Source organism: Rhamphochromis sp. 'chilingali', assembly GCF_963969265.1.
Source record: "Rhamphochromis sp. 'chilingali' genome assembly, chromosome: 1".
Lineage (NCBI taxonomy): Eukaryota > Metazoa > Chordata > Actinopteri > Cichliformes > Cichlidae > Rhamphochromis > Rhamphochromis sp. 'chilingali'.
The window spans coordinates 59,440,975-59,713,322 of NC_137929.1; the positions used below are offsets into that span (position 1 = coordinate 59,440,975).

The 272,348-nt window shown below is 42.0% G+C and overlaps 8 protein-coding genes and 4 long non-coding RNA genes across 12 annotated transcripts in view; 10 read left to right on the forward strand and 2 right to left on the reverse strand.

Annotated features, from left to right (window-relative positions):
• LOC308413099 overlaps positions 1-7,471 on the forward strand; it is an 8,979-nt gene extending 1,508 nt beyond the window's left edge. Inside the window, exons 3-4 of the long non-coding RNA XR_013974667.1 lie at positions 6,905-6,989; positions 7,320-7,471. This is a non-coding gene — a long non-coding RNA (uncharacterized lncRNA). The remainder of the gene's footprint in view (positions 1-6,904; positions 6,990-7,319) is intronic.
• Positions 7,472-16,519: 9,048 nt separating this feature from the next.
• Positions 16,520-219,769, forward strand: LOC308400339 (uncharacterized protein; the record flags this gene model as incomplete). The annotated part of the gene is made up of 5 exons (XM_080887986.1): positions 16,520-17,015; positions 216,176-216,600; positions 218,728-218,926; positions 219,011-219,066; positions 219,689-219,769. Exons 1-5 carry the CDS (start codon positions 16,943-16,945, stop codon positions 219,767-219,769), a joined length of 834 nt encoding a protein of 277 aa, XP_080744112.1. The 5' UTR covers positions 16,520-16,942.
• LOC308400348 (uncharacterized protein) lies at positions 42,482-48,045 on the forward strand (the record flags this gene model as incomplete). The annotated part of the gene is made up of 4 exons (XM_080887992.1): positions 42,482-42,745; positions 42,832-42,949; positions 43,079-43,225; positions 48,005-48,045. The coding sequence occupies exons 1-4, from the start codon at positions 42,644-42,646 to the stop codon at positions 48,043-48,045; spliced, it is 408 nt and encodes a 135-aa protein (XP_080744118.1). The 5' UTR covers positions 42,482-42,643.
• On the forward strand, positions 54,580-64,606 carry LOC308410853 (uncharacterized protein). The gene is made up of 3 exons (XM_080904504.1): positions 54,580-54,818; positions 62,754-63,089; positions 63,328-64,606. The coding sequence occupies exons 1-3, from the start codon at positions 54,746-54,748 to the stop codon at positions 63,522-63,524; spliced, it is 606 nt and encodes a 201-aa protein (XP_080760630.1). The 5' UTR covers positions 54,580-54,745; the 3' UTR covers positions 63,525-64,606.
• LOC308383455 lies at positions 109,530-110,552 on the reverse strand. The gene is made up of 3 exons (XR_013969150.1): positions 110,289-110,552; positions 110,063-110,192; positions 109,530-109,726 (listed from the first exon to the last, which is right to left on the reverse strand). It is a non-coding gene; the product is annotated as an uncharacterized lncRNA (long non-coding RNA).
• On the forward strand, positions 112,105-121,914 carry LOC308409526 (uncharacterized protein). Its single transcript, XM_080902336.1, has 7 exons — positions 112,105-112,358; positions 116,413-116,775; positions 117,104-117,457; positions 118,397-118,762; positions 118,875-119,237; positions 120,651-121,010; positions 121,221-121,914. Exons 1-7 carry the CDS (start codon positions 112,295-112,297, stop codon positions 121,328-121,330), a joined length of 1,980 nt encoding a protein of 659 aa, XP_080758462.1. The 5' UTR covers positions 112,105-112,294; the 3' UTR covers positions 121,331-121,914.
• On the forward strand, positions 123,239-140,704 carry LOC308400357 (Fc receptor-like protein 5; the record flags this gene model as incomplete). The annotated part of the gene is made up of 5 exons (XM_080888001.1): positions 123,239-123,284; positions 124,745-124,798; positions 136,795-137,058; positions 137,138-137,383; positions 140,661-140,704. 5 exons carry the CDS (start codon positions 123,239-123,241, stop codon positions 140,702-140,704), a joined length of 654 nt encoding a protein of 217 aa, XP_080744127.1.
• Positions 142,310-166,705, forward strand: LOC308400368 (Fc receptor-like protein 4; the record flags this gene model as incomplete). Its single annotated transcript, XM_080888020.1, has 5 exons — positions 142,310-142,378; positions 144,059-144,276; positions 166,025-166,317; positions 166,397-166,642; positions 166,674-166,705. 5 exons carry the CDS (start codon positions 142,310-142,312, stop codon positions 166,703-166,705), a joined length of 858 nt encoding a protein of 285 aa, XP_080744146.1.
• On the forward strand, positions 166,749-168,815 carry LOC308413040. Its single transcript, XR_013974654.1, has 4 exons — positions 166,749-166,851; positions 167,257-167,334; positions 168,145-168,231; positions 168,726-168,815. It is a non-coding gene; the product is annotated as an uncharacterized lncRNA (long non-coding RNA).
• Positions 184,478-185,654, reverse strand: LOC308383349. Its single transcript, XR_013969121.1, has 3 exons — positions 185,362-185,654; positions 185,064-185,204; positions 184,478-184,913 (listed from the first exon to the last, which is right to left on the reverse strand). It is a non-coding gene; the product is annotated as an uncharacterized lncRNA (long non-coding RNA).
• Positions 188,304-204,858, forward strand: LOC308400371 (Fc receptor-like protein 5; the record flags this gene model as incomplete). Its single annotated transcript, XM_080888027.1, has 6 exons — positions 188,304-188,334; positions 189,111-189,146; positions 189,322-189,585; positions 189,665-189,910; positions 189,997-190,200; positions 204,815-204,858. The coding sequence occupies 6 exons, from the start codon at positions 188,304-188,306 to the stop codon at positions 204,856-204,858; spliced, it is 825 nt and encodes a 274-aa protein (XP_080744153.1).
• A 443-nt stretch (positions 219,770-220,212) lies between the features above and the next one.
• LOC308400380 (Fc receptor-like protein 4) lies at positions 220,213-221,771 on the forward strand (the record flags this gene model as incomplete). The annotated part of the gene is made up of 5 exons (XM_080888039.1): positions 220,213-220,243; positions 220,792-220,827; positions 221,038-221,298; positions 221,378-221,623; positions 221,710-221,771. Coding segments are annotated over 5 exons (636 nt in total), but the record flags the coding sequence as incomplete, so codon positions are not given.
• Between the last annotated feature and the right edge of the window lie 50,577 nt (positions 221,772-272,348).

The following is a 272,348-nucleotide window of genomic DNA, read 5'->3' on the forward strand; positions in this document are numbered from 1 at the left end:
ATAACGAGACAGGGCGGGGTGAACTGAACACTGACGGGAGAGGTGAAACAGGAAGTACAGAGGTTCAGACAGGAGGAGAGAGAGCACGAGTAGAACACCAACGTAACAGGCAGGGGAGACACGGAATAAACACGAAAAGGGGACGAGGGCTCATAAATACATAGAGGGCACACAGGGGGGGAAGAGAGAGCACGGGGAGAACTTAGACATAATGGGCAGGGGAAGCATGGAATAAAACATAAGGAGAGACGAGGGCTCACAGATACACAGAGGGGCACACAGGGGGTAAGAGCCATGAAGGGAGAACACTTAGGGAACAACACAACAGGGCAACTCAGAAAACATGGCCTAAGCAAGGAACAAAATACAAACATACAAGGAAACTAAGAACACTGGGCCAACATGGCCCAGGACCATGACAGTACCCCCCCCTCAAGGGCTGGCTCCAGACAGCCCAAACACAGAAAAACAAAACCAAACAGAAAACAACCCAGGGCGGGCGGCGGGGGCCCAGGACGGAGGGCTCGGAACAGAAAACAAAAGAAGAGCACAGCAAACACCGGAGCCCAAGAAAATAACCCAAACACAGAGCAGTTCAGGGGGCCGACCATGCGGAAGGCAACGGCGGAGACGTGGAAACAGTTCAGGAGGCCGGCCGTGCGCAAGGCAACGGCGGCGACGTGGAAACAGTTCAGGAGGCCGGCCGTGCGCAAGGCAACGGCGGCGGCGAAGGAGACGACGGAGCAGTTCAGGAGGCCGACCGCGCGGGAGGCGGCGGCGACGATGACAGCGCTGGTCCGGGGGCCGACCGTGCGGAAGGCGACGGCGGCCACTCAGGCGAAGAGGGTCCGGGGGCCGGCCGTGCGGAAAGCGACGGCGGCCACTCAGGCGAAGGCGGTCCGGGGGCCGGCCGTGCGGAAGGCGACGGCGGCCACTCAGGCGATGACGGTGCAGTTCAGGGGGCCGGCCGCGCGGAAGGCAGCGGCGGCGGCTCTCCAGTGTCAGGCGTACTGGCCGAGGCCCGGTGGGCACAGGACCAGTCGAGACGGGACCAGGCGAAGCACAGGCTGAGGCTGCAGCAGACGAAGGCTCTGAGGAGGCTGCAGCAGACGAAGGCTCTGAGGAGGCTGCAGCAGACGAAGGCTCTGAGGAGGCTGGGCCAGACGAGGGCTCTGAGGCGGCTGGGCCAGACGAGGACGAAGACTCTGAGGCCGGACCAGGCGTAGCAGATGCAGAGGCTGAGGCCGGACCAGGCGATGACGAAGCGGTCGCAGATGGCGGCTGGACAGGCTCCTCGGGCCCTCCAGCTGATGCGGCGTGAGGCTGGACAGGCTCCTCGGGCCCTCCAGCTGATGCGGCGTGAGGCTGAACGGGCCCCTCGGACCCTCCAGCGGAGACAGGAGGCTGAACGGGCCCCTCGGACCCTCCAGCAGAGACAGGAGGCTGAACGGGCCCCTCGGACCCTCCAGCGGAGACAGGAGGCTGAACGGGCCCCTCGGACCCTCCAGCGGAGACAGGAGGCTGAACGGGCCCCTCGGACCCTCCAGCTGACGAGGCGTGAGGCTGAACGGGCCCCTCGGACCCTCCAGCGGAGACGAGGAGGTGCTGGCCGGGCTCACTGGAACCCCCAGCGGATGAGGTAGATGGCGGCGTGGGAGCCACGGAGTCCTGGATGAGCTCATCCGAGCTTCCAGCAGGAGCTGATGTAGAGCCAGAGAGGTTTGGGACCCCTGGCTGAATGTTAAGCCGAACAGAAGACCGTATTGCTATCGGGGACTGGGCCAATGGTTCAGGTGCGAGCTGAGCTACTGGAGAGGCGGATGAGAGTGGGAGCTGAGCTACTGATGGTGGTGAAGTAGATAACTGCACGGGGGACTGAACTGAGGGCGTCTGCACTGGCACAGGGGACTGAACTGATGTCTGTTGTAACGGAGGTGGTGAGAGTGGAGTAGGCAGTGGAGTAGATGACTTCACAGGAGAATGAACCAGAGGTGAGTGCACAGGAGATTGAGCTAGAGGTGGTAGTGGTAGTTGAGGGGAAAGTGGAGCTGGTGATTGAGTGGATGACTGTGCTAAGGGATGCTGCACTGGGGACACTGGAGGCTGCACTGGGGACACTGGAGGCTGCACTGGGGACACTGGAGGCTGCACTGGGGACACTGGAGGCTGCACTGGGGACACTGGAGGCTGCAGTGATGGTTGTAGTGGAGGTGTAACGGGTGAAGGAGTGGCTGAAGTGGCTGTGGGTCGGGCGGCTAGTGGCTCAGCTACAGGGTATAGTAACGGCAGGGCTATGGGTTGAATGACTGACTGAGTAGCAGCCTGAGTGGCTGGGTGTAGTGACGGTTGTGGTGGAAGAGAAACAGGTGGTAGTGTGGATGATGGAGCTAAGGGCGACTGAGTGGCAGACCGAACTGATGACTGAAGCGATGGTAGAGGTGAAAATGGAGCTTGTGGTGGAGTTAATGGCTGAGCTAGCGAGGGAGCTAACTGAACTGAGGGTGGCTGCGAGGGAGCTAACTGAACTGAGGGTGGCTGCGAGGGAGCTAACTGAACTGAGGGTGGCTGCGAGGGAGCTAACTGAACTAAGGGTGGCGGCGAGGGAGCTAACTGAACTGAGGGTGGCGGCGAGGGAGCTAACTGAGCTGTGAAGGGCTGCGAGGGAGCTAACGGAGCTGTGAAGGGCTGCGCAGGCGATAAGCAGCTCGCATTGACTTCCGCCACACAAAACACAGCCCCTGAATGAACAGTCATAATGTCTGGAAAAGACACAGAGTTCTCACTCACCACAGCAGGTGAATTAGAAGGCCGAATGTCCGGCTGTGGGGTGGCGCGTCGGCGGCGTGAATGCCGTTTTCCTCGGGAAGCCGGAGGTGCGGTGATGGAGGAAACCGGCAACGACGGAGAGATCGCGGCCGGCTCCTCATCCTCCGACCACATTGCTGCGAGAAAAGCAGCGGGTGAGTGACAGTCAGAGTGGAGGGTGGATGGAGAGGAGTCCAGTGGCAGCAGCGTGGAAACGTTTCCCGATTGTGGCGGTCGCTGTTGCGGTATGACGAGCTCGCGGATTTGTACTGTCTCCTTGGCTTTCTGCAGATTGGACAGTAGGCCCGAAAATCCTGAGAGCTCGTGGAGATGGGGATTCCCTTTGAGAATAGCCTCGATGGCGTTTATCCCAATGGACATGGTTTTAATGTCCGAGGCGTGGGAAACTCGCTCCCACAGGCCGAAGATGCGGGCCAAATCGCTTTCCCGGGAGGAGCCTGCTGGGTCCATGTCTGGTGACGTCGTACTGTCAAGGCTCGGCTGTGTGGCAGGCAGGAGGAGGACCCAAAATGCAAAACTCACACACACGGGGATGAACTCAAAAGGCAGCTTTATTGCCGAAGAGGCAGAACATAGGAAATACAAAACTAAACTGGGAAAAGTAAACTAACACTCGGAGAGAGAGACACAGGGAAATCCACGCAGCATGAGGGACGACGTCACGCTGAACAGAGGGAGACGCAGACAGAAATACACAGAGGGTTAACGAGGGAAGTGGGAACACACGGGGAACACAGGTGACACTGATAATCATAACGAGACAGGGCGGGGTGAACTGAACACTGACGGGAGAGGTGAAACAGGAAGTACAGAGGTTCAGACAGGAGGAGAGAGAGCACGAGTAGAACACCAACGTAACAGGCAGGGGAGACACGGAATAAACACGAAAAGGGGACGAGGGCTCATAAATACATAGAGGGCACACAGGGGGGAAGAGAGAGCACGGGGAGAACTTAGACATAATGGGCAGGGGAAGCATGGAATAAAACATAAGGAGAGACGAGGGCTCACAGATACACAGAGGGGCACACAGGGGGTAAGAGCCATGAAGGGAGAACACTTAGGGAACAACACAACAGGGCAACTCAGAAAACATGGCCTAAGCAAGGAACAAAATACAAACATACAAGGAAACTAAGAACACTGGGCCAACATGGCCCAGGACCATGACAGAAATAAACAGTCTTGCACCTTAGAAGAATAGAACCTTCTGGATTCACAATGTATAACAGAAAATTATAGCGTTGAGGCTGCTCTCATGTCTGCACAGAAGCTTATAAAACCTAGTAACACACATACACACAATGATTATATATATCTTAGCACAAATGACAATCTCAAAAGCGTCTACTCTAACAAGGTGAGTGCAGGTGTGGAGTTCGTGTGTGAGACACTCTGATGGATGAAGCTGTTTCTCAGTCTGCTGGTTCTGGCCCGGAGGCTCTTCAGTCTCCTTCCTGATGGCAACATACTGAAGAAGCTGTTGGACGGATGAGTGGCGATCCTCTGAGATGTGCACAAACATGAACTTTGTGCTGCTTACCCTCCACGGCAGCACCATTGATGGTTAGTGGGGTGTGCAGGGTGTGAGTTCTCCAGGAGTCTATGATGATCTCCTTAGTCTTCTCTACATTCAGGGAAAGGTTGTTGTTGCTGCATCACTCGGCCAGATGTTTAACTTCACTCCTGTAGTAGGTCTCATCGTTGTTGCTGATGTGACCTACCACAATTGTGTCGTCTGCAAACTTGATGAAAATGTTGGAGCTGTGTGATGGTGTGCAGTTGTGGGTCAGCAGTGTGAAGAGAAGAGGGCTCAACACATCCTTGGGGAGCCCCCGTATTCATTGTTCTTGTGCTGGAGGTGTTTCTGCCAACCCGTACTGTCTGCTGTCTTCCTGTCAGGAAATCCAGCAGCTAGTTACACAGCAAGGTGCTGATCCCCAGCAGATCCAGGGAATGAGTTGTTGGGGAATGATGGTGTTGAACACTGAACTGAAATCTATGAGCAGCATTCTAACATATGAGTCTCTAGTGTCCAGATGTGTGAGGGCTGAGTGAAGCTGAAATTGCATTATCGGTCATCGGGAACGACAGCCTGGCTCAGTGATGTATTAAAGCTGTCTGTGAAGACATCTGTGAGTTTCACAGCACAGTCCCTCAGTGCTCGTCCTGGGATGTTATCAGGACCTGGGGCTTTGCATGTGTTGATCCTGGCAAGGGATCCTCTGTGTGGGGGTCAGGTTCTGCACCTCAAGAAGAATTTCTTTAGCTCATCCCATAAAGAGGTGGGACCGGCACTCTGACGATACTCTGCCCATCCTCAGAGTATCTCTGCTGCCACAAAAGCTCTGTGAAATCCTCCTGGAGTACTGCCTTTTTCGCCTCTCTGATGCCACGTGACAGGTTTGCCCTTGGGGTTCTTAGGTTCACCTCATCCCCAGCTCTTGAGGCTGCATTTCTCCCCCTCAGGAGCCTGTTGACCTCACCTCTGAGCCATGGTCTCTGATTGGCCCGGACAGTGATAGTCCTGGTCTCTGTGACATCATCGATGCATTTTGAGATGTAGGCAATGACATTTTCTCTATATTCCTGTGGTGTTGTCGTGTGTGGCAGCCTACTTAAAGATCGCCCATTCTTTGGAGGAAAAGCAGTCTTGCAGTGCCTCTGAGGATCTTTCTGGCCACACAAATATCGACATTAGCATAACAGTGATGTGATCAGAGGCACCAAGGTGGGGGAGGGCTTTGTAATCTTCTCTCTGGCTGGTGAAAACATTGTCTAAAATGTTGCTCCCTCGCGTGGGGAATTTAATGTGTACCTGTGAACACTGAAGGAACTGCAGGTTTTCTCAGGTTATGTTTCAGCTCTGAAAAGCTTCCCTTTTGTTTAATGTTCTAATGAAGACATATAACACATAACTTCACACAGATGTAGCTGAAGGATAACTGTGGGGTAAATCTTGAGTCAGGGTAACATAACCAATCTATTTACACAAGTTTTATCAGACTTCACTGATGATTCTATACATGCATTTTTTTTTCTGTCAATTGAAAGCTATGAAGCTCCCTGTCATTTAGGTCGGGGCTTTAAAATAACTGCACAAATATCTGCCCAGATGCATGACAAAGATGGCTGCTGAGTATTTGAGTTCAAGGTCAATATGAAGACTGTTTACCATGTGAGATTTTAAGAATCAAACATTGAAATCACAATATTTAATTTCATACTTTTGTGATACATTTATTGCTTCATTTAAAATTAGAAATGCTTAGTCAGTTCCATTGAGAACTGATGGTAGTAAGTAAAACTTAGTCAAGTGCAACCGTCTGCATGTTTCACACTTACTGAGTGTTGTTCACTGTGAGCTGGACTGTGTGTTTGTGGTCTGTGGTTAACTGAAGCTAACAGCTCTGCAGTCGTCCAGCATCCTGTTTCTGATAGAAAGAAACACTTCAGCTGCAGGTGTTTCAACACAGAGCTGTTTATTTTAACAGGAGGGAACACGGAGACATAATTTGGAAAAGCATTTTAATAAAATTTCCACACAGATCACCATCCATTCAAGGTCAATATTAATTACATTAAGCACTGTTTCCATTTTATTCAGTTTTCATTTAAATTTACCTTTTTTGATATATATATATTTTTTTTTTTTGACTCCGAAATTTTAAACTTGATCTATCTCAGTATTTATATATAATTTTATTTTAAATAAAGTAGTAATTCTAGTATAACAGTAGTCATCACAGCATACCAGTGTGTCTAATATTAGTGCTCATGTTGTGAAAAGTGTTTGATTTGTACTCTGTGGTGAAGAGTGTCAGTCTTCACTGGCAGCTTTGTGGTCGTCCACCTGCCCCGTACACAGAAACACCCCCCAGTTCTTTGTGGTCACTTTGTGTTTCAGAGCAAAGGTGTGAAGACGAGAAAAAAAAAAACTGTACAAAAGGTGCTGAGCTTTCAAAAAATATATATTTAATCCGCTTATTAATTAAAACATTTTGCTGTAGTGTGATGATGTAGTTTTATAGTTGTGCACCTACAGAAATGCAAATGTGTTCTATTATTTATTACACAGACAGAAATTCAGCTGCAGTCGACTCAGCAGTGAGAACTGAAGATGTCAGTTATGAACAAACAAACATCAGAACAAGGAGGCCCAGGTACAGCTGCTCTTTATCTTTAACCGAGTCAAGCTAGCTGCTCACCATGTTTCCAACCATCGTGCTAAGCTAAGCTAACCACGTAACCAAATGTTTGACTTTTTAATGTCATTTAATGCAGTTAAAGAGCAAGTTGTTGTTGAGCTCAAGGTTTGACTTCTGTGAACTTTAATTAGAGTGTCGACAGCTCATTGATTTCTGAACTAGTCCCAGTAAAGTCTGAACAGGGACTGTGTGTGATGCAGAGAGGTGGAGATTGGAGGTCTTGATTGAACTACAAAGCTTGTAATAATATTTGCTGTTTTTTGAACTGTGTGTGTTTGTGTTCAGATTTTAAACCAGAGCCAGACATCGTCTACTCTTCACTGAAGTAGTCCACCAGTCCAACCACTGACGTCCAGCTGGTGGTCTCTAACTGCTCCCCCAGCACCTCAGACCAGAGGACATCCACATGTTATTTATATTTTTTAATTTCCTCTATAACCTGTAAAAGCGTTCCGTATAAGTTCTGCAGGATCAATAAACTCTGGGATTCCCTCTTTGTTCAATCTTATTTTTATTTACCATGAAATAAGGAATAAAAATTAAGCTTCAACTGGCACACTATAAACAGCAGGGACATCATTCAGCGGGTGCAAAACAAAGTAAAACACCAGTACCGAACAGTACAGTATGTATTGTGCATGTTCAGTTGCACTTTATCAGGAAGATATGAGTATAGAGAAGGTTTAACATGGTGAATGTTTGACTAGTGTTCATTACCCTGTCAATATTTATAGTCTCACACTCAGTGGTCTGACCTAAAGTAAAGAAATGAAGTGTTTTAGTGTGTGATAAAGTATAAATTGATAAACATGAGACTCAGTCTGGGCTTCCATCTGGATCACACTGCCTGAATCAGAGCTCCTCTTGTGAAACCTCTCAGTGAAGCTTGAAATAGTCGTGAATGACTTTTAAAGTTTTCCACCATCTACTGGTGAAACCAAATCAAAACAAATCAAATTCAAATTTTATTTGTCACATACACAGTCATACACAGTATGATATGCAGTGAAATTCTTACACAACTGCTCGTGACCTAAAGAAAAAAGAAGAGGCTATGAATAAGATAGGAAATAAATATGAAAATTAAAAAGGGTAAATTTAACTAGGAAGGAATAAATAAAATAAAATATAAAAATTAAAGTTAAAAATGAAATAACTGTACAACATAAATTAGAATGAAGGGTAAATTTAACTGGGAAAGAATAAGATAAATATATAAATTAAAGTTGAAAATAAAATAACTGTACAACAAAATACACAATACACAGTATAGAAATATATAAGAATGTATGAAGAAATATATATATATATATATATATATATACAATAACAGCAGCAAAAAGTTTTTTGTACAAGTATTAAATGGAAATGAAGAAATATAATGTCCAGTGTTGTGCAATCCACATTTGTAAGTGTCTTGTGCAGTGCAAATATGCTTAAAGTGATTTAAGTGAAGAGGTGAAAACAATGTCCAGAATGTCCAGTGTGTGTGTAAGAACTATATGTGTGGGTCAGTACTGTGTGGTGGTGTGATTGAGAGACCGTATCGCCTGCGGGAAGAAGCTCCTCCTCAGTCTCTCTGTGTTGGTCTTCAGGGAGCGGAATCGCTTTCCTGACCTCAGCAGAGAGAACAGTCTGTTGTTGGGATGGCTGAGGTCCTTCACGATCTTCCTGGCCTTGGTCCAGCACCGCCTGCTGTAGATTGAGTGCAGGTCAGGGAGCTCGGAGCGGATGGTGCGCTCAGCTGATCGCACAACCCTCTGTAGAGCTCGTCTGTCCTGCATGGTGCTGTTCCCGAACCAGGTTAAGATGTTTCCTGTCAGGATGCTCTCTATGGTGCATGAGTAAAAGTTCCTGAGCGCCTTGGAGGGCAGTACAGTTTAAACAGTTGACCATTAAACCAGTTTGCATTTTACTCAGTCTCTTAACAATTTCAGAAACTTTAAAAATGCCATGTTTCAGTTCTGTTATAAGATCTCTGTGTGGCTGAAAATACTTTATAAAGGTATAGATGGGAATCTAAATCTAAAGAGTTCACTGGATTTGACGGGTGGGTGTTAAGAGGCTACTGATACAAACGGGAGGATCTCATTTTTCTTGGCATCTTAGGATCCCCCAGATCAGGATGTTTAAATGTTAATCCCACATAGCAAGCAGTTCTGGCCCAGATTTGGTATCAAGCTGGCACTTCTGACTAACTGGTGTCATGACAGAGTGTATGTCGACCAGATGTGGGCCAGGTCTGGCAATGATGGCACTGTTTATGTTCCTATTTACCTCCACTTAATCCAAAACCTAATAAGGGTTTACTCATCTTTGCCAGTGGGTGGCTGTAACTCAGGAGGAAGCGCAGGTCACCTACTGATTGGAAGGTTAGTGGTTTAATCCCTGTTTCCTCCAGTCTGCATGTTAAGAATGTTATTGTATTTAGAAAGCACTCACTTTAGAGAAAGTGTATGTATAAGATTCTATATAAGAATCAGTCCATTCGCTGTCTGACTAGAGTCTCGGCATGTTGTGGCACATGTTGTTATTACATGGTTTGATTAAGGTACACATTAGGCCGAAATCCGGGGCCAGAGCTGAAACCTTTCTGGGCCTGCACAGGGCCAGCAGTGTGCATATAACTGGCCCATGGCTGCACACAACTTACATATGGCCCACATACCGCAAAGACTGACGGCCCTTTGGCGGCCCAGATCAGTTTCACCAGATGTAGTCCACTCATGAGGTTTTGCAGCACCCTCTGGTGGATTATTGAACCACTTCAGGACAGAGTCAGGAGGGAGCAATAGTCTGTGGTCACCATCTCCTAAACTAAATTTGTTTATCGTTTATTTATTTATTTATAAAGCACATTTAATTACAACAGTACGGAGCCCCACAAGGGACATGGGGAAAAAAAATTAAGATGGACTTTTGCGAGGTCTCGCAAAACAAACTCGGGATCTCGCAAAAGTTTTAGCCGCATTCTTCGGAGGCCGCCAGCTTGAAGCTGACCGGGAGGTCGAGGCACGATGTGCCGGGAGAGCGATGTTCCTCCCGGCTGTAGTAGGTCTCGACCTCCCGTTAGCTTCGAGATGGTGGCTGTCAGACATCTCTGAAAACGTCGGAGCACTTTTGCAAATATGTAATGTCTTGTAAACCGAGCAGATATTTGAAGTTTACACAGCTACGTTCACGCCTCAAAATATCTTAAAAGTTTATTTTGTGACCAAGAAAGAGTAATATTACAAGTAGCTGCCGCCATTGTTGGAATTCAACTTTTGCGAGATCCCGAGTTAGTTTTGCGAGATCCCGAGTTAGTTTTGCGAGATCTCGCAAAAGTTCATCGTAATTCTTTTTTCTCCCATGTCCCTTGCGGGGCTCCGTACAACAGCAACTTTGACTAAAGTCCAAAAATGTACAAAAATACAAAATAACTAGTACCAAATAACTTATAATATTAGTACATAACAATAATACCAAATAACTCTTATATTGCATTAAAAGCCAGTGTATACAAATTTGTTTTCCGTGGACAACACACATGTTGGAACTTAAATTTCTGACCCCTTTCATAACCAATTAAACGGGATCTCCTCCCCCTTGCCTCCGTTTTTGGGAGCGGTGCTAAAGGCTTAAGACTGTGCAGGTTAACATGAGGAGGTGCTAGGATTGCTACTTGGTCCAAAAATTGTCACTTTTGTTTCGTTTTCATTAAAATATAGAAAGTTACAGGCTATCCAGGATTTAACTTCACTCAGACACTGAAGTAAGGGGTCTAGTGGAGCAGGACAGCTTCTCTTCAGTTGAATATAGATCCGAGTGTCATCAGCAGAGATGGGCAGTACGCGTTACTGTAATCTGATTACTTTTTTTCAAGTAACGAGTAAAGTAAGGGATTACTATTGCAAAAACGGTAATTAGATTACCGTTACTTTTCCTGCGTTACTAAAACCGTGATTTTTTGTGAGAATGTCTCACGACAGTGAGGTAAGCGAGTGCGCCGTTAGAGACAACAGCTGTGTGCAGATCAACAATGGATCACATATCGATTGTGGGAGAGAGTATGAGCGTGCAGCGTTTAAAGCGTGGAAGTACTGACCTTACTTTGAGTTTGATTCCATAAAAAGTGACAAAAACATTAGCGTCCATCGTGCGTGGGAAGAAAACTTCTTTTTACAGCGAAAAAAACCCCTAAACTTCCAAGCAAGCACCGAGTGCACAACGACGTAATGGGAAATTCACAGAGAAACTCGCGGATTCTTCCACTGACCGCCGCAGCACACCTGCACCAGGGTAAACCTCCGCCTACCGCAGTCCTGCTTTACAGGTGAAAATAGAGCAACAGGACCGCTAGTCTTTGACTTCATTTATTTTCTGCTGTGTTTTACTTCCATCTATTTGAAAGAGTGAGTGTAAACACAAAAAATATTTTATTTTATGTGCTGGTATGTGTAGAAAATAGGTTTAAATGTTAAACTAATTTATTCAAGTCAGAGAATGTTGCATATAATTAAATTTTTGCTTGATGCATAAAGTTAAAAGATTAAAACTGATAAAACAAGTTTTAAAAAGAGACTTTTCCATTTGATTACATTTTGTATGATGGATTATGTAGAAAAAGTAGAATTGGGCTGAAAGATCTATCGCTTTATCACTTCTTCAGGTTGTAAATCGTGTTTTTAAAAAGTAACTAAGTAACTAAGTAATTAATTACTTTAAAAAAATAAGTAATCAGTAACGTAACGGGATTACTTTTTGGGGAAGTAATCAGTAATTAGTTACTGATTACTTTTTTCAAGTAACTTGACCAACACTGGTCACCACCCACAAAAAAGCTTGATTTACATAGCAAATAAAAGTTGGTCTAATAACAGCGAAATGTGAAGTAATAATTCAGTAGCTCTGCTCTGCTGATAGCAAAGACAGATGTGTTTTAAAACTTTTAATTTATTTGTGCAACTGAGTCATGTCAGTTTGTTGGTTGTGGTTTTCTATCATCCATCAGGGGGCGCTGCAGCTCCCTCAGCATCCTCAGCACTTTACTATGAAATCAACAGTGTTTGGCCTTTATGTCCAGAGATGATTCAAAGTGTTTACGGACTAAACAGTTTATTTTCTGTTGTTGTTTTACTGCAAGCATAAAGAAACAATGTGACCTTGTGACGTTGCTTCTTGGTCACACTTTGCTCCTCGTCTCTTCTCTCCTGTCCTGCTGTCTTTTAACTAATCATGCTGACGTGTTTCGGTGGAGGAATAATAAACTGGAAAAGAAGCAAAAATTTTCATTATCAGTATCTGGTTAATATCCAATTAATCATTTAGTCCTTGATGAATTTACTTTTACTGAAGCTCATATGATGATATGCACTGACACACCCAGAGTCCAGCTGTACCAACAACAAACAAACACTGAACCAGTCTGACCAGGATATACAAAACTGTGGCTTTCCTGAAATGTGACACTCTTTATGTGACTCACTTCACCACAACCACAAAACTGTGTTTAGAGATTCCTTCAGATCTTTATAGAGGAAATGTCAACATTCAGAATACTTGGAAACAGAGTTTATTAAAGATTTTTAGCCCTGAAAATATCATGTATGTATATCCTGAACTATAAGTATGAGGGCACAAAATGATAAACATATTTAACCAACACTGCTGTTTAGTGCAAGGGTATGTAATTCCAATATATATGTAGTATTTAAAAACCTTTAATAAATGATTGTACAAATATCCTCAGCTGATTCTGAAGTGGTCAGGTGGGAGGTGCTGTCACAGATTTTCTGTCTGTGAGAACTTATTTACACAAACTTTGTACAGATGAAAGTAACAACACTGTTACATTCAACACTGTTGAGTAAAAGAGAAAGTAGTTACATTTGACTGCTCCTGGTCACATGACGACCCCACAGCAGTTAGTGCCCCTTATTTTGATTTACCGAGTTTTACACCCGGTGCCCTTCCTGACAGTCCTAAAGTGATTTGTGTCTCCAGCTGGAATCAAACCAGCAACCTTTACGTTAATCAGTACACTCTGGAGGTACAACAGTATATTTTAGAATAATTCCTTTGACATTTTCTGTAATGTGTGTGTTTAATATTAACTGTTCTTCTTTTATTTGTCTTCTCTTATTAGTGTCTATATTTATTGGATACAAAAACACCTTTGACTTTTATTATTATCATTTTCTCATGAGACCCTTCATTCATCATTTATCTCGACTCTAAACACACAGACAGTCTACAAAGTCTACACATCCACCTGTGCCAGAGAATTAACTTCCTGTTGCTGTCACCTCTCTGCTACTTTAGGTGTGTTTGTGGTATTTGTTTGTCAAATACACGGCTCAGATCCAGTCAGCTGAGTCAGTCCGGGAATGCTATGAAGTCAAACTGGTCTAAGGTGTGTCGTATTAAACAGCTGACAAGGAAATACGGGTTAGATTGTTCACTGGGGCTGTTTAGTGCAGCCAGAGACCAAATCGTCAAAGTTTGTTTCCTTTCTTTTTTCTATTTGCTCTCAGTGGATAATTTTTCCATCCTGATGATCAGAAGAGTGTTTGAGGGTTTCAGAGATCCTTCAGAACAACAGTAAGTGTTTAAAATGATGTTGTTCAGTCTTTTAGATAATCTGACAGGTTGATGAAGTCTGTGAGCTTCAGTGGATTAACAGATTGTTCATGTTAATCCATCTGAACTGGATTAAAGCTTCACTTTCCTGGTTACAGATGAATGTCATGTGGAGTTAGTGTGAAGCATCTGATTTACTGTTGGCTGGTTTCATCTGTGTAAACACATCATATGAAATTATTTCAATGTGTTTTAATTCAAAGCTGTCAGACTTTATCTGACACAATATAAAGAAGAAAATCAACTCAATGACAAACAGGAAATGTAGTGAGGGCACTATTTATGTTGGAGATTCTGACATGATCCCTGATTCAGCTCCTGGGATTTTGAGTTGTCTTGAAGATTTCTCTTTCAGTCTTTTCTGTTTGGTTTCTGTTTTTGATTTTTATTTGGCTCAATTTTAATTGCTTTATTCTTCTAATAGTGGGGTGTATTTCTGACAATACTGAGTGTTTGTTCCTTTGTAGTTTTCATAGGACTGAGTTTCAGATTTTCTACTCCATGTTTGGCTTCCAGTTTGACTTCATTGTTGCTGTTTTTATGGTGACTTTCTGCTTTCTGTTTTGTTTGTCTTTTATATTAGGATTTTATTTGGGCTTTTGGAATTTATACGATTTGTTTGGGAGGAATAATTTACTTTGTTTTCTTGTGTGTTTCAGTGTTAATATAACTACTTTTTGGATTATTCCTTTTTTTTTTAATTTGAGATACACCAAATCATACAAAAGACTCAACATTATGTCTGAGATTTGTTTTGAAATGTTTTCATTTTGTATTTGTTGTTTGGTCGAGGTGTAAAACAGACTATATGGAAAGCTACTGATCACCATTTAAAGGAATGCTCATTTCAGAATCAGAATCTTATTGCCAAATGTTGTGCAGGTTTACAACATTAGGAAATTGCTGCGGCACTTAGTGCAAACATACTGTCAGACAACACTTAAATGAACATAAAAATAAGAATTAAAAGTGCTAAGTAGATAGATATATACATGAGTGCAGGTGGTGATCAGTGCCAAACATGGAATGATGCAGTGAACACAGCGTAGGGTCATGTGTTAGTGGTGGGAACAGTCATACGGTTATTGTTCATGAGTCCAACAGCAGAGGGGAAGAAACTGTTCTTATGGCGAGAGGTTCTGGTGCGAATGGACCGGAGCCTCCTGCCTGAGGGGAGCAGGTCAAACAGACTGTGTCCAGGGTGAGAAGCGTCAGCTGTGATCCGAGCTGCACGCCCCAGTGTCCTGGAGGTGTACAGGTCCTGCAGAGATGGGAGTCTGCAGCCAATCACCTTCTCAGCAGAGCGCACAACACGCTGCAGTCTCTGTTTGTCCCTGATAGTGGCTCCAGCGTACCACACGGTGATGGAGGAGGTGAGGATGGACTCGATGATTGCAGTGTAGAACTGCATCATCGTCCGTGTTGGCAGGTTGAATTTCTTCAGCTGCCTCAGGAAGTACATCCTCTGCTGGGCTTCCTTTGCTGCTGTTGTGGAAATTTTAACAATAACCTGCAACACACCCAGTGAGCTTGATTTGAAGTGGGTTTAATAAACACATTGCAATGTGGAGAAAACGTTCAGGTCAAACACCAAACAGTTTTCTGAGGAAAGACACCGCCCATGAACAATTTTATACCTTCCCAAACACTGTCAAATAAAGAACGTTCCACAGCACATCATTTATCTCTATACCTTCAGTCCAACTCATCCTTGACTCCCCCCCAATCCAAGGAAAGTTATGACCACCCATCACCTCCCTACAAGCAGGATGCCTGTAGACCTTCAACTTTATAACAGGGCCCCTACCTAAACATCCGCATCCCTCGATAAGCAAAAGGAGTCTCACTATCTATTTAATGTCTCCCTTACAATGGTCTCACTGTGTGTGCAGAGCACAAGGCCCCTCTGTAGTCAACATGCATACAACTAAGTGAGAAAGTGAAATTACTAGAACTAATGTGATATGATTAAATATGTGATTAACACACAAGAAAGGAAAACTGCCACCACACTGCAGAGCTTACTCAACTCTCCAAGTTTTGGTCATAGGTAAGAATGTTTTCCCAGGATAGTTTTCAAAATTTGAAGCTGATTTGGGTTCAGTGGGTCACTTTTCTCATATGTGTCTATTTTCTTTCTGAAGCCCCTGTTTGATACACCCATGTGACTGATGTTGATTTGTCACATGAGGCTATCATGTGAATTTCTAGCTAATGTCCAGCCAGAACATCTTTGGGCTGCAATTTGTTGCTTTCCTCTCAGCTGATGCTGCCAAAACATTTATAGACGTGTCTGCATTTCTGTCATTCCTGTCACGTGTTCGTGGTGCAAAAGTCAATCAAGTTTAAGTTGCAGTAATTCGGCATCTATCTAGCTCTACTGTAGAGTAACTTCAGTTTTGTTTTTTTCAGTGATGGGTCTGATCCTATGACAACTGGGATAGGTCCCGCCTGCGACCCTGATAAGGATAGGCTGAAGAGAATGGATGGATGGAAGTGACAGGTAATTTCAAAGTAAATGTTTCAAACATCTCAACAAATATCAGAAAACACTGTTTCAGGGATGGACTGTTTCTCATGGAGAGAAACTCAGTGAGAAAAGATGTAAGAAAGAGAACAGGAGAGATTAACGATTATTCTTCTCGAAACTAAGGACTGCTTAGGCATTGCTGTTTAATAAACTAGTGCTATGTTACTTTTCATTACTTTTTCAATGTATTCAAATTTTAAAAAATGGACCAAGCTATCAGATAACCAAACTCTCAGCGAAAGCTAGTCTACTCTTTGCTCAGCTTTCATATCTGAGTGTTTGGATTTTATCGAATTTTATCTGCAGTTCACTGAAATCAAAGTTTCTCTGTGACTTTCAGAAGTTAAACCCCAGTTCCCCATCATCAGATCAGTAAATAAAAACCCAATAATACGAATCTCTGGAACCCAAATCAACCTGACATGACTGCGTCAAATAGCAATTTTTCTGCAGTTTTCTCCTGAACGGCAGGCGTCACCACTTAGATAAAAACTCTGCATCAGCTCTTTTATTCCAGTAGAAAAAGTGAAGACAGGAAGTAGAGAACTCAGTTTTTTGTTTTTGCCTTCGTTTCTTTTCATTTCTTTCTCGTCTCGAGCTGTTGCGGCCTCTCCGTGATTATAATATATTATAAAATATAGATATAATTGAAAACTATCAAAAAAAAAAAAGAAATGATCGTACACTCTGTCTCCAAGCCACGAATGTGACGTCCGCTAATGTTTGGGTGGAAGTGTTAGCTAGCTAGGCTACGGAAATGTCTCGCCGAACATCTTTTTTGTTTTTCTCCACTTTGCTGTTTGTCGGTCTCTTCGTGTTTGTCTCTGCAGGTGAGATTTAACTATGAGAACCCAAAATCACTTTCGCTCTGACATAAAAACTAAGATGGATTATGAATTATTTTTATGTAACCCAGTAACGAGTTACAGTACGAAATTCAGCTTTCAAATACCACCTGTGAAAATCCCCAATAATCCTGAATTCACCATCCAAGATGGCAGCAGTGCCTGTAAACATTAGTAAAAGCTTAAAATTTAAAATCTTGTTACGCTTATTTAACCTCAGAGGTCTGGTGGAGGTTGTACTGTGACGTCTCTCCTGAGCTAACTACCTTCCAGTACGAGTCATAAAAGAAAAGAAAACACTATTTATGTTGCTTCTAGCTAACTGGAGTCCATGGATGTGGATGGACACCAACGACCTGTTACATGCTGGAGATCTCACTGATTTGTTATTCTGCTGGTTTTCTATCTGTAGCTAGCCGTACAGCACAATGCTGACACAATAGCACAAAAGTGAAAGTACAGATTACACGTTTTGGGTTTGATACTGTTTGTGTGCACTGCCTCATTTTGTACTTCTATTTGAAAGTAATTCTGACTAAGAAGCAGAATTTGCTGACTTCCCATTTCGGATGGAAGACGCTACTGATCTGCACTGCTACTGTTTGTGAATTGTTAAATACGCTGCACTCTGAGAACTTGGTCTTGTACTGCAGAGTTCAACATATAGAGGGCAGTGTTGCCAACTCCTCAGTAATGAAATTCGCTATTGGTTGTCCTAAAAGTCACTAGGAGTCGCTAAATGACATCATCACCTAATTTGCATATTTGGTCATGCTAATGTAATGCTAATTTAATGTACCTAGTTACTGGTAACAGAAATAACATCATGGAAGAGACATAAAGTGAGTAAAAAACGTCCAAAAGGCAGTTAGAATTATTTAACTACAAATTACATTTCTTTTAGCAAATGTTGTTTTTTTAATGTCACAATTCCAACCCTGCTCCACACTGGCAACAGTGACCCGAAATTGGCGCTCTGGGGGAGTTACTGTGTGTGTGTGTGTGTGTGTGTGTGTGTGTGTGTGTTATAAGTTGGCAACACTGATAGAGGGTCTCTTTAAGTTATCTAGATTCATGTACCCAAATACTGTTGATCAGATAGACAAGTAGCAGTTTCCTTTTAGGATCAATAAACAGTCGCCCTAAACTACTCCAGGATGCACTTACATGTTCACATGAAACAGATGTGTTGGCAACATCAAAACAGTCACAGTGATTAGTGTAACAGCAGCTGATTGTGCAAAGGAAGGATAAAGGGTTCAAGGTCATTAAACATATGTAGAGGTTATACATAAAATCTGCTGTAGATAATCAGATGTAGAGGAAAGGCTCTGTGCTGTAGTTCAGTGTAAAACGTGCTGTATAAATGTGTGCACGTTTTGCTCAGTGAGACTGGAGAAGAGCTGTTAATAAAATGTATCCTATTTAAAGGAAGGAAGAAAAGCTCACAAACACTTATTGTGTGAGTTTTAATTCCACAGTTTTATCAGTAAGACACGTGAATATGATGGATTATAGTTGAGGCTGGTCTGCTACCTGGATGCTTCTCTGTTCAAAGTTATTCATCAGTCAGAATAAGATGCTGGACGTCTATTGACCCTAAAGGACACCATCCCCTCAAAAATAGCAACAGTTGTGTCTAAGACTTTATATTGATTATAGGAATATTGATGATAATGCTGGACGATTGCTCAGTCAGTAGGGTGGGTCTTTCATAGCTGTTTAACTACACGTCTGTAGTACAGAAAACCCCAAATTAACCCTGAAGTTACCGGAGCATGAGGATATCTAGATTGTTCGTACTGAACATGCCTCGTTTGTCAGTGTCGTCTGTATCTCTCCAGAGCTTTACAAATGAACCACAACTCAAGTTCTTGTGTGTGGTTGCACAAATGTGCTTGTGATTAATATCCTTCAGTGTTTAATCACGACAGCTCTGCTCAGCAGGTGGTGGCATCACCTCTGAATAGAGGCAGCTGCTGCAGCAAAGCAGTGGCATCTGAAGCTGCCACTCTAATGCTGCTTTTATGCTTCAGTGCAGTAATATGAGGCAGACGGACGGCTCATCTACCTGCACAGTGTTTGATGTTGATGGAGGCAGTGTATGTGGTACAACCGGTCTGTGGGCAAATCTTCCTTGTGCTGTTTGTTGATCTTCAGCCAACCACAGAGAAGAGTCAAGTTATAACACACAAAGAGCTGAAGTGAAAACTAGTGTCCACTGCAGCCACTCATGCAGTGTTTCTTTTAACAATGACGAATGTTTTGATCTTCTGTTCCTGATGAACTCCCAGTAGCTCCAATACTTGTGCTTACCCTTAATCAGCCAATCAGTATTGACCCAACCCAAAGGTTGATGTGCATTGATCCATTGATGTGCAGTTGGGATTTTAAAGCATGTTTGCATATTGAACCAAGATGGCGCCGCGTATGGATGCCCTGGTGCTTCAGTGCGTTACTTTTGTCTTGTTTTTGTGCATTTCTTCTGTGTCTGGGCACTCCTCTGGATATTCTTACACCAGAGAAGAGCTCCTTAACTGCAGGACTACAACGCCTGTGGATTTATTTCCAATATTTGTCGCATCTGCGGCAGATTTACTGCTGACTCTGATCAGGAAAGTGAGACGTCGAAAGAGAGGTAAGCGAGCCGGCGCACTCGTGCGTTTGAGGAAACGCGGACTGAGAACGGCCCTTCCTGGGATCTTCCTTTCTAATGTACGCTCACTCTGGAATAAGATAGACGAACTGGCCCTGATGAGAAGCATGAACAAAGACTTTGCCTCCTCCTGTGTCTTATGTTTTACGGAGTCGTGGCTCAGTGAGGACATCCCGGACTGCGCGCTCAAGCTGGAGGGCTTTCATCTGCTGCGCGCGGACCGGCAGGCCGCTCTCTCCGGTAAAACCAAAGGTGGAGGTGTCTGCTTCTACATCAATAGTGGCTGGTGCACAGATGTAACAGTGATTGCTCAGCACTGCTCTCCCTCTCTGGAATATCTTTTTATTCACTGCAAACCGTTCTATTCTCCGCGGGAGTTTGCTTCATTCATCCTGGCCGCTGTTTACATCCCGCCAGACGCAGATGCGCAGGCAGCTCAGTGCGCACTCGCGGAGCAGATTCTCCACACGGAGCGGACATTCCCGGACTCTCTCATCATTGCTCTTGGGGACTTTAACAAAGCCAATCTGAGCCATGAGCTTCCAAAATATAAGCAGTATATTAAATGCCCGACCAGAGAGGAGAGGACATTAGACCACTGCTACAGCACGATCAGCGGGGCCTATCGCGCGGTGCCCCGCGCTTCACTCGGACTTTCTGACCACGTCATGATCCACCTAATCCCCGCGTACAGACAGAGGCTGAAGCTCTCCAAACCTGTCGTGAGGACTAAAAAACTGTGGAGCAACGAGGCTGTGGAGGAGCTTCGCACGTGTTTGGAGACCACAGACTGGGACACAATGAAGGCTGCTTCTAACAGCTTGGACGAGTTTACGGACACTGTCACCTCCTATATCCACTTCTGTGAGGACAGCATTGTGCCATCACGCACCAGGGTGAGTTATAACAATGACAAACCCTGGTTTACCCCTAAACTCAAAAAGCTGTGGCTGGAAAAGAGTAAGGCGTTCAGAAGCGGAGACAGGGACTGCTACAGAGAGGCCAAGTACAGGTTCACTAAAGAAGTGGACATTGCTAAACATCAGCACTCTGAGAAGATGCAGCAGCAGATCTCAGAGAATGACTCGGCCTCTGTGTGGAAAGGTTTTAGGAATATTACAAACTACAAGCCTAAAACCCCCCACTCCACTGATGACTTGCTCTTAGCCAACACCCTTAACAACTTCTACTGCCGTTTTGACGAGCCATCAGGCAGCCTTCACACCTCCAACGACCCCAACAATAGAGGCACTTTGGACACTCATTCCCCCACCTCCCCCCCCTCCATAGAGCCATCACCACCTTCAAACTGTTCACCTGCAACACCCGCCCCCTCACCCCACACAAAAGAGGATTTCACACCACCTCCTCCGACCACAACTCTTCATATTCATGAAGCAGATGTGAGGAAGCAGTTTAGGAGTCTGAATGCTCGGAAAGCTCCCGGCCCAGACGGCGTGTCTCCTGCCACCCTCAGACACTGTGCAAACGAGCTGGCCCCAGTGTTTTCTGGCATCTTCAACTCCTCACTGCAGGCATGTCATGTGCCTGCCTGCTTCAAGTCCTCTACCATAATCCCTGTCCCCAAGAAACCTAGGATCACTGGACTAAATGACTACAGACCCGTGGCTCTGACATCTGTGGTCATGAAGTCATTTGAGCGCCTAGTTCTCTCCCATCTCAAGACCCTCACGGCCCCCCTCCTGGACCCCCTGCAGTTTGCATATAGAGCCAACAGGTCTGTAGACGACGCCATCAACATGGCCCTACACTTCATCCTGCAGCATCTGGACTCCCCAGGAACCTACGCCAGGATCCTGTTTGTGGACTTCAGCTCTGCCTTCAACACCATCCTTCCAGACCATCTCCGAGACAAGCTTTCCCAGATGAATGTGCCTGATCCCATCTGCCGGTGGATCACTGACTTCCTGACGGACAGGAAGCAGCACGTGAGGCTGGGAAAGAATGTCTCGGACTCCCGGACCATCAGCACCGGCTCCCCTCAGGGCTGTGTTCTTTCTCCTCTGCTCTTCTCCCTGTACACCAACTGCTGCACCTCCACCCACCAGTCTGTCAAGCTAATCAAGTTCGCAGATGACACCACCGTCATTGGGCTCATCTCGGACGGGGACGAGTCTGCCTACAGGAGAGAGGTTGAACGTCTGGTGTCTTGGTGCAGCCACAACAACCTGGTGCTGAATGCCCAGAAGACAGTGGAGATTATTGTGGACTTCAGGAAGCACACAGCCCCACTCCCCCCCATCATCCTGACTGACACCCCCATCACCTCTGTGGACTCATTCCGCTTCCTGGGTACCACCATCACCCAGGACCTGAAGTGGGAGCCCACCATCACCTCCGTCATCAAGAAAGCCCAGCAGAGGATGTACTTCCTGAGGCAGCTGAAGAAATTCAACCTGCCAACACGGACGATGATGCAATTCTACACTGCAATCATCGAGTCCATCCTCACCTCCTCCATCACCGTGTGGTACGCTGGAGCCACTATCAGGGACAAACAGAGACTGCAGCGTGTTGTGCGCTCTGCTGAGAAGGTGATTGGCTGCAGACTCCCATCTCTGCAGGACCTGTACACCTCCAGGACACTGCGGCGTGCAGCCCGGATCTCAGCTGACCCTTCTCACCCTGGACACAGTCTGTTTGACCTGCTCCCCTCAGGCAGGAGGCTCCGGTCCATTCGCACCAGAACCTCTCGCCACAAGAACAGTTTCTTCCCCTCTGCTGTTGGACACATGAACAATAACCACATGATTGTCCCCGCCACTAACATATGACCCTACGCTGTGTAACTGCATCATTTCATGTTTGGCACTGATCACCACCTGCACTCATGTATATATCTTTCTACGTAGCACTCATAATTCTTATTCTCATGTATATATCTCATGTATATCTCATGCACATATCTTTCTTTCTACATTGCACTTTAATTCTTATTGTCTGCACTGAAGCACCGCAGCAATTTCCTAATGTTGTAAACCTCAACATCTGGCAATAAACCCATTCTGATTTCTGATTTGCTGTCCAAACAGAAACACGTACCCAGACGGGAACATTGGGTCTGAGCCCAAACAGTAAAAGTCAGAAATATGTTCAGACTGTTGCTTAAAGTTTGTGTTTCACGAGTATGAGATCTCAATTAGCTCCTTATTTATTGTAGGTAGGTAACAAAGTGAGACACCTTTCTATTAGAACATACTTTTAAATCAGTGTCAGTAAAAAATGAGGTTCGACACAAGTGACCTTCACTCTCATTGCTTGGTGTAGAAGTGAGTCGTTGTTTTTTTACCTTTAACCTCTCTGCTCTGTGTTGGTTCTTGTTTCAGATCAGAAAATCATTCCAGCTGAACCTGGACAAACGAACGTCACTTTGCCATGTCGAGCTCCAAACAAGAACAACATTATTGTTCTAGAGTGGAGCAGAGCTGACCTGGGAGAGAAATATGTGCTTCTCTTCCGGGATGAGCAGTTTGATCCAGAAAACCAGCATCCATCTTTTAAGAACCGGGTGGATCTGCAGGACAGGCAGATGAAGGATGGAGACGTGTCTTTGATTCTGAACAATGTGACAACTAATGACGCTGGAAGATACGAGTGTCGTGTCTTCCAGGCAGAAACTAAACGCAGGAAGAGATCTGTTTTAGATGTTGATCCCATCAGCATCATCACACTGAGAGTCGTTCCTCCAGGTGAGTGAGTAGAGCTGAGTGTGTGTGTGATCAGAGGTGAAGCTGCTTCCTGGTTGTTGATGTTTGTTTCTAAAGATGTTGTTGATGAGACTTTGTAGAAAGCAGCTGGTCTGAGTGATGTGATCAGAGTGCAGTAGATAATGTCTGACAGCAGTTTGAAGAGGAAATGGATTCTGTTCTGTTCTTCACTCATCACCTACCTGACAGCTAACACCTCACACCTGTTTCTCACCTGCAGGTCAGACAGGAGGACACACAGAGGATGGAGGGAAGGAGGATGGAGGGAAGGAGGATGGATCTGTTGGACTGATTGTCGGTCTGATTCTTTCTGCTGTGCTTCTTGTTGCTGCTGTTGTTGGTTTTTTGATCTACAGAAAACATAAACAACAACAGAGTCAGGATTCATACCAGCCTCCTGTTGAATTTCAGCCTGTTTGAAATGTCAGCTTAACTGTGATTCTTGTGCTTTGCTTTCAGTCGAGTCACTGAAAATGTGGAAAGACAGAAATCAGTAATATTAAACATTTAGCAGGTACCTGTCAGACACGTCCAGATTTTGCATTTAATTTACATTTTTCATCAGAAAAGAGGAGAAAGTTGTTTGGAATATAAACAGTATTTGTCTGATATTACTCAGGATCCTTTGATCACATGTTGCTGGTGTTTGACTCGTTTTAAATGTAATTTCATTAAAATGAAACCAAAGAAAAAAACATTTCTATGTAGCTGCAGGTCCAACATTTCCTCCCTTTGACCTGGAACGATTCAGCTTTATTGAACTTTACCTTCCATGAAGGAGACACTTCAGTCTGTTACTGTCCAACTGTTACTTTCCTTTATATATTCTCCCAACAAAGATCCACATGTGTTAGTACTTAATGTGTTTTTTTTTATTCCAACATTTCCTGTGGCTGTACTTAGTCGCGTGACACACACAGAACAGACGCAGTCCATGTAGTGGACTGAGGGGAACAAATCAACCAAAATCAAAAGTTTGGTTGATTTGTTCATCAACCAAACTACAGATCACTGAGAGCAAAGGAGATCTAACGTGTTTCTGATTTTTCTATCCAGCTGTGTTTATTGCCAAATGTCTGAGGAAAGATTGTTTATAATGGAGCACTGTAACAAAAAAATATTTTCCCCCAGGGATCAATAAAGTATTCTGATCTGATTCTGATTGAAGCTCATTGCATTAAAAGATACATGTTTACAGTTTGTATCTTGCATTTTTATAAGAATTTAGTTACCCAGTGTGTTTGAACCATGTGATGGAAGCATGCAACCACACAACTGAGATACTTAGGTAATATTCATTTGGTCTTTTGTCTTATGTTTACGTTATGCTCTAAAGTTTCTGTGATCATAAGTTAATTAATTTGATGTTTTGAGTTTACCTGTAATGCATGACAGTAGTGATGTGACGTTCTGTATCGAGGCTTCGAAGCTTGTGTCGAGTAATGGAGGGGGCGTTTCCGCGATGCGTGTATCGAGGCTTGCTTCATTTATGGGAGGAGCTGAAAATGATGACGTCCGAAGCCTCGCTGCCCGGCTGTACCACGTGACTGGTTCAGGAAGCGGTTCGAACTTTGCCGCGAGATATGACAGCGATATAAACCCCTCAGACTTCATTCAAAATGTGAGTGTTTGATGGAGAGTTGCGGTTAGAGAGAGTTTGGAGACCGTTTGGAGGTTTATGAGAGTGAGGAGAGAAAGTCAGGAGAGAATGGAGCCAGCTAAGAAGAGGAGGATGTCCTCCCCTGTGTGGGAACATTTTGATCTTATTCCTCCCAACAAGGTATGTAAATTTCTACAGAAGATGTATTTTCATAATACTGATGGTGCAATACAATTTGTGTTAAGCTGTCTTGACTTTTGTACAAGGTGAAGTGTATGCTATGTGCCAGGGAGCTGGGATATAACAACAACACCTCATCCATGCTTAGGCACTACAGAGCTTTGCATGAGAATAAGAGGAACACCGATTGTGGAGCAAGACCAGGTGAGCCATCAAATGCAATGATAATATAGCATGCAGTAATGTTACTAAATGATATAACAATATTATACAACTGTTATAAGTTACATGTGTGATATTTATATTTGTGCTTTTTCTTTATTGTCTTTCCTCAGGAGAACAATCTCAAATAGATGAAGACCTGGTTAGCATGGTGATTGAGGACTCCCAGCCATTTAGCATTGTGGAGGACAAAGGATTCAAAAGATTTGTTAAATCATTAAATCCTAGCTATGTTCTCCCCACTAAAGGTCATAAAAGCGGTGAAAATTTAGTTTTTACTGAATAAAATATGGGCAGGACTGACGCCTCAGTGTGTAGCTGTCCATACCTCAACGTTACAAAAGCACAACCACTGTCCACACCCCAACCACACCTCACCTCACAGTAAATGATCATTTCCATTTCAAGCATTTCCAAATAATCATTTTCCATACTGCCAGTATAAATATACACAGTATACTGCCATCACTACAATATAGATGTTTTACACACTCCTTTTGTTGTTGACATTTACAGGCTGTGTGCAAAAGGCCACACTCTTCAAATTCATGCCAACTAATATTTTTACGTCCAGTAGGTGTCCTACTAGAGCAAATGAAGCTTCAAGAAGCTTTGCGCTGGGGTGAACCAATTGGATGAAAAGCTTCAGTGCTTCATGAAGCTTCATCTGCCCATCACTACATGACAGCACTAAGCTATAGCTCAAATGGTGGCATAGACTTTCCTTTGCATTGTTTGTTATTTTATACAGGTATGTTATATTGATTATATTTCTGCTCTTTCTGAGTTACCTGACCTCCGCTCCAGTCCTTCCTGGTTTGGCTGAAAGAGGAGGCTGAGGGTGGAGCTGGTTTAAATGCAGAAGCCAATAAAGTGGAATGGACCATCTATTGTGATCATGCAGGGGGAATGGGGTTCTTCTTGAATGATGGTTATCTGTTATCTCTTTAGTTTTCACCTTTGGTGTATATAATGGTTTATTCATTTGCTATATAACTGGAGCCGTTTCTCATTTGGGCAGGTCAGTTTGTTGAGTTATGTTTTTGTTAAGTGATTTTTGAGTAGCGGTCTGTTAAGTTAACCTCTTTTATGGGCCCACTTGGTTCTTAAAGACTTTATTTTTTGTTATTTTGTAGTGATGGCCAAATGAAGCTTTCCGAAGCACTGAAGCTTGTATTGAAAAACGGTTCATTACTCGAAGCTTTTCAACACAGTCCTCTCCGGTGACATCTGGTGGTGAAAATTTTGAAGAGCAGCTTGAATCTGCAAAATAAAACGGACTGCTCAATCATCGCTGCTCACTCAAGAGTGGAGTTCTCTCTGATATTGGGCCACCGTTCCGTTGCTTTGAACATGTAATTGGTTTTGTTTTCTCGATTGGGGGGCTGAAAAAAATGTAATGCGTATTTGCGTAATACATTTTGATCAATAAACTTTCCCTATTTAAACATGCACTATGGTGTGGCCTTTCTTTGCTCATAACTCCTTGATGTTGGTAAATACAATAAGTGAGCAATATATATAATATACATATGAGAATGCACAGCACATTATGGAGTATGCCCCTGCTGTGAAGTCCTGCCTCCATCTACTTGTCGTTTAATCACTGGACAGCTGGACAGGTTCATACAAAATATTAGATGAGGCCAATTGTCCTATACATATTTTTGACCTAGGGGTGGGATTGATTGTGAACTGGAAAGGGAAAATGCTTAGGGAGCTGAGTACGGCTGCATCGTCACTGATTTGTAGAATCATTTTTGATTCGATACAGGATCCGATTCAATTTGATTGGAATCTGGAAAGTTTTGCATCAGTCAGAAATATTACAATTCTGATCATTTAACAGTATATATCCATAATTTCGTATCTATTAAAAGAAAGCTGACACATGTGAGACTTAATTAGAGATGTAAACAGAGAGTTATGAAACCTGCAGCTGCAGAAGCCAGCGGAAAAAAATCTGACTCTGACGCGTCGGGTCCGCGCTCTGTGTTCACGTTTGTATGCAGAATCCGTAAACCTGCTCCCAGTTACTGTTTTAGCTGCATGGTGTTTGACGACATGTTGTGAGGTTTAACCTGAGATGCTGGCGTTTCAGGCATAATAACGTTAATTTACAAATCGACACGGGATTTTAATGAATCAATATCACTTTATTCAATTTAGCATGGATTGTAATCAGAAAGGCGATAATCAAAACCCACCCCTAATCAAGAACTTGCAAAGTAAAAACATGATCTATGTCAGGTAGCCCTTTTGTTATTTACAGTTAACAAGAGGATTAGTGTTACTGTGCGCTGGCTGAGTCTGTTTCTTTTCTTAGAAATAGTTTCTCCTGCCCTGGAGAAAATCCACTTGCATGGAACAGAAGAGGCTGTGGAGTGCAGGAACTACACTGCAAGCTGGTAGATATGCAGGTATTCCTGGGTCCTGCAGACTATCACCTAAAAACAATAAACAAAATGATTTTCTAAACTGTAGCAATGTAATGTACGTATAGTGTCAAATACATTTTTGTAGTCTTCATCAGCTTTAATTCACATGGAAGTGTTCCTGAAGTCATATGCTGTAATGATATTTACATTATGAAAACATGATTTGGGACATTTCAGGTTTTTCACTTCGGCAGATAAAATGAATTGAGCAAAATCAACTCAAAATATTCCCACACGCCAGAACGTCCTCTCTTCCTCGCTGGCTCCATATCTGTCAGTGGAATGATCACCTCTTCGCTCTCTGTCACCATCAACACACTCCACGAATCCCGTGGATGATTCACTTCCTTATATCCGTTTGAATCAGGTACCGAAGCAGTTACGTGCGTAATGAAGCTTCGGACGTCACTGGTCACGTGACTTTTGCCAAACGAAGCAAGCCTCGACACAGTGCTTCTGAACCAGTGTGTTGTTTTTTTCGACACACGCTCCGGAGCGTCAGCTTCAAGCGGGCCATCACTATTATTTTGAATTTTTGTAATCATCTTGTCCTTTTTGGGGGTATAATAAAACCCATTTTTTGAAGTTTACATTTGTGCCTGTGTGTTCCTGGCTGCTTGGTTCATGACAACTGGTGGCAGCAGTGGGATACAGCCAGTTTAAAAAAAAAATACACACACACAAAAAAGGCACTTTTTTTTTTTTTTTTTCACTCCTTATCGAACCATGCAGAGAGGAGCAAGGAGTGCGAGAGTAGTCCGAGGAGATGTACCAAGCCAGCAAATGGGCTCAGAAGGACAAGTCGATGGAGAACAGGAGGAGAATGGAGCTTCTGGAGGGGTAGACAGCACTGAGGGCCAAGGTAGGGAGCCAACGATATCGGATCTGATCTCTCTTCTCTGTTCACATATGGGCCAGCAGGAGGCCAGAGAGGCTAAACAGAAGGAGGAGAGTGCAAAGCAAGAACAACGTTTTAAAGCACTTCAACACCAGTTTCAGTTGTTACAGGTAGAAGTACAAGCCCGCACTTCTCCGGTGCCTGAAGGTCAGGCAGCTGAATCACCTGATCCAGCATCTCTAGATGATGACATTCTTCCTCAAGCTGGTCCCAGTATATCAGTTACTGGTTCATCAGGTCAGTCCCATTTTCTGGAGCCTAAGTTGCAAAAACTCACCAACGAGGATGATATTGAACATTTTTTGATTACCTTCGAACGCATTGCAATGGCCTGTCGGTGGCAGAGACATGATTGGGTTTTTCACCTTGTACCGCTGCTTACGGGCAAAGCAAGAGGTGCATATGTGTGAGGGGCTACTAGCCCTGCTATGTAGGGGTAGAAGGGCGCACAGGCTGCCTTGAACGACTAGCGGGTGGTGGGATCTAAGTCCGTACCCCCCTCTAGCGCGATTGACCCGGACACTTACTTCAGTAAGAATGGGGTTAGTTACCTGGCAACAGTAGGCACAAAAGGAGGACTCCAGGCCCGGACCTGCAATGATAGCAGCGCCTGCACACGGAATACTAGCACGGTCCCACTTAACTCCGTCGTCCTGTGCCTAACCAAATAACTCGGGTGCCCCTACTCCAAGGCAACCTGGGTCGGACAAAAGCATTCAACAACGACTTTTTAAACCACGTGGCTCTTTTTATTTATCTGGAGAGCCCTCAAAAAAACCAAACTTGGTTAACCATGTCCACAGGGCCCTGGAGAGCAAAGGGAAAACAGCAAGGAGCCTCCCCAGGACCAAAGAAATGAAAGAAATAAAATGAGGTAAAATAAATCAAAACAGACTGGTGGGACCCAGTGTTAGGAGTCCTCGACTCCGCACAACCCACCCTAGTCACAGAGAAAGCACTCACAATACAGAAGAACAGTAAAAGTTAACACAGCAATTATCCAGTCTAAAATGGCTGACACAGTCCCAACGCATCATTTACAATGTCCGACACACCAAAAGAACATTTCAGTCTTTACAGTTTAATCCAGTAAATTGTCTCTGGGGTGGGACGGACAGATAGTTCTAGGGGTAGGTGTCGTTAACCGGAGTTACAGTCTGTTAGGCTGTCCAGAACTTCCACAGCCGGAATAGAATGTCCATTCTCCGGTCCACACAAAACAAAGAAAAAACACAGAAACAGTACCTTTGCCCCTCCTGAAATGGGGTGTGATGAACTCACGGGTAGGCGAAGCTTTTACATACAGCCCGCTGAAGCAGGGTGAACATCCGGAGCGTCGTCTGGGTGGCAGGGTACTCCAAACACCGCCGACGTTGAGGCCCAAAATGGCGGTCCCGCGGGCTATCGGAGCTACGGCAGTCCCCAGGCCGGGCGAAGCGAAGCCGCCCAACTCCTCTCTCGGAAACTCGCTGGTCCTTCGCCAGACAGCCGGCCGTGCTGTCTCGCTTTCTAAACGTTCTTCACCGTCAAACTCTACCGGTAACGCCGGGAAACTGAGGCAGATTGGAGGGGAGCGGCCGCTAGCCCTTAGCTCTCGATTAGCCCCTCGGCTAGCGCTATCTCCGCCGACGCTTCGCCCCGGCGCTGCACCCGTAAGGCCGCTGTAGCCGGAATCAGAGTTCATACACGGACGGAAACCCAGCCTAGACTCGCTGCGGTACCGTACACTGTCTCGCTAACCCCTCGTTTACACTTTGTTCGGGTCTTTCCTAGCGTCCTCCCTCGTCCGGACACGTGTGTTTGTTTTTTTTTGCTCCGCTCGTCTTCTCTCTCACTGCGCATGCCCGTCCTCTTCACGCTACGTCACTTCCTCTTGGCTGCTTCAGGCTGTAAAAACCCCGTGACCGTTTTCTAAGGGTCGTAAATATGTGCCCTCACATATGTACATATGGATGTTGTCGGACCTGTTGAGAAAAGCAGGGCAGGGAACCGTTACATGCTGGTAATAACTGATTATGCCACAAAGTACCCTGAAGTTTTTCCTCTTAAATCTGTAAAGGCCAAGTCTGTGGCTTTTTGTCTGGTGCAATTTTTCTCAAGGGTGGGATTCCCTCGTGAGATCCTGACAGACCGTGGGACTAATTTTATGTCAACTTTATTAAAACAGGTCTACCAGCTTCTTGGCATTAAAGGGCTAAGGACTACTCCATACCATCCTCAAACAGATGGCCTGATGGAGCGCTTTAACCAGACCCTGAAGCAGATGTTGCGCAAGTTTGTGAATTGACTGGGATCAGTGGCTGCCTTACCTGCTCTTTGCGTATAGAGAAGTACCCCAAGTTTCTACTGGCTTTTCACCTTTTGAACTGTTATATGGTCATGAAGTAAGGGGGCCCCTCTCTTTGCTGAAAGAAATGTGGGAGGGTGACCGGAGTGAGGCAGGGGCTACTAATGTCATCTCATATGTTATACAGATGAGGGAGCGACTTGAGAAGATGACTGAGCTAGCCCAAGCTCATATGGTAGCTGCCCAGCAACATCAGAAGGTCTGGTATGATCGGTCAGCTCGGGAGAGGTCATTTGAACCTGGACAAAAGGTACTTGTACTCCTTCCAAGTGATGACCGTAAGCTGTTAGTTAAATGGCAAGGACCTTTTCAGATTCAGCAGAAACTGGGAGCTACCACCTATCGGCTGGCAACTCCAGGTCACTCTCGCTCCAGTAGAGTTTTGCATGTAAATCTCCTGAAGGAGTGGGTGGAGAGGCCGAAGAGAGCAGAAGTTCTTTTGATAAGGGAGATTCATGAGGAGGAAGAGGTAGAGGAGCAGTATCTTCCTTCAGGGGTGCTCCAGCATTTGGACCTTAATCACCTTTCAGAAGAAAAACAGCTTCAGGTGAAAGAGTTATACAGCTCTGGGGTGTTTCAGGAGAATCCTGGGAGGACGGATGTTATTGAACATGACATTATATTAAAGGATGGAGCATCTGTGAGACGTATGAGTTATAGGATTCCAGAGCGGCTGTTAACATCATTGAGGAAGGAGGTGGATTTAATGTTGTCTCTAGGGATCATTGAACCATCTAAGAGCGAGTGGTGCAATCCAGTGGTTTTGGTCCCAAAGAAGGATAGTAGCCTGCGGTTTTGTATTGATTTCAGGTACTTGAATGCCATCTCAAAGTTCGATTCATACCCTACACCTAGGGTTGACGATCTGATTGAGCGACTTGGGAAAGCCCAGTACCTGACGACTCTGGATCTCTGCAAAGGCTATTGGCAGGTGCCACTTACTCAGCGCTCAAGGGAACTGACTGCCTTCCGGACACCATGGGGGCTATTCCAATTCACAGTCCTGCCTTTTGGTTTGCATGGAGCCCCTGCAACATTTCAGAGGCTGATGGATCGGGTACTGTGTGGTTTGTCAGAGTTCACGGCAGCATATCTGGATGATATTGTGATTTACAGCCAAACCTGGGAGGAACACCTCCAACATCTAGAAAAGGTACTAGAGCGTCTCAGAGAAGCTGGGCTGACTGCTAATTCGGCAAAATGTGTTTTTGCCAAGGCTGAAACTGAATATCTGGGATTTGTCACAGGTAATGGGGTGATAAAACCACAAGTGAGCAAAATCAGTGCAATTGAATCCTGCAGTTTGCCACAGACAAGGAAACAACTTAGATCATTTCTTGGCATGGCAGGGTTCTACCACAGATTTATCCCTCATTTCTCTGCCAGGGCGTCTCCCCTCACTGATCTAACAGGTTCTAGGTGCCCTAACCAGATTCAGTGGACGGAGGAGGCTGAGGCAGCTTTCCAGGACATCAGGCAATCCCTCAGTAAGACTCCAGTCTTGTATACCCCAGATTTTGAGAAACCTTTTATTCTTCAAACTGATGCTTCTGACAGGGGTCTGGGGGCTGTTCTTCTACAGGGACCACCCAATGAGCGACACCCAGTGGCTTTCATTAGCCGTAAAATGTTCCCAAGAGAGATGAGATACTCAACGGTGGAAAAAAAGGCTTTAGCAATCAAGTGGGCACTTGATTCCCTCAAGTATTACCTCCTAGGCTGGGAATTTACACTGGAAACTGACCACAAGGCGCTCCAGTGGTTGGAGAAAATGAAGGATACGAATGGACGAATCACCAGATGGTACCTTGCGATGCAGCCATTCCGTTTTACCATTCAGCATATCGCAGGCAAGAACAACTGCACAGCGGACTATCTCTCTCGCTGTTCCAGCTCACTGCTGAAGGGGGGGAGTGTGTGATGGAAGCATGCAACCACACAACTGAGATACTTAGGTAATATTCATTTGGTCTTTTGTCTTATGTTTACGTTATGCTCTAAAGTTTCTGTGATCATAAGTTAATTAATTTGATGTTTTGAGTTTACCTGTAATGCATGACAGCACTAAGCTATAGCCCAAATGGTGGCATAGACTTTCCTTTGCATTGTTTGTTATTTTATACAGGTATGTTATATTGATTAACACAGGCTGAGAGCTCGTGCACACCGCACACCTCTGCCTAGCATCCTGCTCGCCAACGTCCAGTCACTGGAGAACAAGCTTGACGACCTCAGGGCCAGGATAAAGTTCCAGAGAGACATTCGGGACTGCAATCTCCTCTGCTTCACCGAGACATGGCTGAACCCAGCGGTGCCGGACCACGCCATCCAGCCGGCCGAGTTCTTCTCGGTTCACCGCATGGACAGGACACGGGACTCGGGGAAGTCAAGGGGAGGCGGCGTGTGTTTAATGGTGAACAACAACTGGTGCAACAGTGCGAACGTTGTTCCTCTCACACGCTCCTGCACACCAAATCTGGAACTACTGTCCATCATGTGTCGTCCTTTTTATCTACCTCGGGAATTTACATCGGTCATTGTAAGTGCCGTTTATATTCCACCACAAGCGGACACGGTCACCGCCTTATGCGAGCTGCATGAGGCACTCACACAGCACCAGACACAACACCGGGACGCTGCGCTTATTGTGACGGGGGACTTTAATAGCGCCAACCTCAAACGCGCAGCGCCGAACTTTTATCAACACATCACCTGCCCCACCAGGGGTGAAAGGACACTGGACCACTGCTACACTACGGTCAAGGACGGCTACAAGGCACAATCCCGCCCCCCGTTTGGCAAATCTGATCACGCCGCCATCTTCCTCATGCCAAAATACAAACAAAGGCTGAAACAGGAAGTTCCGGTTCAGAGGAAGGTCGCGCGCTGGACGGATCAATCGGTGGCCGCGTTACAGGACGCACTCGATGACGCAGACTGGGGCATGTTCAGAAACAGCTCCGACGATGACGTCAACGTGTTTACGGAAGCGGTTGTGGGATTCATCGGGAAACTAGCGGATGATACCGTGGAGACAAAGACTATCACAACGTTTCCCAACCAGAAGCCGTGGGTGGATAAAACCATCCTCGACGCTCTGAGATCCCGCACCGCTGCCTACAACACGGGACTCATGACGGGGGACATGGACCCGTACAAAGCCGCGTCATATAACGTGCGGAGGGCGGTGAAAGAGGCGAAGCAGCGCTACGGGAGGAAACTAGAGTCACAACTCCAACAGAGTGACTCTAGGAGCCTGTGGCGGGGACTAAGGACAATAACGGACTATAAAGCACCAACAACCGGTATGACGAACGCGGCCGTGACTCTGGCAGACGAGCTGAACACTTTCTATGCTCGCTTCGAGGCTGCAGCTAAGGTCTCCAACAATGCTAGTGTTAGCGGCGCTAACGGCTGCAGACAGGAAGATACTGCCAGCACCGGAAACGTGCTCGTCATCTCCGAGCATGAAGTAAGGAGAGCCTTCAAGAGAGTGAACACCAGGAAAGCAGCAGGACCAGACGGCATCCCAGGTCGTATCCTAAGAGACTGCGCACACCAGCTAGCTCCTGTGTTCACTGAGATATTCAACATCTCTTTATCTCAGTCGGTGATCCCCACATGCTTCAAAGAGTCCATCATTGTTCCTGTCCCGAAGAAACCCCACCCTGCTTCTCTCAATGACTATCGCCCTGTAGCCCTCACCTCAGTAGTGATGAAGTGCTTTGAACGCCTGGTCAGAGACTTCATCATTTCTTCACTACCAGACACACTGGACCCACTACAGTTCGCTTACCGTCCAAATCGTTCCACAGACGATGCCATCTCTCATCTCCTCCACACATCACTCACTCACTTGGACACTAGAAGGGGGAATTATGTTAAAATGCTCTTCATAGACTACAGCTCTGCATTTAATACCATAATTCCCTCCACACTCACCACCAAGCTGGAGCATCTGGGACTCAGCTCATCTATGTGTCAGTGGATCTCCAACTTCCTAACTGGCAGACCACAGGCAGTAAGGATGGGCGGACATGTCTCAGCCTCCACCACTCTCAGCACTGGAGCCCCCCAGGGGTGTGTTCTGAGCCCCCTGCTGTACTCTTTGTACACATATGACTGTGTGGCCACTACCAGCTCCACCACCATCATCAAGTTTGCTGACGACACCGTCGTGGTGGGCCTGATCTCTGATAACAACGAGACGGCCTACCTGAAGGAGATTAGGAATCTGGAGAACTGGTGCCAGAGGAACAACCTCCTTCTAAACGTCAGTAAGACAAAGGAGCTGATAGTGGACTTCAGCACTAAGCAGGAGAGGAACTACCAGACCCCCGTCATCAACGAGGGCCCAGTGGAGAGAGTGGACAGCTTCAAATACCTCGGAGTTCACATCACGCAGGACCTGTCATGGTGCTGTCACATCAACACCGTGGTGAAAAAGGCCCAACAGCGTCTCTACCACCTCAGACGCTTGAGAGACTTCCAACTGCCCTCCAAGGTGCTCAGGAACTTTTACTCGTGCACCATAGCGAGCATCCTGGCGGGAAACATCTTAACCTGGTTCGGGAACAGCACCATGCAGGACAGACGAGCTCTACAGAGGGTTGTGCGGTCAGCTGAGCGCACCATCCGCTCCGAGCTCCCTGACCTGCACTCAATCTACAGCAGGCGGTGCTGGACCAAGGCCAGGAAGATCGTGAAGGACCTCAGCCATCCCAACAACAGACTGTTCTCTCTGTTGAGGTCAGGAAAGCGATTCCGCTCCCTGAAGACCAACACAGAGAGACTGAGGAGGAGCTTCTTCCCGCAGGCGATACGGTCTCTCAATCACACCACCACACAGTACTGACCCACACATACAGTTCTTACACACACACTGGACTTTCTGGACTTTGGTTTTGCACAACACTGGTCACTATATTCTTCATTTCCGGTTAATACTTGTACAGCTGCTGTTATTGTGTATATATTTATTTATATTTAGATTTCTTCATACATTCTTATATAGTTCTATATTGTGTATTGTGTATTTTGTTGTACAGTTATTTTATTTTCAACTTTAATTTATATATTTATCTTTATCTTATTCTTCCCAGTTAAATTTACCCTTCATTCTAATTTGTGTTGTACAGTTATTTCATTTTTAACCTTAATTTATATTCTATTCCTTCCTAGTTAAATTTACCCTTTTTAATTTTTCATATTTATTTCCTATCTTATTCATAGCCTTTTCCTTTTTTTGTTTTCTTTAGGTCACGAGCAGTTGTCCAAGCATTTCACTACATATCGTACTGTGTATGACTGTGTACGTGACAAATAAAATTTGAATTTGATTATATTTCTGCTCTTTCTGAGTTACCTGACCTCCGCTCCAGTCCTTCCTGGTTTGGCTGAAAGAGGAGGCTGAGGGTGGAGCTGGTTTAAATGCAGAAGCCAATAAAGTGGAATGGACCATCTATTGTGATCATGCAGGGGGAATGGGGTTCTTCTTGAATGATGGTTATCTGTTATCTCTTTAGTTTTCACCTTTGGTGTATATAATGGTTTATTCATTTGCTATATAACTGGAGCTGTTTCTCATTTGGGCAGGTCAGTTTGTTGAGTTATGTTTTTGTTAAGTGATTTTTGAGTAGCGGTCTGTTAAGTTAACCTCTTTTATGGGCCCACTTGGTTCTTAAAGACTTTATTTTTTGTTATTTTGAATTTTTGTAATCATCTTGTCCTTTTTGGGGGTATAATAAAACCCATTTTTTGAAGTTTACATTTGTGCCTGTGTGTTCCTGGCTGCTTGGTTCATGACAAACCAATAGAAAGCTGGTGCTCAGAGGAAGAGGGCGGGCTTTACTTGGTGTCAGTGACAGAAATGAAAAAAAGCTCAAATGAGTGAGAAGGACGATGAAGGAAACATCTGTGCTGTGTCTGCTCTGTAAGTAGAATCTCTGTGTTTGTTTGAATTCTTGTACTTTGACTGTCTGCTCTCCTGATAACTGATGATGGAGGAGAAGACATGAAAAACAGGCTGAATTCAAGTTCAAACACCACGAGGACCAACTGCAGGTCTGAACTGACTCTTTATCTTTGCTCAGCAGTCGAGGAAACACAGCAGGCAGTGAAACGCTGAAATTGAAATGAAAGCCTTTATTGTCATTATCCACAGTATAACAAGATTTTAAAAAGCTCCATAAAAGTGCACATGTACTTACCACACTATAAAAAAATATGCAATAATATGGTAAAATGGCAAATGGCCTGTATTTGTATAGTGCTTTACTAGTCCCTAAGGACCCCAAAGTGCTTTACGCATCCAGTCATCCACTCATTCACACACTTTGGCCTGGGGTAGCCACCCTGGGGCGCACTGACAGAGGCGAGGCTGCCGGACACTGGTGCCACCGGGCCCTCTGACCACCACCAGTAGGCAACGGGTGAAGTGTCTTCCCGAAGGACACAACGAACGAGACTGTCCAAGCTGGGGCTCAAACCGGCAACCTTCCGATTACAAAGCAAACTCCCAACTCTTGAGCCACGATCAACAATGATATAACTATACAAATAATATAAATACAAATACACAGCCAGCCAGCGAAGGATGACACAGATGATTTGAGCACAATTTTTAGTGCAAATTACTTTTGTGCAAGTTTAAGCTTTGGGGAAGAAGCTATATCCGAGTCTGTTTGCTCTAGCCTTGATCTGAAGCGCCACAGGGCAGTAGGTTAAAAAGATGGTTGTGTACTTGAAGATGTTTCTGCCACACTGCCACTGCATAGGTCAGCAGGCTCTCGGTGGTGCATTTGTAGACGGTCACCAGCAGTGGGCTGTTTAGTTGCACCTTCCTGAGCACCCTTAGAAAGTGTAGTCGGTGCTAGGCCTTCTTAACCAGCGCTGTGGTGTTAAATTTTAAGGATTTCACTCGCTCTACACATTCACCGTTGATGGGCAGGGGGGCAGGGGCATTTCTGTTTCGCCTGAAGTCAAGGATGATGTTAGGGTCAAATTAATTAATGTTGTCAGTTCTTACACATGCATACACATGGACAATGCCTCATCTTTTGTAACCATTGTGGGGGTTTACGGTGGGAGGTGCATGTGTTGTGTTGTGTATTGTAACAGTTTATAACAGCAGCGAGGAGAGCTGCTCTTTGAAGGACTTCAGCTGGAGACAGGTGAGGATTATCAAGCTCCACCGCCTGGTTCAACCAAGCCGTCCCTTGTTAGCGAGTAAAAGACCAGTTGATGATGTTCAGTCTTGGTTTCGTTCTTCATGAGGAATAAGTCTCTAAACTAGTGAGGCCTGTGGAAACACAGACTCAACAGATGAGTTCCTTGGTCTTGCAGATGTTAAATGAGAGGTTGTTTAATGCACACTATTCTCCAAGTTTCAGGACCTAATCTCTGTAAGCCGCTTCATTTCCCCTGTGATCTGCCCCACCACCGTTGCATCATTGGCAAATTTGTCAATGATGTTGTCTGGGTGAGTGGGACTGCAGCCAGATGTGTAGAGGGAGTAGAGTAGTGTGCTTAGTACACAACCCTGGAGAGAGCTGATGCTGAGAGTGCGAGGGGAAGAGAGGTCAGGATCCAGATTCACTCGCTGGGGTCGGTTGACCAAAAAAGTGGCGGGAGCCACCCACTTGCTCTTGCATAGAGGATGTACAAATTAGTGTTTCAGTCGTTTACTCATTATATGGACACAGCTCTATAGTGAAAACATGGGTTTTCTGTAGTATTTAAAAGTTGTAGTACTGACCTGTACTGACCGTATAACAGGTTTGATAAACTTGAACTATACTGTGACCCTGAAGTCAATAATTCTGCAAAAGAAAAGAACACAATGTTGCTGTAGAAAATCAGGAACGTGACTATGTGTGTTTGTCAGCTGTTTGTGTGGAGTTGTTCTTTATGTTCACCTCAAATCAACCTGAGTGTCATTTCTCTTTAGTTCTGATCTCACTGCTGAGCTGCACAACAAACCAAGGTCAGTAACCTTCTTCTGTCACAGTTTAAACCTGAGAAATGCTCACTGATATGACCTGATTGGGTTCATATTTCACAATGTAAAGTTTAACAGATCATCAGTTTTTCATTTTAACCCTCACAGCTCGTCTGACTGTGAGTCCCAGCAGCTCTCAGTTCTTTGAAGGAGGCTTTGTGTCTCTGAGCTGTGAGGAGGACGACAGCTCTGCTGGATGGACTCTGAGGAGAAACACAAGCAATTTACAGAGGACTCAGTGTGGAGCTGAATGGGGAAAACCAGCTGGTTCTTCCTGTAACATGAGCTACATCTTAACACAGGACAGTGGAGTTTACTGGTGTGAGTCCAGAGAGGGTCCCATCAGTAACATGGTTAACCTGACAGTCACTGGTAAGCTGAGTGTGTGGAGTTAGTGTTGATGAAGCTGTGTGTAAATGGATGAAATGCTGTAGTTTGTCTCTGTGTTGAGGTGGATCAGTGATCCTGCAGAGTCCTGTCCTCCCTGTGATGGAGGGAGATGACGTCACTCTGCTCTGTAAAACAAAGACCACTCCCTCCAACCTCCCAGCTGCTTTCTATAAAGATGGCTCCCTCATCAGGAAGCAGCCTACAGGTCACATGACCATCCAGCATGTTTCCAGGTCTGATGAAGGCCTCTACAAGTGTGACATCAGCGGTCATGGAGAGTCTCCATCCAGCTGGATCACTGTCACAGGTGACACACTCACCTGTCTGTGTTTCTGCAGGTTCAACATTCACAATGTGACGACAACTTAATGACTGTGTTTGCTTTATTTTAGGGGAAGACACCACCACACCTCCACCTACATCCACACCTCCACCTACATCCACACCTCCACCTACATCCACACCTCCTCCTGGTTCCCCCTCCATCACTCTTCCTCCTGTTCTCTCTGTGTTGTCATGTGTTGGATCAGTCTGTGTTGTGGTTCTACTGGTGTTACTGGTTCTGCCGGTGAGACGATGTGTTCACAGGAAACCTGAAGGTGAGACTCAGACTTCCTGATCTTTCATGTCTGAGTTTGTTTAGTAGAATAAAGTTCACATTCATATCACTGTAACACCTTTCTTAAATATTCATTTTGAATCATTTCAGCTGACCAAGAAGAAACTGGAGAAGATGACATCATCACTCATGTCATATATACCATTTTCAAAAAGTTAAACTATCAACAACAGCCAGTCAGAGAACCTTCATGGCAGTTTTAACTTCTTTTTTAAGAGATTTAGGCAAATGTTTTAAAATGACTGCATACAGATCAGCTCAGGCCTGTGACTAAGATGGCTGCTGAGTATGTGACTTGAATTTAGTATGAAGGCAGAATTAGATTTAGGTCCTGAGGACTTACTGACTTTAAGCATGTGAAGGATAATCAGAAGTGTAAAATTTTTTGTAAAAGTGAAAAAAAAAAAGATTTTCCTGATCTGATACCATCCAAATCTGAAATCATAATATTGATTTTATATCGTTCTTATGTGTCTTCGCTTTGTTTCAAAGCTGTCTAACTCTGTACTTACTGAGTGTTGTTCACTGTGAGCTGGACTGTGTGTTTGTGGTCTGTGGTTAACTGAAGCTAACAGCTCTGCAGTCGTCCAGCATCCTGTTTCTGATAGAAAGAAACACTTCAGCTGCAGGTGTTTCAACACAGAGCTGCTCATTTTAAACACAGGAAGGATCATGTAGATTTGGAAAAGCATTTCTCTACACTGAACCTTTTACATTTGATTCACTCTTTTTCCTCTATTTTATATTTCGTCAGCATTTAAAATCCCATTTATATCAGTATCTGTACCATAATTCTGACTCTCACTTCTACAGTTTTAATATTTTGATAGTGAATGACATGCTGACCAGATTTCAGTTATGATTTTAGTTTGACTGTAGTCTAAAAGGTCTTCTCACTGCAGTGAGTCCTGGCTTGGCTAATGACAGTGGTCGTGTAGTGGAAACATGTTTGCTTTGCTCTGTGGTTAAATGTGTGAGTCTACATTAAAAGAAGATAGCAGCTTTGTGGTTGTCCACCCTCCTTTTTCACAGAAGCACCCACTCAGCTTATTGTGGTCACTCGGATTCTCAGCAATGGTGTTAAAAAGAGAAAAAATAAACAAATTAATTTTGTACAAATGTGCTGATTTTGTAAAGAATTGTCCATTAAACTTCCGAGGGAACTCAGGACTGTGATGACTCTTAATTTGAAATCCTGCCTCGAGTGCCCCTTCTTCAAAAGGATGCTCACCATCCTTTGGTTCCAGCCAGAGAGGAGCTGTTTGACTTCCTTTTACTTGTCAATGGAGGAGTCATCTCCCTTGTTCCCAGACTCAGCTTTCACTACAGGAATTATGTGATTTTGATTGGGAATAACAACAGGTGAAGGGGCCATCACCTCAAAGATGGAGTCCTATCAAGCATCGCAGGCACGTGGACCTCTGGAGGACAATGATTGTTTAAAAGAAAATACTAAAACAAGTCAGTTGGAGAAAGGAGTAAGCAATAAATGATTGTCTTTTTAATGTCATTTACTGCAAACAATGAACAGATTGTTTCAGCTCTTCTTGTTCCAGGTTTGAATTTTTGGAAGAGAAGTAATTGCATGTTGTTGGTTCTTTACATTACAATATAAAGTACTTTGAGTCAATTGTGCTATATCAATAAAATTTAATTTAATTATAATGTGATTAGGTCAGTTTTTGAGTATTTTTCTCAAATTCTGAACAAAAGAAACAAAATTTAAAAGATGTCATGTTTCAATTCATTTCAATTTTTGTGTGGGTGTGACATATGGCTGAAAATATTATATAATAAGATTAGACAACATAAATTGAAAGACTTTTCTTAATCTTTTTAGTGTTCCCGAGATCAGGATGAGCTGCAAAATGTTGCAGAGGAAATGGGTGTCTGAAATAGTTTCAGTTCACAGGGTTGTGCAGCACCCTCTGGTGGATAAACATCTGGGGTTTAATATTTTGTCCCCCAACCACACAGATCAATTATAAGCTGTTTTCTTCGACATATCTTATATTTCTTGAGTGAAATTCTCCAGAGGTGATTCATAAACAGCTGATTACTGATTTCACACCAACCATATTGGCTGTGTGCATGAGAAAATACAGCAGCTTCCTGATGAACAACTTTTCATTGTAAAGGTATAGTTGCTTGATAAGCTGTCCTTACCGGAGGCCTGAGGCCTTAGAAACTGCCAGGTAAATACTCACAGGTCTTACCCACACTATATCCATGTGTGAGGCTATGACTTAGTGCTAGTGATGTGACGTTCTGTATCGAGGCTTCGAAGCTTGTGTCGAGTAATGGAGGGGGCGTTTCCGCGATGCGTGTATCGAGGCTTGCTTCATTTATGGGAGGAGCTGAAAATGATGACGTCCGAAGCCTCGCTGCCCGGCTGTACCACGTGACTGGTTCATGAAGCGGTTCGAACTTTGCCGCGAGATATGACAGCGATATAAACCCCTCAGACTTCATTCAAAATGTGGGTGTTTGATGGAGAGTTGCGGTTAGTGAGAGTTTGGAGACCGTTTGGAGGTTTATGAGAGTGAGGAGAGAAAGTCAGGAGAGAATGGAGCCAGCTAAGAAGAGGAGGATGTCCTCCCCTGTGTGGGAACATTTTGATCTTATTCCTCCCAACAAGGTATGTAAATTTCTACAGAAGATGTATTTTCATAATACTGATGGTGCAATACAATTTGTGTTAAGCTGTCTTGACTTTTGTACAAGGTGAAGTGTTTGCTATGTGCCAGGGAGCTGGGATATAACAACAACACCTCATCCATGCTTAGGCACTACAGAGCTTTGCATGAGAATAAGGGGAACAGCGATTGTGGAGCAAGACCAGGTGAGCCATCAAATGCAGTGATAATATAGCATGCAGTAATGTTACTAAATGATATAACAATATTATACAACTGTTATAAGTTACGTGTGATATTTATATTTGTGCTTTATCTTTATTGTCTTTCCTCAGGAGAACAATCTCAAATAGATGAAGACCTGGTTAGCATGGTGATTGAGGACTCCCAGCCATTTAGCATTGTGGAGGACAAAGGATTCAAAAGATTTGTTAAATCATTAAATCCTAGCTATGTTCTCCCCACTAAAGGTCATAAAAGCGGTGAAAATTTAGTTTTTACTGAATAAAATATGGGCAGGACTGACGCCTCAGTGTGTAGCTGTCCATACCTCAACGTTACAAAAGCACAACCACTGTCCACACCCCAACCACACCTCACCTCACAGTAAATGATCATTTCCATTTCAAGCATTTCCAAATAATCATTTTCCATACTGCCAGTATAAATATACACAGTATACTGCCATCACTACAATATAGATGTTTTACACACTCCTTTTGTTGTTGACATTTACAGGCTGTGTGCAAAAGGCCACACTCTTCAAATTCATGCCAACTAATATTTTTACGTCCAGTAGGTGTCCTACTAGAGCAAATGAAGCTTCAAGAAGCTTTGCGCTGGGGTGAACCAATTGGATGAAAAGCTTCAGTGCTTCATGAAGCTTCATCTGCCCATCACTACTTAGTGCCCTTCACTCCAAATCTGGAAATCCCAGAAATGTACAAGATCAATAAGAAGTCAAAAGGAATTAGATTGGAATGTGGAAAACAACACTAGAGGCCAACTTCAAGCACAAGAGAGTCCAAATCACCATGAATTGTGAAATTTACAGAAGAGATGTCCCCACTGCTGTTTTAACAAGACTGTGGGCGGGGTGTAGTTTGCAGCTCAGCTACAGGGGAGGGGTGGAGCAGTGGGGTAACGGTGTGGTGTCAGGGGAGGCTGACCCACACAGCTGTTCTCCATCACCTGGTCATGCCTTTGCTATTTCAGTAGAATGCCAGGACCTTACGAGAGAGCATTGTGTGCTGCGCAGTATGAGTCGGCTGAAAAGCTGCCCAAGCAAATAACCGAAGAGACTGTAAATAAAACACTCACTAACCTGCAACACCGTGGCTGTCACTCACTTTATAGACTGGCTAAAGGATATGGAGCAAACGTTAGCCAGCTCTCACATAGATGACATCAATCACTGATTCTCTGATCCACAGCATGAGGATCTACAGTTGGATAGTCCAGCACAGCATGGTGTTTCAGCAAAACTGTGCGTAACCCAGTTGAAGAAATGGGTTCTAATAAGAAATTATTATATTATATTATATTATATTATATTATATTATATTATATTATATTATATTATTCCTTTATAAGTAAAGGAATTGTCTAGTTTTGGAATAGTTATTTTAATCGTTTTAATTGTATTGCTACATGCAATAAGTTACATGAACTCATTTGTTTTGTTTTGTTTTTTCACTTCCGCTGGGTCTTGTAGCAGCTTTTATTTTGAACATCTACAGGAAGTTGCGCATCAGCATCTCATTTGACTATGTGCACGTTAGCATATGCTACTTCCGGTGCGGAAACTCCTGTGGGGAGCTTTGTTTCCGGTGTCCTATTCACGCCCTGTTTACGGTCCAAAACAAGTTAAGCAAATGAATGAATCAAGCGGCGATTTACATTTCTATAGATGTTTTGGGCATTTACCCAATATATCTGTAAATGATGTTCATCGACTTGTGATATTTTTCCCCACGCCTCAGAGCAAAAGAGAAAATGGATTCAAATGTTATATTTCTCAGCTGTCCCTCATTTATCATGGGTGTTATGTTCTAAAAATAACCAGCGATAGGTGAAATCAAGTAGCCAGTTTTATTTTTTGACGGTGCAAAACGTTTCGTGGACATCGTGGACATACAGTACTGCACTTCAGAGTCACACTGCTAGCATCGATGCAGCGATTCTGTACTGTACAGGAGAGACGTCACGGAGGAGATTGTCTGCAGCGATCAGGATGCAGGACACAATGTGACATAAAAAAACGTGCAAACTTGCACTAAAAAAATCCGTGAAACAGCGAGGTGAAAGGTGAACCGCGTTATAGCGAGGGACCGCTGTAATTTTGAAGGTAAGTCACAACATACCCTTCGTAAATACTAATGTATAGAAACCTTTACCAGCAATCATTCATTTTTTGTGTGGCTTTTTTTCACGGTTTGTTAACATGCTGTGTAGGTGTGTACTTGACTAGCTGATATCAACATAACGGGGGAAACATCTGGTTTGACTATTCTTCACCTGTAGTTTGAATGCTGAACATTTGCCTGTTTAAATCATAATAACTGTCACTATACAGAGATGTGCTTCTGAATGTGGACGATGTGTCTTCTGCTGTAATGATGCAGTTCTGCTTGTGTTGAGTGATGTAAACAACTGATCGATCTAAACTCTTTAAATGTCAAAATTGATCATTAGATTTTTTTATGACACAACAGTGGCGAGTGTTCCCACCTTCTGCTCTTTGTAACTTAACGCAATCTTTCCGTTTTCGAGTTTTGCACATGATTTTGGAGTGTATCTTCGCAGTAGATTGACTGCAAAGTAAAGCTACCGGAAATGTACAACCCCACATCCGGTCTCAAACCAGGAAGTTAGCATTTTCTCGTGCACAGGGTCAATTAGCGCAGCTAGTTAAAACAGTTCCAGCAACGTATTAGCTACCACCAAAATAGTGTGGTGAATGTTAGGTAGCGCAGCAAGTTGTCGGTAAGTCAGCTAATAACTTACCATCTGTGATGCTAGCAGGAAGAGCATCTACGTTTGCAGGCATGCTAGCTTTCTAAATGGGTTGCATATGTTGAAATAGCATTTGATCTATAAATTATTATTTTAATGTCACATTTTCCAAATCAACAAGGGAAGTTTCTTATGTGCATTAATTACCTAATCATTATATTATGACTATTTAATCCTTTGATTTAATAGTATTTAATCGATTTATCTTAAGTAGACGAGTGTTAATATTATATAAATAAATATAACAAAAGTTGGATATAATTTCATAACTTGTTGTGCCCACTTTAAATGCTAAAACACTTTCACTTGGAAAGGAAAGGAAACCTTGTAAGTTGTAACAGTCATATTTTAATTTGTCTTGTTTTTTGTTGTGTGAAGATCCTTGGTGTATTCGGTCAGCTAAAGTAGTTATAACATCAGTGACATATTAATGTTTAACAGGAGAATACCACATATCTTTCACATATGTAGAATAATTGTAGTGTGTAGTTGTTGTTATTGCTCAATTTACAATACAAGTTTCCAAATGTATCTTAACTTTGTGCATCAGGACAATATTTTTTTTAAAACAACTTACACATGAATTGTAATAAGAACAGAATAAGACTGTGATCAAGTTTTAATGTGTGTTTGAGCAGTGAACATATGCTGAAGGGGTGGGCGACTCCAGGTTTCAAGGGCCGGTGTCCTGCAGATTTTAGATCTCACCCTGGGTCACCACACCTGAATCAAATGAGTACTTCATTACCAGGCATCTGGAGAACTTCAAGATGTGTTGAGGAGCTAATTTATCCATTTAAATCAGCTGTGATGGATCAAGGACACATCTAAAACCTGCAGGACACTGGCCCTCGAGGCCTGGAGTTCCCTACCCCTGTCCTAGGACCTGGCATCTACATATGTGGACATTAGATTTTGGGTTGTATAGACCAAAATGCTAAATCTTGCTCTACAAGGGCCTGATATCCACTTACGAGGACGTTATACTGCCACTGTTCTTTTGAAATTTTATAGCTTCCTCTTGCAGACCATTACATGTGGAAACCATTTGAATACAAGCGCGCTGATCCACACAGGTATGCACACGGGTGTTCACTGCTCGTAGACTTAAATTACACCTTTCTTGGCTGCTACTTCAAAGCACATTGTGCGCTGTCTGTCCTGCGTGCTGCACAACAACATTGAATTTTTAGTATTTACTGCTGTTTACACTTAGCTAGATTAATGCGATGGTGTTGTGTTTAGTATGTTGCTTTGGTTTTTTTGGGGTTTTTTTTTTTGCTTGTTTTCTATTCTTCTTCTCTCAACAGGTGATCCAGGAGATTTTTTTTTCTCCCCCCCTTTCTCACTGTCCCTCCCTTCTGTTTTTCTTTTCCTTCCTCTTTCTCTCTCCCCTTCCTATCCCTCACTCATGTCTGTCCCGTCTGTAACATCTGAAAATAAAATATAATAAATAATAAAAACAAAGGTCGATGAAATGGACCAATACGGCAATGCCACGATGATCCATTTGGCAAAGTAAATCCATTGGGTATCCTTGTTGGTCTTCAGACAACAATTCTGATGGCTAAAGAACCAAATGGGACAGGCAAAAAAAAAAAAAAAAAAAAAGAAAGAAAGAAATTTTATAGCTAATGTCCTCATATGTGGATCTCATTTTTCTCAGAAAGAAAAATCACACAATTCTTTCTTTTTAAATTTATCAGGTCCTGATCAGCCCAAATTGCAAAATGAAATTAAAAATGCATGCCATGAAAGAGTTCGGGTCTTAGGAGGTTAATAAAGTTTAAGATTATAAAAAATACAACATTTGTCTGTGAAACAGGATGATAAAAGAAATAATAATAAAATATTGGATATACACCCATTTAGCGCTGGACACAACTCACAGAACAGCTTGACCTACAAAACAAATGACACTTATTTATAAAAAGCTGGTCTAATAACAAAAAAAATGTGAAGTAATAATTCAACAGCTTTGCTCTGCTGTTAGCAAAGACAGATTTAACTGTTTTAATAATAAGAGCGTCTACAGCAGCTCATATTCATGAGTTAAAATCACAAGAAAATCACATCAGAAATCAAAAAAACGGAGGGACATGTCACTGATTTGTTCTGCTTCTGTTTGTGTAATTTGTTCATCTTTGTGGTGGTTCCTGTGGCTGTGATGACATCCACTATGGGCAACTGTTGAGGAGAAATGGCAAAATTGAATCCTTTGGCTAACACTTTCTTTTCATGTTCAGTGAGATTCCTGTCTGAAAACATCTTCACCCACGTGTCCTGACTGTCTTAGATGTGAAGTCCTCCTGTTCTGTGTTGTGCAGGTGTTGACTGGGAAGGATATACTTTTGTTAGTGTGAGATTATTCTGTTATCATATGTTATCTTATATCTGTAGTTAAAGTAGTTGAATTATGTTAACTGCTGTATATCATATAATATCCTTTAGTCTAGATTGTGTGCTGTGTATGCAGCTTAGTTTCCATTATATTTTTGGGTTGATAGAATGTGACCAACTTTGGATTCTGTTAGACACTGTTAGCACTACCATTGATCTGCTGTGAATGTGTTACACTGTTTCTTGACATTTCATACTGCTGAATCATGAAGAGAATGTTGTGTGCAGAGGACCTTGTGTCGATAATAGAAGAGACAGACCACATTCCATGCCCCCACCTTTACAGGGAGCAGAAAGACAGGGAGCCGAGGTCATAACTTAGGCGCCGTAACAGAGAAAGAATGTGAATGTTTAGGCTTTTACGACTAGGTGGGGGCCACTAAAGGCTATAAGAGCTTGAGTAACCCTCCACCAGTTTGAGATTTGCTGTGACCCTCTTCATGCATGTCTCCCCATCATAATGGCTTATGCTCATAAGTATTGAATTGTATGGAAATAAAAGAATTGTTGATTGAGCATTTATACACTGAGTATTGTCCTTCCTTCAGCCCAAAGATTAAAAGAATTGGGAGATTTTAACATTAGCAAAGTGTGGATTTTCCTGAGTTTTCTTTCTTGTCCTTTATTGTGTTGGGCCTGCTGAGCCTTGTCCACAAACCTAAAAACGTCTTCTAAAATAGGGGAGGGTAGAAGGGTTTTCAGTTCCTGCAGAATCTGGCTAATCTTGTTCCAAAGGGCATCTATAGTAAAGTAATCCTATAAAAGCACTGAGATCTTCTAACCCAGGGGTGCCCAATCCCGGTCCTCGAGAGCTACTATCCTGCAGCTTTTAGATGCATCCCTACTCCAACACAGCTGAATCAAATGGTTTGATCTCTTCAGCATGCCATCATGTTTGGCAAAGGCCTGATAACAAGCCATTCATTTGATTCAGGTGTGTGGGAACAAGGATGCATCTAAAAGCTGCAGGACGGTAGCTCTCGAGGACCGGGATTGGGCACCCCTGTTCTAACCAGATGCTCTTAATGGAACCCAAGTCTGGGTTGAAAACCAGAGGCGACCGTGCCTTTGCTATTGTAGCTCCTAGACTGTGGAACAACCTCCCTATTGCCATTCGCTCTTCTGAGACTGTTCAGTCTTTTAAATCTCGTTTAAAGACCCATCTTTTTACTCTAGCTTTGATGTAAGATAGTTTGATTATCATTTGGTTGGTTTCTATGATTGTCTCGTCTTGCGTTGTATTTATTTTATTTGTTTTTTTTTTTTTTTATTTGTGAAGCACTTCGATCAAACCTGTTGTTTTTAAATGTGCTATATAAATAAATTTTGATTGATTGATTGAAACTCTTGGGAAAAACTCTGCTTTGTCTGCATCTTAGGTTGAAACGGAGATGGTTCCTATAATCCTAGTTTCCTCCACCAATTGAAGGGTGTTCCTCCCAATGTATACAGCAATATGTGTGGTTCTTTTCTTGTCAAGTTCCTTAGACTACCATGACCTGGTTGACTGAGAACCTTCACATACATTTGTCCTGATGTCGTTTAACTAATCATGCTGACGTGTTTCAGTGGAGGAATAATAAACAGGAAAATAAGCAAAAACGTACATAATTAGTATCTGATTAATATCCACTTAGTCTTTTAGTCCTTGATGAACATACTTTTACTGAAGCTCATATGATGATATGCACTGACACACCCAGAGTCCAGCTGTACCAACAACAAACAAACACTGTCAGCTGAACCAGTCTGACCAGGATATACAAAACTGTGGCTTTTATGAAATGTGACACTCTTTATGTGACTCACGTCACCACAACCACAAAACAGTTTTTAGAGATTCCTTCAGATGTTTATAGAGGAAATGTCAACATTCAGAATACTTGGAAGCAGAGTTTAAATGCGTTAGTCAATCCTGAAAACCTCATGTGGCTATATCCTGACTTGTTAAATTATGAGGGAACAAAATGCTAGACATATTTTAACCTAGACTTGTATTTTACATGTATGTAATTCTGAAAACATATTTAGTATTTCAATAGCTTTATTAAGTTAACATCAGTGCATTCTGAAGTGGTCAGGTGCTCTCACAGATTTTCTGTCTGTGAGATTTTTTTTACACAAACTTGTACAGAAAGTAACAACACTGTTACATTCATCATATTGTTAAATGTAAGAGAAAGTCGTTACTTTTGACTGTGCCTTGTCACATGACGACCCCACAGCAGTTAGTGCCCCTTATTTTGATTTGCAGAGTTTTACACCCGGTGCCCTTCCTGACAGTCCAACAGTGATTTGTGCTTCTAGATGGAATCAAACCAGCAACCTTTACGTTAATCAGTACACTCTGGAGGTACAACAGTATATTTTAGAATAATTCCTTTGACATTTTCTGTATTGTGTGTGTGTGTGTGTGTGTGTTTAATGTTAACTGGTTTTATTTTATTTGTCTTCTTTTATTAGTGTCTATATTTGTTGGATACAAAGAGACCTTTGACTTATATTATTATCATTTTGTCATGAGACCCTTCATTCATCATTTATCTCGACTCTACACACAGACACTCTATACAGATTCTACACATCCACCTGTGCCAGATTCACTTCCTGCTGCTGTCACGTCTCTGCTACTTTCATTATGTTTGTGGTATTTGTTTGTCAAATACACGGGCTCAGATCCAGTCAGCTGAGTCAGTCCGGGAATGTATTTGCCACGATGCTGCATTTAAGTCAAACAGGTCTAAGGTGTGTCCATATTAAACAGCTGACAAGGAAATACGGGTTAGATTGTTCACTGGGGCTGTTTAGTGCAGGCAGAGACCAAACCAAGGTCAAGTTTGTTTCCTTTCTTTTTTCTATTTGCTCTCAGTGGATAATTTCCCATCCTGATGATCAGAAGAGTGTTTGAGGGTTTCAGAGATCCTTCAGAACAACAGTAAGTCTTTAAAATGACGTCTTTCAGTCTTTTAGGTAATCTGACAGGTTGATGAAGTCTGTGAGCTTCAGTGGATTAACAAATTGTTCATGTTAAAGCTTCACTTTACTGGTTACTGGTTACAGATGAACGTCATGTGGAGTTAGTGTGAAGCATTTGATTTACTGTTGGCTGGTTTCATCTGTGAAAACACATAATATGAAATGAATTCAATGTGTTTTTTCATCTGAAGAACCAAAACCTGTCAGACTTTATCTGACAGAATCTAAATAAGACAAAAATCACCTCAATCACAAAGAGGCTCTTTGGAGCTCTGGACTCTGTCATGATCGCTGGTTTAGCTGGTTTTGAGTTGCCTCGTAAATTTTGTCTTCAGTGTTTTCTGTTTGGTTTCTTGCTGTTCCTTTTCTGTAAGTTTTTTTATTATTATGTTGATTTACAATTTTATTTTCTTTATTGTTTTGAGTGAGTTCTATTTCAGGAAATATTGAGTGTTTCTTCCTTTATGATCCTTGTAGGACTGAGTTTTAGTTTTTATACACGTGTTTGGGTTTCAGTTTAACTGAAACCTCCTTTTTATTTTGTGTGTCTTTAATTTCTGATATGATTTATCAGGAGTCTCTTCTTTGTTTTATTTATTTATGTCCATTTCTGAAGCATTTGTGTCACAATTTTGTCATTGAAGTGCTTCAATGGAATGTTTGTGGTCATTAGTGCACTGGTGTACTGAGGTTGCATCCTTTGGATTTCTGTAGGCTTTACCAGTTCAAACAGGACAATTATGAGAAAGTTCTCTTTGGTCTGCATTTCTGTCATTCCTGCTCAAGCTGCAGAAGTCACTGAAGTTATTGTTGTAGTACTTCAGTATTTAGCTAGCTCTGCTGGAGACTAACCTTTTCCTTTTTAACATTTTATTTAACTGACGGATCTCACACTATAGCTGGGATAGCGACACTGATAAGAACTGCAGTGGGGAGAATAAATGGATGGATAGAAGTGACAAAAAATTTCAAACTAAATGTTTGAAATATGTCAGCAAATATCAGAAGAAGCAAACTGTTTCTGTGCAGTTTGGCACACTAAGGTTGGGCGATATGTGATTTTCTCAACTGACATTTGTCAGTCCAATAGTTAACGATAAGCAATATATTTGTGTAGGTAACTTTTTGATGGGCAGGACTAGGGATGGGTATCGAAAACCGGTTCTTGTTGAGAACCGGTTCCCACTGTTTCAATTCCTTGGAATTGTTTGCCATTTTTGCAAACGATTCCCTTATCGATTCCAGTCGCCCGAATGACGTCACCACATTGCGGAGCGTCATTTACCTGGCAGGAAACATGGCGGCTCAAACGCTAAAAAGTTTGGTTATACTTACAAGAACGGATGACAACAGGGCAACTTGCAATACTTGCAAAGTAGATACTTTGTTTAAGGGAGGAAACATTATGAATATGCAAAAGCATTTGCTCACAAAACACGCGATGACCTTAAATGAATGTCATTTTTTTGTTAATTCTGCTCTGGACTCGTGAATCTCAACCCAGCAGCAGCGGTAACGTTTGCACGTCCTCTCCCGTTAATGCGGCAGGTAAATAATCAACTAACAGTGCATATTATGTTAGCGCAATCTGCCTTATCTGCCATTACTGTGCGTTTAGGTGACCATGATGAGAGAGACAGACAGAGTCTGGCTGGCGCTCGCTGGCAGTTCTTGCTGCAGTCTACCGGTAGTGTCTCCTTTCAAGCCAGGATAGACTAATGTCACCAAGCAGAGACTAAGTTTGTGGTCAAAGGCTTGAACCCATTTGCCACAGCAGATGATTTTCAGTAAGTGAATGTGTTTAATTGTAGGCAGGGACATTACTGGATATTCTTGTGTAATTGCTACAGAATAATTTATGTTATACTTTGTTATTGCTACAGAAGAATATTTATTTTATTATTTTACATTTACAATTTTTTTCCCCGGGGTCCCTGTGACACCACATTGAAGAGCCGTAGGCTGGATCTCTTAAGATCTCACTGCTGGGTTTGTAAGGCCATGTTACTCCTAAATTTCTATCTTGTTCAAAGAGAAGATATAAAACAAAGTTCTAAGCTAATCGACCTTAGTGGTCTCCTTTTTTAAAAAGAATCGATAAGAGAATCGATAAAGAATCGAATCGTTAAACAGAATCGAAAATGGAATCGGAATCGTGAAAATCTTATCAATACCCATCCCTAGGCGGAGCAAAGTAATCATGCACGGGCTGATTTCTTGGCCGTTGAAGTGGATTTGCATGTTTAGAATTTATACGCTTCTTTTAAGGGAATATTTTACCTTCTTTTCTTATTTGTTTCAGTATTAGTATACTTTTTGGATTATTCAATTATTTATTTGAGGTGAGCCAAATTGCACAAAAGACTTAACGTTACATCTGAGATCTTTTTTTAATATTCACTAGGAGAGACATTTTGATTTTTAATGTACTTTTTGTGTAAATTTGTTTTTTTGGTCAAGTATGTACGACAGTTATAGTGGAAAAGAACCAGTTTGTCTTTGTTTCCCTCCCCACCATTGTGTTTTTTGTTTTTTGTTTTTTTCATTTAAATAAAATGTTTTTGTTTTTTTCTGAACATAAGCTACTGCCTTTCTTTCTGTTCTAAGTTTGAGTAAAATGAATCGCTGCATTTGGACGCACTTTGAGGAGGGTGCTGTTAAAACACTGACTGCTTCTGTTAGCTTTAACAAACATTATTAGCAAACTTACTCATGAGCAAATAAATAAAGAAATCGCTCTTTTAAAAATGATCGGTGAAATGCTCAGCCTGTCATCGATAGTCGATAAATCTGTCTAATTGCTTCTCAGGGAGAGAAACACAGTAAAAAAACGTGTAAAGAAAAAAAGACGGAACAGGATAGGAGAAGAAGACGGAGATTATTTTCAAAAGTAAGGACTGCTAATCAAGTGCAATTTGATAAACTAGCACTATCTTACTTAAGTTTACTTTCTCAACAATTTCATACCTAATCTTGCATTTCTTTCTTTCTTACTGGTTAATAACAGATGGCTTAATATCTTTGGATGGAACAATCTACCAGATAACTAATGACTCACTGAAAATGATCTTCTCTCATCTTTCATCTTTGCGTGAATTTCCAACAGCTATGAATGATCAAGTTTCTTTGTTACTGCTATCAAGAAGTTACTCTGCAGTTTGACAGCATCACATTAGTCACATCACAAAACCCAATGATTTAAACCACTTGAGCCCAAATCAGCCTAATATAAATACTAAAAATAATACGAACCAGATAAAATGTATCTCAGGTCCACTTTTGATTCATGACCCAAAGACACTAGTCACCGGACCGGCCACAGTTTTCTCCTGAACGATAGGTGTCACCAGTCAGATAACAACTTTGCATCAGCGCTTTTATTCAAATAGAAAAAGTCGAGACAGGAAGCTAATAATTCAGTTTTTGTTTTTTGTTTCTTTTAATTTCTGGAGAGCTTTTCAAGGTCTTTCAGGCTATAATATTTTACTGACAAAATATATAATTTAAAATTGGCCTTAAAACTGAAATGATTGTATACTCCCACGGACGTGCGTCATCATGTGGTGTCCGCTAGTGTTTGACAAGAAGCGTTAGCTAGCTAGGCTACGGAAATGTCGCACCGAACATTTACTTCGTTCTGCTTGATTTTCCTGTTTGTTGACCTCTTCATGTTTGTCTCGACAGGTAAGATTTAACTATGAGAAACCAAATTCATTTTCACTTTGAAATAAAAAGTAAGATGGAGTATGAATCATTTTATGTAACCCGAAATGGCTTCGTCTTTCAGATTCCAACGGGAAAAATCCCCAGTAATCCTGAATTCACCATGCAAGATGGCAGCAGTGCCTGTAAACATTAGCAAAAGTTTAAAATTAAAAATCTTGTTACGGTTATTTAACCTCAGAGGTCTGATGAAGGTCATACTGCGATGTCTCTCCTGAGCTAACTTCCTTCCAGCACAATTGGTCAGAAAAGAAAGGAAAACACTATTTATGTTGCTTGTAGCTAAGTAGAGTCCAGAGATGTGGATGGACACTAACTACCTGTTACATGCTGGAGGCCCACCGATTTGTTATTCTGCTGATTATCCATCTGTAACTCGCCATACAGCACAATGCTAACACAATACCACAAAACTGAACGTAAATGATATGTTTGATACAAGTTTTAGTTTTTATACTGTTTGTGTGCACTGCTGCCATGTTGGACTTGGAGTTGAGGTTGGAGAACTTTCTCAGACTTTGTGAATTTAAAGTAGAAAATAAGACTGTTCTATTTGAAAGTAATTTTGACTAAGAAGCAGGAATTTCTGACTTCCCATTTCAGATGGAAGAGGCTACTGATCCGTACTGCTAATATTTTATATTTGCGAGTTGTTAAATACAGTGCAAAGGGGCTCCTGTGCTGCAGAGTTCAGCATACCGAGGGTATCTTTTAAATATTATATTTTAGTTTACCTATGACCTAGGATTCTAATGTGTGACCAATTTGGTCGCACGTGTCTAAAGTCTCAAATCTCCGCAACTCTGAAAGTCTCCGTGTGGTCAACAACAAACACACATTTTGCCTATATCGTGGTATAAACTAATAAGACATAGTCAGGACCGGGACCTCCCTGATTGGCTGTGGTCCAGATTTTCCTGTCGGTCTACGTTTATGTATGTTTGAAAGTGTAGGTAGACAGAGGTGAGTAGCAAGGGTGGGTTTCATTATTCAATTTTCCGATTTAAATGGATTTTAGCTTGAATAACGCGATATCGATTCATTAAATCCTGAATCGATTTTTAAATATAAATGTATTTTGCCAGAAACGCCAGGAGTTCACATACGATTTTAGCAACCACCATATAGTTAAAACAGCAAATGAGATTTTTTTTTGAGTTACCGTAAAGTATGTAGCAAATCCTGGTGCACGTACAGCAGCACCAGGTCGTAAACCACGAGACGGAGTTTCTATGCGAAAAATATCATTTTTTATACTTTATTTTCTCTTGCATAAAGTTAAGAGCATGTATAGTGAGAAGACAACACTACTATATTTGCCACAGGCTATTTAACCCTTTAACCCATAGAAACAAGTCCGCCAGAGCTTGTCTTTATGTTTTTACATGCTGTAGATCTATTTGTGGGAGCATTTCAAGTTTCCAAATATCAATACAACCGTTATAGCCCAAATTTTAATAATATGCATGCACTAAGACCATAGTACCTACATAAATTGCAAAAAATTGTAGAGCAATAAACTACAAAAAAATGTTTTTTTTACATATATTTCTAGTTAGAAAAATTTAAGAGGCTTATCCCTCAAAACTAAATACAAAAAAGTTGCACAGAGTAGTTTCCAACCACAAGAAATTTATTTTGAGTGTCTTCATAGTTTTATTTTTGAGATACACAAATTTTTATATACTGCAGTAAAAATGAAAATAAATATAATAATGCATCAAAATAAATTATTTCCAACAGTGTAATTGGAGTTCTAAGTATCCCAGAAACAATACAGAAAAGCATAAAGTCAAACGTGACTCTTAAAAATACCAACATAGGCTTAAAAGGCCCTTTTGCGAAAATGACGTCACCTCCGGTTTCGGGCAGGTAATGGCGGACATGCGATAGTTCACGCTGACGTATATGCCAACATAGGAAGTGTTATGAACATCGGCAAAGCGTGTTTCTGGAATATTATGTTTTTGTTGCTGCAAGTGCTTCTTATGCAATTTTTGCAAAGCTATATGTGGAAGGAAACCGTGACCTAGGACAAGCTAATGGCATAAGTCTGTGAAGGTTCTCAGTCATCCAGGTCATCGTAGTCAAAGGAGCTTGTAAAGAAAAGCGTCTGGACTTCTTTAAGTTACTTGAAGACGTTTCACCTCTCATCCGAGAAGCTTCTTCAGTTCTAAGGTCAAATGGTGGAGAGTCCCAGATATAAACCTAGTGGGAGTGACCCCCCACAGAGGGACAAAAGGACCCCCTGATGATCCTCTAATCGCCTGAGCCAAGGTGTGAAACTGGGTGTGGGTCCCAATCAGCCAGAGTTTTGGGTGAGTTCATTGTGAAACCTGGCCCCACCTTATCATGCGAATTCCTGAGGTCAGATGGCCCAGGATGTGAGTGGGTGTTCAGGCGTCTGGGAAGGGATCTCAAAACTGGATCATAGATGGCAGAGAGTTGGTGTCGTAAACCCACGCCTCTGTTCAAAGATGGTCGCTCACAGTGGACATAGATGGCTTCTTTCACTCCTCTTTCAAACCATCTGTCCTCTCTGTCCAAAATGTGAACATTGGCATCCTCGAAAGAGTGTCCTTTATCCTTAAGATGCAGATGGACTGCTGAGTCTTGTCCTGTGGAGGTGGCTCTTCTGTGTTGTGCCATGCGCTTGTGAAGTGGCTGTTTGGTCTCTCCAATGTAGAGGTCTGGGCATTCCTCGCTGCACTGTACAGCATACACCACATTGTTGTGGTTGTAAAGGGTTAATTATTAGGGGTGCAACGATACACAAAATTCACGGTTCGGTTCGGTTCGATACTTTGGTGTCACGGTTCGATATTTTTTCGATACAAAAAAAATGTTCATGCCTTTTTAATTTGTCATTTATTAAAATTATAAATATATATTTTAACTCAAAAGTACAGTTTTTAAATTTAACCCTAACCCTTGTGCGTGTTTTTTATTTTGACAGCGAATGCGCACCACTTATGTGCAGCCCTGGTTATTTAGCTCGTCATATTGCAGCCACAGAAATTCTTTTGTCCATGAAACCATAAAGCTGCACTTTCTTTTTGCCTTATAGTCTGATTTGTCATAACTTCTCCGTTTTGTGGTAAGCTTTTCTTTGGCTGTCACTTCTTCACCCCGACCTGTCTTATTTGGCTCAGCAGAACTAAAATAATATAAAATATATATCATATATCCTGCTGCTTTTACACACGCACTCACATAAGCTCAGCGATTCTCTGCGCGATCAACCTCTCACATGTTTAAGCTGCGGGAGATTTCACTTGTCATGTTTGCATAGTAAGCTAACGATTAATAAGACGATGTCAGAGGAATTGGTGCACAAATTATCATCACTCACAGATCAGTGCTGTCGCTCTCTATACACAGTTCGCGCGATTGCAAAGTGAAAGCAAAAAACAAGCGCAAATTCAAACGCGATTTCAATATATCACATATTGACAGTGGCTCACCGATGCCAATGACATAATTACCCAGCTACATTTCTGAAAGAATGCAAAAGCATTGACATATATTTTTCCTTTCTACAATAGCCCGACGAGCAGGGCAGAGATAGATTTTGGTAGCCCGACTGAAAAAATCGCTAGTCCCGGGACGTCGGGCTAGCGATATTGCGAGCCCTGTATCTGATTGAGGAATCACTCATCTTTGTCTTTGCACTAGGATGATGTCGGCGTAAATGTGCAGTCATATTCGTTGTGTTCCCACTAGTGCTTTCAGGTTAATCTCGTTGAAATGACCTTAACGCCACAACACGGCAAATCTCCGTTAACGAGCTACCCCTGATCGCCCCGTGCATGGGGCTAGACGGCCAACACGTTAACGAGCTAACTGCGCTAACACACTAGTTCCCACCCATGTAATTGAGCATTGCATGGCACATCCAACATACTGTTTTACTTTAGTCCATGACTCGCTTACCTTCAGGGTCATACGTCACATGAAAACCAAAATAATTCCAAACGCCAGATCTGAATGAGGGTGGGGGAGGTCCATGTTGCAAGGAGAGCTTAACTTCTGTCTCGCTAGCTTGCCCTGCGCTCTTCCTTCTGACGATGCTGTCTGTGTTGAGCGCTCAGTGGATCTGCGCTCGACAGTGCAGCCTAGGCGGAGTAGTCGAACGCAGATTCACTGAGCGCTCAACACAGACAGCATCGTCAGAAGGAAAGTTGATAAAATAAATTACAAATTTTGTATTGTTCGATACATGTGCGTACCGAACCGAAAGCACTGTATCGAACGGTTCAATATCGATACGAATATCGTTGCACCCCTATTAATTATGTATTTTATGTAATAATTTGTAGAATTTGGGTTAGAAACAATAGCAAACAAATGGCACATAGACACTTTTCTATCGTCCACACGATATATGTCATCATATCGCCCAGCACTATTTTTTTTTTTTTGTCCCGTTTGGATCTATAGCCATCAGAATTGTTGTCTTGAGGCCAAGAAAGATGCCAAGCGGATTTATTTTACCAAGTGGATCATCATGGCCTTGCCATATTGGTCCATTTGATTGACCTTTATTATAATTATGAATTTATTTTATTTTCAGTTGCTACAAACGGGACAGACATGACTGTGGGATAGGACAGGTGGAAAGAATGAAAGAAAGAGAGGGAGAGAAAGAAAGAAAACCAAAGGGGAGAAGAGACGGTGAGAAGGGGGGGAAGAAAGAAAAAAAAGAAAAGAAAAACAAACAAAACACCTGGATAATCTGTATGGAGAAAAAACAGAAGAGAAAGCAAACAAGAAAGAGCAACATAATAAAAAAAAAGCACCATCACAATAAACTAGCTAGCAGTAGATATCAGTAGATACTAAATAATAAACGATATTGTGCAGCACGCAAGATAGACAGCGCACAATGTGCTTTGAGGCAGCAGCCAAGAAAGCTGTAGTCCGCGTCTGTGAACACCCATGTGTACACCTGTGTGCATACCTGTGTGGATCAGCATGCTTGCATTCCAAAGGTTTCTCCATGTAACGATCTGCTAGGGAGTGTGGGGAGCCATAGCCCCGTCCCCCAGGGCATGAAGCAGGTATGGAGGAGATCCAGGCCCCAGACATCCACCAGGAATGAGCCGGTACATACATGAGCGCCCAGCCCCAAACGACCACCACCAACACACCAACGTCTGAGGGCATCAGCCACCGGCAGGGAGTGTGGTGAGGGGAGATAGGCCTCCGTACTTTGGAGGGCCTGAGATGTGCCCAGAGAGGTTGAGTCTAAGACCCAACCTGACATATAGACACAGACGAACAGGCACACGCGGACACAGACGTGCATTCCCACCCCATATGCACAACCAAATACTCGGCACTCACCCAACGTTTAGACAGACACAAATAGACACTGCACAGACAGTCGCACTCCCCAAACATACTCTATACCCCAGGTCCAGGTACCCCCGCCCTCAGAGGGGCAAGCCGCACCTAGACCCAGGAGATGTAACTCTTCTCTCTGGGGTGGAGGCCCAGCACTATTTCTGTCTGAGGAAATCGAATTGAATCGGGACCTTGTGAATTAGAATCAAATCGATTATAGAAACCAGTGATGATACCCAACCCTTTGTTAGTGGCCTACACCCGTCAGAATTGGATGTAGCTGTGGGTAATGAGAAAAGATGAAAAGAACTATTGATAACCTTTCTGTTAAGTTAAGGCCCGATCGTTTGAAATTCATAGCCAGTGCTATGATATGGAGCCATCAACCTCTCAGGTTATGTCAAACACTGGCCCGGAGACGGCATCAGATAAGGAGCCACATTTGATTGACTCCGAGCCTGAGCCCACTGGAAGTAAAAGGAGGAAAAAAAAAAAAAAATATATATATATATATATATATATATATAATTTTAAAAAAATAGAATTTCAAAGAGAGTGGCTTGACCAGTTTCCTTCGCTAAGATACAGTAAAGCTGACAACCTGATGCACTGCATTTACTGTTGGGAGTGTGGAAAGACCATGGCCAGCAATACTGCATTTGTGACTGGTGGTAATATGTTTCGAAATGAAATGCTGAAAATGCGCAGTGTGCCCAGAAAATGCATTATATACTGTGGTAAATGCACTGCCCAAGTGTCCCCTCTCCCCATTGCCTTTCAGCAGCAGGCAGCAGTAAACAGGTCGTCAGAGGAGGCCGAGATGATGATTAAGTTTAACATTGTGAACAATATTGCCAAAGAGTGCCAAAGCAGTTTAAGCACAATCACTTTTTCAGTAACTTATTTTTCTTGTAGAACTTTGTGTTGACAAGATTGTTAGTTAATCATTTACAGATCAATATTGTCTGTATGGACAGCAATTTCTGCCCAAATAAGTGAAATGTAAAACTGCGGTGTTAAGCAATGTGGTTGAAAAAAAAAGAATTGGGTGCACCTAACTTTTGTGCTGGTGCGCATTTAAGAAAAGAAAAAAAAAAGCGCACCAGTGCAGCCGTGGCAAAAAGTTATTGAATAGAGGCAGCTGTTGCAGCAAAGCAGTGGCATCTGAAGCTGCCACTCTAATGCTGCTTTTATGCTTCAGTGCAGTAATATGAGGCAGACAGACGGCTCATCTACCTGCATAGTGTTTGATGTTGATGGAGGCAGTGTATGTGGTACAACCGGTCTGTGGGCAAATCTTCCTTGTGCTGTTTGTTGATCTTCAGCCAATTGGAGAGAACAGTGAAGTTATAACACACAAAGAGCTGAAGTCAAAGCCATTATTACAACAATGAGTGTTCACTGCAGCCACTCTGTGCTTTCCATGCTGTTTTTTTATATCTCTAATTTTTTGCACTTCACCTGTTCCTGATGATCTACTGACATGCAGTTGGGATTTTGAAGAACTAGACAGGAGGCTAGTCTTTATCCATTTTATCCGTCCTTATCCATTTTCTCTCCAAACAGACACATGTACATTTGTGGGACCCGAAGTTACACTTAGAATTAAGTTTCACTCAGGAGCAGCAACCAGCTGCCACAGCCACAGTCTGAGCTGCTCCTCCTGCATTTCTAGCTCTACCTGTTCCTATAGCAGAATCTGTGTGGCAGTCACTTTGAAGCCTCTTTGGGCTGTTTTTACCTTTGTTATGCACTGTGTGTTAAAGCCCAAACACTAAAAGAAAGATGTGGTGGGACTGTAGCTTAAAGTTTCTCCTTCACCAGTAAACTGAGATCTCAGACCATGTTATGGAGTAATGCAGTAATGTAATTTAACTACAACTGTAACTAATTACAGTTTTCAGCAAGTAATAAAAAATGCAAAAAAGAAGATGTAAAAATAACTATTTTAATAATGCTTCTGTGATGGTGACACAAGGCTGGGTGGAGTCTGTGTGCACCTAACATGTTGGTGTGATCAGATCTCACAGAGACAAAGAAGTGTAATGTGTGTGTCAGTGTGATGTGTTGTAGTTTCAGGAGTCAGTATACAGCCAAGGGCGGATCTACAGAGGTGGCATGGAGTGGCATGTGGCACCCTATAAGGATTTCTTGCCACACCTAGCACCATTGTAGTTTTGTAGATTACAAAAAAAGCATTGGCTACATTTTAAGTCATATTATACAATGTAAAAGCTGCATATGTGTAAAGAGATTACTTTGATTTTGCCAGCTCATTTGATTTCCATGCCACCCTAAGAAGCTTCCTGGTTAAGATTTCATTACATCCAGCCCTGTGTACAGATACAAAGCTTTTTGTTCAGTGTATACAAACAGCTGTAGCTACATAAAGGCAGCATGCAGAGACTCACAGTGTCTTATAATGAGAGGCTGCTTTCTTTCACACATTATGTTCACTTATTATCAGTGTGTGTTACTCCTCACGCTGTTGAAGTGAACAGTTGTACTTTGACCTTTAGCCTCTCTGCTCTGTGTTGTTTCCTCTTACAGACCAGAAGAACATCACAGCTCAGTCTGGAAAGATTGTCACTCTGACATGTCGAGCTCCAAACAACAACATCACAAGTGTAGAGTGGAGCAGAGCTGACCTGGGAGATGAATATGTGCTTTTGTATCGGAATAATAAGATGGATCCAGTCAACCAGCATCCATCTTTTAAGAACCGGGTGGATCTGCAGGACAGACAGATGAAGGCTGGAGACGTGTCTTTGATTCTGAAGGATGTGACGATTAATGATACTGGAACATACAAGTGTGGCGTCATCCAAGAAGAGAGAGGAGGTTTGAAGCTCATCAACACCACCTATGTTCATGTCGTTCCTCCAGGTGAGTGAGTAGAGCTGAGTGTGTGTGTGATCAGAGGTGAAGCTGCTTCCTGGTTGTTGATGTTTGTTTCTAAAGATGTTGTTGATGAGACTTTGTAGAAAGCAGCTGGTCTGAGTGATGTGATCAGAGTGCAGTAGATAATGTCTGACAGCAGTTTGAAGAGGAAATGGATTCTGTTCTGTTCTTCACTCATCACCTACCTGACAGCTAACACCTCACACCTGTTTCTCACCTGCAGGTCAGACAGGAGGAGACACAGAGGATGGAGGGAAGGAGGATGGATCTGTTGGACTGAAAGTTGGTCTGCCAGTTGTTGTTGTTGTTGTTGTTGTTGTTGCTGTTTTAGTTTTATGGTCTGTGAAATGCAGAAACCATACAAAAGGACAAAGTCCATCTCCGTATTCAGATCAGCATCTCTGCGAACAGACCTCTTAACAGCTGAAAGCTGGGTGCCAGGCTGATGTTCTTACTTCTCAGCGTCATCATTGATCTCAGAGGAGTGGAATGATCTCATCATCCAACAGACAGACGTCAGACATGCAGAATTTAGTTCTCTGAATATCATCAGACCTGTTCAGACTATGTTGGTGTGTCTCTGTGCAAACACCACAACAACATCTCAAACAACACAACTCATCTTCAGTGTTGAATGGAGAAAATGTTTAAATCAACTCATTTATTCAGTGTACTGCATGATATGGTATCCGAACGTGTATTTGTTGTAGCCTCAGGTTGGTCACTCATTTCATTTCAACAGTTTACATTCTTTAAAAATATCTGTTACATTTCTGCCTTAACCTCCTAAGACCCGAGCTCTTTCATGGCTTGCATTTGTAATTTCTCTTTGATAATTGGGCATATTGGGACCTGATGAATGTAAAAACAAATACATGCCAGAGTTTTTTTTTTAAACCTTATTTTTGTTTCTGAAAGAAATGAGATCCACATTCATTTTACATTTCGATAGAGCAGTGGCAGTATAATGTCCTTGTAGGTGGATATCAGGCGCTTGTAGAGCATTTTGTATTTTGGCCTAAATAACCCAAAATGTTACAGTACAATTACTGACCAACTGAAAGCACAAACACTGTAGGTGTTGATCAGTGAGTGCAGATAAATTATTGTGGATTATAGACAATCATTAATGTCATCAGGAGCTATTTATTGGATTGAATGACTGAATGCTATTACGCTGATATTAAACCAAAGACATCCATTTATCTATGTAGCTGCAGAGTCGGATGTTCCTCCATCTGACCTGTAAAGCTTTGTTTCACTTTTCCTTCCATGAAGGTCTTTTCAGTCTGTTTGTTACTTCAGTTTGAATAAGTCTGTTCATATAATGAATATGTTTATAATTCAAGTTTTACATGCATTGCTGCTTGTTTATTTTCTTTCTTTGTTCATTTGTTTTCTTTTTGTTTCTGTATAAAACTAAATATGTGTTTAACTGCTTTGAAGAAAAATACTCTGTATACTGTGGTGACTCCACATGCATTTAAATAAACTTCAACAAATTCCAATCGAGTACATTTATTTTATTATTCTCATACTTTCAATCTTGTCTCTAAATGCTGCTTTTTGTGAGCTTAGACCCAAACCTGTTTCTATGTAGAGGTGCATGCACTGATCACTTTTACCACAATCACAACTATAACTGAGCAATCAAATGTTAGACTGAATTTATGAGCAAATCATAAACACAATTGTCTCACCTTGATCTCTGGTGTCTCATCATCTCCACCATTAATTCATGCCTAAAGATAATCTTCTGTAGCTATCATTTGTCTTTAAATTAGAAATCAAAAGATGTAAAACCTATGAAGAAAAAATTAAAAGTACAAAATCTATGACTGACTCTATGACATATAGCTGGATTGGAGTCTGCTGAGCTGATTCTGGAACCCCTTGACATCCAAATAGACTTCATCTATTGCTGCTATAATGAGATTTTTGCTTGTGCAGCAGTTCTCATTAACAGTATTTCCAAAATGATTAATTAAAGGAACTACAGTTTGTGGTGTTGCGTGTCAAAATAATCTCATTGTGCATATTTTTGCATGAAATTAAAAGTGAGGTTACTGCCATTGCCTGTGAACCAATAGAAAGCTGGTGCTCAGAGGAAGAGGGCGGGCTTTACTTGGTGTCAGTGACAGAAATGAAAAAAAGCTCAAATGAGTGAGAAGGACGATGAAGGAAACATCTGTGCTGTGTCTGCTCTGTAAGTAGAATCTCTGTGTTTGTTTGAATTCTTGTACTTTGACTGTCTGCTCTCCTGATAACTGATGATGGAGGAGAAGACATGAAAAACAAATCAGGCTGAATTCAAGTTCAAACACCACGAGGACCAACTGCAGGTCTGAACTGACTCTTTATCTTTGCTCAGGAGTCGAGGAAACACAGCAGGCAGTGAAAAGATCAAATCATTCACTCATTATATCAACACAGCTGCACAGTGGACACATGACTTTACTGGGTTATTTAAATGCAGTGGGTATTTTGTATATATTTACAGAAAGGCAGTACACATATAAATAAAGGTTGCTTCAAGAGTTGTTTTATATAAAATTTCAAACTGAGTAAGAGGACAATGAAGCATTGAAATTTTAGATATAAATATAAGAAGAGTTGTTTAAAAAACAACAAACAAAAAACAATAAAAAAATTAGAATTTATATCTAACACTACAGGTTTCATAGAGGTGCAGTGGTTAGTGTCTTGTGGTTTCCTGCATCAGTCCAAAGACATGTTTGGTTAATGATACTAAACTGGCCGTACGTGTGAATGTTAGTTTGTAATGGACTCCAGTAATTTTAAAACAGTGGATTTAGACTCCAGCTCCGTCTCAGTTAGATTATTAATTAAAATGATGGATTAAAATTTCACCTGTTTTTTTTTTAGCATCAAATTCCCTTTTGACCGTTTTGTTGTTCAAACTTTTTAAAACATTTGCCACAAAGTGTTTTCGACTATGAGTTTCATTTTCAAAACAGATCCACACAACATTTTATTCTGTATTCGTCAAACATATATTTAACATTCATGGCTGGCATGGAACAATCAAAATATAAATGAAATGTTATTCATTTGTGGAAGGAAACAAACTCTAGGGGTTCTGGTACTATGAAGTAGGTCAAACAGAAAAAACTCCACACCAAAGGACCTCAACAAGTGTGTGGATTCAAATCCAACACCTTGTTGTGCAGCAGAAGAACTAACCACTGCCCCCCCTTGATTGTATCATCAAATTGAAAATGAGCAGATATATCAGAGAGATGAGTTTGTGTGTTTGTCAGCTGTTTGTGTGGAGTTGTTCTTTATGTTCACCTCAAATCAACCTGAGTGTCATTTCTCTTTAGTTCTGATCTCACTGCTGAGCTGCACAACAAACCAAGGTCAGTAACCTTCTTCTGTTACAGTTTAAACCTGAGAAATGCTCACTGATATGACCTGATTGGGTTCATGTTCATGTTCTCACATATAAAACTGATGAAATGAAGAATTTATCACAGAATTATATCTCTTAACAAAAGTCTAACAGATCCTTTCATTGTAACCCTCACAGCTCGTCTGACTGTGAGTCCCAGCAGCTCTCAGTTATTTAAAGGAGACTTTGTGTCTCTGAGCTGTGAGGAGGACGACAGCTCTGCTGGATGGACTCTGAGGAGAAACACAAGCAAACAACAGAGCACTCAGTGTGGAGATGGGTGGGGAAAACCAGCTGGTTCTTCGTGTAACAACAATGTTTTCCCTCATGACAGTGGAGTTTACTGGTGTGAGTCCAGAGAGGGTCCCATCAGTAACATGGTTAACCTGACAGTCACTGGTAAGCTGAGTGTGTGGAGTTAGTGTTGATGAAGCTGTGTGTAAATGGATGAAATGCTGTAGTTTGTCTCTGTGTTGAGGTGGATCAGTGATCCTGCAGAGTCCTGTCCTCCCTGTGATGGAGGGAGATGACGTCACTCTGATCTGTAAAACGAAGACCCCTCCCTCCAACCTCCCAGCTGCTTTCTATAAAGATGGCTCCCTCATCAGGAAGCAGCCTACAGGTCACATGACCATCCAGCATGTTTCCAGGTCTGATGAAGGCCTCTACAAGTGTGACATCAGCGGTCATGGAGAGTCTCCATCCAGCTGGATCACTGTCACAGGTGACACACTCACCTGTCTGTGTTTCTGCAGCTTTCAACATTCACAATGTGACGACAACTTAATGACTGTGTTTGCTTTATTTTAGGGGAACACACCACCACACCTCCACCTACATCCACCTCTCCTCTTGGTTCCACCTCCATCACTCTTCCTCCATCACTCTCTCTTCCTGTTCTCTCTGTGTTGTCATGTGTTGGATCAGTCTGTGTTGTGGTTCTACTGGTGTTACTGGTTCTGCTGGTGAAACGATGTGTTCACAGGAAACCCGAAGGTGAGACTCAGACTTCTGGAATGTACAATTGGCGTTTTTGTTTGCTGAGTAATCTACACTTTTAATTTTGATTACATGTCTTTGATGGTAGAGTTAAAAATGTACAGCAACATTTAACAGTGAAAAACAGCCTTTCAAACAGAGGAAATATTTTTGTAGTTTTATAAACTGTGTTTTGCACTGATTGCTGGTTGATGCTTGCCTCAGTGTCGGCCATCTTGTAAGCTTGTAAGCAGGTAGATGTAGGTGTATACGTGGCCCTACTGGGAATTATTCACTGGTAGTAAAACAATGCACAATACCAGATGCACTGGACTTTTTGCTTGGTTGCCACTCTCCAACATAGGAATCCTATGAAATTCCAAACACAACAAAATAAAAATTTGAAAACTTTCTAACAGCTGCCCTCACATGTATAAAGTACATTTGAATATTTGAAATGCTCTCAGGTTTGAGTTCAGTCTCTGGTTAACAACCTGTGGCAGTAATCTTCATCTAGCTGTGCCCCTGTCACAGCAGTGCAAAGCTCCAGGCAAGGGATGGATGACTTTATTTTGGCCATAGACAGTTTTTAGTGATGCAACTGACTCATAGGCCTCTTAGAAGCATCACATTAGGCATGACTGGCTAATGAAAAGGGGAGTTTATTAACAGAGGGTTCCATTGACACTCACTACCAAGTTCAATCACATTCTTGCCATGAAGACTCATTTTACAAGAGTGAGCCTGTATGCAGTCCTTCCTGCTACCACTATACATTATTAGTCCTTCAAGCTGGATGTCGTATCTTTTCCTAGAATCCGAAGAAGCTTTTCAATATGCAGGCAATCTTCTCTCAGGCAGAAGCACTCAGCCAAATACACCCACGTGCCTGTCAGGATTGATATTTTTTATATTGTTGTTTATGCTTAGAAATATGTAATCATTTGTATGCGGATAAAATCCTTATTAGGTCTGATAAGATTCTGTGTGCACTTGTGTACCATGAGATGGGAGGAAGCAGCCTCGACGTTATAATTTCCATTACAGCTTTAGAAACCAGATTGTCCTGTTCTATTAAAGAGTAAGACTTTGCATCTTTAAGTGGTCATTTGAGATACGACCTGTTGCAAGTTCCTGTCTTTATAGTTTAGCAAGACACTCACTTCTCACTTGTCATGCCAAAATATGATGTATTTTGTCATGACAAACTAATGTGTGTCATGCTGGACCCTGGACCCACCTCATCACAGAGATATTGCCAGCTGCATGAGCTAGCTTTCATGACGATTGGTGATGAGATAGATTTATCAGACATTTGATGGGGAGATACTGGAGTATTTGCTTTATGAATCAGGCCTCTCATTGTGATGCTCAATACTCTTGAGCCAGACAGTGAAGCTATGGAGTAACTTCTGAGGAAGTTGGCAGGTAAGATGAGGTTTTCCAGACAGATAGGCCACCAACATGGAAAAATGTGCATCTTCTTTGACCTATCAGAATGGTCAAACATGCACTAACATGAGTATAAACCCTCATGTTAGTGTGAAGAAATACTCATGAACAGGATAAGACTAAAACAAGGTCATGGATGAGATCGGAAACTATCACCTCCTGCCAGTACTATTTATTTATTTATTTTTCAGGGTTAAACTTTATGCTTCTCACTTTTAATAGACTTTTTTTGGTTTTACTTCTTTTGTCCAGAATGTGTAAACGTTATCATCTTAATCCAGTGTAGTTTTTTGTCATGTGTTTAATGTTGCTCATTGTGTGTTCGACTGTGTTTGTGGTCTGTGGTTAACAGAAGCTAACAGCTCTGCAGTCGTCCAACATCCTGTCTCAGATTTTTGAAAAAGTTGCAGGTGTGAAACCACAGTTAAACTCAATTCTATTTATCTAAGTGTCTCTATTTAAATTCCAAATGCAACTTTTAAAAACTTAACTTTTGAGTTTCTGATATGTTGATCCAATGCAAGCATCATTGTGAAATGTAGTCATGTTTTCTATGTAAATGCTATTGTCCGCTACTAATGATGCAAATGCTTTTTGTGTAGACATTTCTGTACAACAGAGCTGTCTTTCCAATCAGCTCTGCTATCAACTGTATAACCTACAGTGATGTCTTCCTTATTTGTTTTATTCTGTAGAGAGTGCTGTAATCCACTCAGCAGTCAGAACAGAAGATGTCACGTATGGACAAATCATCATCAAAACGAAGCAAAAAAGTTCAAATATGAGAGGTAAAGCTGCTTTTCTTCCAAAATGCCCCTTCTTTACAGACATGATCCTTTACAGACAACTGCCATACCATAATTTATTTATATAGCACTTTAAAAACAATACAAGGTCAACAAAACTGCTGTACAGCAGACATATAAGAAGTACAATAGGAACAATAAAAACAATAAAAAATAACAATAAAGTAACAGTATCAGTTACCCATTGGTTCAAAAGCCAGTGAATAAAAATGTTTTTAACCTAGATTTAACGACCACCACTGAAGTAGATTGCCTGAAGTGAAGAGGAAGATCATTCCAAAGCTTCAAGGCTATAGTTTAAAATGCTCACTCTTCATTTAGATTTAGGCACTGACAGTGACAGCTGCTCAGCTGACTAGAGTGAGGCCAGGCCCTATTAAAAGAGAGTTGCATTAATTCAATCATGAGGTTATCAAAGCATGGATGATAGTGTCCCGACTGGAAAGGTTTAACCTTTGACAGACGTCTGAGGTGTCTGAATGAAGATTTCACCACCCCATTTAGGCTACATCTACACTAATCCTGATACATTTGGAAATGGATATTAAAACTGATATTAATCTTTAACAGGGCTGTCAAAATTGAGAGCAAACAAAACAACTGCTGTATAATGCCCTCCTATATCTCAGTTTAATCGGTCACATGACTGCATGATATGACTAAAATGAGCCATTTTTTTTTTACGAAAGCCTGTGGTTACACTGTCCACACTGTGACGTGAAAATAGTGTTTTCAAATGTATCCACTTGGAGAGCATTTTCAAAAAGCCTTGACCAAAAATGCTGTCTCAGTGTGGATGGAGGGCCAAGATAAACAAAACAAAAAACTGTTCTTAATCAGTCTTTACTACCATCTTCTGCAGAGATGTGCAGCTTGTCATTTTCATCGCCTTTCACAATTCCTACATTCTTTTCATTTTACTAACATCTGGGTTAGTAGGTCTATTAATTATATTTACTATGTAAGTAGCATGCTGACCTTTCCCAATAAGCATGAGGCTGATGGGAATACTATGATATCTACTGGTAATTAGAGTTCATTGGTTGCTTTTAAAAAGTCATCAGAATTTGAGAAATTATAGAATAAAACAGAAGAAGAATATTATCCCTTGATGGTTATTGTACATGTACAGTAAAATTATTGGTGTGCCACAAAAACTGTGCAGGAATAAAATATAAGAATTAAGACAGCAGGAATAAATAATAAACAGGACAAATATACACAATTAAGAGAAAAATATACCAAAACAAGAGAAAGGTGCACAACAGAAAAGGAGGATGGCCCCAACTGACCACGTGCTCAGTGAATACCTCAGGCAGCAGAAACCCAAGAAAGAGGAGGGAGACGAGGAACCATCATGGAAGGACAGGCCCCTGCACGGTATGTACCACCAGCAGATAGAGGAGGTGGCTGATATCCAGAAATCCTACCAGTGGCTGGACAAAGCTGGACTGAAAGACAGCACAGAGGCACTAATCATGGCAGCACAAGATCCATAGAGGCTGGGGTCTATCACACCAGGCATGACCCCAGGTGCAGGCTGTGTAAAGACGCCAGTGGAACAATCCAGCATATAACAGCAGGGTGCAAGATGCTAGCAGGCAAGGCATACATGGAACGCCATAACCAAGTGGCCGGCATAGTGTACAGGAACATCTGTGCTGAATGTGCCCTGGAAGTCCCGAGGTCAAAATGGGAGACGCCTCCAAGGGTGGTGGAGAATGACCGAGCTAAGATCCTGTGATACAGATTTCAGATACAGACGGACAAAATGGTGGTGGCTAACCAACCGGACATAGTGGTGGTAGACAAACAGAAGAAGACGGCCGTAGTGATCGATGTAGCGGTTCCGAGTGACAGCAATATCAGGAAGAAGGAACACGAGAAGCTGGAGAAATACCAAGGGCTCAGAGAAGAGCTCGAGAGGATGTGGAGGGTGAAGGTAACAGTGGTCCCCGTGGTAATCGGAGCACTAGGTGCAGTGACTCCCAAGCTAGGCGAGTGGCTCCAGCAGATCCCGGGAATAACAGCGGAGATCTCTGTCCACATGTGTGTGTGTGTGTGTGTGTGTGTGTGTGTGTGTGTGTGTTTGTGAGTGATTTGTTTGATTGATTGATTCTACTTTTTCAAAATTCTGTATTGAGTGCTTGTGCCAGAATGATGCCGACTGATCAAACTGATTACAGCATGTCATAATGATCATGAAGGATCATGTTCACCAATTGGGTGGCTGTAGCTCAGGTGGCAGAGCAGGTCAGCCACTAATCAGAAGGTTGGTGGTTTGATCCCAGGCTGCCTCCTGCCTGCATGCCAAATATCCTTGAGCAAGATACTAACCCCATGTTTGTCTACTGGTGGTGGTCAGAGGGCCCGGTGGCGCCAGTGTCCGGCAGCCTCGCCTCTGTCAGTGCGCCCCAGGGCAGCTGTGGCTACAATGTAGCTTGCCATCGCCAGTGTGTGGATGTGTGTGTGAATGGGTGAATGACTGAATGTAGTGTAAAGCGCTTTGGGGTCCTATGGACTAGAAAAGCGCTATACAAATGCAGGCCATTTACCATCAATTCAACCTTCAGTGATGTTCTATGAGGAACAGCATATCTCAGACTGGTTTAAATTTGGCAGATCTACAGGTCTGTGGACCACATTTGGCCATAACTAATTGTGTAGTCTCAGCCTCAGGTCCACCTTACCTCAACAAATGTGTTGTAATTTTTGACGATTGCCATAACTGAGTGTTAAAGTGGGATTTAGCAAACAAGTTGTAAACAGAAATAATTAGTTGGGATTAGGAGATGTCTAAGCAACCAAAATAATCACACTTAACCTACTTTAATACAATGAATTTTTTGACTTCTTTCTGCACATGAAACCCCCAAAGCAACTTCCTGTTGTTGATACCAGTTAACTGTAGACTGAGGGTGATGAGACCTCTTACCACAGTGTGTCCTGGTTTGGCTAACATAAGTGTTCATGTTGTGAGAACAACATGTGTTGTGCTCTGTGGTGAAGCGTGTCAGTCTGCATTAGAAGAAGATGGCAGCTTTGTGGTCGTCTGCCTCCCATGTTCACAGAAACACCCACCAGCTCTTTCAGGTCAAACGTTTTTCAGCAGAGGTGGTAAGAAGTGGAAAAAGACTGAAAACCCACAGCTGTGTATAAAGGTTACTGCTTAATATCTGATTAAACCAAAATAAAAATGCCCTGCAAGAGCTATAGTGTAACAATAAAAAAATATACTCCCAAAAAGTTTTTTTCCTTTTTCTAGATTTAGTGCCTTCAGTGGGAGAAATATTTCTTCCCTCATCCAAGTGACTTCTTCAGTCTCAGCTTCTGTCTCAGAGGTGTTACGACCTCCTCTGTTAGGGGACAGGGAGGGATAACATACATAAGCCCTCACACATAAAACTAAGTGAAATAAAGCTTTTATTGCAAAATTCAAACAGAAAACCGACAGGGACACGTTCTGCCGACCACTGGGCAAATAATCTGCACACAATTAACTAACACACATGTGAGTGAAAAACTAAAGCTAACCTCACATGCTGTAACACCACCAAACTCTACTCCAGTTAAGTTCAACCATAGACAGAGATTAACAAGCAAACTTGAAAACTATGAACAGAGTTTGGTGAGCAAAGTTCAAAGAGAGAGAGGCAAAAGGGACAAACTGCATGTTCAGTCCTAAGCAGCAGCCCCCAGAGTGAAGGATCTCCAGCCTTCTGTAGCCACAGGTGAGCACAATAAGCCAATCATTGCTACACGTAGGACCACAGGATCCCCAGGCAGCCAACCATCTATGTGGGTTGACGAATTTCAATCTGCATACAGGAGGGCTGGCACGGGTCTCCAGCTAGCCAATTGTCAGTGAGTCCTGGCACTCTTAGATTTGCTCAAAGAGAAAAAGGCTTTCTCACTTTCTCCGAGGCTAAGGGCCGTAGCAGCAGGTTTCAATCGTATAAACAGTACATTTGCAAAATGACCGAAGCTTGCCAAATGAATGAACAATGAGCTGGGAGGTCAGTTCTTTGATCATTAAATGGCCTGTATTTATATAGCGCTTTACTAGTCCCAAAGGAACCCAAAGCGCTTTACACATCCAGTCATCCACCCATTCACACACTGGTGACAGCAAGCTACATTGTAGCCACAGCCAACCTGGGGCCCACTGACAGAACACTGGCACCACCAGGCCCTCTGACCACCACCACCAGTAGGCAACGGGTGTCTTGCCCAAGGACACAACTACCAAGCCGGGGCTCAAACCGGCAACCTTCTGATTAAAAGGCAAACTCCCAACTCTTGAGCCACGATCACCCCGTGTGTATTAATATACAAAATATCAGAACAGAATCAACCTTTTCGGATTTACTTACGTGGATGATTGAGCATGCATTAAGACAAATAAAACAGTACTCTTAACATTGTAAATGCAATTATTTCTATGTGTTTAATTGTGCAGGGAGTGATCCAGCTGCAGCAGTGAGAACAGAAACCATCAGTTATGGAGAAATAGCCATCACACCAAAAATTCTTAAATTACTTTAGTCTTCCTCCGTAACATAAGTATGAGTTGTACTGTCACATATTTGTCAGCTAATACTACTATCTACCTACATAAATCTGAGCCTACAGTCCCACATGCTACAAATCCCTTTTCGAGAGAACACACAAGTAATCTTTCTATTTGTGTATACATATCAACACAAGACTGACAACACAAGTTGAGAATCAACAAAGAGACTTCAAAGTGACAAATATAAATGGAGGCTATAAACCTACAAGCCTGCCAGCTCATTACTGCCTTGATTACCTGTTAAAGATCAGGCTCTGGCTGCTGGGCTGGGGTCTGTCCAGACTCAACATCACTTTAACATGATTCTCTGGTTCTTCACCAGCTTTGTGGCAACATGCTGTCTGTGCAGATTTTGTTAATGTCGTTTTAGTCATGTGATTATTGATTTGTTAAAAAAAAATTAGTTGAAATCAGGAACATTGCAGTTGGTTGTTGCCATTTACATCTCTTACAAAGAACTATTGTTGTCATGATTCAGCTGTGTGGCAGGCAGGATGAGGACCCAAGATGCAGACTCACAGACACGGGGATAAACTCAAAAAACACAGCTTTATTGCTGGCCACGAGAAACAATACAAAATAAACTAAACTGGGAAAACTAAAGCACAAGGAGAGAGAAACAGGGAAATCCACACAGCATGAGGGAGAACGCGACGCCGAACAGAGGGAGACACAGACAGAAATACACAGAGGGTTAACGAGGAAAGTGGGAACACACGGGGAACACAGGTGACACTGATAATCATAACGAGACAGGGCGGGGTGAACTGAACATGACATGTACAGGCGTGAGAGTCACAAAGTAAACAGGAAGTGCACAGAGGTTCAGGCAGGAGGAGAGAGAGCACGGGGAAAACACAGACATAACGGGCTGGGGAAACATGAAACAACCACAAAGGGAGACGAGGGCTCATAAATACACAGAGGGCACACAGGGGGGGGAGAGAGAGCACGGGGAGAACTTAGACATAACGGGCAGGGGAAACATGGAATAAAACATAAGGAGAGACGAGGGCTCACAGATACACAGAGGGGCACACAGGGGGTAAAAGCCATGAAGGGAAAACACTTAGGGAACAACACAACAGGGCAATTCAGGAAACATGGCCTAAATAAGGAACGAAATACAAAAATACAAGGAACTAAGAATACTGGGCCCACATGGCCCAGGACCATGACAATTGTGGTCATCATAAATAATATCTTACCATCTTTAGCTCACGTTACCTGTGGTGTACCACAGGGTTCAATTTTAGGCCCTCTGTGATTTTCTGTTTACAAGTGACTTGTTCAAACTTTAAACACCCACGTCTCCTTTCATTGTTACACCACTACTGACCATTACTCTCTGAAGCTCTCACCTCTATCTCACCCAGGGAATACTGCAGCGAGAAAGAGAGAGAGACTCTGAAAGCAGCAATCATGTGGCCTTTTAATGTAATTTAATGCACATGATCAGCTAATTGCTACAGATCACTGGGTCTCAGATTTAGGTTTTCTGATTTGTTTCAGTGTGTTATGAAGCAGTTAAACCGTGGAAACTATGCAAGCTATATAACTATGAGGTGGTTCTCTGGTCTTATTTGGGACTGTGTGATGCAGAGGTGGAGACAGAAGGTCTTGATTGAACTACAAAGCTTGTAATCATGTTTCCTGTTGTTTGAACTGTGTGTGTTTGTGTTCAGACTTTAAACCAGAGCCAGACGTCGTCTACTCTTCACTGAAGTAGTCCACCAGTCCAACCACTGACTGGTCCCCCAGCACCTCAGACCAGAGGTGGCCATCCACAGAGAAGGAGCTGGAAGGATAGACCGGCGTGGCGTATCTATCTATCTATCTATCTATCTATCTATCTATCTATCTATCTATCTAATTTTTTTTTTAATTTTTTTTTTTTATAAATATATATATTTAAAATTATTATTTATTCCTCCTTGAATCGCTACCTTATCGTGGTGGAGGGGTTTGTGTGTCCCAGGGATCCCAGGGGCTCCTGGTAGGGTCTCCCATGGCAAATTGGTCCTGGGTGAGGGACCAGACAAAGAGCGATTCAGAAGACCCTTATGAAAAGAATATCGAGGGAACAGTTTACCCTGCCCGGGATAGGGTTACCGGGGCCCCGCCCTGGAGCCAGGCCCGGGGAGGGTGCCTGAGGGCGAGCGTCTGGTGGCCGGGCCTTAGTCCATGGGGCCCGGCCGGGCACAGCCCGAAGAGGAGACATGGGCCCATCCTCCCGCAGGCCCACCACCCGCAGGAGGCGCCATAGGGGTCGGGTGCATTGTGTGTCGGGTGGCGGCCAGGATTGGAGGCCCTGGCGGACTGACCCCCGGCTGCCAAGACTAATCTATAGTAACGATGCCATTATTTGTAGTGTCTGGTTTCTATCAGCTGAATAAATTTTTGTTCTCATTTGTTTTCCTTGTGTGGTTCTGTGGGTTTCACCACGTTGTAAGATGGAAAATGTAGCTTCTTTCAGTTTGGTTGTGGCTAACCGATACACGCCTCATTTCACTGCAGAAAACAAAGAATAGGCATTAAACCAGAACTACAGCAGTAAATGTAACCTGCTAAGTAGAGTGTCAGTACTGAGTGTGTGTGAAGAGGTTTGATGCCTTTTTTTCTTTGGTCACCTGGAACTAAATGATAAGGGAAAAACTCTGAATGCAGATAATATCTTTCTTTTTTTCTTTCTTAATTTTAGGCAGAACAAAAGAAACACAGCTTCTTAAACATGAATCATTGCATTCCATTTTATTTATATAGTGAAGAGCAAAACCATGTAAATACAATACTTTGATTAGATTTACCTATTGTCAGTCATCTTGAGTCTGTATTGCCTTTGGTTATTAGACTGAGAAGCCTATCCAAATAACGCTTTTTGCCATGGGGCGAGACAAGTGGCAAAGGTTTGCATGAACTTGGGAGCGAGGACATGAGATGTCCAAAGAATATCTCATAATGTTGTGGATTGCATCTAAGTGTATCATTGAAGTCAACTCTCCGTGGTCCTGATATTATATATTTGTGATATGCAAAAGGTAAACAAGAGCGTGGGGGGCACTTGTACAAATGTGGTTTAAGTTAATGATAACTGTTTTAGCTGAACCCAGCAGTATTTTAAAGGTGAAAGAAATCCCCCTTTAAAGGTGGTTTTATGAAAGAAACAACCAGGAAGACCTGGTGTTTTATTATTGATATACTTTGCAATAACTCTTTTTACAGTGGTTTTGTTTATTTTAATTCTGAAAAATGGTTTTCAGTTTGTTTTCTCCCAAACACCGAATGAGGGACATGTTTTGTGTAGGACACAGTTGTAATGATATTTTATAGTCCAGGGAGCACTTTTAAAGACCTTCTATGACTCTGTTCTGGTATCAGTCATTTTTTACAATGTTGTATGTTGGAGCAGCAGTTTATCAGCAGCTGAGAGAAAGAGGTTGGATAAACTCATCAGGAAGGCCAGCTCTGTTCTGGGATGCACCCTGGACCCAGTGCAGGTGGTGGGAGACAGAAGGACTCTGGCCAAAATAACATCTCTGATGGACAGAGTCTCCCACCCCATGCATGTAAATGTTGCTGAACTGCAGAGCTCCTTCAGTGACAGACTGCTGCATCTTCGAGGCATGAAGGAGCGTTTCTGCAGGTCCTTCCTCCCTGCAGCTGTCAGACTGTACAATCAGAACTGCTCCCAACAAACACAGATGTTTACATCTGCGCTGTAACTTGCACTATTTCATCAACCGATTCACACTATAACCTGATTTGCCTCTTATCTGTATTTTATTGTATTTAATTTTAATAACTGTACAGTACTCTGTTTTTGGTAACCATTGTCCTTGATGTAAATATGTAAAAAATTGAATGTTTCTGTTCTGTGTCGTGTGTACTGTTTGTTTGTATATGTGTATTTCTTGTTGCTGTGATGATTCTATTCTATTTATTAATTTAATTGGAACCAAAAGCAGAAACATGGGGCATTGAAAAACAAGCCACATTCAAATGATCAGATGCATTTCTTGTTTATATTAGAAGAAGTACAGCCTAATCAGAAAGTCCCTAAAACTCAGTTTGCACAGTCTGTTTCATCACCATCCTGACCACATATTTACATGAAATTAATCTTTATTAAGTTAGATATAAAACAGCGTATCAGGAATTGCACATATACAGCTTTGTCTTTTCTCTTTTTCTACAACAAACCCAGGAAGTATTATTGATTGAAGTCCAACATCTCCCTCTAGTGTCCATATATAAACCATGTGTGAGGATGGTGTTAATGTAAAATGTGAATCATAGTGTTCCAGTCAGTCATCAGTGTGTCTCTGCACAGCTGTAATTAAAATGTGTTCAGAGGGCCTCAGTGTCTGAATGGTTCCAGTTCAGCTCCATAACAGCAGCGTCCCTGGTTTGATTCCTGTGTTTCAGCTCATATCTGCCTCTCTCACTGAGGGGGACGTCCACTACATGGACATGGATTCGTTCATCAACCAAACTACAGATCACTGAGAGCAGAGGAGATTTGGTTTTTCTTATGATCTTTTTGAATGGAGGAGTGTGTAGTAGACTATATTCAAATAGTGGTTACTTTTATTTTGCTTATTATTCACAATACACAAACACAATAGATGCACTCATGTTGTAGTCATTTTGTTTTTGTGGCAGTTTTGCGTAACATCAAAGTGTTTAAAAAAGGGACCTATTATTCTATCATTCATATCTTTAAAGAAAGAGAAAAAAACAGCCCCAGCTCTCTTTAAACCAATAGAAAGCTGGTGCTCAGAGGAAGAGGGCGGGCAAAATGTTCCTTTTCACCTCAATACGAAACCCGTAATATTTTCTCTGAATACGGGATGATTCTGTTTTTTACAGGACGGCTGGCAACTCTAATAACTAACCTTATGAACAAAATAAAGTTCAACATCAGTAACATAGCACCCGCCCAGCTGTATGGAAACTCCGTCATGCTTGCTAGTACGCAGTACGGAAAAGTCAGCATAACAAAAATAAACTCCACCTACTTTATATCTGACCCAGACAGATTGCAGGTCATAACTTCTTACCTGAAGTTCAGTTCACCTGACACTCGGACCGGCGGCCGCTTCGGGTCTCTCCTCCTCCTGCCTCACCTTTCTCTCATCCACCTGCTGGCCTCCACCACTTGCTAATGTTAATGAATCTGTGGAAGCTCCGTGATAGCCACCACACGAAGTAACGAATAACGAGCCTATCTAAATCCCGGTAACGATTAATGTTACTTAACAATGCGTTAGTCCCAACACTGGTACTTATTGAGTGTTCTTCACTGTGAGCTGGACTGTGTGTTTGTGGTCTGTTGTTGAAGCTAACAGCTCTGCAGTCGTCCAGCATCCTGTTTCTGATAGAAAGAAACACTTCAGCTGCAGGTGTTTCAACACAGGACTGTTCATTTTAAACACAAAAAGGAATGTGAAGACATCATTTGGAAAATCATTTCTCATTTCTCCAAACTCAACCTTTTACAGTAGATTTACTCTTCCCCCCCTAAATTTACCCTTTCACTATTTTATATGTCATCAGCATTTTAAATCTCATGTACCTCAGTATCTGTGCCTTAAATTCTGATTGTCACTTCTACAGTTTTATTATTTTGATAGTGAATGACATCCTCCATGCTGACCAGATCACAGTTATGATTTTAGTTTAGCTGTAGTCTAAAATGTCTTCTCACTGCAGTGAGTCCTGGCTTGGCTAATGACAGTGTTCATGTAGTGAAAGCATGTTTGCTTTGTGCTCTGTGGTTAAATGTGCCAGTCTGCATTGAAAGAACATGGAAGCTCTCACAGTTCTTTGTGGTCACTCTGTTTCTCAGCAGAGGTGTTAAAAAAAGAAAAGGTACAAAGGTGCTGATTTTGTAAAGAGTTGTCCATTAGACTTTTCATGATGCAACTTCACAAATAATAATAATAATAATAATAATAATAACAATAACAATAATAATAATGTAGTGTAAGAATATGCCCTGCTGTGAGGCTGCAACCACATCCTGGCTAACCGTCTGTGTACAGCAGTTCATATAGTCCTCAAAATCGAGCAAATTCAAGTGAGAAGGACGAGGGTAAGTGAGAAGGACGACGGTAAGTGACGGAAGTGACGAGTAAGGTAAGCGACCCATGTTGTAGGTGACGTCAGACGCCGGAGATTTGGCGGAATTTAAAAAAAAAAAGCAAATGGTAGCATAGAGTTTATCAAAGGTTTTTCAAGCTTCAGTATTACCAAATATACTAATCGATTGTCATATAACTAACAACATCTGTTCTATCATCTCTAACACTCTGGAGGACAACGGGGAGAGTTTAGACACTCTCCAAGATTACATCGACCTTCTTCATTACTAAATCTTGAAAATTTAGTAATGAAGAAGGTCCAGAGTACATCCTCCCCGACCAAAATTGAGACGCCGTCATCGAAGAGATGTCGCACGGCAGACTCCCCCGGTACAACATCGCCTGCCGGCAAAGACATCGCAGACATCCTGGAGTCAATCGACAAGCGATTGTCCAGTTTCGATGCGAGGCTGGCCCTGGTGGAGATTTTACACCGGGAATTTAAATCTCTGAGAGAATCCCTGGAATTCAGCCAGCAGCAGGTGGAAACGCTTGCCGCTGAAAATGCCACGCTACGGGAGTCGGTCAAATCTCTCACCGATAACGTGACCCAGCTAAACATTGAAAATAAAAAAATAAAAGAGTCCGTTATCGATCTACAAGCCCGTAGCATGAGAGATAATCTTGTGTTCTCTGGTATTCCAGAATCTACCGGAGAGGATGCGGAGGCAACGGTGAAAAGCTTCATCAAAATCCACCTGAAGCTGCTGGAGGACACCGTAAAGAACATCGACTTCGACAGAGTACATCGCTTGGGGGGCGTTCGGTCGCGGACCGGGAGACCACGGCCTATTGTGGCCAAATTCGGTCAATTCAAACAAAAGGAACAGGTGAAGAGTCGCGGCAGAGAGCTGAAAGGAACGGACTTCAGCGTGAACGACCAGTTCCCCAAAGAGATCCTGGAACGACGCAAGGTCCTGTTCCCAGTTCGACGTAGCTTCATCCAGAAAGGCTCCCGTGCTGTCATCGCCGTGGACCGGCTCTACATGGACGGACAGCTGTACCGCGACCCCGGCACCACACCGTGGTTATACTGACTGCACTCCAGATAAGAAACCGCTACACTCTTTTCTTATTCACTCACACTTTCTCCTTTAACATTTGTTTAACCTAGTAATATCAATATGATGTCATAGCAGATATAACACCGTCACCCTCCATCATTACTTTAATTGGAATGTTTCCGTTTCGTTTCTTTTTTTTGTTGTCGCTCACAGTTCATGTGGTTTCTTTCTTTCTCTTGTCTTTCACTGCTGTGATCACCTACTTCCCCACTCACCTACAAACAACACCCTCTATTTCTCCATATTTTCACACCACGATCACGCAAACACATCCGCTCAACGGCAGCACATTCACAACAGCCTCACAGCACGCACAGACTTGCAGGACACATAAGCAAGCCACGCTTGTTCATATTAGTGAATATTCACACACATAGTCAGACTTATGGAGCCTCTCACCACACTTTTTTTTTCTCTCTCTCTCTTTCTATTTACAAACAAGGGATGTTTCCACATTCTCTCCACCTGTCTAAACGAAACACCCAGCGTACATCATTAGACATACACACACAATTATGGGCATGCTGAGGTTTGTCACATGGAATGTAAATGGAGCTGGCACCAGAGGAAAGAGGTTAAAGATATTTAACCAGCTTAAAAAACTACAGGCAGATGTTGTTTTATTACAAGAAACTCACAGACCTGTCACAGGTTTAAATGAACTTAAAACACCTGAGTTTCCTAACGTGTTTGCAGCCGGTTATAATTCTAGACAACGGGGAGTAGCAATTTTAATACATAAAAATGTTAATTTTACAGTACTCGATACAGTTATAGATCCAGAGGGTAGATTTCTAATTATTAAACTATCAATATTGAACAAAAAACTATGTATTGAAAGTATATATGGTCCAAATGTTGATGAACCCTCATTCTTCCACGGATTTTTTAGTGCACTCTCTGAACACCTCGATTGCGCACTCATTCTTGGCAGTGACCTCAACCTTGGACTAAATGAAGAAATGGATAGGCTCAACACAACAGGAACTCAGCGCAATTGGCAATCCACAAATATAATCAAACAGTATATGAGCGACTTTGGCCTTCGCGATGCATGGCGCTCCCTTCACCCCAACAGTAAGGAATATACTTTTTTCTCGCATGTTCATCACTCTTACTCTCGTCTGGATTATTTTTTGGTCAGCAGCTCACTGCTGAACGACATTTCAGACACTGAGATTTATCCTATAGCTGTCAGTGATCATGCTCCTGTATCTTTAAAACTAATGCACAAGAATAATACTACGCCAAGTAAAAACTGGAGATTTAATACATCACTGCTTAAAGATGAAGACTTTATTAAATATTTTAAAAAGGAATGGACTTCATATTTAGACTTTAATGACACTCCCGGAATATCTGCTTCTGTTCTATGGGAAGCAGGGAAAGCTGTGATGAGAGGTAAAATAATTTCTTTCTCATCACACAAAAAGAAAGAAGAAAACAAAAATATTCAGGAATTAGAAAAAACCATCAAATCACTAGAAGAAGCCTACGCGTGCAACCAAGATCAGGAAACATTGAACAAAATATGCAAGACAAAACTAGAATTAAATGAAACTATTAATAAAAAAACACAATTCCTTATACAAAGACTTCGCTTGCAGAATTTTGAACACAGTAACAAATCAGGTCGATTTCTAGCTAACCAGTTAAAAATAAATAAAGAAAAAACAACTATATGTGCTGCTAAAGATTTATCGGGGAACACAATATATGACCCTGGAAGAATAAACAACATTTTTAGGGATTTCTATGAAACTTTATACTCACCACAAATAAACCCATCTAAAAATGAAATTGATCGGTTTCTTGACGTAACTCTCCCAAAATTACTAGACAGTCAAGCAATGGAACTGGATTCCCCACTGACGGCAAGTGAATTCCAGGAAGCCCTGATAAGTATGCCCAATAATAAGGCTCCAGGTCCAGACGGCTTCCCTGCAGAATTCTACAAAGAATTCTGGACAATTTTGGCACCAGTATTCCACAGCATGTTGCAGGAAATCGAGGAAAATGGCAGACTACCACCAAATATGAATTCTGCCAACATTAGTCTCCTGCTAAAACCAGGCAAAGACCCTTTATTTCCCTCAAGCTATCGTCCAATTTCTCTTTTAAATGTAGACCTTAAAATAATCTGCAAAGCTCTCTCAAAGAGATTAGAGAAAATGACCCCCCTCTTAATTCATCCTGACCAAACTGGTTTCATAAAAGGTCGGCACTCCTCAACAAACACTCGTAGATTACTTAATTTAATAGACTACTCATACAATAAAAACATCGAAACCATAATATTATCTCTAGATGCAGAAAAAGCATTTGACAGAGTTAACTGGAAATTTTTATTCGCAACTTTACACAAATTTGGTTTTGGAAACTCTTTCATAAACTGGATAAGAATATTATACAATTCCCCAACAGCTCGTATCAGAACAAATGACCAGACATCCTCCAGCTTCTGTCTCCTGAGGGGCACCAGGCAGGGATGCCCACTCTCCCCTTCACTTTTTGCAATTTTTATCGAACCTCTAGCAGCAGCATTTAGACAGGCTACAACAATTAAGGGCATAAAATGTAAGAACATAGAACATAAAATCAGTCTCTATGTGGATGATGTGTTGCTTTTTCTGCAAAACACACAAACCAACCTCTCTGAGGTAATTACTCCAATAAACTGGTTTTCAAGAGTTTCAGATTATTCAATTAACTGGCCAAAATCTACAGTTCTCCCCATTAACTGCTCCTTCCATAATTCTTCCTCTGCCCCACTGCAATCCGGAAATATTAAATATTTAGGTATTAATGTCTCTCCTAAGCTTTCAGACTTAACTAAATTAAACCACATCCCACTTCTAAAGAAAGTAGAAGGCGATCTGACTAGATGGAAATCTTTACCCATATCACTCATGGGAAGGGTCGCCACTATAAAAATGATGATCTTGCCAAAAATAAATTACTTATTTTTGATGATCCCTAACAAACCATCACAAGATTGGTTCAGATCTCTGGATTCATATATTTCCAAATTCCTTTGGAAAGATAAACCCCCGCATATCAGCTTAAAAACGCTACAAAGAACCAAGGATAGAGGAGGATTAGATCTGCCTAATTTTCACCAATACTTCTTAGCCAACAGGCTTCAGTTCATCTCAGAATGGTCAAAACATACCTTCCTAGATGAGCCCTGGCTAGATGTTGAACAGGCACTATGCAAGGATCTAGAGATTTCAGACCTACCATTTATTAGCTCAAACATCAAAAGACATGAATGCTTTAAAAGTATCAACATCAGGTTTTCTCTGACAGCATGGTGGGAGTTTCTAAAAATAACGGAGTCTTCACTAATCCCATGCAAACGTACACCTATCTGGAATAACCCTGACATATTACAAAACAATAATATGATTAATTTCCCAGAATGGAGTTGTAAAGGATTTAAATACTTAGAACATATATTAGAGGGAACAGAATTTATCCCATTTGACAGACTAGTTGCACAATATGGGATCAACAAGAAAACTTTTTTAGAATATCAACAAATTAAATCCATAATAAAAAAGAAATTTAACCTCAGTCAAGTTGAATTACAAACACCACCAAGTGCGGCACATTTCCTTACTCTTAAATCCCCCAAATTATTATCTAAAATATATAGAACACTTTCTAAATTAGATGAATCAATATCCCTTCCTATTGCAAAGTGGGAAGCAGATTTATCAGTCAGCTTAGACCAAAACTTCTGGTCTCAGACTTGCTTAAAAACTTTTAAATTGATTAGAAATCCCAGTCTGCAATTAATACAATACAAAATACTACATAGAGTGCACTATACAGGTCATCGGATGTTCAAGATGGGCTTTACATCTTCCAACAACTGCTCACACTGTCAAAGCAATACGCCAGACAATTACATTCACGCTCTTTGGTTCTGTCCCTCAGTGCAGAGGTTTTGGCGCGAGATATGTGAAGACTTATCAAAGTGTCTGAAATGTAACATTCCAACTTCCCCCTTAAAAAAAAATAAAATAAAAAAAATAAAGGTTATCTTATCTTAGTGTGTTTGTTGGGCAGCTTAGATGATGTCACTTCAGAAAAGAATATAGCCCATATGATTTTCACTGCCCTATGCATAGCCAAGAAAACTGTCCTCATGAACTGGAAAAATAAAAACAATCTTAATTCTAACCAATATAGAAATTATCTATTAGATTACATTAGTTTTGATACAGCCTCGGCCACCACATCAGATCAATTGCTCTGGGCTCCTTTTATCAGCTCCATCACCTAGTGGGGGTGGGGGGTCATAGTTTGGTCCCGCCTTCAATGTTGTGATTGGTGTGGGGGCAGGGACAGGCTTAGGGCGTCGGGGGGTTCCCCGGAGGCATCTTCCTTGGGGGGCTCAACCCGGGGTAGCGGTCATGTCCGGTTGGGGGCTCTTTTCTGACTATTTCCTCGTGCAGCGGGGCTAGGGGAGGGTCTGTGATGATGGACGTGGGTTACTGACCTGGTAGCCTGTCTGCCCCTGGGTGGGTCCGGGATGGGCGTGAGGGTCTGGGGGTGCTCCATCTCTGGCCCGGGGCCCTGGCTGGGCCTCAGGGCCTTGGGTCCTGGTTTGTGTGTTGCCGGGGTTGTGGGCGGGTGGGTGCATGGGGGCCCATCCCTGGAGCTTTCCTCCCCTCAGGAACTCTCTGCAGGAGGGGGAGATACAGGAGAGGTGGAGGAAGATCTCAGCCTGGGCGTCTATTGTTTCATGTAGTCTGGAAGACGAGTGGATGGTGGGGTGGGTGCAGTTTTCTCTGTGGTGGGGTTGGGTGGAGTGTCCCGGGCTCTGTGGGGCCGGGGGGCGCTGCTGCGCTGGGCCCCGGTCTGGATGGGCCTGGGCCCCCTTTTCCCTGGCGGGTCGCGGAGTATGGGAGTGCCTACTGGGGTCAGCGGGGGAGCTGGCCCCAGGGAGGGGTCACCTGCCCCTCCCTTCCTTCCCTCCCCATCTCCAGCTGCCTCCCTCCTCCCGCTCCACCACAACCACCCACACATGCAGGGCCTTGGAGTAGGGGTATGTCACCAGGGTGCAGAGGAGGCTACCCCCCCCCCCCCCCCCCCTCTGTCCCCTTCTGGCTGCCTCTGCCTCAATTTTATCCCACAACTTAGACATTCACATTACTCACACCCTCATTACACATACATATAGGATCTTGGGGGTGGGAACAATACACGGAGTCCAAGTTACCATCAGGGTGTACACCTCACCCCTGGCATCGTTGCCCACCTCTCAATTTTAAATACACGTAGACATTGAGGGCTAGCAGGAGGGACTATGCGCTTACCTGCTGCTCTCTGGCAGGTAGCTCCATGCCCTCCTGGGTTTTAATTGCACCTTAGAACACACATGCATCAACACTACAATGAGCGGGTGGAGGGAGGTTTGGAGTCTTCTCTCACCCCCGTTCTCTGCGGCCTGCTGGAGCGGGGGGGCTAGGAGGAGTTGGCCGTCCGGCTGCGGTCTGGGGTGTGGGGCCTCCCTGCTGCTGCGGAGTCGGGGCGGTCTGCCTCTCCCCACCGCAGGGAAAAGGGTAACACCACCTGGGTCTGGGTGCAGTTCCCCCCTCCAGGGGCAAGGGTACCTAGACCCGGTTTGTAGAGTACGCTTGGGGAGTGTGATCGTGTGTACAGCGTCTCTTTATGTCTGTCTCCACGTCGGTTGAGTGTGAAGTGCACATGAGAGCATGAGGGTGGGAATGGATGTTTGTGTCTGTGTGTGCCTGTATGTCTGTGTCTATATGTCAGGTTGGGTATCAGACGCCACCTCTCTGGGGACATCTCAGGCCCTCCAAGGTTTGGAGGCCTATCTCCACCCACCACCACTTCCCCCGCCGGTGGCGGACTCCCTCAGGTGTCGGTGCGTTGGTGGTTCTTTGTATCTGGGGGTGGGCGTCCGGGTACACACCGGCTCACTCCTTGGCGGCCGCTTATTGGGGCTCGCTCGGGCCATTTCGGAGGTGGGGTGCCCCCGGCCTCTCGGCCTGGGGCTCGGTCACTCAGGCACAGCTGGTTGCCGGCGGAGCTCACGGGCGCGTCACTACAACTCCCCCTGGCTTCTGCTCCGCGGCTGCTGAATGAGCCCTCATCTGGGACTCTCCTTAGCTCTTACTGGGACAGTGGCGCGGCTGCCCCTCTGTTGGTCTTCCTTGGTCTCTTGTGTTCTGGGGGCCTCTGGATGTCTGGAGTTTTGATCTCCTCCATACCTGCTTGATACCATAGAGGACAGGGCTGTGGCTCCCCACACTCCCTAGCAGATCATTACATGGAGAAACCTTTGGAATGCAAGCATGCTGATCCACACAGGTGTACACATGGGTATTCACAGACGCGGACTACAGCTTTCTTGGCTGCTGCCTCAAAGCACACTGTGCGCTGTCTATCTTGCGTGTTGCACAATATCGTTTATTATTTAGTAACTATTGATATCTATGGCTAGCTAGTTTATTGTGATGGTGCTTTTTTTTTTTCTATTATTATGTTGCTCTTTGTTGTTTGCTGTCTCCTCTGTTTTTTTTTTCTCCATACAGGTGACCCAGGAGTTTTTTTTTTTTTTTTTTCTCTCTTCCCCCCCTTCTCACCGTCTCTTCTCCCCTTTGGTTTTCTTTCTTTCTCTCCCCCTCTTTCTTTCATTCTTTCCCCCTGTCCTATCCCACAGTTATGTCTGTCCCGTTTGCAACTGAAAATAAAATAAATTCATAATTATAATAAAGGTCAATCAAATGGACCAATATGGCAAGGCCATGATGATCCACTTGGTAAAATAAATCCGCTTGGCATCTTTCTTGGCCTCAAGACAACAATTCTGATGGCTATAGATCCAAACGGGACAAAAAAAAAAAAAAAAAAGTAGTGTAAGAATATAATAATACTGCAGTAATTTAAATGTTTTTTCATTATACAGAGACTGATTCAGCTGCAGTCGACGCAGCAGTGAGAAATGAAGACTTCACTTAAACAACCATCAGAACAAGGAGGCCCAGACCTTCCAAGGGGGCATTCATAGTCAATATCAAGTATATAAACAGAAAGACTGAACGTCAATTCATTTTGTCTTTTTTAAAGTCCTGCATGTAAAACCAAGCAGCAACTTCCTGTTGTTTACAGTTAAAGCTGATGAGGCTTCTCACTGCAGTGTGTTCTGGTTTGGCTAATAATAGTGTTCATGCCGTGATGATAAGTTTTCTTTGTGCTTTGTGGTGAAGTGCACCAGTTTGCATTAAAAGAAAATACTGTAGCAGCTTTGTGGCGTTTGCCTTCTTTTTCATTCAAACACCCCAGCTGTTTCTGGTCAACAACTTTCATACAGCACAGGTGTTAAGACGTGGAAAATAAAATGAAAATCTCAAGTGTATAATACTATTAGCGTTGTCAGTGAAGTAATTTATGTGTTTTTTTGTGCAGACATTGATGCAGCTGCACAGGGGGAACTGACATTAGTTACGAACTAATAACCATCATGCCAAAGAGGACCAGAGGTACAGCTGCTCTTTGTCTTTAACTCTCAACAGAGCTAGCTGTAGGAGTTGCTTCTTAAGAAGGCTATTAAACCACTATTAACCATGTGAGTCATCCCATGCGCCTAGGTGTGAAAAAAGCATGGGTCATTATCACGACAGGTTTTAGGTGAAACCACTGTGGGACCTTGCTTCTTCTCCTCACTTCTCATTGGCTCCATTTTGAGAGGCGCCACCGTCGCTAAGCAGCATATCAAAGACATTAGATTCGTGCAAATTAATCACATAGTGAGTGGTTTATGTTTATGCATGTTGGAGGTATTTCCCCTTCAACATGCATGTGATCAGTGTTGTGGTCAGTAATGAAAAACTGTGATTTTAAAAAGTTATTACACATATTACACAGAATACTTTTTTAAAGTAATGGAGTACGTTACTTAACTACACCCAGGAGAAAGACATTTGTTATAATACTCTGCGTTATTTTCATGTTACTCTGAAAAATAATCCAAAAAACACTGTCTCATAATTATCAATTAATAATATAAACAAACAGGCTACAGCTCCCACACACCAACACAAATATGAACTGTGTGTGTTTGTGTTCAGACTTTAAACCCAAGTCAGACGTCGTCTACTCTTCACTGAAGTAGTCCACCAGTCCAACCACTGATGTCCAGCTGCTGGTCTTTAACTAGTCCTCCCAGCACTTCACACCAGATGACATCCACATGTTCAATGTATATATTGTTTTTTGTTAACATCACAGATATTTATATTTAATTTATGTTTGACTTATGTGTCTCTGCCAGATGAATAAACTTTTGTTCTCCTTACTGCAGCGAGGGTGTTTCAGTCTCTGACTAAAGGAGCTGCTCAGCCCACTCACATACTCATGCAGTGGGTGATGTGGGTTGTTCATGATGGATGTCAGCTTTACCAACATCCTCCTCTCGCCAACCACCTCCACAGACTCCAGGGGACATCCCAGCACAGAGCTAGACCTCCGCACCAGTTTGTCAATCCTGCTCCTGTCCCTGTCCGTGCATCCACTGGTGGAGGTGGAGTCCACTCCACAGGTGGAGTCCACTCTGGCCCTTCTTATACAGGATGTCTGTATTTGTAGTCCAGTTTATTGTTGAGGTGAACACCCAGGTACTTATCAGAGTCCACTATCTCAATGTCTTTCCCTTGGATGTTCACCGGTGTTGTAGGGGGTGACTTCCTCCTGAAGTCTATGATCATCTCCTTTGTCTTGCCGGCATTGATTTGGAGTACGTTGGTCTCACACCAGCCAACAAAGTCACTGATGACCCCCCTGTATTCCTGATCATTCCCATCTGATACGCATCCAATGATGGCTGTATGATCTGAGTACTTCTGTAGACAGCAATCGTCCGAATTATAACCGAAGTCTGAAGTGTAAAGGCTGAACAGGAAAGGTGAGAGAACCGTGCCCTGTGGTGCCCCCGTGCTGCAGATTACCACCTCGGACACACATGGAGCCTCACATACTGTGGTCTGTTAGTAAGGTCCATGGTCAGCTGTTTGCCTACTCCGGCTCCCTCCAGCTTCACTCTCAGTAGTGCAGGTTGGATGGTGTTGAAGCACTGGAGAAGTCAAAAAACATGATCCTCACAGTGCTTTCTGCTGTGTTTTACTTGCATCTATTTGAAAGACTGAGTGTAAACACAAAAAAATATTGTATTTTATGTGCTGGAATGTGCAGAAAATAGGTTTAAATGTTAAACAAATTTCTTCCAGTCAGAGAATGTTGCATATAATTAAATTGTTGCTTGATGCATAAAGTTAAAAGATTAAAACTAATAAAACAAGTTTTAAAAAGAGACGTTTCCATTTGATTACATTTTATATGATGGTTTATGTAGAAAAAGTAGAATTGGGCTGAAAGATCTATCGCTTTATTACCCATTCAGGTTGTAAATCGTGTTTTTAAAAAGTAACTAAGTAATTAATTACTTTTGAAAATAAGTAATCAGTAAAGTGACGGGATTACTTTTTGGGTGAAGTAATCAGTAATTAGTTACTGATTACTTTTTTCAAGTAACTTGACCAACACTGGGTATAAGCTTGCTAAATTTGAGTTTCAGCTTTGTTATGATTAGAAACTCAAATTTGGGGGCAATTCTGACTGGCCCCCTCCTCGACTCAGAGATGGTCTTTCACTTCTTAATGTAAATGGCCTCCTTGACTCAGCGCTCAAACCTACGTCTCAACTGTTCTGATACTCCTGACATATAAGGGAAACCTGCAGTCAGCTGACACTGAAGAAGTCACTTGGATGAGTGATGAAAAAATTCTCACACTGAAAATGCTACGTACAGATGAACTGAATGAACTTTTTGGCATTTTCTTACCTGGATAATTTAGCATTTAGACGTGTGAGTTAATATAAAATGTGAATCGTAGTGTTCCAGTCAGTCTGACATGGATTTGTTCATCAACCAAACTACAGATCACTGAGTACAGAGGACATTTTATTTTCTAATCTGATTCTATTTATAATAGTGAATATCAACTTAAAGTAGTACTTGCTTGTAGTGGTGCAACGGATCAAAAGTCTCACTGTTCGGATCGGATCAAATTTTTTTGTCATGGATCAATTTTCGGATCAGCAGAAAAAAAGAAGACAAAAATTTAACTCGCCATTTACTTATTTAAGTATTTTTTGCCTACTAAAAACATTCAACTCAAGACTCATTACACGCAATTATATAAAAACAAATTAACATGCAATATATAGCAGTACAGGGCTTTCTATCTACTACTCCGCTGTGATATAACGAGCGGTCACGGTCACGTAGCTTTCCGTTGCCCTGGAGGTCCACCCATTTGTAGTTAGGGCAACAGAAGATGCCTGAGACAGTTCAGCCATTACTTTAAACTTTTCCTGCTCATACATGCTTGCGATCTTGTCACTGAAGTGGACGCGTAACAGGATGTAGCGCGTCATGGCGTAGCTCAAGCACGTCCATCATAGTTTAAACTAGTTAACAGAGATTTGCCGCGTTAAAGCAGTTACGGCATTAACGTCATTTTAACGAGATTTACGCTGACAGCACTAGTTACCGCGGATCACCCGTGCTTGGGGCTGCACGGCATCAATGCGTCAACTAACGCGTTGACTAGTTTAAACCCCTTGTTTTGCACAACAGAATGCGGCCTCCCGAATGCTGCTAAACACCCCGTTAGCTTTAGTAACAGCTTTAGCCCGGTCGGACTGGGCAGAAAAGGGCTGCTTAAATACCGCAAACTCCTCTGCTCCTCCGCTAGCGCTGGCCATAACTATCGCTTGACAGACTGACCACGCGCACCATACACATACTTTTTTCTTCTTTTTCGAATCTTCCGATCACGTGTGTGCCGAACCGTGGAGTGGGATTGGTTCGGATTACGGATCAACCGTGATCCGTTGCACCACTACTTGCTTGTATGTGTTTATGTAATTAGCTACAATGGCCTTAATTTACTGGTCTTGCCTTTTGTGTTTGTGTTGCAGTTTTAAGTGAGAGTGGACTTTCCAAATGTTTAGAAAAAAACAAAAAAACAACAACAACAACTATAGCCTGGTTACATTCATGTCTTTAAATTGTTTGATCACACACAAAGGCTACTTCCTTCCACTGTGTTTCAATTAAAAGAAAAGCTGGTGCTCAGAGGAAGAGGGCGGGCTTTACTTGGTGTCAGTGCGAGAAATGAAAAAAAGCTCAAATGAGTGAGAAGGACGATGAAGGAAACATCTGTGCTGTGTCTGCTCTGTAAGTAGAATCTCTGTGTTTGTTTGAATTCTTGTACTTTGACTGTCTGCTCTCCTGATAACTGATGATGGACTATACTTAAAGTATAGTCAGTGGTGCACATAATCATAATGATCACTTTCAGTGCTGCTTTTATAAACAGCTCAAACTGTGGTAAAAGACCATGATGAGGCTCAACTGCATGGATACTTTCATGTCGTGAGAAATATTAATAAAAAGAAAATCCAAAGATAAAAAGAACAAGTGGTAGAAACTTGATGGATGAAATGGTTCATAAGGACTCCAGGTTTCCCCCAACATTCCAAATACATGTTAAGGTTAAGTCATTATTAATATTTATTTATTTATGTTTTTACCATTTTTTTTGATTAAGTGTGAGAGATACAGATATTGACGGGGTCAGGTTATGTTAAAAAGCATAAATTGTTATACATTGTTCATTGGTTCAAAGGTACACCACACTTCTTTTTTTTGCTTGTCTGTTCTGGTATATTTTTCATTTGAACTGTTATTCTGCCAGAGTACTCATATTTACAAGACGGCAATGAACGCCCCATTGGTGTGTCAGAAAAGACTCTTTTGTACATATGTTCCTTGAAGGGGATTGGATCCGTTCTTTTCCACCGCAGCTGAGGGCTAGGAGTTGAAGAGAAGCTGGTGTATGTTTTTGTCAATGACCTGATTTTGGAAATAAAGCATATGAAGTGAGAAAGCAACTCCCATAGTCATCCCTGCCTTAAAGCTGCGACATAAGCATTGCACACTTTTTCAGTTCTTTGTTGCCCAAAACGTATGACTGGCACCAAAGTAAAAATAAGCAGATATAGAAGACACAAGTTTTTGGTTTGTGTGGACCTGTTCTTCATGTTCAGTTAAATCAACCTGAGTGTCATTTCTCTTCAGTTCTGATCTCACTGCTGAGCTGCACAACAAACCAAGGTCAGTAAAGGACATGCTGGATCACTGTCACAGGTGACACACTCACCTGTCTGTGTTTCTGCAGCTTTCAACATTCACAATGTGACGACAACTTAATGACTGTGTTTGCTTTGTTTTAGAGAATCACACCACCACACCTCCACCTACATCCAACTCTGCTCCAACACTCTCTCCTCCTGTTGTCTTTGTGTTGTCATTTTTTACATCATCTACTCTTACGGTTCTGCTGGTGTTACTGGTGTTACTGGTGAGAAGATACATTGGTAGGAAACTTGAAGGTGAGATTCACACTGTCAGTTTTACATGTGGTTTTATTTTCCTGAATAATCTACTCATTTATTATGAATAGATGTTTTTTTATTTACATTCTCTGCACATGCAAATAATAATTGTTACAATACAATAAAATATAGAAATAAGTTTAGAGCAAGTTGTTACATAAATAAAATTCCATATTGAATTTTTACAGTAAATTGCACTAATTGCGCTGACATTTTGATCATTTCAGCAGATCATGACAAAGCTGAGGAAGATGACATTAAAGATGACATCACATACAGCGACATCAGAATATTACAGCGTCAACAACAGTCAGTCGACCAAAGCAGAGGTAATATTGCTTCTAATTTGTCTTTTGGGGTCTGGGTTTTGTGGTTGTGAGATTTGAATGTCAGGAGAAGCATTATTTTATAAAATGTGAACACTTCAGGAAAGTGTTGATTTCTAGAACCAGAAGGGACTACATTTAGGAAAGTGCTACATAGCTTGACTTTTGCGCTAAATACATAGACTGTATGAGGGCATCACACAGGCACAGATAGATGCTAATTAGAGCTAATTAACATTAAAATATATCCTAGAATTTCACTCACCAAAACTGGTGCTCAGACTTTTTGTATGGTTTGTTAATACAGTGAAGGAAAAGTTTAAATGCAGCAACATTTTTACAATGTATTTCCTCATGACTGTGAAGACATGTTCGCTGACCTTAACCTCTCCAATATGCTGATTTTAGTTTAATGTTTAATTTTCCTGACTCTGAGTATGGTTGATTTTATAATAGAAGAGGGCTCAAAGTGAACAAAAGTATTTTGTTGTAACAGGAAAATTAAAAGAATTTGTTTTAATTGCTTCATTATTCAAATTAAATTAATCTCTGTATCTATTTTCAACTGTTTTAAAGTTTTATAAAGTTTAGTATTTGGTAGTTTGTGTAACATCCTGTCATGCTGACCAGATACATACATACATAGATCCTGACGATGAGCTGTTGTATTTTCAGTCATCAGTGTTTTTAAATATTATATTTACACCCAAATTGTTTATTGTGTAAAAAATTCTGAAACAGAAACCCCGCCCCAAAAACCCCCCAAAACAAAACAAAACAAAAAAACAAAACTATACAATAAGTTCTGCAGCTGCACTGCATGCACTGATGTCCTGTCTTTGTTTTACTGCACAGAGAGTGATTCAGCTCCAATCGATTTAGAAGTGAGAAGTGAAGGCATCACCTATGGAGAAATCATTGTTAAAGAGCAGCAAAAAACCCTCCCCTGCTGTGATGCTGAGACAAATCCCACGAGTGAAACTGATCACAGCCCAGAATCAGCAATTCAAAACAACAACATTGCAGACGTGGAAGCAGAGCAACTGCGGACGGAAGTTTCAGGCTGTCTCAGTGATGAAGAGCTCCCAGCATCCCCCAGCAACATCAGCATGGAGGAGAGGAAGTCACTCACATCACTTAGTAATGACAACAACATCATCATCCTTCCGGCAGACAAAGGTAGGCGCATGCTTTTTCTAATCCAGAAAGACTATCAGGACAAAATGTTGTCACTGCTCAGGGACAAAAATGCATGCGAGCACCTGAAAAATCACCCAGGATGTGGTTACAGGAAGAAGGTGATAGATTGTCTGAAGCAGTTAGAAAGGGACAAATTTAGCAAACATACATAAACAGGATGCACCTTTAAGACTGCATGTCTGTAGGATCAAGTTGGTCACCTATAATATTTCTGAGTTTCTGACTTCGATCCTCAACCCGCAGCTCTGAACACCACATCCTGATCACCTTGGATTTTGTTGAGAAGGTGAGAGATGTCATTATGGAGGCAGATCTTGTACGATGTTACATGTCTCTTCTCTTGCGTTCCAGTCACTGATGCGTTGAAGGTAATTTGTACGAGATTACAGACTGACCCAAAACTCAGCAACAGAACCACTTTCAGCACCAATCAAATGTGTTTCCTTTTCGAACAGTCTTCATTCCATTTAAAATACGTTTATTAGTTTATTATTATTAGTCCCACACGTGCGAAATTTGTTGCGTCACAGCAGAAAGCAGACAGTTAAAATAGTAAAATTTAAGGTCAACAATGGGATAGGATAGGATAAGACAAACAACAAAATTGCACTTTGTCTTATTGCACCTGTGTGGATATGTGCATCTGGTTAGCTGCAAAATTCTTTGTTATGGAGTCTGACTGCAGTAGGGAGGAAAGACCTGCAAAATCTCTCTGTCCCACATCGTGGGTGTTGCAGCCACTGACGGATCTGCTCAGTGCTGTCAGAGTCTCTTGCCTGTAGTGCTGACATATTTGGGTCAGCACTACAGGCAGAAACATGGGTGTGCCGTGGGTTCCCCGCCCACTGTGGCCGACTTGTACATGGAAGAAGTAGAAAATAGAGCTTTGTTATCCTACACTGGAACACCACCAAGTCATTGGTTCGGGTACGTGGATGATTACGCGGATTACGTCCAGATGAACAGAATCAACCTTTTGCAGATTTATTTATATCACCTAAAATCTTTTGGGGGTCTTTTTCTTGTTGTTGTTGTTTTTACGTTCTTTGCTGTATTTACTTTTTTTGCAGCATGAGGGTCTGTGAACCAAAATGTGATCACATGTGATCATGGAGGATTGTTTTCAGCAGTCCAGTGATCAACATAAAATGTATTTATTTAATTAGTTTTCTTTGAGCCACATTATGTCTTCAGTACTGTGGTTTCAGGTACAGGTTGAGCTTGTATGGCCCAGATGTCAGGCGTGTTTTGACTTTTAGCAGTGTGGTAACTGGATATTTCATCAAAAAGCAGCTCAGATGTTTCTACTCTCTGCTTTTGGCTCACACGCCGGTTATAAACAGGATAAATTTGTTATTAATAATAATAGGCTCAGGATGGAACATATGAACAGACTAAAGGTCTTTAACTGTAGGTTTTCAGCCTGTCAAAGTGTCCCTTTAATACAATGAGTCATTTTGACTTAAACGTCTGCATCTAAAACCACAGTAGCAGCTTCCTGCTGCCTGTTGTTCAGTCGAGTTAACCACAGCTTGAATCTAAACATTCTCACCATAGTGTGTGTCTGCTTGGCTAAGAATAGTTTTTTGAAAACATGCTTGCTTCCTGCTCTGTGGTGAAGTGTATCAGTCACCATGAAGAAACAAAATAGCAGCTTTGTGGTCATCTACCTTCGTTTATTCCCACAGAAACAACACCCAGCTCTTTGTAGTCATTTCTCAGAAGAGCTGTTAAGGAGAGGTACAAACTGTGAAATTCAGTTGCTGTTTATAGAAGTTAAGCTCCGAATAGATAAAAATACATGAATAAAAAGTTAATCAGTATAAAATGTTTCCCTGTAGTTGTAATAATATACATTCGATATACCTGGAGAAATTTACACATCTTGCAAAAAGTAACCCAGCTGCAAAATAAGATGTCACGTATGGACAAAAAAAGTCAGAGGTCCAGCTGCTCTTCATCTTTCACTGTGGGCCGATCCTGTTAAATTTGATTGGATCAGTACTTCTCTAAAGCTGGACAGGGACATATTTACCACTGTGTAAAAGGCTGTAAACATTTGGTAATGAAGGAGAGGAAGGCTGTTCCATTCATATATAAAGTAATAAATAGTTAGGTAAATAGTAGGTTTTTAGCTACTCAGTTGCCCTGCTTCATATTTTTCATTTCATGATGGAACAAGTATTTCAGGTGGTCTGGATTCTGCTTTGTAGATGCAGTTGTTGTTGTTGTTGTTTTTTTTTTGTTTGTTTTTTTTTAGCAGATTAGTGTTTCAGACTTGTTTTAAGTCTAATGGATCATCCTAAGAAACTGTCTGTGTAGGTGGATATGGAACGCCAGGACTGCCATAATGAATTAATTAAATACACCATTAAATAATTAATTAAATGTGGCAATAATTAATTAAAATTGGAATTAATTAATTAAATAAATAGTTATGACACATGTAATTAATTAATTATTGACACATTTAATTAATTATTTATGTATTTCACATTTTAATTAATTATTGACACATTTAATTAATTATTGACACATTTAATTAATTATTTAATGATATATTTATTTATTTCATTTTGGCAGTCCTGACGCCTGGCTCTCGTCATGAAATAATTTTATCTGTCAGCCTCACCCATCAAACTCAGGGGGCGGGGTTAACGCTGCCCATGCAGCTTCTCTAACATTTGATTGGTTGCCGTGCAAAGTAAGTCAAAACAGGTCGATCCTAGAAAATCGATTGCTTGTGTAGACTTGGGGCAGCCAGTTATCCCAGAATGCAGATCAAATCACAGGCAGCAATGGTGGTGGTGTAGTTTTAAAATACCCCGTTTTTCTGTCACCAGCTACACTTTTAACAGTGTTTTAGCCGCGAATGTCGCGACGTATGTCTGGTCAGGTTGTCAACATAGAACATGTTTGCAAAAGTGCTCAGATGTTTTCAGAGATTTCACTAGCTCTGCTAACAGTTAGCATGCAGAGTGCACCGAGGGGGTTACGTTAACCGGTTTGTTTACATATTCCACTCTCCGTGTTCCACATGTTGCATTCGCAGATTCTCATTTTCACCGAACGATCGTCTCTTTCCGCCTGGTCTTGTGTCTCTGTGCTTCTGTAACATAAAGAACGAGCTGACATTTTTCTCACGAAACCAGCGATCAGCTCAGCAGACCCTCAGTTTACCTGCATGCATCCTCCTCCTCATCTGTCAGCTGTTTAACACCTGCTGCTAATTCAAGAAACACGCCTAGTTACCTGGTGATAGTCACAGTTTAACTGGGCAGCCGGTGCTCGATATAAAGCAATGTCAGCGCATTTTTCTGCACAAGATAAGTAAATATAGTGTTTTCCCCGAGCGCAGAGCTGCTGGAGCTCGTTTCCTTACAGAGCACTTTATAGGCGAACAGCTTCATCAGCGGCTGATGTCCAATCACCAGCACACAGCTTTCAAACCTCAGCTGAGTTTTAGCTCTCAGTGGTTAAACGCTGGACTTCATTCACTCAGGTTCTGTCTGTCGGGTCACGTTTACTTCGCTGTTTTATTTACAACTGAGCAAATCGGTTTGGCTGAGGTTAAAGTTACGTTTCATAACTGCATAGTTTCACAGACGTTTAATGGTTCACTGGCACATGTGTTAGACTGAACTATCATCTAAATATCATCTGTTTTTTAATAGTTATTCAACTGTATTCTAAGCACCAGCTGTCTGTTAGAATGTGATTTTTTTTCTCTCTGTTGGCAGAGGTATAAAAATGCGCAGGAAAATCTGACATGCATGGCGAACTTCACCGACGATATTTAGGGAGGAATAAACACACATCAAACATAAATGAACCATTTGTCTGTCTCCATAATTGAGAGAATTTTCTCTTCTTATGTCAACACTCTCTCTCTTTTTTTTTTCTTTTTTTTTGCTTTTTCGGTCATGTTATGTTTACCTGTCAAAGGCTTGTTACAAACTATGAAACACATTGTGCAGACTTCTGGATGTTAGAAGAAAACTAATACTGCTCATGAATGAGACTAAAGGCAGGAAGGTGTCCTTTAAAACTAAACATGTTAATAGGACCTCCCTGTTTATATCATAGTTTATGATATAGCACGTGTATTTCAGTAATAGCCTGCTGAGGCCACTATACGTGCTGGCCTCATATCAAATGTGAAGGCAGACTGAGTCTATGTTTGACGTTTTTTATATCTAATCTTCCTTTTCAAACATTTAAACAGCAGCGAGTCTGCAGCTGAGGGAATACAAATTCAAATTGTCGGAACAGGTTTGCTCGTTTCTTGGATTCATTTGGTGATTTATTAAATGTATAACTGTTATTCTAATCTGCTGCTGAGTCTCTTACACTTTTCTTTATGCTGTATATTTTCACGTCTCTGGAATAGTTGGCAGTTAGATAGTCAGCTGGGAAACTTTGTGTTAACTCATGGAGCTGAGGATATCGTGGATATGCTGACCTCGCTGCGTGGTGTACAGAGCGAGGTCAGCATGATTAATATTCACAATAAAAATATTAGCCGAACATCATGAAGTCTGTATGTGTTTCATAGTGTCGAACAACCTTTGTACAGTTAAAGCCAGCAGTTACTACATGACGGAAACACCAACGTTATCTCTTTTATGTGTTTATACACAGGTCACGCTGATTACTGAACAAAAACCCAAAGATCAGATGTTAAACAGATTTATTTGCTCTCTCTCCTCCTTAAACATGTTTTTAATGTTAGTTATAATTCAGAATTGGCGACTGAAACACGTAGGACACATAAGAACATCAGGAAATAAAACACCTCAGTAAAAGAAGTCAGCGGGGGTTACTACAGCTGTGTACCGGGGCCTGTGCTTTGTCGGTGGGATTGCTTGCGAGGCGAGCGGGTCTATCCCACGCTTTGCCGTGAGACTGGGCAGACATCTCCGAAATCATCGAAACACTTTTGCAAAGAGGCTGTATCTTGACAAACCGACCAGACACATGAAGATTAAACCACTACATTCTCGGCTAAAAAAATATTAAAACGGTATTTGGTAACACACAAACAGGGTTTTTCAAAGTTCAGTTCTGTTAGCTTCCACATGCCGGTTGTTGTGTGCTAGAAACAATGGCCACCAGGCCAAAGCAATGGTTTTGACTCGATCAGCGTTAACCCCGCCCCCTGAGTTTGATGGGTGAGGCTGACAGATAAAATTATTTCATGATGAGAGCCAGGCGTCAGGACTGCCAAAATGAAATAAATAAATATATCATTAAATAATTAATTAAATGTGTCAATAATTAATGAAATGTGTCAATAATTAATTAAAATGTGAAATACATAAATAATTAATTAAATGTGTCAATAATTAATTAATTAAATGTGTCAATAATTAATTAAAATGTGAAATACATAAATAATTAATTAAATGTGTCAATAATTAATTAATTACATGTGTCATAACTATTTATTTAATTAATTAATTCCAATTTTAATTAATTATTGCCACATTTAATTAATTATTTAATGGTGTATTTAATTAATTCATTATGGCAGTCCTGGCGTTCCATAGATGGAGAGAGGCTCCCGAATCAATTCAATCCATGATTTGATTCAATTTGAATCGGAAGAATTTGGCCTCAGGCAGTCAGAAATATTATAATTCTGATCACTAATCAGTACATATCCATATTTTTATAACTATAAAAAGAAATATGACACTTGTGAGACTTTATCAAAGGTGTAAGCATCACAGCAGATGCCTTTGTGCCAAAGTAACTGAGGATAAAACTCAGAAAAACATGAAGGAGGAGGCCTGGGATTTTAAAGCAGGTAATCTTAAAAATATTCTGCAGTAGAACAAAAACTAAAGAAAACCGTGAATCGACATATGAACATTACCTGGACTGGTGAAGTGAAGCAAAGTTACAGAGGTTTTTATTAGAGACAGCTATGCATTTCGCATAATATTAAAACGTTTCTTGTCAGAAGTCATTTAAGTAAAAAAGAAAAGAAAAAAAAAAACAAAGTGGCCAACAACGCTGTAAACAACTGTAGACTGCAAGTGAATGGGAAACTGTTTTTGTACTTGAACAGAGAGAGAGCTGTGCATGAAGTGTGATTTTTTATCGTTGTGGGGACAAAACTGCAAGAAGGGATTCATGACGATGTTTATGTGAAGCGTAGTTTGGATCGTCTTTTGCTGCTGGTTCAGTGAATATTGTTTGGAGAGAGATAAAACCTGCAGCTTCAGAATCAGCACAAAAAAAGACGTAAACACAAAGTGCGGACACGCCTATGCATCAGAATGAGTAAGCTGTCGGCTTTCTAATTAATGTCTTGTTGTATCTCTGTTGTGGTCAGTGCTATCCTCTGTGCTGCTGCATGCTGGGGCAGGAGGTTGAGGGTCGCAGATGAAAATAGACTAAATAAACTGATCCACTGGCTCAGGGGGTTGGAAGCTCATCTTGTAACCGGAAGGTTGCTGGTTCAATCCCCCAGCTCTGTATGTCCTGGTCGTTGTGTCTTTGTGCAAGACACTTCACCCTGCGATATACAGCCTCGCTTCTGTCAGTCTGCCCCAGGGCAGCTGTGGCTACAACTGTGGTTTGCCTCCACCAGTGTGTGAATGAATAGTGAAATTGTCTAGAAAAGTGCTATATAAATGCAACCCATTACTAATGTTGTGGGGATGGAGCTCTGTTAGGGTGGTGTCAGAGAGGCGAATGTTGTCCAAGATAAAGACAATGTTGGATAATACTTCCCACCCACTCCATGACATGCTGATGACTGATAACAGAGACGAAGACAAGGACAGGGAGAAACAGGGCTTTGTGTGTGTGTGTGTGTGTGTGTGTGTGTGTGTGACAATAATAAGCAACCGCTTTAATTAACGAAAAGAGGTTTAGGCTGTATTTCACATGGGTTACACTCGATGCTTCATTTAAACTCTGTAGCACTCCGATTGGAGAGTCTCTCTTATGGCGGTCTAGTGTGTGCCAAAGCGCAGCAAGGAAGTATCTCGGTGTGCAGTGCTGCAAACCAGCTGATGAAATTGTTTTTACATGTTAATGCAAAAGCTACTCTTTTAGGCCAAACTCTGACCTCAAGGGTTATAACATCTGTAGAGTGTGGAACTGTAGATAGCATTATACTGCTAGCAGGCAGGTGTAACTGCAGGAGGAAAATAATTAGTAAGAAGCAGCATTAAAGGAAAAGGCAGCGCTACCTGCCGTTTAACACATTTTGGTAATTATAGACAAAAAGCAGAACTAGGTGATGGAGTTGTTGCACGTCAAGACTCTGTATATAACCACTCACACTTTATAGGGGGGTAGGACAAGTATAATGAAAGAAACAAAATCCAAGTGTAGCACCTTAAAAGGAGGGTTAAGAAAATTAAAGGAAGGAGGAGATATTTAGTTCAAAACTGTGTATGAAGGGTACAGGAACACAGAGTACTAAAAAACAGAAAAAGTAGGCGCTGAATGAGGAACTTTAATAAATGTAACAGATCGAGGGACTGCAAGGCTTTTGCGCTGTGCTTATTCTCCCTTGTACATGGGACAATAAAGAAGCTGTTGAAATGAAGAAGTCTGTCGGGACAATAACTGTATTGGTAAATCTTGTTACATGCTTTTGTTTGCTACCTGCTGAGTTTAGATACTAGCTGATTAAGCTCAGAAACCTTTTAAAAAACACCAATTGGGAGCTATGAGAATGTAGGATGTTGTTTTTATTCAGTTATTGTTCCTTATAGTTTATAGGTTTATGTTTGTTTTACAAATGTTACTGGTGATGGTCGGTGTGATGCTAGCTGCTCGATGTGGTTAGCCAGCCCCCCAAGCCACATCACAATAGGGGGAGGTATTAAAATATAGATACTTGCTTTGGTTACAATGAAATGATTGAGTGTGAATAGAACCACGATATTTGACGTTTTAAAAAGCATTTCAAAAGCATTACATTGTGAAGCATTGTAAACTAAGTGACATTTGGTTGTCAAGAGGTAATGAGGCTTTTAGGTACGTTTCCAAAGTTGATCATCTGGACGTAGCGTTTTATAGGAGCAATCTTTCGTCACTCATCCAAGTGACTTCTTCAGTCTCAGCTGACTGCAGGTTTCCCCAATCTTATAAACAGTACATTTGCATAATGACTGAAACCAGCCCACTGAAGGAACAATGTGCTGGGAGGTCAGTTCCTTAATCTTAATTATGCAAATTCACATGACTCTCATGATTCTCAACCACTGATCAATGGCCATGATGGTGTTTGCTCTGTGTTGTAGAGTCATAATGACACCCAGTTTGTGCTCAAGTGGATGATGAGAATCAAACCTTAGATACTGATCCATATGCGTAGGTTTATGGTACACGACAGCTTTTAGATGTCCCCCATTACTGATGGAAATCTCACAGTCTAAGAGGGCTAACCTGCCACTTTTCATATCCTCCCTGGTGAATTTGATGTGTTCGTCCACCAAATTTATCTGATCCGTGAAATGGAATTGGAATTTCGTCTGTTACTGTTACTATTTTTATAATTTCTTCTTGGAGCAACTGTAACCCACATAATTTCCTTAGGGATTAATAAAGTCTTCTGATTCATTCTGACTTTAAATCATTTAACTGTAAATTATACATTTAAAATTTTTAATGAGCCGTTTACCCCGAGTCCTAAAGTCTATGTTTATCTTCTTACTCTTCTTATATTTATTGCTTGTTTACTTGCACTGCTGTAACTGGAGCCTCGTCGTCTCGTCTCTCTATATACTGGACTGTATGTAGCAGAGATGACAATAAAGTTTACTTTGACTTCAGCAAGCAGGCGCACTGAGGGCTCTCGCGCTCACTTTTCGAGTATAGAATTTTGAAAAACCATCCGTGTAAATTATAAGTCTTATATGTATTGGTGTTTTCATGTTTGTTGGTTTGTTTTTATTTTGTCTTATTTTTACATTTTTGAAACCCGGCAAAGAAGGAAATGACTACAAATACAACTCAGTGTTCCCCATATCTGATGAAAAACCACAGACTGAGCAGCTGAAACGCATTATTATAATTTTTTATAATTTTTAAATAAATTTTTTGTACATTTGTACATTTCAAGGACTCTTCGATTTTTGGAGTGTATTTTTTATGCATCTGTATTATATTATACATACACATTAAATGTGAATCTCTGTCCAAAAAAATGCACTCAATTTACTTTTTACTCACTATGAGCATCATTCATTATTCTCCCCCAGTAATTGAGGTTAGGATATGTATTTTATTCCGATCCATTCTTCTTTTGCAGCATTTAAATTACCTTTATCAGATTTGATGGTTTTGTTACAGACTTTTCAAAAAAGTGTTTTGCTTTTCTTTCACAAATGTGGGGATTAAATTGTGTTAAAATGTACAAAACAGTGATGTCATGTTTTGTGACGAGGACCCAGGCACAGAGAGACTTGATGAATGATGACTGATAACAGAGACGAAGACAAGGACAGGCAGAAACAGGGCTATGTGTGTGTGTGTGTGTGTGTGTGTGTGTGTGTGTGTGTGCGTGCGTGCCAATAATAAGCAACCGCTTTAATTAACGAAAAGAGGTTTTTGCTGTATTTCACATGGGTTACACTCGATGCTTCATTTAAACTCTGTAGCACTCCGATTGGAGAGTCTCTCTTATGGCGGTCTAGTGTGTGCCAAAGCGCAGCAAGGAAGTGTCTCGGTGTGCAGTGCTGCAAACCAGCTGATGAAATTGTTTTTACATGTTAATGTAAAAGCTACTCTTTTAGGCCAAACTCTGACCTCAAGGGTTGTAACATCTGTAGAGTGTGGAACTGTAGATAGCATTATACTGCTAGCAGGCAGGTGTAACTGCAGGAGGAAAATAATTAGTAAGAAGCAGCATTAAAGGAAAAGGCAGCGCTAACTGCTGTTTAACACATTTTGGTAATTATAGACAAAAAGCAGAACTAGGTGATGGACTTGTTGTACGTCAAGACTCTGTATATAACCACTCACACTTTATAGGGGGGTAAGACAAGTATAATGAAAGAAACAAAATCCAAGTGTAGCACCTTAAAAGGAGGGTTAAGAAAATTAAAGGAAGGAGGAGATATTTAGTTCAAAACTGTGTATGAAGGGTACAGGAACACAGAGTACTAAAAAACAGAAAAGTAGGCGCTGAATGAGGAACTTTAATAAATGTAACAGATCGAGGGACTGCCCTTTGAATCTGCGTGAGGCTTTTGTGCTATACAAAGTCTGTCGGGACAATAACTGTATTGGTAAATCTTGTTACATGCTTTTGTTTGCTATCTGCTAAGTTTAGATACTAGCTGATTTAGCTCAGAAACCTTTTAAAAAACACCAATTGGGAGCTATGAGAATGTAGGATGTTGTTTTTATTCAATTATTGTTTCTTATATTTTATAGGTTTATGTTTGTTTTACAAATGTTACTGGTGATGGTCGGTGTGATGCTAGCTGCTCGATGTGGTTAGCCAGCCCCCCAATATAGATACTTGCTTTGGTTACAATGAAATGATTGAGTGTGAATAGAACTACGATATTTGACGTTTTAAAAAGCATTTCAAAAGCATTACATTGTAAACTAAGTTACATTTGGTTGTCAAGAGGTAATGAGGATTTTAGGTAAGTCTCCAAAGTTGATTCTGTTCATCTGGACGTAGCGTTTTATAGGAGCAATCTTTCGTCTCTCATCCAAGTGACTTCTTCAGTCTCAGCTGACTGCAGGTTTCCCAAATCTTATAAACAGTACATTTGCATAATGACTGAAACCAGCCCACTGAAGAAACGTTGGGCTGGGAGGTCAGTTCCTTAATCTTAGGGTCTGCTCCAGTGACTGTAGAACAGTCATTGGTCTGCACAATGACATTTCCCTGACAGTATGCCTGATTCAAATTAATAATTTTCATTTCAATTTCTTATTTTGTTTTATTTTATTCTATATCTATGTATGGATGGATGAGTTGTACTGAGGCAATGAAGGTCCAAGTTGGTCACTTTCAAAACAACTCATTTTGTGAGTACACAGCAAAATCTCCAGTGTTAAATTAACACTAGAGAGTGTCTATATGGGTCCACACCTGAGTGTTAAATACAACACTGTTGAGTGTTAAATTAACACTTTTGACAGTGTTATATGTGGAATATTTCTAACATTTTGAGTTATTTTCCAGTGTTAGAAAACCAGCACTGCTCAGTGTTAGCCATTGTTAATCTTCAAAACTGACTAGGTTACTTTTAAACATATAACACTGTCAAAAGTCTTAATTTAACACTCAACAGTGTTGTATTTAACACTCAGAGGTGTGGACCCATGTAGACACGCTCTAGTGTTAATTTAACACTGGAGATTTTGCTGTGTACCAAACTAGATGTCTAAGGTCTCTATTCAAATTGATATCCTACTGGTCATTTGTAAAGGTGCTACAGAAGCAAAAAAAAGAAAAAATGTATGGAGGATTTTTTTAGAATCAAGTAACTCAAATTACTCTGTGAATCGGTGCAGCCCCACTGCACAGTCTGACCTGGGACTGTGTCATGCAGAGAGATTGGACATCTTGGAGTTCAAAGCTTGTAATCATGTTTCCTGTTGATTGAACTGTGTGTGTTTGTGTTCAAACTTTAAACCAGAACCAGATGTCGTCTACTCGTCACTGAAGTAGTCCACCAGTCCAACCACTGATGTCCAGCTGCTGGTCTCTTACTGGCCCATTCAGAACTTCAAACCAGAAGACATCCATGCATACAAATGATTACTGTGTCTGTTTGTTTTCACTTATTTGATTAAAAAAATCAGAACCTTAACCAGAGCTGTTTCAGTACTTAAAATCAACAATGATTTAAAAATAGCAAAACACATTTTAACATGTTTTATTTTGGCACTTTGTTCTTGTTACCATGACAGTGATTTAGTTTTACTGCATGATCAATAAACTTCTGTTCTCACTTTTTTTCTCATGCTTGTCTGTGTCAGTGGCTGTTCACAGCACACAAGGGCTTCAGTGCGACTACGATCAGCAACGTAACCATAGTTTAGAAAATTAGTTAGGATCAGAAATCTTCTCTTAACGTGTCATATTAAAGGGGCAGCCCCTGTGATGCAGTCACCTCCAGAAAAGGCCACACTTCTGAAGACAAAATAGTTGCAATACAAAACTTATATTAATTAAATAATTAATAAAACTTCACTTAAAGGACAAAAAATATTAGTGTCTAAACTACCAGTTATCACTATCCATGTGACTCAACAATAAATACAATAAAAATAATAACTAATTAATAACATTGTACTCTGGAATAAACAGTGAAAGCATCACTGATGATCTGCTTGGAACTGTGTGGTAATTAAACTCAAACAGCTCCATCTAGTGGACATTCATAAAAGTTGCTATTCCAGTCAGTCATCAGCCTGTTTCTAAATGTAGTTATGTAGTTTGACCTCATAATGGCAGTGGCCAAAACTACAGACTAACATGTTTGGGAACATTAATATCAATGTTTTTAAGCACTTTAAGAATATTCTTTCTCTTCTGATAGAGATCTATTCAAAGAGTTTAATAACCATCCACACCACACAGAATTAACCTGATAAACGTGGTTTCAAAAGTCATGCAGAGATCAGTCCAGCATTGTTGATTTCTGAAGTGATTGAGGATAGAGATGATTACTAAGAGGGAAGAGAGCTTATTGAGAAGATGTAAGGAATATTTTGCAAAGCTCATAAATGAGAAATAGATAAATACCACTGAAGTCCCCCATCGCTAAATCCATCCAAGTTACATAAACCATGTAACTTGGATGGATTTGATGCTGGCATGACCACAGTGCACACGTCTGCTGTTGCTCACAGTGATCCAAGTTTGTATTTCTGTGAGGTGGCTCAGGGAGTTTGTGTGTTCGCTCAGACACATGAAAAATTAGAGGGAACATTGGATATCAGATGTGCTCTGGGGTGAACTTTGACCTGTAGGTATGAGAAAATGAAGCAGGTGTAGCAGGAGAAACAGGTAAACAGAGTGCTCAGAGAGACATTGTTGCACTTTTCTACCATGTTAAGGTCCACATGTGAAAGGCAAAAGAGTCGCAAAATGATTACAAAGTTGCCATGAGAGATTATGTTTGTCCTGTGACAAAGTATTTGAAGAGGGGTCACTGAATAGTTGATTATGAAAATGGTGTGATCAAAAGATCAAAAGAAAAAAACAAAAAAAGGGGAAATGTTTGCATTATGTAATAGTATTTTAAATAATAAAAACCCCATTACAATACCATGAACATCTTTTGTATCCCCTCTGTCACAACAATAGAGTTTCTTCTTCTTCTACCTTTCTGTCCATAAACATTGTTCAAAGGCTAATCACACACAAAACAAATATCCAATGTCCAATATCTGTTGAAGACAACAGACCAGTGTCTTTCAAGACTAAGCAAGGTCTGCTTGCTTGTTTCATGACTTTAAAACAAAATGTGTGTGATACAGTATTATGAAGTACATACTTTGTTGGTGGAATCCATTTTCAGCACTGTGCCAAAAGTGGACAGAATCTGGCTTCGGTAATCCCTCATATTGCTGGCCTCTGCCAGCAGGAAAGTGTGGTGCAAGAGCCATGCAAAGGGAAGCTTTCTTGGAGGAAGTGGCGCCTGGAATGTGTGCCGTAAGGATGAGACGATACCCCCGGGCTCCGCAAAAGTCATTAGGAGTGTGGTGCACAGGTCCTTCCGCTGAAGGTACTCCTGCATGTGATTCTCCTGTATCTGCCGCCAAAGCTTGACCATAGTGTTTCCTTTGGTTCTGTCTCTCAGAAAGAGCACAACATTCGTATCCACACCGCGCCTGCAAGGACAGTCACAGCCAAGTTCTTGATGTTGAATTGAGTGAGTGATTGAGAACTTTTACAAAACAACAACAACAACAACAGAAACCCTACAAAAACAAACTTATAGCCTTTAAAATACAAATGAACGTGGTGATCATTTTACTCACTTGCTAGTCAGGATTGCCGGGAACATGGCTTGGTGTTCCTGAGTTGTGATAAAATTGCCGAGTCCCAGGCAAGCCACCGACCAACTTTTCCTCCTCCGCCACTTCTGCCTGCCTTTGTACATGACCACAGCACGGGACCTCAGTAAGCATCGTGTACCAGTTGGACACGTCACAGATGTGACGTACCTGAAGTCTATAATGAAGAGAGAAAATGACCAAAATAGGCATATGAATCAAGGATGGCAGTTTTACCATTTACATTTGAAGACTTGAGTAAAATATTTATGTGAAATTACCCTGGCGATAGCCAGACTTATATATGTGCACATTTTGTCCTTTACCCACACATTCGTAAGCTCGAGGACACTTCAGAGAGGACTTCCATACCCCAACAGGACCCCACAAAAAGACGTGGCTGCGAAGCAAAAGAGCTGTACACTGGGCACAGCAGCCCTGGCATAGCCAGGAGGTTCTGGTGGGCAAAACCACATGCAATCTGATTTAATCACCCGTCGCCTCTTTAACACACCAGTGACATCCTTGTATGTCTGAACAGGAGTAAACAGCCCTCTTTCAGTTTCCTCTTTAAGCCAGGAAATGTCAGCAGATGGGATACCATTAGGATTTTCCCAGAGACACACCGATCCCTCTAGCTCCACCTGAAAGACACACATATGACATAGAATACTACAACAACACGCACGCACACACACACTCTAACTGAAATAGTCTGATTTCAAATAAATATCACTTACAGGTGAATGACTCTCAACGGTAATTGTGTTGTATGATCATGACTGGGATGCAGATGACTTAGTGAGTCCAACAGTGTCAAGTTTTATGGACTGTGTGGCAGCCTCTGTGGACTCACGGTGTTTGGGCTGCACAGTAGATTTGTTTTGTGACTGTACAGTGTTCTCAAACTCCTTGGACAGGTGAGCTGTATCTGTGTTCCAGACGTCTGGGAGGAGGAAGCACCTCTGCTTGTCAGCTGTTGCTTTAGAGGTTGACTTGCAGATGTGGAGATGTGGACTTCAGTGAATCTATAAATGATATGAACAATTAGTTTTGTAATTATAATGACTTTGTACAAACAGTACAATGTATATTAACTCTGAATCTCACATACCTTCCACAGACTGGGATGCAGATATCAGTTCAGCATCATCACCTGGCCACAATGAAGGATCACACCTGGGGGTACTCGTCAGCCGTTGCTAAACAATACAGTTCATTGTGAGTACCGCGATCGATGGAAAAAATGCACATGCACACTTTGCCAAGATTAATCACATATCACTACCTTTAACTAAGTAATTTACTGCCCTGTTGTGCTGCACAGCACTTACTTGTTCCTGTCAGGTAGTGATCAGCTGATCACGGGGTCGGGTTTGAAAGGGAGACACCACCCACCTGTTCGCCGCTCAGACAGCGTTCTCTTCATGTCAGGAGCTCCTAATCCTAATCCTTGCCCCTGTCACGATCGGGGGAAACGCACGAATTAAACACAGTAATTCGGCGTGCCCGTGTGGCGTGCTGGCTAGACCCAAACGCGGCGAAGGCTAGCGATGGGTTGGAACAGGCAAGCAGTTACTCTAGTAACGATCAGTGCACGAAGCCTGGCTTCGGAACTGGCGTTACAGACGGAGAGCGAGCGGAGCCGGGCTGAGAAAAAGGATCGAAGGGAAAAACGGTCGCTGAAGCAGGCGGAGACTGACGTCGGGAAGGATTCTCGAAGGATTTCCACAAGTTTATTACTGACTCTGTTCTCCCTAATCTTCAACTATACTATAAGGATGTTATCTTTGGCTGTTATAATTTTAAAGACACGGACAATGATGCTTTCTTCTTTATAAATTTGGTTTTATTTTTGGCAAAATTTCATATACACAAAAGCAAAGTCCTCGGCAGAAAGCCTGAACTTCTTGTATTAAAAATGGAAATTGCACAATACATAAGGACAATCTCCTCATCAAAAAACACCAAGGCCCTCGTGACTGTTAACATCTGTAACCGTTTGAAACTATTAACTTGATTTTGGCTCTTGCAAACTTTTGTTTATTTATGTTTCCCTTAATTTATTTTATTTTTTGTTCTCACTTTTGTCTCACTGTCCCTGTCACTCTCTTTGTTCCAAATTGTACTACCACAATGTCATCTTTTATGTGATTCCCGTTTAACTTGACTGTATGTCTAAAATGTGATAAATAAAGTGAAAAAACAAACAAACAAACAAAACTGTGTGCCTTCTGAATGACCTCCTTCTGCTCATCACTGAACTTCTCAGGTCTGTCCTTTTGGCTGCTGTACTGACAATATAATTCCCACATCTCTTAAAAGGTGTGATCTTCAAACCCTTTCTGACCATAGATGCATCTGTCAAAAGTTTTGTCAGAACACCGGCTTCTTCGCTGTTCCGCTGCGTGGTGTTGTTTTGGTGACGAAACTTCCATCGATTGGTCGTCTACATTGGGATTCGCCGCTCCTATTGGCACGAATCAACAGTGTTTACGCTCACCGGGCCAATAAAAAGACGTAAAGGTCTGCAGACTGCGCTACCGTAAACTCGAGTAAAGAGAAAGAGAAAGAAACACTCGTCTGTCTGGACCATCGCAAGAACAAGTTAACTGATTACTGGTATCACACTAAGAGACTTTCAGCTTTCTTTAAAAAAACATCAGATTTTAAGTTCAGGGATTTTTTAATTGTTGAAGAATACCACGATCTTTTGGACATTTATTACACTTTAAACGAAGGAGCAATGTCTGCTGTAACGTCTGCATTTATCTGCTGGACTTTACTGTCTGTCTGCCTCTCGTCTGCAGGTGAGATTAAATTTCAGATTTATAAATTATTAACACTCTTCAAGGATTCTGTTCATTGTTTTAAAGGTGGGTTTAACTGGGCTGTATGACCTGCCACATCTGCCGAAAGTTAAAGCTTAAGGACTGATCTGAGGTCTGTTTCTTTTCCAAGCAATTCTGTTAAACCAGAAATGTGGGAGGAGGAGCGCTGCGTCATTTAGCTTGTGAGCACTCTGTTTACCTGAGCTTGTCCTGTCTTCCTGCTACACCTGCTTCTTTTTCTCATACCTTTGAATTGAATTCAAAATCCTGCTCCTCACATAAAAGGTCTTAAATAATCAGGCCCCATCTTATCTTAATGACCGTGTAGTACCATATCACCCTATTAGAGCACTTCGCTCTCGCTCTGCAGGCCTACTTGTTGTTCCTAGAGTATTTAAAAGTAGAATGGGAGGCAGAACCTTCAGTTTTCAGGCCCCTCTTCTGTGGAACCAGCTTCCAGTTTGGATTCGGGAGACAGACACTATCTCTACTTTTAAGATTAGGCTGCAAACTTTCCTTTTTGCTAAAGCATATAGTTAGGGCTGGACCAGGTGACCCTGAATCCTCCTTTAGTTATGCTGCAATAGATGTAGGCTGCCGGGGGATTCCCATGATGCATTGAGTTTTTCCTTTCCGGTCACCTTTCTCACTCACTATGTATTAATAGACCTCTCTGCATTGAATCATATCTGTTATTAATCTCTGTCTCTCTTCCACAGCATGTCTTTATCCTGTCTTCCTTCTCTCACCCCAACCGGTCGCAGCAGATGGCCCCGCCCCTCCCTGAGCCTGGTTCTGTCGGAGGTTTCTTCCTGTTAAAAGGGAGTTTTTCCTTCCCACTGTTGCCAAAGTGCTTGCTCATAGGGGGTCATATGATTGTTGGGTTTTTCTCTGTATCTATGAAGCGCCTTGAGGGGACTTTTGTTGTGATTTGGCGCTATATAAATAAAATTGAATTGAATTGAACTGAATTGAATACCTACAGGTCAAAGTTCACCCCAAAGCACATCTGATATCCAATGTTCCTAATTTTTCATGTGTCTGAGCGAACACACAAACTCCCAGAGCGGTACCTGGGACCACTGTGAGCAACAGCAGATGTGTGTACTGTGGTCACGCCAGCATCTAATCCATCCAAGTTATTTATTAAAATAATCAAATTACAGAATTTACATTTATGTTAGACTACTTTTAATTAACTGCTTTAGCCCACTTACAATGACCGGTGTAGTACGTTAACACTCTTTTATTTTATATAAATATAAAAAAAAAAAAAAAAAAAAAAAAAAAATATATATATATATATATATATATATATATATATATATATATATATATATATATATATATATATATATATATATATATATATATATATATACACACTCAACAAAAATATAAACGCAACACCTTTGTTACTGCTCCCATTCCCCATGGGATGGACGTAGAGACCTAAAATTCATTCCAGATACACAATATAACCATCCCTCCCAAACAGTGGTCACAAATCAGTCCAAATGTGTGGTAGTGGGCACATCTGCTATATTGAGATAATCCATCCCACCTCACAGGTGTGCCACATCAGGATGCTGATCTGACATCATGAGTAGTGCACAGGTGTACCTCAGACTGCCCACAACAAAAGGCCACCCTGGAATGTGCAGTTTTTTGCGCTATTGAGGGTCTGGGGACCCAGAACCGGTCAGTATCTGGTGTGACCACCATTTGCCTCATGCAGTGCAACACATCGTCGCATGGAGTCTATCAGATTGTCAATTGTGGCCTGTGGAATGTTGGTCCACTCCACTTCAATGGCTGTGCGAGGTTGTTGGATATTCGTGGGAACTGGTACATGCTGTCGTATACGCCGGTCAAGCACATCCCGAACATGCTCAATGGGTGACATGTCCGGTGAGTATGCTGGCCATGCAAGAACTGGGACATTCTCAGCTGCCATCTGCCCTGAACAATGTGAACCATGATTCATCCGTGAAGCGCACACCTCTCCAACGTGCCAGACGCCATCGAATGTGAGCATTTGCCCACACAAGTCTGTTACGGCGACGAGCTGGAGTCAGGTCAAGACCCCGATGAGGACGACGGGCATGCAGTTGAGCGTCCATGAGACGGTTTCTGACAGTTTGTGCAGAAATTGTTTGGTTGTGCAAACCAATTGTTCCAGCAGCTGTCTGGGTGGCTGGTCTCAGACGATCTTGGAGGTGAACCTGCTGGATGTGGAGGGCCTGGGCTGGTGTGGTTACACGAGGTCTGCGGTTGTGAGGCCGGTTGGATGTGCTGCCATATTCTCTGAAACGCCTGTGGAGACGGCTTATGGTTGAGAAGTGAACATTCAATGCACGGGCGACAGATCTGGTTGACATTCCTGCTGTCAGCATGCCAATTGCACGCTCCCTCATTGCTTGTGGCATCTGTGGCATTTTGCTGTGAGACAAAACTGCACATTCCAGGGTGGCCTTTTGTTGTGGGCAGTCTGAGGTACACCTGTGTGTAACAGAGTCATAAATCACATTGTTATAATTACACAAAATGTGTTCTAAACCCCCAAACTGCTCCTTTTATACCTGACTTTTAGGACCTCCAAGCCTGTAGTTGTGTTCATTATCAGTTAGAGCCCCTCCTCATTCTTTTCTTCTTCTTTGGTGCAATACTATAAATACAGTGTACCCCTTTTGCCTCTCCCCTTTTTCCACAATTCCCCTGTGGGAGAGGAGCTGGAGTGGGCAAATTATTTACTTGGAGGTCTTTCTTTCTTTTACCTTTTTTATCAGGTATGTCAGATTTCATGTTGTTTTTGTTTCATCTTATGTCAAATATGTTACGTGTAAATGCATACTTTATGTTTAATGTAAAAATAAATGCCAGCCCCTTTTTCCACAATTCCCCTGTGGGAGAGGAGCTGGAGTGGGCAAATTATTTACTTGGAGGTCTTTCTTTCTTTTACCTTTTTTATCAGACACAACGCAGAATCACACCGGTTACATGTGCACTACTCATGATGTCAGATCAGCATCCTGATGTGGCACACCTGTGAGGTGGGATGGATTATCTCAATATGGCAGATGTGCCCACTACCACACATTTGGACTGATTTGTGACCACTGTTTGGGAGGGTACAAAAATACAATAACGTAAAACAAGAAAAATATAAGAATGGCTAAATCTGAGACTAATAAATATATGTACAATATATAATAGTATATGCATTACTGGATGTGTATACTAGATATGTTTTTCTATGTGTGTGTGTGTGTGTGTGTGTGTGTGTGTGTGTGTGTGTGTGTGTGTGTGTGTGTGTATACATATTTTACAAATTAAATAGAGTAAACAATAAAATAAAATATATAAAATATACAGAAGACAAAGCATAACAGTGTATTTATAGACTAAATAATAAGTAATTATGAAACAGTGGTGCTGTAAGTACAGTAGCCCTTCATTAAGTGAGTTCACACAATAGTCCTTCACTAGACAGTCAGTCTGTAATGTATGTTTGCACCGATTGCCGATCACGCTTCAACTGAGTCGTCCTCGGTCAGAAGGAATGGTACTCCACAGTGATGTAGTTCAAATAACTTTACTAAGGAGGTGGCAGATGACATCAACAGGATGTACAGCGTTGGTAGGGAGGCATTACAGTATTCACATGCAGGTAAAGGGGGTGTGAGTGTGTATATGGGTGTTGGGTGTGTGTGTGTGTGTGGTCATATGGTAAGCACGCACGCAGTATTAACTCACACCGAATGCAGGTAAATACATTACTCCTCCGACACACCTCTCATCTGTGCAGCACTGCGCTGAACATGTTCCCAACCGGAAGTACAGATACCGAGGTGCATCATGGGTAACGTAGTATAAAACAGCTACAGTGAACAAGCGGACTTTTAACACAGTCATTGACTGAATGTGCCCCTTGTGTTTGTCTGAAGCAATGTACAGTAAAAAGCTCCCTGATCTCCCAGTAGCTCAGGTTGTTCGTTGATCTCTTGAACCCCTCTGTTGTTTCCTCTTTCAGTAGAAGAAGTTATATTAGGTCGGACTGGAATGACCATCGTTCTGCCATGTCAAGTTCCAAGCAACAACAACCCCATTGTAGCTGTGGAGTGGAGCAGACGTGACCTGGAGCCAGAATATGTCCTTTTTTACCGGGACAATAAGCTTGTTCCAGATTACCAGCATCCATCTTTTAAGAACCGGGTGGATCTGAAGGACAGACAGATGAAGGGTGGAGACGTGTCTCTGATTCTGAAGGATGTGAAGACTGATGACTCGGGAGCATACGAGTGTTACGTGGTCCAGAAAGGAGCGAACCACAGCAAAACAACGAGTCTGGATGGTTACTACATCAGAGCCACCTACCTGACTGTTTCTCTTCAAAGTGAGTTGGTAGAGTTCAGTTTGTTAGTAGAGATGAAGCTGCTTCCTGGTTCTTGATGTCTGATGTTTCTGAGGTGAACAAAGCTTGGATCCTTGTACTTGTACCTTATACTTTAAAACTGGCTACAGCCTGTAAAAGACAGGTGCATTTGTAGACATCTGTTGTACTCAGATGGCCATAGCAACCTATACAATGTAGGTCTATTAGATCTGTCTATCTATATATATGTATAGATATTACTTTGTTTTCTTCTTTTCTGTGATTGGCTGCTGCTGTAGTGATCAGTTAGTTCTTTAACCTCTGTGCTCTATTTTGTTTCTTCTTTCAGACCACAATAACAACATAATTATTGGGGGAGACACGGCCACTCTAGAATGTCAAGCTCCAAACAGCAATGACCCCATCATAGCTGCATTTTGGATAAGACCTGACCTGGAGCCAGAATATGTCCATTTTTACCAGGATGATGAGATTGATACAGATTATCAGCATCCGTCTTTTAAGAACAGGGTGGATCTGAAGGACAGACAGATGAAGGGTGGAGACGTGTCTTTGATTTTGAAGGATGTGACAGCTGATGACTCAGGACTCTATGTGTGTTATGTTGACCAGAGAAAAACGAAACGAGCCAGTCTGTATCTTCACCCCATCAGCATCACCTACCTAACTGTTGTTCCTCCAAGTAAGTTTGAGTTTTACATGAAGGAGGGGTTCACATGAATAGGATGAGGGACCTATATAATCTTCTGTACCCGACATTTACACTGACCATGAAAAAATAGCATGCCATGCCATGATTGGTGACTCAGTGCTTTCTTCCGGTCCAGCTTTGTCGAGCTGCTGGTAGAATTTCAGGATGCCAGCCACTTCCTCTATCCGCCAGTACTACGTGCCGTGCAGGGGCCTGTTCTTCCATGATGGTTCATGGCTCCCCGTCCTTTCTTCTTTGGCTCTCTGGTACCACCAGTATTGGGGAGTAACGCAATACATGTACCGGTGTTACGAATTTAAATACAAAATATGAGTAACTGTATTCCATTACAGTTACCGTTTAAAAAGGTGATATTGAGAATACAGTTACTTTGTTGAAATAAATGGATTACACTGCGGTCTTTTCCTGTTTCATATGTTAGGCTGTGCCCTCTGTTTCTGGTAATTCCACGCCAGTGGAAACCCAAACAAAACATGCATTACAAGGCTTTAATGCCTGTGTCTCAATCTCGCGCCCCATGTCACCTCTACTTGCAGCCCACATAATGACATGAAGAAATGTTTTAAAAAATGTTTATTCCAAAAATGATTTAATGTGACGGAAACAGGCTGATTGTTGCAGGCATAGCCCTAACGAATGTAGCCTCATGGGCAGTGTAGTCCGTACTGCCGTGAGAATAGTTTGCCATACCCGCTGGGTGTCTATGAGCGAGGGAATGGGAAAAAGTAGAGTGGAAAAGTATGAGTGGATGAGTGGAAAAGTATATATATATGTATATGTGTATATATATATATATATATATATATATATATATATATATATATATAAAAATATAATTTTTTTTCTGTGACTGGCTGCTGTAGTTAGTTCTTTGATTTCTCTACTCTGTGTGTTGTTTTCCTCCTTCAGACCAGAAAAACATCACAGTTGATTCTGGGCAGAACGTAATTCTACCATGTCGAGTTCCACTCCTCGATTTAAAGTTTATCATGGTTGTAGTGTGGAAAAGAACTGACCTGGGAGAAGAATATGTCCTTTCTTACCAGAATCAGCGATTTCATCCAGAAAATCAGCATCCATCTTTTAAGAACAGGGTGGATCTGCAAGACAGACAGATGAAGAATGGAGACGTGTCTTTGATTCTGAAGGATGTGACTACTGATGACGCGGGAGCATATGAGTGTCATGTGGTCCAGAGGGAATCGTTGGGTTGGGAGATAGCCAGTCCGAAAAGTCGCCACATCAGCACCATCTATCTGAGTGTTGTTCCGTCAAGTGAGTTGGTTCAGGTTATACACACTCACATACACATATATATAAATATATATGATTGGCTGCTCTAGTGATCACTTCTCTTCTTTAACCATTCTGTGTTTTTCTCTTTCAGACAAAAAAATCATCATAGCTGTGATGGGACAGACGGTCACTCTGCCATGTCAAGCTCTAAGCAGCAACAACCCCATAATAGCTGCAGAGTGGAGCAGAGTTGACTTGGAGCCAAAATATGTCCTTTATTATCAGGACTACAAGCTTTTTCCATATTACCAGCATCCATCTTTTAAGAACCGGGTGCATCTGAAGGACAGAAAGATGAAGGATAAAGACATGTCTTTGATTCTGAAGAATGTGACAATTAATGACACTGGAACATACGAGTGTTATGTGGCGCAGAGAGGAGTGAACCGCAGGAAGAGAGCCAGTCTGGATAGTTACCCCATCAGCACCACCTACCTGAGTGTTCTTCTTCAAAGTGAGTTGGTAGAGTTCAGTTAGTACTATTGTTAGTATAGATCAGGGGTAGGCAACCTTTCTGATTATGAGTGCCATCTAAAATTTCCTCAGAAGTCAATGTGCCATATGATTGCATTAGCAATAAATTTAATAACGCTTTATATGAATTATATATAAAGAATTATATATAATATAATATATAATTATATAAAAAATTATATATATATTACACACTATATAGAACCACTCTATAGGATTATATTTGTTCGCAAATGTTGGCAGCTATCAGCGAATAGTTATCAGCTATTTTGAAACAAAACACAAGACTTTTTTTATCCATAACAGCAAATGAACTGTACAACAGAGAATGCAAATGCTTTTTATGGTCTCCTGACAACAATGATAAGAAAAATAAACTGGGCCAATATGGCATGTTTGTTAATACAGAGATACACATGATAATGTGATCTCTGGTCTCCCAAACAGAGACACAGGTCTCCGAGTGTCCAGCATTCAGACGGCTACCTCAGGACACTTTTTGTGTCAGAGAAAATCTGCTCACACAGACATGTAGAGCCAAATACTGTCAACAAGGCCTCTGTAATGTTCTGAATACAGTTAAACTTGTCAGGTAGTGATGTCCAGCAGGTGAAAATGCAGCTCCATGAACACCACCCAGCTGTATAGAAACTCATGCTAGCTAGTACCCAGTACGAAAAAGTCAGCATAATGAAAATCAACTCCACCTAAACTTGGTTTATATCTGACCCAGATAGACTGCAGGTCATAACTTCTTACCTGAAGTTCAGTTCACCTGACACTCAGACCGGCGGCCGCCTCGCGTCTCTCTTCCTCCTGCCTCCCTTTCCCTCATCCATCTCTGGGAAGCTCTGCCATAGCCACCACCAAACAACTGAGTTATTTTTGCACCTGCCAACATCTGGCCAATCCACCATCTTTCAATTTTTATACCATTACAAAAAAAAATTAAAAATCATCAGCCCACCAAGCAAATACCCAGTGTGCCCGATGGCTACTCCAGATATGGTCGTGCCATCAGTTAAGCCTTCACATGCCCCAGGTTGCCGACCCCTGGAATACATATAGCTGCTTCTTGGTTTTTGATGTCTGATGTTTCTGAGAAGAATAAAAGTCTGAAGCTTGGATCTTTGTAGTCGTACTTTATACTTTAAAACTGGCTACAGCCTGCAGAAAAGAGGTGATTCACTTCTGTTATTCCTAAATGTTTATAGTAACTTAGACAAAGTAGGTAAAGGGCTGCACGTTGAAGAACTAGTTGAAACATGAGACATATACATATATAGCGTTGGGTCTTTTTCTTGGTTTGTATTTTTTTTGTCTGTGATTGGCTGTTGTAGTTATGAGTTAGTTCTTTAACCTCTCTGCTCTTTGTTTTTTTTTTCTCTTTCAGGCCAAAAAAACATCTCAGCTGAGTCTGGACAGAACGTCACTCTGACATGTCGAGCTCCAAATGCTGTCCTCATACCTGGTGTAGAGTGGAGCAGACGTGACTTGAAGGCACAATATGTCTTTTGGTACTGGGAAAAAGAGTTTGTTTCATATTATCAGCATCCCTCTTTTAAGAACCGGGTGGATCTGCAGGACAGACAGATGAAGGATGGAGTCATGTCTTTGATTCTGAAGGATGTGACGACTGCTGATAGTGGAACATACGAGTGTTGCATCATCCAGGAAGTGAGAGACGGTAGAAAGATAGACATTTTAAAGACTGATCCCATCAGCATCATCCACCTAAAAGTTATTCCAAAAGGTAAGTCAGTCAAATTCATTTTGGCTTTGGACACATTCAGTTATTTTCCGAGGTGTCCGGTTGGGAGTCGAAAACTCAAGATACATAAAAAGATGTGATCAGAGCTGAAGCTTGTTTATTTTTAAAAATGTTGATGATGAGACTTTGTGTGTAGCAGCTGATCTTTGCAATGTGATCAGCTGATACCTCACAGCTGTTTCTCACCTGCAGGTCAGCCAGGGGGGCACGGAGAGGATGGGGCTGTTGGACTGAAAGTTGTTATTGTGCTTTTATTGGTTTCTTTTGCAAGTACAATCTACTACATAAAAATGACACAATAGACAGAAGGAGAAAAAAAACAGCACAACACAAATACAGCCAAGCACCAAGGTAAAACTTTCTCTTCATCCCACTCATCCCACCTTTCGTGGCAAAAAGCCAGATGCTCTGAGGACAGACATGAGTTCACAGTGATGTGAATCCAGCAGGAGGTAGTCAGCTGCAAATGTCTCACACAGCCCTTGTTTGTTTTTTAACGTCTTTGGGGGTTTTCTGGTTTTGATTGGAAATGTGTGGGGGTGGGCATATAGTCTATAAACTGTTAAAAATCAAGCAATATAAGAATATATTAAAAAGTTTTGATTACAATCATCATTATTTTCCCTTGGGGGAAGACTGAAACCTCTGTGGAGGACCCAAAACATGTTTTTAATGCAGGGAAAGTATGGGTCTTTGTGAAGGCTTTTCCATGTCATTTCCTTATCAGGTTTATTGTTTATTTCCCATGAAGGTTTAGTTGTTTAGTGCCTGAACAGAATTATTTAAATGAAAGAAGGGAAGGTTAAATTTATCATGTCTTTCATCATGTGCAGCTTCTGCTCTTTTTGGGTGTTTTCTTATCTCAATGGTTACATAACTTTCCTGTGCAAGCTTCTTTGTCATTTTTGCTTACTAATAATAAACAGTGATACTCTATTCGTGTCAAGTGTTTATTTATTTAAACTGATTTATTTAAAGTTATAGAATAATAATAGAATAAACCAGTTATAAGAACTATGGAGGACCACAAGAGTCATGAAATAAAGAATTCTGTGCTTAAATAATACATTTTAGAATAAATTCTGCATTCATAAATTCATTTTCAAATTCCAATTTAATAAACTGTTCAGCCTCAAGATTTACACTCATCTCGACACGGATATGTGAAGAATGAAGGGACCCTGCAGTGAAACGGAGTTTACGCAGTCTGACCAACATTTGAAGGTAACGTGCTAACATATGCTAATGCTAGCATCACCGCAGGTAGCCCCGTTATTTTAAGGTCATTTTAGCTTGTGAAAGTTTTACGTCGCAGCTGTACGAGCTAGCTACGTGTTTTGTAAGCTGCTGTGCTCTTCACAAATAAAGCTGGAAGCAGCATTAGAACCAGCACTGAGGCCTGTTACATTTATACAGTGATAGAGCAACGGCTGCAGCCTACAGCCTTTAAACTAGTGATTAAAATGCTGACAGTAAACTCGTCAGTCCAGATGTTACCACATTACTTTGCGATACTTAAGAGTTAAAACAACTGTGACAGGCTGATTAAAATAACAGCTGTGAGTTCTCTCATTCCTTATACCAAGACTGGAGATCACACTACTGGTTTCAGTTCATTTAATATGTGAGTGCACAGATTCATTCTCAACTGGACATAAATGATGATCAAAGGTTGTACATATGATGAATTCATCAAATCCCAGCCTCTAACACAGTGCGCTGAATCTTTGCATTGAATTTCCAGTATATTCTAATCAGTGCAATTTAATTCAAATTAAATTTCATTCACTGAACCTACAGTGAACGCAAACCAGTGAACAAATTAAAGCAAGTACTGTTGAGAAACTATAATACATAAATTACAATTAAAATTCTCAACAACATGAACAACTGATGAAAATATAAATAATGTATAAACAACTTAAAACCCCCCAAAGCATCTAAGTCGCGTCATGTGACAGTGCAACATCTAAGCATTAGACAGGGGAGGGGGAGCAAAATGTGCCTGCTTTGCGCTGACACGGGAGCGGCAAGTCCTTTGCCCAGGCTAGTATTGATCCGATATTGATGTAGACTTGGTATCGATACAATCGATATTTGGATCAATCTGTCCACCACTAATTTCTAGGCGTAGCCAAGTGGCTTTCCCTTGGGTAGTCTCAGAAACGTGAGGAGAGGCCAGCATCCAGATGAGTGATATTACTGTGACGATGACAGAGTTTTCCAAGGAACCACTGAAGACACAAGAGAGCAGAGGTAAATACATGGACTGTGAAAAACATGAGTAAACAGGGAGTCATGCACTAACATAGGTTAGCAGACAATCTGGCACGGGCTGGTTGTGAATGCTGATCTTAAATAAAACGGGCTTAATTAGTCTTACGTGGTGATCCTGGGAGGGGTGATAAAGACTCTGCCGGGAGAAGGGGAGCAGGGGCTGTGGAAAATACTGTGACTCACCCAGACCATGACAGTTTTTGGTTGAATCAAGCCAGCTGACGCAAAGAAAGCCTGACTAAAACTTCACATCCGCCTCAGGTGGCAGAAAAGAAGTATAACAGAAATGACTGCTCACTTGACAGGTTTCCAGCAGACCGTGTCCACATCCACAGCAAACAGTAATCCAGCCATTACAAAGCTTGAGCAGCATAAGACTGAAAAAGAATGAGACTAAGATCAGGTCACATATTTATTGAAGAAAACGTTACAAGCAGCATAGTTTAAACTCTATGTGCTTTTAATTCTGCTAACGCATTACCCTGAACCCTGTGATATTGAAATATGTAAATATATATTTTTTGGTTATAAAAAATGCTCACCAAAGTCACATAGACACAGGTAAACAAAAAAGAAAGAGAAAACCTTGAATATTACTGATCATGATGTGGCTTGATGTCACACAGTCCTTTACTTGAGTACAGATTTAAGTGTCCTGCTTACTGAGGAATGTTTTCTGCTTTCTGAGCACCAGTCAATTTTTACTGGTGCTGCTGTTTATTTTTTTCCTGAATATATATGAATATTGTACTATGTTTGCAATGGGCTGAAATAATAATAATAAATAATAATAATACAAACAGCTGTGTCTGGGCACAACATCACTCTGACATATTGAGCTCCAAATGAGATCATCATAGCTGTGGAGAGGAGCAGAGCTGATCTGGAGTCAGATTATGTTCTTTTGTACTGGGACATTCAATGTGTTCCAGCCAAACAGCATCCGTCTTTTAAGAACTGGGTGGATCTGCAGGACAGATGAAGGATGGAGACGTTTCTTTAATTCTGAAGAATGTGACGATTAATGAAAATGGAACATACGACTGTGATAGTTTGACTCACATCAAAACCACTTTTGGTTTTACCTTCAGAACTGCCTTAATCCTCCAAGGCATAGATTCATTCGACTGCAGTGTTGACAAGAGTGGGAGTGATAGTTTGACTCACATCAAAACCATCTACCTGATTGTTTATCCTCCAGGTGAGTGAGTAGAGTTGAGTGTGTGTGTGATCAGAGGTGAAGCTGCTTCCTGGTTGTTGATGTTTGTTTCTAAAGATGTTGTTGATGAGACTTTGTAGAAAGCAGCTGGTCTGAGTGATGTGATCAGAGTGCAGTAGATAATGTCTGACAGCAGTTTGAAGAGGAAATGGATTCTGTTCTGTTCTTCACTCATCACCTACCTGACAGCTGACACCTCACACCTGTTTCTCACCTGCAGGTCAGACAGGAGACGACGACAAAGATGAAGGTGGAAGGAAGGAGGATGGAATAAGTAGAGGATGTGCTGGATTGCTAACAAGTGCATCAGTTTTTGGTAATCGTGTTGCTTTTAATGCTATTTTGTTGGTTTTGTGATCTAGGGAAAACATAAAGATTCATCAGGTAAGATTTCCAACGAACCTCCTGTAGACTGAAATCTCTCAGAACTCATCAAGTGTCACAGCTGGGGCGGCAGTCATGTGGCGGTGAGGAAGGAGAATCCAAAAGCAGACAGTGGAGGAGGTGCAAGCAGGTTTTATATACAGTGCACAATAACCAAGGTATGGGCAGAACTGAACATAAACCTAAACTGGAAAAGCTAATACAAAAGGAGGACGCGGAGCGGCGAGGCGAGACATTAAATACATGGCAGAAACACAGACAACGCCACGAGAAGCACAGGCAGACACAAACTATAAATACACACACCAGGTAATCAGGAAATGGCACACAGGAGGGGACACAGCTGGAACTAATGAGCATAACGAGACACAGACCTACAAAGTAAAACAGGAAACACACAGACTGTTTTACAACACTAAACTAGGAATACATGGTGTGCCATGTCATAACCAAAGACGACAAAGCATGAAGGATGAACAAACAGCTAACATGAAGGATGCAACAAAGGGCAAAAACACAGGGCTTAAATACATACCGTCGTAATTAGAGAATGCAAGACAGGAGGGAAACACAGCAGGGACAATTCAGGCATGATGACACAGGGGGAAACAATACTGACAACGGAAACATGGGAATTGGAATTACCAACGTAAAACAGGAAACTGAGACAAACACTATAGACACTAAAACGTGGAACATGGGAACATGAAGCAGAGATTATATGACACAGAAACCATAATCCAAGGACTAAGAATGTAATATAAGCAAAAGAATCATATGGTAATCATATGATAAAATATGGTAAATGGCCATTTACTGTATTTGTATAGTGCTTTACTTGGTCCCTATGGACCTCAAAGCACTTTACACATCCAGTCATCCACCCATCCACACACTGGTGATGGCAAACTACATTGTAGCCACAGCCACCCTAGGGCGCACTGACAGAGGCGAGGCTGCCGGACACTGGCACCTCCGGGCCCTCTGACCACCACCAGTAGGCAACGGTGAAGTGTCTTGCCCAAGGACACAACGACTGAGACTGTCCAAGCCGAAGCTCGAACCGGCAGCCTTACGATTACAAGACAATAGTTGGAACTATTAGTTCAATAATAAACCAAAGGCACTGGGTTCATGACCCAGTACCGTGACACCGTTATTTAAAATCAAGTCATTACTTATTTATTTAGTTATTTATTTATTTTTTAAATGTATTCATTTTATGTTTCAAATATTTTTATTGAGAGCAAGTATCATGATTGTAGTTTTTACAAATTGACATAACATAGCTTATGCTCCTTTTTTTCTCTAAACTAATAAGGCAAATAATTAAACAACACCAACAACAAAAAAAAAAAAAAAAAAAAAAAAACCCGCAGTCACCCATAAGGGGTCCCAATACCCCGGCTGTCGGCAAAAGGGAAGAGAAACAAGTAAACAAAATTTTATATTTTCCCAAGGTATATAAGTAAAGGGTGCCAGATTAATTCAAAATCTTTTACATTGTCATTCATACTATATCTTATTTTTTCAAGGTGAAGAGTGTTTATAAGTTCAGTAAGCCACATTTTTAATACAGGAGTTTCATTGCCTTTCCAAAGCTGCAGGATCAATTTCTTTGCAATAATCAAAGCATATGCCATAAACCTTTTTTGAGAGTGTTGTAAATTTTGTGTTTCGTTGGAAATCCCAAAGATGATTACTGTCGGATTTGGTTCAATCTTACTTTTAAAAATATTAGACATATAAGTAAAAATATCATACCAAAAACCCTGAAGCCTTGGACATAGTGCAAAACAATGTAACAGATTTCCATAGTGTATCTTGCATTTTTCACAGAGGGGGGAACACTCTGGATACATTTTGTGAAGTTTTTCCCTTGAATAGTGTAGTCTGTGTATAATTTTGTACTGAATTAAACAGTGACGGGAATTAATAAAAGGCGTATTTATGTTGTGTAAGGCCTCCTGCCAGAAATCTTCTGATAGGAGAGTCCCAAAATCTTTTTCCCACTCCTCTTTGATTGAAGTAGTTGAAGGTATACTCATCTCCTGTATTGAATTATAAAATAATGAAATTCTCTGTTCAAACCCCCTTCCATCACTAAGACATCTGTCCAAAGGATCGGACGATATGTTTTCAAATTGTGGCAGGTATGTACGGATATAGTCTCTTAGTTGAAGATATCTAAAAAAATGACTGTGAGGCAATCCAAATCTATCTTTTAAATGTTGGAATGACATAAAAGTATCATTTAGGTATAAATCCTTTAATTTACAAATTCCCAATTCCTGCCATATATTGAAAGCTCCGTCTACACATGATGGAAGGAAAGAGGGGTTAGCTGTAATGGGTGTACACATTGATAGTTTTTTCGATTTGAAGTGCTTAATTATTTGTCTCCAAATTTGTACGGTATTATAAATCACTGGATTCGAATTGTAATATGAGTTTGTCAAAAGAATAGGAGAGAGTAGTATTCCACCAACACAGTAAGGAAGGCAATCCTCCCGCTCCATCTGTAAGCCGTTAGGGAGTATTGCTGTGTCATCCAATAGAAGGGAAATTATTCTTAAATTTGATGCCCAGTAGTAGTACATAAAGTTAGGTAGTGTAAGTCCACCAAGGGATCTATGTTTGCATAGGTGGTCTTTTTTTATTCTATGTGTTTTATAATTCCATATAAATGGCATAATGATGGCGTCCATCTTTTTAAAAAAAGATTTGGGCAAGAAAATTGGGATGTTTTGAACCAGATACAAATACTGCGGGAGAAATACCATTCTTATTGAATTCACTCTCCCTATTAAAGAAATAGGAAGTGTCCTCCAGTACTGAATGTTATTTTTAAGTTTCTCCAGTAAGGGAAGAAAATTCTCTTTCATTAGGGAGCTGTGTTTTTTTGGTATTGTAATGCCCAAGTAAGTGATTTTTTCATAGGTTATTTTAAATGGGAGAGATGTAAGCCATTGTTTATTCTCTAGTTTAATGGGCAGTATTTCGCTTTTTCCCCAGTTAATCTTGTAGCCTGCGAAAGTACTGAATTTATCAATCACGGAGAGAATTGCTGGGAGGGATATTAATGGTTTTGTTATGTATAATAATATGTCGTCAGCATAGAGCGATATAGAATTAGAAGTGTATGTTGTATCATAACCGTGTATATCCATATGGGTTCGAATTGTCTGTGCTAAGGGTTCCAAAGCCAGGGCAAATAATAATGGACTAAGAGCGCATCCTTGTCTTGTACCTCTGCTGAGTTTAAACTGAGTTGATAATGTCTGATTTGTAAGAATTCTGGCTGTGGGATTATTATAAAGTAGTTTTATCCAAGAGATGAAATCTTGTCCCAGTTGAAATTTTTCTAGGACTGCAAAGAGGTAGGACCACTCCACATGATCGAATGCCTTTTCGGCATCCAAGCTAAGTATAAGTAGGTCCTGTTGTACCTTGGGGGAATAGATTATATTAAATAGACGTCGAAGATTATTAAAAGAACTCCTGTTTGGAATGAAACCTGTTTGGTCTGGATGCACCAATTTATCTATTACTGTATTAAGTCTACTCGCTAGTATTTTAGCCAGAATTTTTTGATCAGAATTTAATAGAGAAATAGGTCTATATGATCCCACTTCCTCCAGTGCTTTGCCTTTTTTTGGAAGTACTATAATAGTTGCTTCATTCAATGTTGGAGGTAGGGTGCTCATTTTGTATGCATGGTTATATAATTTAAATAGATATGGACTTAATTTGATCTTAAAGTATTTATAAAACTCATTCCCTAACCCATCAGGGCCTGGACTCTTGTTGTTTTTTAGTAATCCGATAGATTTTGTAATTTCTTCAATTGTGATCTTAGCGTTCAAAATATTGGCATTTGTCTGGTCTAACACAGGAAGATCACATTTATCTAAAAATTCCTGCATTTCATTAGGCCCTGCAGTGGGATGAGAAGTATAGAGGGATTCATAAAACTGTCTAAAGTTATCGTTAATATCTTTGTGTGATGTGACCAGATTTCCGTTACTTGTTCTGATTTTATGAATCGCTCTATCATTTTCTAGTTTCTTTAGTTGTCTGGCTAGCAACTTATGGGGTTTATCCCCAAATTCAAAATAGTTCTGTCTCACAAAAGTGAAAGTTCTATTAATATTAATAGATAATATTTGGTTTAGTTTATATTTTAGTGCACAAATAGTATTATACTTATCTAAAGAAGGAGCCATTGCATTATTGACGTCCAGTTCGTGGATTCTTTTTTCTAAATTTAGCTGTTCTAATTTATTCCTTTTATTCCGTGACGCTTGATATGATATTATAAACCCCCTGATATAAGCTTTAAACGTTTCCCATAGTATATCTGGAGAGGTCTCAGCATTATCGTTTATATCAAAGAATAAAGACATCTGAGAGTTTATATATTGTTTAAATTCTAAATCGTTCAGTAATTGTGGGTCAAATCTCCAATTTCTGTATGTTTTAATAGGGTTACTAAGTGCAAAGGAGCAAGTAACGGGGCAGTGATCAGAGATAATAATATTATGATAGGTTGCATTTCGAATTAGGGGGAGCATTTTTCCATCCACCAAAAAATAATCAATCCTTGAATAACTATTGTGTACGTGGGAGTGGAAAGAATACTCTCTGCCTGATGGATTTAGAATTCTCCACGCATCACAGATATTCATATTCTTCATATATGTTTTAATAAAATTACTGCTTTTACACGGTGTGATTTTTTTGGACAAAGATTTATCCAAATATGGGTCTAATGCTAGGTTAAAGTCACCTCCAATTATTAAATTACTGTTGGGTATATCCGGAATTAAGCTGAAGACCTTTCTATAGAATTCTGGATCGTCATGGTTGGGCCCATAGACATTCAGTAGAATAATTGGAGTAGTATGCAGCTCCCCAGTCACTAATACATATCTCCCATTCTTATCAACTATAGTGGAGTTATGTTTGAACGGGGTATCTTTCTTGATTAAGATAGCTACCCCTCTAGTTTTGGCGGAAAGTGTTGAGTAGTACACCTGATTTATCCATCTACATTTAAGTTTATTGTGAGCCGCATTTTTCAAGTGGGTTTCTTGTAAAAAAATAATATCCACGTTAAGAGATTTCAAGTACGATAAAACTTTGCCTCTTTTAACAGGTTCATTTACACCCTTTACATTCCAAGTACAAAAAGTTAAATCCACATTTTTTACCTTTCCATTATCTTGCATTTGTATACTTTAGGGCAGCTTAATTCTCGTATTTTCCATATTCGTACAGTCGAGATATGGGTCCCAACCCTCACCCCCCACCCCCCTACCCGTGTGTAACCGTGACAAAAAAAAAAAAAAAAAAAAAAAACGTAAGCAATGCATCCCCTTCCGTGTATCCCAAAAAAAAAAAAATTCGAGGGGATGCTATAACAAAAACTAAGCTTACCAAAATATTCTATCTCAAAACTTCCTTTGTCCATAGCTCCTGGGCAAATGATGATTTTTTATATCAAAGTAAGTACGTGTCATTGGGCCAGATGTATTCATTTTATATTGACTACTGTGCCAGAATGATGTTGAGAAACACATATGTGTTTTAGAAAGAATAAAATATCCCAAATTGTTTGTTTTATTTCAAATGTGGTTTTTTAACACATTTGGCCACAACTAATGGTGTGGAGGTAAACACAGGCGACACGAGAGCTCTCGATAAACACTGCTCGTTTATTGCTCATCACCACAGAACTGAACACTTTCCCTCCAAAACACAGCAACAATACTTCCTGAGAAACTGGGTGTGAGTGGAGCCCTCCAGTGGTCCACCACAATGGTGTAGTTTCAGCCTCTGGAACACTTTGGACCTTGTGTTGTGACATTTGGCAGTGCCATTACTGAGCATTAAATCCCTCAACAGAGTTGATTAGGATTTAAAATGTAAACAAGTTGTTCACATGAAGACTTCATTGTCAGTACAAGGTGTCTAAGGAGAAAAACTGACCAGGCTTAATCTACTATGATACAATACATTACTTTCACTTCTGAAACCACAAAAACAACTTCCTGTTGTTGACACTAGTTAACTGTAGTTTTACTGTGATGAGACCTCTCACCACAGTGTGTCCTGGTTTGGCTAACAGAAGTGTTCATGTTGTGAGAAAAAGTTTGCTTTGTGCTCTGTGGTGAAGCGTCTCAGTCTGCATTAAAAGAAGATGGCACCTTTGTGGTCGTCTGACTTCCATTTTCTCAGAAACACCCACTGGTCCTTTCTAATCAGATGTTTTTCAGCAGAGGTGGTAAGCTGCTTAGAAAAGTTCAGGATATCAAACTGGACATCTCTCAGAAAGGGAAAGTTTTTCTGTCATTTTAAATAATTCAAATAATGCACTTCGAAAAAAAACAATGGAAAGTAGGAGTAATAAATTTGCTGTAACATAACCTGCATTCTGTGGTCAAAAAAACCCCTTGAAACTCGTCAGTTAACAAATAATAATTATTATTTTGGATAAATAAATAAAGCTTTTTCGGTATCAAGGTGTCTTCAGGCATTCACACCTCAGCTTCGGTGCTGTTGTTCTGCACACTGGAGGCACAGCTCAATTCCCTCTCCCAGAGAATGCAGCACTCATGCCACCGACACTCTTCCTTCACCAAGCAACTCCTGGTAGGGAGTGAAAATGATTTCTTTTTTCATGTTCCTCCTGAGATGGTTAATACCAAAAACGTAAACACTCTTCAAAACCTATTAAGAACATCAAATCTAAAATCGTTTATTCCAAGGCTGCTGATTCGTTGGGCTAAAAAGACTGCTCATTCTCTTCATTTTGAGAATACGAGAATGGAGAATCTGGAGTCCCAGATTTAAACCTAGAGGGTCCCCCCACAGAGGGACAAAAGGACCCCTGAACCTTCACAGACAAGTTACATCTTAAAATTAATCTGTTAATAACATACATAAAATAATAATATTTACACGATGAAAAGTAGTATCCCACCTCTGTATTTGAATCTATAGAAAGCTGGTGCTCAGGGGAAGAGGGCGGGCTTTACTTGGTGTCAGTGACAGAAATGAAAAAAAGCTCAAATGAGTGAGAAGGACGATGAAGGAAACATCTGTGCTGTGTCTGCTCTGTAAGTAGAATCTCTGTGTTTGTTTGAATTCTTGTACTTTGACTGTCTGCTCTCCTGATAACTGATGATGGAGGAGAAGACATGAAAAACAAATCAGGCTGAATTCAAGTTCAAAACACCACGAGGACCAACTGCAGGTCTGAACTGACTCTTTATCTTTGCTCAGGAGTCGATGAAACACAGCAGGCAGTGAAAAGATCAAATCATTCACTCATTATATCAACACAGCTGCACAGTGGACACACGACCTTGCTGTGTCATTATAAGTAGTGGATATTTTCGATGTAATCACAGTGTATTCAGTGCACATGACTGTAATCATTATGATCACTCTAAGACAGGGGTCGGGTACCTTTTTTGGCTGAGAGAGCCATGAACGCCATATTTTAAAAATGTAATTCCATGAGAGCCATACACTAGGTTTAAGCACAACAACATTTTCTACCCTTGTAAGGAGAATGTTATGGTCAACCGTATTAAAAGTAGAAGTTCGATCTAATAAAACTACAGAGCGCGCCCTGAAAACAGGATAAAGACATGTTGTGGAAGAGAGACAGAGATTAATAACAGATATGATTCAATGCAGAGAGGTCTATTAATACATAGTGAGTGAGAAAGGTGACTGGAAAGGAAAAACTCAATGCATCATGGGAATCCCCGGCAGCCTACGTCTATTGCAGCATAACTAAGGGAGGATTCAGGGTCACGTGGTCCAGCCCTAACTATATGCTTTAGCAAAAATGAAAGTTTTAAGCCTAATCTTAAAAGTAGAGATAGTGTCTGTCTCCCGAATCCAAACTGGAAGCTGGTTCCACAGAAGAGGGGCCTGAAAACTGAAGGCTCTCCCTCCCATTCTACTTTAAAATACTCTAGGAACAACAAGTAGGCCTGCAGAGAGAGAGCGAAGTGCTCTAATAGGGTGATATGGTATTACAAGGTCATTAAGATAAGATGGGGCCTGATTATTTAAGATCTTGTATGTGAGGAGCAGGATTTTGAATTCAATTCTGGACTTAACAGGAAGCCAATGAAGGGAAGCCAAAACAGGAGAAATATGCTCTCTCTTTCTAGTCCCTGTCAGTACTCTTGCTGCAGCATTTTGGATTAGCTGAAGGCTTTTCAGTGACTTTTTTGGACAGCAGTCTTACATATTTGTTTAATATGTGCGTTGAAGGACATGTCCTGGTCAAAAATGACTCCAAGGTTCCTCACAGCGTTACTGGAGGCCAAGGTAATGCCATCCAGAGTAAGAATCTGGTTAGATACCATATTTCTAAGATTTTCAGGGCCGAGTACAATAACCTCAGTTTTATCTGAATTAAGAAGCAGAAAGTTAGCGGCCATCCAGGTCTTTATGTCTGATAGGTTTGTAGCTTGAACGTATTCGCTGGAACCTTGAAGACAATATAATTACACAGCAAAGCAAGACACGAGTAGGCAAAGTTCTTCATGTTTCTCGTGCACAGGAGAGAAAACCGGACAGACGCCGTTCCTTCGCTTGACCCCAGTTGCTCTCGACCGCTCCCCTGTAACACTGCTCTTTTATTGAGGCTACATGAATATGCATAGGTTCATTAACATATGACGTCTACATATAAACAAAGAGTACCTTGCCTGTTTGTGTGTGTGTGTAGTCAGAGTGTGACCCCATAAATGACTTCCCCAAACCTGCTGGTCTGGAAGTCCAGCGGTTCATCTAAACAAAAGGCACTTAGCCTAAAACAAACACAGCCACGTTAATCCTACCATAAAACAATAAAACAAGGTACGACCTCTCTCGTGCTCCCAGAGTGCTCTCTAATACACACAAAGTTTGCAGCCTATCACTACACAATTGATTATACACCTCTAAGCATATATGGTTAAATATTTCTAAGCATAAATGACAATCAACAATACAAAACCTAACAATGTCTTTAAGGCTACGTTCACACTGCAGGCGAAAGCGCATCAAATCCGATTTTTCTGACCCTATGCGACCCATATCTGATCATGCTATGACAGTGTGAACGGCGCAAATCCGATATTTTCAAATCCGATCTGGGTCACTTTCGTATGTGGTACTGAATCCCATACATATCCGATGTTTTAGAAAGCGACTGCTGTTTGAACGGTCATGTCGCATTAAATCTGTATTTTACGTCATCGACACAAGACAGACGCCAATTATCAGCGCCGGAGAAGCGCCCGATAAGACATCGCGAACGCTTCCTGGCCATCCCGTGTAGAAGTCAGTGAAACTGTTGGGAAGACAACGTTGGAGAAACGTGAACATTTTATTTGTACTGTATAATCTGCAGATTCTGACAGAAATCTGCAGCTATCCTTTGAAGCACCGCTCCTCTCTAAAACAGCAATAAGGATCATTATTAGGTTATCTACATTATTATGTAAATAACAAAATAACTTAAAGCAAAAATTGGGAAACGTAAAGTCCGAAGTCTTTATATTAAGGCCATCTGTCAAACAATACTGTTTGTTCTGGGTCTAAACAGAGCGCGTTGTGTGTGAAGTCTTCTTTTGCGCATGAAGGCCGCTTTGAGCGTTCACACTAGAGCGCCTTTGCTGTCGCATTTTATTTGTAGTGTTGAACAAGCAGACAAAAAAATCGGATTTGATCAAAATATCGGAATTGAGCATTAAGACCTGCAGTGTGAACGTAGCCTAAGACATTCCTGCAGTTTAACTAATTGGTGTGTGTTATCTGGCTTCATGGACAGATAGAGCTGGGTGTCATCTGCATAGCAGTGAAAACGTATGCTATGTCTTCTTCTAATGATACTGCCTAAGGGAAGCATGTATAATGTAAACAGAATAGGTTCTAGCACTGAACCCTGTGGAACTCCATAATTAACCTCAGTGTGTGAAGAGGACTCTCCATTTACATGCACAAACTGGAGTCTATTAGATAGATATGATACAAACCACTGCAGCACAGTACCTGTAATACCTACAGCATGTTCTAATCGCTCTAATAGGATATTATGGTCAACAGTATCGAATGCTGCACTGAGGTCTAGCAGGACAAGCACAGAGATGAGTCCACTGTCAGAGGCCACAAGAAGATCATTTGTAACCTTCACTAAAGCTGTCTGTGAAGGTTCTCAGTCATCCAGGTCATCGTAGTCAAAGGAGCTTGCAAAGAAAAGCGTCTGGACTTCTTTAAGTTGCTTGAAGACGTTTCACCTCTCATCCGAGAAGCTTCTTCAGTTCTAAGGTCAAATGGTGGAGAGTCCCAGATATAAACCTAGTGGGAGTGACCCCCACAGAGGGACAAAAGGACCCCCTGATGATCCACTAATCACCCAAGCCAAGGTGTGAAATTGGGTGTGGGACCCAATCAGCCAGAGTTTCGGGTGTGTTCATTGTGAAACCTGGCCCCACCTTGTCATGCGAATTCCTGAGGTCAGATGGCCCAGGATGTGAGTGGGCGTTAAGGCGTCTGGGAAGGGATCTCAAAACTGGATTATAGATGGCAGAGAGTTGGTGTCGTAAACCCCCGCCTCTGTTCAAAGATGGTCGCTCACAGTGGACATAGATGGCTTCTTTCACTCCTCTTTCAAACCATCTGTCCTCTCTGTCCAAAATGTGAACATTGGCATCCTCGAAAGAGTGTCCTTTATCCTTAAGATGCAGATGGACTGCTGAGTCTTGTCCTGTGGAGGTGGCTCTTCTGTGTTGTGCCATGCGCTTGTGAAGTGGCTGTTTGGTCTCTCCAATGTAGAGGTCTGAGCATTCCTCGCTGCACTGTACAGCATACACCACGTTGTTAAGTTTGTGTTTTGGCGTTTTGTCTTTCGGGTGAACCAGTTTCTGTCTGAGTGTGTTGCTGGGTCTGAAATACACTGGGATGTCATGCTTGGAGAAAACTCTCCTGAGTTTTTCTGATACACCGGCTACATAGGGGATGACAACGTTGTTGCGTCTGTCCTTCTTATCCTCCTTCGCTGGTGTCTGGTCTTCTTTTCTGTGCCTCTTTGCTGACTTTAAGAACGCCCATTTAGGATAGCCGCACGTTTTGAGTGCTTCCTTTACATGTGTGTGTTCCTTCTTTTTTCCTTCAGGCTTAGAGGGAACATGTTCTGCCCGGTGGTGTAGGGTCCTAATTACTCCAAGTTTGTGTTCCAGAGGGTGATGGGAGTCGAACAGGAGGTTCCGGTAAATTTCGATGTTGAGTTTGCCGTTCTCTTCAATGTGCACGGCGCAGTCCAGGAAAGGCAAACAGTTGTCCTTTGTGTCTTCCCTGGTGAACTTGATGTTTTTATCCACAGCGTTAATGTGCGCAGTGAAGGATTCCACTTCTTGTGTCTTGATTTTGACCCAGGTGTCGTCCACATATCTGTACCAGTGGCTGGGTACTCTTCCTTTGAAAGAGCCAAGAGCCTTCCTTTCCACTTCCTCCATGTAAAGGTTGGCTACAATAGGTGACAATAGGCTCCCCCGTGTCACCTATTGTAGCCAATTGTAGTCATTTCCTTCCACATATAGCTTTGCTGTTTGTGTGGAGTTGTTCTTTATGTTCACCTGAAATCAACCTGAGTGTCATTTCTCTTTAGTTCTGATCTCACTGCTGAGCTGCACAACAAACCAAGGTCAGTAACCTTCTTCTGTCACAGTTTAAACCTGAGAAATGCTCACTGATATGACCTGATGGGGTTCATGTTTCACAATGGATTTTGAATAAAAAACTGTTGAAATGAAGCAATAATTCCAAAATTTGCAACAGCAAACAGATCATCAGTTTTTTTTATTTTAACCCTCACAGCTCGTCTGACTGTGAGTCCCAGCAGATCTCAGTTCTTTAAAGGAGCCTTTGTGTCTCTGAGCTGTGAGGAGGACGACAGCTCTGCTGGATGGACTCTGAGGAGAAACACAAGCACACGACAGAGGACTCAGTGTGGAGATGGGTGGGGAAAACCTGCTGGTTCTTCCTGTAACATCAGTAACACATATCAAGTGGACAGTGGAGTTTACTGGTGTGAGTCCAGAGAGGGTCCCATCAGTAACATGGTTAACCTGACAGTCACTGGTAAGCTGAGTGTGTGGAGTTAGTGTTGATGAAGCTGTGTGTAAATGGATGAAATGCTGTAGTTTGTCTCTGTGTTGAGGTGGATCAGTGATCCTGCAGAGTCCTGTCCTCCCTGTGATGGAGGGAGATGACGTCACTCTGCTCTGTAAAACAAAGACCACTCCCTCCAACCTCCCAGCTGCTTTCTATAAAGATGGCTCCCTCATCAGGAAGCAGCCTACAGGTCACATGACCATCCAGCATGTTTCCAGGTCTGATGAAGGCCTCTACAAGTGTGACATCAGCGGTCATGGAGAGTCTCCATCCAGCTGGATCACTGTCACAGGTGACACACTCACCTGTCTGTGTTTCTGCAGCTTTCAACATTCACAATGTGACGACAACTTAATGACTGTGTTTGCTTTATTTTAGGGAAACACACCACCACACCTCCACCTACATCCACCTGTCCTCCTGGTTCCACCTCCATCATTTTTCCTCCATCACTCTCTCCTCCTGTTCTCTCTGTGCTTTCATTTGTTGGATCAGTCTGTCTTGTGGTTCTACTGGTGTTACTGGCTCTGCTGGTGAGACGATGTGTTCACAGGAAACCTGAAGGTGAGACTCAGACTTCCTGATCTTTCATGTCTGAGTTTGTTTAGTAGAATAAAGTTCACATTCATGATGATCACAGTAACAACTTGATTAAATGTAATCTCTGTTTAGATATTTAATTTGAAATACTTTTCATTTTGGAAAATTTCAGCAGATCAACAAGCTGGAGAAGATGACATCATCACACGTGTCATGTACCGTGCTGTCAAAATACAAAGTAGAGGTATCACTGTGTTTCCTTCACTCGGTTTTTAGTGTTTTGTGTCTGTGTGTGTTTTGGGAGTAGATGTGTGGTGTGTTTTATAATGTGAGGACATTCATAAATATTTAAGGCATACTTTGCTTGAAAGTTGTAGTAACAAACATGATGGTTGCAACGCTCCGAAAGAGCAAATCAGCAGCTTAAACACAAAGTATATGAACATCAGAAAGTTTCAGCTTCTTTTTTTCATAGTAAGGATGGATTCAATATACTTATGGTAACTTCCTGGATTACTGTGTGGGTAATAAATTATTTTAGGAAAGTGAATATTAGAGGAACAGCAGCTTTTTGCACTTGTTCTTTTCACCTCTGCAAGTTTCTGCTCAGTCTGTTTATTGTTCTAATGAAGACTTATTAGAAAATCCTTACTAGAAGACCAGCTCACACATAATGAGTAGAAGTATAACTTGTGTGGTTTACTTATTTATTTTCAATGACAAATTCATCAAACCATTGAATCAAGTTTTATCAGATGGTGTCTGGTGATTCTGCATCTGTCCTTGTTGTTTCACTTTCATTTAGGCAGAGGTTATAAAATAACTTCACATTTCTGCTCAGAGTCAATATAAGACTGCTGCTGAGTGTTTGACTGGAGGTAGAATTAGATTTAGTCCATGAAGACTGTTTATGACTTTGGTGATATGATGAATTTTGAGGACATTATGAAGCAGTGAGGGATGATCAGAAGTGTAGAAATGCAGATTATTGTAACAGTAAAACTATTTTTGATCAAAAGCCTGAAATCGTAACAATTAAGTTCACACCTTTATTATAATCGGTGTCCTTTGATTAAACATTGGCTAACTTAGACGAATGTTACCATGTGTGTTTCACACTGTACTTACTGAGTTGCTCACTGTGAGCTGGACTGTGTGTTTGTGGTCTGTGGTTAACTGAGGCTAACAGCTCTGCAGTCGTCCAGCATCCTGTTTCTGATAGAAAGAAACACTTCAGCTGCAGCTGTTTCAACACAGAGCTGCTCATTTTAAACACAGAAAGGAATGACAATAGCATTTTAAATCATATCTACATCAGTATATATATTTGCATTCTGAGTGTCACCTTAACAACATTAATATTTTGCTAGTGTCTTTGACACACTAATATGTAAAACAGATCCATTCATATTGATATTGATTTTAGTTAAATATAGTCTTAAGCTGCTTCTCACTGCAGTGCATTGTTATTTGGCCAATCATAATTCAGTTCATTTCAGATTTATTTATGTAGCACCAAATCAGAAAAACAGTTGCCTCAATGCACTTAAAGTGGTCGTGCTGTGAGCAGATCTTTGCTCTTTGCTCTGTGGTAAAGAGCGTCGGTCTGCAATGGAAGAAGAAGGTGTGTTTGTGGTTGTCCACCTTGTTATTCTCAGAAACTCTCCCCAGTTCTTTGTGGTGGTCTGTGTTTCTCAGCAGAGCTGTTAAAAAAATGGAAACTTTACAAAGGTTTTAATCTTTATAAAGAGTTGTCAGTTAAACTTTTCATGATGCAACTTTACAAAAAATATGATAATACTACAAGTAACAGTAAACTTTTTGCTCTAGTGTGATAATATCACAATGCTGTAGCTGTTGTACCTGCAGTCATTTAAATGTGTTTTATTTTACATCCAGCTGCAGTCCATTCAGCAGTGAAAACGTACCAACCAGAAACCATCTGAACAAAGAAGGCCCAGGTACAACTGCTCTTGACTTTTAACTTTGAATAAAGGCTACTCTGTTTCCAGACATCCTCCTAACCTAAGCTAACACAACCACATCATGACTCAATTTCAGATCTCAGATTTGTGAAGGATAGCACACTCACACTTCTTATCTCTGAACAAGCACACAAACCTGTTCCTGTTAAATAAGACATGGACAGCTAAACATTAGATCAGTGATAAAAGAGCCTCCCCCCCTTCTCTTGGAACAATACTTAAGAGTTTTATGTCACATAACATGTAATTCAAGTGATTCTGTAATTCTAAATGGATGACTACAAACAAAAATCAGCCTCCTGATAGACACACCTGTGGTATCACTTTCATTATCCTTTGTCACATTGAGCTCAATTTATTGCATTTACAGATTTTCAGAAAACTTGACTTCTGACCTTGAGGTCAATGATACTGAGATTTGAACTTGTCGGAGATTTTTAGTAGATGAGCTTGGTATCATTTTGAAACTCTGTCCCCTAGATCTCAAGTTGTCATATTCATCAATGCAGGTGTCCATGCTGTCCGTCAGCATGCCAGCTGGGGTGATGACAATGCCTCATCAGCTTTTAAGGGGCATTTTGCACAGCAGAAAGAGGAGATTCTGAGGGCCGCCAGGTCCCGTTTCTACTATAAGCTAACAATGATTGTGCTCAGGGTTGCACAGTTTTGTGATGGTTAGCACTGTTTCCTAACAGCAAAAACGTCCTGAGTTCAAATCCAGGCTCAGGCCTTAATGTCTGCAGTTTACATGTTCTCCCTGTGGATGTGCAGGTTCTCTCCCACAGTCCAGTACATGACGGGTTTATTTTTGTTTGTGATTTCAAACTGACCCTAGGTATACATGTATGAGTTAATTTCAGCTCTTCGGGTTCCTGTTTGACTTGCTAATTTCACAGTGCTCTGATTTGTGTCTGAACTGGTTCCCAGTAAAGTCTGAACTGGGACTGTGTGTGATGCAGAGAGGTGGAGATTTGAGGTCTTTATTGAACTACAAAGTTTGTAATCATGTTTCCTGTTGTTTGAACTGTGTGTGTTTGTGTTCAGACTTTAAACCAGAGCCAGACGTCGTCTACTCTTCACTGAAGTAGTCCACCAGTCCAACCACTGACATCCAGCTGCTGGTCTCTAACTGGTCCCCCAGCACCTCAGACCAAAGGACATCCACATGTTCAAAAGACTTTCTGTGTATTTTATGTGTTTCTTTGGCTTATTTAGACTCACATACTTCAAAAATCATATAATCTTAATTGATATAGGTATCTAAATTCAGCAATGATAATAAAAGTATGCTAATATGTTTTATGCTTACAATAAGGTCACTTTTGTAATGCTGGTAGTGGTTTAGTTTGTTTGCATCATTAATAAATGCACTTTTAGTCTGACTTTGGTGAAAGTATCACAGTAACAAAGTATCAGATGGGAAAAATATGTAGTGGTTTGGTTTTCCAGAATTGATACACCAATCTTTTTTTTTTTTTAATGCATAAAACAAACAATTAGTAATAAAACCCCAAAACAAACAGTCCCAGCTTAAAGCCACCATCTTGCCAGGGTCTCTGTGTGTAGAGTTTGTGTGTTCTAACCATTTCTGTGTGGGTTCTGTCCGGGTACTCCGACTTCCTCCAACAGTCCAAAGACATGCAGTTAGTGCGATTACCATAATTGATGATTCAATAGGTGTGAATTTAAGTGTAAACGGTTATCTTTATTGCTGTGTTGGCAGAGTGGGAACATATCCTGAGTGTACCCCACCTCTCTCGCACTGTGGGAGCTACGATAGCCTCCAGTTCATGCATGACCTTGATAAGCTGAAGGGGATGGATGGATAGATTTCCAGCTAACCACGCGTGCTTCAGTCACTTCTTATATAATCCCAATTCATAACAACAGTCTGGGAATTTCCTCTCAGGGAATTTCATCACAGCTCTGGTCCGTATGTGCCTAGGCCTTTTTCAAAGTAGGGTTTCAAACTAGCACGGTGGCACGGTGGTTAGCACTGCTGCCGCACAGCAAGAAGGTCCTGAGTTCAATTCCACCATCAGGCCGGGGTCTTTCTGTGTGGAGTTTGCATGTTCTCCCCGTGTCTGCGTGGGTTCCCTCTGGGTACTCCGGCTTCCTCCCACCGTCCGAATGGATGGATGGTTTCAAAGTAAAAGTCATTTTTACAATGTTGTTTTGAAAAAAATGTTGTGGTCCTACTGTTCACTGCACATGTTAGATGTGTTCCTTGTGCTCTGGAATAAACTGTGGAAGCATCAGTGATGACCTGCGTATCTGCTTCTAAACTAAAACACCTCCCTCTAGTGGCCAAATCTGACAGGTTTGTTCCAGTCAGACTTTAAATGCAGTTATCCAGTTTGACCTGCATACTATTCTTTCTCTTCTAATGAAGATGCATCCACAAGCTCTCCAGACAGATGGGTTGTAGTTCCATCATTCATCTCTGAACTCTGACTTTTACTGATAACCTCAAAAGAAACCACTTAAGATTCTTACAAACATTTGGATTATCATGGTCCTTTCAGACCACATAGAACGCTTTTAATCTGTTGCCAGAGATGAATGGATTTAACCAAGGACCTTCTTGTTGTGAGGAAAGTGGAAAGTGGAGGGAGAGAGAAAAAGAGAGAGAGAGAGAGAGAGAGAGAGAGAGAGAGAGAGAGCGAGAGAGAGAGAGAGAGAGAGGGAAAGACATGGCAAAAGGCCACAAGTCGTATTCAAACCCGGGCCAGGTGCTCTCATACAGTAACCTGCTCGTCCCAGTGAGCTTAATCGGCTCCTATACATATGTTTAATACAAGAATAATAAGATGTCTTAATAAGAAGAAAACCTGTCTGTACTTTTTATGAATGCTTTGAAGAGGAGAAAAAAACTACACTGGCATGTGCAGGCCGACTTTGAAATGAAAAATCATTTTGTCTATTTGAGTTTAGAGCTTGTGGAAAATTAATCAAATAATAAAACAGCCCATTTTCAAATAAATCAAACATAGCAGTGGCCCAATAATTTTAAAATAAAAACAATAATCAGGAAAACTGTATGTACTCAGCAAACAGCAAACAGCTCAGGGTGGAAAATATATACAAATATATATTACAAATTTGTAATAATATAAAGGTCACAAAACCATAAATACATGTGGTAAATTGCCTGATACACAGAGATCACGTTGCAGGCCCACGTGATGTTTTGAGACAAATTTAACGTTGCACTTTCACACAGATCCACAAATTTCAGCTGCATTCAAGTCATAGTGTGAAAAACAGTGGAACAATCTTTGCTTGTTGATCATCATCAACCTTTTTGACACATATTTATCTCCATACTGAAAGCATGCTTTTTCATGTTGTCAGTGTCAGAATGGCACATTTATCTTCAGATGTGCAGATCTGAACCCTAGTACAGAGACCTCTGCCGATACTTAGCTTGACTTGTAGGTCTGGAGATGGTGAACACACCTTTGTGACAATGGACCTGATGCACACAGCAGTCCAAGATCAACAGTCCTCAGTATTTATTTCCACTGTGTTATTGTGCAGTTTTTCAGCTCATGTCTCCAGCACAAAAAACTAAGCAGGTCCTGGTGTCTAACTCAAAAGGAGAAGGCATGAGGAGGCTGAGCCCCATGCTTGCACCACAACCTGAACACACTTCTTCTGAGAAATCTGCACCTGTTTGAAGCTTTTATAAAAAGCAGCACTTCAAGTGAATGTTGAATTATGTGTACATCTTTGATAGTTCAAATCTGGCAGCATGTTAGAAATGAAAGAGTATATACATTTTAGATTTTAATAGGTCCATGTATATTTAACACTGCACATGTTGATTTGACCTCCAAGAACAGAAGCAGAACACTCACAGGTCATTTAAACAAGGTCATAGACTATTTATGAGATGCTTTTTCAGCTGCTTTAAATGCAGCCTATGATTTCTAAAGATTACAGGGAACACAGCTGTGTCCTCCAGTAGAAAAGAGACAGAAACAGAAACTACTAGCAAACCTGGAAAAACAACATTCAAGATGTTGATGAGATCACCAGCAAGGTGTATCTCCTCCACATTCCTGAGGCTGTACTAGCAAATACAGCAAAAGGATGATAGCACATGTGGATGTGCCTTTCTGGAGAAGTTGTGTCACAGGGTGGAAAGGGACAAGTTATCTAAGTTTTTCTACTATGCATGTTTTGCTGCGTTTTACCTTTTTAATATTTTAATATTGTACACTGGTTTATTTTTATGAGTTTTACTGCATGTTTTAATGGTATTTATTTGGTGACTTGTCCTGGAAAGACTCCGCCCCTACCTGATAATAAACTGATCACACCTGCGAGAGATCCCAGAGAGGCCAATAAGAGGGCCTGGCAGACCAAAGGCAGGAGCTCGACCGAGAGGCTTGAGAGACGGGCAGGCGTAAGTGGTGCCAGGCGGCGGCACCCGCAAGCCGAAGGGGCTGGTGGAGCTGGGCGTTAGGGAAGGACGATGCACGACCAGCGCGGAGAGCACCAGCAGGAGGACCAGCGCGCAGAGGCACCAGCACGCAGAGAGCGACAGTACCAGCGCAGAGAGCGGAGACAGCACCAGCGGAGGCTACGAGACGGCTGTGCCGATTTCCAGTTTTAAAGAAGCGGCGGGCGGAGTTGAGAGCTCTGCCCACCCGGGGTAAGTCTCTGACTTATCCCTTTTTTATGAAGTAAACCTGTCTGGAAAGAATAGTGACTGCCGCTTCCTCTCCTTCTTCAGCATACCAGGACGTGAGTGCGAGAGGGAGGCGAGGACTCCGCTGGTTCCTTTGGTTATACCACTTGCTGGATTTCTTAGCTCCCTGGGACTTTTAGGTTGTGGCGCAGGCCACTGGACTTTTAATATTGTGTTTTATTGACTTTTATTGTGCTACCCCTTGGCCAAGGTTGTGTTAATTCATTTTGCATTTTTTAACTATTTAAATATAATAAATTATATTTTAATCATACAGTTTTTAATGTGTGCTTTCCCTTGGCGGCTCCACTGCTCAATCCGTTTGGAGGAAGGTTTCCTTCCTTCGCACAAAATCACTGTGGAAGTAAAACCAGCCTTCCGCCTCCGTTACAGTTGGACTACCTGAAAAACCTTGGTGGACTGCAGGTACTCATCTCATGAAGATATCTGATGACAAGAGGACTTATAAGAAGAAAAACTACACTACATTCTTAAAGTATGGTAATAAACCATTGGCCCTTGGAGGTTGTCTTGTGATTGCAGCACTTTCTTTTGTTCCAAAACAGGTGAAAATGACAAACAATACTTTCCTATTGAGCAGACTGACATTGATGAAGTTTAACTAGCTTTGTCTAACTCCGATAGTCAAGTGATGTTTCAGGGTTTTAAGCAAAGGATGTCAAATCAAATCAAATCACTTTTGTCACATCACATGTGCAGGTACACTGGTACAGTACATGTGAGTGAAATTCTTGTGTTCGAGCTTCACAAGCAACAGAGTTGTGCAAAGTACAATAACGTAAACAAGCAAAATACAAGAATGGCTAAATCTGAAACTAATAAATATATGTACAATATATAATAGTATATGCATTGTTCACTGTGTTCTGGAATTACTGTTCTTCATTTTACATTCAAGGAATTAAAGCATGATCAGGAAGAACAGGCACGGTCTTATTCATCTTTATTCAAAATTATTTAAAACTCTACCATTATATTAGGAGCAGAACATGCTGAGCATGTTAGTGTTTAAAGTCCAACATCTCCCTCTAGTGGCCATATATAAACATGTGTGAGGATGGTGTTAATGTGAATCATAGTGTTCCAGTCAGTCATCAGTGTGTCTCTGCACAGCTGTAATTAAAATGTGTTCAGAGGGCCTCAGTGTCTGAATGGTTCCAGTTCAGCTCCATAACAGCAGCGTCCCTGGTTTGATTCCTGTGTTTCAGCTGCGTTTGATACAGTGGATCATGCCATTTTACTCTCTCATTTGGAAAATTGGGTGGGCATTAGGGGAACTGGAGTGGTTCAGGTCTTAAATGGCAGGGTGAACTTGGGAAGCGCATCGGTAATTACAGGATGCTGTAAACGGACCAAACTTCAGTCAGGAGAACAACTGAGATAATCCATCCACAATACAAGGTTAGTCATTAATATACTGCAGCAACATGGGAAGAGAGCAGCTGCGAGAGAATTCAACATTAATGGATCAATGGTACAGAAGTGGAGGAAGCAAGAAGAATTAGTTGAGTAAAATTTGACTTATCTCACTTTTTTGTTTTTTGCGCTTTACACGCTGGTGACCTTATGATCCAAAAAATACGGTACTGTTACGTTCCCCTAAAAGGGCCCAGGCAGTGAGAGGGAAGTAACAAAAAGTGTCCGGGTCAGAAAAAGGAGTCAAGGAGGCAAAAGGGTTAAATTAAAGACTTTTATTAAAGTAGCTCAACTAAAAGAGACGGACAAGCCGCTATCACCATTTAAGGAAAACAAACAAAACTCAAGCGTTGGTCAAAGTAAAAAGTAAGTCAAAAAGAGAGCAGCTCACTAGCTACAAACACACAACACACAGCTCACTAGCTGCAAACACACTAATGGCAATCTGGCCCAGAGCTCACCTTTCCCTGGGCTTAAATACTTTTAATTACTGATGAGAGTCAGCTGCACAAAAGGGAAAGGTGGCACCTCAGGTAGAAGAGGTGGTGGGACACGCCCACACAGGCACCTTCAGGAGGAGGCCCTGCTAGGGCCGTAACAGGTACTCATCTACAGAGGGTGCAAAATGCTGCAGCTCGTCTTTTAAATGGAACTCGAAAGTTTGAACACATTTTCCGTGTTTTAGCTTCACTTCACTGGCTACCCATTTCTTTTAGGATTCATTTTAAAATTATTTTATTTGCAGCCTTATACACCGGGTATCTCAGGTCAGCTGATCAGCTTTTCCTGAATGTACCCAAGACTGAGCGTAAACTTAGAGGCGATTGTGCTTTTGCTGTAGCTGCTCCAAAGCTGTGGAATGATTTCCCTTTAGAGATTAGACAGGCCTCTTCTCTGCCTGTTTTTAAATCACTTCTGAAAACCAATCTCTTTACCTTGGCCTTTGACAACGTATGAGATGTTGGTTTTAGTTTATTTTTATTTTTGTAATTTTTGCTGATTCTGTGTTGTAATATCTTGTTTTTTTTAAATACAGGGCTGTTTTAATTTGTATGTATTATTTGTTTTATTTTTTAATGGTTCCTTTTATGCTATAGTTCTTAATGTATTTATTGTACAGCAGTTTGGGCCTGTGCTGGCTACACACACACACACTGACCACTCACTATGTCTTGAACCAATAGAAAACCTGGTGCTCAGAGGAAGAGGGCGGGCTTTACTTGGTGTCAGTGAGAGAAATGAAAAAAAGCTCAAATGAGTGAGAAGGACGATGAAGGAAACATCTGTGCTGTGTCTGCTCTGTAAGTAGAATCTCTGTGTCAGATTTTAAATTTGATGTAAAATGTTAAAACATGTTCACTTAACATTTCAGGCTAATCATGGATTTGTTTTATGTGTTAACCCTGCATTGGACCAGTAACATTTCAGATGTTACTGGTCCAATGTCATGGTAAGCGAGCGACAGTTGGGCTCTGTAGACCCAAAGATCCAAATTTAGTAGAGAAGATGGATGTTCTCCTACAAGATGTTCCTTTTTTTGTTTGTTCAACTTTAAACATTGTCCTTTCTCTTTTTACGAGCGTTAATTTAAAAATGAGCAGATATATCACAGAGAGACGAGTTTGTTTGTTGTTCTTTATGTTCACCTCAAATCAACCTGAGTGTCATTTCTCTTTAGTTCTGATCTCACTGCTGAGCTGCACAACAAACCAAGGTCCGTAACCTTCTTCTGTCACAGTTTAAACCTGAGAAATGCTCACTGATATGACCTGATTGGGTTCATATATTCACAGTGGAGCTCACATCTGAAACTGATGAAATAGAATAGAACAGAATGCCTTTATTGTCACTATGTACAATCAGATATTGAGCATCTCCTTTTCAGTGTAAACATGTAGGGGGAGGGGGATGCACAGTTCTGCATCACTGTATACAAATGAACAGTATCAACTGAAGAAATTATATAAATTGTACAAATATGCAATCTGGTGTAAACAAAAACTAAATATACAAATAAAAAGTGTTTTGTATACACAGTTTGGGTTATTGCACAGTGCAGTGAGGGAATAATTATGCCATTGTTCTCACAAAAGTATAAGTAATCATCAGTTTTTAAATTTAACCCTCATAGCTCGTCTGACTGTGAGTCCCAGCAGCTCTCAGTTCTTTGAAGATCGATCTGTGTATCTGACCTGTGAGGAGGACGACAGCTCTGCTGGATGGACTCTGAGGAGAAACACAAGCAAACAACAGAGGACTCAGTGTGGAGATGGGTGGGGAACATCAGCTGCTCCTACCTGTAACATTGTTGTATTCCCATATGACAGTGGAGTTTACTGGTGTGAGTCCAGAGAGGGTCCCATCAGTAACATGGTTAACCTGACAGTCACTGGTAAGCTGAGTGTGTGGAGTTAGTGTTGATGAAGCTGTGTGTAAATGGATGAAATGCTGTAGTTTGTCTCTGTGTTGAGGTGGATCAGTGATCCTGCAGAGTCCTGTCCTCCCTGTGATGGAGGGAGATGACGTCACTCTGCTCTGTAAAACAAAGACCACTCCCTCCAACCTCCCAGCTGCTTTCTATAAAGATGGCTCCCTCATCAGGAAGCAGCCTACAGGTCACATGACCATCCAGCATGTTTCCAGGTCTGATGAAGGCCTCTACAAGTGTGACATCAGCGGTCATGGAGAGTCTCCATCCAGCTGGATCACTGTCACAGGTGACACACTCACCTGTCTGTGTTTCTGCAGCTTTCAACATTCACAATGTGACGACAACTTAATGACTGTGTTTGCTTTATTTTAGGGGAACACACCACCACACCTCCACCTACATCCACCTCTCCTGCTGTTCTCTCTGTGTTGTCATGTGTTGGATCAGTCTGTGTTGTGGTTCTACTGGTGTTACTGGTGAGACGATATGCTCACAAACATCTTAAAGGTGAGACCTAGGATATCTAGATTTCAAATGCATGCTTTTGGTTTGGTGAAAAATCAAAACATTTATTAAGTGGAAATGTCTTATTGCTTGCATGTCTTGATGCTGATTGTTAGAAATGACAAATATAGATTTTTTTGACATTTTTATCTGAACTTTGGTGTTAAATTTGGATCATTAGAGCAGCTCAAAACAAAGATTCAGAAAATAATGTCACAGACAACATCATGTAGAGGAACAGAAATACATCACATAGTGAAAAACAGCCAATTAAAAACCATACCGGTAATATTGTGAGACACTAGCTGTTTTGCCATTAGTGTAGATGTTGGGTATCGAAGGGTCCACATTTTCCTCATGCTCTTCATGTTACACCTTCCACTGGGGCCAACAGTGGCCTCTTCTCATCCCTTTTTCTGTGCCTTCCTATTCCAGTAGTCAGCTTCTCATCAGTGTGTCCTGGTTTCTCAACACCTGACACAGCTCTTGGTAATGCGGGTGACGCCCAAGCTGGTATGGCTTCTGTTATCTGTCTCTTGTTCATACCTCAGGTAGGTTCGGTTAGCATGGGGGGAACTATCATAGGGAACCTTACTGGAAACAGACACCCTGATATATGTGTGTGTGTGTGTGTGTGTGTGTGTGTGTGTGTGTGTATATATAATATTTACTTTTGACTTCTTTCTGTGAAACCACTGAAGCAACTTCTTTTTGTTGACACCAGTTAACTGTAGTCTGAGACTGATCAGACATCTCACCACAGTGTGTCCTGGTTTGGCTAACAGACGTGTTCATGTTGTGAGAACACGTTTGCTTTGTGCTCTGTGGTGAAGCATCTCAGTCTGTATTAAAAGAAAACGGCAGCTTTGTGGTCATCTGCCTCCTATTCTCACCACTTCTGTCTGGTAAGATGTTTTTCAGCAGAGGTGGTAAGAAGTGGAAAAAAACAACAACTGTGAAAACCCACATCTGTGTATAATTTTAATTTCTGCATAACCCAAAATAAAACCGTACTGTTACAGCTATAGTGTAATAATAAAACAATACTGTCATCATTGTACATGCAATCATTTTTGTTTGTTTGTGCAGTGAGTGATTCAACTGTAATCTACTCATCAGTGAGGACAAAAGCCACACCAAAGAGGACCAGAGGTACAGCGCCTCCTTATTTTTAACACAGCCGAGTGAGCTGCTTGTTTCCAGACTATTTTCAGTCTTTTTTCCTGCCATTTCAAACAATTCCTTTAAAGTTTTTCAATCACAGAAGTAAGCATTATAAATATGCGTTAAGAAATGTCTTGCACTCTATGCAAGCGAAACTGAAAGCTCTCAGGTTTTTATTAAAATGTAGCTAAAAAGTAATAATAATTTTTTAATAAATACGAATTTGTTGAGGTAAAAAATAAATAAATAAGTAAAGTTCTTAGGGGCGACCGTGGCTCAGTGGGTTGGGAAGCGCATCTATAACCGGAAGGTCGCCACAGGGCAGCTGTGGCTACAACTGTAGCCTTCCTCCACCAGTGTGTAAATGTGAGAGTGAATGAATAGTGGTATTGTAATGCGCTTTGGGTGCCTTGAAAAGCGCTATATAAATGCAATCCATTATTTTTTTTATTTTATTTTTTGTCAATACCTGTTCTTCTGGTGAATGCTCAAATTAAACATTAACATTAATTGTTTTGAGTTAAGTAATGACTCCCAAAGAAATGAATTTGTTACACTAGTTACTGTACAATGCTTCTATTACTGTAGCATTTCTCTGTAACATGGTGATAAGATGTACTTTCACATAGTTACCAGCTCTTTATATAAACTTGATCCTTCATAGTTGCCCTCACATCCTTGTTACTAATCCCCTGCACTTCCTGAGACAATAACGGCCCTCTATCTGACCTAATTTGCCATTTTCTTGATTTTTGAATCAATAGATGACAACACAGTATTTTGGACAATCAATGAAAATGATTGAAAATGTGGAAACAGTGACTATATGGCTTTTTAATGTCATTTAATGCTTTTCATAAGCTAATTGCTACAGATCTGTTCGTTTCAGGTTTGTTCTTTGCACATTTTAATCTTTTATAAAGCAGCTGGTTCCCTGTAAAGTCTGAACTGGGACTGTGGATGATGCAGTGAGGTGGCGATTGGAGATCTTGACTGAACTACAAAGTGTGTAATCATGTTTTCTGTTGTTTGAACTGTGTGTGTTTGTGTTCAGACATTGAACTAGAGCCAGACGTCGTCTACTCTGTACTACCAGTCCAGCAGTAGTAGTCTAACAGTCCAACCACTGACGTCCAGCTGCTGGTCTTTAACTGGTCCCCCCAGCACATCAGACCAAAGGAGATCCACATGTTACAAAGAATTATATGTATTATGCATTCTATATCTTCTTTTTCCAATTATTTAGCCACTTCAAATAAGATGTATTTTTAGCAGAGTTTTAAACCTAGTTTCTCTGTGAGATTAATAAAACTTTTTTTCCATTTTGTTTTCTCCATGTGATTCTGTGGGTTTCACCAAAGTGTCATATGGAAAATTGGGCTTCTCCCAATGTAGTTGTGGCTAACAAATACACGCCTTTCACTGGAGAAAAGAAAGCATAAGCATGTAACTGGAATGGCAGCAAAATTCTGTGAATGTAACCTAAAAAGATGAGGTTAGTACGAGGGATGGGTATCGTTTAGGTTATATCCAATATCATTGCCAAAACGGTACTTTTGAAATAGTGCCGGTGCTTAAACAGTGCTCGAACCGGTGCTTAAAGAATAGAATAGAATAGAATTCAACTTTATTGTCATTGCACATGTCACAGGTACAGGGCAACGAAATGCAGTGTGCATCCATCCAGAAGTGCTTTAGTGATATAGATATATTACAATATATATTAGCAATAATATAGATGTGTAAGTATATTACAGAAATGGGTCTATTATGGTATGTTATAATGTACACGGTATGAAGTATGTTATGAATATGCTATAACTACAAGTATGTACAGGCTGTAGTGAGTACAAGCTATGTACAGGCTATGAACAGGATATAAATATGAAAAACTATACAGAATATCAAATAAAAACTATACAGAAATATGAGATATACAGTTATACAGAAATGTGAACTATGCAAGTTATGAACAGTTGTAGGATTAATGTGAGGTCTCGCAGCAAGCTATCAAATACGATGCATTTGTCAGCTTTTAAAAAATGCTATGTGTCGCCAGGTTTGTCATCAGATTCGAGGTGTTACCTCCTTTGCACAGTATCGCAGTATTAGCTTAAAGCACTTGTTGCAGGCTGCTGAGCTTGCATCTTTTGCTGTGAAGTACAGCCAGACTTTTGAACACTTTGCCTTGGGCATTTTTAATCTGTAGATCTACTCTAAAAGAATGTACATACCTCGGCCCGCCTACTATCCTTGCAAAGGTAAAATGATTGGCTAGAATCCAAAGTGTATGGCATCTCAGGAAAAAAAAAGCACAGAAATAAAGCACCGAAATGTGCACTGCTTTTCGGTCTGGTTACTACTGTTTATGGCAACCTGATACCGGTAACCATCACTAGTTAGTACTAAGAGTATGTGACTGAGGAAATAAATGTCATAATTTTTCTGTGTCACTAAGAAATTAGCTGATAAACTCTCATTGTACTGTGTATCGTTAATTGTATTTTTTTCTCTTAATTTTAGGCAGATGAGAGAAACAAAACAGAACTCTGGTAGCAGCTTCAAAGATATGAATCCTTGCATCTCCACATTTTTTAAATATATTGATTGTAATTGATATAAACTAAAGTAATCTTTACATGTTAGGTTGGACGTTTATAAACTATTTTGAGTTGTGCTTGAGCATAATAAAATATAGACAGAGAGAGCTTAGTGTTTATTGATAAGTAACAAACTCATGAACATGTGACCCAGAGTGGATCTCCTGAACCAGCACGGAGCTCAGACAAGTTTGAAACGGTCACAAATCCTATTTTGAAGTGTGCTGCAACCTTTTGGTAAAACAGGTTACAGCAGAGCTACTGCTTTATAACAAAAGTTAAACATTTTGAGATCCACTAGTTAGACTATAAAACCAATGTAACCTATGTATAGGTTTAGGTTACATTTTACATTCATGCTAAAGAAAGATTAAGTGGAATGAATAGAAGGGTATCATGAAATAACAGCAAGATATGTGCTATTTTATCATTATTAGTTTTTAATTTTTAATTTCATTTTTCTTAATTAAAAATTATTCATGTGGGGAAGGGGTTTGTGTGTCCCAGGGATCCCAGGGGCTATGTTATCTGGGGGCTTTGCCCCCTGGTAAGGTCTCCAATGGCAAATTAGTCCTGGGTGAGGAACCAGACAAAGAGCGATTCAGAAGACTCCTATGATAAGACTATCGAGGGAATAGTTTACCCTTCCCGGGATAGGGTTACCGGGCCCCACCCTGGAGCCAGGCCCAGGGTAGGGTGCTTGAGGGTGAGCGTCTGGTGGCCGGGCCTTAGTCAATGGGGACAGGCTGGGCACAGCCCGAAAAAGGGACATGAGCCCATCTTTCTGCAGGCCCACCACCTGCAGGAGGCACTGTAGGGGTCGGGTGCATTGTGAGCCAGGCGGCAGCCAGGAGCAGAGGTCTTGGCGGACTGATCCCCGGCTACCAAGACTGGCAATTGGGACATGGAATGTCACCTCTCTGGTGGGGAAAGAGCCTGAGTTAGTGAGTAAGGTTGAGAGGTACTGGCTAGATATAATTGGGCTCACCTCAATGCATGGCTTGGGCTCTGGAACCAGCCTCCTGGAGAGGGGCTGGACTTTGTCTCAGTCTGGAGTTGTCCCTGGTGAGAGGCAACGGGCTGGGGTGGGTATTTTGGTATCCCCTCGGATTGCTGCTGTATGTTGGGGTTTCTGTGACTGGGAGGAACGGCCTCCCAGATCTGAACCCGAGCAGCGTTTTGTTATTGGACCTCTGTGCAAACCACAGTTTGGCTATAAAGAACACCATATTCGAACATAAGAGTGTCCATAAGTGCCCATGGCACCAGGACACTCTAGACCACAGGTCGATGATCGATTTTGTAATCGTATCACCAGACCTAAGGTCATATGTTTTGGACACTCAGGTAAAGAGAGGGGATGACTTGTCAACTGGTCACCACCTGGTGGTGAGTTGGATCAGGTAGCGGGGGAGAACGCTGGACAGACCTGGCGCAGAGAGCTTAGTGTGAAAGCAAAGCTCTCAGTTTTCCGGTCAATCTATGTCCCTACCCTCACCTATGGTCACAAGCTGTGGGTAGTGACCGACAGAACAAGATTGCGGTCGGGCTTCCTCCGAAGGGTGACTGGCCTCTCTCTTAGAGATAGGGTGAAAAGTTTGGCCATTTGGAAGGGGCTCAGAGCAGAGCCGCTGCTCCTCCACATCGAAAGGAGCCAGTGTAGGTGGTTCGGGCATCTGACAAGGATGCCTTCTGGGTGAGGTGTTCCGGGCCAGTCCCACGGGAGGAGGCCCCGGGCCAGACCCAGGACACGCTTGAGAGATTATATCTCCACCCGGCGACCCGGCCCCAGGTAAGCGGAAGAAAATGGATCGATGGATGTTTATATTAGAAGTATTACAGCCTAATCTAGAAGCTTCTGAAACTCAAGATTTTCACAGACTGTTTCAACAACATCCTGGCAAAATCTTTTCATTAAGTCTTTAAGTCAATCTTTATGTACAGTTAAACATAAAATTGTCAATACACATGTATAAACATCTCCCTCTAGTGGCCAAATATAAACCATGTGTGAGGATGGTGTTAATGTAAAATGTGAATCATAGTGTTCCAGTCAGTCATCAGTGTGTCTCTGCACAGCTGTAATTAAAATGTGTTCAGAGGGCCTCAGTGTCTGAATGGTTCCAGTTCAGCTCCATAACAGCAGCGTCCCTGGTTTGATTCCTGTGTTTCAGCTCATGTCTGCCAAGAGGCAGACATGAGCTGGTTATGGTTATGAGCTGGTTTTAAACTAAAGTCTAAAATACTTAGTTAAATTTAACATTATATAGTTCACATATAAAACTATGAATTGTAATTTTAAATGGTTTAAAAGCATGTAGAATAGCATATGTAGGCAAGTATATTTCTCCTTTTTTATCAAGAAGCAAAGACAAAAAGGGGGAAAAAAGAAACAGGGCAGGGTTTGTTGGTTGAATCATCCGTCCCTACCAATGCCAAAACCAAATCTACGCCTGTCAGGCGTTGTGTGGAGGCGAGGAGGAAGGAACCCAAACGCAGGACTCGCAGGTAGGTGAAGACTGGTGAAGGTTTATTATAAGGAGTGGATGAACAGAACAGAGGTAGAAAATGGCTGGCTGGCTGGACGACTGAATGGCTGGCTGACTGAACTGAACTGAACACACGACAGGAACGACATCATCACATGTACATCAATGACACGACAAAGAACTGGTGAAACAGAGGAACTAAATACACAGGTTGAATGATGACAGTGATTGGAAACAGGCGAGTACAGGGCTGAACATAATCTGACTAATGACACGGGGGACAAGCTGACACGGGGAAAAGACAGGAAGTGAGAACATTAATGTGGCGAACTAAACTGAACATGAACAAACTGAAATCACTGGGTCAACGACCCAGGAACCCTGACAACGCCCTTGGTTATAATGCTTCTATATACTGAAAAAGTCTTTCTGCATGGTGGGCTAACTCTCCCTGTTGCTGGTATTTTGCCAAAAAGAGACTTGAACGAATTCCGACTGTTGATAAAGAGAGGACATTCTTGACGACAGACCTGGTTTTCAGTATGTTTATTTCAGTCTGTGTTAGGGTTGGGCAATATGTAAAAATTTTCCAACCAACAATCTTCAGTCCAATAATCGACGATGGGCAATATATTCATGCATGCGCAGACTGATTTATGCATTTACAACACAGAAATCCAAACATGGACGAACTATTCCCCCCCTAAAAAAAATAGGGCAGTGCTAATCACTTTAATACGGAGTTAACGCGGGTATCATGATTAACGTCGTTATTCGCAGAAACTCCCTGACTGAGATTTTGACTGTGTCTGCACTCCAGGTGGGTTAATTGTTAATCGTGTTACGATGTGTTCACACCGAACGCGATAGACGCGGCGTACCAAACGCCCCTAATTTGATGCATGCACATTCGCACCTCAACGCGTGTCCAAGAAAAATCCATCGCGCCTCAAAATTGCATATTTTGACACGCGTGAACCGGAAATGTGAGAGGAATGTGGGAGGAAGTTGTGCCAGACGGTATCTTTGCAAGATGGCAGCTGTCGAGCTAGCATTTGAAGAGAGAGTCTCCCTTCTCTATCTACTGTGGAGAGCAGAGCAGCGGCGTAAAGGACGCCCTCACCGTACCTGGGTCCATCAGGTCCTCCAGAGGTGTGAGCAGTTTGGTGAGTTTCACCACTTGCTCCAGGAGCTACGCCTGGATGACGGCGATGACAGCGATACCACCATCTTTCCCTCGCCCAGTTTGAGGATCTGCTGTCCCGCGTTGGTCCAAGCATCGCCCGCCTAGACACCAACTACTGGCGCTCAATCCCACCTGCAGAGCGCCTGGCCATCTGCCTGAGGTTAGTAAAAGTGTTTAATACGTAGTCCTTTATTGATACCTGTGCTAATATATGCTAAACTATCCATTTATACACTGCTAACATGGATGTGCTATGCTATCAATGAATGCCGTCGGTGTTTACTGTTAGCAAACTGTGGTATGGAGACGACTGTTTATAATATTTCTAGTGATAATCAAAAGGTCTCATCAAGTCCCGATTTAATTCAATTTATGCTGTTATCAGTGTTTGCGATGATAGCATGGCTGTGGTGTCATATCAGTGTATGCTCTCGGTGTTTGCTGATATCAAACTGGTACGAGGACCACTGTGGGTTAATCTTTGTTGTGATACTCACTCCTTTTTTTTATTCAGACCTGGTTTAATGCTGGTATAGATGAATATTTGTATATAATTCCTGCAGCTGTCAGACTCTATAACAGGGGTCACCAGCCTTTCTTAAAACTGAGAGCTAGATAAAACTGAACAGTTTGGTTCATCTTTAGTTATATGGGTCTATCTAGCATATTCTATCTTGATATGCTGTCCTATTACAGGTTAATCTTTCAAAAATATTAACAATGAATTAAGCAAGGAAAGGGCTACATGTCAACATACAACTCTTTATTCCTATTAATCTCTTACTTCATTCCTACCTGATTGACATGTTTAGGAATTATGAGTGATTGGCTTACTGTAGTTGTAAAAGTTGTTACCGATCAAATTATATGTTAAAGTTAAAACAAAACACAACTGATTGTTTTATATTATATCTAATATATATTATGTAATTATCCTTATAAAATGTTTTATGTAAGATTTAAGTTTTGTGATTTAAATCTGACATCACAAAAGTATTTTGGAATTTGAATAATGTATTTTGTAACTGCAGTACACATAATATTAATTTTGAACAATTTTGTCCAGGTTCCTTGTCACCGGGGACTCCTTCAGGACCAAGCGTTCAGTTTCAGAGTCGGTGTGTCCACGGTGAGCCAGATCACCCCCCAGGTAGCGACGGCCATCTGGGACTGTGTAGTGGACGACTTCATGGCTGTGCCTTCACCTGGAGACTGGCGGTCCATCACAGAGGGATTCCAGGAGCGCTGGAACTTTCCTCTCTGCTGTGGAGCTCTGGATGGGAAGCACGTCCAGACAAAGGCACCCCATATATCATATAGGAGACACACACACATTGATATACACTGAATATTCATTTCATTTCTTTTTTGTGGTGCCCAAATTTATGCACCTGCTTGATTTTGTTTAAATAATTATTGCACACTTTTTGTAAATCCAGTAAACTTCTTTTCACTTCTCAAATATCACTGTGTGTGTCTCCTGTATGATATTTAACTGACATTTTTTATTGTAACAACCAACGATTTATACAGGAAAATAATGTCTATTAACAAGGTTGCCCAAACTTTTGTATCCCACTGTATTAGTATATTTTGTCATTAGTATAATATGAAATAAATTCTACATGTGTCAAGTCGTGTGCCAACATTTGCTGTGTAGTAGAACTGAGACATTAGTCATTATAAAAATGTATTTGAAATAATATTAAAATTCTCAAACAGAAAAACATTAAACATAAATATATAAAATATAAGAATTTACAGAGAGAGAGGAAAAAAAAGGACCAGCTGCTCTCCAGAGCAGGAACAAGGCTGAGGAGGAAATGCTCCATTGGAGACTGGTGTGGACTCTTCACGGACACCAGGGTGGCCAGCTCCACCACCGATGGACCGTCCTGGGACCCGTGCCTCATCTGCCTCGAAGCCGTCCTCCTCTGTGGGCCTGTAAAACAGCACAAAACACAAAGAAATGAGAAGGCTGCTACTGGATTTTAATTTCAACATTGAAAAGAAAAAAAAAAAAAAAAAAACAGGATATAATCAGATTGGTTGTAGATTTTTTAGTCAAGCTGATCACAAGGCAATCCCACCGAGTAAAAAGCTATCAGTGCTTGCTGTACCTGTGGGACTGGGAAGCCAGGAGAAGCAACAGGGGATGCTCTGCTGCAGAATCAGTTGGTTCTATCAAGACAATATTAAATGTTAACAGGTTTAATTGTCACGGTCTGGAGGGCAGACCGTGGGGATGTGGGGAAAGGAGGACCCAAAACGCAGACTCTGCGATGCAAACAGTGCTCTTTATTTACAGTGGAAAGCTGTAAACACAATAACTCCCCGTTGCTCCCTCGAACCCCATGTGCGTGCTTCCCTCTGACGTCTGTGCTCGTGCTCCCCGCTGTTGTGTTACTGCACACCCTGTGCGTGCTGCCCTTCTGGTCCCTCGTTTCACCTGCAGGACAATACAGAAGCAGCCGTTAAACACTGAACCCGCAGCTGACGGTATGGAGGCACACACACACACACACGCACACGCACGCGCACGCACGCACGCACGCACGCACGCCGCACTTCCTAATGCTACACACTGACTTGGAGTCTTAGCTTAATGATCCCGCGCCGGTGGGAGCTCCAACTCTCTCATAAGTAGCTCCCCCGACGAGCCCTGATCACCAACAGGTGTGGCATGAACTTCAGGTGTGGCCAGTCCTTCCACAGGGCCACACCCCTCAGGCCTGCAGGTGGCTGAGCTCCATCCTCCAGCCACACCCGCAGACATACACACCCATACCCTGCCTATACATATGAGTGGGACACAGACTAACACAGCACAGTGCAGAAAAACACACACATCACCAAAATAATAATAACAACAATATCAACAGTCAAAACTGCTCACGGACCCCGAGTCCTCCAGAGCTGGGTCCGTGACATTAATACAATAATCATAGAGAAAGTATATACAGTGGTCCCTCATTTATTGCAGCAGGGGTTCTCAGAATAACTAGCCCCTGGCCACGCACTTTATACACTTTTTTCCACACACACACACATGAACATTACTCACAGTTCTCACAAGTTGATTCTCAAAGTGCAAACCTTTGTAGATTGCAAAACGTAAAAGTATTATTATGCCGCGGTTTGTCTTCATCTGCATCTTTCGTGCGCCTTTTTCCCTCGCGGTGCAGGTGTCTATTTCCGAACGAGGGTCATAGTTATGGGTGTTTTTGTGCTGTTTTTTTTCTATTGGACGTGATGGTTATCAAAACCAAACGTGATAAATTTGGCAAGCGCAGGAGACACGGAGGAGATTTGTCAATCAGCCTGCAGAATGCAATGCTGTACTGTGCAAAAAAAAAAAATCAGCGAAAAAGCGAAGCAGTGACGGATGAGCGGGACCACTGTGTGCTGTTTATTAATAAACAAAATATATTCTTAAATGACAACATGCCTAAAAGCAGAACGGTATTTGTACATCAGTGGGAAAATAGCGGTGGCTTACTAGCTTTTGTGCGGCTTCCCCGGGTCAGTGAAAACTTTCAAAAGAGAAATAAATTAACTTACCAGGTTGCCCGATCTCTTCACATATCATCCTCCAAGCTCGTCCTTTATATTCCTGTCTCGATACAGAAAGCAGCTCCAGGTTGTTTGCTACAGCGTTGATTAGCCTTCCCTCCATTGAAGAATAAAGGGCTTTGGCTGGATCTGCGCCTTTGACCTAGGTCACAGCCACGTCACCAGGCTCCTGATTGGTTGTCGCGGCGCGATTTGACGCTGGAGTTCAGATTTTTCCAACTCGAGCACAAGACGCGAAACACACGTATGCACAAAATGCAACACAAAAACTCATGCGCTGGGTTTTTTTTGCGAGTCAAACGCGCCAGATGCGCTACACTGACGCGCGTTTCATGCGTTTTGGCATTTTCGCGACGCAAATCAGCTTCCGAATTTTCGCGGGACCCGCAATCGCGTGTCATCCTGCTTTTGCATTGACTTTACATGTAAACCTGATGCTCTGGCCGCCTCTATCGCGTTCGGTGTGAACACAGTCGTGATGACGGCACGTTAACGCTGACATCACAAAAGAAAAGTTGCCAATATGGGATTTCTTTAGCTTTAAACCAGATGAAAGAAGTAAACCTAACGATGTACCCAAAGCAGTGTTCCACTTCTGAAGATGAACGTGTAGGTATCCCCCATCCATCTGAGTATGCTAGGCTTTTACCAGCTCCATAAACAAGCATTTGGGCTCTGAGGAGGTGCATTTGCTCACAGATAAAAGAGGGTGCCTGTAGAGCAGCGTTATTATTATTTTTTCTGTTGACTACTCTCTGTGGGGCGATCGTGGCTCAAGAGTTGGCAGTTTGTCGTGTAATCGGAAGGTTGCGGGTTCGAGCCCTGACTCGGAAAATCTCGGTCGCTGTGTCCTTGAGTAAGACACTTCACCTACTGGTATTGGCAAGAGGGGCCGATGGACACAATATGACAGCCTGGCTTCTGTCAGTCTGCTTCCACCAGTGTGTGAGAATGAATGAATAGTGCGCTTTGAGGGTCTTGAAACTTGCTATATAAATGCAATCCATTATTATTATTCTATTGGCTCCATCGTTATTAGCAAACTTACTCATGGGCAAATAAATGAATAAATCGCTCTTGTAAAAACAATCAACGATGGGCTCAGCCTATCATCAAGAGTATATATATTTGTCCAATCTATGAACAACATGTGACGTTTAGTGGTCCTCAACGTCACATGTTGTTCATAGGATTCAAATTGCTTACAACTGATATGGAAAAGCACTCTGTTCCAGGACATATGTTACATTTCACATACAGATGCTTGCCTTTTATCTCTTTGAGAGAAAAAAATAATATCTGTACCTCCACTTAACTTTTTGGTGAAAGAGGTTACAGCAGAGCTACTGCTTTATAACAACAGTTAAATAGTTTAAGATCCACTAGTAAGACCATGAAACCAATTAACTGTAGGTTTAGGTTACATTTTACCTACATGCTGAAGAAAAATTAAATGGAATGAATAGGAGGGTATCATGAAATAACAGCAACCTACGTGTTATTTTATCATCGGCAGTGTTAATTTAAGTAAGTTTTTTTTAAGAAAAATAATTCTTCCATTGTTTATATTAGAAGTATGACACCATTTCCACAGTCTGTTTCATCACATCAGGCTTTACCAGGAACTGCACATGTGTGAGGACAGTGTTATTGTAAAATGTGAATCATACTGTTCCAGTCAGTCATCAGCAATTTTCCCTCTAAGCGTGTGTGTGCATGTGAGCAATCGCGCACTGCTGACATGGACTCCCCACACAGAAAATCTGTGCTGCGCACAAAAACAAAATCCAGCCTGAATTGGAATTAAAGTAAATGTCACAGGCTGGGTCTCCGACCAAGCACTTTGAGCTTTCTTTGTATTGTTCTCATTTTTTGAGATGTTGTTAGTTTTGTGGTATTTCCTATTTGCCTTTAGTTTAGGCAGTTATTGTTCCTGGGTTTTCTGTTTGAGTTCTTGCATTATTCATCACGTATTTGGTATGTTAAGTTTGTATTGTCATGTCTAGTTTTAGTGTTTCCTGTTTTATTCTGACAGTGTCATGTGTTCTTTGGTCATTGTATTTAGTTTCACTCCTCCTGGTCCTGTCATTAGATTCATGTCAGTCAGCTGTTTCCTCATGTGTCGCCACTTCCCCTGATCACCTCATGTCTGTATTTAAGCCTTTTGTTTTCTTCATGCCATTGTCAGTTCGTCTGTTTATTCTCACCAGAGTCATAGCCTGTTTATTTTTCCACCTCGGTCATAGTTATAGTTTTTGGTCTTAGTAGCTTTAGTGTTTTGTTTCTTAGTGTTTTGTCAGTTCAGTGTTTTGTTTCTTAGTGTTTTGCCTGTTTGCTTTGGTCTCTTGGTTCATTTCCTGCCGTCATCGCAATAAAGGTTCACTTTTCTGTTAATCATTACTATTCCTCGTCATCATCTGCTTTTGGGTCCTGTTTCCGCACACATCGGCGCACCCCGCCGTGACAGTAAACACATGTATTTATTTTATGTCGCTGATTTTCTGTGCGTGGAGTGTCAGCAGTGCGATTGCTCACTCGCTCAGCTTAGAGGGAACAGTGGTCATCAGTGTGTCTCTGCACAGCTGTAATTAAAATGTGTTCAGAGGGCCTCAGTGTCTGAATGGTTCCAGTTCAGCTCCATAACAGCAGCGTCCCTGGTTTGATTCCTGTGTTTCAGCTCATATCTGCCTCTCTCACTGAGGGGGACGTCCACTACATGGAAATGGATTTGTTCATCAACCAAACTACAGATCACTGAGAGCAGAGGAAACTTGAGTTTGTTATGTGTGTGCATATATGACTGTCTAAAGGCAGGTTGGATACATATTCTGCTGTCTTTTTAAAACACTGCTTATTTTTTATATTGCACAGGTTTTTATGTCTGCTGGTCATTATGTTTAACACATCTTTAGTTATGAGACAGGCAAACTGACAGGCAGATTTTAAAAGCTGTCTACCGATATAAGGTGAAATAATGTTAGCATTTGTACCTTTACATGAAAACAAAGGTGAGTCTCCTACCACTGTTGGGGACTCATTATTTCTTGTGCCAATAAGAACAAACCACAGACTCAGAGGAAGAGGGCGGGCTTTACTTGGTGTCAGTGACAGAAATGAAAAAAAGCTCAAATGAGTGAGAAGGACGATGAAGGAAACATCTGTGCTGTGTCTGCTCTGTAAGTAGAATCTCTGTGTTTGTTTGAATTCTTGTACTTTGACTGTCTGCTCTCCTGATAACTGATGATGGAGGAGAAGACATGAAAAACAAATCAGGCTGATTTCAAGTTCAAAACACCACAAGGACCAACTGCAGGTCTGAACTGACTCTTTATCTTTGCTCAGGAGTCGAGGAAACACAGCAGGCAGTGAAAAGATCAAATCATTTTATTTTTCTTACACAATTTCCTTTTTTTTTTTTTTTTACGTCTAAACCTCTTCCTGCGGGAAGGAAATATGTAATCAGTTCTGTTAATTTCTGTTGTCTGTCTGTCTTTGTTAGCAAATTAGCATTCACGATTTTTCAACAAAATTTTTCAAGATAATATTTACAAATTATTTACCAAAATTTACAAAAACATTTACAAAAACATGTAATGATAGATACCAATAACAGCTCAAGCTGATTTCATTTTAGTAAAAATTGCTCTCAAGGTCACACACACATATATATATATATATATATATATATATATATATATATATATATATGTGTGTGTGTGTGTGTGTGTGTGTGTATGTGTATATATATGTATGTATATTAGGGGTGGGGAGGGAAAAAAATCGATACTGTGTAGTATCGTGATATTTTGTTTGCTAATAATGTATCGATACAGGGTCAGCAGAATTCAATATTTTGTTACAAAAAAGGTTTTTGTGCTCTGACTTCAGAGCATGTTGATCCTTTTTCTGAGCAAGAATCCTGACATTCCTTCACTGTCCAAATGTGTTTAACTTTTTTTGGCAGCAATAAACATGACAGTTTACTTATTTTAATTTAAGACATGTTTTATTTTAATTAAGTTTAAAACTTTTTTATCTAATGTAAAATTATATTTTGTTTTAATTTACTTTCAAATTCTTCAGTTGCTGAATGGGCTGCATAGTTTTCATAAATTGCATAGTTCAGAATAGCTATAATTGTACCAGATGGTTGCATTCAATTAAGTTGGACTAGATTAGATTAGATAGAACTTTATTAATCCCTCGGGTGGGTTCCTCTGGGAAATTCGACTAGACTGTAATACAAACCGTTCAGTTTGTCAACAATAAAACTGACTGAAATGAAAGAATGACTGAGTGCGAGACTTTGATATTAGATAAAATGAATATTGATGAAGTTTACCTTTATGTACAGAATCTGAATATCGCAAAATATTTTAAAAAAATTGCAATAATATCGTATCGTGGGATATATGGTGATTCCCACCTCTAATGTATATATATATAAATATTTGCCAAGGCTCACCAGACATTTGATTTTAATTGTTAGCGCCCAATGTCAAAGTCATGATTGCTGATTATTTTTAAAATATGAAAGAGCATGGAGGAAGTTTTACAACACAATTAACACTTTGATTTGATTTGATATACCTTTATTAGTCCCACAAGGGGAAATTTCATAAGGCTGCCGACCTATTGCACGCAATGGCGGCGCCATCTTACCCTCCGACCATACATACATTACACAAACATCACATGGGGAAGACAGGTCAGAGAGGTATAACAATGGAAAATGCACCACATGAGGAAAGATAAGGAGAAAAAAATAACTCCCCCCAGACTGAGCTCCAACAGGGAGATCAGTTTGAGAACAGAAAAAAACACCTCTGCACAAAGCACATGAAAAAACTCTTAATACACCAAAGAAACACATGACAAGCAACAGGGGTGGGTAAAGGGTGCAGCATCGGAAGGGAATAAGCATCGAAGGCGTTTGGAAAGGGAGGGGGGATGAGTGTGTGCATATCAGTGTATGTGTGCGTGTCCATAGTTCAGCTGAGACAGTGTCCTTCACCCTGCCAGGCTAAGTAAACAGTCTTCCAGCCAACCCAGGTGGCCTTGCATGGAATGGGAAGGAACAGACTAAACACAGTCGTTATCAGGGTGTTGTTGTTCAGCTCCAGCCTTGCAGCTGGCACCAAAGGGGTATCCGCATAAGTGATGGTATTTTTTACTTTAGTGCGAACAGCTCATATGAATTTCAAAGCAGTTCTACAGTCTAACACTAGCTTTGCCATGCTTGCGTTCTATGATGTTGTCATTTCTTGTGCTCAAGGAGCTGATTTCTGAGAACTCACGGCGGTGTGCCTCCCCGAGATGTCATCCAATTTGCGCCCAGAGATGTTATTCCGAGCTAGCCCTTCCGAGATGTATCCAGTGTGCAGTCAGAGATCTTATTCTGAGTATTCAAAGCAGCCGTAGCCTCTCCAAGGTCTTATCTGTACTGACTCAATGAGCCCATTTTGAGAAACTCACGCCTCTCCCATCGTTCCAATCCCAGCGAGCAGCCTTGTGGGGGTTTGAACAGCCGGTTCCGCTTCCTTAATTCTTCGATAAGTCAGGGCCAAGCCAGCTCCGATCAGCCAGAACCCTGTTACCATGGTTCAGAATAGGTAGATATCTTCAGCACTCAGGCTCACCCAAGCCCAGACTTCTCGTTGAGAAAGGGGTGTCAATTGCATTTAGGGACCAGTTGATCAAATCCACAATTCCTCTTTTAGGTTTTAGAGAACAGACTCTGAGAGAGTGTTCCAGGGAAAATACAAAAAAAAAAAAACATGAGACTAGACAAGGACATAAGAGGCTAAGCAGGGAAGCTAAGGGAGAGGAGAAAAGTTATGAGTACAATACCCTATGACGTCACAAAGACACCAAAAAATTTCACAAACGCAATCTTAAAACTCATTTTTTTTACAGATTATTTTACAGAAAATGTCTTATAACATCAACATTTTAGTTTAGCCCAATCTCTCAGAGGTGAGTTATTGACAATTTGCAGGCATCAAAACAGAAAATGAGCAGATACGTGAGAGAGATGAGTTTGTGTGTTTGTCAGCTGTTTGTGTGGAGTTGTTCTTTATGTTCACCTCAAATCAACCTGAGTGTCATTTCTCTTTAGTTCTGATCTCAGTGCTGAGCTGCACAACAAACCAAGGTCAGTAACCTTCTTCTGTCACAGTTTAAACCTGAGAAATGCTCACTGATATGACCTGATTGGGTTCATGTTTCACAATGGAGCTCACATATAAAACTGAAAAAAAAAAAGTTTGATGAGATAAATCTTCCTGCAAAATACCATTTTAAAATGGTTTTGACAAAAATCTCACAGTGATCATCAGTTTTTCATTGTAACCCCCACAGCTCGTCTGACTGTGAGTCCCAGCAGCTCTCAGTTCTTTGAAGGAGACTTTGTGTCTCTGAGCTGTGAGGAGGACGACAGCTCTGCTGGATGGACTCTGAGGAGAAACACAAGCAGACGACAAAGGACTCAGTGTGGAGATGGGTGGGGAAAACCTGCTGGTTTGACCTGTAACATCACTGTTTTCCCATTGGACAGTGGAGTTTACTGGTGTGAGTCCAGAGAGGGTCCCATCAGTAACATGGTTAACCTGACAGTCACTGGTAAGCTGAGTGTGTGGAGTTAGTGTTGATGAAGCTGTGTGTAAATGGATGAAATGCTGTAGTTTGTCTCTGTGTTGAGATGGATCAGTGATCCTGCAGAGTCCTGTCCTCCCTGTGATGGAGGGAGATGACGTCACTCTGCTCTGTAAAACAAAGACCACTCCCTCCAACCTCCCAGCTGCTTTCTATAAAGATGGCTCCCTCATCAGGAAGCAGCCTACAGGTCACATGACCATCCAGCATGTTTCCAGGTCTGATGAAGGCCTCTACAAGTGTGACATCAGCGGTCATGGAGAGTCTCCATCCAGCTGGATCACTGTCACAGGTGACACACTCACCTGTCTGTGTTTCTGCAGCTTTCAACATTCACAATGTGACGACAACTTAATGACTGTGTTTGCTTTATTTTAGGGGAACACACCACCTCTCCTACTGTTCTCTCTGTGTTGTCATCTGTTCGATTAGTCTGTGTTCTGGTTCTACTGGTGTTACTGGTTCTGCTGGTGAGACGATATGTTCACAAGAAACCCGAAGGTGAGATATTAAATATGTGCTTTAACCGAAGCATTTATTATCACTACATGTCTTAAATACACAATGGTTAGAATATATAAATATGGGAAATTTTTCTCACATTACATTTTTTTCTAAAAATTTAAATTTAATCTAAAAGATTAAAACAAAGATTCAGAGAATAATGTCACAGACAACATCATGTAGAGCAACAACACATCAAATAGTGAAAAACAGCCGATTTAAAACAGTACCACAGTAATACTGTGAGACGCTAGCTGTTTTGCCATTAGTGTAGATGTTGGGTATCCAAGAGTCCACATTTCCCACATGCTCTTTATGTTACACCTTCCACTCGAGTTACTTATGTTGTAGCATTGAACAGAGGCCTCTTCTCATCCCTTGTCCTGTGCCTTCCTATTACAGTAGCCAACCTCTCATCAGTGTGTCCTGGTTTCTCAACACCTGACACAGCTCTTGGTAATGCGGGTGACGCCCAAGCTGGTATGGCTTCTGTTATCTGTCTCTTGTTCATACCTCAGGTAGGTTCGGTTAACATGGGGGGAACTATCATAGGGAACCTTACTGGAAACAGACACCCTGGTCGGGAGTCTGAAACTTCAAAGGCGAGTTGTGTTAACAGTACACTATCCAGCTGCATATATACATATATACACAAATGTGTTTTAGGAAGAATAAAATATCTCAGACCTGTTTAGTTCAACTGTTGCAGATCTACAGGTTTTGTGACTTTTGACGGAGCCATAATTGAGCATTAAATCTCTCAGCAGAGTTGACTATTATTTAGTTCGTATCAGGTAGACTTTACTATCACCACGATGTCTAAAGAAACAGACTCTTCACAGTTAATCATTCATTGATACAATGAAGTATTTTTACTTCTTTCTGTATGAGAAACCACAGAAATGACTTCCTTTTGTTGACACCAGTTAACTGTAGTCTGAGACTGATCAGACCTCTCACCACAGTGTGTCCTGGTTTGGCTAACAGAAGTGTTCATGTTGTTAGAACAAGTTTGCTTTGTGCTCTGTGGTGAAGCGTCTCAGTCTGCATTAAAAGAAAATAGCAGCTTTGTGGTCTTTTGACTTCTATTCTCACTGCTTTCTGGCAACATGTTTTTCAGCAGAGGTGGTAAGAAAGGGGAAAAACAACTGTGAAAACCCACATCTGTGTATAAAAGCTATCATTCTGCCTAACCCGAAATAAAACCGTACTGCCGCAGCTATAGTGTAATAATAACACAATACTGTAATCATTGTACATGCAATCATTTCTGTTTGTTTCATTGTGCAGAGAGTGATTCAACTGTAATCTACTCAACAGTGAGAACACAACCCATCAATTATGAACAAGTAACGATCACAACACACAGGACCAGAGGTACAGCTACTCCTGTTTTTTAACTTTGGATGCAGCTAAGTGAGCTACTTGTGTCTGATTTCAGTCTTTATGTTAATGTAAGCTAATCTTGACCCAAGTTCACGATATCAAACTGCCCATCTCCCCGAAAGGAAACAGTTTTCTAGTTTTTTAGAACAATTGAGTTGGTCGGTTTACAAGTCTGAAGTGACACCACTCAATCAGCCAGTGAACAGAGCAAAGAGAAAGAGAGACAGAAAAGGTGGAATTATATGGCTTTTGTCATTTAATGTCATTTAATGCTGTTTATAAGCTAATTGCTACAGATCTGTGGGATTCAGGTTTGACCTTTGTGAATTGCTTCAACCTTTTATGAAGCAGTCGTAAATGAGCTGGTTCCCGGTAACGTCTGAAGTGGGACTGTGTGATGCAGAAAGGTGGTGATTGGAGGTCTTGATTTAACTGCAAAGCTTGTAACAATGTTTCCTGTTTGTACTGTTTCTGTTTGTGTTCAGACTTTAAACCAGAGCCAGACGTCATCTACTCTTTACTACCATTCCAGCAGAAGTAGTCCACCAGTCCAACCACTGATGTCCAGCTGCTGGTCTCTAACTGGTCCCCGCAGTACCTCAAACCAGAAGACATCCACATGTTACCTGTATCTTCTTTTTCCAATTATTTCGCCATTTCAAATTGGATGTATTCTGAGCAGAGTTTTAAACGTGGACTTAAAATCACCAATAATAATATAATGGTTTCTGTTGCTCTCATAGTAGTGATCTGTTTTCTATGTTAGATTAATAAAACGTTTTTCTAATTTGTTTTCTTCGTGTGGTTCTGTGGGTTTTACTGAGACCTCATATGGAAAATTGGACTTATCCCAGTTTAGTTGTGGCTAACACTCAGTTTATTTAAATCCAGGTTGAAGACCCACCTATTCTCAGCTGCATTTGAATAAAACACTAAATACACACTTTTAAGCTTAAATTACAAAACTTACATTTAACTACTGATTTTATCTACTGTTCTGATTTTATCTACTGTTTTTTTTTAATAAATTTTAAGTCATGCTTTTTATTTTTTTAAATGTCTCTGTAAGGCACTTTGAATCACCTTCTTGTTGAATTGTGCTATATAAATACATTTTCCTTGCCTTTCCTTGCCTACTATCCTTGGAAAGGTAAAATGATTGGCTAGAATCCAAAGTGTATGACGTCTTAGGGACAAAAAAGTATAATGTGCGCTGCTTTTCGGTCTGGTTACCCTTTATATCAGAACCATGATGCCATAATGGCACCGGATACCGGTTCCCATCCCTAGTGCTGATGCAGCAGATCAGGAGGGTGACCACGTGGAAAGTGTCATGGTCCTGGGCCATGTTGGCCCAGTATTCTTAGTTTTCTTGTATTTTTGTATTTTGTTCCTTAGGCCATGTTTCCTGAGTTGCCCTGTTGTGTTGTTCCCTAAGTGTTTCCCCTTCATGGCTTTTACCCCCTGTGTGCCCCTCTGTGTATCTGTGAGCCCTCGTCTCTCCTTATGTTTTATTCCATGTTTCCCCTGCCCGTTATGTCTGTGTTTTCCCCGTGCTCTCTCTCCTCCTGTCTGAACCTCTGTACTTCCTGTTTGACTCTGCCCGTCTCCCGTCAGTGTTATGTTCACCCCGCCCTGTCTCGTTATGGTTATCTGTGTCACCTGTGTTCCCCGTGTGTTCACACTTTCCTCGTTAACCCTCTGTGTATTTCTGTCTGCGTCTCCCTCTGTTCGGCGTCGCGTTCTCCCTCATGCTGCGTGGATTTCCCTGTGTCTCTCTCCCCCCGAGTGTTAGTTTACTTTTCCCAGTTTAGTTTTGTATTTTCCTACGTTCTGCCTCTTCAGCAATAAAGCTGTTTTTTGAGTTCATCCCCTGAGTCTGTGAGTTTTGCGATTGGGTCCTCATCCTGCCTGCCACACAGCGACCATGACAGAAAGAGGCAGTGGCAATGGAATGACTGGTCACACTTGGACTGCTTGGTTAGCGGCTGGCGGCGACATGGGTGGGTACGAAGACCGTCAGTTGGCTTGGCTGGCAGTGTTAATGTGACCTCTCGGGTAGTTCGGTGGGTTTCTGTGGACGGGCTGTCTTGACAGGCCCCAGATGAAGTCCTGCCAGACGTGGACGTGGTTTGGCTGTAGGACCATACAAGGCAGGACCAGATGGCGGCGTGGCAGCCGCAGACAAAAGCATGGAAGCTGCTGGTGGTGGCTGAACGGACTCCCCAGAGCTATCAGCGGACATGGGGAGGTGCTGGACAAGCTCTCCAGAAACCCCAGCTGACGAGGCATGAAGATTGTGTTTGTCTTTCTTTACTTTATTTCCTTAAAACATCTTACAGCCTATAAAGTCTGTGTGGTCTCCCACTTCCTTGTCACATCCTTAGAGCTGGGTAGTGACATTCTGTACATATAACAGGTATAAAATAAAAACTTTTGTTCAAAGGAAAAATAGACAGGCATTTTGAAAGGTTTTTACAGAGACAAAGTTAAATAATGTTTCTCTACACGTGTTTCTTTACATTACAAAAAAAGTGGGTCCCTCACCCCTGTGGTGTATTCATTATGTCTTGTACCAATAACAAGAAACCACAGACTCAGAGGAAGAGGGCGGGCTTTACTTGGTGTCAGTGACAGAAAAAAAGCTCAAATGAGTGAGAAGGACGATGAAGGAAACATCTGTGCTGTGTCTGCTCTGTAAGTAGAATCTCTGTGTTTGTTTGAATTCTTGTACTTTGACTGTCTGCTCTCCTGATAATTGATGATGGAGGAGAAGACATGAAAAACAAATCAGGCTGAATTCAAGTTCAAACACCACGAGGACCAACTGCAGGTCTGAACTGACTATATTTTTAATCACTGATTTCCAGAAATCAGTGATTACAAGCATATTGCGATTCCCTGACTTACTCTTCTTAACGGGTCCAACAAAATCCATTCCGAGGCGCTCAAATGGGGTACCAATAATAGGCAGTGGTTGGAGTGGAGCTTTGGAAGGGACTTTGGAGGATGTCATTTGGCACTGAGGACAGCTCTTACAGAAGTAGGCTACATCTCTGTGGAGGCCAGGCCAGAAAAAATGTTGTTTAATGCGAGCTGTGGTTTTGTGCTTACCAAGGTGGCCAGCCCAGGGAAAAGACTGTCCCAAATTAAGCACTGTCTCTCTAACTTCTTGGGGGACCACTAGCTTCAGAAGTGAGCCCACCTGATGGTAAAGTATGCCATTTTGCAAGACAGTCACTTTTGTTAATGCCTGCCTCCTCTACTTTGTCTTTGTCTATCGCTCGCTGAAAAAAGAAAGCTAAACTAGGATCAGTTTTTTGCAACTCTATTAAATTGACAGGAATTTGAAGTCACAAAGCACTTCAAATTCCTTCAATGCACGGGCGACAGATCTGGTTGACATTCCTGCTGTCAGCATGCCAATTGCACGCTCCCTCATTGCTTGTGGCATCTGTGGCATTTTGCTGTGAGACAAAACTGCACATTCCAGGGTGGCCTTTTGTTGTGGGCAGTCTGAGGTACACCTGTGCACTACTCATGATGTCAGATCAGCATCCTGATGTGGCACACCTGTGAGGTGGGATGGATTATCTCAATATAGCAGATGTGCCCACTACCACACATTTGGACTGATTTGTGACCACTGTTTGGGAGGGATGGTTATATTGTGTATCTGGAATGAATTTTAGGTCTCTACGTCCATCCCATGGGGAATGGGAGCAGTAACAAAGGTGTTGCGTTTATATTTTTGTTGAGTGTACTTAGCAGGCCAAAAAAAGAGGTCAACTTAATATAACTCTACGGAAAGTAATTTCCAGAAACTTAAACAAAACAAAGTGAATTGATTACAAAGACAAACGAGGGTAGCTTTTATAATGATTTGGCCAAAAAATTTACACACAATAGGGGGAAAAACCAAAAAAAACACAATATTAACTAAGCACAGAATAATCTAACTAAACCATTTATCAGCTGGTGATAAATGTTTTCTACTGGCCACTCAAATACTTTTATTCTCCCTCATGGTGAAGTCTTTAAGAGGATGGATGTGGATGGACCTTCCACCATTTAAACACTTTTTTTTTTTTTTTAATTCAAACTTGGCATCAAATAGAAAATGAGCAGATATATAAGAGAGATGAGTTTGTGTGTTTGTCAGCTGTTTGTGTGGAGTTGTTCTTTATGTTCACCTCAAATCAACCTGAGTGTCATTTCTCTTTAGTTTTGATCTCACTGCTGAGCTGCACAACAAACCAAGGTCAGTAACCTTCTTCTGTCACAGTTTAAACCTGAGAAATGCTCACTGATATGACCTGATTGGGTTCATGTTTCACAATGGAGCTCACATATAAAACTGGTGAAATGAACAATTAAAAAATGTTCCTTGAACATTTCTTACAGCATGTAGCATGATCAGTTTATAATTTTAACCCCCACAGCTCGACTGACTGAGTCCCAGCAGCTCTCAGTTCTTTAAAGGAGACTTTGTGTCTCTGAGCTGTGAGGAGGACGACAGCTCTGCTGGATGGACTCTGAGGAGAAACACAAGCAGACGACAAAGGACTCAGCAGATGTTCCCATCCATCTCCACACTAAGTCTTCCTGTAACATCAGTATAACAGCACCACATGACAGTGGAGTTTACTGGTGTGAGTCCAGAGAGGGTCCCATCAGTAACATGGTTAACCTGACAGTCACTGGTAAGCTGAGTGTGTGGAGTTAGTGTTGATGAAGCTGTGTGTAAATGGATGAAATGCTGTAGTTTGTCTCTGTGTTGAGGTGGATCAGTGATCCTGCAGAGTCCTGTCCTCCCTGTGATGGAGGGAGATGACGTCACTCTGCTCTGTAAAACAAAGACCACTCCCTCCAACCTCCCAGCTGCTTTCTATAAAGATGGCTCCCTCATCAGGAAGCAGCCTACAGGTCACATGACCATCCAGCATGTTTCCAGGTCTGATGAAGGCCTCTACAAGTGTGACATCAGCGGTCATGGAGAGTCTCCATCCAGCTGGATCACTGTCACAGGTGACACACTCACCTGTCTGTGTTTCTGCAGCTTTCAACATTCACAATGTGACGACAACTTAATGACTGTGTTTGCTTTATTTTAGACGAACACAACACCACACCTCCACCTAGATCCACCTCCATCATTCTTCCTCCATCACTATCTCCTCCTCCTCTCTCTGTGTTGTCATCTGTTGCATCAGTCTGTGTTGTGGTTCTACTGGTGTTACTGGTTCTGCTGGTGAGACGATGTGTTCACAGGAAACCTGAAGGTGAGACTCAGACTTCCTGATCTTTCATGTCTGAGTTTGTTTAGTAGAATAAAGTTCACATTCATGATGATCACAGTAACAACTTGATTAAATGTAATCTCTGTTTAGATATTTAATTTGAAATATTTTTCATTTTGTAAAATTTCAGCAGATCAACAAGCTGGAGAAGATGACATCATCACACGTCATGTACCATGCTGTCAAAATACAAAGTAGAGGTATCGCTGTGTTTCCTACACTCGGTTTTTAGTGTTTTGTGTCTGTGTGTGTTTTGGGAGTAGATGTGTGGTATGTTTTATAATGTGAGGACATTCATAAATAGGTAAGGCATACTTTGCTTGAAAGTTGTAGTAACAAACATGATGGTTGCAACGCTCTCAAAGAGCCAATCAGCAGCTTAAACACAAAGTATATGAACATCAGAAAGTTTCAGCTTCTTTTTTATCATAGTAAGGATGGATTCAATATACTTATGGTAACTTCCTGGATTACTTTGTGGGGAATAAATTTCTTTAGGAAAGTGATTATTAGAGGAACAGCAGCTTTTTTCACTTGTTCTTTTCACCTCTGCAAGTTTCTGCTCAGTCTGTTTATTGTTCTAATGAAGACTTATTAGAAAATCCTTACTAGAAGACCAGCTCACACATAAAGAGTAGAAGTATAACTTGTGTGGTTTACTTTATTTTCTATGACAAAGTCATCAAACCATTCAATCAAGTTTTATCAGATGGTGTCTGGTGACTCTGCATCTGCCCTTGTTTCCCTTTCATTTAGGCAGAGGTTATAAAATAACTTCACATTTCTGCTCAGAGTCAATATAAGACTGCTGCTGAGTGTTTGACTGGAGGTAGAATTAGATTTAGTCCATGAAGGTTGTTTATGACTTTGGTGATATGATGAATTTTGAGGACATTATGAAGCAGTGAGGGATGATCAGAAGTGTAGAAATGCAGATTATTGTAACAGTAAAACTATTTTTGATCAAAAGCCTGAAATCGTAACAATTAAGTTCACACATATATGTATATGTATATATGTATATATGTATATATGTATATATATATATATATATATATATATATACACACACACACACACACATATCTGTCCTTTGATTAAACATTGGCTAACTTAGACGAATGTTACCATGTGTGTTTCATACTGTACTTACTGAGTGTTGTTCACTGTGAGCTGGACTGTGTGTTTGTGGTCTGTGGTTAACTGAGGCTAACAGCTCTGCAGTCGTCCAGCATCCTGTTTCTGATAGAAAGAAAACACTTCAGCTGCAGCTGATTCAACACAGAGCTGCTCATTTTAAACACAGGAAGTAACGTGGAGACATAACTTGGAAAAGCGTTTCTCTAAACTCTGCACACAGACCATCAACTCATTGATGATAACAATTCATTTCAATTTAATTTATATTGTGCCAAATCACAACAACAGTTGCCTCAAGGCACTTAACAATGGTCATGTTGTGAGAACATGTTTACTTTGAGCTCTGTGGTGAAGAGAGTCAATGTGCATTGAAAGAGATGGCAGCTTTGTGGTTGTCCACCTTGTTATTCTCAGAAACTCTCAGCAGTTCTTTGTGGTCAGTCTGTGTTTCTCAGCAGAGCTGTTAAAAAGAAAAAGAAACTGTACAAAGGTGCTGATTTGTTTAAAGAGATGTCAGTTAAAGTTTTCATGCTGCAAGATTAAAAACATTGTACTACAAATAATAATAAAATAAAGTTAGATGTAGTAGTTGTACCTAATGTGTGTGTGTGTTTTTTTTTTTTTTTTTTTTTTAATGTATTCAGCTGCAGTCTATTCAGAAGTGAGAACTGAAGACATCACTTACCAGCCAGGAAGCATCAGAACAAAGAAGGCCCAGGTAAAACTGCTCTTTACTTTAACTTTGGATAAAGGTCACTCTGCTTCCAGGCATCCTCCTAACCTAAGCTAACACAACCACAACACGATTCAAGTTCAGATCTCAGATTTGTGAAGGATATCACACTCACACTTCTCATCTCAAAAGCAAACACATAATATATAAAAACAAAAAACCTGTTCCTATAAAAAGAGACATGGACAGAAAAACGTTAGATCAGTGATAGAGGTGCTGTCCTCCTTCTCTTGAAACAACAGTCAAGAGTTTGATGTTACATAACTTGTAAGATTTAAAGACATTTTTGTAAATCTAATTGGATTGACTGACTACAAACAAAAAAAGCCTCCTGATAGTCACACCTTTGGTATCCCTTTCAAAATCCTGTCACCTTGTCCTCCAGTTGTTGCATTTACAAGCAACAGCTGAAGAAAACTTGACCTCTGATCTTGACCTTGGAGGTTAATGATACTGAGATCTGAACTGATCCAAAAGTGTCAGTAGATGTGTCTATGATATCAATTTGAAGCTCATATGCCACCCTGCTCAAATTATCAGATTCACAAAATTAGGTGTCCACACTGTCCGCCCACCAGGGTGACAACAATACCCCATCAGCCTGTTACATCTGAGAGGTAAAAACTATTTTGCACAGCAGGAAAAGCAGATTCTGACAGCAGCCTGGTACTGTTTCTATATAAGCTAATAATGATTATCCCCCAGGGTTGCAGTTTTGTGATGCTTAGGAATACTGCTAACAGCAGAAAGGTAACAAGTTAAAATCCATGTGCTTTTATGTGTGGATGTGCATGTTCTCTTGCATAGTCCAAAGACATCCATGGGTTTATTTTAATTTGTGATTTCAAACCGAATGTACGTGTGAATATGAGAGTTTGTTTCAGGTCTTTGGGTTCCAGTTTGACTTTTGGGAACTTCAAAAAGCTCTGTGATCTGAGCTGGTTCCCAGTAAAATCTGAACTGGGACTGTGTGTGATGCAGAGAGGTGGAGATTGGAGGTCTTGGTTAAACTACAAAGCTTGTAATCATGTTTCCTGTTGTTTGAACTGTGTGTGTTTGTGTTCAGATTTTAAACCAGAACCAGACTCTTCGTCTACTCTTCACTGAAGTAGTCCACCAGTCCATCCACTGATGTCCAGCTACTGGTCTCCCAGCACCTCAGACCAGAGGACATCCACATTATATTATCTTTTTTTTTTCCTATTCATGGTCACTTAACTTTTTTTTTTTTTTTTTTTTTTAATATTTCATTGTGTATTTCACCAGTGTATCACATGGAACATCACACTTCACTGATTATCAGTGCAGATAACAAAGAATATGCATTAAACCAGAACCACACTCAGTCATCATTCAGTGGCTGCACAGAAATGATTGAGTAGAGGATGTATGTGTTTGAGAATGACTTTGTTTCCTTTGTCACCCAGAAACCAAAAGCAGCCACTGACACGACAATGATTCCTTTTGTTAAATTTTAAAAGCAAAAATTAAATAAAACTCTCTGGTTTCAGGTTTCTAATTGTGAGTTCTTGTTTTTTTTTTTTTTTTTTTATGATTTCACATTCAAAATTCAGAGGAATATTGACTGTTAGTCAAATCAAATTAGGCAATTTGAACAGATGCAATTGGACTACATGGATATTTTTTCTGTTGTGATTCATCACAAACATATAATAATAGGAGTCAGTCTTTTCAATGTTAAATGTTTATCTGTCTATTTATTTCTAACATCCCTGTGAAGCATTCAGTGTCACACTCAGTAGTTCAGATTAAAAGCAGAGCTGAAGTGTTAATGGCTAATAAACAACAAACTCACGAACATGTGACTCAGGATCTCAAAATCTGAACCAGCCCAGAGCTCCTCCTACTAATCTTGTCAGTGAAGCTTGAAATGGCCATAAGTCATTTAAAGTCTGCTGCCATCTACTGGTAAACTACTAACTTCATAATTTTCATAGATAACCATTTCAAATTACTTGTCAATTTTATAAGAAGCTATAGTTCTTCATTTTTCCCAGGCAATTCCTTCATTTGTGTCCTTAGTGAGATGACAGCTTTTTAACAACATCTCTAAAGACATGAACAAAAACTCTACTAGCTCACCTGGAGGAACGCTCTGTTGATGATGTCATATATGAATGTGCCATCCTGGAAAATGTTTCCAGTCTTACTGGACTGCAAGTACCATCTTATTAATCCAGGGCTGATAAATACACAGAATAGGCAAAAAGTGAGTTTTGTTATTTTTATTTAATGGTATTCTACATATAGCACTTTATAAAATATGCTTCATATATATACATATATACACACACATATATACATATATACAATAACAGCAGCCGTACAAGTATTAAATGGAATTGAAGAAATATAATGTCCAGTGTTGTGCAATCCACATTTGTAAGTGTCTTGTGCAGTGCAAATATGCTTAAAGTGATTTAGTGATGAAGTGATTCGATTAGATGACCACGCATCTAACCGAATTAGTGTAAACAATGTCCAGAATGTCCAGTGTGTGTGTAAGAACTGTATGTGTGGGTCAGTACTGTGTGGTGGTGTGATTGAGAGACCATATTGCCTGCGTGAAGAAGCTCCTCCTCAGTCTCTCTGTGTTGGTCTTCAGGGAGCGGAATCGCTTTCCTGACCTCAACAGAAAGAACAGTCTGTTGTTGGGATGGCTGAGGTCCTTCACGATCTTCCTGGCCTTGGTCCAGCACCGCCTGCTGTAGATTGAGTGCAGGTCAGGGAGCTTGGAGCGGATGGTGCGCTCAGCTGACCGCACAACCCTCTGTAGAGCTCGTCTGTCCTGCTTGGTGCTGTTCCCGAAACAGGTTGAGATGTTTCCCGTCAGGATGCTCTCTATGGTGCACGAGTAAAAGTTCCTGAGCACCTTGGAGTGCAGTCGGAAGTCTCTCAAGCGTCTGAGGTGGTAGAGACGCTGTCGGGCCTTTTTCACCACGGTGTTGATGTGACAGGACCATGACAGGTCCTGCGTGATGTGAACTCCGAGGTATTTGAAGCTGTCCACTCTCTCCACTGGGCACTCGTTGATGACGGGGGTCTGGTAGTTCCTCTCCTGCTTAGTGCTGAAGTCCACTATCAGCTCCTTTGTCTTACTGACGTTTAGAAGGAGGTTGTTCCTCTGGCACCAGTTCTCCAGATTCCTAATCTCCTTCAGGTAGGCCGTCTCGTTGTTATCAGAGATCAGGCCCACCACGACGGTATCGTCAGCAAACGTAATGATGGTGGTGGAGCTGGTAGTGGCCACACAGTCATATGTGTACAAAGAGTACAGCAGGGGGCTCAGAACACACCCCTGGGGGGCTTCAGTGCTGGGAGTGATGGAGGCTGAGACATGTCCGCCCATCCTTACTGCCTGTGGTCTTCCAGTTAGGAAGTTGGCGATCCACTGACACATAGATGGGCTGAGTCCCAGATGCTCCAGCTTGGTGGTGAGTGTGGAGGGAATTATGGTGTTAAATGCAGAGCTGTAGTCTATGAAGAGCATTTTAACATAATTCCCCCTTCTAGTGTCCAAGTGAGTGAGTGATGTGTGGAGGAGATGAGAGATGGCATCGTCTGTGGAACGATTTGGACGCTAAGCGAACTGTAGTGGGTCCAGTGTGTCTGGTAGTGAAGAAATGATGAAGTCTCTGACCAGGCGTTCAAAGCACTTCATCACTACTGAGGTGAGGGCTACAGGGCGATAGTCATTGAGAGAAGCAGGGTGGGGTTTCTTCGGGACAGGAACAATGATGGACTCCTTGAAGCATGTGGGGATCACAAACTGAGATAAAGAGATGTTGAATATCTCAGTGAACACAGGTGCTAGCTGGTCGCAGTCTCTGAGGATACGACTTGAGATGCCGTCTGGTCCTGCTGCTTTCCTGGTGTTCACACTCTTGAAGGTTCTCCTCACGTCATGCTCGGAGATGATGAGCACGTTTCCGGTGTTGGCAGTATCTTCCTGTCTGCGGCCGTTAGCGCCGCTAGCACTAGCATCGTTGGAGTCCTTAGCTGCAGCCTCGAAGCGAGCATAGAAGGTGTTCAGCTCATCTGCCAGGGTCACGTCCGCATTCGTCATACCGGTTGTTGGTGCTTTATAATCCGTTATTGTCCTTAGTCCCCACCACAGGCTCCTAGAGTCACTCTGTTGGAGTTGTGACTGTAGTTTCCTCCCGTAGCGCTGCTTCGCCTCTTTCACCGCCTTCCGCACGTCATATGATGCGGCTTTGTACAGGTCTAGGACTATTTGTCAGGCCTTGAGGCATCCTGTTATATTCATGAAGGCCAAATGGGGAGGAGAATGCCGTGTATTTTTTGTCGTCCTCGTGGAGTCTGACATTGTAAAACCCCGATGTGAGATCCATTGTAGAAAAAAAAAAAACATTCCCACCAAGTGCTGCGAGGGCGTCTGACTGATGAGGCAATGGATGTGCATCTTTAACTGTTCTTGCATTTAACCATCTAAAGTCATTGCATATGCGCAGGTCACCATTTGGCTTAACAACTAAGACAAGGGGGGATGAGAATTCACTCTGGGACTTACGGATTATCCCTGACTCCTCCATCTCATCTAGGGCAGTGCGAAGCTTCTCGTAATGGCATGGTGGGACCCGTCTGTATGGCAGTCTGAAGGGCTTGTCATCCACCAGGCGGATTCTGTGGAAAAAGTCAGCAGCCTCACCGCAGTCCATTTTGTGCCTTGAAAAGATGGACTCATACTGCTCAACACTTAGAGCCCCCGAGAGCAGCCATTTGGCTTTTCTACCTTTAAAACCCGCCTTCCAGCCAAATGGCTGGTAGGCTTTTAGCTAGGCTTTAGCTTCAGCCAAGTGGAAGCTAAATTGTCTAGTCATTCATATGTAAATTAGGTTGTTATCTGGGAATTCTGGAGGGGAGTGGGGGGTGTGTGAATGAGGGGGTGGGGGAGCTGCTAAAAGCTGTGAACTTCCTTTTGTGTTCGTCTTGATGCATTCTCAATCATCCAGGGAAATAAATCTCCAAAATTCACCAACTTGGAGTGTTTCAGTTTCAGCAGGGAGCTTAGCCCACACTAAATGTTCAGACAAGGGCTGCAAGGTGACGCGTCTCTTAAGCTTTGCAGTGCCAAAACTTGGAGGCATTGCTCTGCCATCACAGTCATCAGAATAGGACAGCAAAGTTGCCAAATGAGGAAAAGCATCATCCTGGGTACCAACAGTCATTTTTAACTGTGAAATAAGCCACTTTATCGCATTTCTGCCCAGAATCATGTCATCAGCCTGGCCCGGAACCACCAGAACAGGAATCACCACCTTAAAGCCATATATTGACACTGTAAGATCATACGTAGCAGAAGGTGTAACGAGGTGACCCCCACAACCAACAATGACAACGTCTTCACCTGAATGTCTCTCAATATCAGGTATCGATTGTGAAAGTTTCTCATCAACTGTTTCACTTATGGTGCACGCCATAGATCCACTGTCCACTAATGCTTTAAGAACTTGTCCACTACTAGTAGTCACTGCAGAGTAGAATAAGCTATCAGTGTTTGAGAGCCTATGCAAGCCCTGTGCAATCAGTGTTTTATTTGGTGGGACAATGCCACTGTAAGTGGAATACAAAGTGTCATAATCATTAATATCAGTCATGTCCAAGATGGGATGCTTACTTGCTGGATCTGCGCTGTCCTCCCCTCCACGCAGATCGTTCAGTTTCCCTGATGACCACTGGAAGGAGTACACTTGCCCTCTGAGCAGTTAAGTATCGAATGACCAGGTAGGTGACACAGGAAGCACAATCTGTTTTCCCGACAGTGCGTGAGTGTGGAGTGGGAGCTATCTCTGCAGATGGAACATGGTGTGTCATCTAAGCCCGGTATTCTCGGCAGTCGGGCACTCTGTCGCCTGGCATTAGCTCAAGCATAGCCTGGGCCTTGAAGCAGCACCTTCTCTAGCATGCTGATCAACCTCTCAATAGGGCTTCGGAGTTGACGTCACGCCGCAATGCATTGTGGGAGCGCAGCTCCATTTTCGGGGTCTACGATCCAAACAAATACACTGTACTGGAACGGCGACTACGACAAGAAACATGCTTAAAAGCAGCTCGAAAGAAAACGGACGGTATAGAGATCGATTGCGTCCAGAGGCGAAGCAGCGGTATTTGAAAAAAATAGAGTGCATCGCAAATCTGGACCCATACGACATACGGCAGTGGAGTAAAGACCCAGACGACTTACCGCCACTGTCCTACCCCGATATCTTCACCTATCTTGTTTGTGGAGTAAGTGCTTACACTGCGAACCAGTTTCGTAATTACAAGTCACTGGAGGCGCATATCCAATTTACAAATGGCTGGGTGCAAGATTTGGCTATTTTCAAGCCGCCAAAATCTGAGTACATCGTCATTCATACCAAGGTAAGTCAGCTGGAGTGCATCGAGTGACATAGCCATTTTCCACCCCCCACCATAATTAATGTTAAATCTTTATCATTGAACTGTTAAAATATCGTTATCATATTATGTGCCCATAATTGTATAGTAGATGCAAATTAACACATTGATAATCGGGCAAATTATTAACGCCAATCAGTGTCCTCCCTGTCTCATTTCATTTATTGTCTTTACATCAACCTTGTCCTTGCATGTTACAGGTACTGCACTCCCAAAGATTGAATGAACTTGCATTACGACCATGGGTAATTGTAAGCACCACAGGGAAGGTCGAAACTGCACACTGCACCTGTATGGCCGGAGTTGCTGAGACCTGCACCCATGTCGCTGCACTTCTGTTTAAAGTGGAGGCAACAGTGAGGATACGTGGCACAAAGACAGTCACAGATGAACCAGCCTACTGGGTTTTGCCGGGGAACACAACCAAGATACAGCCAGAGGTTGGCCATAACATTGACTTTACATCTTCAGCAGCACAAAAAAAGACTCTTGATGAAAATATAAACGGACCGTCTGTGGTGAAAGGCAGAAGAAGCCGTCCTTCAAAAAGAAAGATTCCCTCTGCTACGTTTGAGGAGTTGTCACCAGTGTTAGACACACTTCAAAAACACAATAAAGCAGTGTGTTTGTCTGGATTGGAGAAATACTACACATCACACACTGTACAGTCATCCACATTACCACTGTCTCTGGCGTGTTTGCACAGCACAGGTGCACAGTCCCTTGGCCTTACCGAGCTACAACTGCACTGCGTAAAGTACATAAACACAGCTAAAGTAACTGAAGAACAGGCAGAAGCTATTGAGGAACGCACAAGACTGCAACACAAGAGCCCAGAATGGTATGTTTGGCGTGCTGGGAGGATCACAGCTTCAATGATGCACGCTGTGTTTGCCACCACTGTAGAAAAACCCGCCATTACTGTGGTTAATCGTGTTTGCTACCCTGTTAACTCTGTCTGTAATGTGCAAACAACTTGGGGACTGGAGCATGAACAGGATGCTCGACATGCCTACACCCAGGTAATGTCAGCATGTCACAAAAACCTACAGGTCCGTATGTGTGGTTTCCTTGTTAACACGGCTTTTCCTGAAGTAGGAGCATCTCCTGATGGACTAACCACGTGTGAATGTTGTGGGAAGGGGTGCCTAGAAATTAAATGTCCATTTAAATACCGATGTGACAGCATTCAGGAAGCGTTGAATGCACATGACAAAGACTTCTGCCTCGAATTGACAGCAAAAGGACTTAACTTGAAGAAGACACATCGCTTTTACTCACAAGTGCAAACACAGGTCTTTGTGGCCAACGCAAAGCACTGTGACCTCGTGGTATGGACACAAAAAGACATGGCAATTTTACGCATCTTACCAGATGTGCACTTCTGGGAATCACATTTAAAGAAAGCTCAGGAGTTCTTTCAGAAGGTGTGCCTTCCTGAACTTGTAGGAAAACATTTCTCTAAGCGAAATGCAGCCCCGTGTGGTCACAACGTTTTTTCTTCTGGTGTCTAGTTTTTTGTCAGAAGTGCATTGAAATATGTATAACTTGATTTCAAACGTGCAGCACTTACCATGTACCAATTGTCAAAGTGTGAAATAAAGAGTGCAAAGCAGTTATTTGTTATCTTGCTTTTATTATAACGTAATTTTAGTGAAACAAAGAGTCCAAAGTGATGATAAACTTTCGCTTATAGTATACAGGTACAGAAATGGTTACATAACGCAATGTCAATGTGTTCATACAGTCACACATACAAAAAACTAAAAAGGTTTTCCTTTTCTAAAAAATTATTAATTAACAAGTACAAGTCTCATGTGTGCCTGGTTTCACTACCACACTGGGGCACATGTTAACCAAAACACAACACACCCTCACAATTTTATCAAGGAAGGTAACGTCTTCACCCTCACATGGAAGAAGAGAACGGATTGGCATGGTAGTATGTAGCATTTTGAATTTGTTGCGCAAACTGCCAATTACTCGTTCAACATGGATTCTTAGGTGTGCAATGGCTCGTGTATTTTCTATGTCCTTGGCATCTAGTTGACAGAAGCCCCTTGTAAATGCTGGGATCTTTACCTCCGCACACATCATTCCCACCGCATCTCTGATGTCAAAGCCTCTGTCAGCCAAAACTACATCCCCTGGTAACAGCTTGTTAAGTATGCCACATTGCTCTGTGATGTGTTTATCTGATGCACGGCCCCCCCACCCCTTAGAAATGAATGAAATTGCACCTTGTGGAGTAATCCTGATCAGATATTTCATGGTGTGTGTACCCTTGTAGTGTGAGTACGTTTGAGCACGAGCCTTTAAATTAGATGGTCGTTCTGTACGAATTTCAAAACAGTCTACAATGATGGCTACACGATTTCCAAAAGTGTCCGTAAATTGTGGTGGCATTGTTGCTTGCAAACAGTGCCTCTCTGGCCAGTGTACAAGTATTCCAAAGCGAGCATGCAACACGTCAATTGTATCAGAAAAGACAGAAGAAAGAGTTTTGTAGGAGACATTGAATAGATAACTAAGATGCTGGACAGGAAGATCAAGTCTAAGTCGCATAAGTGTGAGTAAAAGCATTTGGAAATGCGACAGTTTCTTTGATGCTGTTAGGAAAGCTTTTACATTCTCGAGCACGGACATAAAAATAGCAAAACAAGTAAAACCGGTGTAATATTTCACTTTTTCCGTGTCACCCTTTAAAAAGTTTTCATTCAGCTCTGTCTTGTCCAACTTTGATTTAAGCTTTCTGTTCTCCTCCAGCAGCCGGTTTATTTCTGCTCTGCTCTGTACACAGTGCACACAATCATTTGTCAGTTGTTGATCTTCTGTCTGTTTCTCTCTGATATCAATGTTTTCTGCATCAGCACCCGTTACCTCTGCTTCTACTTGTCCAGCACAAATTTGTCCCTCAGCCAAAATAACAAGGTTGTTATGGTGTTGCTCTTCGGTGGTGTCCATCTCTGGCTGCTCTTCTGTGGTAACTTCTGCTGAGGCTTCACCTTCACACTCTGCTGAGGCTTCACCTTCACACTCTGCTGCTCCATTGTCAAAGCCTGTCCAATAAAAAGAGTGCAAATACACAAGGGAACTTTTAAATGGTTTATACATTAAGGCCGTATGAATACTCAAAAATGTTTGTGTTAATTGACTAAGATCAACTTTTAAAATAAGAGACTGTGGCTGGGGGTGCGGTTGTCGTTTACCTCCAAATAGTACTTTATTTTGTTGACGTTGTGTTCGCCTCCTGTGACGGTCTGAATGTGATGTTCGGATTTCGGAGTGCCCCATGTGTAGCGTTGGTACCCAGTCTGGATTTGTTTGATCCATTTCATAGGCAGGCTTCCCTACAGTTGTGCGAAACAATTAGCGAATCGTTACATAGCACATATGTCTGCAAAGTCACTCCATTCGATGTTTGATCGCAATTTCTATAACTTCCGAGACCATCAACGGTAATATTATTCAGCTATAAAGTGTGATAAGAACATATTTAGAACTTACCGGAATGAAAATGTCGTGAGCACACCAGCTGATATCTGGAGACGTAACAGAACTTGATATCAGCTCGTCTCACGGCTGCTATCCAGGCTAGACGCCTTCGTTTGGTAACATCCGATACATGAGCTCCTTCACGTTGCTTCCAGGTTGGGAAAGCATAAAAAGACAATCCAACCTTATTCCCGTGCCGGTCGTAAGATCGAACATTGCAGCCGAGCACACAGCAAGTACGAACCATGGCTATGCTATCGCTCCTAGCTTAGACCCCCAAAATGGTGAATCGGGCCAAAATCCTTTCCACGCCCACCCCCGTGACATCACGCTCCGAAGCCCTATAGCAGAGCCATCCTGACTCACAGCTGGCCTCTGCTCATGGTCAGCCAAGCAAGGAGTAGCATTTGTGCTAACCTCTGCCTTATTCACAAAGACACAGTTACCCTTCTGTGGAGGAGACTGGAACCCCTTACCCAGGTGATACTCATCCAGTACCTCCTGAACTTCACGAGCTGACCATTTATCACATGTTTTGGTTCTAAAAAAAAGAGCAAAGTCTCTGCAGGGGCAGTGTCTGATGAACATGCGTGCAACCTCCACACCAGAGTTCTCAAAATATTTCCCCTGCTCCTTAAGACAGTTGCCAACAACATCAGCAGCCTTGTTCAGCCTCAGCCAATACTCATATGGATCCTCTCGGTCCTTCGGTAGGGTGGAATAAAAGTCAGCCAGGGGCACAGACGAGCACTGGGTGGAACTAAAATGTTTGTGCAGAAGTCTGTAGATAGCTTGTGGATTATGCTGGACATCAATTCCACCATTCCTCACACCAAATTTCACAACATGTTTTGCCCTGCCTCTCAGATGCATCAAAATCTCCTCAGCTTGGTTTTCTCGAAGAATGCCACTCTTCTTTATGTAACTCTGCATGGCTTCCTGCCACTCATCAACAGACAATGAGTCCGAACTCTCCCCCCGAAACACAGGTGGGTCTTTAACCTGTCGTGGAGCCACCAGCTGGACTTGAGAGAGCTCTAGTGAGCGGCTGGAGGGGAGACCTGTTGTTTCATGCGCCACCTCAAGACATGTATATGTAGCAGATGCAGGGCTCGAAGTGTGTGGCGTAGTCAGGTGTGACAGAATGCTATCAGCCAGGCGTTGCCCAATTTGTTGCACAATGTCGCTCATTTGGTCGACTAGACTCACATCAGTTATTGGGGGGTCTGAGGTAGATGACTTAGTGCACTGTACTGACTGCGACTCAGCCACCAGCTCACAAGAACTATCTGCTGCTCTATGCCCCACCCGACAGTCACCCAGTGAAAAAGGAACAGTTGTGAACCCTCTACCCCTACCCACAACAAGGGAAGTCACATTTGGGGTGTCATCAGAGTCACTTAGATCCATATCTAGCAGGATATTAATAGAGCTAAGGTGGACTTAATACAATATGGCAATATACAAAGCCAATATAAAAGTATGTCCAACAGTCCCCAAAGTTTGATTCCGTTACCCAACAGGCTAAACAATAAGGAAGCTGATGCTCCACAATGATGCTGCGATGAGAAGACACCAGCCCGATTCAGCAGCGTCACGAACAAGTCACGGCACCAATGTGACCTCTGTGTAGGGTCTTCTCTGGTCTGCATTCACAACAAAAAGGCAATGGTTAGAATGCTCTCTTTTTAATGTCGTGCGCAATCAGCACAAAATCTCGCAGGAATCCTCCATTATTCTCAGGATTACATTTCCACTTGCAGTGTGATCGTATAGTGGTTAATTTATACAACCAAAATAGAAAAACTTCAACACCATTAACATTGCATGTTAAATTTCCCAAATGAAAGGAATATAGAAATATATTTTAAAGCTGTACATGAAACAATGTAAATTCTCTAAACAGTGTGGCACAGTCACATAGCTGCATTCACAACAAAAAGGCAATGGTTAGAATGCTCTCTTTTTAATGTCGTGGGCAATCAGCACAAAATCTAAACGGGAAAACAACAACAGAGTTAGCTAACTATGCTCCCATTTTGTTTCCTCTCCTCCCAATAAATAAATCTCACATAAACGTGCACTCAGTTCAACATAAAGACTGGAGAAATGACCAGCAACAAATGATGTATAAACAACAAAAATAATCGGGTCAGACTGTATTACTTTAACAGCCTGCGATATTATTTTTCCTCCCCACGACATTTGTGCATTCCTTACCTCGCAGGAATCCTCCATTATTCTGAGAATTACCCAGAATCCCTTGCCCTTTGTGAATGTTGCAGGGTGACTTTTTCAACAGTAGGTGGGACCAATGTCCCATTTAGCGGGATTTAACTTCAACTCTAATTAACTATGTTACACATGTCCCCCGCCGCGAGTCCCGTGTTGTAGGCAGCGGTGCGGGATCTCAGAGTGTCGCGGATGGTTTTATCCACCCAACACCAATAAACTAACAACCTTCAAATTAGTAGATAACCTGTTCTTCCTCCTGAGCTACAGGCACTCCTACATGAAAGCATCAGGTTATTTGGGGCTATCTTGATGCTGCAGCACTTTTAGATGTGTCAAAACAGATAAACTTGATTCACATTAGTTTGTGGTTCCAATTCAGCACATTAATATCTAATATCGATTTAGTCGTTATCAATCTCTGGCATCCTTCCACAGCAATTCTTTTTGCCCCATCTTCTATGCCTCACCCCCAACCAATCAAGGCAGCTGTCTACCCCTCCCTGACCCTGGTTCTGTTGGAGGGTTCTTCCTATTAAATGAGTTTTTCCTTACCACTGTCGCCAAGTGCTCACTCAAAGGAAAACATTTGATTGTTGGGGTCTCAGTGATTTATGTTCAGAGGCGAGTAAAGCCCGCCCTCTTCCTCCTGCTCAGAGGAAGAGGGCGGGCTTTACTTGGTGTCAGGGACAGAAAAAAAGCTCAAATGAGTGAGAAGGACGATGAAGGAAACATCTGTGCTGTGTCTGCTCTGTAAGTAGAATCTCTGTGTTTGTTTGAATTCTTGTACTTTGACTGTCTGCTCTCCTGATAACTGATGATGGAGGAGAAGACATGAAAAACAAATCAGGCTGAATTCAAGTTCAAACACCACGAGGACCAACTGCAGGTCTGAACTGACTCTTTATCTTTGCTCAGGAGTCGAGGAAACACAGCAGGCAGTGAAAAGATCAAACCATTCACTCATTATATCAACACAGCTGCACAGTGGACACATGACTTTACTGGGTTGTTATAAGTAGTGGATATTTTCTATAAAATCTGTGTATTCAGTTCACATGATTGTAATCATTATGATCACTGTAAGAACTATATTTTAGATCAAACTTGTTTAGAAAGCAGTGAAGACTCCAACCTATGCAAATACTTTAATATCCATACAGGTTTTCCAGAAAGGTTTGGATTTGTTGAGAAATGTTAATGAAGCTAAGTGATCCATAAATTATATTTAACGGTACAAGTGTCACAGAGGTGTAGTGGTAGTCATTCCAAACATCAGCTGGTGATTAATGTTTTCTACTGGCCACTCAAATACTTTTATTCTCCCTCATGGTTAAGTCGTTAAGAGGATGGATGTGGATGGACCTTCCACCATTTAAACACTTTTTATCATTTTTTTCTTCAAACTTGGCATCAAATAGAAAATGAGCAGATATATCAGAGAGACAACTTTGTGTGTTTGTCAGCTGTTTGTGTGGAGTTGTTCTTTATGTTCACCTCAAATCAACCTGAGTGTCATTTCTCTTTAGTTCTGATCTCACTGCTGAGCTGCTCAACAAACCAAGGTCAGTAACCTTCTTCTGTCACAGTTTAAACCTGAGAAATGCTCACTGATATGACCTGATTGGGTTCATGTTTCACTATGGAGCTCAAATATAAAACTAAATGAAATAAGTAACCCAGAAAACACCTTTTATATTATTGTATCACATTGTCGGTTTGTTATTTTAACCCTCACAGCTCGTCTGACTGTGAGTCCCAGCAGCTCTCAGTTCTTTGAAGGAGACTTTGTGTCTCTGAGCTGTGAGGACGACAACAGCTCTGCTGGATGGACTCTGAGGAGAAAGACAAATGCAAGACAGAGGACTCAGTGTGGAGATGGGTGGGGAAAGCCAGCTGATTCTTCCTGTAACATCACTTTGATGGTGCCTCATGACAGTGGAGTTTACTGGTGTGAGTCCAGAGAGGGTCCCATCAGTAACATGGTTAACCTGACAGTCACTGGTAAGCTGAGTGTGTGGAGTTAGTGTTGATGAAGCTGTGTGTAAATGGATGAAATGCTGTAGTTTGTCTCTGTGTTGAGGTGGATCAGTGATCCTGCAGAGTCCTGTCCTCCCTGTGATGGAGGGAGATGACGTCACTCTGCTCTGTAAAACAAAGACCACTCCCTCCAACCTCCCAGCTGCTTTCTATAAAGATGGCTCCCTCATCAGGAAGCAGCCTACAGGTCACATGACCATCCAGCATGTTTCCAGGTCTGATGAAGGCCTCTACAAGTGTGACATCAGCGGTCATGGAGAGTCTCCATCCAGCTGGATCACTGTCACAGGTGACACACTCACCTGTCTGTGTTTCTGCAGCTTTCAACATTCACAATGTGACGACAACTTAGTGACTGTGTTTGCTTTATTTTAGACGAACACACCACCACTCCTCCACCTACATCCACACCTCCACCTACATCCACCTCTCCTCCTGGTTCCACCTCCATCACTCTTCCTCCATCACTCTCTCCTCCTGTTCTCTATGTGTTGTCATGTGTTGGATCAGTGTGTGTTGTGGTTCTACTGGTGTTACTGGTTCTGGTGGTGAGACGATGTGTCCACAGAAAACCTGAAGGTGAGACTTCCTGATTGTACATGTGTATAGATTTTCCATTCTGTATAGATGCATAGTTTTTAAATGGTTTTTATCCTGGATTTAAAGACCACCACTGAAACTGATGTGAAAAGGGAGATCATTCCAAAGCTTAGATAATCAACAACATCAAGAACAGATTTACATAGTACATGTCACGGCCGAGGCCGAACCCGACAACCAGACTCAAATGCAGATCATACTCAGAGGCAAGGATGAGTGTAATTAACAGAACTTTATTTTCTAGGGCCTGACAAATACTGTGAGCTATGAGAAATAACATGGGACTTCAATTATGGTGGTAAACAGGAGTGATGCTAAACTATGAGAAATAGTTGATTTACAAAAGCACCAGAGGATTGTGACGAGGGGATATGTACAGGGGCACGGGGCGGGAAACATGACCTGGAGGCTCTAAACTTTTGGCAGGTGGAGGAATGGCAAAGAAGGAGTGAGTGGTCAGAGTGAGCAGTTTTGGCCCGATTGAGTACTGTGACAGGAGGGCAAGCAGGTGAGTGAATCCGAGAGGTGATGTGACACAAAGAGCTGCCAAGCACAAACCAGCTTCAGGATGAAAGCGTGTATTGCCAGGAGATGGAGGTAGCAGACAACAGGATAGTGTGGTTAGCTGAAGACCTGGCGAAGAGGAAGAGGACTGGTGAGCGCTGGTCTTAAGTACTGGCAGCTCAATTGCCAGCAGGTGTGGAGACGTGCAGGAAAGCAGCGACTCTGCCCAGGGGTGGAACTGTGACTGAGTGGAAAAACCCAAGGACTCACCCAGACCATGACAGTCCAGATGAAAGAGTAATCCATCTGAGCTGGACAACTTAGAACGACTGGATTCAAGTTGATCGAACAGTGTAGAAAAATGCTCTGCTGTATTTGAGCCGAAGCCTCAACAGCGTTGGACAGGTGCAACCTGTTTAAGAGCAGCACCAAGAGCAACAAGGAGCAAACCAGGTGCTTTTTAATGTTCCAAAGACATTTTATAAATCCAGAGCAGCGAGCGTCGGGAGGTCAGGCAGGCTCCATCCCTTGCTGTTTTCAAAACTTGTTTAAAAACATCTCTTCTCCTTGGGTTTTAACCTAATTTGGGTCGTGATCTGTGTTTAGAAATATAGTGAAAGTGATAAATAAAATGGGCACATGGTCAGAGAATGTAGCATCCTCGACATGTAAGTTACAGACAAATAACCCATTCTTGAGTGCCACCCTTAACAGATTAAATAAAATGAAAAGAGTTTATGAAGTCCATGAAGTCCTTAGCCAGGGGGCTTCCCTGGGCAACAGATGTGAATATTAAAATCACAGAGTAGCAGGATCTGGTCATATTGTGAAGCACTGTCAGCAAGAATGTCAGAGAACCGAGATAAAAAAAATATTATTATTATATTTAGGAGGCAGTTAAACCACTGCACACAGCAGCGAGTGGCCCAGTTCACACAAACAAAGTTCAAAGGTGGTGTAGCATCTTCTTGAGGATAGCTGCTTAAAGGCGAAGTGTGCTTTAAAAACAACAGCTAACCACAAACAGAAGATCTCGGAGCGCTAAAATAAGCAAAGCCAGCTGGCAGTAGTTAATAAAAGGTGCTTAACTCACCAGGTGAAGTCCAAGTTTCTGTCAGACAGAGGAAATCCAATGCATGGGAAGAAAAGACATTTTCATTTGCCACTGATCTGACATTTATTAAACCCAACCTGAGGGGAGCTGGGTCGGAGACTTCCCCTGCACCAACAACCTGAGCCACAGGTCGAATGTTGGATAAAGTCGCTCCCTACCAATGCAAATGGCGAAGAGGCAGGGATTGAAGAGGGCTCCTCTTGATAGAGCCAACAAAGGGAACCAACCAGGAGTCCGCAGGGTCCACGTCATGGCACCAGGATTCATGGAAAAGATTGATGAATGAAGTGAAGATTGTTGGGAAGGTAAGAAATCCAGAGTCTCAGCTTAGCGAGGTGACCTCCACAGGTACCCCGTTTCCTGCGTCTCTTGCGCATAGACAGCTGCCTTTTTTCAGTATCTGGCAATCGCAAGACAGTGTGGAACTGAGATGTTGTACAACGTTGGCTAAAAACAATAAAATGAGACAAATAAGAGAGAGCGGTAGATGGCGTGCCAACCACAGGTGCCATTTTGAATCACACCAATAACAACAATTATTACAATACATTAAAATGTAGGAATGTTGACAAAATGTTTTTTTTTTCCTTGAGTAAATTTCCAGTGACAATTTTTACAGTAATTGATCTTAAATTTGGTTCATTTCAGCAGAAGAAAACATGACATACTGCAACATCAAAACATCACACTGTCGAAAACATCCAATCAAGCAATGCAGAGGTAATGTTCATTCTTTTTGGGTTTTTCTTTTCTTTTTTCATGGTCTAGTTCTTGTTGTTTTGAGATCAGATCTGTCAGAAGAGAAGGGTTATTTTAGAAAATTGGAACACTGTTGGAAAGGGGTGGTTTTTGCAACCAAAAGTGAATAATTTGTATTTAGAAAAGCTTTGTTTTAAGCTAAATACATTGATATTATGTGGTCAGACACAGATGGCTGCTAACTAACCACCAAAACTGGAGCTCAGACTTTGTGAATAGTCTGGTAGTACAGTTAACTACACACCAGCCATATTATTGGCCAGAATAGAAATTGCATTAAAAAAGCTCAGACGGTACAGTAGTCCAGTGGTCCACTACGGGGGATTCCGATTAGGTAGCAGACAGCTCACAGCTACAGCCTACTGCCTGTGTCATCAGCAACCTGTCTGTCAAAGAGGCCACCGCCCAGTTAATGCAAACTTTAAGAATTTTGAAAAGTTTGCATACATTTTACTACTAAACACTGAAAAAAACAAAACAAAAAACAAAAACCTAAAGACATAAAATGTATAACTGCTGAGTTGTTAGAATTGCTTCCTTTGGCAAAAGTCTTTCTGACTTGGTTTAAGTTTGATGCTGATTGTGATTACGGTTGATATATATATATATATATATAATGGATGAGGACATTATGGAGTATGCGAGTGAAAAAAATGTGTGATGTAACAAGAATTGTTTTAGTTTACATTTATCCTTTCATTTCCATTGATGCATACTTTTTTTTATTTGCTTCCTTGTCCAAAATGTAACACCTTGATTATTTTAATCAGATATGATATGAGTTTGTCTTTAAAGTTTGCTGTTGCGTGTTATCCGTTACCATTTCTGTACAGGACTGTGTGTTTGTGGTCTGTGGTTAACTGAAGCTAACAGCTCTGCAGTCGTCCAGCATCCTGTTTCTGATAGAAAGAAAACACTTCAGCTGCAGGTGTTTCAACACAGGGGGGTTAAAAAGACAGACAAGTTAATAATGACTCTCATGAATACGCTCATTAATTCATTTACTCTGGTATTATTCACAGTTTACCTTTGGGTGCCCTTGTTCCTTCATATTAATGTGACACCAATATTTTGAATTCAGCTTATGTCTGTGTCTATTTTCAAAATTCTGAAATGTTTGAAACGTTTATATTTTTTTAGTATCCTGACATGCTGACTCAATACACTAATCCTGATGATGAACAGTCATGTTTCCAGTGTTTTCAATTACTTTTTGTATCCAAATTGTTTCTTGTCTAAATATTTCTGCAGTAGCATTAATATATATCCTTTGCTATGAGTTGTTCTGCCTGCACTGATGTCTTCTGTGTGTCCTTTATTGTGCAGGGAGTGATCCAGCTGCTGTTTACTCAAACTGGTGAGAGCACTTATGAAGAAATCATGGTGAAAGAAAGCCAAAATAAAGGTAAGTCTGCTAGTGATTGTTTTCATCATGGTTCATGTCTACAGAGTGGCCTTACACTGTAATGATTTCCACGTTTATCTAACACGCGATAGAGTCTCAGTTTGATTCTGGGAGGAGACACAAATCCAGAGCTCCAAGTCATTATCTCTCAAAAAACATTAGACACAAGAACAACACTAAATTATTCTTTTTTGACAAATTGTCAGGCAATCTATGGATTCCAGATAATCACAGGGAGCCTTCCCAATGCCTGACAGATAAAGAATTCCACAGATAATTAAGGCAGCTAAACTTCATTTCCAGGAATAGTTGTTTTCCCCATGTGAGCTGGTCATTTAGCAGTTCTATCAAAAAAACACAGGCTGAGAAAGAGGCAGAAATCTTCCACTCTACTTTACTGATCAACCAACCAACATATATGTGTAACAACTTTAACATTTTCAACTTTTTATTTATTGATTGACTCAGTTGGCTTCTATCGAAATGTAAATGAGCCCAAGTCCTAATCACACTCTAGATCTTGTGCTGACTTTTGCTGATTTCATGAAACCCCTTTTTGGTCTTCATAGCTTAAAAATTGGACAATAATGGACTACACAACTCTGCTGATAAGTCATCTCTATCCAATCAGTTTGACTACATTTAGCTGGACTTAAGCAGACAGTAGGTCTCTGAACACCTCATTCAGCTGCTTCTGTCCTGTGTCACATCATCAGTAACAAACACTTTGTTTGTTTGACACTTTGAGTCAATTGTCCCATTTTGTTTGGTCTGTTTGAAAAGAGGGTGTCACATGTTAAGGAGCTGAAACTCCTAAACCTTTCAGCCATTATTTTTATTTATTTAATCATTTTTCTTGTTATTTCTTTTTTTTTTTGTACAGCATGTATTCAAGATCAGGTTCAACTGTTACATGATAAACATATATGAAAATATATTTATATTGAAGAATATCAATATAGCATTGGTTGGTCCAAATGTGCAGTTTACTTTGGTCAATTTTGACTAATAATCTAGACCATGGTATAGGCTGACCTTGTATGGCCCAGATGTCAGGTGTGGTATGACTTTTAGAAGTGCTGTAACTAAGCAGTTAGTCTGAAAGCAGGTCAGGTGTATCTTCTAAATCTACTTTTGGCAGCAGGATGTAACCAGGATGAATTTGTTGTGAATGTGAGGCGTATAATGAGACATATGAACAGACTAAAAGTCTTTAACTGTGTGTTCAGGGTGAAAAACTGTCCCTTTAATACAATGAATCATTTTGACTTCTGCATGTAAAACCACAGCAGCAGTTTCCTGCTGTTGATTCTAGTGAACCATAGGCTGAAAACACTTTCATACTGTGTTGCTGCTTGGCTAAAAATAGCGTTGTGAGAACACACTTGCTTTGGCCTCTGTGGGGAGGGGTGCCAGTTTGCATTAACAAAAGATGACAGCTATGTGGTCGCGCAGTTTTACTCACACAAACACCCCCAGTTTGTTGTAGTCTGTTGTTGTTTCTCAGCAGGTGTTTAAAAGTGGTAAAAACTGTGAAGAGAATAATTGTTCCTGTTTCCTGTTTTTATTTTTTATTTTCATTAAAATACGTAACCAACAGCTTGGAAAATAGATTATACATTTGTATCATACTAATTATATTATGATAAATGGCCTGTATTTATATAGCGCTTTACTAGTCCCTAAGGACCCGAAAGCGCTTTACATATCCAGTCATCCACCCATTCACACACACATTCACACACTGATATTATCAATCAGTTTTCCATTCATATTTAGAATTTTATGGCAGGGTCATATGAGAAGTGCGGAAGTGAGAGGCTTGTGAAATGGGATGCTTCGTCGCACTGTTCAGGTAGCCTAGCAACCATGATACTAACCGCGAGACACGTTACATACAGCATTGTTTGACAGAAATGAAGGAGAAAAATGTTTTGTTGGTCATTCATTTTTGTCATGACATCACTTTGATTAGTTGAGTATCTGAGGCTGAGACCACGGGACTGTAAAACATGATTGTTGGGCTTCATTTCTGTGCTGAACAGTCGTTTAAGATTAGTTAGTAAATAACAATCAGTTAATGTTGTTCATGAGACCAAAGTCATCTCACTGTGATAATGTAAATATAATATGGACAATATTATAGTATTGTCAGATTATTATGATATATATATATATATATATATATATATATATATATACATATATATATATATATATATATATATATATATATATATATATATATATATATATATATATATATATATATATATATATATATATATATATATATATATATATATATATATATATATATATATATATTAGGGGTGCAACGATACACAAAATTCACGGTTCGATATTTTTTCGATACAAAAAAATGTTCATGCCTTTTTAATTTGTCATTTGTTAAAATTATAAATATATATTTTAACTCAAAAGTACAGTACAGAACTGCACCCAGACCCACCTGGGTCTGGGTGCAGTTCCCCCCTCCAGGGGCAAGGGTACCTAGACCCGGTTTGTAGAGTACGCTTGGGGAGTGTGATCGTGTGTACAGCGTCTTTTTATGTCTGTCTCCACGTTGGTTGAGTGTGGAGTAAGTGCACATGAGAGCATGAGGGTGGGAATGAATGTTTGTGTCTGTGTGTGCCTGTATGTCTGTGTCTATATGTCAGGTTGGGTATCAGACGCCACCTCTCTGGGGACACCTCAGGCCCTCCAAGGTTTGGAGGCCTATCTCCACCCACCACCACTTCCCCTGCCGGTGGCGGACTCCCTCAGGTGTCGGTGCGTTGGTGGTTCTTTGTGTCTGGGGGTGGGCGTCCAGGTACACACCTTGGCGGCCGCTTATCGGGTCCTGGAGCCTGGGGCTCGCTCGGGCCCCTTCGGAGGTGGGGTGCCCCCGGCCTCTCGGCCTGGGGCTCGGTCACTCAGGCACAGCTGGGGGCCGGCGGAGCTCATGGGCGCGTCACTGCAACTCCCCCTGGCTTCTGCTCCGCGGCTGCTGAGTGAACCCTCATCTGGGACTCTCCTCAACTCTTACTGGAACAGTGGCACGGCTGCCCCTCTGTTGGTCTTCCATGGTCTCTTGTGTTCTGGGGGCCTCTGGATGTCTGGAGTTTTGATCTCCTCCATACCCGCTTCACACCCTGGAGGATGGGGCTGTGGCCCCCCCACACTCCCTAGCAGATCGTTACATGGAGAAACCTTTGGAATACAAGCGCGCTGATCCACACAGGTATGCACACGGGTGTTCACTGCTCGTAGACCCAAATTACACCTTTCTTGGCTACTACTTCGAAGCACATCTGTCCTGCGTGCTGCACAACAACATTGAATATTTAGTATTTACTGCTGTTTACACTTAGCTAGATTAATGCGATGGTGTTGTGTTTAGTATGTTGCTTTGTTTTTTTTGCTTGTTTTCTATTTTTCTCTCAACAGGTGATCCAGGAGATTTTTATTTTTTTTCTCCCCCCCTTTCTCACTGTCCCTCTCCCCTTCTGTTTTTCCTTTCCGTCCTCTTTCTTTCTCCCTTTCCTATCCCTCACTCATGTCTGTCCCATCTGTAACATCTGAAAATAAAATATAATAAATAATAAAAACAAAGATCGACCAAATGGACCAATACGGCAATGCCACGAAGATCCATTTGGCAAAGTAAATCCATTGGGTATCCTTGTTGGTCTTCAGACAACAATCCTGATGGCTAAAGAACCAAATGGGACAGGCAAAAAAAAAAAAAAAAAAAAAAAAAGACTGCTGGGGTTGGGGGAAGGCTCTCATGCATTAACGCAGACATAAGCATGTCTACAGTACACTCAAGAGTCCCACCTCCTTGCGTGTTACACCCACGGGAGGCATCATCACTCTCAGAAGGAAACAGGCCAGTAAGTGAGCAGTCTTTCCTTCACTCACACCCCCGCCTCCTTTCCCCCAAAACAGAAAACACACTTATCTATGCTGGGGCCACCTGCCAGCGCCAGCTTGTCCTTTGTGTAGATATCTGTATAAGCCTGCGATTCTGTTACCCTGCTCCCCAGAGGGTTCAGGCTCTGCTGCAGCCAAGCTCCCCTGTGGCTGGATGCTTGAACAGTAAGACACTCGCGCAGGTCAATCACAGGTGGAAGTACACCACTTGTTATCTGTGCGTTTAGAGCTTAAATCCCTGAACACGTTCAGGCCAGCTCATCTTGCACTAGCTCATTGCCGAAGTCAACTTCTCAACAAAGACTGGATCAGATGTTGTGCACGAAGTGTGAAAACATGTTTGTGGTTTAAATTGAAGTATCATCTCCCTCTTTGCTTTCTCTTACATTTAAACATCCTTATATTTTGTAGGCATTCAACATCTGGTTTGGGATGTGGGTCAGGGTCATGGGGTGTGCTGCAGCGGCGCGTTAATCAACTCGCTTTAATTATTATTTGAATTAAGGTATCATACAATGTAATTAATCCTCCTAAAAAATGGTAGAACTTGAATCCATTAAATTCTCTTTCCCAAAATTGCTAGTGATCATGCATTAAGGTTATGTAAGCTAAGCTAGCAAGGTTAAATGCTTCATATCAAAGCAAATATAAAAATAAAAAACAGCAGCGGTGAGACTGAGTCTGAAGTTTACGCCTGCTCTTTTTGAAACACTGCTGTTTCAGAGGCCTGAACTTAGCTCCATCAGTGAACCTGAACTCATTTAACTTTGGTAACTGTTACCTAACGGTATATTTGAGAAGCTGGAGAGAAAATGTTGGCCGAATGGGTAGAGCAGCTTGGCATTAAGCAGAAACATGACATTTCTCTGCCAGTATTCTGTGTATCTGAGTTAAGTTACACACTTGAGGTCTATATGCCTAAAATAATATGTTTTGGGATCTGAGTCATGCAAAAAAAGAAAAAGAAAAAAATGTGCCAGGCATGCTGGGATCTTGCTAGTGGTTATGTGCTGCTGGGCTATTCTGTGATGTTGCGGTTAATTGTGTTAACACGGTTGTTCCAGCGACTGTAAACGAACATACTCATACAGTAGTATAGATACACAGATGGAGGCAAACATGATCTTAGGTTTAATCCTCCAGACCAACTGTCAAATGTAATTGTAGGAAAGTATTTGGAGGACGGCTCTTTTTCCTTACATCAATTGAAATTATATAATCATGACTTTTGCATGTCTGAATTAAGGAGCTCTCAGCCTCAGAGGTCTGAATTGGAATTACAGCCCATCTGCTGAACAGGGCAGCAGGGATAGAGATGATTGCACCCTGGGATCATCCATTAGTGCTGTCATCTGGAATTCACAGTGGGACCACAGTGCAGTGAACTGCTATGCCTGGACCAGTTCATTTAGCAGCACACAGCATTTACAGCAGCAGCAGTCTATCAGCAGGTCAGATGTTGCTCTGAGCAGCACAGCCCCAACTTTCTGATGAGGCATCTGTTACTTTTCTGATTGAAGCACTTTACTTCTCCTCCCAGCACTGATTTCACTGCAGCTTTTTCTGTCCCTTTTGGTTGTTCCTTGTGGTCATCATCGCTTAGCACTATTTCTGTAATTTCTTATAATTACATTAATTATAATAACAGTGGCTCAGGAGGTCTTCCGCTAATTGGAGGGTCAGTGATTCAGTCCTCTGCTGTAATGCACTTTAAGTGGTCAATAAGACTTGAAAAAGTCAGTCCATTTACCAGGAGATCATATCTGTTTCATTTAAAATGAGTCCGTTGTAATGACGACCCACTTAGACAGACACCTGAAGGCAGGAGAGAACACAGTGGAGATTTTATATTTAGCAAATATATTTCAACTCCAAATTACTCCTTAAAAACAAGTGTTTGCTTGCTTGCTCTCAATAACACTTTAAGATGACATGGCACTGTCTGTAAATCTTTTGCTCATGTCATTTTTGTCCCTGTTTAAAATTTTAATACCTTCCTATAAACACAGTGAGAGTGAAAATAAAGTTATTAAAATGACAGTTTTATGTCAATATATCATACATGGCATATCTGTCAATAGATTTAAATCTTGTATATTTGATCATAAAATTGAAATGAGAGTGCCACATCTAAGGGATTGGACACCATGGCGTCTGCCTTTGACTGCCACCCAGCCCACAAAGCATCAGAACACCAAGCCTCCTCCTGCAGGTGATGGCCCCACAGGAACAAATCAAGCCTGTGGTACATGATAGCGGATCGTATCAGGAGTTTGGTTATTCAGGATTGGCTTATTGTAGAGTTGCTGCTCTCCCACATCAGAGGGAGCCAGTTAACATGGTTCAGGGATCTAACTACAGTGCCCACTGGAAGCCTCCTAAGCAAAGGTGCTTAACATACGCACATCTTATCTTGGACACTATGGAGACAGAGATAGATGGATGTTAGTGGTGTGGATGTCAAAACACAGCATGATAGAATATTATCACAATACTTCATGCATGATACAATATTAGTGCAATTTGTAATTTTGTAATATGCTGATTATCATAATAACAAGTGCAAACTGCAAATTATGTGCTCAAAGTGAAACTTTGTCGATATATGTTTTATATCTGTAATATCTGTAAGATGAATTTATCTCACTTCAGTTATTATTTTTGCTGCAAAAAGAGATCGTCTGAGTCTGCCGGCTGACAGCCTACAATTAAATGGGGTCAATTAACTATGATAAACTGTTGAAAATCATATCATATCTGTTGCTGTCTACACGAACAGAAATGTATATCATATGTATAGTCATATTCGTTGTGTTCCCACTAGTGCTTTCAGGTTAATCTCGTTGAAATGACCTTAACGCCACAACACGGCAAATCTCCGTTAACGAGCTACCGTCGATCGCCCCGTGCATGGGGCTAGATGGCCAACACGTTAACGAGCTAACTGCGCTAACACACTAGTTCCCACCCATGTAATTGAGCATTGCATGGCACATCCAACATACTGTTTTACTTTAGTCCATGACTCGCTTACCTTCAGGGTCATAACTGTTAGATATTTTAGTATTATGGGAGCATGTACTGGGTACTTGTTTTTATGATATTAGACAAGAAGATTCTGTGACTCAACAAGGCTCTTTATGTTAACCGTCATTTTCTCTTGCTTTGTCAACTCAAGATTTTATGGTGTGAAAGTAGATACTAAGGTTGGAGGGAAAACACCAACAAATCACTCTTTTACTTATCACTCCCTTGCAGAAGATGTTTATGTGAAGACCATCTGGGTTGTGTCAGAACTCACGGATGTAGGAGACCTCTGTATAAGATTTATAGGCCTTGAGAGTGCATCTTACTGCAATTGTAGAACAAAGGATTCTAACTGTCTAGTGTTGAACGGACCTGTCAAAGGTGTGTTGAGATACGATTGTAGAAGGCCTCTTTCAGAGTGGGGGGGACCTTCCTTATATGGTTCTAACTTGAAACTTGTTGACACACGAACTTTCTGCCTATAAATACCGCTGCACAGAAGAATAAAACTTTGAGTTGATTTTGGGAAAGCAACCTGAACAGTCTCTGTATCATTTTGTTCTCCTAACTGCTCCCGACGTCGTAACTAACCCGCTGACGGCATGTCGCGGCCTTTTACGTTCCAAACACCAAAAAAGTCCAAAAAAAGGCCGTGGGTGGCAACGGGAGGTTTGTTTTAGAACGCACTTCTGACTCCATTGTTTAAAAATCATATGTGGTTTATTTCGTGCAAAATTATAAACAAAAATCAACCAAATAACTTCTTTAAACTTAAAATTAAACGAAAGCTAATTTAATTTGCTTTAACAACTTCAAAAGTGGTCAAAAAATCATTTTCTAACCCTCCCGTCTTCCCATCTGACATTTGGCAAACAAAAAACGAAAACCTCTTTACCACTCCCATCCAGGGTGCTCTTAATCTCTTGATTAATGGGAGGGTCCATAAGCTAATAAACCAATCACTTTCCAAAAGCTTCTCCAATAAAATTAATTACAAATTTACATAACAAAACCAGGTCAGAATATTCTTACACCTTTAAAGAAAAAACAAAAATGAATACAAATTGCATTTTATAAACATTCAACAAAAATGGCCACAACACGGCATATCTGAGTGTTACTTGAGAATATATTGCTGAGTGTTACTTAAGAATAATTTTGAATCTTATAGGGTAAAGACGAAACTCTGGTTATAGACGCCCACGCCTCGGGGAAACCCGATCCACGGACCAGACCCGGGACGGAGTTTCTTGCAATATGTCACATGAAAACCAAAATAATTCCAAACGCCAGATCTGAATGAGGGTGGGGGAGGTCCATGTTGCAAGGAGAGCTTAACTTCTGTCTCGCTAGCTTGCCCTGCGCTCTTCCTTCTGACGATGCTGTCTGTGTTGAGCGCTCAGTGGCTCTGCGCTCGACAGTGCAGCCTAGGCGGAGTAGTCGAACGCAGATTCACTGAGCGCTCATCGGGTGGCTGTAGCTCAGGTGGCAGAGCAGGTCAGTCACTAACCAGAAGGTCGGTGGTTCGATCCCAGGCTGCCTCCTGGCTGCATGCCAAATATCCTTGGGCAAGATACTAACCCCGTGTTTGCCTACTGGTGGTGGTCAGAGGGCCCGGTGGCGCCAGTGTCCGGCAGCCTCGCCTCTGTCAGTGCGCCCCAGGGCAGCTGTGGCTACAATGTAGCTTGCCGTCACCAGTGTGTGTGTGAATGGGTGAATGACTGAATGTAGTGTAAAGCGCTTTGGGGTCCTTAGGGACTGAGTAAAGCGCTATACAAATGCAGGCCATTTACCATCGTCAGAAGGAAAGTTGATAAAATAAATTACAAATTTTGTATTGTTCGATACATATGCGTACCGAACCGAAAGCACTGTATCGAACGGTTCAATATCGATATGAATATCGTTGCACCCCTAATATATATATATATATATATATATATATATATATATATATATATATACACATATATAACCTCTTTGGCCGCTCCTTTCTGCTGTATTTTGCGGCAAAATTATCCACACCCACCACCGCGCTATGAATTGTGGGATATATGGGACCACCTGTCAGACCATCCGACAGGTAAAAGGAGCCATCCTCAAAACAGAAAAATCCCACTACTTTGGAGGAGTTGTCACTGCTATTGGATACTTTGCTGGAACACAGTAAAGCTGTGGGTCGTGGGAATGAAAGGAGTTGTCACTGCTATAATGCCATAATGTTTTATCTAGGGGTCTAGATTCATGCCTGTAGTGCACTGGCGTGTAAATAATTAGCATTTACTGAATATGTACTGACTGAGTCCCACTGTTCAAAAGTTGAATAAACAAACAAACTAATTTTTGCCTCTTTTTTAAAACTTAAAACCATTTTATAGAACATCACATCAGTTACAGTGTAGAATCATGTCATTTATAGTTTACAAATGACAAAATGTTTACACAAAATCATGAGTGTTTACATGATATCACCCACTACTAACATTACTTTATTTACTCTATCTTTTGAAAAAATACAGCAATTTTAACAGCACAAGACTTTAGAATATTTAACAGGAGCAGGTTTCATTCTTCCCTGGTTTTATTATCACACTGTTCAACAAACGCAGCAAACCTTCACCATCTTATCCAGAAGGGTCACCTCTTCACCCTCACATGGAAGAAGTAATCTGATTGGCATGGTGGTTTGTTTGAAGCAGGTCCCTTGTGTAGTGCTGGAACCCAGTCCCGATGTTTCATCCATTTCATAGGCTGGTTTGCTGCAATAATGCCAAATAATTAGCAACTCTATAAATAGAAGGTAGTTCTGCAAAATCACTCAGTAGGATGTTTGTTCTAATTTGCTATGAGCTCAGAGCGCATCGAAAATAAAACTAATAGGCTATAAAGAGTGATATGAACATATTTAGAACTTACCGGAATGAAAATGTCTGGAGCACCAACAGATATTTGGAGATGGAAGAGAGCTGCACGTCAGCTCGTCTCACAGCTGCTCTCCAGGCTAGACGCCTGAGTTTGGTAACATCGATACACGAGCTGCCTCATGTTGCTTCCAGGTTGGGAAAGAATGAAAAGATAAACAATTTTCAAGATTATTCTCTTGCCCACACAGCAAATACAAACCATGGCTGTTGTGTGTGCCTTCGCTCCCTTTTCACTTGCGCTAGACCCCCAAAATGGCGGATCGGGCCAAAATGCTTTCCACGCCCACCCCCGTGACATCACGCTCCAAAGCCCTATTGGGACACCACCACTGTGTTTCATTCAGTCTGTGTCGCGTCGTCTGTGTTCCACGCCCTATGTCATGTCAGGTTTCAAGTCTCTGTGCAGGTCATGACTCATGATGCTTATTCTTATATTTCATAGTTCCTTCATGTTCTGGCACAGTCTTGTTCATGGTCTCACTGTTCTTCCCAGTTTAGGTTCCTGTTTAGTTGTTGTCCCTGTTCAGCTCTTGTTTAGTTTAGTTCATGTACTCCAGCCTCAAATAAAGGCTCGCTTTTCTTTAAAGTTAATTTTGTCTGCTCATCTGTGTCCGCACCTGGGTCCTCCAAACACTCGACCACACGGTCAGCCACTGCGGACCGTGACAGTCTGACTCTTGTAACATAATTGGTTTTGTGGGTTCCAGGTTTTATTTTATGTATTTATTTATTTAGTTTTATTTCAATAAGCAGCTAAAGTGTAGGCAGTGCAGGAAGTAAAGTATTTTATATCTGAGCTCGTTCCCAGTAAAGTCTGAACTGGGACTGCACGTGATGCAGAGTGGTGGACATTTGAGGTTTTATTTAACTACACAGCTTGTAATCATGTTTTCTGTTGTTTGAACTGTGTGTGTTTGTGTTCAGACTTTAAACCAGAGCCAGACGTCGTCTACTCTTCACTGAAGTAGCCCACCAGTCCAACCACTGATGTCCAGCTGCTGGTCTCTAACTGGTTACCCAGCACCTCAGACAAGGAGACAACCACAAGTTCAAAAGATTACTCAGATTTTTTTCCACTTATTTAAACTCATATGCTTCAAAAATCACATAAGTTTAACTGGAATTATTTTAGTACTTAAAATAAACAATGATAATAAAGTCACTCTATGAGTTTGGCACTTTGTTCTGTTTCCCATACTAGTGATTTTGTTTCACTATAGGATTAATAAACCTTTGTTCACACTTTTTCTTCTCATGTGGTTCTTTTGTTTTTGACAAAATATAAAGGATAACCATTTTAATAAAGTCAAAACCAGAAATTTTAAAACCAGAAAATAATTTTATTTTGTACAGTTTCCTCCTTTTAAAGAAGCAGCTGTGTGTGTATAAATATGGAGGCTCAATGCTGTCTGTGTAAAATAAAGGAAAGCAAATAATAAAAATACAGAATCATTCTTACACTTAATGTGAAATTAGCCAGAGGGATAAAATTATTTACTTCATGACTCTGGCCCTAAACCAAGCAGTTATCAGCCCTCATATGAGTCCTGCATATAGTTGTCATTTAGATTCAGTGGATTAACTGATTCGCTTTTATTAAAGCTTCACTTTACTATTTACAGATAAACATCATGTGGAGTTAGTGTAAATCATTTGAAACACATCATATCAAATGAATTCAATCAGTTTTATCATCTGAAGAACCAGAAGCTCTCAAACTTTATCTGAAACAATATCAAGAAGAAAATCACCTCAGTCACAAAGAGGAAATGTACTCAGTTACTCTCCTGTACTCTAATTACAGTCATGTGATTTCCAGGAAGTGCTGCAGAAGCTGCAGGTGCTCTCTCTCCCTGCAGACTATTTGCTGCTGCTCATCTTTTCCGTTTTTTTCTCTGTTTGTGTTTCTGCTGCTTCTTTGTCCTCACTGTAAACAGTTGTACTGAGAGACTCCTGCACTGATGTTTCATAGGAAAGTCCAAACAGCCTCACTGGCTCTCTGTCTCGTTCATCACAGTTCTAAACACATATTTAAGTGAATATAATCTTCACCCTCAGTTAAAATGACTTTTATTAAGAACAGCACATCCTCAGTATTACTATAAAATAATTATTGATGTTCTGATGATCCATGTTAGTATTTAAAGTCACACTTCTCTCTCTAGTGGCCATATATAAACCACGTGTGAGGATAGGGTCCATTCTCCTCTACTTGTCCTTAACAGGGTCCTAGTGGACAACAGATCAGCAGGACTAACACAGAGAGACAGATTTCCATGTGCACTTAAACTTATGGGCAATTTAAAATCACCAATTAACCCAAATAACTGTTTTGGACTGTGGGAGACAGTCAGACCTGACCCATGCAAACACAGGGTGAACACTCCACACAGAAAGGCCCCAGTGAGATGGTGGAATCGATCCCAAAAGCCACTGTGTTGCCCTGGGAGGATGGTGTTCATGTAAAATTAGAATCATAGTGTCCCAGTCAGTCATCAGTGTGTCTCTGCACAGCTGTAATTAAAATGTTTTCCATACGTCATCCATCTGTGCTTGGTGCCAAGGCTGAGATAAACGAGGAGTTTTCTCATAAAGAGGAAGAAACAGTACTCCAAGAACAGACAAAGCCCAGCAGAAACCTTGAAGAGGAGCCTCGTCTGCCCCCACCCCGGAAGAGCTTTAGAAAGGAGAGACATCTGAGGCAAGAAGAGGGGTCCCCATTTGCCTCCAACTCTCTCAACAACACCAACGACCAGGACCAGGGACCACGATCTTCCCCAGTCCCCCAAACCCCTGACAGGCCATCACCCTCCTCCCCCTCCCTTTCTCCCCCCTCCCTTTCTCCTCCCTTTCTCCCTCCTCCCCACACCTGAAATTCACTGAGGAGATGATGGAGCAGGACAATGCTGGGCTCAGATCTACCTCCCGGCCCAATCCCTTTTTGTCCCCCATAAACCCCCCACCAGAGCAGCCAAAGGTTCGCCATCGAGCCCCACCCTCAACAGAGCAATCGAAGTTACATTGCCCAGGGTAACACCACCTGGGTCTGGGTGCAATTCCCCCCTCCAGGGGCAAGGGTACCTAGACCCGGTTTGTAGAGTACGCTTGGGGAGTGTGATTGTGTGTACAGCGTCTCTTTATGTCTGTCTCCACGTTGGTTGAGTGTGGAGTGAGTGCATATGAGAGCATGAGGGTGGGAATGGATGTTTGTGTCTGTGGGTGCCTGTATGTCTGTGTCTATATGTCAGGTTGGGTATCAGACGCCACCTCTCTGGGGACACCTCAGGCCCTCCAAGGTTTGGAGGCCTATCTCCACCCACCACCACTTCCCCTGCCGGTGGCGGACTCCCTCAGGTGTCGGTGTGTTGGTGGTTCTTTGTGTCTGGGGGTGGGCGTCCGGGTACACACCGGCTCACTCCTTGGCGGCCGCTTGTCGGGGCCTGGGGCCTGGGGCTCGCTCGGGCCCCTTTGGAGGTGGGGTGCCCCCGGCCTCTCGGCCTGGGGCTCGGTCACTCAGGCACAGCTGGGGGCCGGCGGAGCTCACGGGCGCGTCACTGCAACTCCCCGTGACTTCTGCTCCGCGGCTGCTGGGCGAGCCGTCATCTGGGACTCTCCTCAGCTCTTACTGGAACAGTGGCGTGGCTGCCCCTCTGTTGGTCTTCCATGGTCTCTTGTGTTCTGGGGGCCTCTGGATGTCTGGAGTTTTGATCTCCTCCATACCCGCTTCACACCCTGGAGGACGGGGCTGTGGCCCCCCCACACTCCCTAGCAGATCATTACATGGAGAAACCTTTGGAATGCAAGCATGCTGATCCACACAGGTATGCACACATGGGTATTCACAGACGCGGACTAAAGCTTTCTTGGCTGCTGCCTCAAAGCACACTGTGCGCTGTCTATCTTGCGTGCTGCACAATATCGTTTATTATTTAGTAAATATTGATATCTATGACTAGCTAGTTTATTGTGATGGTGCTTTGTTTTCTCTATTATTATGTTGCTCTTTGTTGTTTGCTGTCTCCTCTGTTTGTTTTTTTTGTTTGTTTTTTTTTTTTTCTCCATACAGGTGACCCAGGAGTTCTTTTTTTTTTTTTTCTCTCCCTCTTCCCCCCCCCCTCTCACCGTCTCTTCTCCCCTTTGGTTTTCTTTCTTTCTCTCCCCCTCTTTCTCTCATTCATTCCCCCTGTCCTATTTATAAAAAAAATAAATAAATAAAAAAATAAAAAAAAGACAAAGGATGAACTGAAGCTCTGCCATCACGTAATGTCGCATACTGCTGTTTCTGATGTCATTTAAAAAAAAAAAAAAAAAAAAAAAAGAAGTTACATTGCCCAGCCTCGCCCCCCTTAGTTCCTCCTTACCACCTTCATGCTCTGTCTCCGCAGTCTGATGTGTGATGTGTGGAGGGTCCGGACTGCGAGGATTATGGCAGTGGTGACTCTTCCCAGGAGAAGCTGGGACCCTGTTTACTAGAAGGTTTTAAAATTTCTGTACTTTTAGGTGACAGGAGACATGTGGCCTGGTCAAAACACAGAGAGGTGCACTCTAAAAGACCTTTGAACATAGTAAACATACCTTGTGTGCCACAGACTGCTCCCAAACACGAGGGAACAAGTAATACCTCTAAATCACTTAAGTTGGCTTTATTAAACATTAGATCTCTAGCTGGGAAAACATTTTTAATTAATGATTTAATCACTGAGCACAGCCTTGATTTTATGTTTTTAACTGAAACTTGGTTGGACCAAAGTAACAGTGGAGCTGTTCTCATCGAGACGACCCCTCCTAACTACAGTTTTATCAGTGAGGCCAGGGTGAGCAGGAGAGGAGGGGGGGTTGCTGTCTTATTTAATGAATCATTTCAATGTAAGCAGCTATCTCCTGGAAGTTTTCAGTCTTTGGAATATGTGGCTCTACAGCTGAAGGCCCCATCCAAAGTTGTTTCTTAATGTTTACAGGCCTCCCAAATACTGCACAGACTTTTTTAATGACCTCAGTGAACTGCTGTCTGTGATCTGTGTTGATTTTGACTATGTAATTATTGTTGGGGATTTTAACATCCATGTGGACAACCCTCAGGACAAAGGGACTAAAGACCTGAGTAACACTCTGGGCAACTTTGGGCTGACTCAGCATGTAACAGAGGCCACACATAATACAGGACACACTCTTGACCTACTGATCTCCAAGAGCCTGAGCATTTCAAACATTACTGTGTCTGATGTGGGCGTGTCTGATCATTACTGTGTTTTCTTTGAAAGTAAAATTTCAGTAAAATATATCAACAGCAGTGATCACAAAACGGTGTTGATAGGTTTGTAGCTTGAACCTATTCGCTGGAACGTTGAAGGCAATATAATTACTAGAGATGGCACGATACCACTTTTTTATGTCCGATACCGATACCGATATCATAAATTTGGATATCTGCCGATACCGATATGAATCCGATGTAGTGTTTTTTAATCAACAAAACTGTTTTTTAAAATATCTTGCTACATTTTGCAAGTCTGCAAGTTCATACTCAAGTTTAAAACAACAACTACACTAAAGCTATTCTGTTATACCTGTATACAAAAAAAATATTTCATAGTTCAGCAATACTGATCAATCTAATAAACTTAGACCTACACCATCCTCCCTATTCTGGTATTTTAAAGAGTACTTAGCGTAAATATTAAGCAACCTAACTAATAGGGTTCCAACTCCCAGCAACAACAAAAATAAATAAATAAAAAATAGGGAACCACCCCTCACGCGCCACCTCATGATGCTTAATCGACGTAATCAACCTTAATTTGATGCAGTGTGAAAAAAAATGCACAGAAATCAATTATTTTTCAAGAAATATTAAATAGATTCAACATCTTCAACAAAATTGCAGACTGCACAGATGGTACCTTCCCAAAGTAAAAAGTACTATAGCTTACTAGGGTATATATATTAGACTTTATAGTCACTATATACAGTAATTGACTTCTATTCATTTTACATCAAATTAAAACTTTGGGTGTCAGATAATTATTTATTAAAAGCTAGACATTTTAAATGAGAATAAGAAAGAAAAGTACGTCTTTGTGCCCCCTTTTCCCAGTTAATGCCCTATCGGCCCCCCTGGCTAAACTTTGCTAGATCCGCCCCTGCACAGTTACCAGCCGTCAGCTACGTAGAAAAAGATCCTGGTGTAGAAAGTAATATTAAATACATTCTAACAACAGATGATCAAGCTTAAACGTGCTGCTGTTGTTCAGCCGCTGGTTTCCTCTTTCTGGCGCAAAGTGGACCAAAAAACAAACAAGAGAGACGGACTCGCGGCAGAAAAGCCGATCAGCTGATCATTGAGCAGTTTCACGATTGAAGTAGCAGCCGGAGAGCGAGAGGCAGTCGCTCGTTAAGCTTAATGCAGGAATGCTTTACAAACATTCAGAGATGGACTTAAACACTTGCTTTACTTCTCTCGGGGATAACTTTGTCGGAGATGAAATGCCAGGTTGCTAGCAAAGCTCCAAATGCTATCCAGACCACCGACAGGTCCCGCATGCCACAGCCGCTCTATCACGTGATGCATACTGCTCCGACTGCTAACGTTCTGAGGTGAGTTACGGCGTGTTGCAAGTTTTGTGAGGTGCTTTCGTGATATTTAATGGATCGGATTACATTTTTTATTTTTCTCCGATATCCGATCCAGTAATTTAGGTCAGTATCGGACTGATACCGATACGTAATATCGGATCGGTCCATCTCTAATAATTACACAGCAAGCAAGACACGAAGTAGGCAAAGTTCTTCTTGTTACTCATGCATGAGGGAGACCTGCCTGGAGCCAAGTGTCGTTCCACCACTTGACCTCCGTCAGACTCTCAGCCAGGTTCCTCATAGCACTCCTCTTATTGTGGTTAAATGAATATGCATAGGGTCATTAACATATGACGTCTACATACACACAAAGAGTGTGTGTGTGTGTGTGTGTGTGTGTGTGTGTGTGTGTGTGTGTGTGTGTGTGTGTGTGAGGAAGTCCAGCAGTTCATCACAGATTATAAAGAACAACAAAATAAACTACCACAGCTATGCAGATGACACACAAATATATATCACAATGTCACCAGGAGACCGAGGCCCTGTACAGGCTCTTGGTAAATGCATTGAGGAAATTAATGACTGGTTGTGCCACAATTTTCTCCAACTAAACAAAAACAAAACTGAAGTAATAGTCTTTGGCGCCAAAGAGAAACGATTACAGGTCACCAGAGAACTTCAATCTATACATCTAAAAACCACAAACCAGGCGAGAAATTTGGGTGTAGTGATGGATGCAGACCTAAACTTAGAAAAACACATTAAGACAATAACAAAGTCAGCTTACTATCACCTCAAGAATATATCAAGGATAAAAGATCTGATGTCTCAACAGGACCTGGAAAAACTAGTCCATGCATTCATCTTTAGTAGGCTTGATTACTGTAACAGTATCTTTACAGGTCTACCTAAAAAATCAGTCAGACAACTACAGCTCATTCAGAACTCTGCTGCTCGAGTCCTCACTAAGACCAAAAAAGTGGACCACATCAGTCCAGCTCTGAGGTCTTTACACTGGCTGCCTGTCCGTCAGAGGATAGACTTTAAAGTTCTGATGCTGGCCTATAAAGCTCTGAATGGTTTAGGACCAAAATACATCAATGACCTCCTGACCCAGTATGAACCTTCCAGATCCCTCAGGTCATCTGGATCCGGTCTTTTATCAGTTCCCAGAGTCAGAACCGGACACGGAGAAGCTGCATTCAGCTTTTATGTGTTAGGGGTTCCGAAAGAGACTCAGGCGCAGGCCAGGGTTTTCCTTTAAGCGAAGGACAGTGCGTTTATTTACAGTGAACACATACACCAAGTGGCTATATACAACGTGCAGGGGAAATGGGTCCGGGTCGCCAGGGTCCGTGGGAAACAGGGTTGGGAGAAGGGTGTTCCACACTTTCTGTACAAAACGTTCCCCCCTCAATCACTCCTCTCCGCATCGGGTTCCAAAAACGATCTACACACAAAACGTCGGGTTAGCAGGATAATTATAAGAAATTCTCAAGGTAAAGGTTAGCCGAAACACAAGTCTAACTGACACTGATAGCTCAACGATCCAGCGAAGACTAGTGCAGACTCGCCATCTAAGTAGTGCAGTAATCAGCTGAGATCAGCGGCCGGTGTGGTGATGAGCAGGTGTGTGGGCCAGCAGCGGGAGCCCGCAGTGAGCATCGCCGTGGCGAGAGAGAGAGAGTGAGAGAGAGAGGGCGAGAGAGCAAACAAACCACAAACATATTGCCCAATAGAGGATTGACCAGCGGGGCACAGGGACCATGACATTATGCTCCTTATATCTGGAACAAACTCCCAGAAAGCCTCAGATCAGCTGAAACACTCAGTTTATTTAAATCCAGGTTGAAGACTCACCTGTTCTCAGCTGGATTTGAATAAAACACCAAATCCACACTTTTAAGTATAAATTTCAAAACTTAAATTTTAACTACTGATTTTATCTACTGTTTTTTTAATAAATTTTAAATCATGCTTTTTTATTTGTTTTTGTTTTTAATGTCTCTGTAAAGCACTTTGAATCACCTTGTTGTTGAATTGTGCTATATAAATAAACTTGCCTTGCCTTGCCTTACTTGGCCAAAGATCCAGGACCATGAATCATCATTATTTGTACATAACATGTTTTATAATTTGTAGATTTCTGTCTTTTAAATTCACTGTTCATGATATCTAAGAAATCTATCAAGATGAAGAGAAGAGTGTTTTGGAATTTTTCCATTAAATAAAGCCTGCAGACGAGCGGTGAGCATTAGCTAACATTCTTTAATCAAAAAACAAAGATCAGACAACCAAGCTTGTGGAGAGCCTGCATGATCTCGGGGCAAACGGTCAGCAGTCGCCCGAGTCTAGCATGGCTCTCAGTTAAATACCTTCTTCAGGAACAAAAGGCAGTACACAGCTGTTTCACACCTTAAGGTTCACACTCCCTTGCTACCTCCCAGAGTCCTGAAAGAGACAAAAGACTCTTCCTGTGGAGTTGTCTGCTTCCCCCAACTTCCTTACTACACCCCCACCATTTGTCTTACTGTATGAGTGTGAGACTTCTTCAAATGCACAAAGGCATTATAGGATAGAATAAATTGATTAATACATAAATAAAAGAAATTCCTATACAATTGATAGAGAAGTGTTTGACTTTTTAACTTCATCATGACAAAATAAGTCTGCTACAGTTGATGTAACCCAACACTGACCAACCACTGTGCACCAGTATGGGCTCTTTATCCCATTACAAACTACCAAGTATTTTCATGCAAAATTTGAATAAGATGAAGTTAGTATACTAAGTTTGTTTTGCAGAATGTTTCACTCCATGAAAGTAATTGATTGAACTACAAAGCTTGTAATCATGTTTCCTGTTGTTTGAACTGTGTGTGTTTGTGTTCAGACTTTAAACCAGAGCCAGACGTCGTCTACTCTTCACTGAAGTAGTCCACCAGTCCAACCATTGACATCCAGCTGCTGGTCTCTAACTGGACCCCCAGCACCTCAGACCAGAGCACATCCAGAGGCTTTTCTATTTATTTTTGTCTTTAATTATGTAATTTTAAAAAAACACAGGAGTTATTCTTAAGTACTTAAAACCAACCATGATAATTAAAGTATGTTAATATGTTTTATGGGCACAGTATCTTCACTGTTATTAATACTTAATCTATGCATCCGGCACTTTGTTCTTGTTCCCATGTCAGTGATTTAGTTTCACTGTTGGATTAATAAACTTTTGTTCTCACTTGTTTTTCTCATATGATTCTTTGGGTTTCACCAAAGTCTCAGATGTAAAAATAAGAATTGTGTTGGTCAATTGATACAAAACTCTTCAGTGCAAAAATTATAATTAAAACCCAAAAACAGGAACTTGTCAGTGAATGGCACAAAAACAAGCTTCAGAGGGGAATAGAGTATGAGTAAGACTATAGCCGGGATTTAGAAACGAGTGAGGACCAGAATTCTTCTCTTGATGTATCATACTAAAAGTGCAATCCTGTCATCTATTCACCAGGATAAAATGTCACACTTATAAAGAAACAAGAGTTGGAATCAAAAACAAAAAGTTTAAAGAATTTTAATTTGTTCTATCCTTTTGCAGGAGCAGCTGTGTATGTATAAATATGGAAGATGAATGTTGTCTGTGTGAAACAAAGGAAACAAAACATTTAAAAAATGCAGATTAGATTAATTATTTTAACTTGACATGAAATTAGCCTGACTTACTTTATGCCTCTGGCCCTACTGAGCCTCTGATTCACTCCTGGTGCCTGAACCAACAAGTTAACCAGTTAATAACCTAAATATAACCCAGTGAGTGGCAGGCAGGCCAAAACTTTACAGAATTCTCTACTTTAAAAATAGTTGTTTGTGCCATTTTTCCATCTTATTCTGAAATAAAAGAAAAAAAAGAAGGTTTAAAGTCTTGACCTCAGTGATCTTATAGTTCATTCTGACCATGATTGTGTGAAATGTCTTAATGTCTTTACTACCTTACTCAGCAAGAAACCATACAGAAGGAGCTGATAAGACAAAAAAAATCAATTTTATTTACTGATTGTTTCATTTTAAGCACAATTGAACAAAATAATATTTTGCTTTCCTGTATTACTAGAATTAATATTAAAATTAACTAAAATAAAAATAATAATAAAAATGAAATAAAAGAAGAGGATTGAATGAATGTTGTGGTGATCAGCAGGAGAGTACAGCAGAAAGTAATTTTGACTGTTCACAATAAATATGTTCATTCGTAATAAACTGTGGAAGCGTCATTGACGATCTGCTTATATCCATGTGGTAATAAAACTATAACACCTCCCTCTAATGGCCACATGTAAAACTTGTGTGATTACGTGAAAGTTTTAAAGTTGCAGAGAATTGTTTCTCCTCTGATGAAGAGCCATTCAGAGGCTCGTTAGAGAGTTTGGTTTCAGTTATATCATTCTTGTGAATGGACCTGCTGACTATTAAAACTAGAAGATTTTCATTATTAATCTTTAAAACTGAGTGACAGATTCTTCTGAAATGTCAATATTTAGTCGTTCACATCACATAGAACACGTTTAATCTGTTAGAGATTTTGATATAAGAGTGAAATTATTTAAAGCCAATTCATAACGGTTTTTATTCATTTATTTAAACTTTAAACAATTTAAAGTTCCCTAAATTTTAAGTGAAATGTCTTTTTGCCGAATTATATCATGTAATGTTTTACTTGAACCTCATGGTGGCAGTGTTGCTCACTGTTATGTTACTTGGAAGACAGTGCATCACAGACATCATGTGTTTAAACATTAGGGTGCATTTACTGCAGAATCAATGTACTTTAGTGTACTTTAATCTTCATCAGTGTTGGATCACATTATATTGGACATTATTAGTTTCGTCGACTGAGAAAATTGTCGGGCGGTGGAAGGAATACTTCGAGGACCTCCTTAATTCCACTGACACGTCTTCCGAGGAGGAAGCAGAGTCTGGGGATGAGGGGAATGACCCGCCAATTTCCGGGGCGAGGTCACTGAGGCAGTTAAACAACTCCTTGGTGGCAGAGCCCCTGGTGTTGATGAGGTCCGCCCCGAGTTCCTGAAGGCTCTGGACGTTGTAGGGCTGTCCTGGTTGACATGCCTCTGCAATGTTGCGTGGAGATCAGGGGCGGTACCTGTGGACTGGCAGACCGGGGTGGTGGTCCCCATCTTTAAGAAGGGGGACCGGAGGGTGTGTTCCAACTACAGGGGGATCACACTCCTCAGCCTCCCTGGGAAAGTCTATGCCAGGGTGCTGGAAAGGAGAGTTCGTCCGCTAGTCGAACCTCGGATACAGGAGGAACAATGCGGTTTTCGTCCTGGTCGCGGAACACTGGACCAGCTCTTTATCCTCTCGAGGATACTTGAGGGTGCATGGGAGTTTGCCCAACCAGTCTATATGTGTTTTGTGGACTTGGAGAAGGCATTCGACCATGTCCCTCGGGGTGTCCTGTGGGAGGTGTTGTGGAAGTATGGGGTGTCTGGCCCATTGCTACGGGCCATTCGATCCCTTGGTTCGCATTGCCGGCAATAAGTCGGACTCGTTCCCGGTGGGTGATGGGCTCTGCCAGGGCTGCCCTTTGTCTCCGGTTCTGTTCATAATTTTTTTTGGACAGAATTTCTAGGCGCAGCCAAGTGGCGGAGGGCTTTCACTTTGGTGGCCTCAGAATCTCATCTCTGATTTTTGCAGATGATGTGGTTCTGTTGGCTTCATCGGGTGAGGGCCTCCAGCTCGCACTGGAACGGTTCGCAGCCGAGTATGAAGCAGCGGGAATGAGGATCAGCACCTCCAAATCTGAGGCCATGGTTCTCAGCCGGAAAAGGGTGGAGTGCCCACTTCGGGTCGGGGATGAGTTCCTGCCCCAAGTGGAGGAGTTCAAGTATCTCGGGGTCTTGTTCGCGAGTGATGGGAGAAGGGAGCCGGAGATCGACAGACGGATTGGGGCTGCAGCTGCAGTAATGCGGACGCTGCACCGGTCCGTCGTGGTGAAGAGGGAGCTGAGTGTAAAAGCGAAGCTCTCAATTTACCGGTCGATCTACGTCCCTACCCTCACCTATGGCCACGAGCTGTGGGTAGTGACCGAACGAACGAGATCACGGATACAAGCGGCAGAAGTGAGCTTCCTCCGAAGGGTGGCTGGCCTCTCCCTTAGAGATAGGGTGAGAAGGTCGGCCATCCAGGAGGGGCTCAGAGTAGAGCAGCTGCTGCTCCACATCGAAAGGAGCCAGCTGAGGTGGTTCGGGCATCTGACAAGGATGCCCCCTGGGCGCCTCCTGGGTGAGGTGTTCCAGGCATGTCCCACCGGGAGGAGGCCCCGGGGCAGACCCAGGACACGCTGGAGAGATTATATCTCTCGGCTGGCCTGGGAACGCCTTGGTATTCCCCCGGATAAGCTGGAGGAGGTGGCTGGGGAGAGGGAGGTCTGGGCCATGCAGTGCTGCAACTTTTAAGCAAGCATTAAAACTCAGTGGCTGCACATTAACAGCAAAGAACAGTCTGCAGTCTGCAAAAAGAAAGCAATTTTTACTTCTGACTCTGATTATTAAATATGTTCACTGTACTGTACAGCTGATCATTCATTATTATCAGGATGTCCAAAAAACTCACTCAAAAGCCTTCAGCTAATCCAAAATGCTGCAGCAAGAGTACTGACAGGGACTAGAAAGAGAGAGCATATTTCTCCTGTTTTGGCTTCCCTTCATTGGCTTCCTGTTAAATCCAGAAATGAATTCAAAATCCTGCTCCTCACATACAAGGTCTTAAATAATTGTCAGGGTTCCTGGGTCGTTGACCCAGTGTTTTCTGTTTTGTCATGTTCAGTTTATTTTCACATCTGTTTTCCGTGCCAGCATACCGCCTGCGTATTGTGTTCCAGTTATTTCCATGTATCATTAGTCAGACTAAGTTCAGCTGCGTACTCAACGGTTTCTAATCATTCATCACCCAGCGTGTATTTAAGTCCTCAGTTCCATCCGATCGGTGTCGTGTCATTGATGATGATGTTGTTCCTGTCGTGTGTTCAGTCCAGTCAGCCAGCCATCCATCCTATCATCTGTTGTCTACTTATTCAATAAACCTCGTTCTGCACCAAGAGTCCTGCATGTGGGTCATCCCTTCCTCGCCACCGCACACAACGCCTGACAATAATCAGGCCCCATCTTATCTTAATGACCTTGTAGTACCATATCACCCTATTAGAGCACTTCGCTCTCGCTCTGCAGGCCTACTTGTTGTTCCTAGAGTATTTAAAAGTAGAATGGGAGGGAGAGCCTTCAGTTTTCAGGCCCCTTTTCTGTGGAACCAGCTTCCAGTTTGGATTCGGGAGACAGACACTATCTCTACTTTTAAGATTAGGCTTAAAACTTTCCTTTTTGCTAAAGCATATAGTTAGGGATGGACCAGGTGACTCTGAATCCTCCCTTAGTTATGCTGCAATAGACGTAGGCTGCCGGGGATTCCCATGATGCATTGAGTTTTTCCTTTCCAGTCACCTTTCTCACTCACTATGTGTTAATAGACCTCTCTGCATTGAATCATATCTGTTATTAACCTCTGTCTCTCTTCCACAGCATGTCTTTTATCCTGTCTTCCTTCTCTCACCCCAACCGGTCACGGCAGATGCCCGCCCCTCCCTGAGCCTTGTTCTGCCAGAGGTTTCTTCCTGTTAAAAGGGAGTTTTTCCTTCCCACTATTGCCAAAGTGCTTGCTCATAGGGGGTCATATGATTGTTGGGTTTTTCTCTGTATCTATGAAGCGCCTTGAGGCAACTTTTGTTGTGATTTGGCGCTATATAAATAAAATTGAATTGAATTGAAATTGAATCAGGATGTCCATACATGTTAAAAATTAGTCTGATCATCATATTTATGAACACATGTCACACAGTGGAAATTTGTGTTTTTATGTTTTATCAATCTGTGTATTGGTACATAGTGTTGATTTTATGATATTTATTTTGTGATATTTATATTGCATGTTTGTTTATTTATATTTATACGGCATGGTTTTATCCTCATATTTATATTATGTGTGTTAATGTTGTACCATGTTCCTTTAATCCACTGTGGACTAAACAGACAATTGTAGCCACCTGTGAGGTGGGGGCGTTCCCCAAGGTGGCCTATCAGCCGCCAGGTTGACCTGTTAAAGGGGATAGCGAGCGCAGAGACAAAGAGAGGAGTGACACACGAAAGGTGAGCAGGAGAAAAAGGAACGCGTGCAAGGCCGCACGTGTGTTGAAGGAACTGCTGCCTGACTGTGGGGTGCTGTTCGGCGATCCAGTCCCAACGGCAGGAACAGCAACAGTGGGTGGCGATGGCCGCAATTCACAACAGGGCATGGATGCCCTTCTGCCTGCATCTGACGGTGAGACGAGGGATGCCGTGTTCAGGTGTGGAGTGGGGCGGGACTGTGCGGCGACGCACTGTCAGGAGGAGACAGGTCTGCGATAGGAGCCTCCTCCCTGGTCTGCTGCTGGCGTGTTTTACCATCCCGGAAGAGAAGTTCCTCTCCTGTCTCTTTCAGATAAGGACCACTCGCCCATGTGTGGCTGGACTGTGGGATTATGGGACTATGGGAGGGTAATTTTAGCATATGGAAAACATGTTTTAGCCTTGTTTTAATAGTGTATAGTTATTTCTGCCGGCAGGGTTTTTAGCGGGTTGCAACACTATTTTTATTGTATATGGGGAATTTTATCTTGTATTTGTGACTGTTTTTTTTTTTTATGGAAATAAATGGTGTTTGAAGCCAGCTTAGTTTCTGTGCCCTTAGCGCTGACCCGCTCACTCCCCTTTCGCTTGTATGTATAAAGAGGTGGTGGTGAAGATTTAGGTCCACCAGTCTTAGCGGCATATTTAAGTAAATATATTTTTTAATAACGCGTTGAATAAAATACTGACATTTTATTAGGAACTGCACATGATCAGCTCGTTTATTCCTCAGAACAAACTGAGGAAGCATCACTGATGAGCTGCTTGTATTCATTAAAGTGTTTAAAGTCCAACATCTCCCTCTAGTGGTCATATATAAACCATGTGTGAGGATGGTGTTCATGTAAAATGTGAATCATAGTGTTCCAGTCAGTCATCAGTGTGTCTCTGCACAGCTGTAATTAAAATGTGTTCAGAGGGCCTCAGTGTCTGAATGGTTCCAGTTCAGCTCCATAACAGCAGCGTCCCTGGTTTAATTCCTGTGTTTCAGCTCATATCTGCCTCTCTCACTGAGGGGGACGTCCACTACATGGACATGGATTTGTTCATCAACCAAAATACAGATCACTGAGAGCAGAGGATAGATTGGATAGACGTTAGATCCTCTTTAACGTTTGTGAATAAACTGTGAAGTTTCACTGAGTACAATGTGCTTTATTGATCCTCATATAAAACTTATTACTTTTTTTATAATACATGGGCATTGCAATGTGACATATTTAAGAATAGATTCTTTAATGAAACGGATATTCAGCACTACTTCCGGGGCATCAGTTGTACCACCGTGTCTGTACTAAGAAAGAAACAGGACATCTTCAGAAGAAGACGGAGGACTTTACTAGGTGTGACGGTGACAGAAATATATACATGTGTTTTTTATAATGTTATCACATGTAGTGAGACACCCACAGTCTTTGTACTTATAGATAAACCACAGACTCAGAGGAAGAGGGCGGGCTTTACTTGGTGTCAGTGACAGAAATGAAAAAAAAGCTCAAATGAGTGAGAAGGACGATGAAGGAAACATCTGTGCTGTGTCTGCTCTGTAAGTAGAATCTCTGTGTTTGTTTGAATTCTTGTACTTTGACTGTCTGCTCTCCTGATAACTGATGATGGAGGAGAAGACATGAAAAACAAATCAGGCTGAATTCAAGTTCAAACACCACGAGGACCAACTGCAGGTCTGAACTGACTCTTTATCTTTGCTCAGGAGTCGAGGAAACACAGCAGGCAGTGAAAAGATCAAATCATTCACTCATTATATCAACACAGCTGCACAGTGGACACATGACTTTACTCTGGTATTTTTTAAGCTAATATATTGTGTATATTCACAGTGTAGTCACGTGAACATATATATTTTTATTATTAATATATTCATATAATTTTGTTAACTTTCAGAGCTGCTATTTAAAAATGCCAAACTAGAGGCAGAAGAAAAAATTGTGAGATTTTCAATAGTTGCTTTTCAGCATCTGCTGTTGAAATGATTGTAGTATTAAAGGCATCATAACGGTCCAGTTGTTAGTGCTGTTTGTGTTGAGTTGTTCTTTATGTTCACCTCAAATCAACCTGAGTGTCATTTCTCTTTAGTTCTGATCTCACTGCTGAGCTGCACAACAAACCAAGGTCAGTAACCTTCTTCTGTCACCTGATTAATGCTCACTGATTTGACCTGATCTGGTTCAAGTAGTGATAATGTCATATGTCAGCACTCGAGATGTGATGCAGAGGCAAGTTGAACTGAAGGCTTTTTATCAGCACTTTATTGAGCTGATAAAAAACAGATTTTGACAAAAGCAAACAGTGATCATCAGTTTTTCATTTTAACCCTCACAGCTCGTCTGACTGTGAGTCCCAGCAGCTCTCAGTTCTTTGAAGGAGACTTTGTGTCTCTGAGCTGTGAGGAGGACGACAGCTCTGCTGGATGGACTCTGAGGAGAAACACAAATGCAAGACAGCGGACTCAATGTGGAGATGGGTGGGGAAAACCAGCTGGTTTGACCTGTAACATCACTGTTTTTCCATGGGACAGTGGAGTTTATTGGTGTGAGTCCAGAGAGGGTCCCATCAGTAACATGGTTAACCTGACAGTCACTGGTAAGCTGAGTGTGTGGAGTTAGTGTTGATGAAGCTGTGTGTAAATGGATGAAATGCTGTAGTTTGTCTCTGTGTTGAGGTGGATCAGTGATCCTGCAGAGTCCTGTCCTCCCTGTGATGGAGGGAGATGACGTCACTCTGCTCTGTAAAACAAAGACCACTCCCTCCAACCTCCCAGCTGCTTTCTATAAAGATGGCTCCCTCATCAGGAAGCAGCCTACAGGTCACATGACCATCCAGCATGTTTCCAGGTCTGATGAAGGCCTCTACAAGTGTGACATCAGCGGTCATGGAGAGTCTCCATCCAGCTGGATCACTGTCACAGGTGACACACTCACCTGTCTGTGTTTCTGCAGCTTTCAACATTCACAATGTGACGACAACTTAATGACTGTGTTTGCTTTATTTTAGACAAACACACCACCACACCTGCACCTAAATCCACACCTCCACCTACATCCACACCTCCTCCATCACTCTCTCCTGCGGTTCTCTCTGTGTCGTCATTTGTTGGATCATTCTGTTTTGTGGTTCTACTGGTGTTACTGGTTCTGCTGGTGAGACGATATGTTCACAGGAAACTCGAAGGTGAGACTCAGCGTTGTTCATTTTAAAAACAGGAAGGATCATGTAGACATCATTTGGAGTTAAAGATCATTTTAAATTCCTTCTCAGCGTCTTTACTTAAATTCTTAGCCTGACTTTAATAAAGTTAATAATTTTGTCGTTTCTGTGACATCCTAATGTGTTGAAACTTCACCCTGATGATGAACGCTTACAGCTCTGTGAGTGTGGTTGGTCACTTACGCCTGTATTTCCTATATTTAATGCATCAAAAACATTTCCCGGCTTCTCTGCTCTCTCTGTTCCTCCTGATGAACGCAAAACTGAATTTAACAACCAAAATCATATTTTTTTAGTCTTTCTCCTAAAACACCCGGTAAACATTACTTTCAAACTGAACAAAATTAATTTGTTAATGTTTTTTGTCTTTAGCAAAATTTTGTGTGAGTCACAGCAACCTGCAGTGTGTTTTCATGATAATGAAGAATCAACATCACCTCTTCATGACACCAGCTACATATACTCAGAAGCACAAGACACTTCTCTTTTGGCTAATAATAGTGTTCATGCTGTGAGAACATGTTTGCTTTGAGCTTTGTGGTGAAGCGGTGTGGAAATAATGGCAGCTTCGTGGTTGTGCACCTTTCTTGTTCTTAGAGACACCTCGCTTTTCTGTGTGCTTGTTGGCAAAAAAAAGAAGAAAAACTGTAAAAAGGTGCATAAAAGTAATTAATATTAAATAATAAAACTTATTTATGTGGCTGTATTGCAATAATATCACAACGCTGTTGCAGTTGTACCTGCAATAATTTTAATGTGTTTTATTCTACAGAGAGTGAACCAGCTGCTTTTGATCTGTCACAGAGAACTGAATATGTCAGTTATTGACTAAAAACCATCAGAACGTGGTCCAGGTACAGCTGCTTTTTATCTTTCACTTTGGACGGAGAAAAGCTATCTGCTCACCTTGTTTCCATTCACCATGCTAAGCTAAGCTAACCGCATCAGGACTTGTGAAACAGACTTCTCATCACTGTCACACAAAAAAAATCTTTTGCGTTAGTACCGACTCAGATCGACTCAACATGATTTGATTTGGATCAAGTAATTTTTTCATTATAGTCTAGTACCATAGACTATAATGGTACTAGACTCACATTATAGTCTAATGTGAGTGGTCATCGCAACAAAGGTGGGTGACAAGGCCATAATAGACCTGCTGCTCGGTCTGTGGCTCTTCGTCAGACTTGGGGACCACAGCGTTGTTTTTTCTTTGCTATTTCAATTTCTGGGTTTCACAAATGGTGTGACGCTCTCAAGACTCATCGAGGGACGGCACTGACAGTCCAATCGGTGGCATGCAGTTTGTTGACATGATATTTTCAGATGGCCTTGGATAGTATCACAGTGCAGTAGATACTAAAAAAGTACCGGATACCAGTTACTATGACCTAATGGAAAACCCTGACAGATGTGGCGAGCTAACCTGAGTAGGTACTAATGGAAAAGTATTTCCTGAATAACTGACCTGCTCCTTTAATGAGATATGAGCAGCAGGAAGTGAGGGCAGTTACAGATGTGTGTTCCTCTTTATTCCTCTCAGAATAAAACTAGCTCCTACACTTAGTGTATTTTGTGTCACACTAAATATAATGTTTTTGTGATAATGTTCTAGAAAACGTTTTTGTCTACTTTTTGATAAGTAAGAAACACTTTGGACAGTACAAACAGAACCTGACAGAAGCCAGTTTCTATTGAAATGTAAAGAAGAAGAAAAAATGGTGATAATCTTTGTTTACAGAGGACCTGTTCTGGTGTTTCTTATTTTTTTTTGTCATATGCCTCATGTTCCTCTTGTGGATGTTTGTATTGAACAAAGTTTCTATTAATGGGTTCAGTGTATATAAATGTAACTGTGAACCTAAAGCTCAGGCTGCAACTCTAAACTAATCCCTAATATGACAGATAAGCTCCAGGGAACAGAGGGAGAACAGACAGGGAATGCAGAGGGAATAAATTCAAAGTAAAAATTCAAGGTAAAAACTGAAGCTGAGAGAAGAAACAAACTAGAAGAAATCATGTGATCAAAGTTAAAGATCAGCACAGATCTGTGAGCTCTAGGTTTGAAGAAGCAGCTAAAGTGTGAACAGAATGGAAGCTCTGTGATTTGTATCGGAGCTGGTTCCCAGTAAAGTCTAAACTGGGACTGTGTGTGATGCAGAGAGATGGAGATTGGAGTTCTTTACTGAACTAAAAAGCTTGTAATCATGTTTCCTGTTGTTCTAACTGTTTGTGTTTGTGTTCAGACTTTAAACCAGAGCCAGATGTCGTCTACTCTTCACTGAAGTAGTCCACCAGTCCAACCACTGATGTCCAGCTGCTGGTCTCTAACTGGTCCCCCCAGCACCTCAGACCAGAGGACATTCACATGCTAACAAGACTTCTGTGGGTTTCACAAAGGTCTCAGATGGAAAACTGGACTTCTGGTTTGGTTCTGGCTAAATGACACATACCTCTATTAACTGAAGAAAACAAAGAATAAAGACTAAACCACAACCTCAGCCTAAATACAACCGGAGCATCAACCTGTGTCTTTAAATCTTCTTTTATTTGTGTTTGAGACTGAAGAGTGTTATCTCTTTGTTTACTCAGTCACCTAGAAACCAACCAGCAGCCACTGGCATGGTGAAAAAGTTTTATAATTTTTCCACTTTTCTAGGTAAATAAATATAATTGCCTGGTAGTAGTTATTTGTATTTTTTCCACCTCTTCAATTAATTTTTAAATATTAATAAACAAGTCAATAAAGAATTCTTTTTACTGATGGTATGAGTTGCAAGATCTTTGGGTTGATATTGTTACAGCATCACCTTGATCACAAACTACGCCATTGTTGATCTAAAACTCATCATAAAATTCAATGAGATAAGACGGGTAAAGGAGAGACATGAAATGATCATGAACAAGCATGTCCAATTCAGCTTTGGAGACAACAGTCCTGACTTTAGCCATATTTCTTAAATGGTAAAAGCTAGAGTGGGTTACAGACTTGATGTGAGCATAAAAAGTCAAATATTGGTCAAAAAATAACCAAAGAGTCTGAGCAGCAGCTTTTACCATGGATGAGAAAGAACCCAGATGTGAACAGTGTTCTTCAATAGTTGACTTTAGTTTCCACAAAGCATTGTTGTTACAGCAGAACAGCTGATGTTTAACAACAGTTTAACCCTTAATTGACCAAGGTTCCAAGATAATTAATTGCTATGAACTGGTGGTAGTGTGGACTTGAGGCAGCCAGGTATCCCAGAATGCATTTCAATTCAATTTTATTTATATAGTGCCAAATCACAACAACAGTTGCCTCAAGGTGTTTTATACTGTAAGGTAGACCCTACAATAATACATCATTTCAATTCACAAGCAACAATGGTGGTGGTGATCTAAACTGTAAGTAAAAGTTTTAAAATTTTTCTGTCACCAACTACACTTTAAATATTGTTTTGATATTGAATGTAGTGGCGTAATCTTCACATGTGTGCTCAGGTTGTCAGCATAGAACGTGTTCGCTAAAGTGCTCCATTCTTTTCGGTAATTTCGTTAGCTCTGCTAACAGTCAGCTGATAGTTCCATATGTTGCATCTGCAGATTCTTATTTTCACCAACGTGTCATGATTCGGCTGTGGCGTGGATCTAGGAACCAAATGCAGGACAGTCAGACGGAGGAATAAACTCAAAGAGGCTGCTTTACTGCAGTTGCAGAAAAATTCCATAAACAATAAACTTGCAATAACAAACCAATACCAATGCTAAATACTGAGAAACCTTGAGAAAAGAGACTAGGGACGAGAAGCATGGAGGGAAACACACACACACACAGAGCGTAAGGGTACGAGGCAACAACGAGCACTGGAGGACATACACACAGGCAGGAACATGAGGGAACAGGTGGAAACACAGCTGGAACTAATTTGGCAGGACAAGGCAAGGTAAGCAAAAGAGAATTGTCAGGGTCCTGGGTCTGAGCAACCCAGGATCCCTGAGCAGTTATGTATTATATTATTATTATTATTACTATTATTATTGTTGTGTATTTTGGTGTTGCTCCCCCTTCCCTGTGCTTGTGTATATGTGTGTGTGTGTGGGTGGCTGAGCACTTGTTTATAGGCGGCGTCAGGCCTGGAGGGTGTGGCCCTGCAAGGGGACTGGCCACACCCGAAGCTACACACCTGCTGCTGATCAGGCCTCGTCGGGGGAGCTACTTAAGAGAGTCTTGGAGCTCCCACCGACGCGGGATCATTGCATGAGACTCCACGTTAGTCGTCCTGTTACTGAGTTAGTGTGTGTGTGTATGCCCGCGTTGTATGTGTCCTGACGGCTGCGTCTTTTGTTTCCCGCAGGAGGAGCGTGGAAGACACGGGAGCAGCGAGCACCGGGGGGTGCTGACACGGGAGCGGAGAGCACAGAAACACGGACTATTCACGGGGAGACACGACACGGGAGTCTGGGAAAACACGGGGATTTATTGTTACGTTGTTTGGATTGTCACCATTGTAAATAAACACTGTCTATACATAGAGCACCTTCCCCACTCCTTCCACGGTGTGCCATGCCATACCGTGACAGAATGATCCCGCCTCTAATGGACCCAGCGGTCTCCGAGGAGAGGCTCAGGAGGGAAGTTATGGACGAAGTGTACCACCTATGTGAGGTGTGGTGGGAGAAGCCAGCGGAAGGTTTGCGTCGCGCCGTGGAGAGGCGGCTGCAGGAGATGCTTTTTAAATTCCCCTGGCTGGTGTACTCCCTTAATGCAGTGGTCCTGGACTTCCTACTTTCCACCCTCCACCTCCACTCTCCTCCTCAGGCTGCCCACCAGCTCGGACAGCTGGTGGATTCACTGCCTGAGACGCCGGCCCCGACGCCGACACGGAAACGACGTTCGCGCCGCCAGCGTTCCTCACCGCAGCTAGATCCAAAGACATCTCAACAGCCGGCTGTGGTGAGTCATATGGACAATTCATCGTCACTCACCTCAACTGTTTACTCTGGGGCTATGTTTATACGGTCAGCTGCCCAGCCGGTAGCCAAAGCGCAGCCCGCGGCCCAGCTGGTCGCTGTACCTCAGCCTATCGCCCGGCTAGTGATCCAGCCGTCACCTGCTGAATCATCCCCCGCGACATCTACCTCACCGCTCACCGTTTCATCCTGTTCACCATCCACATCACACGCTCAGCCATCTTCTCCACCAGCAGCAGCCTCCATTCCACTGCCCACTCCAGCGGCCTTGTCCGGAGAGAGCGACCTCACCCGCGTCCAACGCCTGATGGACTGGGTAACTCACACCACCAACGCAAGGGCAGGAGTGGTGGGGTTAAACGCCATCGAGGCAATCCTGGAGGGAAACCCCTACCTCGGCCAGCTCAAGGGAGTTTCCGCCTGCCTTTGCACCCTGCGTAAAGCCCGGGGGGTAGTGCAAGCTCGGGAAACCTCAGACTTCGTCCAGCTGCAGCAGGAGCTCAGCATGCCCGAGCAGGAGCTCAGCGAGCCGGAGGAGCCCGCACCGTCAGCTGAGGCGCTCAGCGAGCCGGAGGAGCTCAGCATGCCCGAGCAGGAGCTCAGCGAGCCGGAGGAGCCCGCACCGTCAGCTGAGGCGCTCAGCAAGCCGGAGGAGCTCAGCATGCCCGAGCAGGAGCTCAGCGAGCCGGAGGAGCCCGCACCATCAGCTGAGGAGCTCAGCATGCCCGAGCAGGAGCTCAGCGAGCCGGAGGAGCCCGCACCGTCAGCTGAGGCGCTCAGCGAGCCGGAGGAGCTCAGCATGCCCGAGCAGGAGCTCAGCGAGCCGGAGGAGCCCGCACCGCCAGCTGAGGAGCTCAGCGAGCAGGAGGAGCTCAGCATGCCCGAGCAGGAGCTCAGTGAGCCGGAGGAGCCCGCATCGCCAGCTGTGGAGCTCACCATGCCCGAGCAGGAGCTCAGTGAGCCGGAGGAGCCCGCATCGCCAGCTGTGGAGCTCAGCATGCCCGAGCAGGAGCTCAGCGAGCCGGAGGAGCCCGCACCGCCAGCTGAGGAGCTCAGCGAGCCGGAGGAGCTCAGCATGCCCGAGCAGGAGCTCAGCGAGCCGGAGGAGCCCGCACCGCCAGCTGAGGAGCTCAGCGAGCCGGAGGAGCTCGGCATGCCCGAGCAGGAGCTCAGTGAGCCGGAGGAGCCCGCATCGCCAGCTGTGGAGCTCAGCGAGCCGGAGGAGGAGCTCTCGCTGCCGGCCGAGGAGGAGCTCTCGCTGCCGGCCGAGGAGGAGCTCTCGCTGCCGGCCGAGGAGGAGCTCTCGCTGCCGGCCGAGGAGGTCAGCGGACCGGAGGGACCTCCACGTCTAGCGCGGCCTCCTCGCCGTCCACGTCCGGTGCGTCCACGTCAGCGATCGGCGCGTCATGGACCTGTTGCCACGCCTCGCTGTTGCTCACCGGAGCAGCGACGTTGCCATCGGACCCGTGGCAGGCCACCAGAACCGTTCTGCCGCCACCGGACCTGTGGCAGGCCACCAGAACCGTTCTGCTGCCACCGGACCCGTGGCTGGCCGCCGGAGGAGCAGCGCCGCCGCCACCGGACCCGTGGCAGGCCCCCTGAACTGTTTTGCTGCTGCCGCCGGACCCGGGGCCGTCCGCCGGAGCTGCTACGTCGCCGCCGTTGGGCTCGAGGTAGGCCCCCTGAACTCTCTTGTTGTGTTGATGGGCCGCCTGTGACTGTTTGTGGCGTCTTTTCGTTTTCTTTTTGCACCGCTGCGGGATGCGCGGTCTGACTTTGGGACTGTGAACTGGGTCGGTTTGCTGTTTTGTGGTTTTTGCTTGTTTTGGTTCTGAGCAACCCAGGATCCCTGAGCAGTTATGTATTATATTATTATTATTATTATTACTATTATTATTGTTGTGTATTTTGGTGTTGCTCCCCCTTCCCTGTGCTTGTGTATATGTGTGTGTGTGTGGGTGGCTGAGCACTTGTTTATAGGCGGCGTCAGGCCTGGAGGGTGTGGCCCTGCAAGGGGACTGGCCACACCCGAAGCCACACACCTGCTGCTGATCAGGCCTCGTCGGGGGAGCTACTTAAGAGAGTCTTGGAGCTCCCACCGACGCGGGATCATTGCATGAGACTCCACGTTAGTCGTCCTGTTACTGAGTTAGTGTGTGTGTATGCCCGCGTTGTATGTGTCCTGACGGCTGCGTCTTTTGTTTCCTGCAGGAGGAGCGTGGAAGACACGGGAGCAGCGAGCACCGGGGGGTGCTGACACGGGAGCGGAGAGCACAGAAACACGGACTATTCACGGGGAGACACGACACGGGAGTCTGGGAAAACACGGGGATTTATTGTTACGTTGTTTGGATTGTCACCATTGTAAATAAACACTGTCTATACATAGAGCACCGCGCCTGGGTCCTCCTTCCCCACTCCTTCCACGGTGTGCCATGCCATACCGTGACAAGAATACACTGACATGAGACAAAGACCTTCAAAGTAAACTGAACCCAGGTGCCCAACACACTAAATTTGCAAAAAATAATTTTATTGTGTAATTTATATCTTTGTACAGCACTTTGGCCAACACTTCTGTTGTAATTAAACTTGCTTTATAAATAAATAAACAAAACAGTACAGATAGAAACACACTGGCAGGAAAGACTAGACACAAAAAAACCGAGGGAGCACATAACCCAAAACCTAAGAACTAGAAAATCTTAACCAGAATAACACCAAAATGAAAAGATAATAATAATCAAAACAAAACCACTGAGTCCGAAAACTCAGGACGATAACAGAATGGTTGTCTCTTTCTGTCAGTGGTTCATCATGTGGTTTAACAAGATTAAAGACTCAGCAAAAAAGGTCTCCATCCTCTCCAGCTCCAACAAATACATATATCTCTCAATATCATCTTCAGACAACAATTAAATTATTTTAATTGAAATTCTGCCTGGTCTACTGTCTCTATGTTTCAGTCATATAAATAATGAGCCAACATTTTCCTCACGACACAACCAATAAGCTCGACAGAGCCTCAGTTTACCTGCATACATCCTGGTCACCTGTCAGCTGTTTAACACTTCTGCTGATTCAAGAAACACACCCATGTTACCTGGTGACAGTCACAGTTTAACATGGGCAGCTGCTGCTCGATATAATGTAATGTTGGCACGATATTGTGCACAAGATAAGTGAATGCTGTTTGTTTCCAGAGCGCAGAACTGCTGGATTAAAGATGAAAAACAGGATTGAAATGGACGAGACTGATACTGAGAAAACTACAGAGCACTTTATCTTTATCTCTATTATCTGGTGTTCATATGAGTTGGAATTTTTTAACTGTGAATTTTGAGTTAAAACTAATATTAGTTTTAACTGTCTCGAAATATTAAATCATCTGTTTTTTAATAGTTATTCAACTGTATTCTAAGTAACAGCTGTCTGTTAGAATGTTCATGTTAATAAAATAAAAATAAGTAAGGTTAACATATGATTCATGTCAGTTGTTTTTTTATGTTGGTGTTTCGGTCATGTTACGTTTAGCTGTCAAAGGTTTTGTCAAAACTATGAAACACATCACAGACTTCTGGATTTTGGAAGACAATTGGTAATGCTCATGAATGAGGCTAAAGGCAGTAAGCTGCCCTTTATAACAAAACATGTTAATAGCACCTCCACATTTATATTGTAACAGACTGGGTTACAAGTTAGTTGACCGTTGTGTTATCAGTGTTTTGTGTTCAGAATTGCCACTCACTTATGGCATAGTTGATCCACACCGGTAGCAATGTGATTTACTGAGTGTCTTGAATCGGTAATCGGCCTGTCAGATAAGCTACCTATGACAGAGAGTCTTGAGGAGAGCATGTGTGTGGTTTGGCTGATAGTGTTTGGGGGGTGGATGTTAGAGAGTGTTGTCGTTGGTGTGTGCGGGGAAAAGGAGCACAAGTTGGGGCAGAGAGTAAGTGGGGGTTTGTTTTGATTCAGAAGAGCATGTTTTTTCCTGTTTTTTTGGTGTTGGCTGCAGTGTTGGTCAAGTTACTTGACAAAAGTAATCAGTAACTAATTACCGATTACTTCCCCAAAAAAGTAATCCCATTACTTTACTGATTACTTATTTTCAAAAGTAATTAATTACTTAGTTACTTAGTTACTTTTTAAAAATACGATTTACAACCTGAATAGGTGATAAAGCGATAGATCTTTCAGCCCAATTCTACTTTATCTGCATAACCCATCATACAAAATGTAATCAAATCAAATGGAAAAGTCTCTTTTTAAAACTTGTTTTATTAGTTTTAATCTTTTAACTTTATGCATCAAGCAAAAATTTAATTATATGCAACATTGTCTGACTTGAATAAATTAGTTTAACATTTAAACCTATTTTCTGCACATTCCAGCCGGCGCTAGCCGCAACCTGAACTCCCCTTCCACTGTTTATTAGCTCCTGTGTCACAGTGCTGACAGGTAAAAGCATATGCTTGGAACTCTGACACATTTCCCCAATGCAGCCGAGCTACGAAAGGAGCCCTGCTGGCCGCGTTAACCCACGAGCTGTGGGCAACACGTCAGGCAGGCTAACCGGCTGGAATGCTACTCGCATGCCGGCTAACGATAGCTGGCATGAACCATAGCATAATTCCCCACTGTTTATTCCCACAGTGTTAAGCAGGCCAACAGCGAACGTTTGGAACGCTGAAGCCGTATCCCCTCTGTGTTAACACACTTAGCAGCCGAGCTGCACAGTGCCAAGGCGACAGCGTATGCTTGAACGCTGAAGCCGTGTCCCTGCCGCGTTTCCACACTGTAGCTGAGCTACTCGCTAGCCGGCAGCTGCACAGCATGGTCCGACCAGCGCATAAGCCTGTTTTTTTTTTTCGAGGCGATATGCCGGGGAAGGGGGACCAACATAGGGGAAGCAAGGGCCAACTAGGGGGAACCAAGCTAAGGGATACCAGGGGAATACCAGGGCTACCAGGGGACCTAGAAGGAAGAAATACATCGCCCACGAAAGATGCCGAAGCACGCTCCAATAGACGCGCACACACAGTACTCTCAAGGTAAGCACTCTTTTGCACACACACACAACAAGTGGAGATCAAATGATCACCGGTGTCACGTCTGCACAGCTGTTTTATATGTAAGTTGTGGAGCATAGCCGGGCGTGCCGGAGTGTCTTAAAGAAATATCCACACACCACGACCAAGGGGGGTCATACACCGTACAACGAGGACCTCACTTGGAGCACAAATACGGAATTCCTTATTAGTAAAGGCAGACAGCGCCTCTATCACCTGAGGCGTCTAAAGAGGTTTAAGATCTCCAAGAACATACAGAGGAGATTCTACACTGGTGTCATTGAGAGCATTTTGTGCAACAACATCATGGTGTGGTACGGGAACTGCACAGTACAGCAACAGAAAGCCCTGCAGAGGGTTGTGCGCACAGCTGAACGCACTATGGGAACACCTCTACCAGCACTGCAGGACATCTATGTTGAAAGGTGCAGTTCCCGGGCCATCAGGATCATTAGGGACTCCAGCCATCCAGCCCATAAATTGTTCAGGCTGCTGAGGTCAGGGAAACGCCTCTGTAGCCTGAAAACAAGAACAGAAAGGTTCAGGAGGAGTTTCTACCCACAAACAGTGAGACTCCTCAACCAAAAACGCAAACCGGATAATATGCTGGACAATCTCACACATAGTACATAATTCACACTTTACTTTTTTCTTTCCTGAATCTTATCTTATCTTATCTTATCTTATCTTATTTTATCATATACATTTGTACTTATGTAAATATGTTCATTTTTATAGTTTTCTTAGTTTAGTTTAGTTTAGTTTAGTTTAGGTAAAAGTTTTTTCTAGTATGTTTCTCACAGTCGGGGGGAGTATTTTTTAGCCAGGAAAAACATTTCACTGTATGTTGTACTAGCTATAACTACATGTGACAAATAAATAAAGAATTGAGAATTGAGAAAACATATGGAATATGTAACGGTGTGAACGTGTTACTGCCCATCTCTGGTTGGCTGTGGCCCACAGTAGCCTGTGTTACTGTTTTTAATAAACAGCTGGTAACGTCTTGATGCATGCTCAATCGTCCAGGTAAGTAAATCCCCAAAAGTTTTTTTCTGTTCATCTGGACATAGCATTTTCATCGGGAGAAACGTTTTGTCACTCATCCAAGTGACTTCTTCAGTCTCAGCTGACTGCAGGTTTCCCAATCAGTACACTTGCATAATGACTGAAACCAGCCCACTGAAGGAACAATGGGCTGGGAGGTCAGTTCATAATCATAATTATGCAAATTCTCATGTCCATTGATCAACAACCACTGATCAAAGCTCACTGATCAATGGCCATGAGTACCGATTCTCCGAATCAAGGAGGGGGCCTAAGGGTACATCTTTCACCATCTTATAATGCTGTGATTGCAGCCATTCCCCAACTCTCTGTTAATGGTACTCATGGCCATTGATCAGTGGTCTGGCCACTTTGATGTCAATAAAACACTCCGCCGCCTCTGGTAGGAATTTTGTTGGGCCTGACATAGGCAGGATGTAGTGGACTTTTGCCACCAGCTGTACAACACTGAAGAGTCTCACAGCCAAATTATATGCTCAACTCCAACAGGGTGGATGTAGAGGGGGTGGGGATGGACATCCTGGGTCCATTCCCCTGCACAGAAAGGGGAAACCGCTATATCCTCACAGCTATGGACTATTTCACAAAGTGGCCAGAGGCATACAGCTTACCTGACCAAGAGGCCCAGACAATTCGAATGCTGTGGTCGAGGGGATGTTCAGCAGATTTGGGGTGGCTGAAGTAATTCACATGGACCAGGGCAGGAATTTTGAGTCCCGCGTGTTTGCGACCATGTGCAAGAAACTAGGCTCCCATAAGACCTATACAACATCCCTCTGACTACAGAGTGATGGACTCGTTGATGGATGACAGAGCAACTGGCGCTAATGACAGTTAAACATCAAAGTGACTCCATGTCGATGAAGGTTCTCAGTCATCCAGGTCATTGTAGTCCTAGGAGCTTGGAAAGAAAAGTGTCTGGACTTCTTTAAGTCGCTTGAAGACGTTTTACCTCCGAGAAACTTCTTAGGTTCTAGGGTGAAATGATGGAGAGTCCCAGATTTAAGCCCTGTGGGAGAATCTTCCAAAGAGGGACAATGGACCCTCTTTGGATCCTCTACCTAATCAGACAAGTCAAGGTGTGAAAATGGGTGTAGGTCACAATCAGCCAAGGTTGCAGGTAAGGTCATTGGGAAACCTAGCCCCACCCTATCATGTGATTTCCTGAGGTCACATGGCCCAGTATGTGAGTGGGTGTTAAGGCGTCTGGGAAGGGATCTCAGAATCAGAATCAGAATCTTTATTGTCATTGTCACAGGTGCAACGAAATTAAAAATGGTCCCCGATCATTGCATCATCCCTAACGATATCAAAATATAAATAAAACAATAGAATTCAATAGTAAAATAAATAGAATACCTAAAGTGCTAATAAGAGGTATCAACAAACATTCACATACATTCCCACATACATGCTTCAGTCAGCGCATAGATTAATACGAGACTGGCGTGATTGGTGATTGGCAACAGTTCAAACAGGGAGTGACCAGGATGTGAGGTATCTTTTATGATGTTTTAGGCCTTTTTAAGACAGTGGGTGTTGTGTAGATCTTCCAGTGTGCAGAGGGCAGCCGGTGATCTTTTGGGCTGTGTTAATGATCCATTAGAGTGCTTTCCTCTGAGCCACTGTGCAGCAAGTGTACCAGATGCATATGCAATAGGTTAGAACACTCTCAATGGTGGCTTTGTAGAAGGACACCAGCAGTCTCTGTGTGATGTTCTCCTGTGAATTCTCAGGAAGTACAGTCTCTGTACCTTTTTCAGTAGCTTGGAGGTGAAACTGGATTATAGATGGCATACAGGTGGTGTCATAAACCACCTGTATTTCAGAAGCCCAGGGTTAATAATCAGGACCCTACAAAACCGGCCAGAAAATGTTCCCTATGAGCCTGAAAGGAAAAAGAGGGAACACACACATGTTCCCTTAAAACATGAGGTTATCCCAATTGGGCTTTTAGCAAGTTTCCAAATGCCGTTTGTTATTGTGGAGAAACACCTACTAAAGAGAAGGGCCACCAGGCCAAAGCAAAGGTTTTGACTCAATCAGCGTTAACTTTGTGTTAAAATAAATTCATGAAGACAGCCGAAGGGTCAGGACTGCCAAAATGAATTAAATAAATACATCATTAAAGTTGATAATACTGATGATGTGCCCCTGGACACATCATCAGTGATGTAACCTGGGGTCATTGGGGGGTTTCGTGTCTTTCAACAATCAGACCCCCTCTCCCAGGAGACCCAGCCAGGGTTGATCAAGCCCCAGCTTGTTACCTTGTTCTTAACTGAGCAGGTGCTCTTACTATGACTGATCCCACTTCAGATCAAATCCGCTACAGCCTACAGGACTTGATCGTGTTGCCAGCGATATTGTCCTTGTGCCAGGGCTTTTGGGCAGCAACTTAAAATGTGCTCCAGGGTTCCTCTGTTCTGACAGAGAAGACAGCCTGGTGTCTCTACTTTCCCCCAAGTGAAGAGATTTGATGGACTTGGTAGCACATCATATACTGCGTGAATCAGGAATTTTATCCGCTGGGGTTCTGCTTTCCACAGATCATTCCACGTGACCTTGCACTTGTAACCTTGGGTTGTGTTGCGTGGTTGAGAGGAGGCGGCAAAACACTTAGCAGGCTAGTCGGAAGAACACACACCCACGCTGGTATCGGTAATCCACGGTGGTTCTTTAATACGCCTTCTTCAACAACCATATAAAAGCCTGGCAGTGGCACAAACTGATGACACCATCAACCCTCGACCTGGATGTCTTAAAGGGACACCACACCATAGTGGCTTTTACACACTCTACAACTTGCTCCGATTTTGTCCAAGCCCCCTGCTGCCTCAATTGCACGCTGACTTCCCCTCAACTCCTGCTCGCACCTCCTCACGGATCAGCGACCGCCTATCTTTCCCCTGTGCCTTGTTGTAGTTAGGTGTTCTACTGCTACCCAAGCCCACTCTTCCCTGGGCCACTGTACCCACTATCACCCTTTGCTGCAGCCTTGATACTGTAATCTCAACAGCCTCAGCAGCCCTCCACTTCCGCCCGGTCCTAACCTCTATTCCAGCCAGGGCAACCCGGGGGTCACTGGACTCCCAATATTGGAGCAGCTCCCTGGAACGGCTCACCATAAACTCCTTGCTTAGGCTGCTAAAGTGGAGCTTCAGCTTGTTGTTATGACCATACAGAGCGATGCTACTAAGGCTTCGAGGCAGACCCAACCACCTGCGCAGAAACCTGCTGATCCTCATCTCGAATCCTTCCACTGTTGAGATGAGAACTTTATAGACTAAGAGGGGACACAAAATCCGGGTTAGAATTTCTTGCTGATAAATCCAGGCTTTAAACTTGCCAGGAAGGCCAGATTTATCCACTGATGAGAGCCAGGCCTCCAGGTCTTCGTTGGTTGCTTGTATAATTAATTAAATGGGTCAATAATTAATTAAATGTGTTAATTAAATAAAAATTTAAATAAATAAATAATTGATTGATTGAATGTTTTAAATGAAATTAATGGACATTTAATTAATTATTGTAATATTTGTATAATTAATTAATTCCAAATGTAATTAATTAATGAAAAAATAATTAAATATTTAAGGGTCTATTTAATGAATTCATTTTGTCACTCCTGGCCCTCCATGGCATACTATTTCCTGTAGTATCAGCTGTACCAACGTCTCTGTACAAATGAAGGAAGAGGACATCTTCAGAGGAAGAGGGCGGGCTTTACTTGGTGTCAGTAACAGAAATGAAAAGAAGCTCAAATGAGTGAGAAGGACGATGAAGGAAACATCTGTGCTGTGTCTGCTCTGTAAGTAGAATCTCTGTGTTTGTTTGAATTCTTGTACTTTGACTGTCTGCTCTCCTGATAACTGATGATGGAGGAGAAGACATGAAAAACAAATCAGGCTGAATTCAAGTGCAAAGCACCACGAGGACCAACTGCAGGTCTCATCTGACTCTTTATCTTTGCTCAGGAGTCGAGGAAACACAGCAGGCAGTGAAAAGCTCAACTCATTCACTCATTATATCAACACAGCTGCACAGTGGACACATGACTTTACTGTGTTATTTAATTACACTGAATATTTTGTAAATACCCACAGTATAGTCAGTGCAAATAAAATAATTATTTTAATTATTGCTGTTAAAACAATGTTGCTCATTTTCAGAGCTGCTTTTTAAAAATGCATGCCAAACTAGAGGTACGGGAAACAGAAGGTTCGTGAGATCTTTCAATAGTTGCTTTTCAGCATCTGCTGTTGAAATGATTGTAGTATTGGAGGCATCATAGCGGTCCAGTTGTTAGTGCTGTTTGTGTGGAGTTGTTCTTTATGTTCACCTCAAATCAACCTGAGTGTCATTTCTCTTTAGTTCTGATCTCACTGCTGAGCTGCTCAACAAACCAAGGTCAGTAACCTTCTTCTGTCACAGTTTAAACCTGAGAAATGCTCACTGATATGACCTGATTCTGTTCAAGTAGTGATAATGTCATATGTCAGCACTCGAGATGTGATGCAGAGGAAAGTTTAACTGAATGCTTTTTATCAGCACTTTATTGAGCTGATGAAAAACAGATTTTGACAAAAGCATATCATAATTTTAACGCTTACAGCTCATCTGACTGTGAGTCCCAGCAGCTCTCAGTTCTTTGAAGGAGACTTTGTGACTCTGAGCTGTGAGGAGGACGACAGCTCTGCTGGATGGACTCTGAGGAGAAAACCAAGCAAAGGAAATACCACTCAGTGTGGAGATGGGTGGGGAACATCATTTAACTCTTCCTGTGACATTAGTTACATCGTTGAACGAGACAGTGGAGTTTACTGGTGTGAGTCCAGAGAGGGTCCCATCAGTAACATGGTTAACCTGACAGTCACTGGTAAGCTGAGTGTGTGGAGTTAGTGTTGATGAAGCTGTGTGTAAATGGATGAAATGCTGTAGTTTGTCTCTGTGTTGAGGTGGATCAGTGATCCTGCAGAGTCCTGTCCTCCCTGTGATGGAGGGAGATGACGTCACTCTGCTCTGTAAAACAAAGACCACTCCCTCCAACCTCCCAGCTGCTTTCTATAAAGATGGCTCCCTCATCAGGAAGCAGCCTACAGGTCACATGACCATCCAGCATGTTTCCAGGTCTGATGAAGGCCTCTACAAGTGTGACATCAGCGGTCATGGAGAGTCTCCATCCAGCTGGATCACTGTCACAGGTGACACACTCACCTGTCTGTGTTTCTGCAGCTTTCAACATTCACAATGTGACGACAACTTAATGACTGTGTTTGCTTTATTTTAGGGGAAAACGCCACCACAACTCCACCTACATCCACACCTCCAGCTACATCCACAACTCCATCTACATCTACCTCTGCTGCTGTTCTCTCTGTGTTGTCATTTGTTGGATCATTCTTTTTTGTGCTTCTACTGGTGTTACTGGTTCTGCTGGTGAGACGATATGTTCACAGGAAACTCGAAGGTGAGTCTCAGGGTTGTTCATTTTAAAAACAGGAAGGATCATGTAGACATCATTTGGAGTTGGAGATCATTTTAAATTCCTTCTCAGCGTCTTTATTTAAATTCTTAGTCTGACTTTAATAAAGTTAATAATTTTGTCGTTTCTGTGACATCCTAATGTGTTGAAGCTTCAGCCTGATGATGAACGCTTACAGCTCTGTGAGTGTGGTTGGTCACTTACGCCTGTATTTCCTATATTTTATGCATCAAAAACTTTTCCCGGCTTCTCTGCTCTCTCTGTTCCTCCTGATGAACGCAAAACTGAATTTAACAACCAAAATCATATTTTTTTAGTCTTTCTCCTAAAACACCCGGTAAACGTTACTTTCAAACTGAACAAAATTAATTTGTTAATGTTTTTTGTCTTTAGCAAAATTTTGTGTGAGTCACAGCAACCTGCAGTGTGTTTTCATGATAATGAAGAATCAACATCACCTCTTCATAACACCAGCTACATATACTCAGAAGCACAAGACACTTCTCTTTTGGCTAATAATAGTGTTCATGCTGTGAGAACATGTTTGCTTTGACCTTTGTGGTGAAGCGCGTCAGTGTGGAAAAAAATGGCAACATTGTGGTCGTTTACTTTTCTTGTTCTCAGAGGCACCTCGCTGTTCTGTGTGCTCGTTGGCAAAACCTGCATAAAAGTAATTAATATCACAGCACTGTTGCAGTTGTAACTGCAATAATTAAATGTATTTTATTCTGCAGAGAGTGAAGCAGCTGCAGTTGATTCATCTGTGAGAACTGAATATGTCAGTTATTTACCAAACACCATCAGAACATGGTCCAGGTACAGCTGCTCTTTATCTTTCACTTTAGACAGAGACATGCTAGCTGCTCACCCTGTTTCCATTCACCATGCTAAGCTAAGCTAACCACATCAGGACTCCAGCTCAGAGCTCTGACTTGTGAATCAGATTTCTCATCACTGTCACAAACAAAATCCCCTTTTGCATTTTGTCAGACTTGGGGACCACAATGTTTTTTTGTAGCTATTTCCATTGCTGGGTTTCAAAAATGGCAAGATGCTCTCGTGACTCATCGAGGGACGCCGCTTACCATCCAATCGGTGGCATGCAGTTTGTTGACATGAGATTTTCAGTTCGCCTTGGATAGTATCACAGTTAAGTAGATACTAAAAAAGTACCTGTCAAGAGATGTATTCTGAAACACTTCTTCAGCAGAGAATCAGAGAGGAGAAACACACAGGTTTTCTTGATAGCAAGGGCAGCCACCAGAGCATTCGCACATGAGTGAGGGCTCAGAGCTCTCAAGAGTAGCAAACCGTCCAGCTCCCGTTAGACAGGAAGTAATGAGAAGTAGCACTTCCGGTAGGATGTCAAAATAAAATGAACAGTGTGCCAGAAACAAATAAAGATTCCATGAACTTATATAACATTACATAACATGAGGGGCGACTCTTAAGAAGCCAGAACACAATGAATTACAGTAGTCCAGCCTGGAAGTAATAAATGCATGAACTAGTTTTTCAACATCACTCCGAGACAAGATGAGTCCACTGTCAGAGGCCATAAGAAGATCATTTGTAAACCTTCACTAAAGCTGTTTCTGTGCTGTGCTGAGCTCTGAAACCTGACTGAAACTCTTCAAATAAACCATTCCTCTGCAGATGATCTGTTAGCTGTTTGACAACTACTCTTTCAAGGATTTTTGATATGAAAGGAAGGTTGGAGATTGGCCTATAATTAGCTAAGACTGCTGGGTCTAGAGATGGCTTTTTGAGTAAAGGTTTAACTACAGCTAGCTTGAAGGCCTGTGGTACATAGCCGATTATTAGAGATAGGTTGATCATATTTAAGATTGAAGAATTAATTAATGGCAGGACTTCTTTGAGCAGTTTTGTAGGAATGGGGTCTAAAAGACACGTTGATGGTTTGGAGGAAGTAATTATTGAAGTTAACTCAGAAAGATCAATTGGAGAAAAAGAGTCTAAATGAATATCAATGGTACTAAAAGTAGCTGTAGATAATATTACATCTGTGGGATGATTATTGGTAATTTTGTCTCTAATGATTAAAATTTTATTTGTGAAGAAATTCATGAAGTCATTACTAGTTAACGTTAAAAGGATGGTTGGCTCAACAGTGCTCTGGCTTTTTGTCAGCCTGGCTACAGTGCTGAAGAGAAACCTGGGGTTGTTCTTATTTTCTTCAATCAGTGATGAATAGTAAGATGTTCTGGCTTTGCGGAGGGCTTTCTTATAAAGCAGCAAACTATTTCTCCAGGCAAAATGATGATCCTCTAAATTTGTGACACGCCATTTCCTCTCCAGCTTACGAGTCCTCTGCTTTAGGGTACGTGTTTGAGAATTATACCACGGAGTCAGGTACTTCTGATTAGAGACCTCAGTTTTCACAGGAGCTACAGTGTCCAGTCGTACATAGTGAGAATGTAAAATTATTAACAAGATAATCGACCTCTGTTGGAGTAGCGTTCAGATAGCTGCTCTGCTCTATGTTGGTACAGGGCATTGAAGATGATAACAGTGGGTGGATTATATTCTTAAACTTAGTTACAGCACTTTCAGAAAGACATCTACTTTGATAAAGTCTACTCTCCACCGCTGTGTAATCAATTATTGTAAATGTAAATGTTATCAGGAAATGATCAGACAGGAGAGGGTTTTCAGGAAACACTGTTAAATGTTCAGTTTCTATGCCATATGTTAAAACAAGATCTAGAGTGTGATTAAAGTGGTGGGTGAGTTCTTTTACATTTTGAGAGAAACCAATTGAGTCTAATAACAGATTAAATGCCATGTTGAGGCTGTCATTTTTAGCATCTACATGGATGTTAAAATCAACCACAATAATTATTTTATCTGAGCTCAGAACTAAATTAGATATAAAGTCTGAGAAATCAGACAGAAACTCTGTGTAAGGCCCAGGTGGACGATAGATGATAACAAGTAAGACTGGTTTCTGAGTTTTATAACTAGGGTGGACAAGGCTAAGTATCAGGCTTTCAAATGAATTAAAAGTAACTGTGAGCGTAAAGTTCAGGCTGCAGACTACACTAAACACATCTGAAGCTGAGAGAAAGAAACACTAAACCACAGTAGAAGAAATCATGTGATCAAGGTTAAAGATCAGCACAGATCTGTGGGCTGTTCGAAGAAGCAGTTAAAGTGTGAGCAGTATGGAAGCTCTGTGATTTGTATCTGAGCTGGTTCCCAGTAAAGTCTGAACTGGGACTGTGTGTGATGCAGAGAGGTGGAGATTGGAGTTCTTTACTGAACTACAAAGCTTGTAATCATGTTTCCTGTTGTTTTAACTTATTGTGTTTGTGTTCAGACTTTAAACCAGAGCCAGATGTCGTCTACTCTTCACTGAAGTAGTACACCAGTCCAACCACTGATGTCCAGCTGCTGGCCTCTAATTGGTCCCCCCAGCACCTCAGACCAGAGGACATCCACATGCTAACAAGACTTCTGTGGGTTTCACAAAGGGAAAACTGGACTTCTGGTTTGGTTCTGGCCTAACAACACACACGTTTCTTAACTGAAGAAAACAAAGAATAAAGACTAAACCACAACCTCAGCCTAAAAACAACCGGAGCATCAACCAGTGTCTTTAAATCTTCATTTATTTGTGTTTGAGACTGAAGAGTTTTGCCTCTTTGTTTCCTCAGTCAGCTAGAAACCAACCAGCAGCCACTGGCATGGTGAAAAAGTTTTATAACTGTTTCACTTATTTATTTGTATCACTTTCACCTCTTCTTAAAGTCAATAAAGAGTTGTTGTTTTTTCTACTGATGGCATGAGTATGAAAATCTTTGGGTTGCTATTGTTACAGAATCATCTTGATCACAAACTATGCCACCACTGAACTAAAACACAACATAAAATCGGGTATATGGGTAAAGGAGAGACATGAAATGATCATGAACGATCATGTCCAATTTAGCTTTGGAGACTACAGTCCTGTCTTTAGCCATATTTCTTAAATCGAAAAAGCAAATAGGTCACAACCTTGATGTGAGCATCAAAAGTCAAATATTGGTCCAAAAAAAAACCAGAGTCTGAGCAGCAGCTTTTACCATGGATGAGAAAGAACCCAGATGTGAACAGTGTTCTTCAATAGTTGACTTTAGTTTCCACAAAGCATCATGCTTTATTCATTCCTCCTTCACTTGGGAAACATTCATAGTGACTCAGTCTGTAGTGTTTTAGTGTCTGATAAACTACGAACTAATGAACATGTGAATCACACTGGACTTCCTGAACTAGCTCAGCTCACAGCTCCTCCCATTAACCCTTTAAAACTGATCGGAGCGGGCACGCTCTGTTTTGCATAACTATTTTAAAATCCCGGTAGCACTGCAACGGCGTAAGCTAGCGCAAAAAATTTTTTTGCATATGAAACCGGAGGAGTTGTACTTACATCTTATGCCATCAGCTTGTCCTAGGTCACGGTTTCCTTCCACATATAGCTTTGCAAAAACTGCATAAAAAGCACTTGCAGCAACAAAAACATAATATTCCAGAAACACGCTTTGCCGTTCCGATCAGCTGTTCATAACACTTCCTATGTTGGAATAGACGTCAGCGCGAACTTTCACATGTCCGCCATTACCTGCCTAAAACCGGAAGTGATGTCATTTTTGCGGAAATGTAGTCTTTTTTACCATCAGGGCCTCAGGGCCTATACTGGTGTTTTTAAAAGTTATGTTTGAGTTTATCACTTTCTGTGTCTTTTCTGGGATGCTTAGGACTCATATTGCACTGCTGGAAATAGTTTATTTTGATGCATATGCTGCTTTTTTGCAAATTTGTACTATAATATTTATTTTCGTTTTTCCTGCAGTGTATAAAAATTGGTGTATTTCAAAATTAAACTATGAAGACACTCAAAATAAATTTTCTGTGGTGGGAAACTATTTTGTGCAACTTTTATGTATTTAGGGTTTTGAGGGATAAGCCTCTTAAATTTCTCTAACTAGAAATATATGTTAAAAAAACAAAAACGATTTTAAATTTTTTTGTAGTTTATTGCACTTTTTGCAATTTATGTAATTACTGTGCACTTAATGCAGACATATTATTGAAATTTGCGCTATAATGGTTGTATTGATGTATAGCAACTTGAAATGCTCCCAAAAATGGCTCCACAGCATGTAAAAATATAATATAAGCTCTGGCGGACTTGGTTCTATGGTAGGTCTTATATCCAACAATGATGAGACAAACTATAGGACAGAGGTGCAACAACTAGAGTCATGGTGCCACGACAATAACTTGGTCTTAAACACCAAAAAGACCAAGGAGATCATTGTAGATTTCCGGAAGAGGGGTCATAACAACCATCTGCCTCTCTTCATTGGCAGTGAGGCGGTGGAGAGGGTGAGCAGTTTTAAATTCTTGGGGGTAACTGTGACCGAGGACCTGTCCTGGGGCAACCATATCACCTCAGTTGTACGGAAGGCCCAACAGCACCTCTACTACCTGAGGAGACTGCGGAGCGCACACATTCCCAGATCTCTGATGTTGAACTTCTACAACTGTGCCATCAGCAGCGTTCTGACGTATGGATTTCTAGTGTGGTTCCCCAGCTGCACCAAGGCCGATCAGCAAGCACTCCAGCGGGTGGTGAAGGAAGCTGGCAGAATTATTAAGTCTGCCAGAGATCAGTAATATCTTCCCCACTCGCTGTCTGAGGAGGGTGCACAGTATTCTGCGGGACCAACATCACCCTGCGCGCCACCTTTTCCATCTGCTGCCCTCAGGGAGAAGGTACAGGTCTATACAGGCCAGAACATCCAGACTAGCCAACAGCCTGTATCCACAGGCTGTGAGGCTCCTGAACTCTCTGCCCCCCTCTCACGGACAATAACCATATCCAACTTCTTAATAGCAATGAACTGGTCTGCATTGGTGCATCATATCTTTATTCTCTTCCCCCCCCCCCCCCTCTTTCTTAAATAGATAACTATCATATCTGATATCATATCTCACAGTACAATAATATTGAATGGGTTGCATTGTTGTATTTTGTCATGTTTCTCAGGTCTTTGTCTGAATTTCTACAAACATTATTGCTAAGGATTGTCTTATTGCATTGGAGTCACACTGGGTTAAATATGTACACTTGGGTTTTAAGGGGTATTTATTATTTTCTTCTTTTTTTTGGGTTGTATGGAAGCCCCAAACGCAATTTCATTGTTCTTGACAATGACAATAAATAAATAAATACTAAATACTAAAAAAATACTTAAAGGGTTAAACATGTCAGTGAATAAAGTATTTATCTGCAATTATTGACTCTGAGCAAACAATCTTGGTATCAAAATAAAATTTCATCAGAGGTGTAAATATTAAAGCAGATGTTACTATGTAGAAATCACAGAGGCTGGAACATAGACAAATATGAAGTTTTTCCTCACCTTTCCTTTTTTGTAGTTTATAGCAACCCCATTTGTAAATATGCTACTGTATCCTAAGCAGTGTTGGGTGTAACACCTTACTAAGTTAACTAAGTTACTGTCCTTTATAAGGCATCAAGATGGCGCCAGTGTGTACGGCTTGCCGTCTGATTCTGTTTGTACTAGTGTTTTATTTTTACTTTGTTTTAAAACATGCTAACTCTCTGCTTGTATATGATCGTCAAATGCTGCTGCTATAAGATCCTCTCAGTTAAAAACTCTTTATTGCAATCGTGGATATCAGGGAACCTTCTCCCCACCACTCCTGTCAGGAGTTCCAGCTTGTCTCCGTTGCGTTCCGGCGCTACCTCAACTGAGAGGGCGCCGTAGACGCCGTGGGAAACGCAGTGGCTTATTGGTGAGAATGAAGGCTACCTGGACACAATTTCGAAAAATACCTCACCCTATCCCAACTGGATTTGACCGCGTCAACTACTGGCACTCTCTGGACACGGCTTACACCTACCTTACACCTGTTGTCGGGCACCCACATCGGCCGCTGAGCCACCTGTACCACTGAGATTAAGTCTTGTTAATGCACGAACGCTAGCAAATAAAACTTTTATTCTTAAGGACTTTTTTACCGATCGGGAGCTGGATCTAATGCTTTTAACGGAAACTTGGCAGAGAGTCGGTGAGTCCAGTTGTTTTACTGAACTTTTACCGCATGACTGTGAGTATCTTAATGTGCCGAGGATCACTGGGCGTGGTGGTGGAGTGGCAGCTGTTTTTAGGAAGAAGCTCTCTTGCAAACACCTCTTGACTGACTCATATTCTAGTTTTGAACTTCTGGCGTTTGAATTGGGGCATCCCCGCCCGACACTCGTTGCAGCTGTATACAGACCTCCAAAATACCACAAGGATTTTACCCAAGACTTTTCTTCTTTTTTTTTTTCTTTTTTTTTTTTCTGGCCTGTCCCGTTTGGCTCTTTTGCCATCAGAATTGTTGTCTAAAGGCAAAGAAAGATGCCCAACGGATTTACTTTACCAAACTGACCATCCCAGCCTTGCCGTAATGGTCCATTTGATTCACCTTTTATTGTTTATTTTATTTTCACTTACTGAATACGGGACAGACTTGACTGGGGGAAAGAAGGGGAGAAAGAAAGAGGGAAAGAGAAACAGCTGAGAAGAGGGACGGGGGAGAAGGGCAAAAGACAAAACCCAACAGAACGGGCAGAGAAAAAAAATGCATATATCAATCACCTGGATCACCTGCTGAGAAAGAAAAAAGAAAGCAAGCAGAAGAGAACAAGAGTAATAGAATAAACAACATCACAATGATATATGGGAATATGACAGTAAATACTAAATGTTAAACATTATTGTGCAGCACATAAGATCAACAGAACACAGTGTGCTTTGAGGTAGGAGCCAAAAAGGGTGTAGTTTGTGGGTGTGATCACCCGTGTGTACACCTGTGAGCATGGACGCGCTTGTTTTTTGTTTTTTAAAAGGTTCCTTCATGTAATAATCTGCTAGAGGGTGTGGGGGGACCACAGCCCCGTCCTCCAGGGCGTGAAGCAGGTGTGGAGGAGATCAAAACTCCAGACATCCAGAGGCCCCCAGAACACAAGAGACCAAGGAAGACCAACAGAGGGGCAGCTGTGCCACTGTCCCGGAAAGAGCTGAGGAGAGTCACAGATGAGGGCTCACTCAGCAGCCGTGGAGCAGAAGCCAGGGGGAGTTGCAGTGACGCGCCCGTGAGCTCCGCCGGCAGCCAGCTGCGCCTGAGTGACCGAGCCCCAGGCCGAGAGGCCGGGGGCACCCCACCTCCGAAGTGGCCCGAGCGAGCCCCAGGCTCCAGGCCCCGATAAGCGGCCGCCAAGGAGTGAGCCGGTGTGTACCTGGACGCCCATCCCCGGACACAAAGAACCACCAACGCACCGATGTCTGAGGGGGTCCGCCACTGGCAGGGGAAGTGGTGGTAGGGGGAGATAGGCCTCCAAACCTTGGAGGGCCTGAGATGTCCCCAGAGAGGTGGCGCCTGACACCCAACCTGACATATACAGTGGGGCAAAAAAGTATTTAGTCAGCCACCGATTGTGCAAGTTCCCCCACCTAAAATGATGACAGAGGTCAGTAATTTGCACCAGAGGTACACTTCAACTGTGAGAGACAGAATGTGAAAAAAAAATCCATGAATCCACATGGTAGGATTTGTAAAGAATTTATTCGTAAATCAGGGTGGAAAATAAGTATTTGGTCAATAACAAAAATACAACTCAATACTTTGTAACATAACCTTTGTTGGCAATAACAGAGGTCAAACGTTTACTATAGGTCTTTACCAGGTTTGCACACACAGTAGCTGGTATTTTGGCCCATTCCTCCATGCAGATCTTCTCGAGAGCAGTGATGTTTTGGGGCTGTCGCCGAGCAACACGGACTTTCAACTCCCGCCACAGATTTTCTATGGGGTTGAGGTCTGGAGACTGGCTAGGCCACTCCAGGACTTTCAAATGCTTCTTACGGAGCCACTCCTTTGTTGCCCGGGCGGTGTGTTTTGGATCATTGTCATGTTGGAAGACCCAGCCTCGTTTCATCTTCAAAGTTCTCACTGATGGAAGGTGGTTTTGGCTCAAAATCTCACGATACATGGCCCCATTCATTCTGTCCTTAACACGGATCAGTCGTCCTGTCCCCTTGGCAGAAAAACACCCCCATAGCATGATGTTTCCACCCCCATGCTTCACAGTAGGTATGGTGTTCTTGGGATGCAACTCAGTATTCTTCGTCCTCCAAACACGACGAGTTGAGTTTATAGCAAAAAGTTCTACTTTGGATTCATCTGACCACATGACATTCTCCCAATCCTCTGCTGTATCATCCATGTGCTCTCTGGCAAACTTCAGACGGGCCTGGACATGCACTGGCTTCAGCAGCGGAACACGTCTGGCACTGCGGGATTTGATTCCCTGCCGTTGTAGTGTGTTACTGATGGTGACCTTTGTTACTTTGGTCCCAGCTCTCTGCAGGTCATTCACCAGGTCCCCCCGTGTGGTTCTGGGATCTTTGCTCACTGTTCTCATCATCATTTTGACCCCACGGGATGAGATCTTGCGTGGAGCCCCAGATCGAGGGAGATTATCAGTGGTCTTGTATGTCTTCCATTTTCTGATGATTGCTCCCACAGTTGATTTTTTCACACCAAGCTGCTTGCCTATTGTAGATTCACTCTTCCCAGTCTGGTGCAGGTCTACAATACTTTTCCTGGTGTCCTTCGAAAGCTCTTTGGTCTTGGCCATGGCGGAGTTTGGAGTCTGACTGTTTGAGGCTGTGGACAGGTGTCTTTTATACAGATGATGAGTTCAAACTAGAGATGGCACGATACCACTTTTTTATGTCCGATACCGATACCGATATCATAAATTTGGATATCTGCCGATACCGATATGAATCCGATATAGTGTTTTTTAATCAACAAAACTGTTTTTTAAAATATCTTGCTGCATTTTGCAAGTCTGCAAGTTCATACTCAAGTTTAAAACAACAACTACACTAAAGCTATTCTGTTATACCTGTATACAAAAAAAATATTTCATAGTTCAGCAATACTGATCAATCTAATAAACTTAGACCTACACCATCCTCCCTATTCTGGTATTTTATGGTAAATGGTAAATGGCCTGTATTTGTATAGCGCTTTTCTAGTCCCTAAGGACCCCAAAGCGCTTTACACAACCTGTCATCCACCCATTCACACACACATTCACACACTGGTGATGGCAAGCTACATTGTAGCCACAACCACCCTGGGGCGCACTGACAGAGGCGAGGCTGCCGGACACTGGCGCCACCGGGCCCTCTGACCACCACCAGTAGGCAACGGGTGAAGTGTCTTGCCCAAGGACACAACGACCGAGACTGTCCAAGCCGGGGCTCGAACCTTCCGATTACAAGGCGAACTCCCAACTCTTGAGCCACGATCGCCCCTTAGCGTAAATATTAAGCAACCTAACTAATAGGGTTCCAACTCCCAGCAACAACAAAATTAAATAAATAAAAAATAGGGAACCACCCCTCACGCGCCACCTCATGATGCTTAATCGACGTAATCAACCTTAATTTGATGCAGTGTGAAAAAAAATGCACAGAAATCAATTATTTTTCAAGAAATATTAAATAGATTCAACATCTTTCTTCAACAAAATTGCAGACTGCACAGATGGTACCTTCCCAAAGTAAAAAGTACTATAGCTTACTAGGGTATATATATTAGACTTAATAGTCACTATGTACAGTAATTGACTTCTATTCATTTTACATCAAATTAAAACTTTGGGTGTCAGATAATTATTTATTAAAAGCTAGACATTTTAAATGAGAATAAGAAAGAAAAGTATGTCTTTGTGCCCCCTTTTCCCAGTTAATGCCCTATCGGCCCCCCTGGCTAAACTTTGCTAGATCCGCCCCTGCACAGTTACCAGCCGTCAGCTACGTAGAAAAAGATCCTGGTGTAGAAATTAATATTAAATAAATTCTAACAACAGCTTATCAAGCTTAAACGTGCTGCTGTTGTTCAGCCGCTGGTTTGCTCTTTCTGGCGCAAAGTGGACCAAAAACAAACAAGAGAGACGGACTCGCGACAGAAAAGCCGATCAGCTGATTTAAGCAGTTTCACGATTGAAGTAGCAGCTGGAGAGCGAGAGGCAGTCGCTTGTTAAGCTTAACATGGGAATGCTTTACAAACATTCAGAGATGGACTTACACACTTGCTTTACTTCTCTCGGGGATAACTTTGTCGGAGATGAAATGCCAGGTTGCTAGCGAAGCTCCACATGCTATCCAGACCACCGACAGGTCCTGCATGCCACAGCTGCTCTATCACGTGATGCATACGTTCTGAGGTGAGTTACGGCGTGTTGCAAGTTTTGTGAGGTGCTTTCGTGATATTTAATGGATCGGATTACATTTTTTATTTTTCTCCGATATCCGATCCAGTAATTTAGGTCAGTATCGGACCGATACCGATACGTAATATCGGATCGGTCCATCTCTAGTTCAAACAGGTGCCATTCATACAGGTAACGAGTGGGGGACAGAAAAGCGTCTTACAGAAGACGTTACAGGTCTGTGAGAGCCAGAGATTTTCCATGTTTGAGGTGACCAAATACTTATTTTCCACCCTGATTTACGAATAAATTCTTTACAAATTCTACCATGTGGATTCATTGATTTTTTTTTCACATTCTGTCTCTCACAGTTGAAGTGTACCTCTGGTGCAAATTACTGACCTCTGTCATCATTTTAAGTGGGGGAACTTGCACAATCGGTGGCTGACTAAATACTTTTTTGCCCCACTGTAGACACAGAAATACAGGCACACACAGATACAAACATCCATTCCCACCCTCATGCTCTCATATGCACTTACTCCACACTCAACCAACGTGGAGACAGACATAAAGAGACGTTGTACACACGATCACACTCCCCAAGCGTACTGTACAAACCGGGTCTAGGTGCCCCCGCCCCTGGAGGGGGGAACTGCACCCAGACCCAGGTGGTGTTTCCCTTTTCCCTGCGGTGGGGGGAGGCAGACCGCCCCGACTCCGCAGCAGCAGGAAGGCTCCACACTCCAGACCGCAGTCGGACGGCCAACTCCTCCTCCTAGTCCTAGCCCCCCTGCTCCAGCAGGTCGCAGAGAATGGGGGTGAGAGAAGACTCCAAACCTCCCTCCACCCGCTCATTGTAATGTTGATGCATGTGTGTTCTAAGGTGCATTTAAAACCCAGGAGGGCTTGGAGCTACCTGCCAGAGAGCAGCAGGTAAGCGCATGGTCCCTCCTGCTAGCCCTCAATGTCTACGTGTATTTAAAATTGAGAGGTGGGCAACGATGCCAGTGGTGGGGTGTACACCCTGATTACCCAAGACTTTTCAAACTTCTTAGCTGGAACTGTGCCAAGCTACAATCGAATCTTAATCGTTGGAGATTTTAATATTCATGTGTGTTGTACCTCTAATTCACTGGCCAGAGACTTTTTAAGCTTGATAGATTCCTTCAGTCTTGTTCAACTTGTGTCAGGGCCAACCCAGAAACAGGGTCATACATTGGATCTTGTGCTGTCTCTAGGGTTACCGGTCCTAAACATGGAAATATGTGATGCTGTTTTTTCTGATCACTGCCCTGTTGTGTTTGACATACTTTTATCTCTCCGCCATTTTACACCTCTTATTTCAACACGTCATTGTCATGTTTTTAACCCATCTACAACAGAACAATTTTCTATTGCTTTTAAAAAAGTTTTAAGATCTCCCCTTGGCTTTTGTACCGAGGAAATGACAGTTAATTTCTATGATAAATGCAAAACTGTCCTTGATGAGGTCGCTCCTTTTAAAACTATAAGTTCGAAACCACGACCAGACCCATGGATAAATAAGGCCACTCGTTCAGCCAGATGAGAGTGCAGGAAGGCTGAACGTAAGTGGAAAAAAGATGGGCTGCAGGTGTCCTTTCTCATGTTGAGAGACAGTCTGTACAGGTATCAGGACATTGTTAAAGCAGAAAAGTCAAGGTTTCTTTCTAATGTTATTGAGAATAGCTCCAATAATCCTCGGGTTCTTTTTTCAATTATTGACTCTGCCCTGAATATTTCCCCAGCTTCTTGTATTAATAGTTCCTCAGACACCTGTGAAAGGTTCTTGCAGTTTTTTATCAATAAGATAAAACAGCTTCGATCTATGATCGCCCTGCCTTCACATGACGTGTCTAAAATATTCACCTGCTCTGCTGTTTTTGATCAGTTTGAGCCTGTGTGTCTTGATCAGGTGGAGGAAGTATGTAGTGGCACAAAGACATCATCGTGTCCAAATGACATTATTCCAACACATCTTCTAAAAAAGATTTTTAAGGTTGTCAGTTCTGACATTTTAGCTATTTTTAATAGCAGCCTTAGCTCAGGTGTTGTGCCAGCCTGTTTTAAACATGCTGTTGTACAGCCTGTACTTAAAAAACCTAATCTTGACTCCTCCGTCCTCACTAACTTCAGGCCTATTTCAAAGCTCCCCTTCCTGTCGAAAATTTTGGAAAAGATTGTGTTTGTTCAGCTGCAATCTTTTCTAAATGGACACAATGTTCTCGAGAGGTTTCAGTCTGGTTTTAAAACTCTTCATAGCACAGAAACTGCACTTTTAAAAGTTCTTAATGATCTTTTATTAGCCACTGACTCAGGTGACTCAGCTGTACTTCTGCTTTTAGATCTGACCGCAGCCTTCGATACTGTTGACCACAGCATTTTAATCTCACGGTTGGAGCATTGTGGTGTAAAGGGCACCCCATTAGAGTGGTTCAGGTCATACCTGTCTGACAGGACCTTCTCTGTGAGTTTTGGCGATTTTATCTCTTCCTCAGCTCCCCTTACTTGTGGTGTTCCCCAGGGATCTATACTGGGGCCAATATTGTTCTCTATTTATATGCTGCCTTTAGGTCTAATTTTTAGAAAATATAACATTTGTTTTCATTCATATGCCGATGATACTCAGATCTATCTTCAATTGAAGGGAAACAGTCCTGCCTCACTAGAACCCTTACTTCAGTGTCTCGGTGAAGATAAATCCTGGATGGCCTCTAATTTCCTTAACTTCAATGAGAACAAAACCGAAGTGATCATTTTTGGACCAAGCGGCAATCCCAACACTTCTAATTTTAACCTGCACAGTCTTGAGCCTTTTGTCAAATCACATGCCAAAAATTTGGGGGTTATATTTGACAGCAATTTCACCTTTGAAAAACAAATTAGCTCAGTCGTACAGCGGTCTTTCTTCAAACTGAGGCTTTTATCTAAGGTGAGATCATTTTTATCTTTTAAAAACTTTGAACGAGCGATTCATGCTTTTATTATATCCCAGCTGGACTATTGTAACTCCTTATACGCTGGAGTCAGCCAGACCTGCCTGGCAAGGCTGCAGTTGGTCCAGAATGCTGCAGCTCGTCTTCTGACACGTACTAAAAGATGTGAACACATTTCCCCGGTACTTGCCTCCCTTCATTGGCTCCCTGTCCGCTTCAGAATTAATTTTAAAATTTTATTGTTGACTTACAAAGCCCTGAATGGACAGGCTCCCGGGTATTTGTCTGACCTCTTGCAGACTTATACCCCCCTTAGATCTCTTAGATCAAGTGATCATTGCTTTTAGCTGTACCAAGGTCGAGGCTGGTTCATAGAGGTGATCGAGCATTTGCAGTCGTAGCGCCTAAGCTGCGGAATAATTTACCCCTATACATCAGACAGGCTCATACTGTCAATCTTTTTAAATCTTATCTTAAAACGCATTTTTATTTACTGGCTTTTAATACAGCATGAGAGTTATTTATTTCCACTGAAAAAGTAGAGTAACTGAGTACTGTTCATTTTTAGATATTTTAATTACAGTTACTTACAATGTACTTGTGTTACATTGTAAAATAATTAAACTCGATGAATATCATTCTTTAATTTCAATAATTTATCTTCTAAAGGTAAAAATAAACTCTGCCGCTTTAAAATCGCTGTAGTGCAGGTGCGCGTCATTGGGCTAGTGTTTCTAGATGTCAAGAAAGCATATGATATGTTATAGAAAAAAGCATTATTTTTTTGTGATCAACATTTTATTGATTTACAACGGGGGTTTGTGTGTGGGGGGGGGGGGGGGGGGGCAGACATGTACAGCACAACTGTAAACTGCAGTAGCAAAGCAAACATTGGTCACAAGGCATGGGGACAGGAAAGAAAAAAAGAGAGAAGGATTATTGATTAAAATGAAACAGGTGGGGATCAAGGGTAAAATGTTTCAGTGGATAAGACATTTCTTACAGAAGTATTAGTGCTAGAAAGGGGAAAGAATTAAGTGAAAATTATCAAGTAGAATTTGTACCCCTTAAGGGAGTTAGTCTAGTTTTATAACAATGATCAATTATACTTTTAGCAATAAAAAAAAAGTCTGTGGGTGTCTCACCTTGCGCAGATAAATGTGTTATTTGGAAGAGGAGAAGAAATATAGGATGCATCAAAGCCAACTTACAGGAGGCATTACACAATGTAGAATCTTGGGCCTCAGAACTGGGCTTTAGATTTTCTTTATCCAAAACAAGGGGAATCATCTTTACATATAAGGAATACAGTCTTCATATTAATCTTAAATTATATGAGAATGCTATAGAAAGAAAAAATCATTTTAAATATTTGGGAATCTGCTTTAGCAGTAAACATATGCACAACAAGATGTAAAAGGATTTTAAATATATTTAGATGACTGAGGGCCAGAGAATGGGGTGCAGATAAAATGCCATTAAAGTCTATCCACACAGGGATAATCAGATCAATTCTTGATTATGGATCTACCATTTATGGTTCAGCTTTAAAGATTTTACTAAGGAAATTAGATACAATTCATCATCAAGCCTTAAGACTCCAATTTCTGTGTTACAGGCTGAGATCATGTCAACCTTGTCAAAAACAAAGAAAAACGAAACAGCTCAGTAGTTTGGTTGGATAATTCAGGATAAGTAAACAGAAACAGCTATAAGGAACATTATGATCCGTCCCACCATTGCTATTTCTGTTGTTCCGCCATGGATCCTTGGACATATTACTGCCTAGATAGCTACACAGTAAAGAGGTGAGTAAATATATAAAAAAGTGAATATTCAGTATATGTCAGAATCTTAACAGATGCTTATAAAACACTTGATATTAAGGTTATCTGTTGTTATTCCAGATTTAAATATTACGAAAAATGGAAGAATGACAGTTAATTTAGCAGTTTAAGCAGGAAAACTAATGGCAAATCTGATGGCACTAGATTGGGCAGAGGAAGTCAGAGTGAGGAAGGTTTCAATATGTTTAGATTCAAGTAGCACATTACCAACAAGTAGCACAATACAAATATTGCAGAGCAATCAAGTTAATGTGGGTTCCTGCACATATTGGCATAAAGGGAAAGCAGCTGGCTGACAAACTTTCTAAAAGTGTAGCAAAGAAAATCCAGATGATTGGTGTACCTGGATATAATGTCGAGGTACAACAATCACTTGCACATTACATGACTGTTTCCACTGTTGCAACTATAACTTAGTTACTGAACAGATTATAAAGTCATCTGCCTCCATCAGCCTCATCTTTATCTCTGTTATCTGATCATCATCATAATCAGACTGTACACAACTTTTCTAAACATTATTAACATAATCAATCCTCTCTCTCATGTTCATGTTTACTGTCGTTGAATAACACTCAACATACAAACGAGTTGTTGGAGATTAATGTGTTGATCAGCAAAGTACAACCTGCAGGAAGAGGGCACTTTTTACTCCTGACTGACTATTAAATATGTTTCCTGTACTGGACAGCCTGATCAGGATGCCCATACATGTAAAAACTTGGTCTGATCATAATAATTATGAACACTAAATTAACTAAACATATATTTTAAAACGAGGTAAATGAACTGCAGACATTTTATTAGGAACTGCAAATGCTCAGCTTGTTTATTCTCCAGAACAAAATGTGGAAGCATCACTGATGATCTGCTTGTATCCATGTTAGTGTTTAAAGTCCAACATCTCCCTCTAGTGGCCATATACAAACATGTGTGAGGATGGTGTTCATGTAAAATGTGAATCATAGTGTTCCAGTCAGTCATCAGTGTGTCTCTGCACAGCTGTAATTAAAATGTGTTCATAGGGCCTCAGTGTCTGAATGGTTCCAGTTCAGCTCCATAACAGCAGCGTCCCTGGTTTGATTCCTGTGTTTCAGCTCATATCTGCCTCTCTCACTGAGGGGGACGTCCACTACATGGACATGGATTTGTTCATCAACCAAACTACAGATCACTGAGAGCAGAGGACATTTAATTTTTATGATTTATTTTAATCTGAGGGAACTGATAACTGTAAAAAGGCAATTTTAATCACCTTTTTCTTATTTTAGAATTTAGTACCCACTCACTGTCTTTGAACCAACAGAAGGACCACGGACTCAGAGGAAGAGGGCGGGCATTATTTGGTGTCAGTGACAGAAATGAAAAAAAGCTCAAATGAGTGAGAAGGACGATGAAGGAAACATCTGTGCTGTGTCTGCTCTGTAAGTAGAATCTCTGTGTTTGTTTGAATTCTTGTACTTTGACTGTCTGCTCTCCTGATAACTGATGATGGAGGAGAAGACATGAAAAACAAATCAGGCTGAATTCAAGTTCAAACACCACGAGGACCAACTGCAGGTCTGACTGACTCTTTATCTTTGCTCAGGAGTCGAGGAAACACAGCAGGCAGTGAAAAGCTCAAATCATTCACTCATTATATCAACACAGCTGCACAGTGGACACATGACTTTACTGTGTTATTGAAATGCAGTGGGTATTTTGCTTATACTGACCCAATTTTGAGATAACTATAATAAGAAGGAAATATGTCTGTGAAGGTTCTCAGTCATCCAGGTCATCGTAGTCAAAGGAGCTTGCAAAGAAAAGCGTCTGGACTTCTTTAAGTTGCTTGAAGACGTTTCACCTCTCATTCGAGAAGCTTCTTCAGTTCTAAGGTCAAATGGTGGAGAGTCCCAGATTAAGAAGGAAACATTTTTTGTATTTTATTCCAAGCATTTACAGAGTCCAAAGAGTCCAAAGATATTCCTTGAGCTCTATTTTTTTATTTATTGCATTTCATTTTTGAAACAGTTTCCTATTTTCTGATGTCAGAATTTTATTTTCTCCCTCAAGGGAAGACGTAGGTAATCAGTTCACTTAATTTGTTTGTCCATGTCTGGCTGTCCATGTCAGCCAAATGGCTGCTCTCTGGGAGTTTAAGTGCTAAAAACTGAACATCCACAATTTTAAATATATCACTGAGTTGCTTTAATTTCAGTAAAGATTTCTGTCAAGGTCACACCCAACGTAAAAAACAAAACTGTATACTGCAAACAATTTCTTTCTTTTTTCTGTTATATTTTTTTAATTGTTTTTAAAAGCATCATCTTTAAACTTGACATCTATATAGTAGCCCTTGGAATGAGTTACCAAGGCTGGCCAAACATTTGACCCTCATTGTTAGGGCCCAAGCTCAAAAATGCAATGAACCATGTTGATTAATATAGAAAGAGCATGGAGGGAGCTTTGAAACAAAACTTTGAAACTAAATATACATATTTTTTAGTACAATGCCATATGGTGTCACAATAATGCCATAAAGTTTCACTCACAAACTGCATGAATATGTCTTAAAATGTAAAGTTTTCACAAATCATAATTTCAGTCAATTCTGCTACTCATCTAGATAATAAAATACACCATTTTAGTAGGTAAGGCATCAAGGACATTGGCCAAAGGTCAGCCTACAGTGTTATTAAAGCACGTTATAACATGTTGTAATACAAAATGTCATAAAATATCCACATTTTAGTTTAGCCCTTTCACTATGCTTGGAGTTGTACTCTGAATGCTCTTACTGAAACATGCTGGCGACATCAAAGAGAAAATGAGCAGATATATCAGGGAGGCGAGTTTGTGTATTTGTCAGCTGTTTGTGTGGAGTTGTTCTTTATGTTCACCTCAAATCAACCTGAGTGTCATTTCTCTTTAGTTCTGATCTCACTGCTGAGCTGCACAACAAACCAAGGTCAGTAACCTTCTTCTGTCACAGTTTAAACCTGAGAAATGCTCACTGATATGACCTGATTGGGTTCATGTTTCAGAATGGTGCTTGCATACAAAACTGAAACAAGTGAATAAGCAAAATACATTTCACAACCATAATCGTTAGGAGAAAATTGCTGTAAAGCAGAGAATTGATTTTTCATTTTAACCCTCACAGCTCGTCTGACTGTGAGTCCCAGCAGCTCTCAGTTCTTTGAATATGACTTTGTGTCTCTGAGCTGTGAGGAGAACGACGGCTCTGCTGGATGGACTCTGAGGAGAAACACAAGCACAGAAACCAGAGCTGAATGTGAGGAGTGGGGAACGCCAACTAGTTTAGTTCATCCTTCCTGCATTGTCACTTACATCATCCTATTAGACAGTGGAGTTTACTGGTGTGAGTCCAGAGAGGGCCCCATCAGTAACATGGTTAACCTGACAGTCACTGGTAAGCTGAGTGTGTGGAGTTAGTGTTGATGAAGCTGTGTGTAAATGGATGAAATGCTGTAGTTTGTCTCTGTGTTGAGGTGGATCAGTGATCCTGCAGAGTCCTGTCCTCCCTGTGATGGAGGGAGATGACGTCACTCTGCTCTGTAAAACAAAGACCACTCCCTCCAACCTCCCAGCTGCTTTCTATAAAGATGGCTCCCTCATCAGGAAGCAGCCTACAGGTCACATGACCATCCAGCATGTTTCCAGGTCTGATGAAGGCCTCTACAAGTGTGACATCAGCGGTCATGGAGAGTCTCCATCCAGCTGGATCACTGTCACAGGTGACACACTCACCTGTCTGTGTTTCTGCAGCTTTCAACATTCACAATGTGACGACAACTTAATGACTGTGTTTGCTTTATTTTAGGGGAACACACCACCACACCTCCACCTACATCCACACCTCCACCTACATCCACCTCTCCTCCTGGTTCCACCTTCATCACTCTTCCTCCTGTTCTCTCTGTGTTGACATGTGTTGGATCAGTCTGTGTTGTGGTTCTACTGGTGTTACTGGTTCTGCTGGTGAGACAGTGTGTTCACAGAAAACCTGAAGGTGAGACTCAGACTTCCTGATCTTACAAGATTGGGTTTGCTGAATGATTTAAAAAAAAATAATATTTTTACTTTGTTGGATTGACATTCTTTTCCCATTGAAGTAATTGCACATTGTTGAAAATTACAAACATAGAAATGGGTTCCAAAATAATTTCTTCATGCAAGTAAGAGTAATGACAGTTGTTAAATTTTATTATTTCAGCTATACAACAAGAAGCTGCAAATGATAACTCCACAGGCATCACATATAGTGACATCATATCATCACAACATCACCAAAGGGCAATCAAACAACTCAGAGGTAAAATTGTGTCTTTCTGTCACATAATATGGGTGGTAGTTGTGAAATAATTGTTTCTGCCGACCTTGTGAAGATAGATATGGGAACCATAAAGATGCTGCTAGGAAAGCTTTAACTGCCAATTACCTGCAGAGGAAAAGGTAAGTCCTGAGTAGGTCTGATCTGGGCAATTAATAGCTATGCCTTGCCGGGATAATAAACTGGCAAAGAAGGTGATAGAAGCCACTGACATCAAGGCAAGAAAGCTCCTGAACATGCATGGAGGTTTCACCCCAAATCCTGAGACTCTATGCTAAGAGGAAGGAAAGAGGGAGGAAAGGAAGGACTAGTGAGTGTCCGAATGAGACAACAAACATCCATGAGTTGTTATTATATAAAATTTTAGTTAATATGAAATGTATAGATAGACATGCTGAACAGACTAAATGTCTTTTTGATATAATGATTTATTTTGTCTTCTCTAAAGTCCGCATTGTAAAACCAAAGAAGCAACTTCCTGTTGCACCAGTTAGCGTGACCATGTTTCTCACTGCTGTGCGTTGCGGTTTGGTTAAAATAATTCTTGGTGAAGTGCAACATTTTGCATTACCAGAAGATAGCAGCTTTGTAGTTGTTGACCTTTTTCACACTTGACCTCTTTCTAGTCAACTGTTGTTTCACAGCAGAGTTTTAAGGAATTAGCAAAAACATAAAAAAGTCTATCATTTCATTGCAGTTGTTGTTGTTGAACTAATTTACATGTTTTATTCAGCAGACATTGATACAGCTGTGGTGTACTCAGCAGTGAGAACTGAAGATGTCACTTATGGACAAATAGCCATCAACCAAAAGACGATCAGAGGTACAGCTGCTCTTTGTCTTTAAGTCTGAACAGAGTAAAACCCAAAAGAGTAAATGTCCTCACGTTTCCATTCTAATTTAGAAGTCTCATTCATTTGGCAGTCTCAGATAGGACCACATATGTGGTCCAAAGTTTTGTTTCTGCACTAATAATTACTGTCATTGAGTAGGGATGTCAGACAGGCAAGCTAAACCAACAATCCAGAATACTAGGCTGTTGAATACTGTGTAACACTGGGTAGAACACTACAACTAAAAAAATATAAACCATTTGGTGCAGTCCATCAAAGAATGAACTGTTTAGATATTACATGTTCAATTCAATGTAATTCAATTCAATGTTATATACACAGTGCCAGATGACAACAGTTGCCTGAAGGCACTTTATATTGTAAGGTAAAGATTCTCCAACAAACAGAGAAAACCTCAACAATCAGATGACCCCCTATGATCAAGCGCTTTGGTGACAGTGCGAAGAAAAACTTTGAACAGGAGTTTTAACATCTGGCAGAAGAAAGCTCAGGGAGCGGCAGCCATCTGCAGTAACCAGCTGGGGGTGAGGAGAGGAAGACAGGACAAAGACACACAAAATACAAACCACGTGGTTGTGGTTCCACCACCACCAAATATGAAAGTCAGGCGAGCAGAAACCCAAACGTGTACAGCAACATGAGAGCAAGTGTGGGATGCTCAGAGAGCAGCTACTATTTATAACCTTACCACATAATGGAACTGGCCACCAAACAAGCAATTAGTTATGAAATACTGAACAAAAAATTTATTCTCCCACAAATCTGTGGGTTCTAGGCTTGTTTTGTGAATTTTATGATTGATTAAGACACAGGTAAAGTCGTAGTAAAACTTTAAACCAGAGCCAGGCATCGTCTATTATTCACTGAAGTAGTCCACCAGTCCAACCACTGACGTCCAGCTGCTGGTCTCTAACTGGTCCCCCCTGCACCTCAGACCAGAGGACATCCATATGTTGACTATTTTTATATGCTTCATATATTTTTTCTAACCAAATTATACTCAAACTTTAAGAGAAAACACATATTTTTTGAATTTTTTTTAAATGCAATTGGTCATTTAGAAATGTAAGTACATTTTTGACACTAATACCTTTAATAGTATTTGATATCTTTGCATTATTAAAAACAAACAAACAAAGAAAAAAGTTTTGTTGTGACACTTTTGTTGTGTAGTTCTGTGGGTTTCACTGAGGTGTCAATGGAAAATTTAACTTGTTTACTTGTGGCTAACTGATGCACATCTCTCTTCACTGCAGGAAACAAACACGATACAGGAAACAGGCATCATTTGATACTGTGAACTGCACAGCAGAGCTTCAATGCAGGGTGTGTCTGTTTGAGACTGAAACACTTTATGTCCTTGGATACTCAGAACCCAACTAGCAGCAGGTGACATGGTGCAAATGTTCATGAAGTGTTTAATCTTGTATAAAATGTGAGAAATGTCCTGTAGTTTCAACATTAATTTTTGCCATTTTCTCATTTTGTAATGTAATGTAATGTTTTGAAATGGCATAGATTCAACCACAGATCACCCTGCATGAGCCACATGTCAGGTGTGGTCAAACCTGTGTCATAACTGAGAAACAAGTTTCAAACTGATTCAGATTAGGCCCGTTTTGTCTTGGTACTCCCTTTTATTAGCAAGATGAATTTCTATTTAATATGAGGGCGATTTAAAAAAAAAAGAAAAGCAGACTGAATGTATCAAATGTTATTTTTTGATATTTAATTTAGTCTTTTCTAGAGTCTTGAATGTAAAACCAAAACAGCAACTTCACTACAGTATGTTCTACTCTAGGTTTCATGCTGTGAGAACATGTTTGCTTTGTGCTTTGTGGTGAAGTGCATCAGTTTGTAGAAACGGAAAATAAAAGCTCTGTGGTCGTTCACCTTTTTTGCACAAACACCCACGGGTTCATTCTGGTCAACTGTTTGTTCACAACAGAAGTCTTAAGCAGTGGAAAAAAATAACCCTAAGGTGTACAGTACTATTACAGTTTCTCCTGTGAAAGTAAGTTACATGATTCATTCTGCAGACACTGATCCGGCTGCAGTGTATTCAGCTGTGAGAACAGAAGAAGTCAGTCATGGACAATTAGCCATCAGACCAGAGGTACAGCTGCTCAACTAAGCAGTTTACAGTCTTTAATATAAGCTAAACACTTCCTCACTCAAGCTCACAGCGTAAAATAAAATTAGGTAAACTTAGTAAGAAAAGTGATAGCTTAATCACACCCAGATTTGAGTTTTGTGAATTTCATGTTTATTTGAGACACATCTAAACTGCTGGCAGTATGTGAAGATGCTGATATGAGTAAACATATTAGTATATCTTATGAAAGTAGTAACTTTAATGATGAAAAAATGTGCTTATCGATGACTGTGATCTGGTGTCTTTGCAGTATTGATAAACTTTAGTTCTTATTTTGTTGTCACGTGGTTCTGTGGGTTTCACTGAGTTGTTGGATGGAAAATTTGACTTTTTTGGCTGTAGCTAAGTGCAAGAAACAAACACTAAACTGCAACTGCAGACTAGAGACAACAGTACTATCTTTCACTAACCATATATTTGAGAGAAAAGCTTCAGAACCGGATGTGTCTGTTTGAGACCGAAAGACCAATGAGTAGCATGAGACATGGTACATTTAAAAAAAGATTAAATTGTTGAATTTCTCCAGCAGTTTAAAGAAAAATTTTTTCTTTTTTTCCTTTTTAAACGGTTTCAAAATCAGTATTTCAAGTTTGTCTGATGGTCAGACTAAAAAAAAGCTATTTCGGCATGTTAGACTGGACACCAGAAAATAATCACAGATATTTTACAGCTTTGTTTTTTGTTTTGTTTTTTTAACCTTGGGGTAGAGGAAAATAAACTTGGTGCTGTCAGTAGATTATTACTGTCAGCTGACCTCACTTTTTATTGTACTTGTGCAATAAAAAGTGAGCCATTTCCGTGAAAACGGGAAAGACCATCTCTGAATTGAGGAGGGGGCCTAAGGGTACATCTTTCGCCATCTTACAATGCTGTGATTGAAGCCATTCCCCAACTCTCTGTGAATAGTACTCATGGCCATTGATCAGTGGGTTTTAGTCAGTGGTTGTTGATCAATGGTCATGAGAATTTGCATAATTATGATGAAGGAACTGACCTCCCAGCCCATTGTTCCTTCAGTGGACTGGTTTCAGTCATTATGCAAATGTACTGTTTATAAGATTTGGGGAAACCTGCAGTCAGCTGAGACTGAAGAAGTCACTTGGATGAGTGACAAAACATTTGTCTCACAAAAACGCTACCAGATTAACAGAATCAACTTTTGGAGATTTACTTTCCTGGATGATTGAGAATGCATCAAGATACTTGTACAAAGCATTGTACAAGCATGTACAAACATTCTGCAACACATTCATAGCATCACAGCCAGAACTTTACCATGTGAGATTTTTATTAAAGGTTTTTAGTTTTTTGAACCACAACCTCATGTACATGTGATCACATCTCATGAACCAGCACTGAGCCCTCCTGATAAACCACTCAGTGAAGCATGAAATAGCCATGACTCACATTTAGGGGTGGGCGATATAAACGATATGCGATATAAACGATATGCGATATAAACGATATAAACGATATAAATTTGGCCAATGATAGAGATTTTGACCATATCGCTCTATTGCGATAGCGCATGTTGATGATGTCATCAAGCTGCGCCTGTTTTGGTCGAAAGCATCGCAGCGGCTACAACCATTATCATCTGCAAATTATGGCGGGCGACAGTCGTAGCAAAGAGATGAAGCACTTTTGAAATATGGGGAAAGCCAAAAACTGCGCTTCCTTCACTTCCATAACATTGATTCATTAATGTTGAATTCTCTGGCAGCTGTTCTATTCCCATGTTGTTGCAGTATATTAATAACTAACCTCGTATTGTGGATGAATAATCTCAGTTGTTCTCCTGACTGAAGTTTGGCCCGTGTATAGCATCCTGCGATGCTAATGATAAGTGTGTGGTATCTGTCAGAACATGGTATGAAATGTTTAGGTGTAAACTAGCGAGCTAACTTCCTGTTAACTTCTAACTCCATTAAATTTAATAAATTCTGTTTTCATGGATGCATGGATGTAAAACTTAATTGTTACACCCGATAAAGCAGCTGATGATTTAATTAAAGAATTTAGACCGTTTTAACTCTTAGTGTTCGTTTGACTTTGGGACCTGAATGGATGGAGTTTTGGACCCAGATTACTCCGCGAAGCTCCTCACTACAGCAGCCGTAATGCTCTGACAATCCATCAAGCAGTGCACCTTACCAAAGTTGTACTAAAACATTTTTTAACAGATTTCTGCATGCCCAAATCGGTTCGAGGTCAGTAAGCACAACCAGAATTCATACATAAGGCACAATCTTGATTTTTGAGAAAATTAAAGGATTTTAAGTGTGCCTTATTAGTGTGGAAAATACATTATACAGAAGAAAATAATATATCGTGATATATATTGTTACCGCACATGCTTCAAATTATATTGCGATATGAATTTTAGGCCATATCGCCCAGCCCTACTCACATTTCAAGTCTCCTATCTACTAATTATACTGAGTATTATGGTTTGCTGGCCTGTTGCCTTGGGGGTTGTGGTCCGGCGTGGCTCAAGCCTCTTATGTCGTAGGGGCTCCGCCAGGCTTCTGATGGTTCTTCGGGGTCTGAGGTTTGTCACACACACACACACACACACACACACACACCAAAATTGTATATTTGCTTGGATACACACATCTACATCTGCTTTCTATCAGCACAAAAAAGACACAGAATGTTAACTTTAAGGACAATACTTTGCACAACATCCACTAGACAATAATATGAACAATAAAGTAAAGTCAATAAATAAATAAAAGAACATGAACAATAGGCCCCACAGGGAATCTTTGTTTTAATCAGTACCGTCAAAAATTTTACATTTGGGTATGACACATAGTTGAAAAACTCATGAAGTGATAAAGAGAAGCTAACACTTAACAGTTCACTGATGAAGCCTGAAACTGGATTTTTACTTATCTGGCTAACTGTAGAGTAAACCCTGAGTTTTCGGCATTGCAAATATGGTTGACATTTTACCGAGGCATATCGCTTCGGTAACGTACATGTTACACCGCTGAAATGATGGGCCAACTCATCTCCCGTACAACATATTTATTTTTACAGAAAACTGTGTCAACAACATTACTTTATACAAGTAACTTATACAGTTTCATATTCATATGCACCACTTTTATAAACTGGTTAAATCACAAAAATACATTTTACTATACGCATGAATAACATAGTGAACTCTCATTACATTTTTATCTTGTTTTTACTTCTGTTTTAATCTATTTGTGCAAAACATATTAAGTGTAGCTTTAACCCAACAATATACCTGCAATGAACTCACAAGCTTTAGGTACAGTCTAACACTTGGATCGGCACAGCCTAACAACTGGACCAACTTGGAAATTAGCTCTTTAGTTTAACATTCGCCACAAACAAAACATTTATCATTAATCGCTACTGCTGTCTGTCAGTTTTAGAACCTCTGTTTTATATTACCAATCACCCAGCTTACCTGCAAAGACAGAAAAATGTCTGATTAATCAGTTATTTCGGCGCGCGGGCCGTACGCTGCCTCTTCACCACTGACACTACTTCTTCTAGTGTAGCGTCAGCTACCGATGCGTACAGGACTGAGCGCCCTCTGCTGGTGGAACTTATACAACAGTAAAACTGACATTACAGTGGTCTTCTAAAAGAAAATGTCTCTGAGCATCAAATAAAATGGGGGGCTACTATCCGGTTGTTCAGTCTGACGTCACTAGCCGTGTCTGGACCTAAACTCCGCTGCAGGTCCATATATCAAACGATCACTATGGCATTACTGAGAGTTGAAAAACTGTCTAAAGTCTTTCATCTTTAATAAAATGATCAGTGTTCTGCTCTACCAGGTGTAACAATTGAGTTTAACATCCAGGCATCCATGAAAACGGAATTTATGACATTTAACGGAGTTAGAAGTTAGCAGGGAGTTAGCTCGCTAGCTTCTATCTAAATACAATATAGCATGTCCTGACTGCGGGGTTTTGGAAACAAATTAAAACGTACAGCTCTGTTATCACTTCCAGCGTAAATGAAGACAGAAAACTAAAAAGCAGTGACGTTTGTAGGGTTACTGAAGTTGGGCTAGCTGGTATATAATGATGTGCTACGTGACCGCTAGCGACACAGCTATGTTAGCATAATATCATCATCATCATCATCAACTTTATTTATAAAGCACTTTAAAACAACCACAGCTGACACAAAGTGCTGTACATTGGAACTGTAAAATAAAATTACATGAGATATAAATAAAAAACAAATAAAAGAAGAGTGAAATCATTAATTAAATAACTACTGCATTAAAAAAAGAAACTAAGTCTCACTGAGGTTAAAAGCCAAGGAATAAAAGTGGGTTTTAAGACGTGATTTAAAAGTGGACAGTGAAGGGGCCTCTCTAACATGCATGGGCAAATTATTCCATAATTTTGGAGCCACAATAGAGAAGGCCCTGTCCCCTCTGAGCTTCCTCCTGGATCTCGGTACCTCCAGGAGCAGCTGGTCAGCTGACCTGAGAGACCGACAGGGTATGTGGGGATGAAGAAGCTCAGAGAGGTAAGGCGGGGCAAGACTGTGTAGGCATTTAAAAACAAACATAAGAATTTTAAAATTAACTCTAAAAGACACAGGCAGCCAGTGCAGAGAGGCCAGCACGGGGGTTATATGCTCTCTTTTTCGAGTTCCTGTTAGGAGTCGTGCAGCCGCATTTTGAACCAGCTGCAGACGTGAGAGCAATGACTGACTGACCCCCACATAAAGTGAGTTACAGTAGTCCAGGCGGGAAGAAATAAAAGCATGGATCACTGTTTCAAGGTGCTGCCTCGAAAGAAAAGATTTTAGTCTTGCCAGTCGCCTTAAATGATAAAAACTGGACTTCACCACTGCTCTGATTTGGTTGTCCAATTTAAAATCACTGTCCAACTTAAAACCAAGGTCAGTAACAACAGATTTAAAATAGACTTCCAGGGATCCTAAAACAACAGAGGAGGACTCACAGGGACCACTGGGTCCAAACACCAACACTTCTGTTTTCTTTTTATTAAAATTTAAAAAGTTTCGAGCCAGCCAAGCTTTAATGTCATCTAGACATGTCAAGAGAGGTTTTATGGAGATGGCATCCTTGCGTTTTAGTGTCAAATAAATTTGGCAGTCATCGGCATAACAGTGAAATGAGATCCCATGCCTTCTAAGGATAGAACCCAGAGGCAGTAGATACAGAGAAAAGAGCAGTGGCCCTAAAATTGAGCCCTGTGGGACACCACATGACAGAGGAGCAGAAGACGATTCGTAACCGAGAAGGCTGACAGAGAAAGTTCTATCTGACAAATAAGACCTAAACCAATTGAGTGCAGTGCCACCAATACCCACTACATCATGTAATCGAGAAATTAAAATATTGTGGTCTACTGTGTCAAAGGCAGCAGTTAGGTCAAGCAAGACAAGAACAACATGGTTACCAGAATCACATGCCAGAAGGATGTCATTAAAAACCCTTAGTAATGCAGATTCTGTGCTGTGAAGGGTTTTAAAACCTGACTGAAAAACCTCAAAGATTCCATTTTCATCTAGAAAATCTTTCAGTTGACTAAAAACAATTTTCTCTAAAACCTTGGAGACTAAAGGCAGCTTGGAAATAGGCCTATAGTTCGCTAAAACTGTGTGATCAAGGCCAGGTTTCTTAAGCAGTGGCTGTACTACTGCATGTTTGAAATTTGCAGGAACCACACCAGAAGACAGACTGCTGTTAATAATGTCAAGGACATACTGTTGTATACTAGGAAAATTTCTTTAAAGAATTGTGGAGGGACAGGATCCCGTGGGGAACCTGTGGGCTTAATATGGCGAACCACATCCTCTAAAGAGGAGAGCGTCACAAGCTCAAACTGAGTGAAAACAGCAGCGCAAGGGACAGAGACAGAGGGGTCAGAGTCAGGAGCTGTGATAAGAGCCCTGATGGTGACAACCTTTTCAATAAAAAAGTTCAGAAAATCATTGCAAATCTCAGGAGAAACTTCCAAACAGACATTCAAAGGAGTATTAAGAACAGTGTCAATGGTCCTAAATAACACACGTGGGTTATGACAGTTGGAAGAAATAATATTTGCAAAATATTCCCTTTTTGCCTCTTTAACAGTGTTCTGGTAGCGATGCCAGCAGTCTTTGAGAATTTGAAATGATACATGCAGTTTATCCTTTTTCCACCTCCGTTCTGCTCGACGACATTCCCTCTTAACAGCACGACTGCTCTCATTAAACCAAGGCTCAGGTTTAGCCTTAAGCTGCCTGGTTTTTAAAGGAGCCACAGAGTCCATGATTTTTTGACAGCAAGAATTAAACCAGGAATGTAGGTCTTCTGTGTCAGAGGAAACAAAGTCAGAAGGCCCGCCGAGCTGATTAAAAGCAGCAGAAAACTGCGCAGCAGTGGCGGGGTTAATAACCCGACAGCACCGAGTAGCAGCGCCAGGTTTAACTGCGGTATATGTCAAACCAACGTTGAATAACACAGGCATATGATCTGAGAGTGCACAGTCACAAATCTCCAAGTCAGTGACAGGCAGACCATATGACAGAACAAGGTCCAGTGTGTGTCCGTGCTCATGTGTAGGGCCACGTACGGACTGTACCAGGCTAAAAGAGTCAATAAGGCTTAAAAAGTCCTTTACCAGTGGCTTATCAGGACAGCATACATGTATATTAAAATCTCCAACAATAAGAACACTATCATAGTTGGGCATAATCCCAGCTAAAAAATCAGAAAAGTCGTTTATGAAGTTCTTATTGTATTTCGGGGGGCGATAGATGACAGCGCAGAAAACCGGGTTTGTACGACTCACCTCAAATGAGGTAAGTTCAAAGCTGGAGAACGAAGGCTGTAGAAAACACTGCTTACATTTAAAATCCTTTTTGTAAACAGTCACTGTGCCTCCACCTCTGCCTGACGTCCGTGGCGAGTTAAAATAGCAACAATCCACAGGTAAAAGTTCAGATAGAACACTGGACTCACCAACACTCAGCCACGTCTCAGTCACACACAGAAAATCCAGATCACGGGAACTGAAGAAGTCCCGAAGAATAAAAGTTTTGTTTAAAAGTGATCTGGCGTTCACCAGGCCAATCCTAGCGGGAGCTGGAGTTGGCGCTCGGGGTTCAGGAGGTCCAGAAACCCGCCGCAGCGATCTCAGATTCCGATAATGTTGACAGCGGAGGTTTAGCCTGGGAGGGCATGGGCAGCGAGGCCGAGGAGCATCATCATCAAAGCCGACCACAGGCACCAAACAGGCATCAACAGGATCCAGAAAACGCCGAGACGCAAACAACCTTGGCAAGAATCCATGCACTGGTCGGAAAACAGCAGAATAATTCTTTAGGTAAACCTTTAGCTTCACCAGGCGACCGCTTCGTTTACCCCGGCGACGAGGACGCTTTCGCCGGGAAGGTAGCGTGGGAACCCGGTACAGGTAACCCGGGGTTTCCGATGCAAATGGGGGCAGGGGTTGCTGCCCACCAGCTCCAAAGGACACAATATTTTGGACCACAGGTTTGAGGTCCAATAGTGTCTGGCGATCATACCTCAGCAGAGACTTTGTTTCATGGATGACACAAATTAAAAATAACATAAACAGGAACAAACTTGGCAGTGACAGACGAGCAGCCACACACACCGGCGCCATCTTGCCGACTAACTTTTTTTCCACTCGATAAAAGTTAACGTGAGTGTTCTCGGTGGTCAGGAACAAATGTATTCGCATGGCAGGATGCTGTAAAAGGACCAAACTTCAGCCAGGAGAACAACTGAGATAATCCATCCACAATACGAGGTTAGTCATACTGCTGCATGGGCTGGGCTGTAGTTACATCCTAAGGTTTTAAAAACTGAGCTTAAATAAATGATTAGCGGTAATAAAAGCTGAGGGAGGTCAACAGTGATCACTGACTGTTTTAGGAGCTTTTTGAGATCAAATAGAAGAAAATACATAACATTAAACATGTTAACAACACAAAAGCCATATTAAACGCAGACTACTTTAGGCCCGGAAGTAGGATTCGTCGCGTCATCACTGAATAACTGGATTTTCATGACTCTGTCGTTAACATAGTGCCACATAAAGGTAGACATAACAATATACTCAGTAGGTCCGTTTATAATGTGTTTTGAGTTCAGAAACACAAGCATGTCAGTTCTTCAGGGCTCTGCTCTGCAGGTAGTCCATGCACTTAATATTATATAATATATATTATATTTGCAAATTTAAAAAAAAAAAAGTGGGGTTTTTTGGGGTTTTTTTTTTTGCCTGTCCCGTTTGGTTCTTTTGCCATCAGAATTATTGTCTAAAGGCAAAGAAAGATGCCCAACGGATTTACTTTACCAAATTGACCATCCCAGCCTTGCCGTAATGGTCTATTTGATTCACCTTTTATTGTTTATTTTATTTATTTTTTTATTTTCACTTGCTAGATACGGGACAGACTTGAATGAGGAAAAGAAAAGGGAGAAAGGAAGGGGGGGGGGGGGACAACGGAGAAGAGGAACGGGGATAGAGGGCAAAAAAACAAAAAACAACTAAATAAGCAGACAAAAAAATTCATATATCAATCACCTGGATCACCTGTTGAGAAAGAAAAAAGAAAACAAGCAGCAGAAAACGAGAGCAATAGAATAAACAACATCACGATGATCTATGGGAATATAACTGTAAATATTAAACATTATTGTGCAGCACGTAAGATCGACAGCACACAGTGTGCTTTGAGGTAGGAGCCAAAAAGGGTGTAGTTTGTGTGTGTGATCACCCGTGTGTACACCTGTGAGCATGGACACGCTTGTTTTTAAAAGGTTCCTTCATGTAATGATCTGCTAGAGGGTGTGGGGAGCCACTGCCGGGTCCTCCAGGGCGTGAAGCAGGTGTGGAGGAGATCAAGACTCCAGACATCCAGAGGCCCTCAGAAGACAAGAGACCAAGGAAGACCAACAGAGGGGCAGCTGCGCCACTGTCCCAGAAAGAGCTGAGGAGAGTCCCAGATGAGGGCTCACTCAGGAGCCGCGGAGCAGAAGCCAGGGGGGGTTGTGTCCGTGAGCTCCGCCGGCAGCCAGCTGTGCCAGAGTGACCGAGCCCCAGGTCGAGAGGCCGAGGGAACCCCACCCCCGAAGTGGCCCGAGCGAGCCTCAGGCTCCAGGACCCGATAAGCAGCCACCAAGGAGTGAGCCAGTGTGTACCTGGACGCCCACCCCCAGACACAAAGAACCACCAACGCACCGATGTCTGAGGGCGTCTGCCACCGGCAGGGGAAGTGGTGGGGGAGATAGGCCTCCAAACCTTGGAGGGCCTGAGATGTCCCCAGAGAGGTGGCGTCTGATACCCAACCTGACATATGGACACAGACAAACAGGCACACACAGATACAAACATCCATTCCCACCCTCATGCTCTCATATGCACTTACTCCACACTCAACCAACGTGGAGACAGACATAGAGAGACACAGCAATCACACTCCCCAAGCGTACTCTAAGAACCAGGTCTAGGTACCCTTGCCCCTGGATGGGGAAACTGCACCCAGACCCAGGTGGTGTTACCCTTTTCCCTGGGGTGGAGAGAAGCAGACCGCTCCGACTCCGCAGCAGCAGGGAGGCCCCACATTCCAGACCCCAGTCGGACGGCCAACTCCTCCTCCATGTCCCCCGCTCCAGCAGGTCGCAGTTGTGTGAAGACTCCAAACCTCCCTCCGCCCGCTCATATGTAGTGTTGATGCATGTGTGTTCTAAGGTGCATTTAAAACCCAGGAGGGCATGGAGCTACCTGCCAGAGAGCAGCAGGTAAGCGCATAGCCCCTCCTGATAGCCCTCAATGTCTACGTGTATTTAAAATTGAGAGGTGGGTAACGACGCCAGGGGTGAGGTTGTACACCCTGATGGTCTTTTGGAGTCCTCGTAGCATGCCCACCCCCAAGATCCTATATGTATGTGTAATGAGAGTGTGAGTAATGTGAATGTCTAAGTTGTGAGATAAAATTGAGGCACAGGCAACCAGAAGGGGACAGAGGGGAGGATGCCTCCCCTGCACCCTGGTGACACACCTTTACCCCCAAGGCCCTGCATGTGTGGGTGATTGTGGTGGAGCGGGAAGAGGGAGGCAGCTGGAGATGGGTAGGAAAGGAAGGGAGGGGCAAGTGACCCCTCCCTGGGGCCAGCTTCCCCGCTGACCTCAGTAGGCACCCCCATACTCTGCAACCCGCCAGGGAAAGGGGGCCCAGGCCCATCCGGACCGGGGCCCAGTACAGCAGCGCCCGGCCCCACAGAGCCCGGAACAGCCCACCCGACCCCACCACAGAGAAAACTGCATCCACCCCGTCATCCACTCATCTTCCAGACTACACAAGACAATAGACGCCCAGGCTGAGATCTTCCTCCACCTCTCCTGTAT

Bases quoted from the DNA above. Each gene is read 5' to 3' on its own strand.
- LOC308410853 (XM_080904504.1), top strand. From the start codon at position 54,746: ATGTCGCACCGAACATTTACTTCGTTCTGCTTGATTTTCCTGTTTGTT. The intron at 54,819-62,753 runs GTAAGATTTAAC...TTCCTCTTACAG, and splicing joins CTTCATGTTTGTCTCGACAG to ACCAGAAGAACATCACAGCT. The intron at 63,090-63,327 runs GTGAGTGAGTAG...TCTCACCTGCAG, and splicing joins TGTTCATGTCGTTCCTCCAG to GTCAGACAGGAGGAGACACA.
- LOC308409526 (XM_080902336.1), top strand. From the start codon at position 112,295: ATGTCTGCTGTAACGTCTGCATTTATCTGCTGGACTTTACTGTCTGTC. The intron at 116,776-117,103 runs GTGAGTTGGTAG...TTCTTCTTTCAG, and splicing joins CCTGACTGTTTCTCTTCAAA to ACCACAATAACAACATAATT. The intron at 119,238-120,650 runs GTGAGTTGGTAG...TTTCTCTTTCAG, and splicing joins CCTGAGTGTTCTTCTTCAAA to GCCAAAAAAACATCTCAGCT.